General features: G+C 53.3%; 6 protein-coding genes and 52 non-coding genes across 64 annotated transcripts; 30 read left to right on the top strand and 28 right to left on the bottom strand.

Annotated features, from left to right (window-relative positions):
- Positions 1 to 3,479: 3,479 nt before the first annotated feature.
- TRNAE-UUC (transfer RNA glutamic acid (anticodon UUC)) lies at positions 3,480 to 3,551 on the bottom strand. Its single transcript has one exon. It is a non-coding gene; the product is annotated as a tRNA-Glu (tRNA).
- Positions 3,552 to 4,010: 459 nt separating this feature from the next.
- On the bottom strand, positions 4,011 to 4,082 carry TRNAC-GCA (transfer RNA cysteine (anticodon GCA)). The gene has a single exon. It is a non-coding gene; the product is annotated as a tRNA-Cys (tRNA).
- A 6,573-nt stretch (positions 4,083 to 10,655) lies between these two features.
- Positions 10,656 to 15,334, bottom strand: LOC149522813 (uncharacterized). Its single transcript, XM_089771084.1, has 2 exons — positions 14,260 to 15,334; positions 10,656 to 13,977 (listed from the first exon to the last, which is right to left on the bottom strand). Exons 1-2 carry the CDS (start codon positions 14,426 to 14,428, stop codon positions 12,617 to 12,619), a joined length of 1,530 nt encoding a protein of 509 aa, XP_089627210.1. The 5' UTR covers positions 14,429 to 15,334; the 3' UTR covers positions 10,656 to 12,616.
- A 1,125-nt stretch (positions 15,335 to 16,459) lies between these two features.
- Positions 16,460 to 20,264, bottom strand: LOC149522812 (uncharacterized). The gene is made up of 4 exons (XM_089770510.1): positions 20,042 to 20,264; positions 19,225 to 19,340; positions 18,596 to 18,655; positions 16,460 to 16,686 (listed from the first exon to the last, which is right to left on the bottom strand). Exons 2-4 carry the CDS (start codon positions 19,331 to 19,333, stop codon positions 16,460 to 16,462), a joined length of 396 nt encoding a protein of 131 aa, XP_089626636.1. The 5' UTR covers positions 19,334 to 19,340; positions 20,042 to 20,264.
- A 5,731-nt stretch (positions 20,265 to 25,995) lies between these two features.
- On the top strand, positions 25,996 to 26,077 carry TRNAS-UGA (transfer RNA serine (anticodon UGA)). Its single transcript has one exon. It is a non-coding gene; the product is annotated as a tRNA-Ser (tRNA).
- A 3,962-nt stretch (positions 26,078 to 30,039) lies between these two features.
- On the bottom strand, positions 30,040 to 30,203 carry LOC149522811 (U1 spliceosomal RNA). The gene has a single exon (XR_016347437.1). It is a non-coding gene; the product is annotated as a U1 spliceosomal RNA (small nuclear RNA).
- A 1,122-nt stretch (positions 30,204 to 31,325) lies between these two features.
- On the bottom strand, positions 31,326 to 31,441 carry LOC149522810 (U5 spliceosomal RNA). Its single transcript, XR_016347441.1, has one exon. It is a non-coding gene; the product is annotated as a U5 spliceosomal RNA (small nuclear RNA).
- Positions 31,442 to 34,276: 2,835 nt separating this feature from the next.
- On the top strand, positions 34,277 to 34,359 carry TRNAL-UAA (transfer RNA leucine (anticodon UAA)). Its single transcript has one exon. It is a non-coding gene; the product is annotated as a tRNA-Leu (tRNA).
- A 2,259-nt stretch (positions 34,360 to 36,618) lies between these two features.
- Positions 36,619 to 36,690, bottom strand: TRNAE-CUC (transfer RNA glutamic acid (anticodon CUC)). Its single transcript has one exon. It is a non-coding gene; the product is annotated as a tRNA-Glu (tRNA).
- Positions 36,691 to 39,994: 3,304 nt separating this feature from the next.
- On the bottom strand, positions 39,995 to 40,066 carry TRNAQ-CUG (transfer RNA glutamine (anticodon CUG)). Its single transcript has one exon. It is a non-coding gene; the product is annotated as a tRNA-Gln (tRNA).
- Positions 40,067 to 41,987: 1,921 nt separating this feature from the next.
- TRNAV-AAC (transfer RNA valine (anticodon AAC)) lies at positions 41,988 to 42,060 on the bottom strand. Its single transcript has one exon. It is a non-coding gene; the product is annotated as a tRNA-Val (tRNA).
- Positions 42,061 to 42,493: 433 nt separating this feature from the next.
- On the bottom strand, positions 42,494 to 42,566 carry TRNAK-CUU (transfer RNA lysine (anticodon CUU)). The gene has a single exon. It is a non-coding gene; the product is annotated as a tRNA-Lys (tRNA).
- Positions 42,567 to 43,423: 857 nt separating this feature from the next.
- TRNAF-GAA (transfer RNA phenylalanine (anticodon GAA)) lies at positions 43,424 to 43,496 on the top strand. Its single transcript has one exon. It is a non-coding gene; the product is annotated as a tRNA-Phe (tRNA).
- Positions 43,497 to 44,504: 1,008 nt separating this feature from the next.
- TRNAS-AGA (transfer RNA serine (anticodon AGA)) lies at positions 44,505 to 44,586 on the bottom strand. Its single transcript has one exon. It is a non-coding gene; the product is annotated as a tRNA-Ser (tRNA).
- A 1,892-nt stretch (positions 44,587 to 46,478) lies between these two features.
- TRNAG-UCC (transfer RNA glycine (anticodon UCC)) lies at positions 46,479 to 46,550 on the top strand. The gene has a single exon. It is a non-coding gene; the product is annotated as a tRNA-Gly (tRNA).
- A 2,632-nt stretch (positions 46,551 to 49,182) lies between these two features.
- TRNAR-UCU (transfer RNA arginine (anticodon UCU)) lies at positions 49,183 to 49,287 on the bottom strand. The gene is made up of 2 exons: positions 49,251 to 49,287; positions 49,183 to 49,218 (listed from the first exon to the last, which is right to left on the bottom strand). It is a non-coding gene; the product is annotated as a tRNA-Arg (tRNA).
- Positions 49,288 to 56,225: 6,938 nt separating this feature from the next.
- Positions 56,226 to 56,298, top strand: TRNAV-AAC (transfer RNA valine (anticodon AAC)). Its single transcript has one exon. It is a non-coding gene; the product is annotated as a tRNA-Val (tRNA).
- Positions 56,299 to 62,031: 5,733 nt separating this feature from the next.
- Positions 62,032 to 62,103, bottom strand: TRNAQ-CUG (transfer RNA glutamine (anticodon CUG)). The gene has a single exon. It is a non-coding gene; the product is annotated as a tRNA-Gln (tRNA).
- Positions 62,104 to 62,703: 600 nt separating this feature from the next.
- TRNAR-UCG (transfer RNA arginine (anticodon UCG)) lies at positions 62,704 to 62,776 on the top strand. The gene has a single exon. It is a non-coding gene; the product is annotated as a tRNA-Arg (tRNA).
- Positions 62,777 to 63,632: 856 nt separating this feature from the next.
- TRNAS-CGA (transfer RNA serine (anticodon CGA)) lies at positions 63,633 to 63,714 on the top strand. The gene has a single exon. It is a non-coding gene; the product is annotated as a tRNA-Ser (tRNA).
- An 837-nt stretch (positions 63,715 to 64,551) lies between these two features.
- TRNAA-AGC (transfer RNA alanine (anticodon AGC)) lies at positions 64,552 to 64,624 on the bottom strand. Its single transcript has one exon. It is a non-coding gene; the product is annotated as a tRNA-Ala (tRNA).
- A 2,524-nt stretch (positions 64,625 to 67,148) lies between these two features.
- Positions 67,149 to 78,770, bottom strand: LOC142821541 (zinc finger protein RFP-like). Of its 2 annotated transcripts, XM_075912780.2 has the most exons (8): positions 78,341 to 78,770; positions 77,975 to 78,214; positions 75,356 to 75,451; positions 74,213 to 74,443; positions 72,871 to 72,893; positions 72,361 to 72,476; positions 69,550 to 69,600; positions 67,149 to 69,040 (listed from the first exon to the last, which is right to left on the bottom strand). In XM_075912780.2, the coding sequence occupies exons 1-8, from the start codon at positions 78,377 to 78,379 to the stop codon at positions 68,490 to 68,492; spliced, it is 1,347 nt and encodes a 448-aa protein (XP_075768895.2). In that variant the 5' UTR covers positions 78,380 to 78,770; the 3' UTR covers positions 67,149 to 68,489. The 2 variants fall into 2 exon arrangements, with proteins under 2 accessions (XP_075768895.2, XP_075768894.2); XM_075912779.2 differs by having other exon boundaries at positions 77,975 to 78,747.
- Positions 78,771 to 82,853: 4,083 nt separating this feature from the next.
- On the top strand, positions 82,854 to 97,800 carry LOC149522802 (uncharacterized). Of its 6 annotated transcripts, XM_089770917.1 has the most exons (5): positions 82,854 to 86,997; positions 89,293 to 89,352; positions 91,301 to 91,501; positions 92,729 to 92,842; positions 93,129 to 97,799. In XM_089770917.1, the coding sequence occupies exons 3-5, from the start codon at positions 91,315 to 91,317 to the stop codon at positions 95,405 to 95,407; spliced, it is 2,580 nt and encodes an 859-aa protein (XP_089627043.1). In that variant the 5' UTR covers positions 82,854 to 86,997; positions 89,293 to 89,352; positions 91,301 to 91,314; the 3' UTR covers positions 95,408 to 97,799. The 6 variants fall into 6 exon arrangements, with proteins under 6 accessions (XP_089627043.1, XP_089627039.1, XP_089627041.1 ...); XM_089770913.1 differs by having other exon boundaries at positions 89,293 to 91,501; XM_089770915.1 differs by lacking the exon at positions 82,854 to 86,997 and having other exon boundaries at positions 88,050 to 89,620.
- Positions 97,801 to 109,361: 11,561 nt separating this feature from the next.
- Positions 109,362 to 117,499, top strand: LOC149522801 (uncharacterized). The gene is given in 5 exon segments (XM_089771028.1): positions 109,362 to 110,288; positions 110,793 to 110,993; positions 114,861 to 115,040; positions 115,313 to 116,774; positions 116,776 to 117,499. Coding segments are annotated over 5 exon segments (1,947 nt in total). The 5' UTR covers positions 109,362 to 110,260; the 3' UTR covers positions 116,852 to 117,499.
- Positions 117,500 to 122,309: 4,810 nt separating this feature from the next.
- On the top strand, positions 122,310 to 122,381 carry TRNAE-UUC (transfer RNA glutamic acid (anticodon UUC)). The gene has a single exon. It is a non-coding gene; the product is annotated as a tRNA-Glu (tRNA).
- An 8,786-nt stretch (positions 122,382 to 131,167) lies between these two features.
- TRNAF-GAA (transfer RNA phenylalanine (anticodon GAA)) lies at positions 131,168 to 131,240 on the bottom strand. The gene has a single exon. It is a non-coding gene; the product is annotated as a tRNA-Phe (tRNA).
- Positions 131,241 to 135,868: 4,628 nt separating this feature from the next.
- Positions 135,869 to 135,954, top strand: TRNAS-GCU (transfer RNA serine (anticodon GCU)). The gene has a single exon. It is a non-coding gene; the product is annotated as a tRNA-Ser (tRNA).
- A 5,390-nt stretch (positions 135,955 to 141,344) lies between these two features.
- On the bottom strand, positions 141,345 to 141,418 carry TRNAT-AGU (transfer RNA threonine (anticodon AGU)). Its single transcript has one exon. It is a non-coding gene; the product is annotated as a tRNA-Thr (tRNA).
- A 5,470-nt stretch (positions 141,419 to 146,888) lies between these two features.
- TRNAS-AGA (transfer RNA serine (anticodon AGA)) lies at positions 146,889 to 146,970 on the top strand. Its single transcript has one exon. It is a non-coding gene; the product is annotated as a tRNA-Ser (tRNA).
- Positions 146,971 to 147,661: 691 nt separating this feature from the next.
- TRNAI-UAU (transfer RNA isoleucine (anticodon UAU)) lies at positions 147,662 to 147,735 on the bottom strand. The gene has a single exon. It is a non-coding gene; the product is annotated as a tRNA-Ile (tRNA).
- Positions 147,736 to 153,051: 5,316 nt separating this feature from the next.
- TRNAE-UUC (transfer RNA glutamic acid (anticodon UUC)) lies at positions 153,052 to 153,123 on the top strand. Its single transcript has one exon. It is a non-coding gene; the product is annotated as a tRNA-Glu (tRNA).
- A 2,362-nt stretch (positions 153,124 to 155,485) lies between these two features.
- Positions 155,486 to 155,594, top strand: TRNAL-UAA (transfer RNA leucine (anticodon UAA)). The gene is made up of 2 exons: positions 155,486 to 155,523; positions 155,549 to 155,594. It is a non-coding gene; the product is annotated as a tRNA-Leu (tRNA).
- A 2,457-nt stretch (positions 155,595 to 158,051) lies between these two features.
- Positions 158,052 to 158,125, bottom strand: TRNAM-CAU (transfer RNA methionine (anticodon CAU)). The gene has a single exon. It is a non-coding gene; the product is annotated as a tRNA-Met (tRNA).
- A 3,473-nt stretch (positions 158,126 to 161,598) lies between these two features.
- Positions 161,599 to 161,671, top strand: TRNAF-GAA (transfer RNA phenylalanine (anticodon GAA)). The gene has a single exon. It is a non-coding gene; the product is annotated as a tRNA-Phe (tRNA).
- Positions 161,672 to 169,906: 8,235 nt separating this feature from the next.
- On the top strand, positions 169,907 to 169,980 carry TRNAT-CGU (transfer RNA threonine (anticodon CGU)). The gene has a single exon. It is a non-coding gene; the product is annotated as a tRNA-Thr (tRNA).
- Positions 169,981 to 173,581: 3,601 nt separating this feature from the next.
- TRNAM-CAU (transfer RNA methionine (anticodon CAU)) lies at positions 173,582 to 173,655 on the top strand. The gene has a single exon. It is a non-coding gene; the product is annotated as a tRNA-Met (tRNA).
- A 977-nt stretch (positions 173,656 to 174,632) lies between these two features.
- TRNAV-AAC (transfer RNA valine (anticodon AAC)) lies at positions 174,633 to 174,705 on the top strand. The gene has a single exon. It is a non-coding gene; the product is annotated as a tRNA-Val (tRNA).
- Positions 174,706 to 176,168: 1,463 nt separating this feature from the next.
- Positions 176,169 to 176,277, bottom strand: TRNAL-CAA (transfer RNA leucine (anticodon CAA)). Its single transcript has 2 exons — positions 176,240 to 176,277; positions 176,169 to 176,214 (listed from the first exon to the last, which is right to left on the bottom strand). It is a non-coding gene; the product is annotated as a tRNA-Leu (tRNA).
- An 8,693-nt stretch (positions 176,278 to 184,970) lies between these two features.
- Positions 184,971 to 185,042, bottom strand: TRNAC-GCA (transfer RNA cysteine (anticodon GCA)). Its single transcript has one exon. It is a non-coding gene; the product is annotated as a tRNA-Cys (tRNA).
- Positions 185,043 to 198,290: 13,248 nt separating this feature from the next.
- Positions 198,291 to 198,362, top strand: TRNAC-GCA (transfer RNA cysteine (anticodon GCA)). The gene has a single exon. It is a non-coding gene; the product is annotated as a tRNA-Cys (tRNA).
- A 2,706-nt stretch (positions 198,363 to 201,068) lies between these two features.
- TRNAY-GUA (transfer RNA tyrosine (anticodon GUA)) lies at positions 201,069 to 201,158 on the top strand. Its single transcript is given in 2 exon segments — positions 201,069 to 201,105; positions 201,123 to 201,158. It is a non-coding gene; the product is annotated as a tRNA-Tyr (tRNA).
- Positions 201,159 to 202,898: 1,740 nt separating this feature from the next.
- TRNAR-CCG (transfer RNA arginine (anticodon CCG)) lies at positions 202,899 to 202,971 on the bottom strand. Its single transcript has one exon. It is a non-coding gene; the product is annotated as a tRNA-Arg (tRNA).
- A 9,660-nt stretch (positions 202,972 to 212,631) lies between these two features.
- On the bottom strand, positions 212,632 to 212,703 carry TRNAG-UCC (transfer RNA glycine (anticodon UCC)). Its single transcript has one exon. It is a non-coding gene; the product is annotated as a tRNA-Gly (tRNA).
- A 1,889-nt stretch (positions 212,704 to 214,592) lies between these two features.
- Positions 214,593 to 214,674, top strand: TRNAS-AGA (transfer RNA serine (anticodon AGA)). Its single transcript has one exon. It is a non-coding gene; the product is annotated as a tRNA-Ser (tRNA).
- A 1,037-nt stretch (positions 214,675 to 215,711) lies between these two features.
- TRNAF-GAA (transfer RNA phenylalanine (anticodon GAA)) lies at positions 215,712 to 215,784 on the bottom strand. Its single transcript has one exon. It is a non-coding gene; the product is annotated as a tRNA-Phe (tRNA).
- Positions 215,785 to 219,137: 3,353 nt separating this feature from the next.
- On the top strand, positions 219,138 to 219,209 carry TRNAQ-CUG (transfer RNA glutamine (anticodon CUG)). Its single transcript has one exon. It is a non-coding gene; the product is annotated as a tRNA-Gln (tRNA).
- Positions 219,210 to 221,654: 2,445 nt separating this feature from the next.
- TRNAA-UGC (transfer RNA alanine (anticodon UGC)) lies at positions 221,655 to 221,727 on the top strand. The gene has a single exon. It is a non-coding gene; the product is annotated as a tRNA-Ala (tRNA).
- A 2,980-nt stretch (positions 221,728 to 224,707) lies between these two features.
- On the top strand, positions 224,708 to 224,781 carry TRNAI-AAU (transfer RNA isoleucine (anticodon AAU)). Its single transcript has one exon. It is a non-coding gene; the product is annotated as a tRNA-Ile (tRNA).
- Positions 224,782 to 226,445: 1,664 nt separating this feature from the next.
- TRNAI-AAU (transfer RNA isoleucine (anticodon AAU)) lies at positions 226,446 to 226,519 on the top strand. Its single transcript has one exon. It is a non-coding gene; the product is annotated as a tRNA-Ile (tRNA).
- A 943-nt stretch (positions 226,520 to 227,462) lies between these two features.
- TRNAE-UUC (transfer RNA glutamic acid (anticodon UUC)) lies at positions 227,463 to 227,534 on the bottom strand. Its single transcript has one exon. It is a non-coding gene; the product is annotated as a tRNA-Glu (tRNA).
- A 1,207-nt stretch (positions 227,535 to 228,741) lies between these two features.
- On the bottom strand, positions 228,742 to 228,823 carry TRNAS-GCU (transfer RNA serine (anticodon GCU)). Its single transcript has one exon. It is a non-coding gene; the product is annotated as a tRNA-Ser (tRNA).
- A 1,685-nt stretch (positions 228,824 to 230,508) lies between these two features.
- On the top strand, positions 230,509 to 230,581 carry TRNAA-AGC (transfer RNA alanine (anticodon AGC)). Its single transcript has one exon. It is a non-coding gene; the product is annotated as a tRNA-Ala (tRNA).
- A 2,250-nt stretch (positions 230,582 to 232,831) lies between these two features.
- TRNAC-GCA (transfer RNA cysteine (anticodon GCA)) lies at positions 232,832 to 232,903 on the top strand. The gene has a single exon. It is a non-coding gene; the product is annotated as a tRNA-Cys (tRNA).
- Positions 232,904 to 233,360: 457 nt separating this feature from the next.
- On the top strand, positions 233,361 to 233,432 carry TRNAE-UUC (transfer RNA glutamic acid (anticodon UUC)). The gene has a single exon. It is a non-coding gene; the product is annotated as a tRNA-Glu (tRNA).
- Positions 233,433 to 234,363: 931 nt separating this feature from the next.
- Positions 234,364 to 234,472, top strand: TRNAL-CAA (transfer RNA leucine (anticodon CAA)). Its single transcript has 2 exons — positions 234,364 to 234,401; positions 234,427 to 234,472. It is a non-coding gene; the product is annotated as a tRNA-Leu (tRNA).
- Positions 234,473 to 238,905: 4,433 nt separating this feature from the next.
- Positions 238,906 to 238,995, top strand: TRNAY-GUA (transfer RNA tyrosine (anticodon GUA)). Its single transcript is given in 2 exon segments — positions 238,906 to 238,942; positions 238,960 to 238,995. It is a non-coding gene; the product is annotated as a tRNA-Tyr (tRNA).
- A 2,550-nt stretch (positions 238,996 to 241,545) lies between these two features.
- On the bottom strand, positions 241,546 to 241,619 carry TRNAT-CGU (transfer RNA threonine (anticodon CGU)). The gene has a single exon. It is a non-coding gene; the product is annotated as a tRNA-Thr (tRNA).
- Positions 241,620 to 243,958: 2,339 nt separating this feature from the next.
- Positions 243,959 to 250,505, bottom strand: LOC142821624 (zinc finger protein RFP-like). Its single transcript, XM_089771208.1, has 8 exons — positions 248,639 to 250,505; positions 248,259 to 248,354; positions 247,532 to 247,762; positions 247,152 to 247,174; positions 246,472 to 246,584; positions 245,732 to 245,752; positions 245,405 to 245,431; positions 243,959 to 245,064 (listed from the first exon to the last, which is right to left on the bottom strand). The coding sequence occupies exons 1-8, from the start codon at positions 249,053 to 249,055 to the stop codon at positions 244,505 to 244,507; spliced, it is 1,488 nt and encodes a 495-aa protein (XP_089627334.1). The 5' UTR covers positions 249,056 to 250,505; the 3' UTR covers positions 243,959 to 244,504.
- Positions 250,506 to 255,421: the final 4,916 nt, after the last annotated feature.

The raw sequence follows: 255,421 nt of genomic DNA, 5'->3' as shown, positions 1-255,421 counted from the left end.
GGGCGTCCCCTTGGAACCTCGGGAGATCAAACACCAAACCCGACCAGCAGATAGATGGTAGATTGACACTCAGAGAAAATGCGCGGCTGAACCCATCTTTATACCCCTGGGGGCCCGTATCCTCTTTCTTATCTAAGATGCCGAATTCTACTGGTCCGTTTTGTGGCGCCAGTTCTTACAAGCAAGTTTCAAGTTAATTTACACTTGCAAGAGAGATAACTAAATTGTGAATACTAGACATTTTTTTACTGGGCGAGAGATTCCTCCCCCCGCGGATGGATGTGTGTTCGTATCAATATGGGTTTGAGTCAAGGGCACTCCTTGGCAGCCTCTTGGTCAGAATTGGCGTATCTCTGTTTACAGCCATTCACGGTCACAGCAGCCTGGGCCTTCTGCTCTGTGTGCCCTGTATGCTCCAGGCAAGCAAAAATGGATGTTACAAGGGGGTTCCTGTCTGGCTACACTCCCCGAGCACAGGGCAAGTTTGGGGGCTCATTGCTAGGCCATGGGGTGAAGCATCAAACCAGCCTCCTCCTGTGGGGCCTGTGAGTGTTGTAGAAACTGGGCCCCTGCGACTTGGCAACAGCAAACAAAAGGTCTGGGGGCCACACAGAGACCCTGCTGAGCTAAGCAGGAAGTGGCTGGGACTTTGCTTTGTCTTTGCCTGTGGGCTTGTCTGTCTGCATCCTGGAAACCTCCTGGCTCCTCAGACCACTGGTCTGGATGGAGCATTACAGAAGTCGGAATAATGGAATTGCTGTGTAGACGCTCCCATTGTTATTTCGGAATAATGGCTGTTATTCCCAAGGAACGCTGCTGTGTAGATGCAGCCTAAGAGAAATGCTGAGCAAGGGCTCCTACAATGTCAGGGGAGTTAAGGAAATGAGGTCACCTCTCTAGATATAAAATATAGGATATGTCAGGAGGGGGATTCGAACCCACGACTCCATTGGGAGACCAGAAAACCCAACTAAGGTAAAAACACATCCTTGAGTCTGGCACCTTAGACCACTCTGCCACCCATGCATACACCTCTAATGGCAGTTTTCTTACATGTGTGAGTTGCTCAGGAAGGCTGAAGGGACCCCCCTCTCTTTCCCCACCTAACAGCCGCTCTACAGCACAGCTGGGTTTATCCCCACTCACCCTCATCTATTGTTATGAGGTGTTTTGCAGGGAGCTGACAAGAAACAGAAGAGGGAAACCGCTGGCCGGCAGAACAGAGACTTGGGATTCTCCTGTGCCAGGGAGTCTGTGTCAGTGCCCTTGGGGATCCTGAGCTGGGTGGCTCCTGGGCTTGTTGGCTCCATACCAGGGGTGTCTCCTCTGCAGGGTGATGCTTGTTCTCAGGCTAACGCTTATCCCTGGGACACTTTATGCAGGGACCATTGGTCTTTTTGCCATAGTACGTGTCTGGGATGTGGGAGTGAGGAACCTGCCTCAAAGAGACACGTATCCGCCCCCAGTAGTGCTCTGCTTGAGACCCCGGAGCCCTGGCTTTGGTGCCTGGCACGTGGGGAATTAGATCTAGGGGGAGATTTCTAGAGCTCCACAATAGCTGCTGCTCATATGCAGATGTGCACATCTGTCTGGGGTTACTGGGCACCCGGCCTGCCTTCTGTCCCTGCCAACCTCGGCAAAGCGGCATCACTGGCTCAGGGGTTCCTCCCCTCAGTGCGCTGCAGAGAAAGCCCTTATGTGTTAAAGGGCCTCAGGGAGCCCAGAGCAGAGGGAGCTGGGAATCTAGTCCCATTGATCCCCTCAACACACACACACAGTCCCAGCCTCAAGCCCCCCCCCCACATCCTTAATCCCATGCCCTGACTCCCATATCCTCCCACATCCTCATCCCTGTCCTGAGCCCCACCCCCCAACTGACACGCTCCTCAAATCCCTACCTTGAGCCTCCCACACTCCACTCCTCATTTTAATTTCTTACAGGTACTGTCCTATCACAACCCCTCTCCCAACTTCCTACCTTAAGCCTCCCCCCGCCCAAGGGGTGGTGCCCAATAGAACAGTCCCTGTGAGAAATGTGTCACTTTCACCCCTGGGAGCAGCTCAGCCATGCAAAGGGGCTGCCTGGGGCAGGACATTAGCCCTGGAGGGCAGGGGTGGGTGTGGCAGTGACATCACAAGGGCCTTTTTCAGCCCCTCAGCTTATTGGCTAAAGGAGGTTGGGAGGTGGTGACCTCACAGAGAGTCCATGACAATGGCCAGGTGGGACAAGCTGCAGGGCAGAGGAAACTTCAGAGACTTTGCTGCAGGGACTCTCAGAGCCCCCCATGGCTTTGCTGCAGGGAGTCTCCTTCTGGAGATCTGCCCTTGAGGCCAGAGAGAGAATGAGGGTCACAAGCACGAGTGTGAGGAGGAGCCTCGTTGGAGCCTTCTCCTTTCCCTCCATTAGCTGAACTAGAAGACAGACGTCCCCATGGAGAAGGTAAGAGCCTCCAAGAGGAGCTATGTTATTACAGCAGGGGAATTAGTTCAAGTGATAGAGTGTTTGCTTTGTACATGAGAGGTAGTGGGATCCATACCCACATTCTCCACTAATGGGAAAAAAATCCCTGTTTTACAAAGGTAGAGCCAGCCTGGGGCTAAATGTCTCCAGTAGCTCCCTCCTGCTTCCTACTTTGTTTCTCCAGTAGCTCCCTCCTGCTTCCTACGTTGTCTCCCCCAAAACCAGCCATGCTGGGGCAGGAAGCTGCTGGGACTCAGCCTCCCATTGCCTGGCAGTGACAGAAGTGGTGGAGACAGGCCTGGGGGGGGGGGGCAGAGTTGCCCCACTGGGAAAGTGCTGGCTACACAGGGGAGAGGCAGCGGCTCCCTCCACATGGTCTCCAGCTGGCTCCCTGGGGGGGGTGGGGCTTTGGCTGCTTCCTTGCTGGCCTAACAAGAGAGCTCATTGCCCCGCCTCCATGATTCTCCTCACAAAGCTGATTGGCTGGCTGAGAATGCCACTCAAGGGCACAATTGCTCAGCTGCCTGGGATGCACTGAGAGACATGCACTGAGAGACAGGGCAGAGGTGTCAGTGGAGCAGGTGACCAAGCCAGCCACTGAGCTCAGCCCATACAGGAGGCAGCTGGGCAGGACCAGGAAAGGGGCAAGGCAAGGCAGAGAACAGAGACAGGGCAGCAGTAAAGAACATCCACAAACCCAGCCTAACTGCTTGTCCTGCTGCCATATGAACCACCACTCCATCCACCACCAGCCCCCAGCGCTTTCCCTGCCCAGCCCCACTGGGCTAGTGCTGTGTGTGTGTCAGAGCTTCCTGTAGTGCTGCCCCATGCAGGAGAGGGGATAGGCACTTTGAGTCACCAGCTCTGCCCCTTCTGAAAATGGCAAGTGCTGTCTTAGCAGTAAGGGAGAGGTGGGAAAGGGGCCTGAAGTAACCTCTTGGGGTTACAGCTGCTGTAACATGTGGTAAGGAGGTGAGAAAAGTGACTAGGCAGTTGTTATGTGAAAGTTCAGGCTGGCTTCCCTAACTGGGAATTGAACCCAGGCCACAGCAGTGAAAGTGCTGGATCCTAACCACTAGACCACCAGGGACACATAAAACAAGCCTCTTTGCTCACATACACTAGCCTTTCACAGGCCATTTTCTGTCCACTTCAGGATGGGGAGGGTCCATTCTCCCTTGCCCAGAGGGGACAAGAACAGCCAAACAGAACATCAAAGCAGCCAGACTGGGCTATGCCAGTTGTCCAGCTAGCCCAGGATCCTGTCTCAGGACAGCAGCCAAGTTCATTCTCCCAAGGGAATCCTCAGCACAGACAATTATTACATGATCCCTCCCATCGCCCATTTCCAGCTTCTGGAATACACCTGCTAGGGACACCTGCCCTGTCCATCCTGGTTAAATGCCATTCATTGTGGCCCCTGGAGCATCCAAAGTTGAGTAGCTCTGCATTAAGGATTCTTATTAATGTCAAGAATGTCAAGCAATGTAAAGCCAGAGTGTGATGGAACTGGAAAGGAAAATATTGCCAATAGAAACAAACTTCTCCAAGGGGGTACTTGGATTTGAACCAAGGACCACTTAATCTGCAGTCAAACACTCCACCACTGAACTACACCCCCATGAAAGTTGGCATCTGCAGCCAGTGTTGGGAACAAGGCAGAGAACAAGAGGCTTTCATGTAACACACATCTCAGGTGGGAGGGACCCTCACGGACCCCAGATTGTGACTGGTCCTAACAAGGGATTTGCCCTGAAAGCAGCAGAGCTGGGGCAGGACAGAGAGTCCTGAGCAATGAAGGGGATGGAGAGAAGCCAGGAGAACAGAGGCCAGCCTGAGAGCGGAGAGACCCAGGTGCCACCCTTGGTGTCAGCTGTAGGTGCCATGGTGTAAGGAGCATTTCGGGAATAAAAGTTGAGGCAGCAGGAAAGGGGCGGGCCCCTCAGCACCAGGTGGGAGAAGATGGGAGTGAATCCTGTTACCTCTCGTGGGCAAAGGCAGCACTTTTCCAGTGGAGCTAATTCTGCCCCACCTGCAACCTGTCTCCAGTGCTCCTGCCACTGCCTGGCCCAGGAGTGCTGGTGTTCAGCAGCTCTCTGCCCCAGCGTGGCTGACTTTTGGGGAGAGCAAGTAGAAAGTGTGTGTGTGGGGGTGCCTACTAGAGCCACTTAGCCCCCTGGCTGGCTCTGATGATAAAAAGAAAAATTGGGATTTTCCCCCTTATTGGAGAATGTGGACATCAATCCCAGTATCTCTTGCACGCAAAGAAAGCACTTTGAGCTACCTCCCCTGCTATACTAGCAGGGCCTTCTTCGAGACTCTTCCCTTCTCCACAGAGACGTCGGCCTTCTAGGTCAGTTAATTGTGAGAAAAGAGAAGGCTCCAAAAAGGTCTCAAGGGCAACTCTCAAGGAGACTCCCTGCAGCAAAGCCATGGGGGGGTCTCTGAGATGGCCCCTGCCCTGCAGCCTGTCCCACCTGGCCATAGTCATGGACTCTCTGTGAGGTCATCACCTCCCAACATGCATTAGCCAATAAGCTGAGGGGCTGCAAAAGGCCCTTGTGATGTCACTGCCACACCCACCCCTGCGCTCCAGGGCTAATGTCCTGCCCCAGGCAGCCCCTTTGCATGGCTGAGCTGCTCCCAGGGGTGAAAGTGACATTTCTTACAGGGACTGTTCTATTGGGCACCACCCCTTGGGCGGAGGGAGGCTCAAGGCAGGAAGTTGGGGGAGGGGTTGTGATAGGACAGTACCTGTAAGAAATTAAAATGTGGAGTGTGGGAGGCTCATGGCAGGGATTTGGGGAGTGTGTGAGAGTGGGGGGGGGGGGCTCAGAGCAGGGGAGAGGATGTGGGATGGTAGAGAAGTCCGGGCACAGGATCTGGAAGAGGCTTGGGGCTGGGACTGTGTGTGTGTGTCGAGGGGATCCCTCTGCTCTGTGCTCCCTGAGGCCCTTTAACACACATGGACTGACCTGGGGTGCAGGCTGCAGACCAATGAGGGGGGTTTCAGTGAAGCTACATGTAAATGGATCCCTCTAGCAATCCCTGCCAGCCACACGCACAGGGGGAGGGGACTTTAGCCAAGGAAGCTGAAGCAGAAACTCTGAGGGAGGTTTAGAAGCAAAGATGGGCTGCTGCCAGGATGGATGAGGGGATATGACAGGGCACGAGCATGGCCAGGGGAGAAGAGAGGGCCCTGCTGCACTGAGAGACATGGGAGACATGGCAAAGCCTGGGATTGAACCACAGACCTTTAAATGTTTCATCTAAGGCTCCCAACACTGAGCTACCAATAAACCCGTCTGGTCGGTTAGTAACTGTCCAGGCTGTTTGGCAGCCGTGTCACAAACATGACGCCATCATGCACTGCCCAGAAAGGCAAGACTGGTGTTTCCTGCCACCTGCAGTTTGACTTGCTCCTTCCCCCCATTCCTGCCTTAGCTCCCGGGCTGACCTGACAGCTGAAGTAGTTCAGGGGTCCAACAGCCTGGGCAGGGAGTCGGGTGGCCAGACCCTGGTGGCAAGAGTCTTGGTGCTACTTGTTTCCCTGCCCCCTCTGGTGCCCTCACTCCTCACCCGCAGCCCCTGCTGCCTGCCTGGGTCCCTGTGCTGTGTCAGATGCTCAATGAGCCCTCCTGTTTCACATGGGCTGAGAGTCACTCACTCTGGACTAGAGAACAGGGCTGTGTCATTCCTTACACGAGTGGGAGGCGCCTGGAGCCCTGAGCAAGCAGACTTCCAAAGGGGCACATGACACAGTGAGAGACAGGCAGCTGGTGTCTCAGGGAGGGGCGGTCTCCACAGCAAATATCTCTGTAGCCAGCATAGGGCTTGAACCCATGACCATTATTAGCACCACACTCTAACCAACTGATCTAGCTGACCTATCAGACTCTAACTCACAAATGGCCCTTTCAGAAAGGTGCCTCCGGCAGCTGCAGGGCTGTCTCTGCAGCTGCCAATGGCTCTTCTCTGATAAGACCACTAGCAACTCACTGTGGCTACGTCTAGACTACAGGCTTCTGTCGACAGAAGTTTTGTCGACGGATACTGTCGACAAAACTTCTGTCGACAAAGAGCATCTAGACTACCTTGAGTTCTGTCAACAAAGCAAGCTGCTTTGTCGACATGGTAGTGTAGACGCAAAGGACAGTTTACATGCAATAACACCTTCTGTCGACAGAAACTCTGTCGACAGAAGGCGTTATGCCTCGTAAAATGAGGTTTACCAGCATCAACAAAACTGCTGAGTTCTGTCAACGTTATGTAGACAGAACTCAGCGGTAGTGTAGACGCAGGTATAGTTTTGTTGACAAAAGTCCACTTTTGTCGACAAAACTCTGTAGTCTAGACACACCCTGTGACGTGGGCTGTCTAGTCCAGATGGTTTGAGGTTTGGTCAACGTGGCTGGTGGCCGGCATGGCGCACTGAGACCCAGGGCAAAGAGGCAGCCGGAATCTCTTGCTGCCAGCACCTTGCCTCCCAGCTTCTTCCCTGTCAGCAGCAGCCGCAGTCCCTTCGGCCACAGGGTCAGCCCAGGAATGGAGGCGGGAATGGGGCCAAGTAGGGAGTCAGGCTGAGGGGTCAGGCAAAGCTCATCTTGCCCTGCAGGGCCACTGATGACAGCTTCTCTCTTGTGCACTGCTGAGGAGAAAAATGCCCTGAGTGGTCCCATAGAGACCAATTTAAAAGAGAATTTAGATGGAGGCACCTGTTAGTGCCAGGGTGGCAAGAGTCAGAGCCTGGCAGCTGCTGGGACCACACAGGAGGGTATCGGGGAAGCAGCAAGCTCCAGCCAGGTTGTAAGTTCCAGGGCCCAGCCCATCTCACCCACCCGCTGAGCCAGACAGACCACAGCATAGATACAAAATTCTCTCTGGGGAGCCTGCAGATAAGGAAGCCAAAGCACATCCCAACAAGCTCTTATTCACCCAGCCATACAACCTGTGCTGCCCACACAGGGAAGGAGCTGCCTGAGAATTGTGCTTGGCAGGTCTCCCAGCTACAGCCTGCCTCTGGCACCCCAGCACCTCCACCTCCCTTCCCTCAACCCACTGGCACTCCCTGTGATAGAAAAGGGCAAAGACCAGACAGGTTTCATGACAAGGCTGGTTTCCCTGACTGGGAATCGAACCCAGGGTACAGCGGTGAAAGGGCTGTATTCTATCTGTATCCTAGCCCCTAGACCATCAGGAAGACAAGCACCTGCATGGCTTGCTCAGCTACACTAGCTCTTCTCAGGCCCCTTTCTGTCCCTTTCAGGACATGGGTCCATTCTCAGAGAAGACACGTGATGCCAACGTATTTTGCAGCTCCAGGTTCTACCAGAAGGTGCCTCCCAGCACTTTTCCCCAACCGCACTCTCAGGGCCGGAGACGTGGACCTGCCCCTGTGCATCATTGGGGATGCCGCCTGCCCTTTGCTCCCTGGGCTGATGAAGCCCTACACAGGATAGCCCTAAAGCAAGGATTGTTTCTCACGCAGGCTCAGCAGGGTCTGTATTAGTGTGGAGGAGCCTTCGTGTCCTTTAAAGAGAGATTCCGCTGTCCGCTCCCCTGGCTGGACCTTGGCGAGTCGAACGTCCCCCAAGTGTCCTCCAGAATAGTTGTGAGAACAAAGCAGAGACATTCCTGCCCCCTGCACAGCTGGCCTGGTCACTCCAACCCTGCTGCTTTAGCCCCCTGCCAGTCTCATTCCTACTCTTCCCTGCCACCCCATCTTTTAAGTGGCATACCGGGCAATGTTCTCACGATGATCTGACAACCCTTCAATGAAGGGAATGCCCAGCCTCTTGTTCTTAGTCACCCAGCCTGCCTCTTTCTAGTACAAACTCCCTGTGCCAAAGGCAGAGCTACAACCAGCTCAAACTCTGTTGCATTTAAGGGCAGCCTCTGGAGTCAGATCCTGCAGCTTTAAGCAGAGCTCCAGTAGGAAATCCAGGGAGTTCAAACTCTCCCACTGCCTTGCCAGTCACAATGGCCTCTGCAACCACTCCAGGCTTGTGGTTTCCTTCTTCTCAACATTCCTCCCCAATCAGCCTTTTCCTGAACCAGCAGTTCTATGGGTGGCCAGGGGAGGTCTCTTCTGTGTTTCAGAAGGACTTAGGAAAACATGGACAAAGACTACAACAAGGTACCACTGAGAGTTGCACCCCAGATCTCTTGTTCACAAGGCAGGTGCTTTAACCAGCTAAGCCATGGTGCCTTCCCTGGACAGAGCTGTTCTGGTTTATGGTCCAGGACAACACCTTGGACTCAAAAAATAAGAAGTAACATTAGTTCGAACCAAGGGCTTTGGTTTGAACTACCGTGTCCAGGCACGCACTTACTGGTTCAAATCAACTGTGATTTGGACTAGCGAGCCAGGCAAGATCTTGCTAATGAAGCAGGGGATATTTAAATCTCTGCTTCATTAGCAATTTTGGTCACCTACATTTGCATCTCTAGTCCAAACTAGGGAGCAAATGTAGATGTACTCAAACAGGACTCCGAACTGAGATCATTAAATAACAGAATATTTAATTTCCATCATAAAGTGTAACAACGATTTCATTTCATGTAGCAATATGAATCATCATAGCTTGTTTGCTAAATCAAGAAGATGGACAATTTTGTTTTATGCCTCAAAGGAACAATCCCCGTAAGATACGAAATAACTATGGAATGTGTTGTAACGTTAATGTTCTTTTTGATTTCATACTAAATATATGAAGTCATGTACCTTGTTAACTATCCCTTGTTTCAGAATTGTTTCTTCTATCAAATTATAAAACTATATTTAGCTAAGCTCTTTGTGAGTAACTGGTGGGTACCACAGTAGCACACATCTGCACAAGCGCAAACGACCTCACTAGTGGTGCACATTATGAAACTCACTCTGCCCATTGGTCGCCACTGGAACACCCTGAGAAAAGTGGCAGGAATGGGGCCAAGTGCGAGTCAGGCAGAGGGGGGCAGGCAAAACTCATCTTGCCTTGCAGGGCCACAGAGAACAGCATCTCTCTTGTATACTGCCACAGAAAAAAAACATGCCTGAGAGAAGCGTCGGCCTTAGACAGCTGCAGACACCTGCCAAAGTAGCTCAGTTGAGAGAGTGTTAGACTGAAGATTTGAATGGTCCTGGTTCAATCCCTGGCTTTGGCAAAAGCCTTTCTCGAGATGGCTTAGTCTATTTTGGCATCTCTGGTAAGCAAACATCTGGGCTATGTCTACACTTTCGGGTTCTTGTGCAAGAAGTTTTGCGCAAGAACACATCCACACTGCCATGTGTGAGCTGTGCTTTTGTGCAAGTGCATCCATGGCGGTGTGGATGCTCCCTTGTGCAAGAACTTTCCAATGGCCATTTTAGCCATAGGGCTTTCTTGCACAAGAAACCCCTGCCGAGCATCCACATTGCCCTCTTGTTCAAGAGCCCCTGTGCAAGAGGGCTTACACCTGTTAAAAAAGAGCATAGCTCTTGCACAAGAAGTCCTCTGTTACCACGTCGTACTTTAAATCTTCTTGCACAGGAACAGGTGGGCAGCGTGGACGCTCTGCGGATTCTTGCACAAGAACAGCCATTCTTGCACAAGAACCCGCCAGTGTAGACATATCTCTGCAGTCAGAGTTCAAAGGCTGTATCAAGAGGCCAGGAATGACATCATAAAGATGATATTTCAGGGTTAGAAACTGGAGAGGGGATTTTATGCCACCTCAGAGATTGTTGACACAGTAGAACAAGGCTCTTGGCTTCGGCTGCTCCCAGCTGTCATGAAATAAACACACGCTAGCTTTAGGGTTCAAGACAGACAAAACCAAATTAATAACCCAGCTGTGGGGGAGGGGGTTGTCACAGATGGCAGGGAGTCACCCCTTACCAATACAAGCCCCTTCCTCACACTCAAATGCCTGAGATATTTATACCTTCTTACAAAGTCACAGTGGAAATTTACAGAGAAAAGAGAACAGAAGGCACTTTATCCTTAAATGGTAATCTCTGCTTGACAAGATAAATTACAAGCACTGCGATTTTGTTTGTTTGTTTAACAGCATTGTGGTTTCATGCTCAACTTGCTTAGGAAGCTTGCTTCTGACGCAGGACGCACTGTGTACGGTTCAGTCTTTGGCCAGGCTAGCGAGGCCTACCTCCACAGTATGTATTGGACATAAATATTTTACTTAATTTAAAATAAAGTTTGATCAACTAACATGAGAAAGTTAAAAGGTTTAATCTCTTTAATAATTTAAATGCAACTGCCCAGATGCAGCCCTAGCAAAATGGCTTGACTAATTATGTAATTAAGTGAGTTTCCATTAGCAACAGTAATCTACAGAAGGCTTGGAGAGGGCAGGGCTGTGATTGGCCGGGCCAGGCCAGGCCTGAGCACCGCTGAGGGAATCCACTCAGGGGAAATTGCTGACAGCCCTTGACTGGAGACCTTTCCAAAACAGGCCACAAACCAGTTACACTGAGTACTTCAGCTGCCAATCCAGCCTGCAGGAAGCCTCATGAGCAAAATCCCTCAGATACCCCAGCTCTTCCTGTGCCACACTCAGCCCTGGGCTTACACACAGGTGAGGGGTTATACAGCCCAATCTCTCCAACCCAGAACAGATCCACCTGGTTCCAAAGAACCAGGCATGAATCCCTGGTCAATTTATACTTTCCATCTTACCCACAAGATCACAGTGGACCAATCCTTTAGAATCGAAAGGTTTATTAATAAAAGAAAGAAAAGGTTGAGAGTAAGGCTATTAAGGAGAATACATTGTATACATCAATCAGCAAGTTCTTGATGCAGGATCTTAGCAGAGATGTTACAAACTGCTAGCATAAAAGTCTTTGGCATACATTGTATATCAGGATGGGTCAGAAATCCTTCCCGTGTCTCTGTACTTAGCAAGGCACATGGAGCCCCCTCATGGCATTTGATATTCATTTCTGGTGTCTCCCAAGCTGGAGCTAGTTACATGGTCAAGTGACCTGTTTCATATGCCAGCAGCCATTGTGCCCTGGCTGCTTTGCAGCTTTCCACATGCATTCCTTAGCTGTGTATTGGCCACCCTGAGAACCATTGTCCTTGGAGCCATACAAATTAGCATAGTAACTCATTGCACATTCCTTCCTCATGACAGGCAGTCCATACGCAGCATCAGCAGAGCCCATAGTCTTAACTTCCCATACAAACTCCAAACAAGTACATGAATACCACACATAGAATCAGCACAACATCAGCTATCATTTGACACCTCGCATGACCCAATCTGTACAAAATTTGGGGCAGTTTCCCGTGAGTACAGCAATGATCTTAAGGTGAGTATGTTCACCTTAAAATCCAATAACATGACAGGGGCCTCAAGAAAGGGTTGGGGTCTTGAAGAAGGATCTAGGATGCAGAAGCAGGCAGATGTCTGGCCTGGGGGGAAGGTGCAGTGTCTGGTCAGGAGACAGGGTGCAAGAAAAAAAGACTGTGTCAATGCAAGCTGGGGGTGCTGGCTGCCAGGAAAAAGGGAATTGAGGAGATTGGGAGGGAGTGTCTGGGAAGGACAACAAATATTACCTGGCTTTGGGACCCCTTGCAGCAACATCTCCAGCCACACTGTCCTCATCACCCCAGAGGGAGGCTCTACTGCTGCAGCAGCAGCCACACAGACTAGGACCAGACACCGGACACCAGAGGCACCACTACTGCTCCCATTCAGTCCAGGACTGGAGGTGTTGCTGCTGCAGCCACGCAGCCCAGGAACAGCCCCAGAGGCACCCCTGACATGGCTATGTGGCCCTGGAGGCCAGCAGTGCAGTGGCAGCAGTGCCTCTAGTGCCAGGCTCAGGTTGTGTGGCAAAGACTCAGCCTAGCGCTGCCTCCTCTCTAGTGGCTACAAAGCATGAAGAGGGGGTGGGGCTAAGCTCCTTCCCCTCAGTACATCTTCATTTGGAGGTGGGGCCTGGCACTGCCTTGTGGACAGGATCAAAGTCTTAGGAAGGCTGGATTCTACCAACAGAGAAAATTTTGCTCACCCCCACTATAGGGTCTCTCACCTGTGTGGGTTCAACTATATGCAACAAGGCTTGAACTCTCGCTATAGCATTTCCCAAAGTCAGAGCAGTTAAAGGATTCTCTCCTGTGAGAGTTCTCACGGATAACAAGGTGTGACCTATGACTGCAGCATTTCCTACAGTGAGAGCAGGTGAATAGCTTCTTCTGTATGGGTTTTCCTGTGTCTAACTAGGTGTGACCGCCGACTGAAGCTTTTCCCACAGTCAGAGCAGCTGAAGGGTTTCTCTCCTGTGTGGGCTCTCCTATGGATAACAAGGTTTGACCTCTGACTGAAGCTTTTCCCACAGTCAGAACAGCTGAAGGGTTTCTCTCCTGTGTGGGCTCTCCTGTGCATAACAAGGGCTGAGTTCCGACTGAAGTTTTTCCCACAATCACAGCATCTGAAGGGTTTCTCTCCTGTGTGAACTCTCCTATGGATAACAAGCTGTGACCGGTCACTGAAGCTTTTCCCACAGTCAGAGCAACTGAAGGGTTTCTCTCCCGTGTGGGCTCTCCTATGGATAACAAGGTGTGACCTCCGACTGAAGCTTTTCCCACAGTCAGAGCAGCTGAAGGGTTTCTCTCCTGTGTGGGCTCTCCTGTGGATAACAAGGGTTGAGGTCTGACTGAAGCTTTTCCCACAGTCAGAGCAGCTGAAGGGTTTCTCTCCCGTGTGGGCTCTCCTATGGATAACAAGCTGTGAGAGGTCATTGAATCTTTTCCCACAGTCAGAGCAGCTGAAGGGTTTCTCTCCTGTGTGGGCTCTCCTATGTCTAGAAAGGCCTGACCTGTGACTGAAGCTTTTCCCACAGTCAGAGCAGCTGAAGGGTTTCTCTCCCGTGTGGGCTCTCCTATGGATAACAAGGTGTGACCTCCGACTGAAGCTTTTCCCACAGTCAGAGCAGCTGAAGGGTTTCTCTCCTGTGTGGGCTCTCCTGTGGATAACAAGGTTTGACCTCTGACTGAAGCTTTTCCCACAGTCAGAGCAGCTGAAGGGTTTCTCTCCCGTGTGGGCTCTCCTATGGATAACAAGCTGTGACCTCCGACTGAAGCTTTTCCCACAGTCAGAGCAGCTGAAGGGTTTCTCTCCTGTGTGGGCTCTCCTGTGGATAACAAGGGTTGAGGTCTGACTGAAGCTTTTCCCACAGTCAGAGCAGCTGAAGGGTTTCTCTCCTGTTTGGGCTCTTTCATGTTTACTAGGAGTTGCACTGTCACTGCAAGCACAAGGTGAATGTTGATGGGGGATTTTCTTTTGAACAGTTTCTGTGTTTGTTTTCAACCTTCTGATCCTCTGACTGGATTTATCCTGTCCTGCTCCTGGATGGTTTCCCTGCTGCCTTTGTAGACTACGCTGACTCTCACAAGTCTCTCCTTGCTCAGGACTCTGAGAAACATGCCCTTCAGATCTTTCCACTAATACCCCACATGGAGCCATTTGCTCAGGTCCTTCCTCTTGAAGACTCCTCTCACTGTTCTCATTCAGCATCCCATCACCTGCTGGGAGGGAGAGAGAAACCACACAGGAGTCATTCTCTGTGCTGAGCTGAAAGAAAAATTCTGAATGGTGAACAGAAAATGGGGGACAAACCCAAAGAATGGCTGGAAAGATTCAATAATCATGAGCTGAGTTCACCCTGCTCCCCCATAACTCTTTCCCCACCCAGCTCTCTCAGACTGGAGTTGAGACAGGCTGAAGGGCCAGTCAGACTTGATGAAAACACACAATCAACATCATGAGAACACAGAAATTGGTTTGAGTCAGTTTAGCTGATATCTCACCTGTGTGGTTGTCACTGATGATTTCCCCTTCCTCACAGCCTTGGAGATCCGGGATCTGCAGCTCTTCCCTTCGCTCCACCCAGGAGAGCACATGAGCTTTGAAGACTGGAAATCCTATTTCGGGAGCAATTAACCAAGTGCTGATCTTGTTCATTAAGGTCTGTGCCATTCCTGCTTCCAAAGCCAGGATCTGAGTCTCCTACCCAGACAGGCTCCTTCCCCACCTTCCAGAGACTTGTCTCTGGCTGGTACAAGATCCCAGGCAAGACTAATTCCATCCTCCCCCTACCCTACCACCATATTGGGAATAACCCAGCAGACTCCCATGGGGAACTGGGCGCTCTGCTGCACTCTCCAGGATACAACTCAGTCTCCTTTAGGGCCTATTGCATACTTGGGCAGGAGAGGAACACACTGCTCATAAGGGGAGAGCTCTAGGGCTTTCAGGAATGACAGACACCTCTAGCCAGGACTCAGATTTGAGCTGCCACATGAGGTCACTAGGGCTGCGAGGGAAAGGATCCAGCAGAGCTCTAGAGCCCTGTGGGCTCTGCCCACAGAGCTCTTAGCTTGGGGCTGGACGTGTCCTGCTCTTGGGCTCAGATGCTCTACTTGAGCCAGAAGGAGGCTGGGGAATTGTCTGATCAGGAGAATGAATCCTTGGTTGGCCACTTCAGGCCCTGCCTATGCTCCATATTCCTGATCCTGACTGACTGTGCCTGGGTGCCCACAACAGCTGTCAGCCCTGCAGACAGCCAGGGCAGTGCCGGCCTGTTCTTGTGGCCAGCCAAGGTAGAGACAGGCTGGGCTGCTTCTCTGCTGCTCCTAGATTCTCCTGCTGTTCAGCTCCTTCTGCAGCCTTGGTTTGACTCTGCCAGCAGCACCAACCCTCCTTTTGTGGCCAGTCGGGCCTGTCATTTGGTGCCCCTCTGGCTTGCACAGAATCTACCAGAGGCAGGGAAGGACTCTGAGTTGATGCCTTCCTTCCAGGGGCTCAGCACAAGGGGTCCTGCAGACACAGAGGCTGTGTCTAGATTGGCCAGTTTTTCCGGAAAATCAGCCACTTTTCCAGAAAAAACTAGCCAGCCGTCTACACTGGCCGCTTGAATTTCTGCAAAAGCACTGACTTCCTACTGTAAATAAGTGCTTTTTGCGGAAATACTATGCTGCTCCCGTTCGGGCAAAAGTCCCTTTTGCACAAAAGGGTCAATGTAGACAGCTGAGTTTTGTTTTGCGCAAAAAAGCCCCGATCGCGAAAATGGCAATCGGGGCTTTTTTGCGCAAAAGCGCATCTAGATTGGCCATGGACGCTTTTCCGCACAAAGTGATTTTGCCGAAAAGCGTCCGTGCCAATCTAGACACTTTTCCGAAAATGCTTTTAACGGAAAACTTTTCCGTTAAAAGCATTTCCGGAAAATCATGCCAGTCTAGACGTAGCCTAAGGGTGTGTGTAAACTACATGGCTCCGTCGATGGAGCCATGTAGATGAGGCGGATCGGCCAAGGGAATTGAAGCCGCGATTTAAACAATCGCGGCTGTTACGACGCATCGGGGTTTCCCCGACTGCTGCCCCCCCTTAGTGGCACAAACAGACTCCACCAGCCAGTAGAATAGAGGGAGTTTATTGCGTCTCCAGGATACAGTACAGCATAGATGTAATCGGGTTACAGGGCAGGCCTAGGATGTCTCAGCCCCCCTAGAGATGGGGGAGATTGGGCCGGGCCCCTAAATTCCAGCCCCTTCCCTAGGCTGCCTCCATCATCCCCAACAGAAACTACTTGACCCTCCTCCAGCCCTGCCCTGCCGCCAGGGCTGACTTCGCCCTCCTTCCTTTGTTCCACTCCCTGGGAGGTAACTGGTCAGACAGGTTCGGAGCCCCTTGCATAATAACTCACCCCCTACCCTGTAGTTTAGACGCACCCTAAGAGCAGCTGCAGCCAGCCCCAAAACTCTGGTACCTGCCGTTCCTGCCTGGGCCCTTCCACTGACACCTCCGGCCAAGGCACAACATGGGCATGATGGTGAGAACCACAATGAGACCTTGGCTGTGGGAAGAGCAGCACCACTATTATGTCGCTGGACCTCCTCTCACACAGGAGCCAGGATTACTGGGGCAGATACTGCTGATACTGAGGGTTCGCACAATGAGGGACCCTGAACCAAATGCAACCCAGCTGCGCCAGAGCCCACCCAGGTTCTGTTACACAAGGGGACAGGAATCCTTACCCAGCCAGCTTGCAGCCTCGTAATTCTCCTGCATCACATCCCTGTAGAGGGCTCTTTGGCCCGGGTCCAGCAGAGCCCATTCCTCCTCAGAGAAGTACACAGCCACCTCCTCGAAGCTCACCGGCTCCGCCACGGCCATTTCCTGTCCCTGGCTCTGCAGGCCAGGGGCTGAACTGGAGTCAGACATGGGTGTTCTGCAGCCTGACAGGGGGAGAAGGGGAATTGGAGACATTTCAGAAGGGGCTTTAATCCTTTCCACACCTCCATTCCACCCAGACTCTGTCCCTGGTGACACATGTGCTAGATTCTGCCATTGTGGGCAAAAGCTTTAGTCTAGATATTCCATGAACAGAAGTTAGATCCCAAATCCACATTCATTTCTCTCTGTACCTGACTTGAATTACATTACTGCATCTGCAACAATGGGATTTAGTTCTCAGCACCCAGCGTTTCTGATAAGCCACATATTCATCTGCCTGAACATGGACATAGGCTAAATGCAGGCTGCTGTATTTAAAACCCTTAGTCTTCATTCATGGATTTGCAGCACAAACTTTGCTCTCTCATCTGACAAAGATGATATAAAGCCTTTTCACAACAGAGTCAGTGAAATTACCACCACCATTCAGATACTTATTAAACACGTGCGCTGAGTGTTTGCAGGATGAGATCTTAAGATTCATGGGATCAGAAGATATCCTTAATCATGAAGTCGGACCCCCCGAGTGGCACAAGCCATTACACTCAGTCCATTTCCCCAGGCACAAGGCTCCATTTCCCCAAAGTGTATTTTCTAGAAAGTCCCCGTGATTTGAAGACATCAAGAGATGGAGAATCCACCAGTTCTTTGCTCATTTGTTTCAGAAGCAAATCATCTTCCCTATCAAACATTCGTGCCTCTTTTCTAACCTGAAATAGTCTGGCTTCAGCTGTCCCTTATTGTTTCTCACTGAGCCTTATCCACTCGAGAGCGTGGGTAATACATTTTGATGGGGGGCCAAATGCAAAGTGGCTGAGAGCTGCACTCTTCCATGACATTAATGCAGGAAATGCAGGGTCTGGGACGGATGCTGGGATGAAGAGGAAGTTTGGGGCAAGGGTTTGGGATGGAAGACAGAGGGGGTCTAAGAGGGAGTTTGGGTGAAGGAGGCAGGCTGTGATCTAGGACACTGGATTAGCCAACTATTCATTATCTAAATTAAAGTTAGATATTTAAAGTAAGTGGTTGAGTGGACAAATAAGAGGCTGTGGGTTTCTGACCACAGAGAGCTCTTGCATTTATAGCTGCAGCAGGAGAACAGAGTTTGGGTATGCAGAGTGTGGGGCAGGAGTGGGGAGCAGAGATTAGGAGGGGAAGAGAGATGGTTGGGGTGTCAGAGGCAAGCTTTGGACAGGAGCCTTATCTGAGTGACTCCTGGGCAGAGACCAAGCACCTCAGGCAGGCAGGGAGCCTGCTTGACCCTCTCACAGACTGCAGGGCCATGTGGGTGTGTAAATACTTGACCCAGAGGGGAAGGGGCGCAGTGCTTTGTTTCTGGCCAGAAACCAGCGAATAAGATTGCTCTGGGGGTGGAAGCAATGTCTGAACCCTTTCCTCCTCCCCTCTAGGCTCACAGTTTTTTTCTGAGTGGCTTGCAGATGGAGAGTGGCATCTGTGGGCTAGATCAAATGGCTTAGTCGGGTAGATCAGACCCATGGACTCTTATTTTGCCCATGCCTCCACTAGACGTAACAGCCCTTGGGAATCCAGCAGTTTCTTGCCTTGAACTACCTGATATAGTGGAAGCCTGGCAGCTCTCAGCCTTTCACCCTATTTATTGTTTGAAACCAACCCCATGTTGAAACTGAGCAGTGAAATCTGAGCCTGAAGGTGCCATCCTATGTGTGCTTTAGCTTCACCCCTTTAGCATCACAAACCCATAGACCAGTGTTTTTCCAACTATCCACAGGCCCCCATACAGTGCCCCTGGGGCTCCTCACTGATCAGTGTATGTGATTTAGGTCTGAGTCCACTATGGTTGCCGTTGTTGGTAACTTTAATGAAAACCCCATGAAGATGTTTCCACTGGAATTTTTTCATCATTTAAAGACTCTCCACCTGCAAACTCACCTTGTCTGAGAGCTCCCAGGGATTTTCCTCTTGCTCTCGCCAGTGCAGAGGGCAGAGTGTCTGGTGGGGGAAGGTATAAGAGAGGTGAGATTCCAGGCTCTCCTGTTTATAACCATGTCCCCATGCTGAACTCTGCATTTCAATTGTATCAGAGACAGAGACAATCACATTGAATTGTTTCAGGAATTTAATATGAAAGTCTAAACTTTCATTTCCTTTCTCACTCGGGCACCTCCCAGCTATGGAGCCAACATCCCTGCAGCCTGACACCCGTCCCAGGAGAGAGAAGCTGTAAATGAGATTTACTCTTCTCTCCTCACCCCCTTCCACTTGGTTTCTCATTCACTTACTGCTTCTTATCATAACCTGGAGCCATGGTGGCGGAATACGTGGCCATCATAGGAACTTTGGCCATTTTGATCTCTGAATGGGAGGTTCAGAGTTTGCAGATCCCTGGATTTATCTGCAATCAGTTGGGTCTGTTCGCTCAGTGTCTCTAAGGATAGCAGAGTGATGGGGCCATCATTCTCCACGTGGGAATTGAGGCAGGGGAAGGTTGGCTTCAGAGGCCAGATTCAATGGTCTCAGATACTTGAACCACTTTCCTTTCATCCATCCCTTCTAGTTACCTTTGAACTCCCTCAGAGTCTCCGACAGAGCAATCGTTTTCTGGGAGAAACCTCTGACTTGTTCTTCCAGTTCAGGGGAAATCTCCTCTGGCAGCTGGAACTGCCCCATCTCACACCTGGACAGAAACAATTCAATGTGATTGTATTTCATTTATTGCTGATAAGTTCTGGCTAGTAAGTCTCAGCTCTAACAGGCCTGGAGTTAGAATTCCTCCAATTCTCCCAGCCTAAGAGCAGGGACAACATATCCCATGGCCATGAAACCTTCCCCTGAAAGGCCCCACTGCAGTTCTTCATTTCTGGCCTGGGGAGACTGGCTGGGGGACAAAAGGGGAATTGAGTCTTCATGGCCAACTCACTCCTTGGCCTCCAGACACTGAAAGACAAGAGGTTCCCAGGTGAAGGGGTGAAGGAATCTGTCCACTAGGTACTAGAATGAGACACCAGCTACTCCCTCCCCAGCTCCTTCCACACAGGTCTCCAAACAGCCCTCATTTGGGACAGACTCTTGGTCCTTGCTGCCCTGGGCTGACTGTGCCCAGTGCCCAGCAGCAACAGGCCCACGTTCCACCTCACAGTCCTGAGGTAGCCAGTCCCCAGGGAGGTGACAGCTCCAGGAAACACTTGAGGTCAGACTGATCCCTGAATAGGGAATCCCAGAGTCTGCTGTGCAACGGTGAGACTCTCAGAATTCAATGAGTCAGAGATACTCGTATCTAACATCTGCCTCTTAGAGCCCTGTGGAGATGTGGTGCTAACATCAGCTCCAAGCTCTTTCCCTGAGCTGTGCAGCGTGAGGGGAGTGAGAGCCACGTACCTACTCAGGGTTCTTCTGACGTCCTAGAAAAAAAAAAAAAGACACAGAAAAGACTCTCAGCCCCATTGGACACACACAGAGGACCTCAGGGAAGGGATTTTGCAAACATGGGAAGAGAGTCCCTGCCCTGGAGTTACACCCAGATCTGACAGCTGGACCTCAGCACTTGTGATTTAGGAGCCTCCCGTCCCTGTGTGGGGAGCTGGGATGTTTCTTCCTCAGTCTCACCTGCAAGAATTCACTCGCTGGCTTCTGACATGTCCCCTCCAGCTCACCGATCCCCTCACTGAGATGGGAAATCTGCACGGAGAGTTTCCTGACAGTGTCAGTCTGGAGCCTCCCAATCTTCTCATCCAGCTTCTCCAGCTGGGCCAGCAGGAGTCGCTCTTGTTCCTCTAGGAACTGCCACAGCTGCTGAAACTCAGCCACAATCATCTGCCTCTCGGCTTGCGTCCATTTCTGTATGAAAGCAGGGAAAGGGCTGGTCAAGGGCATGAATGGAGCCCAGGGCCCTTTCATGGAGAGCTGAGTGCGCAGCAGGGAGAATTTCTTGGAAAACCCTAAAATGTGTGACATTTGACTGTACTTTGTGGTTAGTAGGCAGAGGTAGCTCTCCCAGCATCTCCTTTGGGCCCTGTGTCCCTCTGAAAGGGATGTTCCCATGTCTGCCATGGGCAGTAACTTTTATTATTCATGGGCTCTGGAAATTCAGACCCTGAGCAGCATGAGGCAGGACTCAGCACCAGCCTGACAGAGATAACCAGGAAGGAAAAAGAAGGAAACATGTTAATACACCAAGTGATCAGACAGCCCTTCAGGGGGACATTCAGCTCACTTGGGGAGGATGTCTGGGAAAACCACAAAGACTGGACATTAACTCATGCACTGACATAGAAGCTCAAGGCCTGTCTACACATGGATCTCAGCCAGCAATTCATGATCCAGGAGAAACACAAAGAAGCCCAACGTCACCAGGGCCAAACAGGAGTCTGCCTGCTAACAGCCCTCCCACGGCCAGTCCCTGCTAGTTCAAAGCACATGCACCTACCAGATACTCTTGGCGTTTCCCTTCTGCTGTTGCTTTCCTTCCCAGCACCTTTTCTCTCTCTTCCCTCAGAGTCTTCAAATGGGCCTCCAATTTTTCCTGAAGAAACAGATATAAGAACAAGGGCAAACCCCATCAGATGTCGGGAGCCCATTTGTCTGCCTTTAAGAGAGTCCCAGTTTTGTGGAGCTCTGCCCCTGTCCAGCAGGGACTCAGCCCTGGACTTGGTTGTGTCCATAGAAAAAGACACAAGAAGAGACTGAGGATGCAGCAGGACACCTACGAGGGTAAGGGAAGGATCAGTGGTGGCACCTTTATAAAGAATGATGCAGGTGGGGAATAGGGAGGTAAAAATGCTTAACAATACTAATCATGTAACTGATTATAATTTTATCAGTAAAAGGAGTTTTTTAACCTGCTGACAGGAAAGGCTGGTAGCAGAAATGGGCTCTCCTGGGCCGGGGATCTCTCGCGAGGTCTGCCGGGGGTGGCCACAAAGACTGCTGGCTAATGGGAACTCCCAGCAGCTGCAGACTGACGTTAGCTGCCACAGGGAAGCAGGCACTGCTGGGGAAGTGGGGAGTTTAACCAGTAACTAGCACGGATAAGCATTAGCTCTTCAGTTAACCAGTTTGAACTCTTGCTACATTCCAGTTGACTCCTAGTTGTGTCTGGCATGGACCTGCACTTCCTGAAGTCCTGCTACGGGTGGAGTGAAGGTGCTCGGGGCCCCATACAGCATCCAGCTCAGCAACCTCATCTAGTGCAGGCAGCTGCATTGGAGTTTAACCCCTCATGGAGCACCTCAGAAGTTCGGCATCCCTATTAGAAACCTTCACTCCCTGCTTGACCTAGGGCTTTATCAAGGCATCTTTTCCTCCTCAACGGCCACACTTCATCACTGTTCAGTGATGCTGAGGGGCAGGGAGCAGTGTAAGTCTAACAGGGTACAGGGCTAAACTCTATCCCTGACGTGCCTGGCGACTATGAGCGACTAGGTGCTGCCCCACCTTCACTTCCCACAGTTTGTCTAACTGGACTGTGACCTGCTCAGAGAAGGGACTTTCCCTTGCTGGATGTTGTGCAGGTCTCAGCTGCCATTGCAGGTCTATAAGGCAAATGACAGATTGTTCCACCGATCAATAACAGCTTGTAACCTCTTCTTCTCCAGTCCCAAGGCAACTCACTGATAGAGTGGCCTGTACCTCCTGTGATCTAAACCTTTCTGACTATTAACACCTTCCCTTGTGCAAACACCCAGTGAGGGCTGGGTTTCAGGATTCACAGCCCCAGAGAAACCTTTCCCACATGGGGTATCTTGACGTAAGTTGCCACAAAGCCAGAGCATTTACTTTTTACAGCATGTCTTGTAGGCTTTACTGAGCTGTGTCACAACTGTGCCCAGTAACTGTTAGTGAAATAATGCTGTAATTAAAACACACTGGACAGTAACTCTGTACCTTGTACTCCTGGGCACCTTCCTGTATGAGCACCACCATGTGAGCCTGGGATCTGTCACACACCACACAGATGGGAGTTTGATTCTCTTCACAGAACCACTTCAGAGTCTCCTGGTGCTCCCCGCACACCCCGTCCCATCTTGCTCTCTGTGCTGCCTGGAAACTCAGCGGCTTGGCTAGTTCCATCACATTTGCCAGCTTCCAGTTGGGCCAGAGAGGTCCCTGCTGCTCAGTGTCTCTGTCCTGAGGGCTATGGGGGGCCTGGCAGAAATTGTGCCCACACTCCAGAGTGACAGGGGCTGTGAAATCCTCCAGACAGCCGGGACGCGGCGCTTCCTCCCGGACACTTTCCACGGGAATCTCTGCAGCCATGGCTGCCGCTGGGCTGGGGAGGAGAGGCCGTGTCACTTCCCTGAGCTCAGCAATAGCCGGGCAGGTCCAGGGGCGTGAGGGCACCAGCACTGAGAATAAAAAAACAAAATCAAAATTAAAAAACGAAGAAGCCCCCAAATCTTCGCTCACCGCTGCCCCCGCCAGATCCTCCCCTGGGCCCCTCAGCCACCTGCCCCAGCCAGACCCCCCCCCATCTCTGCGACCCTCAGACCAGGGCCCCTCCTCACCCCGTGTTAATATCCCCCCCCCCCCCGCAGCCCCTCTGTGCGCCCCCGGCCCGCCCAGACACCCTGCGCGGCGGGAGAATCAGGAAGCCCGACGGAGGGACCGCGGGGAGGGGGGCGCCCCGATACCTAACGCCGCCTCCTCCCCCAGCCCCCTCACGCCGGGCCGCCCCCTCCGCTCTGGGCCAACCCCGCAGCGAGTAACGGCGCCAACGGCCCCTCGCAACGGCTCCTACCTCAGGACGCGCGGCGCGTGACGTTACTGCGGCCGCCGTGGGGCGGGCGGGGAGTGACGGGCGGGGACGCACTAAAATCCCGGCTGCGGGGTGTAGAATGGGGCGGGCGCGCTCAGACCGCGCATGCGCACCGGGCTAGTGGCTCCGAGCAGAGTCCAGCGCCCGGGGTTTAGCTCAGCCCGCGAGCTGCCCGGCCACGCCCCCAGCGCCGCGGGGCCCCACGTGGCTTCCGCCTGTGGGAGCCAGTCCGGGGCGAGATTCTCCAGGCCCCGGGGCAGCCGCTCCCCGCGTGTCTGTGCCGAGAGCAGCTCCCCTGGGGCGGGCACCGGCTCTGCGGGGGGAGCCTCCCGCGGGACAGCGGAGCGGCCCCGAACCAGCTGATGCGCTGGGGGCCCGTAAGGGGGGAGGGTCCAGAGCCCCGCGGTGGGGCCAAGGGCGCTGCAGATTGTGAGCCCGCGCTGCGGGTCCCCCCTCCCACGGACCGCCCCGGGCAGAGAGGATGGAGCGGTGCTTGGGGGGGGGAGAAGTGGGAGCAAAGGAAAGTGCCGCCTCTGCAAAGGGAACTTTTATCCCCCCCGCGCAACTTCCTCCGCTCCAGCCCCGCCCCCCACAAACCCCCCCGCACCGTGATGCCCTGCAGCGCCACCCTTCCCCCCCCGCCCACGGACCGATCAGGGCAGAGAAGATCGCGCGGTGCTGGGAGTGGGAGGGAGAATCGGGCGCAAACGAACGTGCCGCTTCTGCAAAGGGAACTTGTATTCCCCAATTCCCCCCCCAATCCAGCCCCCCTCTCCCGAGCCCCATAACCCCCCACCCCGCAGTCTCATCCCCTGTAGCGGCCCCCGCCGCAGTGCAACCCCTGCCCCTCCCCCCGCCTCCTCCATCCCTGCGCCCACAGCACTCCCCGGCTGTGTCTACACTGGCATGAATTTCCGGAAATGCTTAAAACAGAATAGTTTTCATTATAAGTATTTCCAGAAAAGAGCGTCTACATTGGCCACAGATGCTTTTCCGGAAAAGCCCTTTTTCCGGAAAAGCATCTGTGGCCAATGTAGACGCGCTTTTCCGGAAAAGAGCCCCGATCGTCATTTTCGCGATCGGGGCTTTTTTCCGGAAAAGACTACTGGGCTGTCTACACTGGCCCTTTTCCGGAACAGTGTTCCGGAATAAGGACTTATGCCCGAGCAGGAGCAGCGTAGCTTTTCCGGAATAGAGGCTGATTTTGTACAGTAGAGCATCGTTGCTTTTCCGGAAATTCAAGGGCCAGTGTAGACAGCTCGCAGCTTATTCCGGAAAAGTGGCTGATTTTCCGGAATAAGTGGCCCAGTGTAGACACAGCCCCCGTGGCAGCCACTGGCCGCAGCAGGAGCGCAACGGACCCCGCCCCCCACTGTGACGTTATTGCTCCGCCCCTTGCTCTCGCTCCGATTGACAAGGGTTCCCCGGGCTGTCACGCCCCAGTGATGCAGAATCGCCCGCCTCCGTGGCCGCATCATCAGTGACGTACATTGCTCCGCCCCTTGCTCTCTAGTCCGGGTGAGGGGGATTCCCTGGCCCCGCTGGCCCGCCAGGAGTGACAGGGCTGCCCAGAGACGCCGAGGGCGGGGCCAGGGACTCGGAAGGGGGCGGGGCCGGGGATCCACCAACCAATGAGAACGCGGTAGCCCAGTGACGCGCCTGCCCTTCCTCCGGCGCGAGACACGGACCCGCCTCTCGGGCCAGAGGGGCGGGAGCGCGCGGACTCGGCCGGGCTCGGGCCCCGGAACGTGTCACCTGAACGTTCCACCCAGGCCCAGGAGGAGCCGGGCTGCTTGAGACCTTCCTGTCCTCGAGGGGCCTCGGCTTGGCCTGTGGAGAGTCACAGCCACAGTTTGTGGTTTAATAATGAAGTTTTTCCTGTTTGAATCTCAGTGTCTGTCACTGAATAGTAACTGTCTGAGCCCAGTACTGCCTGCCCCTCCCCCTAGCATTTCCCACTGCTGTGAAAATTGAACATGGGAAAACCGCAACTGAAAGCATGTAACTAGATCCATATAAATACTCAACTGTTACTTTATCTGTCAACATCACACATCAAACACAATGAATTCTGCACAAGATTCACTCTCACTCCTTATAGGCACAGTTCTGGGAGCTGAGCAGCCCAGCCTGGTGGATTCTGGGGAACATGTGACGCCCCAGAGACTTCCCACACCAGCCCAGGGGCAGGTGCCAGAGCCTGAGTGTGGGACATTGATCACCAAAGCCTCCAGGGCTGGGATGGCTCCTGCTGGCTTTTCCCATTACAGGAAACAGCCTGAGTCAGCTCTAGGGAGGGGAACAGCCGGTTGTTGCTGGAGGCAGGTAGAGCCTGAGCTCAGAAAATCGAAACTGATCCTCTTCCCCAGCCCAGAGGGAGCCATGGCTGCAGCGAGCACAGTGGAAAGTCTCAGAATGAAAGTGACTTGTCCTGTCGGCCTGGAGCAAAATGCAGGACAATGTAGCACTTTAAAGACTAACAAGATGGTTTATTAGATGATGAGCTTTCGTGGGCCAGACCCACTTCCTCAGATCAAAAAGATTATTTACCAGTTTCCCTGGCCTACTGTTACTTAGAGCTGTGATGGCCGAGTGGTTAAGGTGTTGGACTAGAAATCCAATAGGGTTTTCCTGTGCAGGTTCAAATCCTGCTCACAGCGAGGCCTGTGTCTTGGCCACAAGCCTTTCTAGAGCAACATGGTACCCAAACCCTCAGAAGAATGTGGCCTGTCCCATCAGAAAGGACACCTGCAGAAGGCAACAGAGGCTACAAAAGCAGGAGAGAACATGGATTGCAGGGTCCTACCTAACAATAGGAAAACCAGTCTGGCTTTGAGCAGAGCCACCTCCCCATGGACCCAGCCAGGGGACCAAGCAGCTCCAGTGGCCCCTTGCTCTCCCCAAAAGCCAGCCCTGGTTGGGTAGAAAGATGCTGGGCCCAGGGGCCTTCCTTCACTTGGCAGAGGCAGAAGTGATGGAGACAGGCCCAGGGGTGTGTGGGCTACAAAAGCTTCTTGTTCCCTTCTCAACTCCTAACAGTGCAAACATCAGGGAGAGTAGCTCAGTAGCTCAGTGATAGAGCACAAATTATATGAGCGTTACTTCAAATCTTCAAATCCAACTGATCATTCAATGGAAACATTTAAGTCTTTAAGTCTCCAATTCCATTCTATTACATTCTAGGTTTCTATTTTTTGGATTCTATAAATGAATACGAATCCTTACTGCTGTCCTGTGCCAATGCACATAAACCAGGCAAACCCGTCCCTCAGCTGGAGCCAGCTCAAACCCGCTGTGTGTCTGGTTTCTGTTTCCATCCGTTCAACAAGGGTAGGATTTGGAAGCCCAATGGCAGGTCCCTCGTCTCCATGGGCTGTGCTGTGCAGAAGAACAAGAACCACACCCAGCTGTGGAGGAACGGCCTAGTGTGTATTGCAATTGGTGGAGGAATTGCCCAAATCTAGCGGAGATGGGCAGGAGCCTGTTACAAACAGACACTAAACACCGTTATCAGACTGCCCTGTGCACATTCCTACCTTCCTTTGTGCACACAACATACATGAGGCTCTAATTACTGGCCACCTGCCTTTCACACAGATCATTGATCCTTGTGACTTTCAGGTACATTCATATGGCAGCTGTTTAAACATAATGGCTACGTCTACACTGGCCCCTTTTCCGAAAGGGGCATGCTAATTTTCAACTTCAGAATAGGGAAATCCACGGGGGATTTAAATATCCCCCATGGAATTTAAATAAAGATGTCTCCCGCTTTTTTCCGGCTTGGGAAAGTAGGAATAAGAGATCCTCCGGAATAGGGCTTTATTCCGGAGGATCGGGCAAGTACTCCACTTACTTTGAAGTAGGAATAAGAGATCCTCCGGAATAGGGCTTTATTCCAGAGGATCGGGCCAGTCTAGATGCTTTTTTCCGGCTTTTCCCCAAGCCGGAAAAAAGCGGCGGACATCTTTATTTAAATCCCGCGGGGGATATTTAAATCCCCCGCGGATTTCCCTATTCTAAAGTTGAAAATTAGCATGCCCCTTTCGGGCCAATGGCTGTGTCTACACTGGCCACTTATTCTGGAAAACCAGCCGCTTTTCCTGAATAACTTGTCTACACTGGCCCCTTGAATTTCCGGAAAAGCACTGATGATCTACTGTAAGAAATCGGCCGCTTTTCCGGAAATACTATGCTGCTCCCATTCGGGCAAACTATTCCGGAAAAGGGCCAATGTAGACAGCACAGTAGTGTTTTCCGCAAAAAAGCCCCGCGCCGCCCCCCCCCCATCCGCATCCAGATGTGACTCTCGGCCCGCAGGTAGAATGGAAGGCCTATTCCTTCAGAGGCGTAAAGCGTTGAACAGACTTGACAGCACGGGAAAGAGAAACGCAAAACGAGTAGCCGTGGGATCGGCTTACGCGGCAGGACTGCATTTTGCAGACCGTAGGCCGACCTTCCTGGTCCGGTTGGGCACATCTGTGCCACAGCTGCGGCTCGAAATAAGCTACGCCATTTGAGCCGCACCAATGGCGCTGCTTCTTTCGAGCATTTTTCGAAAGAGCTTATTTCGTCTGCACCGTGGAACATGTTCGTCAGTGTTCTGGGGAAAGGGTGAGGCAGCAAACGTTGTGGACGGTGTAGACAACTGGCAAGTTTTTCCAGAAAAGCTGTGTCTACACTGTGTTTTCCAGGCTGTGTCTACACTGGCCATTTATTCCGGAAAAGCAGCCGCTTTTCCGGAATAACTTGCCAGCTGTCTACACTGGCCGCTTGCTTTTCCAGAAAAGCAATGACGATCTAATGTAAAATCGTCAGTGTTTTTCCGGAAAAACTATGCTGCTCCCATTCGGGCAAAAGTCCTTTTCCGGAAAAACTGTTCTGGAAAAGGGCCAGTGTAGACAGCCCAGTAGTCTTTTCCGCAAAAGAGCCCCGATCGCGAAAATGACGATCGGGGCTTTTTTCCGGAAAAGCGCGTCTACATTGGCCACGGACGCTTTTTCGGAAAAAGTGCTTTTCCAGAAAAGCATTCTGCCAATGTAGACGCGCTTTTTTCCGGAAATACTTATAACGGAAAACGGTTCCGTTTTAAGCATTTCCGGAAAAAGGTGCCAATGTAGACGTAGCCCCAGAAATCTGTTTCCCGGCAGCCGTGGAGTTGGGGCCTACGCCGGAGGATGTTGCGAAGGCCGAGATACTGAGGCAGTGTGATGAAATGCATCCCCTCCCACCCGTACTCAAGGAGCTGACTGGGGTGACATCTGAGACATGGAGGATTATTTCAGAAAACTCGCGGCAGGCGGGAGAGATTCCCGAAGAGGGGGAAGGGGCAACCTATCAAAAGGGTATATCTGCTGTCTTCGGGAAAGCTGTGGGTACCGTCTCACGTGACTTGCGCACGAACGCGCTCGCTAGCCAAACGCAAGCTAGCCGGAGCTACCGTCAGGGGGCTGCTAAAGGGTCAGAGGTACCGTTCCCAGGGAATAGTTATCGACGTAGTGCCCAGCTTCGCTGGAAGGGTGTAATGAGCGGGGGTCCGGCAGGGATTCCTTGTGGGCCCGGTTCCCTTCCTCGGCCATTCGGATGGGCGGCGTAGAGAGTACGCTTATCAAGACTGCGGAGGACCCCGAGCTGGGAGGGGTTGCAGGTGCTGTGGAGGACAGGATCCTCGCAATTCAAAATGATCTGGACAAAGCGGAGAAATGGTTTGGAGAGACTACGATGAAGTTCAATAAGGCCAAATGCAAAGTACTCCGCTTACGAACGATCAATCCGTTGCTTGTGCCCACGTGCAGGGTGGCAGAGAGAGAGAGAGAGAGAGAGAGAGAATGGGAAACGGCTGTCTAGGAAGGAATACTGTGGACAAGAATCGGCGCAGCAGGGGAGAAGACCAGGGAGAGGCTGGCTGTCACAGCGGACCACGAGGTAAACGGGAGTTGAGAGCGGTAAACGGGTTGCCAGAGCAGCGAACATCGTTCTGGGGCACGTTAGCGGAAGCAGCAGCGTCGTGCGCAAGACAGGAAAAGTAATTCTTCCGCTTTACACAGTGAGGATTAGGCCTAGCTGGAGCATTGGGCCCTGTGGGCGGGAAGGGAGGCAGACTCATACAAATCGGAGACAGGGAATGCAGAAAAGTGCAAGAGAAACTGACTGTGCGGGGTGTAGAAGATTGGAAGGGAGTCTGCTAGAGGGGAGCTGCTAAGAGTTTTCAGGGCCATAAAAGGCTGCTAGGCAGAGAAGGGAGAACTTCTGGTTCTTCTGAAGCTCGGGGGGGGGGGGGGGGGAGAGGAGGCCAGGACGAGAAGCAAGGGGCTGGGGCTGCAGCGAGGGCCAGCAAGCCATTAGGGGAAACTTCCTGTAAGGCAAGCAGGGTGGCTGAAGAGGGGCATCAATGGCCTAGGAAAGCAATGTGCTTTCCAGGAAATGGCAGAAGCAGCAGAAAAAAGAGCCCCCCCAGGGACCAGCCAAGCCAAGCCTTAGCACAGAACAGGGACCGAGCAGAGAAAAATGCAAAAAACTAGCAATGCTCACCACAGAGAGAAAAAAGAACAAGAACAGAAGCAGTAACATTTCTTCTCTGTTTGGCTTGGTCATCTGTCAGTCTATTGTTCACAGCGAGCGCCAGGGGAAAGCGCGAACGCAGTCCCCCACTACCACAAATTATGCAGTTGAGTTTTCCACATTTGGGGAAATCACAGGGGTCAGCACACCCGCAGTGCAATGGATGAGCCTCACCCTGGGAAAACCACCTTCATGATCATGATATCTCCCCTGCCAGGTAAGTATGAGTTCCACCTGCACAACCACCGCCTGCCCCCCACCGCCCAAAGCCTCTCACATCACAGGGGACGCCGCCTCGCGCACCCACACCGCCGCGCCCCAAACGCTCCCCTACTGCCCGCACCCACCCCCAAGCCGCCCCCGACACCCACACCGAGCCCCGCTTGCCCAAGGCGGGCCCCGCTTGCCAGCCCGCTCCCACTCCCACAAGCCTCCGCTCGCGCCCACATCTGCATATGTACTCACGCCCCTCTGCCTCTCCGCCCGGGACACGCCCCTGCCTGCCTGTCTTCCCCGGGCCCGGAGCTCTCTCTCCTCTCCGGCCTGAGCCCTGCTTTGGCGGCGCTGCTGCACCCCGACTCCCGACCCCACCGGCACTCTCCCCGGCTGCGGCCCGCACACCCAGCAGGAGCTGGCTCGGACAGGAGCCGCCACTCAGGAGGCACTGGGTCCGTGCGGCTTCCGCTCTCGCCCCGACATCCCCGGTCCAACTGGGCCTGTCGCCCTCCGTAGCTGGGCGCATCCGGGCTGTGTCTACACTGGCCACTTATTCCGGAAAATCAGCCACTTTTCCGGAATAACTTGCCAGCTGTCTACACTGGCCCCTTGAATTTCCGGAAAAGCGCTGATGATCTACTGTAAGAAATCAGCCACTTTACCGGAAATACTATGCTGCTCCCGTTCGGGCAAAAGTCCTTTTTCCGGTTCCGGAAAAGGGCCACTGTAGACAGCACAGTAGTGTTTTCTGCAAAAAAGCCCCGATCGCGAAAATGGCGATCGGGGCTTTTTTGCGGAAAAGCGAGTCTAGATTGGCACGGACACTTTTCCGCAAAAAGTGCTTTTGGGGAAAAGTGTCCGTGCCAATCTAGATGCTCTGTTCCAAAAATGCTTTTAACAGAAAACTTTTCCATTAAAAGCATTTCCAGAAAATCATGCCAGTCTAGATGTAGCCCCTCTTGTTAGCACTACATAGTTCTATTTTTTGTTTTAGCTAGACTAGACTAACACAACTACTACTATTAAAAAGGTAGCACATCATAAGGTACAACATTTTCAAATAAACACAGGCATCTACAGGCCTCATTACAAAAACTAATAGTTCAGTTCTGTTTTTTCACACCATTAAGTAGCTTTACCAGAGTGAAGCCTCAAAAAATTGAGTATAAACTCTTAAATGTTCCTCTCCACAGAAATCTTTAGTAAAAGGCCAAAGATTTATACAATCTGAAGAGAACCCGGAGTATACCACAGTTGCTGCAGAGGCGCTGCCAGAAAAACGGCGTCTGTTTCTCAACTCACGGTGGCTACACCGGACTGTCTGCAAATCCCCACCCCTTCTGCAGCCTGTTGCTCTGCCGTGCTGATAGCCCGAGTTTTGCATGGGAGCCAGGGGCTTTAGGAGCAAACTCTGCCCCATGGACGCGGGTGGTGAATCACTGTGCCCAATGCATCGTGGGTATGTAAATGAGCACCCCGAGGTACGCCCGAGTGCGCGGAGGAGCCCAGATCTCCGAGCTGCGGCTGCAGCCCCTAGCTTGCTGCCACGGGCCGGGCTGGGCAGCTGCTGCTGGTCCCACCGCTGTTCCGGGCGCAGGCCGTGCGCTGGTTCCCCGTGGCCCCTTGGGCCGGTAGCTTGGGGGTGCCGGGCTCTGCGCTTCCCTCGGGAGGGGCAGGTGGGCTTGGGGCTCTGGTCGCTGCCGCGTGTAAGGGCCAGGGCACGAGCCGCTGAACTGCCCCGGGGGAGGGTGGGTCAGCCACGGAGCCTACAGAGGATCCAGCCCGCCCCGCGGCAGCAAAGTCCCCAGCCTCCAACGCTGCAGCCTGCACCTGCGGCCCTTCTCGGTACCCCGCCCGCTGTGATCGAGCCAGACCCCGGGACACCCGAGTGCGATTCTCCCCCGCCTGGGCCGGCTGGTGCTGCCCCCGGTTTGCTCGCGCTGTTTAAACACCTCAGTCTCCGCCCCTAAAGGAGCCGGGTTGGTTCCAACCTTCTCAGGAACGTTCACAGCATGGAACAGAACAGGAACAGCCGTGTTGGTGACAAAACCCTAGACACCCCCTTCCCATTCCAAAGTGCAGCCGTTCCCCATTCCCCTCCAGCTCTTGCCATGACTCAAGGCCTGCACAGCCCAAGACATTTGATTGGCAGCTGGAACCCAAAACCATTTTGTCAATTGTAGCACCAGGCCCCAAAGGGACAGACCCAAGGCAGCCGCCTGGTCCTAAGGCCGGGCCTGCAGCCAGGGGGAGGGAGAAGAATCTCTCCTTTCAGCTGGAGTTGAATCAGCCACCTAAGGGCACTTGCCGAGCACCCGCTACAGGCCTCTGCTCTGCCAGCTGAGCTATGGAAGGTGCCTGGGGCAGGCTGCTTTGCCCAGGTGGCCCTTGGATGAGTGTCAGGGCAAGAGCCCCCCGAAGGGGCCGGCCTCCCAGGGGTGGGGCAGGAGAACCCAGCAGCACAGGGGTGTCACAGGCGCTTCACCCGCAGAAGGACCCTTGAGTGATCCAGGCAGAAACGCCGCGTCTCGCTCCCTGCAGCTCCCCTTGCTGCCCTGGCAGGCGCTGCCCCTTCTCCCACCGGCCTGGGCCTGGCCTCCCTCCCCCGCCCGGCACCACAGAAAGCCCCTTGGCGTGAGCCTGGGCAAGCCAGAGGCCTCAGGCCTGTCCCCTCTGAGGGGCTTGTGCCTCGGCCTCCTCTGCCCTTGGTGCCGGCTCTCCTGGCTGCCCCTGAGCGCTGCTGGCCAAAGGAGGCAGCAAGGCAGGAGAGGGGGGAGGAGCAAGTCCCACTGAGGCCGACAGCTCGGGCTCAAGCCTCCAGCCCCAGCACAAAACTTTCAGCCGGGCCCGTGTGGCTCCCTCCTGCCCCCACACACGCTCACAGGGGGAAACGTGCCCCATGTTCCATCCCCGCGCCAGGCCTGGGCGACGGGCTCATCCCTCCAGCAGCCCACAGGGCCTGTGAGGGATGGACTGAGAGCAGGGCCCCACTGACACCCCCCGTCCTGCCCCACTGGCCTGCGTGCGGCGCTGGCACGGGACAGGCAGGAACGGCAGCCGGGGAGAAAGCAGCTTAGGCTGACGGGCGAGTCTGACTTGCTGACCAGACTCCCAGCCCTGGCTCTGGGGCCAGCCCCCCTGTGGTCAGAGCCCCCTGGCCACAAAGCTACTCCAGGGGGCCTGGTTCCAGGGCCACCTAATCCCAGGGCCTGGGGTGCTGGAGGCCTTTGCCCTGGAGTCTCAGAGCTCCCCCAGTGTCGGCTGCCAGGAGGGGGAAAGCTTCTCCTCAGGAACCTCTCCCAGGGTAGAGCCCCCAGCCCAGTCCCTGCCCATTGTGGGGGCAGGTAAGAGAGACCCCCCCCCCACTTTCCCAGAGGTCATCCCCCCCAGGGCTGTAGGAGGAGGATTTCACCCTGGGCTGTTCCCAGCAGAGGGTTTGATCCCAGCCTGGGTCCAGGGAAACCCAGCATGTGCAAGGTTGGGGGAGTGAGCAGATCAGTGTTTGCAGATATCTACACTTATTTGCATAATGCGTATGCAGATCTGCAGGGCTCGGCAATTAGGGCAATCTACCTGGCCGTGGTGAGTAGACTTTAGCCCGGTGCGGTGCTCAGTGCAGTCTGTGCATGCGCAGTGTGCGATTCTGCGCAGCTGGTGAGCGGGGTTCACAGCCCCTTGGCAAGCCCTGCAGACATGTAAACGTAATGCTACTGGTCTGGCGAAAGTTTGTGAATGGGTTTGGCTGTCCATGCTATAAAAACAAAGGCTGGAAATATTGGCTTGATCCATAGGGGGCTGGCCCAATGCAGGTTGGGGAAAATACTGGGTGAAAGTCTGTGTGTGTGGGAGGGGGGGTGTTTTTCCCATCAGGACTTTATCCCTCGAAATCCCCGCGGATGTTGGGTTTTGTCTTGTTTGGTTTCCCTTTTCCCTGCTTCCCTCCTCACTGGCAAGGAGGGGGCAGCTCTCTCAGCCTTGCAGTGGGAAGCACGGACACAGAGATGGGATGGGCAGATGCTCTGAGAGGCAGTCCCTGGGCTGTTTGGAGAGAGAACTTTCACCCTTCTGCATTGCTTCACACCACCAGGATGGCCGAGTGGTTAAGGCGTTGGACTTAAAATCCAATAGACATTTGTCTGTGTGGGTTTGAACCTGGCTCCTGGTAACTCCCTGATTTGGAGAAACATTGAGGCAGGTGGTGCTTTGTCCTCTTCTGAGGAAGGGGACTGGACTTTAGCTCTGAAGGTCCCTTTGGCTATGTTTGCAGTGGCAGCTTCTTGTGCGAGAAACATCCACACTACCATGTGTGAGCTGTGCTTTTGAGCAAGAGCATCCATGGCAGTGTGGACACTCTCTAGTGCAAGAAACCCCTGTCCCGTGTCCACACTGCCCTCTTACGCAAGCGCTCTTGTGCAAAAGGACTTACACCTGGTAGAAAAGAGCAGAGCTGTTGTGCAAGAAGCCCTCTCCTACCACGCTTTCCAGTAAACCTTCTTGCGCAATAACCCGTCAGCGTAGACACAGCCCACCAGTGTGGACACAGCCTTCCAGTTCTAGTCCCAGTTCTGATTGGCTGAGCCGGGGCCAGTCAGAGGGAGGAGACTCAGGACTTTGTTGTTCTCCTGAAGTCCCAGCAAATGAGCCAGAACCAATCGTCTGCTCGGGGAATTGTTCTGCTTCTTGCCAGTGGTTGTCTCTGAGCAGCTCCTGAGTCTCTCTGTGTCCCGGTGCTTCTAACCCACTGGCTGAGCCATCCCTAGGCTGGGCTGTGGGGCTGTAGCTCCTTTGACACACTTTATTCTGGTCCGTCAGGGTGTGAAACTCCAGACTGAGGGCAGTTTTAGCATCAGGCTTCTGGGGCCTGTTCTTCAATCCTCCCCCCCACTAAGTCACCCACCCCCAGTCTCTTCCAGCACAGCCTGCCCCCCCCCCCACAGGGCTTCCACAGGGGCCTCTGTCCCAGGGGGAATGGGGAACCCTTGCCCCTGGCACCCACCCACCCTGCTGCTGCTCCCACCAGAGCAGAGGATTCACCCTGCACAAGTAAGTGCCTCTGTCCCCCCTGACCCCGGCTGCTGGGTTCCCTCCTGTTTAGCTGCCTGGTCCCAGGTAAGGTCACATGAGACTGCTCATATCACCCCCTCAGCACGGAGCCCTGGGCAGCCGCCCTGCTCGCTCAGGTCTCAGGCTGGCAGGGCCTGCAGGGATACTGGGTTTGAATGACAAGGTGTTGGAGCAGTTATTAAAAGGCTTCTTCTTTGGCAGGGGCATTGTGCTTGTGGATTGGCTATTTCTTGGTTGACTGGTGCTTGCATATGCAGCTGGGCTTTAGCAAAGCAGAACGATGTGAGTCGTGAGTAACCCAGCGCCTCTGGAAATGGGACTGGAGTAAAAAGTACAATATTGTCTAAAAAAAATAAAATAACTTGAATAAAAATCAAAGTGTGACAAAAATAAATGACTTGAGTAAAGTAGAAATACCCAAAAAAGGTCGTGAGTAGTGTAATCAAGTATTTCTACTTAGTTACTTTCCACCTCTGCCTGGCAGGCAGGGGTTCTTGGCCCCTTGCTGGTCTGCGGACTGGCAGTTTGTTACCACTGACTTAGGGTACGTCTAGACTACATGCCTCTGGCGACAGAGGCATGTAGATTAGGCTACCCGACAGAGTAAAATGAAGCGGCGATTTAAATAATCGCCGCTTCATTTAAATTTACATGGCTGCCGCGTTGAGCCGACAAACAGCTGATCAGCTGTTTGTCGGCTCAGCGCGATAGTCTGGACGCTCCCCTGCCGACATCAAAGGGAGTTGTCGACAACCCAGGTCCTTTTGTCCTTCCCTGTCTCACCCCAGCGCTGAGCAACACTCAGTGTCGGTCTGAGCATCTGTCCTGCTCTGGGACGTGTCTCTGTGGCAGGAACCTGCCCGGGCGGCTCTCGCAGTGAGGCCCCTCCCTGGCAGCACCGAGCAGTGAGAGCTGAGTGAAGGGGGAGGCAGGACCAGGGGGAGAAGGCTCCATGACTGTGTGAGAGGGAGGCTCTGCCCTGGCCAGTGGGGAATCGTTGCCTCTCCGAGGGGCCCAGGCCTGGTGGGTCATTTCCCCAGGTTACTGAGTGGGGACTGGAGCCAGGTCTGTGTTGTCTCCTTCAGCAACCAAACTGAACCAATGGATCTTGTGCCGACCTGACACTGCGCTGGGCTAGTGCTGTGTGCGCCACAGAGCTTCCTGCAGGGCTGCCCACATGGGAGAGGAAAGGGGCAGTTAGAGTCACCCCGCTCTGCCCCTTCTGAAAATGGCAAGTGCTGTCTTAGCCGTTAGGGAGAGGTGGGAAGGATCCTGAAGTAATCTCTTGGGTCTCAGCTGCTATAACATGTGATAGTGAGAAAAATGGCCAGGCAGTTGTCATGTGAAAATTGAGGCCACCTTCCCTGACTGGGAATCGAACCCAGGCCACAGCAGTGAGAGTGCTGGATCCTAACCACTAGACCACCAGGAACACATGAAACATGCTTCTTTGCTCACCTACACTAGTCTTTCGCCAGCCATTTTCTGTCCACTTCAGGATGGGGGGACCATTGTCTCTTGTCCAGAAGGACAAGAACAGCCAAACAGAACATCAAAGCAGCCAGACTGGGCCATGCCAGTTGCCCAACTAGCCCAGGATCCTGTCTCAGGACAGCAGCCAATTTCAGTCCTCAGGACAGACAGTTATTAAGTGATCCTCCCCATCTCCCATTCCCAGCTTCTGGAATACACTAGCTAGGGACACCTGCCCTGTCCATCCCAGTTAAATGCCATTGATTGACTTTTCCTGCATTAAATTATCCAGTTTTGTTTTGGGCCTTCTTGCAGATTTCACTTTTGCAACATCCTCTGGCAAGGAGTTCCGCTGGGTGCAAAAATGCTTCCTTTTGGTTTATTTTTAACTTGATTACTTATCAGTTTCATTCTGTCACCCTGGTTCTTTAGTAGGAGGAAAAATAATTTCTGCACCCCTGTCATCATCACATAAATCTCTGTCCCGTCACCCCTTGCTTGTCCCTTTCCCAAGCTGAGAAGAAGAAGTTCCATGAGCTCCTGGGAGCTGCTTTCAAAAGAAGAGGCATTTCCAGGGGAGAAGATGCCAAGCCCAATCCCCTACACAGAGCCCCAGGAAATACCAATGGACATTGGGAAAGCTCCCTCTCGGGCACAAAGGCAGCACTTTTCCAATGGAGCTAATTCTGCCCCACCTGCCCCCTGCCTCCAGTGTTCCTGGCACTGCCTGGCCCAGGAGGGCTGGTGTCCAGCCTCAGTGTGGCTGGCTTTTGGGGAGAGCAACTAGGAAGTGGGGGAGGGGGGCTAGGGCAGCCAGCTGTGTTAAGTTTGGCCTTCTTGGAGGCTCTTCCCTTCTCCACAGAGACGTCTGTCTTCTAGGTCAGTTAGTCGTGGGAAAGGAGAAGGCTCCGAAAAGGCCACAAGGGCAACTCTCAGGAAGGAGACTCCCTGCAGCAAAGCCTTGGGCAGGGAGGGCAGCGGCAGGGTGTGGTCTCTTTGATGACCCCTGCCCTGCAGCCTGTCCCACCTGGTCATTGTCATGGACTCTCTGTGAGGTCATCACCTCCCAATCTCCTTTAGCCAATAAGATGTGGTGCTGCAAAAGCCCCTTGTGATGTCACTGCCACACCCACCCCTGCCCTCCAGGGCTAATGTCCTGCCCCAGGCAGCCCCTTTGCCTGGCTGAGCTGCTCCCAGGGGTGAAAGTGACACATTTCTTACAGGGGCTGTTCTATTGGGCACCACCCTTTGGGGGGGGGAGGAGGATCAAGGCAGGAAGTCAGGGGAGGGGTTGTGATAGGACCGTACCTGTAAGAAATTAAAAGGTGGAGTGTGGGCGGCTCAGGGCAGGGATTTGGGGAGTGTGTGAGAGTGGGGGGGAGGGGCTCAGGGCAGGGGTGAGGATGTGGAAGGGTAGAGAAGTCAGGGCACACGCAGCCTTTGTTACTCACCTGGCTTGGCTGGCAGCTGACACTCTGTTCCTTGCTTCCCTTCTGCTGCTTCATCTCTTAGGGTGCCCTCCGCCTGCCCCGTGCTGAGAGCCAGGCCCAAGCAGGAAAGAGGCTGCTGGGCCCTCTTGGCGTCAGGGTCCCACCACCCATCTTCCCACCATCAGCAGCCACAGCCCCTGTCAGCCACTCGGTCAGCCCAGGAAGGGAGGAAGGAAATGGGGCCAAGTAGTGAGTTAGGGTTTGAGGGGCAGGCAAAGCTCATCTTGCCTTGCAGGGCCACCAGCAACAGCATGTGTCTTGTGCGCTGCTGTGGAGTAAAGCATCCCTGAGGGAGAACCCTGCCCCCAGGGCTACGTCTAGACTGGCCCCAAATTCCAGAAAAGGGATGCAAATCAGGTACGTCAGCATAGGGAAATCCGCGGGAGATTTAAATATCCCCCGCGGATTTAAATAAACATGTCCGCTGCTTTTTTTCCGGCTTGGAGAAAAGCCGGAAAAAAGCGTGTAGACTGGCCTGATCCTCCGGAATAAAGCCCTTTTCCAGAGGATCTCTAGGAATAAGAGATCCTCTGGAAAAGGGCTTTATTCCGGAGGATCGGGCCAGTCTAGACGTTTTCCGGCTTTTCCTCAAGCCGGAAAAAATAGGTGAAGCTACAGAAGCTGACGGGGACAATCAGCGGGCGGAGGGTTATTTTTTCTCCTCCCTGGGCTGATGTGGCTAGAACTGAGGAGAAGAAAATCCTCTTCCCTTCTTCTCAGAAGATGAAAATTGCAGTTGGTTCTCTCTCTGGTTCTACTAAAACTGGACCCCAGGACTAGACTTTTCTTTCTAAAACCCTGGTGAAAACTGAGAGCCAATTGCTTGCAGGCTGAGAATGTGAGTTAAAGAAAGTTATCACCCAGGATGGGGCTTGAACCCATGACCCTGAAACTAAGAGTCTCATGTTTTACCCACTGAGCTAGCCAGGCTGTGCGCAAAAAGTTTCCTAATATCCCATCACAGCATAACAGGAGCCAAGTGTTCTCCACTGACTGACTCAAGGCTCTTTCTTGACCCTCATGTGGGGTTCTGGTCTGTGGAGAGGTTTGAACTCGAACGCCACTCCCAACACACCCACTTCTTTCCCCACAAGGAACGGCCCCATTTCCATCTCTCCAGGGACAGGAGAAGGGCTCTGGCCTGTTCTCTGCAAAATGCTCAGCCTGTTTCATTTTCTGCAGGAACGAGTGGGATCCATGCGCCCTGTTCCCCAGTGTCAAGTGTGTGTCCTCTCCCCCCTTTTCACAGACACAGCAGGCCAGGGGGTTGTGCACCTGCAGTGGCCCCTTCCTACTTGACCTCCCACAAAGCTGGGGTGAAAAGCTGCTAGACCCCAGCCCTCCTGGGCCAAGCCATGGCAGAGGTAGCAGGATTCACTCCCATCTTCTCCTGCCTGCGCCCTGGTGCTGAGGGGCCGGCCCCTTTCCTGCTGTCCCAACTCTTATCCCCACAATGCACTTTGTGCAGGGACCATTGGTCTTTGTGCCAAGGTGCGTGGCTGGGAGCCAGGACTCAGGACCCTTCCCCCAATCCCCCCTCTGACCCGCTCACACTGTCTGGCTGCCTCCAGCACGGGCTGAGCTCAGGAGCCAGGTGGATGACCTGTCCTGCAGCTGTGATGGCATCAGGCCCTTCCCGCCGGCCTGCTCAGTCTGGAGATGGAGCTCCAGTGGCCTCAGACACCCAGCAAGAGGAACAAAACTCTCTTTGTTGAACCTTAGTGCATGGAAGCTGAAGCACCAGCACCTTGTAACAACCAGCAGAGTCTTAGTAGGTCCCACTGAGATTTGAACTCAGACGGCAGGATTCAGAGTCCTGAGTGCTGCCCCTTACACCATAGGACCTGTGATATAAAAGTATAGTGGGCACCTCTGACTCTCAGCTCTCAGGCTGGCCTCTGCTCTCCTGGCTCCCTCCAGCTGCTTCATCCCCCAGGACTCCCTGTAAGAAATGTGTCACTTTCACCCCTGGGAGCAGCTCAGCCAGGCAAAGGGGCTGCCTGGGGCAGGACATTAGCCCTGGAGGGCAGGGGTGGGTGTGGCAGTGACATCACAAGGGCCTTTTGCAGCCCCTCAGCTTATTGGCTAAAGGAGGTTGGGAGGTGGTGACCTCACAGAGAGTCCATGACAGTGGCCAGGTGGGACAGGCTGCAGGGCAGGGGCCATCTCAGAGCCCCCCCATGGCTTTGCTGCAGGGAGTGTCCTTGAGAATTGCCCTTGAGGCCTTTTCGGAGCCTTCTCCTTTCCCAAGACTAACTGACCTAGATGACAGACGTCGCTGTGGAGAAGGGAAGAGCCTCCAAGAAGGCCTCTGATAATGCAGCAGGGGAATTAGCTCAGTTGGTAGAGTGCTTGCTTAGCATGTGAGAGGCAGTGGGATTGATGCCCACATTCTCCAATACAGTTCAGCTTTTATCCCTTATTTTCACTGTCCGGGGCTCAGTGGCCTCCTCCCTCTTTCTACCTCCTCTCCCAAAAGAGACAGACCTGGCTCCCCTTCCTTTGCCACCAGCAATTGCCATGCTGCAAACCAGAGAGTGGAGATATCAGGCTCTGTGGTGCAATGGAAAGCATGTTGGACTTTTAAGTTGCAACAAAATACAGGACTATGTAGCACTTTAAAGACAAACAAGATGGTTTATTAGATGATGAGCTTTTGTGGGCCAGACCCACTTCCTCAGATCAAATAGTGGAAGAAAATTGTCACAACCATATATACCAAACGATACAATTAAAAAAATGAACACATATGAAAAGGACAAATCAAATTTCAGAACAGAACGGGGATGCGGGGGGGAAGGTAAATGTCTGTGAGCTAATGATATTAGAGGTGATAATTGGGGAAGCTATCTTTGTAATGGGTAAGATAACTAGAGTCTTTGTTAGGACCCCGCCGTAAAGTGTCGAATTTTAGCATGAATAACAGTTCAGAGGATTCCCTTTAAAGTGCAGTTTTAAAAGGCTTTTGAAGCAGGATGCAGGTAATTAAGTCATTGAGATAATGTCCTTTCTGAGTTAAAATGGCAAGAAACTGTTTTTTTTTCTGTATTTTGTTTCAGCTACCCTAGACTAACATGGCTACTTTTCTATCACTCTTTTAAGCTGCAGTGATTCATGTGAGCCCAGCTAGACATTCAAAGTTTGTGGGTTCAAGTCCCACGAGTGTCTTTTTAGCTGCTTTCTCATTTCCAGGGCACAGCTTTTACAGAACAGGCAATCCTTAGGGTGAAACTGGGGTGGGCTTGAGTCCAGACAGTTCCCAGCAGACCCCAGTGAGGATGGAGGGAAGGGCTGGTTCTTGTGGCTGGGGCTGGGAGTTGTTCTGAAAGGCTTCAGGTGCCATTAGATCGTTTTATCCCTCCCTGTCTCCTACTGGTGCTGAGCAACACTCAGGCTATGTCTGCCCTACACTGCTCTTCTGGGAAAAGCTACGCAAACTTCAAAACCCAGTTGTGCAGCTTTTTCTTCTGCTTCTTTTTTTTTTTTTTTTTTGGAAGAGGCTTTTCCGACATTTGGCCTGTTACACTGGGCAAGTCACACAAGGGAGGCAGTAGGCAGAGCCAGCCCAATGCACCAGCCTCCGAGGGCAGGGGAGGCCAAGGCACAAGCAGCTGACTGGCCTAATTTATCTGGCTTCCCCAGGTTGGCACCCAGGGGCATTATCAGCTGACGTTACCCTCCCTCTGTCACATGAGTGTTGGGCTCATCAACAGGCTGGTCAGCAGCAGCTGCAGTTACCTGGGCACTGCAATAAGAGAAGACCCTGTGTTTCTGCCTGGCTTTGAACCAGGGACCTTTTGCATGTTAGGCAAACATGATAACCACTACACCACAGAAACACATTTCAAGGCATGGAACTTGGCTGACTGTTCTGTTTCTAGCTCTTTCTAACACCCTGCTCTGCAGGGGAGGGGGATGCTCCTTGTAAACACTCCACCTCTTGTTCTCAGGGAAGCACCTAATTTCCTCACCAGCCCCTTGAGATTTGTAGCTCAAAGCTGGAGCTGCTGTGGAAGGAGGTGAAGCTACAGAAGCTAACCGGGTACAATCAGTGGGCGGAGGGTTATTTTTTCTCCCCCCTGGGCTGATGTGGCTAGAACTGAGGAGAAGAAAATCCTCTTCCCTTCTCCTCAGAAGATGGAAATTGCAGTTGGTTCTCTCTTTGGTTCTACTAAAGCTGGACCCCAGGACTAGACTTTTTCTTTCTAAAACCCTGGTGAAAACTGAGAGCCAATTGCTCACAGGCTGAGAATGTGAGTTAAGGAAGGACACTGCCCAGCATGGGGCTTGAACCCATGACCCTGAGATTAAGAGTCTCATGCTCTACCAACTGAGCTAGCCAGGCTGCCTGCAAGAAAGTTCCTAATATCCTATCTCAGTGTAACAGGAGCCATGTGTTCTCCACTGCCTGACTCAAGGCTCTTTCTTGCCCCTAATGTAGGGTTCTGGTCTGTGGAGAGGTTTGAACTCGAACGCCACTCCTGACACACCCACTTCTTTCCCCACAAGGAACGGCCCCATTTCCATCTCTCCAGGGACTGGTCCGTTCTGTGCAAAATGCTCAACCTGTTTCATTTTCTGCAGGAACGAGAGGGATCCATGCGCCCTGTTCCCCAGTGAGAGGTATGTGTCCTCTTCCCCCCTTTCCACAGACACAGCAGGCCAGGGGGCTATGAGCCTCCAGAGGCCCCTTCCTACCTGGCCTCCCACAAAGCTGGGGTGCCAGAGGCAGGCTCTGACTGGGAGACACTCCCAGCAGCCAAGCACATTTCTCAGGCAGCCCCTTCCCTGCGCAGGGGGTACAGGTCATACCCCATGGTGAATAAGAGCTTGTGGGGACTGGCCAGGGCTTCACGCAGGCAGCTCCCATTGGCCACAAACAAGCTTGGAGCAGGGACCAGGCATGAAGCCTTTTCCTCTACAGCAGAGAGACACAAAGGGCCCAGCAGCCCCTTCTCTCAGGTGTGCGTGGGGGCAGGGCATCTGCCTGAGGCTTCTTGCTGCCATGTTGGGTGGCTTCATGGGCTGGATCCAGCCCGCTGGCCTGTATTGCCCAGGCCTGGCTTAGAGGGAACCTTGGCCCTGGGCTGTGGGGGAGGGGCGCTGTGGAAAGGCCAGTCTGGCCTTCCTGGGCAGGGCATGACGACATGCGGCAAAACATCCTGGACAGAGAATTACAGGCCACACAGGACTCTTACCACAGCCAAAGTAGCTCAGTGGGGAGAGCGTTAGACTGAAGATCTAAAGGTCCCTGGTTCAATCCCAGGCTTTGGCATGCTCCAATAGGGGCTAATTACTTCAAGTTGATGGTTTTGCTTAGAGCTGTTCTCACAACCTGCACTGCAGGAGAAAAGGGGAGATGAGCTGCATCCTGGGGCTCTATCCTGCCACAGGGCAGGTACAAGGGCTACAGTTGGGGGGAATCAGGTGACACCACAAAAAACACTCCCTGTTGGCAGTGCTGGAACATGGCACCACATGAGCATGTTGCTAGCACCCATGTCTCCCCCCCTCAGGGCCACTAGAGATGTCCAGGAGCTCTGCCCTTGCACCCTGGGGCTGTCTGTCTGGGCCATGCACTCACACACACTGGCCCCTCCCTTTCTAGGACAGGGCTCCTGTTGTTCCTTGCTTTACTCAACCTGCGAGTTGGGCTTATCCCCAAGCAGCAGGGGCTGTGTTTACCTGGGGAGCCACAAATAGGAGCAGAACCCCCTTTCCCACTTTTTGCTTGGCTTTGAACCAGGAGCCTTTTGCAAATTAAGCAAACACGATAACCACTATTCCACAGAAACATGCTTGTCAGTTTTTTTCTGTACATAAACTTGGACAAATATTCTGTTACTAATTCTTTGCCCAAGGCAGAGCAAGAGCAGGGAACAAGACCTCCCCGCTCCAATACTTCTCTAGACCCTTTGCTCCCAACACGGGGGGGGGGGGGGTGTGCACCTCGGGAGGAGTGACCCACATCATATCCCCAGCATTTCTGCCCTTCATGGATGGACCTTTGGGGGAGGCCCAGATGCTCCATCCTCTCACTCAACTCCTATCACACACTGGAGCAGGGCAGCGCCCAGGGGTAGGGCTGAGCCATGGGGTGCTGGGTAAAGGGCAGAGGCTGCAGGAGCTGATAGTTTCCCCAGAGCCCAGGGACCCATAAGGAGGCACCATGCCCTGTGTCTCTCTCGGAAGGCGCAGAAAGGGATTGACTGGGGTTGGGGAGAGTGGCTCAGGGGTTGTGCAGCTTGTTGCCCTGGTTAGGGCGTGGCCAAAACACAGGCCACGCTGTGAGCAGGATTTGAACCTGCGCAGGGAAACCCTATTGGATTTCTAGTCCAACGCCTTAACCACTCGGCCACCACAGCTGTGAAGTCAGCAGTGTCCCAGGATCAGGGAAACTGGTAAATAATCCCAGTGTCCAGGCCTGACCTCACCCGCCCCACAGAATTCACACAGCAAACCTGGCTTCCAGCACACAGGGCAAGCTTGGGGGCTCATTGCTGGGCCCTGGGGTAAAGCATTAAACCAGCCCCCTCCTGCGGGTCCTGTGAGTGTTGCTGTCCCTGCTGTACAGACAGGGCCATGGAGACAGGGAGAGGTTCACTGAATGGGCCAAGGTCACCCAGCTAGTTAGAGTCAAAATCTGCCCCCAGCTCCCTGCCCCACCCACCGACATGCTGACTCCCTCGCTGCCAGGGGGCTGTTTGCATTGGCCTCTTTTGCTGTCTTTTCTGCTTTGAGACATTGGGACAGTTGGCCACGGAGTCCCGCAGTTGCCATCTCCCTCTGCGCAGGTGCTGTCCAGAGCCCCGACTAGCAAACGCTGACACTGCTGTTAGGTCCAGACCAGAAGGGAGTGTTTAAGGGTTATTTCAGAAGAAGGGTTTTCTCCCCAAATAACTGCATCTAAACAGTGTTTTTTATTTCATAATAAAGTATTTTGAAACAGCACCCGGACACGATTATGCAAATAGAGCGCGGGATATTTAAATCCCGGTTTCATTTACAATTTTGAATGTCTCCATTTGGATCCCTCTCCTGAAGGAGACTGCAAGTGTCAACATGTCCTGGGTGTTGCAACCTCCCAGCACTCACCTGATGTTCCCTCCCCGCTGCCTGAAGACGTTTGGGAGTCCTCCTGCATCCCCTGGAGCTGCAGGACATCAGCGTTGTCATCCTGAAGCTGCAGCTGCTGCTGCCCAGGTGTCTCCATCCCAGACTCCACAACTGTCCCTGGAGACAGGGGCTCCCCGCACCCCGGGATTCGGTCCAGTTCCTCACAGTATGCACAGTGCTGCGGTGCTTCCCCAGAGCGGGACCTGTCCTCACGGGCCCTCACATACCCCTCCCGCAATTCGTTGACCTTGGGTCTGACTTGGTCTAGGATGCAGGAGGGGGGAGGTGGCCTTTCTCTGCAAGGCCATCAGCCATTGGGCCATATGTTAGATAATTTCATGGAGGTTAGGTCCATAAAAGCTATTAGCCAGGGGATAAAATGGTGTCCCTGGCCTCTGTTTGTCAGAGGCTGGAGAAGGATGGCAGGAGACAAATCGCTTGATCGTTGTCTTCGGTCCATCCCCTCTGGGGCACCTGGTGCTGGCCACTGTCGGCAGACAGGACACTGGGCTAGACGGACCTTTGATCTGACCCAGTACGGCCGTTCTTATGTTTTTATGTTTATAAATGTTGCAATCCTCCCCCTGGACTGCCGGGCCTGCAGAGACTCCCCATCGGATCACAGCTCCAAGAGGGTCTTTATCTCTGGCCCAGACACTGACAGTGCCCAGTGTTTCTGCCCCTTGCTTGGTCCTGTGATGTGTCCCTGGAGGGGTCTCTGGGGGCTTGTGCCTGTGACATGGCTCTCCGGAAGGCAGACGTGCTCGATCTTAGGCAAAGGACCCAGAAACAACACTTTACGGCAAAAAGCACAAGGACGCTCTTGGTCCGCATCCTTGGGCCACACAGAGTATCCAGAAGTCACTTCCCCACCTCTCCCTTGGCTGCTCTAGAGCTTAGCCCAGAGTCTGATAAACTCTACTCTCCTACCCAACAACCTCTGGGACTCCTCTCCCGCCCGGCTCCTCACACCACGGAGAGCGCAGAGCAGCCACTACTCTAGCATCACCACTTCTGGACTTTGCCTAATGGCCAAGAAGTTCTGCTTTACCCCAACCACACGGGCACCCTCTCGCCTCTGGCCAGCCTCATGGCAGACATGGGTTTCCCTCACTAATTTTCCCAGCATTTTGGCAGGCAGGCATTGGTGGTATAGTGGTGAGCATAGCTGCCTTCCAAGCAGTTGACCTGGGTTCGATTCCCAGCCAATGCAATGTAAAGAGGGAGCATCAAAGCTCCTTGCTGAGGTTTTACTTGAACCCTGAAAAAACAGGCACAAATGGGTCCTGCAGCTGTGGGCTGCCTCTCGCCGCTTTTCATCCTCTCCGAAAGCATGCACAGTAATGCGGTTCCTCCCTCACATACCTCTGCTGCGATTCCTTGACCTTGGCTCTGACTTGGTCTAGGATGCAGGGGTAGGAGGGAGGTGGCCTTTCTTTGCAAGACAATCGGCCATTTAGCCATAAATGTCCACATTCCTCCGCATGGACTGCAGGGACTCCTCCTGGGACCACAGCTCCAAGAGGGTCTTTATCTGTGGCCCAGACAATGACAGTGCCTGGTGTTTGCTGTCCCTTGCTTGATTTGATTCCCAGCCAATGCAAGGTGGGAAGGGAACAGGCGACCTCCAGGGGGAGATCTTATTTAACCCTGAACAACAGGCACAAGTGGGTCCCACAGCCAAGGGCTCCCTCTCACCGCTTTTCGTGGGGAGCAGCTCAAACAAAACTAATTTGGCTGTTGTGGGGTCTGCATGGGGCTTGTATCCGTGACCTGGGCATTATTAGCATCAAGCTCTAAACAGCTGAGCCAGCAGGCCCAAAGGTGACACCACAAGAGCGGGAAGAGAAGAGTTTTCCCTCCTATTGGGGAAAGGAGGCCAGGCCAAGGGCCTTTCAGCCACTGGGTCTGTGCAGGCTGGAGCCTCCTCCTACCAGTTTTCTGGCCTGTTTCCTGAAAAGCTTGCAGTCTTTTGCCTGTTTCTGCTTCCCTGTCCATAGCAGGCAGCTAAGGGGCAGGGATAGAACAGTCACCACAGCAAACATATCTGTGCCTAGCACAGGGTTTGAATCCATGACCTTGGCATTACTAGCTCCGTGCACTAACCAACTGAGCTAGCCAGCCAAACAAAACACAGCCCACAAATAGCCCTTTCAGAAAGGCACGTCCAGCAGCTGAAGGGCTGTCTCTGCAGCTGCCAATGGCTCTTCTCTGACAGGGCCACTAGTGACTCACTGTGACGTGGGCTGGCTCATCCAGCTGGTTTGAGGGTTGGTCAAGGTGGCTGGTGGCCAGCATGGCGCACTGACACCCAGGGAAAAGAGGCAGCCGCAATCTCTTGTTGCCAGCACCTTGCTTTAGTCTAGAGAACACATCTGCTCTTCCATAAAATTTTTTGGAAGAGCAGACATGCTTTTTTCATATCTCTGTGTACTTCATTTTATGAAGAAGAAGGTGTGACGGACCGGGCCGTGTCTGGGCACAGCTGAGGGCGTCCGCTCAGGGCGAACTGCTCGAATCTGGGGCTACTTACAGCCCCCGACTGGTGACCTCTCCACACAGGCCACAAACCAGTCCCACAGAGCGCTTCAGCAACCTGCCTGAAGCCTCCCGAGAAAACCCCTCCGACACCCCAGCAATATCCGTGCCCCAGATGGCCCCAGGCCTTATACACAGGTGGGGGGTCCTAGCACCTAATCCCACCTACCCCAAACAAGTTCTGTCCGGTTCCAAGAAACCAGCCACAGATCCCTGGTCAATTTACCCTCTGGACCTTACCCACAAATCACGCTGGGCCAATCCTTTAGAATCTATATCTAAAGGTTTATTATTACAAGAAAGAAAAGCACGAGAGTAAGTTTATTAAAGTACAGTACGTTACATGCACCGAATCTCCCAGTTCTCGATGCAGGCTCTAGCAGAGATGTTACAGCTGCTGGTTTAAAAGTTCTTATTGCACATCCTACGATCAGGATGGGTTCACAGGTCTTCCGGGCTCTTCAATCCCTGCAGTGCTGCCTCTGGGATGAAGTGCTGAGCTGAGAACAAAATGGCATCGACCGCATGGCCTCTTTATACCTCCTTCTTGGCCTCTTCTGGTCTCAGCCGGTCACCTGGTCCCCAGCCTCTCTCTGCTGGCCGCTCTTAGATGTCCGCCCTCCTGCTTTAGGTGTGTCCTTGGGCCATCAAGTGCCATTGTTCTACAGGGCTTCACTACTCAGCCTGTCCATAGCAATGCTTAACCACATTCCAAGAAATATTCAGCTTCCACACAGATTAAAGATCTACACACACAGACATTATGTACTCACATAAACAGTGTACACAGGATCAGAAAACAACAAGCTCCCATTCAATACCCCACATGGCTCTCTTTCATACCAATTTCTGGGGCCAACACCCCCACCTAGGGGTGCAGCAGCGATCTGGCTGCTTCCCTCCAATTCGGTAATGTGACAGAAGGGATGTTCCAAAACAGATGATTTTTCCCCAAAATTTGGCCCAGTGTACACAGGCTAAATGTTGGAAAAGCCTCTTCCAAAAAAAGAAGCAGAAAAAGCTATGCAAATTGGGGTTCACACACTTCTTTTTCCAGAAGAACAGTGCAGTGTAGACATAGCCTGCCTGTTGCACAGCAGTGGTAGGAGACATGGAGGGACAAAAGGGTCTAACGGCACCAGCAGCCTCTCAGAACCACCCCCGTCCCAAACCCCAAGTCCTAGCCCTTCCCTCCACCCTTACTGGGGTCTACTGGGAATTGCCTGGATGCCAGCCCACCCCAGTGTCAGCCTAAGGACTGAGAGGTCTGTAAAAGCTGCATCCTGGAAATGAGGAAGCAGCTAAAGTGACTCTGGTGGGACTTGAACCCACAACCTTTGAATGTCTAGCTGGGCTCACATTAACCAATGCAGCTTAGAAGTCCAACGTGCTTTCCATTGCACCACAGAGCCTGGTGGGCTGTTGGGGTTGATATTGCCACTCTCTGCTTTGCAGCATGGCAACTGCTGGGGGAAAAGAAAGGGGAGCCAGGTCTGTCTCTTTTAGGAGAGCAGGTTAGAAGAAGTAGAAGGGGGCCCCTGACAGTGAAAACTAGGAACCAGGACAAAGCTGCAGTTGGAGAACATGGGCATCAATCCCACTACTTCTTGCATACAAAGCAAGGGATTTCTCACTTGAGCTAATTCCCCTGCATGTGAACACTTCCTTTGCCCCACCCACCTTGTTCCAGACCCTACAACGTCTCTGTGGCAGCCTAAGGCTCCTTTTTGAAAGAGCCACTTGTGGGACTGACACCCGTGGGCCGGCTAGCTCGGAGGTTTAGAACGTGGTGCTCATATCACACAGACGTGTCTTAAGAGCAAGCCCCTTATTTCAAACCATAACGGGCTCGCTATTCCAACGTCCCTGCAAACCTCATGGTGCAAGGAGCGAGGGACATTTCGGAACAGCGATTTATTTGGAACTAAGTGCTGTGTAGCCAGCGTCAAATTACAAAATAAGCTATTTCAAAATTGACTTGAAATAAGCTACCCAATTGCATCGCTTATTCTGAGCTATGGGACACACCCCTAGTGAGTTAGAGCCCAGCTCTCTGCTCCACCCACCCACGTACTGACTCCCTCGCTGCCATGGGGCTGTTTGTATTGGCCTCTTCTCTCTGTAGCCAGGCTTCAGCCAGGACTGAGACTCAGGCAGGAGAATGTGACCCGGCTCCCTGCACCTGGGCCCTGCATTTCTCATCCCTTCAGAGACACTTGCTAGTGGAGGAATAAATCACAGTCACATGAGTGTAGATTATGAAATGTTGTTGTTGCCTTGGAAACTCCCCACAGACCTTCTCCCAGGGGGCCTGGGCAGCCAATCACACTGCACAGGTTACTTGGAGGTGAGTGTGCTGTGTAGACGTGCCCGTCCTGTTGAGGGCCAGCCTGATAGCGGGAGGCTCTGGCCACTTCCTTTCCTTGTCTCTCTCAGGCTGTGTCTACACTGCAGGGCTACGTCTACACTTCAGGCTTTTTGTGCAAGAGGAGAAGTTCTTGCGCAAAAACTTGCAGAGCGTCTACACTGCACGCACGTTCTTGCACATGTAAATTTATAGTGCAGCATCAGAAAACAGGGCTTCTTGCACAAGGGTTATTCCTCTCCCCATGAGGAATAAGCCCTCTTGTGCAATAACTCATCCACAAGGAGGCAGTGTGGAGAGCCAACAGGGGTTTCTTGCTCAAGAAAGCCCTATGGCTAAAATGGCCATCAGAGCTTTCCTGCGCAGGAGAACCTCCACACTGCCATGGGCGCTCTTACAGAAAAGCACTTCTCTTGTGCAACAGCACATGGGAGTGTAGACACACTGTTGTGCAAGACCTTTTGCACAAAACAGTTCTTGAGCAAGAAGTCTGCAGGGTAGGTGTAGCCAGGGGGTGTTTGGGTTTTTTACTAGCACTGAGCTTTAGGGACTGGTCCTAGCCAGGAATGTGTCTGGTGCTGGTTTGTGACACTCTCAGGCCGTGTCTACACTGGGCGTGAGAGCGACGCTGCCGTGGTTGATGTTCCAGGCTCTAGGGAAGACCCACTGATTAGAACTGAGCTGTGCAGAGTCTTGTAAAGGGAACCGCAACTTCTCTGGAGATTTGCTGAGTTTTATATGAGGGTTTATCAGAAGGGACGTTGTGGGCTCTGGAACAAGGTGGGTGGGGCAGAAAAACTCTTCAGAGGTAGGGGAATTAACTCAAGTGGTAGAGCGCTTGCTTTGCATGTGAGAGGCAGTGGGATCGATACCCACATTCTCCAGTTGTAAATTTTTGCTGCTTCCTCTTTTCCACAGACAGAGCCAGCCAGGGGCTAAGTGCTTCCAGGGCCTTCTTCCCTCTTCCATAAGGCAATGGGCTGGGTTCAGCAGTGTAGGAGGCGTCACGTTTGCCTCCCAGGGAGCAGTTCCCTGGCTAAAAGTCAGGCAGACAAAGTCCAGCCTGTAACACCCAGAGGAGGGGATTTGCTTGCCAGGGGAGGGCAGACACAGACCAGCACTTGGGAGCTTGGCTGCCAGCTGCTTAGCACATCTGGACACAGAAGAATCCCAAGGCTTGGTTCTGCCAGGCAGCAGTTTCCCCTCTTCTGTTTCTTTTCAGCTCGATGCAAACTGCCTCCCAGCTGTGGGTGAGGCTGAGTGTGTGTGAAACCAGCTGCGCTTTGGATGATTTTGTTAATTGTTTAAAAAGCCTCAGGCACCTCTTCTGCCTGGGGAGGTGGCTGTAACCATCCTTCCCGTGTGTCTATACCAGAGTCCAAGAGACAGATTAGAGTTTACTTCCCAGTGGTCCCTTGTCCCTCCTTTATCTCTGCGGTTACAGCCCCTGCTCTCTCCCATTTCTGGCCCATCCCCCAGGTGTCCATGTTGTTCACTTGCCTGTGGGCTTTGGGCACCTGCCCCCATCAAACCTAGTTTAAAGCCTCCTCACTAGGTTAGCCAGTCTGCACCCAAATACTCTTCCCTTCCTTGACAGGTGAACCCCACCCCTGCTGAGCAGCCCTTCCTGCAACAGCATCCCATGGGCAAGGAAGCCAAAGCCCCCTGCCCATGGAGCTGTAGCTTTCTGTGCCCAGGGGGCCAGACACCGCCTGGGCTCGATGGCTGGCGGGAAGTGGGGAATGGCTGCACTTTGGGAATCAAAAGTGTTGCCTGGAAACATAAAGAGCTTAGTTGGCTAAAGCACCTGCTTCATAAACAGATGGAGCTGTAGCATTCTGTGCCCAGGGGGCCAGACCCCACCAGGGCTGGAAGGCAGGAGGGAAGAGGACACCCTCACTGGGGTCTGCTGGGAACTGTCTGGACTCAAGCCCACCCCAGTGTCAGCTTAAGGATTGCCTGCTCTGTAAAAGGTGCCCTGGAAATGAGAAAGTAGCTAAAGTGACACTTGAACCCACAACCTTTGAATGTCTAGCTGGGCTCACATTAACCAGTGGAGCTTAAAAGTCCAACATGATTTCCATTGCACCACAGAAACCAATGGACTGCTGAGCTTCATATCTCCACTCTCTGCTTTGCAGCATGGCAATTGCTGGGAGAAAAGAAAGGGGAGCCAGGTCTGTCTCTTTTGGGAAAGCAGGTAGGAAGAGGGAGGGGCCACTGAGCTGAGTCAAAATAGGGGATGAAAACTGAGCTGTAGTTGGAGAATGTGGGTATCGATCCTCCCACTGCCTCTCACATGCTAAGTGAGCGCTCTACCACTTGAGCTAATTCTTCTGCATGTGAAAGTCTCTACTGCCCCACCCACCTTGTTCCAGAGCCCACAACATCCATGCGGCTGCCCAAGGCTCCTTTCTGAAAGGGCCACTTGCTCAAGAAATGGCTAAAATGGCCATCAGAGCTTTCTTGGAAGGAGAGCGTCCACACTGCCATGTGCACTCTTGCAGAAAAGCACTTCTCTTGTGCAACAGCACATGGCAGTGCGGAGACACTGTTGCGCAAGACCTTTTGCACAAGAATTCTTGCAAAACAGTTCTTGAGCAAGAAGTCTGCAGGGTAGATGTAGCCAGGGGGTGTTTGGGTTTGTTACGAGCACTGAGCTTTGTACAACAGCCCAGGGAACATTGTGAAAAGGCAAAACCTTCCTGCCCTGGGTGTCCCTGGCCAGCCAGTGAGTGGCACAAAGGTTCCCTGAAGTGCTGACTTCAGGTGGCTTGAAATAAATTTTTATCATTCAGTTGAGGTGGCCAAGTGGTTAAGGGGCTGAACTGCTAATGTGTTGTGCTCTGCACGCATGGGTTTGAATCCCATTGTTGTTGGGTGTTAATGACCCTCTCTGTTGCTTCTCCCAGAAGTTCAGTGCCAGCCCCTCCTGTTACCCTGCCTGCCCCAGCCCCTCCCACTGCAGCCTGGGGAAAGGGGAAATCTCCACAGAGACACTCCCAGCTCACAAAGGAGATTCCAGGCAGCCAGGCCATGGGGGTCTCTGAGATGCCCCAGCCCTGCAGCCTCTCCCACCTGGCTGTTGCCATGGTCCCTCTGTGAGGTCACTGCCTCCCAGCCAATGAGCTGAGGTGCTGCAAAAGTTCCTTGTGATGTCCTGCCCCTGGCCAGCCCCTTGGCATGTGTGAGCTGCTCTCCCTGCCCCTGTCACTCAGGGCTGGTTCTGGGGCTCACACAGGGAACATCAGAGGCTGCTCAGGGGGCCACATTGCTAGGCCAGGGGCCCTCCTGTGGGGCTGTGAGTGTTGCTGTCCCTGCTGTACAGACAGGGCCATAGAGCCTCAGGAGGCTGCAGCGGTGGGAGACACTTCCCTGATTTCAGGAGGGAGGTGAGACGTCACGGCCAATGACTGGGAGCCAGCTACAGATACCCATGGAAAGCTGATTTTCAGAGGGGCTTAATCAGGAGCTAAAAGTTGAAGAAGGGACATTTAGAAGGGTGAATTTCTGTCTCTGGGAGTGTTTTCTGTGTTCTCCTTTGCCCTAATGGACAAGGCAGAGGCGTCCTCAGTCAGGGGTTATGTGTTTAAGTCCCACTTGGGGTGATAGTTTCCTCTTACTGACAAAAAACTTATCTTTCTTTGCTCTCTGAGACAGTTGGCAAGGATGCTCCTTACTGGCTCTGTCTCTCTACAGAAGTTGTTCAGACCCTTCAATAGCAAATGCTGGTGTTAGGTGCACGTCTGAGTTCTAAAAGCCCAGGGCTGCATCTAGACTGGCACGATTTTCTGCAAATGCTTTTACGGAAAAGTGTCCATGCCAATCTAGACGTGGTTTTGTGCAAGAAAGCCCCGATCGCCATTTTCACCATCACGACTTTTTGTGCAAAACAGTTTTTAGCTATCTACACTGGCCCTCTTGCGGAAAAACATTTCCGGAAAAGGGCTTTTGCCCTAACGGGAATGTCAAAGCCGCTTGTCATATGGGCTCTGGAACAAGGTGGGTGGGGCAGGGCATTTGTTCCCATGCACGGGAATTAGCTCAAGTGGTAGAGCGCTTGCTTTGCATGTGAGAGGCAGTGGGATCAATACCCACATTCTCTAGTGAGAGATGGCTGCTTTTTCCTTTGCTTTACAGGCAGAGACAACAAGGGGACCTAAGTGCTTCTAGGGGCCTCTTTGCAATAGGCAGTGGACTGGTTTCTGCAGTGCAGGGGGTGTCACGTTTGCCGGGCATAGAAAAGTTCCCTGGCTAAAAGCCAGACAGGCAAAGTCCTGGCTGTAACACCCAGCGGGGGGATTCGCCTGCCTGGGGAGGGCAGGAACAGACCAGCACTTGGCTGCCAGCTGTTTGCACATCTGGACACAGAAGCATCCTGAGCCTTGGTTTTACCAGCCAGTTTCTTTTCAGCTCCCTGCAAACTGCCTCCCAGCTGTGGGTGAGGCTGAGTGTGAGTGAAACCAGCTTCACATTGGATGATTTTGTTAATTGTTTAAGAAGCCTCATGCACCTCTTCTGCCTGGGGAGGTGTCTGGAATAGACGCCTAGTGTGACAACACCCTGGGGTTTTACCCCTTTAACCTCACCCAGAGACTCCCGACAAGTCCACTCCTGTGTCCATCTCCGCCTCAGGCCAAGTGTTCGCATGTTTCATATCTAAGGAAACTCCTCCTCCCTTTTTCCTGCAAATCCAGAGCAAGCTGTATCCTTCTGTGCCAATATTCCAATAAAGTGCATTATCCCACCAAGTCCCTGTGATACCAACTTCTTCCTGCTTATTACCCATAGTCCTGTGTGTCTGTACCAGCATCTAAGACGCAGATTAGATTTTGCTTCCCAGTGGTCCCGCGTCCCTCCTTTATCTCTGCTGTTACAGCCCCTGCTCCCTCCCATTTCTGCCCCATCTCCCAGGTGTCCATGTTGTTCACTTACCTGTGGGCTTTGGGCACCTGCCCCCATCAAACCTAGTTTAAAGCCTCCTCACTAGGTTAGCCAGTCTGCACCCAAATACTCTTCCCTTCCTCGACAGGTGAACCCCAACCCTGCTGAGCAGCCCTTCCTGCAACAGCATCCCGTGGGCAAGGAAGCCAAAGCCCCCTGCCCACGGAGCTGTAGCTTTCTGTGCCCAGGGAGCCAGACACCACCTGGGCTCCGTGGCTGGAGGGAAGTGGGGAACGGCTGCACTTTGGGAGGCAAAAGTGTTGTCTGGAAACATAAAGAGCCATTTTGGAGGAGGGCACCATGGCTTAGGTGGCTAAAGCACCTGCTTCATTAACAAAAAATCCTGGGTTCAACTCCCAGTGGTGCCTTGTTGTAACCTTTGCTCACATTTTCCTACGTCATTCTTCCCCACACACCTCTCCACTCAGCCTTTTCCTGAACCAGCAGTTCCATGGGTGGCCAGGGGAGGCCTCTTCTGTGTCCCAGAAGGGGCATAAGTAAATGTGAGCAAAGGCTGCAGCAGTAACTGAATCCAGGTGCTGCTTTTTATTAGACAAGTGCTTTAACCAGCTAAGCCACTGTGCCCTACTCTGACCCACCTCTAAACTGTTCTACTGTATGGTCCCAGACAACACCATTGTCTCGCAAAGTTCGTCCATTCCCCATTTCCCTCCTGCCTTCCCACCCTGGCAGTGTCTGGCTCCCTGGGCACAAAAAGCTACAGCTCAGTGGGCAGAGGCTCTAATATTCACATCTCCCCCAGCCGCTGGGGCTGTGGAGTTGCCTTTGAGGTTCTCCAGGGTTGGGGGAGGGCAAAATTGAGCAAACTTTGATTCTCTGGCTTGTAAACCCCTTGGCCTCAGGGTTTAGGTTGGAGTCCCCAGGTGGGGGCCCGGCCTCCTTCAGTTTGGTCCCTTCCTGAGGGCACAAAATAGACAACAGAGAATTCCTTTGCCCCGCAGCAATCTCTGTTGGCCAAAGGGTTAGCAACCGAATATTTGCCCAAGCTTAAGTGCAGTAGCAGAAAACATTTGTATGTGTGTTTCTGTGGTGTAGTGGTTATCATGTTTGCCTAACACGCAAAAGGTCCCTGGTTCAAAGCCAGGCAGAAACACAGGGTCTTCTCTTATTGCGGTTCCCCTGGGTGCCCACAAGGCAGTTCCAGGGCCTGCCACCTGGTGCAGGGTTTGGCAGCATGTGTGCTGGCTTTCAGGAGCATGTGGGAGACAGCTCAGCAGGTTAGGCTGAGAAAGGAGAACGCGGAGGGGGGGCCTGAGACTTCTCAGTGGTGCCTTGCCTGACACCAGGTCATTGTGGCCACACAGTCCAGGGCCCACCCTGGAAGTGCCACTACTGTGGCTGTGCACCTTCGGGGCAGTGTGGCTGTCACCTTTGGTGCAAGTGGACACTAAGCCACATAATGTCCCGCCTCATGCCCAGACCCCAGCCACCCCATTCCCCTGGCTTTCTTCTCACCCAGCACCCCCAGCTTGCTTTGACACCCTCCCTTGTTCCTTCTTCCCCACCCTGCTCCTTCATCCACGTTCCTTCAGCACCCTTTCTCCTGGCCACACACGGCTCCTTGGCACTTCTCAAGCCAGGCCCTGCAAGGAGCCACCAGGGCAGGAACCAGCCCTTGGAGCTCGGCTTACACCGGATCTGGTAGTTTCCCACCACATCTCACCTGGGAAGAGGTGACTTGTTCTCCTTCCTTCTGACCTTACATCTCTGTTCCCTTCAAAGGTCTCCGCGGCCTCAGGACCCGCCTCCTCAGGGCGCTGCCCCTCTGCCACTGGGCTGGGAGTGGGAGACTCCACAGTCTCTGCACTTGGGCTGAGAAGTCTCACGGGGACTCGTCTGTTGACGGCGTTAGTCAGCCCGATGGCCAGCCGGATCCATTCCATAGCGCTGCCTGAGAGGAAGCTTTACAAGCGCCCAGTGTCCATTGGTATTTTCTGGGGCTCTGTGTAGGGGTTGGGCTTGGCCATCTTTTCCACGGGAAATGCCTCTTCTTTGGAACAGCAGCTCCCAGGAGTTCATGGAACTTCTTCTTCTCAGCTTGGGAAAGGGACGACTAAGGGGTGATTGGAAAGATATTTGTGCTGTGAAAACAGCAGGGCCCCCAGGGAAACTGGTAAATAATCCCAGTGCCCAGGGCTGATGTTACCTGTCCCCACACACTTCACACAGCAAATGGGGCTCCCAGAGCACAGGGGGAGTTTGGGGGCTTATTGCTGGGCCTTGGGGTGAAGCATCAAACCAGCCCCCTCCTGTGGGGCCTGTGAGTGTTGCTGAATCTGGGCCCCTTCACCTGGGGAATGACAAACAAAAGGTCTGGGGGCCACACAGAGACCCTGCTGGGCTGAGCAGGAAGTGGCTGGGACTTTGCTTTGTTTTTGCCTGTGGGCTTGTCTGTCTGCAGCATGGAAACCTCCTGGATCCTCAGACCACTGGTCTGGATGGTGTGTTACAGACGTCGGAATAATGGAATTGCCGTGTAGACGCTCCCATTGTTATTGCAGTATAATGGCCGTTATTCCCAAGGAATGCTCCTGTGTAGATGCAGCCTAAGAGAAATGCTTTCATGAGCATGGGGAGGAGCAAGGGCTCCTACAATGTCAGGAGAAATGGGGAAATGAGGTCACCTCTCTAGATATAAAACAGAGGATGTGTCAGAAGTGGGATTTGAACCTATGCCTCCATTTGGAGACCAGAACACCCAACTAAGGGGGAAACAAGTCCATGAGTCTGGTGCCTTAGACCACTCAGCCATCCTGACACGCATACAGACACCTCTAATGGCAGTTTTCTTACATGTGTGAGTTGCTCAGGGAGGTGGCGGGAGCCTCTCTTTCCCCATCTAACAGCCGCTTTACAGCAGAGCTGGGTTTATCCCCACTCACCCTCATCTACAGTGATAGAAATGTAGCTGTGTTAGTCTGGTGCAGCTGAAACAAAATACAGGACTACGTAGCACTTTAAAGACTAACAAGATGGTTTATTAGATGATGAGCTTTCCTGGGCCAGACCCACTTCCTCAGATCAAGTGGGTCTGGCCCACAAAAGCTCATCATCTAATAAACCATCTTATTAGTCTTTAAAGTGCTACATAGTCCTGTATTTTGTTCCTCATCTACCGTTGTGGGGTGTTTTGCAGGGAGCTGACAAGAAACGGAAGAGGGGAAAACTCTGGCCGGCAGAACTGAGGCTTGGGATTCTCCTGTGCCAGGGAGTCTGTGTCAGTGCCCTTGGGGATCCTGAGCTGGGTGGCTCCTGGGCTTGTTGGCTCCATACCAGGGGTGTCTCTTCTGCAGGGCAATGCTTGTTCCCGGGGCTAACAGTTATCCCTGGGACACACTTTGTGCAGGGACCATTGGTCTTTGTGCCACATTATATGTCTGGGATGTGGGAGTGAGGAACCTGCCTCAAATAGACACGTATCCGCCCCCCGTAGTGAGATCCCGGGGCCCTGGCTTTGACTGGTGCCGGGCACGTGGGGAATTAGATCTAGGGGGAGATTTCTAGAGCCCCACAACAGCTGCTGCTCACATGCAGATGTGCACATCTGTCTGGGGTTACTGGGCACCCAGCCTGCTTCCTGTCCCTGCCATCCTGGGCAAAGCGGCATCACTGGCTCAGGGGTTCCTCTCCTCAGCGCGCTGCAGACAAAGCCCTTGTGTGTTAAAGGGCCTCAGGGAGCCCAGAGCAGAGGGAGCTGGGAATCTAGTCCCATTGATCCCCTCAACACTCACACACACACACACACACAATCCCAGCCCCAAGCACCCCCCACATCCCTAATTCTGTGCCCTGACTCCCATATCCTCCCACATCCTCACCCCTGCCCTGAGCCCCACCCCCCACTTTAATTTCTTACAGGTACTGTCCTATCACAACCCCTCCCCCAACTTCCTGCCTTGAGCCTCCCCCTGCCCAAGGGGTGGTGCCCAATAGAACAGTCCCTGTAAGAAATGTGTCACTTTCACCCCTGGGAGCAGCTCAGCCATGCAAAGGGGCTGCCTGGGGCAGGACATTAGCCCTGGAGGGCAGGGGTGGGTGTGGCAGTGACATCACAAGGGCCTTTTGCAGCCCCTCAGCTTATTGGCTAAAGGAGGTTGGGAGGTGATGACCTCACAGAGAGTCCATGACAATGGCCAGGTGGGACAGGCTGCAGGGCAGAGGAAACCTCAGAGACTTTGCTGCAGGAGTCTCAGAGCCCCCCATGGCTTTGCTGCAGGGAGTCTCCTTCTGGAGATCTGCCCTTGAGGCCAGAGAGGGAATGAGGGTCACAAGCACGAGTGTGAGGAGGGGCCTCCTTGGAGCCTTCTCCTTTCCCTTGACTAGCTGACCTAGAAGACGGACGTCCCCGTGGAGAAGGTAAGAGCCTCCAAGAGGGGCTATGTCATTGCAGCAGGGGAATTAGCTCAAGTGGTAGAGTGCTTGCTTAGCATGTGAGAGGTAGTGGGATTGATACCCATGTTCTCCACTAATGGGAAAAATCCCTGTTTTTCTTTTCACAAAGGTACAGCCAGACGGGGGCTAAATGTCTCCAGTAGCTCCCTCCCGCTTCCTCCTTTGTCTCCCTCAAAACCAGCCATGCTGGGCAGAAGGCTGCTGGGACTCAGCCTGGCAGAGACAGAAATGATGAAGACAGGCCCCAGGGGGCAGAGTTGCCCCACTGGGAAAGTGCCTGCGACACAGGGGAGAGGCAGCGGCTCCTTCCACATGGTCTCCAGCCCGCTCCCTGGTGCTACTCACTTCCCTGCCAACTGAGCCCTCTGGGGCCTTCACTCCTCATCTGCAGCCCCCTGCTCCCTGCCTGGGCACCTCCAGGATCCATGCTGCCCTTGACGCCTGTTGTGCAGCCCCTGCCAGCGTGGCCCTGTGGTGCCTGGCTCCTGAGTTGCAGCACCTGCTACCTGGCTGGAGTAAGAGTTTGATATCTGTTTATATTTGTATTTTAGATTTAATAATGTAAAGCCATCAAGTGTGCATCCATGATTAAGGAGAGGCAAATTGATGACTTTAAAGGTGAAGGTCGGCATACCTGAAAACAAAATCGATTAAATGCAGGACAGGATAATTCTCGGAGATGTTTGGAATCGTAACATCAACGCACCAGACACAGAGTGACACAGCAAAATCCATGGACTTCAACAGAGGAAAGGGTTATAATAGCAGGGTGCTTGCCATGGAACTTTAGGTTCGTCTTGCCCCCAACTCCAGGAATATCGGATCGTGACCGACAGAGCCCGGCTCCTCTCTGTGATCAGTCTGGCTGTCCAGTAGATTGATTCAGACTCTGGACTGGTGACTATAACATTATCTGGCAGGACTCCGTGTGTGTGTCGGTGGTTGGGTGACTGAAAAGCAGATGCTCCTGTTGTGTTCTCAATCAATGCGGCGTGCTGCCTTTGCCCCTATAAAAGATCTCGTGTGCTTTGTTTAAGCATAACAGTCTCTCCCAGCCCCATAGGGCCCCTCACTCCCAAGCCAGACCCCAGGTTCCCTCTAAGCGGTGTGGCAGCCCGGCAGCTGCTTAATGACCCTGGCCAGCCAGGGACTCAGGACTCTGCACATGGAGCTGCCTCAGCTACAGCAGCAGCTAAACTCTCCCTGCCAGACAGTCGGGTCTCGCTGCCCGTTCTCTTCCCCTCATCGACGGCCAGCAGAGCCACCCAGCCCACGGGAAACAGCCGCACGAGTGGCCCTTTCAGAAAGGAGCCTCAGGCAGCTGAAGGCACGTTGTGGGCTCTGGAATGAGGTGGGGGGGGGGGGAAAGGAACCTACATACTGAGGAGAGAGCATTGTCCAGGCACCTCTGGGGGCTACCTCCCTCACCACCACCGTACCTGGCAGGTGCCTTGACCAGCTTAGCCATGGGGCTGCTTTCTGGGAGTTTTCTCCCAGCTGCTCCATGTGTTGCCATTGCCCATCCCAAGGGAAGGGAGAGTCACTCTCCATGGCTGCAGGAGCTGCAGAGGTGGCACTCGCAGGTTCTCTGGGCGCTGACACCCCCAAGGAATCACAAGGGCGTGTGGCGCTGGCTCACCTGTCCTAACAAAAGACAGGACTGTGCAGCACTTTAAAGACTAACAAGATGGTTTATTAGGTGTTGAGCTTTCCTGGGCCAGACCCACTTCCTCAGATCAAATTCTGGAAGAGAATTGGCATGACCATATATCCCAAAGGAATACGATGGGGAAAAAAAGTGGACACTGACAAATCAGATTTAGAACAAAAGGTGAGTGAGGGGGATAGTATCTATGAGATAATGATACTAGGGGTGATAATTGGGGAAGCTATCTTTGTAATGGGTAAGGTAATTAGCATCGTTTTAAGGCCCATTCATAAAGTGTCAAATTTAGGCATGAATGACGGTTCAGAGATTTCTCTTTGTAGTCTGGTGTTAAAGTCTCTTGGAAGTAAGATACATGTAGTAAGGTCATTAAGACTATGCATAGGTTGGTTGAAATGAAAGGAAACTGTTTTTTCCTGGTGAAAATGTCTGATTTGTGGCCATTAATTCTTTGGCAAAGTGTCTGAGAAGTTTGTCCAATATACACAGCAGAAGGACACTTTAGGCACTTTACTTTTTCTTGCAACAAACCCTGTTGCCAACTTTGTCCTCATATTTACTCTGCTGACACCATCACTGGACCTAACCATGTTAGTTAGGAGATCAAAGACACATATTTCTGCTCATCCAGAAATAGAATTTATGCCATCATGTGCCTAAAATGTCCAGGGGTCATTAGACACCCAGCAGGGGGCACAAATCTCATTTTTCACCAGCATGAGGACAAAGCACATGAAATAGGAAGGCTTTGCTGCAACCAGCCCAGCATGGCCCCACTGAGATTTGAACTCAGATTGCAGGGTTCAGAGCCCTGAGTGCTTCCCATTACACCATGGGACCTACATATGGTGCCTTTGGTGGGAACCTGTGACTCTCAGGCTGCCTCTGCTCTCCTGGCTTCCGTCCAGCTGCTCCATCCCCGCTGCTCTAGTAGAAGTCGTGTGACACTCTCCCCTCCCCCATCACGGCTTGGACAGGTCACCGCCTCCAACCAGACTGAAATGACCCCCTGCATTTCCCCTGGCCCCATGGGGCTGGCAGAAAAGAGGCCCAGGGCCAGGATGCAGCCAGGAGAAGCAGGTGGCAGGAAGAGCCCCAGTCTACCCAGCTCATTTTTGTGCAATAGCCTCTTGTGCAAAAAGGGACCCCAATTAATTATGCAAATAAGCATGGCAATATGATAATCTGTACTTCATTTGCATGAGCTTTTGGGGAAGAGAGATGCAGTATGGAGATAGCCTAGGTGGTAGATAGCCGTGAACTAACATAGACTCAGGAAAAATCCCTGGGCTGCAATCCTTAGTTACACAAAATAAGAATAATTCACCAGCTCAGACATGATTTCTAAACTGCCAAACAAGGAAAATAATAAAACCTGATGAACTAGGGAGACTTTTACCTACCTATGCATTTCAGGAAGTCCAGCTCCATGTAAGGCAAGACTGTGTGGCCTAATGGATAAGGCGTCTGACTTCGGATCAGAAGATTGAGGGTTCGAGTCCCTTCACAGTTGCACTTACCTTCCTTTGTCTATGCTTGTGGATCCTGTTGTCTTTGGCCTGGAAAGGTCCTATGTAACAATGTGGTTTTTCTATAACCCTATGGAAAGGCCTGTAGCTATTCAGTAGGTCTAAACTAAAGCCTTCTTCTGCAGCCAGACTGAAGAGCAGCAGCAATTAGCTGTAAAGCCTGGAGTCACATGCTCATGTTCCAGCTAAATGACATTGAAATAGTGTCACACTAGGCTGTGAGAAGGGATTGTATCCTAGTGCCACCCACTGTCACCAGGCAAGAAGCACATCTCACAGTGGGTAGAGAAAACTTAATCACCAGCATTTTGTCTGGCATAAGACTGCTTACCAATAGTTGTGGTTGTGCAATGGGCATTCTATGATTCTTGTCCTCACTTTCCTATTGTTTGTCTGTGTGATAGTCTGGCTTGGATCTGTTTCTGTCTGCTGTATAATTGATTTTGCTAGGTGTAAATCAACTAAGGGGGTGGGGTTTGATTGGTTAGGTGATTCTGTTACAGAATGTTATGATGGGTGAGTGAAATTATACTAAAATAATTGGTTAAGGAAGAACTAAGCAGTATTGAGTTTCTCTATATAAACTGGGGTCCAAGAAGGAGACCAGCAAGAAGAAGGAAAAGGGGAGAAGAGAAGAGGAAGGAAAAGGGAAAGGAAGACCAAGAAGGAGGAGAGAAGACCTTAAAGCCAAACTCACCTCAAAGGCAGCCTAAGACCAGAACAGCCAGGACTCCTCTGCACAGCTGTTGCAATGGTTTGCTGTGTGAATTCTATGGCAGGTGACGTTAGGTCTGCGCACTGGGATTATTTACCAGTTTCCCTGACCTCATAGCAGCCACAGCTGTGATGGCCGAGTGGTTAAGGCGTTGGACTCGAAATCCAATAGGGTATCCCTACGCAGGTTCAAATCCTGCTCACAGCGAGGCCTGTGTTTTGGCCACAGCCCTATCTAGGGCAACAAGGGCCTCTCTGAGTTACCAGCAGTGGGGCTGTTAGTGTCAACATCTAACTAATTGCAATAGTAGGCCCTGTCTTCACTCAGGTGGAGTTTTCTGCTGCAGTCCATCTTGGGAGCAGTACACTGCAGGCTTTTTGCATAAAAACTTGCAGAGCATCTACATTGCACGCATGTTCTTGCGCAAGTAAATTTACAGTACAGCATCGGAAAACTGGGTTTCTTCTGGAAGAGTTATTCCTCTCCCCACAAGGAATAAGCCCTCTTGTGCAAGAGCTCTCCCACAAGAGGGAAGTGTAGACAGGCAACATGAATTTCTTGCACAAGAAGCCCCTATGGTTAAAATGGCCATCTGAGTTTTCTTGCAGAAGAGAGAGTCCACACTGCCATGGATGTTCTTGAGCAAAAGCACATCTCTTGTGGAAAAGCAAATGGCAGTGTGGATGTGCTTTTGTGCAAGACCTTTTGCACAAGAACTCTTCTGCAAAAGAGTTGTGGCACAAGAAACCACCAGTGGACACTCTACCTTGACTTAGGGCCCCAGGAGGCACTGGGGAGTAATTACTTTGTATGGCCCTGGGCAGGAGCTATTTTGAAATAGCAGCAGTGGAGCGTCCACACTACCACTATTTCAAAATAGCTCTTTCAGAAGAGGCGCTATCCCTCGTGCAATGAGGTTTACAGATTTGGAACTAAGCCGTGGTGGCTTTTGGGGTGAGTGAGTAGGAAGAGGGAGGGGCCACTGAAGGCACTTAACCCTCTGGCTGGCTCTGCTTGCAAAAAAGACCAGGGACCACACATCACTGGAGAATGTGGGTATCGATCCCACTACCTCTTGCATGCTAAGCAAGCGCTCTACCACTTGAGCTAATTCCCCTGCTGTGCTGTGAGCCCCCCTTTTGGTGACTCTTACCTTTTCCACAGGGACGTCTGTCTTCTAGGTCAATGGTAAAGGAGAAGGCTCCAACGAGGCTCCTCTTCACACTCGTGCTTGGGACCCTCATTCTCTCTCTGGCCTCAAGGGCAGATCTCAAGGAGACGACTCCCTTCAGCAAAGCCATGGGGGGTCTCTGAGATGGCCCCTGCCCTGCAGCCTGTCCCACCTGGCCATTGTCATGGACTCTCTGTGATGTCAGCACCTCCTAACCTCCTTTAACCAATAAGATGAAATGCTGCAAAAGGCCCTTGTGATGTCACTGCCACACCCACCCCTGCCCTCCAGGGCTAATGTCCTGCCCCAGGCAGCCCCTTTGCATGGCTGAGCTGCTCCCAGAGGTTTAAATAACACATTTGTACAGGGACTGTTCTATTGGGCACCACCCTTTGGGCATAGAGAGGCTCAAGGCAGGAAGTTGAAGGTGGGGGAGGTTGTGATAGGACTGTCAGAAATTAAAATGTGGGAGGCTCAGGGCAGGGATTTGGGGATTGTGTGGTTGGGGAGGGAGCTCAGGGCTGGGGTGAGGATGTGGGAGGGTACAGAAGTGAGGGCACAGGATTAGGGATGTGACAAGGCTTGGGCTGTGTGAGTGTTGAGGGGGATCAATGGGACACATGACCATGATGTGGGACCTTCTTGGAACCCTTCTCCCCCATGCCCCAAGCAAGCCGCTCAGAGATGTCCCCCTTTCTACGGCTGGATTGGAGGAGCACCTGCGCCACCCCTCTCCCTGCACACTCAGGAGATCCAAAACCTCCTGTGCAGTTGCAGCAGGAGCATATTTGGAGCACGTGGCCAGCATGCTTGGCTGGGCCATTGCTCCGTGAGCTCTCCACGTGGGGCAAGCAGGCAATGAAAATTCAGAACTTCCCGGGTTCTTTAATGGGGAAGGGCTTGTCCCTTTGCATCCTCCTACCGGACAGCAGAGTTGAAAAGGGGGACCGGAGTGGTCGTAAAATGGGGAATCATGGGACACCTCCTGGAGGCCACTTCAGCAATATATCAGCTACACCAGGGGTGGGTAATAATTGTTGCAAGGGTACATAAATTTTGGTACTTGGCCATGGGCTAGCTGTGGGCCCCCAGGAAGGGCAGGGTGTGGGGTGGAAAGGGCCAGCCTCCTCCCAGCATTGCCTGGCTGGGATGCTTTGAATTAAAACAGCAGCAAAGGGCTCCTGGCCTCACTGCTACCATGTTGCCTGGTCACTGACCATGGTGTCTATGGCTACTATAAAGGCTCATGGCTCTGGCCTTGCCAGGATCATGCTGTGACCGGGAACCACGAGCCCTTTAAGGAGGGTCCTGCTGCCTCAGCCACCTCCTGGAAATTCTTTGGTACGGGCAGCAGAACATAAATAGACAACAGCCAGATGCAGTCCAGGGGCTGGACCAAAGTGTTAGGTGGGCCCAACCCAGGCCCCAGGCTGCATTTTGCCCCGTCCTGATCTACATTGTCCCTGCCTCAATCTGCGTCGACTGACGTGCTGCACCTCTGGCGGGGGTGGGGTTATTCAGTCAGCAGAGAAGGCGAGCTGGGCCGGGGATAGAATCCCAGACTCATCGAACACTGGAACTGGAAGGGACCATGAGAGTCATCGAGTCCAGTCCCCTGCCCTCACGGCAGGACCAAGCACCATCTAGACCATCCCTGACAGGTGTCTGTCCAACCTGCTCTGAAATCTCTCCAGGGATGGAGATTCTACAACCTCCCTGGGCAATTTATTCCAGTGTTTCACCACCCGGACAGGAAGTTTTTCCTCATGTCCAACCTCAACCTCCCTGGCTGCAGTTGAAGCCCCTTGCTTCTTGTCCTATGGGAGGGACATTGTACTATAGATACTGACATTATTAGGTCAATCACTCCCAGAGCCAGTATCCTGAACCTCCCCCCACACCTCAACTCCCTGCCCCAGGCTCAGCTCAGAGCCCCTTTCACCAAGTCCCTTAGCCCAAGACCAGAGTCTGCACCCCAACCCTCTGCCTCAGTTAGATGAAAGTGAGTGAGGACTGGGGAGGGAGACTGGAGTGAGCAGGGGCAGGGCCTTGAAGAAGGGGCAGGAAGGAGGCAGGGCCAGGCTGTTTGGGTTTGAGGTAGAGCCTGGATTGCAGTTAAAGTAGAAAAGTGATCTTGTGCTTAGAAAGGTAGGAGTGCCCTGGCTTAGCATTACCTAGATGCTTTTCTTCAAGCCCCCCCTTACGGCATTTGCTCGTGGGGTCTGTCCAGCATTTCATGGCAGAGCTGTACAGATCTAATATCCTCACAATAAGATGGAAGACCAGAAGCTAGAAATAAACTTTATTCTGTGAATTTTGTCACCTGCCTCTACCACATCCAAATAACTAAGCAGCAAAAGAGGAGCCTTGAGCTGGGTGGGAGGAGGGGGGAAAGGGAGGAAGAAAACATTTCTGTTTTTTACATTCATGGGTAAAGTGCAGAGGGCTTTGACAGATGAGCCCAGGTGAGTGAGAATTTAGGCCAGATTGACACTACACACTTCCATTGGTATAACTACATCCCCTCCCCCACGCCAAATGGGGTAGTGATACCAACTGACCAGGTGTAGACAGCGTTCCGCTGCTCCGCTTGAGAGCGCCTGCCTCTCGCAGAGCGCTGTCTACACCCAATCAGTTGGTATCACTACACCACACGGTTAACTACTCTGAGGGGAGACGCTTCCCTGTGGGGTAGCACAGCCTTACTGGAGCGTGACAGCAGAGCAACACCCCCCGTGCTTTTGTGCCACTGCAGCTTCTGAGGTATAGACCTGCCCTAAGACTAGCAGGCTCATCTAGGACCCTGGAATGGCTCTGGGTTGGCCGGTTTGTGTGTGTGGAGGGTCACAGAGTGAGACACAGGTAGATAGAAAGAGTTAGAAACTCTGTTCACTAAGACACTGCGGGGCCATTCACTCTTGTCCTCTCATCATTTTATTGTGAATCTTGTGGCACTTTTTTGTTCTTTACAGTCCCAGCTGCTGGAGGAGACAGATGGCAGGGGAAGCTCAGATTATATTACAGGTACGTTTCTGGCCTTGGCCTTTGGGTTGAAAAGCTGAAGATCCAAAACAGAAGAAACTAACCCTACAGTGAAAGCTTTGTTATCCAGCACTCATGGAGAGCAGAGGTTGCCGGTTATTCAAACATGCTGGATACTAAAGCTTATTGCCTTGTCCCTGCCCAGAGAAAACCATGGCCCTTGAGAATGACAGCAGCTGGAGGCATCAAGCCAGCTGTCTGGACAGAAGGGAGACAGGCCCACCCACACACCTGAGGATGGGAGGTACAGTGGCTGGGGGCAATGCCAGTTAACCAAGTGTTCCGGATATTCAAGTGCTGAACAACAAAGATTTTGCTGTATTAAAAAAAGATCTTTAAGCCAATCTCATACATTTGAAGGCCTGACACATTGTTTTCATATGCCTGGGGCTGGCCATGTGTGATAGCAGTAAAGAGGGTCTCTTAACCACACATCTTTGCTTTACTTTAGATATCTCATATCACTTCCAATATCATAGAGAATGTCTGTCTACAGCAGGGATGGGTAGAAGAGCCTCTGCAGGCCACATCTGGCCCATCAAGCAGGTTGATCTGGCCTGTGGAGGCCCTGCCACTCCCCCACCCCCAAGCCAATTAGAGTTTGGGGATGGGGGGGGGGGGGGGGAGTGCACAAAGTTTCCTTCACCCTGCAAGGAGCACACGGCCCTTTTAAGCACCATGTACTCCCGGCAGGGCTGATGGAAACTTCACGTGTCCCCCTGCCCACAAGCCTTGATTGGCCTGGGGGCAGAGGTGACACGACGCCACTTCAAAAATTTCTCAAGTGGCTCCCAGTAAAAATATTACCTGCTATAGACAGGGTGGTGGGTACAGACTCTTCTAGCGGACGGCTCCCAAAGAAGGGAACAATCTTCCCAGAGAAAGAGGACGTGAAAGTAAAGATTGGCTTTCTGCCAGAGGATGTGACATCATAAAACGTGACTGTCTCCCCTTCATAATCCAGATAAACCCCAATGTTACTGGGGATACAAAGTGGGATCAGAGCAGTCTTAGGGGAGGTGAGGGCCCAGAACAGAAACCCTGCACGCTGCAAAGCCCAGATCCCCGCCTCTGGGTTTAGGTTTGTCGCTCCCTCTTGTATCACGGACTCCTTGGCAATGCCCAAAACCCACGTGTCTTTGTGGTCCACCTCCACTTCCCAGTAACATCTCCCTGAGGTGAAGCCCTTATAGCCCAGCACACAGGCAGAGGGGTGAAACGTGTTCTTGGCCCGTGCCATCTCATCTCTAGATATCACACTCTCATCCCTGGACAGGAGAATACAGGGGTTTGGCAGGTCTGGATCCAAAGTGACCTGCACTGGAAGGAGAGAAAGAGAAAGAGTTAAGCCCTGTCCACACTGCAAAGTTCATCTGGACACAGACTCGGCTGGTGAACAGTGTTCCCTTTGACTTTTTCCATCCATATGTGGAATAAATTTTGGTATCCACACATGGCTCAGTCTGCATGTGCACCACCAGTAGAAACACACACTGACAGCTGTCTGGGCTCTGCTAGTCAGCTGGGTGGCATTTGAATCTCTCCTGGGTGGCTGCCCAAGCGCTCAGCTCACAGGGAGCACTGCTGCTCACCCCAAGGTCCTTCCTGTCCAGACACAGGAACCTCTCACCTCAGTCGAGAGGTACTTTTCACCCAGGCCAGCAGGTTAGCAAGGTCACAGCCTAACTTCCATTTTCTCTTGGGCTACTGCCCTGCCCACTCGGCAGGCTAAACCACACCAGCATAAAGCCGTTAGAAGATTTTCTAAACATTGAGGCTGAGATTTTAATGAACAATTGTTGTAGGTAAATATCTGCAGAAGAACTTACCTCCCGTCTCGGCCTTTGATAGCAGAAGGCCCAGTTGATAGGGCAGTGCCTCTGAAAAAAGAAAAGATCAGAAGAGAGGTGATTTCCCCCTTTCTTGTAAGAAAACAGCTTCACGAAAATATAAGGCTCGGTGGATTCACCCAGAAGCACAGGCAAGGTGGTGATTTGCAGCGCAGAACCCAATATTTAGGCACCTGTGATCCACAAAGCCTGAGTCAGGCTTGTAGGCTCCTTATACCACAGATGGGAAGAGAGCAGAAGACTGGGGTTTCCCTAGTAATTAAAATTAGGCAGGGACGTGGGGTGGGACGGCGTGAGGACCAATGAGGGGTATACGGTTAGGACAAAGTGGGCTGTATGGCACCACACCAGGTTCAATTAATCTGAACTTTAGTCCCCGTGTATTTTCTATATTTTCCAATACTTTGGAAGGAAAAAAGAGCATAATGAAGACAATTAAACGTGTGTCTGTTTAAGTGTCTTTTGAAGGTTCTGCAGCTTGTAATCGTGCTTGTTGGAGTAAATGGCATCCGGCGCATTTACAGGAGAGTTTAGAGTTATACTTTTCTCTGAGCTGGTACTTCATTATGCCCAAGTCAACATTGGCCAGTTACTCTGCAGTGAATCAGCTCCCAATGCTGTAACTCCTAAAGTGTCCATACTGGCAAGCACTGAGTGCTCACTAACTCTGCAGTTGCTGCGCTCGAGGTAAACCACCTCGATGAGACGTGTAGAGCTTGCTGTGCTCTGGATACAGGGCTGGAGAACCAGCGTGTACACTTGAATTGTAACTGGCCTCCAGAAATGGCCCATAATCCCTCAAATCCCCTCTGTGCTTTGTTTTGAATTAGTCTACTTGCCCTGTATGTATGTGCATATCCCCTTTCAGAGCGCGAAGTCAGACAACTTAACTGCTGGTCTCATTTGCTCTGGGACCCAGAACAAACCAGTTAGACGGATTGCTCATGCTTTTGAGCACAGAATCAAGAAGTGTGTGTGTGGGGGGGGGGGGGGGGGGAGTCTAGGAGGGATGTTTCCTGCTGCTGTCTGAACTTACACACACACACTGTTGTTCCTCCCCCACCCTACAGACACTCCCTCCTTCCCCCAATGTCTATAGAAAAGTAGGCATCACTGGAGGAGGAGACCCATGGAGCTTCAGGGCAGGCATGCAGGGGTGGTGGGCAAGGCTGGGGGTGAAGCCCAGGTCCAAACACTGCAAGACCTGGGGCCCCATGCTCTGAATATTGGTGGAGCCTGGACGTCAGAGATCCATGTAACTTGCATATTGTGTACATTTTGGCCCTGACCCAGTAATGTCCTCAGAGCATGTGGATCAGATTTGGGCCTATTAGGTGAGTTAGCAGGAGAATCACCTCTGTTTTCGCAGTATATCTCTGGGACTTAGGTGTCCGGATGACAGGTGTCATGCACAGAAGGAGAAACAGACACCTAGGCTACGTCTAGAGTGGCATGATTTTCCGCAAAGACTTTTAACAGAAAAGTTTTTCCGTTAAAAGCATTTGTGGAAAAGAGCATCTAGATTGGCACGGACGCTTTTTGTGGAAACGCATCTGTGCCAATCTAGACGCGCTTTTGTGCGAGAAAGCCCCGATTGCCATTTTTGCAAAACAGTTTTTAGCTGTCTACTCTGGCCCTCTTGCTCAAAAGCATTTCCAGAAAAGGGCTTTTGCCTGAGGGGGAGCAGCATAGTATTTGCGCAAGAACACTGACAATCTTACATTAGATCGTCAGTGTTCTTGCACAAATTCAAGCGGCCAGTGTAGACAGCTGGCAAGTTTTTCCATAAAAGCATGTGCTTTTGTGGAAAAACTTGCCAGTCTAGATGCAGCCCTAGGGAACATCTGCAGAGACAGAGATGTAGAGCACTTTTTGGCACCTATGCGGTTTGGTTAGAGCTGAGTGGGACCTTTGTCAACCCGTGTGATCTGATTTAGATGAACTGCATCTGGCCCCCAGGCCACTTACTGACCACCTCGGATCTAGATAGTGCCTGGTCCTGCCATGGGGTCTGGACTTGATGACCTCTCAAGGTCTCCTCCAGTTCCATGATCCCGTACTCTCTCAAAGCACTACAGGAGGGGGAGTCACTAATGAGCACAAGAAGATCAGTTGGCCATTATTTCCTTCTTTATAAATATGCAGGCATTTTAGGTGACGACTCTGGGCTTTTCAAAAGGGGGGAGGCCATGTGATGGCCAACTCCCATTGACAGTCAGCGAGTGATGGATGCTTCATTCCAGCCAGAGATGTTCAAGTCCATTTTCTAAAACATCTGGTGATTCTGTGTCTGATATTCTGATTCTAGAGTTGGATTTGAGACTCGGGGAACACGTGAGCCTCATCTCTCCCTTTCAGGAGACTAGCTACGTGGCCCTGACCCTTCCGCTCAAGACCCCATCACTACCTCTCCTCCAGCACATCCGACCCACGGGCTCACCCCATCCCTGCTGCCAAAAGAGCCCTGGCTGAATTGACCTGGGCTGTCACTGGGCCCCTAGCCCAAGCCCCAAGCTGCCAGCTAGAGCTGAATTCCCTCCAATTTAGGGGAGTGCGTAGGGCCTGGACTTGATCTGGGGGAGGCTCAGTCTCTCCTGGCCTATTATACCCAGAAGCCACAGAGATAATCCAGGTGGAGGCCCGGAGAAGTGACATCAACTCTGAGGGTCCCCCCACCTCTCCCTCAACGACGTCTAGCTGTGCAGGGTTGTGAATTCATCTCCTCCCTCCACCAGAGGCGAATCTTCCCCTACCACCCCCGCAGCATGAGCCCCAACGCTCTTCCATTACCTTTGAATTTCATCACAGCCTCCTGCAGGCAAACATTTCGTTGGGAAGACACACCAAGTTGCTCTCTTAGGTCCTGTGGCACGGCCACCGGTTTCTGGCATTTTTCCTTCTCACACCTTGAGAGAGGGGAAAAATCCTCAAATTCTGGTCTTTTTTGTGAGAATGAACAGTCTGAGGCTGCTCTCTGGTAATTCCCACTGGCTAGTCCACAGCCACCTCACTCAAGTGTTTAAATGCCGAGAGTCTCAAGTGGGAGTTAAAGAGGATAAGGGGCTCACAAGCTGCTCCCTTAAGGAGTTGCTGCAGGACTCTGGAAACCTTTGGCCCATTCCCTGCTCTGCCACAGCCTCCATGTATGACCTTGGGCTAGTCACATAAGACAATTGTTAAAGGTGCCTTCCTGGGATTTTCCAAAGGACATAACCAAGCCAGGCTCCCAACTGCCACCAAGCAACCAATCGCTCACCAGCACTGTGATGTGTTGGGAGGGAGGGGGAAGGAGCCACATACCTGCTCCAGGTGCTTTTGATGTCCTAGGAGAGAGAAGAGAGAACTCGTTGCCACGTGCCACAAGTTGGGGATCCCTGACACTCTGGAGAGGACTTGCTTTGCTGAGGACAGCCCACTCTCTATGCAAAATAAGCAGCCATGTGGGGCACCACAAAAATTGGGGCACCAAATTGCCCCCAATGTTGTGGTGCTGTGCACAGCTACATGTTGCATGTGCAGTGCTGCTCTCTCCAGGGGCCAGCCAGTCTCCATTTTCGAGTGGGACCTCTCTGCCATCTGTCACGTTACCGGAGTTTAAGGGAAGCAGCCAAGCACTGCTGCGCCCATGAGGGGTGTTTGCCCCAAAAATTGATACAAAGGGGGCCACGTAAGGTGTCAAACGAATGCCTATTGTCCACGAGTTCTGTAAATGCTCTTCATATACCTGTATAACGTCTGTGTGTGGAGTTATAAATACGAACTCTGTGTTGATGGTGAAAGATTCTCTGTCCGAGGCAGAGCAATGGGAATGTTTGCCCATGGACATGCTAATGAGCAAAGCTCCAGGGAACAATGGACCTCTGGAGGCCAAAGACACACCTGGCCACTGGCCATGTGACTCTCTCCAGCTTGGAGGAAGCCAGGAGGGGATATAAATATGCCATGTGCCGACTCCATCTTGGTCTTCAGATCTGCATCTGCCCCAGATGGGGCCTCGCAGGGAATCACGAGCCGGGAAGAACTGTGGACCCATCCTGACATAGGATGTACACCAAGGACTTTTAAGCCATCAGCTATAACATCTCTGCTGTGAGCCTGCATCGAGAACTGGGAGATTCGATGCATGTAATGTATGATACTTTAACAACCTTACTCTCATGCTTTTCTTTCTTTTAGTAATAAACCTTTGGATTTTAGATTCTAAAGGATGGGCTCAGCATGATTTGTGGGTAAGATCCAGAGGGTAAATTGACCTGGGATCTGTGGCTGGTTTCTTGGAACCGGACAGAACTTGTTCGGGGAAGGGAAGATTGAGCCCTGAAAACCCTCACCTGTGTATGAGGCCCAGGGCCATCTGGGGCATGGATATTGCTGGGGTGTCGGAGGGGTTTTGGTCCGTGAGGCTTCTGGCTGGCCAGGCAGGCAATTTAAGCGCTCTGTGGGACTGGTTTGTGGCCTATTTGGGAAGGTCTCCAGTCTGGGGGCTATAAGGAGCCCTGAATTTGAGCAATTCACCCTGAGCAGATGCCCTCAGCTGTGCCCAGACCTAGCCTGATGCGGTCCACCATCTGAATCAACTCTACAGTTAATCAGAATCTCACCCTTCCCTGCGCAGGAACCTGGGTGTCTTTAACTGTCTCACCTGCAGGAATTCGCTCATTGGCTGCTGACACTTCTCTCCCATCTCCTCAATCAAGTCACCGAGACGGGAAATCTCCTCAGACAGTTTGGCGACATTTTCATTCTGTAGCTTCACAATCTCCTCAGCCAGCTTCTCCAGCGGGGCCAGCAGGAGTCGCTCTTGCTCCTCCTGGAACTGACGCAGCTGCTGAAACTCGGCCACAATCTTCTGCCTCTCGGCTTCTATCGTGCCCTGTGATGAAGGGACATGAACAGGAAAAGGACCGGTCAGGGACTAGGGTTGCCAGATGTCCAGTTTTCAACCAGAACGTCCAGTCAAAAGAGAGAATGTGACTCTGTCCAGTCAGCACTGCTGACCAGACACTAGCGTATGGTTAGCCCCAGTCGTGGGTGGCAGGTGAAGGACCAACTTGGGAAGGCAGCCAAAGCCCCGCCCCTTCCATCCAATTCCACACCCCTTCAACAACCTGCGCCCCAACCAGCAAAGCCCAACCCCAGGTGAGGACTGGGGCTGCCACATGGCCTCAGTTTCCCCTGGATGCTCAGGAGCCAGATTGCCACATGGTTATGATCCCAGCCCCTCCTGGGCAGCCAGGCAGTGTAAGCAGTTTTGGGAAGGTAACCCCTTCCCTTGCCTACATTACCCGCCACCCACAGGCAGGTCTACAAGAGGCAAAGTGCTCTAGGTTGCCCGGAGGTTATCGAATACATTATCGCTAGCCCTGCACTAAACTTGGGGGTTAGCACATTTTATCTCCGTTTAACTAGGCAAGTCACGTTAAGTGCAAACATTTTAAACCACACTGTTTTGTGCTGGTCTAAGGACATTACATTAAAACGTGATTTAAGGCACAACTACACTACACAGATGTTAGGGCCCTGGGGAAAAGCCCTGGTAGCTCTCCTGCCTCCCTCGGTGGAGCCTTTCATCCACCCTTGTAGCTGCACCCTGCAGCATGGACACAGGCTGCTGTTTTGCTAGGCTGCATCACCACACATGCCGCACAGGCCGCCCGAGGTGGTGCAGACAGAGCCCAGCTCACCCAGATCGGTCTGTGTATTGCCAAGGGCTGACACGCTCCCCACAGAGAGAAACACCCGCCCTGAGGGAGGTCACTGCTGGATTGTCACTGGGGGCGCCTACCAGATAGTCCTGGCTCTGCTTCTGCCCATCCTGTCTCCACTCCAGAAGCTCCTTCCGCTCGGTCTCCAGGGCATCCAGGCAGGTTTGAATTTGTTCCTGAGGTGAGGAAAACAACAGCTGGGAGGGAGGCCCAGGAGTCTCCTCATCCCTATGCCCACGGTGCTGATTTTGCTCCCCAAGGCTGGGATTTCCTACGCAGCCTCAGGGCCTTGAATTCTCAGGCTACCAGTGACTTTCCCTCTCCCACTGCCTGAAGATGGTGCTTATGGCAACGTCATAATTACCTCTTGATAGGAGGGAGAGTCCTGTTCAAATCCCTTTTCTCTTCACTAAAGAGAGGGAGCTCGAACCAGGGAGAGGGGTGTCTACCACATTTGAGATGACGACGACTCTCCCTCCTGGCTAACACTTAGGCAGGCTTCCCCCCCAGCCACTGCATGTGGAGCGATGCAGGGTCAGACACAACTTTGGTGCCTCTGACTCCAACACAGTCAAAGCAGCCTCCACTGGCTGGATACTGGCCAAAGGTGGCAGCACTTGCACCAGCGTGGCATGGGGAGATCCCCTTTTCCCCTTCCCCCTCTAGGGCTGCTCCCAAAGGGGACAGCTACACTGCAGAGAGGATTGAAGCTGCCGTTGTCGATCTTCCAGGGTTTGAATCAGTGGGTCTAGTGAAGACAGCTAATCGAACTGAGAAGGGTGCTCCGGTCAATGCGACACGGCCTGTTTCCACGAGCAGTAATGGGAGTGAAAATGACACCGTGCTCCCTTTGACTTCCTGCAGCATGAACAAGGCTAAAAGCCGAGTTTGACTTCAGCAACGCCATTAACACAGCTGAAATTTCATCTTCATTCAACTTTATCCTGTGGTGTAGACACAGAGGGTGCCAGAGCTCAGCCAACCAGTTTCCAGGAGCCACATGGAAACCCAGAGGCCCCTGTGCCAGTCCCCAGATACTCTCTGAGCCCACAGTCCTCACCAAGTCCTGCACTAAGGACTCTGCTCCAGCCTGGAGCCCCCTCCTGCACTCAAACTCCCTCCCTAAGCATTGGGGTGTAAGAGGGGGTGAGGGGCATGGGTCTGGGAGTGAGTTTAGGTGCAGGAGGGGGCTTTGGTCTGACCAAGTCTGGCCATTTCTATGTCCTTAGAGATTTTCTAGGTGCCTAAAAGACAGGCATTGCCATGCTGCGCATTACAGTACCCAAGTTCCTTTGGGCATACCGGCCTTAATCGCCTTTGAAAATAGGAGTTGGACTCTAAAGCCAGGTGGTGCTTTTGAAAATGTGCCTCTAGTGTCTTCTGTAATTTCCCAGGGGTGAGGTGTTGTAAAGCCACACAGAGGATTTAAAAGCACAACTTCTGTTCATTCCAATGGCAGCCAAGCATCTCTGACCCCAATCTCAGCCCTGCGTCCCTCTGTGCCGTGTGCGTCAGGCTGCCAGGGAACAGCGGGGCCCTGGGGGCACCAGACCTCGTACAGAGGAGCAGGGACACTAAATCCTCCAAGTTCTGCAAGCCAGAGGGTTGAAGTCATATCCATTTTGCAGCAGTGTGGGCAGCTTAAAGGAAGAGAGTTGTGGTAAAAACATTTAACACGCTTCTTAAAAAGTGCATATTACGCTTCAGCGCCTAACGAACACTTGGGAGAAAGAGACTCCTGGCTGAAAATTCAACACATTCAAATGACTCAAATGTTGAGCTTGATTGTTTGGCAGGGGGGAAAGGGCTTGTTCTCACTTTGGAGGTGCTCCAACATGGAGACACAACATTGTATGAGGAAATCAGCCTCTTCTTTAATTTTATTGGTCCATTAATATAGTCCACTTTGTCTTTAAAATCATAAGCTGGTAAAGTGAGTTTTGCCCACCAAAGCTCACGATGCTTAGTCTCACAGGACTACTTGTTTTTAAAGTTACAGACTAACATCTGAGGAAGTGGGTCTGGCCCATGAAAGCTCGTTACCTATTATCAGAGGGGTAGCCATGTTAGTCTGGAGCTGCAAAAGCAACAAGGAGTCCTGTAGCACCTTATAGACTAACAGATGTATCGGAGCATAAGCTTTCGTGGACAAAGACCCGCTTCGTCAGATGCATGGGTGGGTCTTTGCCCACAAAAGTTTATGCTCCGATACACCTGTTAGTCTATACGGTGCCACAGGACTCCTTGTCACATTGCCTATTAAACCATCTTGTTAGTCTTTAAAGTGCTACATAGTCTTTCCGTGTGTTATGGCTACCCCTCTGAAACTCTGGCTACCCCTCTGAAACTCTGTCCTTAGAGTGGCAGATAGCTAGGGTTGCCAGATAGTTTAACAAAAAATGCTGATTAACCCCACCCCCTCCTCCAAAAAAACCACACGTGTGCAGGGGGAATTCTGTTGGGAAAAAAAGCTGCAGCTCCACCCATAATCCACACAGCTCCACTTCCAGCGCTGGCTTCACTGGTTTAGAAGCTCAGCTCTTTGGAGCAGGGATTGTCTCTGAGTTTGCACAGCACCTAGCACGGGCGGGGCGGCGGGGGGGGGGGGAGGGTTGATGTTGATGCCTTTAGGAGCTCTGGTCAGAAACGCAGTACACACACCCAAAGGGAAAGAGTCGCCCTGCCCAGCAAATTCCTACCTTGTAGGCCTGGGCAGCCTCCTCTATGGGCACCGCGGTGTGGGCCCGGTGAGCCTGGGCCTCCCTGCAGATCACGCAGATGAGCTCTCGGTCCTGGTTACAGAAGAGTTTGAAAGCCTCCCGGTGCGCCGGGCACAGCCCCGCTCCGGCCGCCTGGTCGCTCAGCTGCTGGGCGATCCCCGCAATGTTCCCCAGCTGCCTGTTGGCCCGCAGGGTCCGCTGGGGGAAGGTCTCCCTGCACTGGGGGCAGGAGGGGTCTGGGTCAGGGCCAGCCCAGCACTGGCCGATGCAGGCGCGGCAGAAGTTGTGCCCGCACCCCAAGGACACGGGATCCTTAAAGAAGCGCAGGCAGATGGGGCAAGTCACCTCCTCCCGCAGGCTGCTCAGCGGGTTCGCAGCCGCCATGAGTCCCTGCGGCGGGGGACGGTCCCGTGTCTGAGCTCAGGCTCCGAGCCGCTTGCTCGCTCCTCGGGGGCTCCCGCTGGGCTTTCCCTCCCCGGAGCGACTCGCCCCTTTGTCTCCTGAGCTGGAGCGGGGAGGAAATGGGACCTGGCGGCCGCTTCTCCCGCGCTGGCGTCGGACTCCCGTTTGCAAGCCGGGTCCCTTCGCTACCTGCCCCGCCCGCGGTGCTGCGCTCGGGACTCAAGGGGGCAGCGGCCGTGGCCCCGCCCCCTTTCCCGGGCAGAGGGAGGCGGCGAGCGGAGGGGCGGGGTCTGCTGGGAGGGGAAAGGAGCATCAGCTGAGCCATTGTGACGCGGTAAGGGGGCGGGGCTATGCACAGGTGGGTCTCCGGGGCGCCCGGCAGGTCCAGCAGCAGCAGGTGAGCCTCCCCCCCCGCCCTTTGCACGGAGCCACGCGGGCCCTTAGATCTCCAGGGCAGCGCCCCGCGGCACCAGCTGGGCTGGGAATCAGCTGATCCCGGTGCCGGGGCTCGGCCTGTTACACGGGGCCGGAGCCACGTGGGCCGCAGCGCTCTGCGCGGGAACCCGGAGTAAGGGGACATTGGAACATGGGGGGGGGGGGGGGATTTCCAAGAGCCGGTCTCGCGGGGGCGGGATCTGCGCTGAACCCGGCGGGAGATTGGCAGGGGCGAGAGTTTGATGCAGCGTCACAAACACCAGACACCCACCCCCCCCCGTCCGCTGGGTCCTTTGGTTTCTTCCGCGCCCCCCTCCCGCCCTCTCCTCGGCTCCTCCGCGCCCCTCCCCGCGGCGAGTAGCCAAGTAGCCAGGGCTCCGTCAGAACTCGCGCCTCAGAGCGTGCGGCGCATGCGCAGGGTCAGACGCTCCGGCATTCGCAGAGGGGTGGGCGGCGCCTGATCAGGGACGGGGGACTGATGGGGGGGGGGGGTCGAGCTGAAAAACCGGCCAGGAAGACACGGAATGGAGGGAGGAGTCAGACCGCGCGTGCGCAGCGCGTCAGTGACTCCGGTCCAAGACACGCGCCAGGGTTTAGCTCAGACCGGGAGCTGCCTGGCCACGGCCCCGCCCAGCGGGGTTGGACTCCCCGGGCCGGGCTCAGCTGTAACCGCCTGGCCGGGGGCGGGGCGCGGGGCAGGTTTGATCTGCAGCCCCTGTGAACCCGCCGCGGCCCGGCCTGGCTCTAGGGCCGGAGAATCCCAGGGACCCAGCCACCCGGGGCGGGGCCTGACCGGGCATCTCCGGGTTTGAACTAAGCCTTGGCGGTGGATCGGAACCGGAGTGACTAACCTACTGCGCACGCGCGCTCTAACCCTCCCCCGCAGCGCCCCGGCCGGGTTTTCAGCGCGTCCCGCCTTTGTCAGTCTCTCCCTGCCCCTGCTCAGGCCCCGCCCGCCCCGCTGCGATTGGCTCCTGGGCGGAGCCCGCGCGCGAACACGGCGGCAGCGGCTTTCCCGCTGTCACCGCGCATGCGCCGCGCGCAGAAAGGCGCGAATTCTGAGGGAGCTGTTGGTGCCGTTACTCGCTGCTTCGGGAAGCGCTTGATGGGGACCTGAGGGGAGGCGCGAGGTGACGGGGGGCAGTGTGGGCGGAGCTAGTGACGTGTGGGGAGGGGGGGCTGATAAATCGCTTGTGGGCAGTGGGGGAGGTTTTTCTCTGGGACCCAAACCAGGGGCTGCGTGTGGGGGTGGGGAAATCATGTGACACCGACACCCAAGATAAAACTAAGGGGGGGTATTTTCAGTGTGTGTAACAAAGCAGGTGGGGGGAAGGAGCCAGTGACTTGTTCCCTCTGCTGCCCCATCTGACTTTTCCCTCCCCCTCCTTGCTGCCCCCTTCCCTCTTCTCCTGCGGGTGGTCTGGCTCCTGCGCTTCCTGAAGGAACAGAAGTTTGATGCTGTGTGGATGCCAGCAGGAGGGTTTGTTATGCCCAGTGCTGGGCGTGGGGGGGTCACTTGGCATTTCAGGCTCAGTGAGATGCTGCCCAGCCATGGATTCCAATAGATTACAGAGGGTGCCAATGAGCGGAGAGAAGCGATGGGGCGGGAGATCCCAAGCACCTGGATCGGTCCCAACGGCATGAAACCGATTATCTGAAAGGTTAGATGAGTGTTCCGCTCTGCTCTGGGTTACATGTTGCTATTACACAGGTCTTAGCCCTCAAAATCCTCCTCTTGCAATGTATAAGTTAAGTCCAGATTTCAGGTCCGTGGGAATGACGGGTGGCACTTTGCGGACATGTTTGCCTGCAGGTACGTTCCTAGATGGTCTTAAAGTACAGAGAACAGTAAACAACACCGCAATGACAACTGTGTGTGTAGTTTATCAACGTGTCCCCTTGAGCTCGGCTTGGCATCTGTGAGGGACGGATGACATAACTCATGTTGACTTGTTAGCCTTCTCCCTGAACCCTGGTTGGCGTTTGGGGAGGATGTACTGTTATCTTTTCCTCTACCAGGGAGCAGACTTTGAGACTCCTCTCTGTGAGTTATGTGCCAAAACTCGTGATGAGTCCTGAATTACTGCTCTCCTCCTGGGATTGTACAGTCTTGGCTTGTTTATGCCTGGTAAGGAAGAATCAACCTTGTTTGTTTACCTCAACTTTTCTTTAGCCATGTGTTGTCCATTGTTTGGCCCCTCCAGTTTGGTCATATGTGAAAGATTCTTAACAGACAGTGTGGTCAAGATTTTACATATATATTATTGGGATTTTGGCTCTTCACTGCCCCAGGGAGATGTGACGCTGGGTGCCAGGAGAAGGGAGTGTCCTCAGGCCAGTCAGAGAGGGGCAGGTCGATCTGGCACCTCACCTGTGTAGAAGGGGTGTGTGTGTGTGTGTGTCTGGGGGTGTTCACCACTGACTGCATGATCTATGTGCATGGAGCTGGTCACGGTACCATTGTGCAAAAAGTCAGGGGTCCCAGAGGGTATTCTGTGCTTGCAGTTTCTGCATCCCTTGGTCCATGTCCCATCGTAGTATTTCCTATCTGTACTGCAGTGTTTCATGCTACACTTTTGTACTTGCATTTCCTGCGGAATTTTATTCTTTTGGATCTTCTGGTATCAAGATGATAGATTTCCTGAGTTGGCATCAGAACTCTTGTACCTAAACCCATATTCAGGCAAGTGAATCTGCAGCTTTTTTTTTTTTTTTTTTTTTTTTTAAATCAGAAACACTGGGCACTGAGAACTGAATTCCATTGTTGCAGATGCAGTAAAGTTGAAACTCAAACCAGGTGTTGAGAGTAATGAATATGGATTTGGGGGTCTCACTTGTTGTCATGTTACTGGATTTTAAGGAGATCAGACAGACCACTTTGAAAAGGTACTAATGGGGGCAGAATTCCCACCCTACAGTCTGTACAAAGGGGCCATGTGAGATGTCAAATGAAAACTTATTTTCTACTCTGTGTTGATGCTGGAAGATTCTGAGACAGAATTGTAGAACCATAGAGCTGGAAGAGACTTAGAACATAGGTTCCCAAACTGGGGTATGTGCCCCCATGTGGGGGCGTGAAGAAATTCCAGGAGGGGCACGAGATGACCCAGTTCCTCTCCCCCTCCCCCCCCAAGAAAGAGCCTGGCTGGTGTTACCTCACCCAAATTTTATCTTTTACTTGGTGACTTCCTGAGGTCTGTGTCCCTCTCTCCTCCTGGGGCTATAGATGCTTCAGAGAGCCACTTAGAAAAGGTGCAAATTTGGAGCTGACTTTGAAAAGGTGCTAATTTCCCCCGGACAATTGGGGCTGCGGGGGAGCTCTGCTCCTTGAATATTCATTGAATAAAGGCTGGAATGGGGGCAGAATTTCAAACAGCTGCTAGCTCAAAGTCAGGAAGCAGCACAGGGAATAAGTGGCACACTTGCTCTCTGAGACCCTGGACTTGGTTACCGGACCCCCAGGTACCAGCTTAGCTGTCTTTTTCCCCATCCAGACCCCCACGAGTACCCTGCCCCCTTGCCAAGAACCCCACAAGTACCCTGCCCCTCGTCCAGAACCCAAACCACCATGAGTACCCTGCCCTCCCTACCCAAACCCCCATGAGTACCCTGTCCCTGCCCAAACCTCCACAAGTACCCTACCCCCCCATCCAGACCCCAAATCCCCATGAATACCATGTCCCCCTGCTCAAACTTTGACGAGTACATTGCCCAGGGCCCCACGAGGACCCTCCTCCTGTCCGGACACCTACCCCCAGCATGCTCCTGTAGCCTATTTTCCACCCCGATTGTGTACCCCATCTCTATCTCACTGACTGGCAGCCCTGTCTCGCACACTGGATCCCTCATTTTTGGCCCCACCTCGGAGTGTAGAGGGGCCCACAAATTCCACTAACCCTGGAACGCCAGAAAAATTATTCTGGCCTGAGCCCTTGAACCTCAGTCCTACCTACCCTCCCCGCATGGGGCTGGAGTGCCAGGAGAGGAAGGTGTCTCAGTTGTGGCCACAGCAGTGGGATTTGGGGGGGCTAGGAGGCTTTGGGGGTTTTTTGCATCTCACTTGTGTGGTCCCCGATTGATTTTTCTGGGGTTCAGTGACCCCTGACCCAAAACAGTTTCCCTGCTCTTCCCATAAATAAAGACAATTCTGAAACATTTGTGTTTGAAATATATTATCTAAAAATGAAGTCTGGCCCCACTGTGCAATGGACCAAAGCCCCTTGGGAAACTTCCCCAATCATAGTTATGCAATATTAGAACTGAAAAGGACCCCAAGATATCCTCAAGTCCAGTCCGCTGCCCTCACAAGACAAACACTTTGCCTAATGGTGCTAAGTCTGAGAGGAGGCCTCCTGTTGCCGCCCCCAGCCTGAGGCAACCAGGGCTTCTTCCTCCCCTCTGAGAAGGGAGCAACAGAGGCCGGGCTAAAGGTTTTGTGCTGGGGCTGGAGGCTTAAGCCTGAGCTGTCGGCCTCAGTGGGCCTTGCTTCTTCGCCCCACTCCTGCCTTGCTGCCTCCTTTGGCCAGCAGCGCACAGGGGGCAGCTAGGAGAACCGGCCGCCGTGGGCAGAGGAGGCCAAGGCACAAGCCTCTCGGGGGCAACAGGCCTGGGGAACTCTAGCTTTTCCAGGCTCACTCCAAGGGGCTTTCTGTGGTGCTGGGAGGGGAGGGATGCCAGGCCCAGGCCAGTGCGAGAAGGGGCAGTGCCTGCCAGAGCAGAAAGGGTTGCTGCAGAATGTGAGACATGACGTTTCTGCCTGGTTTCACTCAGAGGACCTTCCCTTGCTTCTACGGCCTCTTCTCCTGTTACCTGAGAGACTGAAATGGGGCCATTCTTGTGGTAAAAGTGTGCGTAGGCCTCTCCACACAGACCAGAGCACCCCATTGGGGACAGGACAGAGCCTTGAATCAAGCATTTGAGAACACGCTGATCCTCTATCCTGTGACAGGGTATTGTGGGAGGGACACTGTACACAGAGTGGCTAGCTCAGTTGGTAGAGTATGTGACTCTTAATTTCAAAGTCATAGGTTCAAGCCCCATGCTAGACAATGCCCTCCCTTCAGTTACATTCTCTGTATATAAGGCAATTCAGTTTTAGCTTTCTCCAGCTCTCAGGTAGGAAAAGTCTCTGATTTCTCTAGTAGAACCCAGGAGGGAGGACACTAACTGACATTTCCAGCCTCATAGGAGAGCAGAATCAAATTCCCCAAAGAAAGAAGGGGGGGGGGGGGAGGCCCTCCTCAGTATCTGATTGTCTCCCTTCAGCATTCTGAAACTTCCTGTACTTTGGCATCAGCTCTGTGATGGGACAATAAGAGCATGTCTACATTGGAGTGTTGTTTGGAAATAAAGTGCCTGTCTACACAGCAAGCTGTTATTTCAAATTAAGTACAAGTTGGCAGACTTCCTACTCTGACTCCAGTAACCCCCATTTCATGAAGAGTAAGGGAAGTCAAAGGGATAGTTCTCTTCCTTCCACTACCTGCTATCCATAGCACCAAAAGACAAATTAAGCTATTTCAACTTCAGCTACACAAATAAGTAGCTGAAGTTGTGTATTTTAGTTTGACTTTTGCCCTGCTGTGTAAACATGCCCTAAATGAGCTACTAGTTAAGAAGCTGGCAAAGGATCACTTCCCATGGTATTATAGTGCCAGGGAAGGGTACACACCGGGGCAGAAGGCAAAACATCTGGGGGTGTGAGAGACAGGAGTGGGCCTGAGGGAGCAGAGAAAGAATTGAATGGAGAAAGGGGGGGGGGCTCTTGCCACCTGGGTTTGACACAGACCTTTTGCATGGCAGACAAAAGGGATAACACCACAGCGCAGAAGCAACAGGACAGAGGAAATTTTTAAATGAAAGCTTCAAACCCCCCACTTGCAGAGAACTGAACACAGATCTCCGGAGCCCTTAAAGGGGCACGGGCTGGCTACAGTGCCCGTGCCAGATGCAAGCCTGCCAGCATCCAGCCAGCAGACACTGCACCTGGCATGGCTCGAGCCAGCCACCCGCTGCCACCCAGCCCTCCGCCTCTTCCCGGGACCAGGCTGGCAGCTCCCAGGAGCCTGCCCAGGTCTGCAAGAGACGGGCACCCGCCTGGTCTAGTGCGGACATCGTGGACCTCATCCACGACCTCCGCACTAGACACAGGAAAGTGGCCGTCTAGGGCAGGATAGCTGCCAGCCTGGCCACCCAGGAGCAGGCTGGCATGAAAATCAAGGTAGTCCACTGAGGCCCCCGACCCTGAGCCCTGAGCTTAGAAGGGCCATACTGTGTCAGACCAAAGGTCCATCTAGCCCAGTAGCCTGTCTGTCAACAGCAGCCAACACTAGGTACCTTGGAGGGGATGGACCGAAAACAATGACCAAGCCATTTGTCTTGTCCCATCCATCTCCAGCCTTCCACAAACAGAGGCCAGGGACACCATTCCTACCCCCTGGCTAATAGCACTCCATGGACCCAACCTCCATGACTTTATCTCACTTCTCTTTAAACTCTGTTCTAGTTCTAGCCTTCACAGCCTCCTGCAGCAAGGAGTTCCACAGGTTGACTATTTGCTTTGTGAAGAACTTTCTGTTGTTAGTTTGAAGCCTGCTACCCATTCATTTCATTTGGTGTCCTCTAGTCCTTCTATTATGGGAACTAATGAAGAACTTTTCTTTATGTACCCTCTCCACACCACTCATGCTTTTATAGACCTCTATCATATCCCCCCTCAGTCTCCTCTTTTCTAAGCTGAGAAGTCCCAGTCTCTTTAGCCTCTCTTTATATGGGACCTGTTCCAAACCCCTGATATTGTAGTTGCCCTCCCCACTCCCACCCTCTCTCTTCCCCTCTCCCACCTCCTTTTCCCAGTCTCCCCGAGTTTTGTTCAATAAAGAGTTTCTATTTCTGAACACACGTGTCCTTTATTTTGTACATCAGGAAGGGGGGCTAGGGAGGGGTAAGTGGAAGGAGGTGAGGGAGGAATGGGGTACGAGCCCCCGATGGGGAGGACTCGGCTGGCTCTGCGGGCTCCTCGGGGTGGAAGCTCTCCTGAAGCCCCTCGATTGACCCCCTTTCCGGATGGCAGCCTGCAGCAAGTGCAGCCGGTCTGATGGCCGAGTGCTGTGATGTGCCGAGTGTGGGCACTCAGGGCACTCCAAGCCAGGACTGCTTTGCAAGCGGGGAGCCCCTGAGAACTATCTGTCCGGGGTGGGGGTCTGGTCCCTTTAAGCACAGCCCTCGGCTAGCCTGAGACAGCAGCTCCATACTCTAAGTCCTAATCTGATGCCTAGCGGCACTGTTTCTGGCCCTCCTTAACCTCAGTTCAGGGTCCACTCAGTGTGGATATGCTAATTTGAATTCGCAAAACACTAATTCGAACTAGTTTTTAAGTCTAGATGCGCTAATTCGAATTAGCTTAGTTCGAATTAGTGCTGTAGTGTAGACATACCTAAAGGGATGTTCCCATGTCTGTCATGGGCAGCATCTTTTGTTATTCATGGGCTCTGGGAATTCATATCCAGAGCACCAGGAGGCAGGAATCAGCACCAGACCGACACAGATACCCACGGAGGAAGAAGCAGCAAACAGATAAATGCACCAAGTGAGCAGACAGTCCTGCAGGGGCACATTCAGCTCACTTGGGGAAGATGTCTGGGAAAGCCACAAAGGATAGATATTAACTCATGCACAGACACGGATGCTCAAGGCCTTTCTACACATGGATCTCAGCCAGCAATTCATGATCCAGGAGAAACACAAACAAGCCCAACCTCAACAAGGCCACACAGGAGTCTGCCTCCTAACACAGCCCTCCCACTGCCAGTCCCTGCTGATCCATAGCCACAAGCTCTTACCAGATGCTCCTGGCTTTTCCCTTCTGCTGTTTTCCTTCTCAGCAGCTTTTCTCTCTCCTCCCTCAGAGTCTTCAAATGAGTCTCCAATTTTTCCTGAAGAAACAGAAATAAGCACGAGGGCAAACCACATTAGATTGGGAGCCTATTTGTCTGCCTTTAAGAGAGTCCCAGTTTTGTGGAGCTCTGCCCCTGTTCAGCAAGGAGTCAGCCCTGGACATGGCTTTGTCCATAGAAAAATACACAGGAGGAGATTGCGGATGCAGTAGGACACCTACGAGCATGGGGGACAGATCGGTGGTGGCACCTTCATAAAGAATGATGCAGGTGGTTAACAATACTAATCATGTAACCGATTACAATTTTACCAGTGACAGTATTTTTTAATCTGCTGACAGGCAAGGTTGGTAGTGGAAATGGGCTCTCCTGGGGCCAGGGATTTCTTGCGAGGTCTGCCGGGGTGGCCACAAGAACTGCTGGCCAATGGGAACTCCCAGCAGCTGCAGACTGACGTTAGCTGCCAGAGGCAAGTGGGCACTTCAGGGGCAGTGGGGAGTTTAACCAGTAATTGGCACCGATAAACATTAGCTCATCAGTTAACCAGTTTGAACTCTTGCTACAATCCAGTTGAATCCCAGTTCTTCCTGGCATAGACCTGTGCTTCCTGAAACCCTGCTATGGGTGGAGTGAAGGCGCTCAGGGCCCCACACAGCATCCAGTCCAGCAACCTCATCTAGTGCCAGTTGCTGCATCAGAGTTTAACCCCTCAGGGTATGTCTACACTACCCCCCTAGTTCGAACTAGGGGGGTAATGTATGCATACCGAACTTGATAATGAAGCCCGGGATTTGAATTTCCCAGGCTTCATTAGCATAAAGCCGGCTCCGCCATTTTTAAAAGCCGGCTTGTTCGAACCCCGTGCCGCGCGGCTACACGTGGCACGGGCTAGATAGTTCGAACTACGTAATTATTCCGAACTATCTGTACGCCCCGGCCAGAGGCTACTTCCGCTTCTCGGAGCCCGGGCCGGCTCGCAGGTGGGGTGGGGGGAGGCTGCGGCGGGTGCGTGCATGGGGTGCTGGGACTGGCCCTTTGTTGCGGGGGCAGGGCCAAGGGATGCCCACGTGGGCCAGTCCCAGCTTCTGCCCAGCGCATCTGGTTGGTCCCGGGGTGGTGCGCGGAAGGGGGTGGGGAATGCTCACCTGAGAGGTGGTGCCACTGTGGGCTCCTGCCCAGGCACTGAACATGTGCAGTGGTTCTCGCGCAGCCCTTGCCCGTCTCTCTGCCCGCGCGCTGTGAGTGCCCCGAGGGGGACGTGGCTCCGCAGCAGAGGTGGCTTCACATGGACTTGGCGGGGGTGGGGTAGATGCAGGGGGCAGGGCTAGGGTGGGGTCTGGGCAGACTCAGGTCTGGTGGGAGGTGGGGCACCAGGTAAACTCTGCAACACCGAGAGCAAAGCCCCAGCGTGGGGGGCAGGGGGATTAACAGCGGCTGCTGGAGGAGGAAAGGGAAGTTCCCTTTTGAAAGGGGAGGATTGTGGCCGCAGCCCCGCACTTCTGAAATTCCCCGGTGCCGGCCAGTGCAGGCCACGTAGGGCCGAAGGTGCGTGTGATGCCACAGCCCAGGACTTTAAAACCGCGCGGCCCAGCGTTTCACTGCTTGGTTTGGCACGTGGCCTGGAGCCTGGGCCGGGCCGCCCTGCACACTGGAAGGGAGAAGGTGGATGGCAGAGGAAGGGGCTCGAGCTGAGGGGAGGAGGGGCAGGTCAGGAGGAGAAAGAGGAGGTGAGACAAATGCCAGGGGGCTAAGTGAAGACACTGAGGAAAAGGGCAGGAGGGAGGTGTCAGTGGGAGGGAGACAGGGTGATGCTAGGAGAGGAGAGGGTAAGGGCATTGGTGGCTAAAGGGGGAGGGGGAGGTGCTGGGAGAAAGCTCGAAAGGAGGGGTGGGCGTGAGGAAGGCAGGGATGGAGGAAGGCATGTGTGAGGGAACAGGGGCATGAGGGGAATGTGGGGGCAGAGGATGGTGAGGGGGTGGGCATCAGGGAAAGAGAGTGCAGGGCAGGGGGCTTAAAGCAGCTTCCCCAGGGGGATGAGGCACGAGTCAGAGAGTGGCACTGGCAAGGGGCCTTTTTTATTTGCTTCAACATTTATTTTAATCCCTTATTCACCTGGGAGGCGCAGAGCAGGCTCAGGAGGCGGCAGACCCCCCTGCACTTCGCCCGGCCCACTCGAGTTGTATGTTTGTGCTCCCTGCATTTTAAAGGTGTTTAAAGGTAAAGTTAATGTCATGGCAACGTCTTCCCCCAGCGCAGCTCTAGGTTATGACAAGAGGTGGTTAGTGACTGAGAGAAACCAGGTGGGAGGGGATGAGGAGGGAAAAGTAAATCTCACTTTCAGTTTGTGTCTCCTGGGGCGGGGATGAGGCTGCAGAGATGTTGGCTCCATTGCTGGGAGGTGCCCAAGCTAGAGAGGACATGAAAAGTTTCAGACCTTTTCATACTAAACACTTGAGTGTGTCTCTGTCTGGTCTCTGATACAAGTGAAATGCAGAGTTCAGCGTGGGGACATTGTTATAAAGAGGAGAGCCTGGAATCTCACCTCTCTTATCCCTTCCCCACCAGACACTCTGCCCTCTGCGTTGGAGAAAGCAAGAGGAAAATCCCTGGGAGCTTTCAGACAGGGTGAGTTTGCTGGTGGAAATTCTTTAAATGATGAGAAAATTCCTGTGAACACATCTTCATGGGATTGTCATTGAAGTTACCAACCAGATCCAGCGACCACGGTGCACACAGCCCTAAATCTCACCCACTGATCAGTGAGGAGACCCAGGGGCGCTGCACGGGGACCTGCAGACACTTTGCGGAACACTGATCTATGAGGTGTGATGCTAAAGGGGTGAAGCTAAAGCACACAACGGACAGCACCTTCAGGCTCAGATTTCACTGCTCAGTAAGTTTCAAACAATATATAGGCTGAAAAGCTGGGAGCTGTCTGGCTTCCAAGGTATCAGTTTGTTCATGGTGAGAAATTGCTGGATCCCCAAGGGCTCTTTGGTCTAGTGCAGGCCTGGGCAAAATACAGCCCATGGGCCGGATCTAGCTAGCCAGGCCATCGGATCTGGCTCACTGATGCTTGTTGAGAAATGGGCTAGTTCCGTGCTTGCCACTTCCCACCTGCAAGCCACTAAAAGCAAAGGTGAAACAGGAAGGCTACAGGCACTGCTTCCACCCCCAGGAAAATCTCATTGGCTGGTCTCTGGCCAGAAAGGAAGCACTGTGCCTCTCCCATCTGGCTCATAGTTATTCACACACCCACATGGCCCCGCAGTCTGTGCGAGGATTGGACAGGCTCCCTGCCTGCCTCAGAGAGGTGCTTGGCTGCTGGTCGGGAGTCACTCAGGTAAGTCTCCTGGCCAAAGCTTGCCTCTGGCACCCCACCTCTGCCTTTCCCTCCTAATTCTCGGCCCCTCCCACTTCACATATCCAAACTCTTAGTTCTCTTCCTGTATTCAAGTATGCAAGAAGCTATTCATGGTCAGAAACCCTCACCCCCTTATTTGCCCACTCAGCCACTCTCTAAATTAACTTTTCTTTAAATATCTCATGAGTAGTTGGCTAATACAGTGTCCCAGATCACACCTGCCTCCTTCACCCAAAGTCCTTCCCAGACTCTTCTTTCCCTCCTGCATCCCAAACCCTCACCCAAAACTCCCTTCTTCTTCCAGTGTCCATCCTATACCCTGTATCTCTTGCTTAATGTCTTGGAAGAGCGCAGCCCTCCACCACTTTCCAAAATCTTGGAGTTCCCTCCTCCGCTCCCCCACCATCAAAATGAATTGCCCACCCCTGGTCTAGTGGATATAGTTCAGTGAGAGTCAATAACTGAAAGCTGCAGCTGGAGAATTTCAGGCTAGAGAGGAGGCACAAATATTTGATGGGTAAGAGGATTAGCTGCTGAAACAAATGAGCAAAGAACTGGTGGGTTTTCCATCTCTTGATGTCTTCAAATCAACACTGGGCGACTTTCTAGAAAACATGCTGTGGGGGAACAAACTTTGAGCCTGGGTAGCTGGGCTAAGTGTAATCGCTTGTGCAGCAGAGGGGACAGACTGCATGGCTAAGGATAGTTTCTGTTGCCATGAATCTGAATTTTAAGGTTTTATCCTGCAAACGCTCAGCACACGTGTTTAATAATATGTATCTGAATACTCATATTAACTTCACTTCCTGTCTGTTGTGGAGAGAGTTTATAAAGTCTGTCAGATGAGAGAACCAAAGTTTGGGCTGCAAATCAATGCATGAAGACTAAGGATTATAAATACTACAGCCCAAATTAAATTTAACCTATGTCCATGTTCAGGCAGATGAATATGTGGCTTGTTAGCAGAAACACTGGGTGCTGAGAACTGAATCCCATTGTTGCAGGCAAGGTAATGTAACTGAAGCCAGGTATTGAGAGAAATCAATATAGCTTTTGGATCTAACTTGTGTGTGGTGTTTATGGAATATCTAGACTCAGCGTAGAGTCCAGCATGTTTTACATCGGGGACAGAGTCTGGACAGAATTGGGGTGTGGAAAGGATTAAAACCCTTTTTGAAATGTCTCCAATTCCCCTTCTCCCCCTGCCAGGCTGCAGAACACCCATGTTTGACTCCAGCTCAGCCCCTGTCCTGCAGAGCCAGGGACAGGAAATGGCCGTGGTGGAGCCAGTGAACTTTGAGGAGGTGGCTGTGTATTTTTCTGAGGAGGAATGGGCTCTGCTGGACCCGGGCCAGAGAGCCCTCTACAGGGATGTGATGCAGGAGAATTACGAAGCTGTGAGCTGGCTGGGTGAGGATTCCTGTCCCCTTGTGTAACAAAAGCTGGGTGTGCTCTGGAGCAGCTGGGTTGTGTTTGGTTCAGGGTCCTTTATTGCTCAAACCCCCAATATCAGCAATATCTGCCCCAGTAATCCTGGGTCCTGTGTGAGAGGAGGTTCAGTGACATAATAGTGGTGCTGCTCTTCCCACAGCCAAGGTCTCATTGTGGTTCCCACCATCTTGCCCATTTTGTGCATTGGCCAGCGGTGTCAGTGGAAGGGCCCAGGCAGGTACCAGAGTTGTGGGACTGGGTGCAGCTGCTCTTAGTGTCTGCAGGGTCCCCTTGTGCTATTGTGCTGAGCCCCTGGAAGGAAGGTGCCAACTCAGAGTCCTTCCCTGCCTCTGGTAGATTCTGTGTAAGCCAGAGGGGCACCAAATGGCAGGCTCGACTGGCCACAAGAGGAGGGCTGCTGCTGCTGGCAGAGTCGAACCAAGGCTGCAGAAGGGGAGCTGAGCTGCAGGAGCATCTATGAGCAGCAGAGAAGCAGCCCAGCCTGTCTCCACTTTGGCTGGCCACAGAAACAGGCCAGCACTGCCCTGGCTGTCTGCAGGACTGACAGCTGTTGTGGACAGCTAACAGGGCCTACCCAGGCACAGTCAGTCAGTATCAGGAGTGTGGAGCATAGGCAGGGCCTGAAGTGGCCAGCCAAGGATTCATTTTCCTGATCAGACAATTCCCCTGCCTCCTTCTGGCTCAAGTAGAGCATCTGAGCCCAAGAGCAGGGCAATTCCATCCCCCAGTCAAGAGCTTTGTGGGCAGAGCCCATAGGGCTCTAGAGCTGTGCTGGATCCTTTCCCTCCCAGCCCTAGAGACCTGACATGTGTCAGCTCAAATATGAGTCCTGGCTAGGGGTGTCTGTCAGTCCTGAAAGTCCTAGAGCTCTCCTCTTATGAGCAGCGTGTTCCTGTCCTGCCCAAGTATGGAACAGGCCCTACAGGAGACTGAGTTGTATCCTGCAGAGTGCAGCAGAGCGCTCAGTTCCCCATGGGAGTCTTCTGGGCTATTCCCAACATGGTAGTGGTACAGGGGCAGGATGGAATTAGTGTGTCCTGGGATCTTGTACCAGCCAGAGACCAGTCTCTGGAAGGTTGGGAAGGAGCCTCTCTGGGTAGGAGACTCAGATCCTGGCTTTAGAAGCAGGAATGGGACAGACCTTAATGAACAAGATTAGCACTTGGTTAATTGCTCTCGAAATAGGATTTCAAGTCTCCAAAGCTCATGTGCTCTCCTGGGTGGAGCGAAGGGAAGAGCTGCAGATCCCGGATCTCCAAGGCTGTGAGGAAGGGGAGATCATCAGTGACACCCACACAGGTGAGATATCAGCTAATCTGACTCAAACCAATTTCTGTGTTTGCATAGCAGATGTTGCTTCTGTGTTTTCATCAAGTCTGACTGGCCCTTCAGCCTGTCTCAACTCCAGTCTGAGAGTGCCGGATGGGGAAAGAGTGATTGGGGAGCAGGGTGAACTCAGCTCATGATTATTGAATATTTCCAGCTGTTCTTTGGGTTTGTCCCCCATTTTCTGTTCACCATTCAGAATTTTTCTTTCAGCTCAGTTCAGGGAATTACTCCTGTGTGGTTTCTCTCTTCATCCCAGCAGGTGATGGGATGCTCAATGAGAACAGTGAGAGGAGTCTTCAGGAGGAAGGACCTGAGCAAATGGCTCCATTTGGGCTATTAGTGGAAAGATGTGAAGGGCATGTTTCTCAGAGTCCTGAGCAAGGAGAGACTTGTGAGAGTCAGCGTAGTCTACAATGGCAGCAGGGAAACCGTCCAGGAGCAGGACAGGATAAATCCAGTCAGAGGATCAGAAGGTTGAAAACAAACACAGAAACTGTTCAAAAGAAAATCCCCCATCAACATTCACCTTGTGCTTGCAGTGACAGTACAACTCCTGTTAAACATGAAAGAGCCCAAACAGGAGAGAAACCCTTCAGCTGCTCTGATTGTGGAAAAAACTTCAGAAAGAACTCAAACCTTGTTATCCATAAGAGAGCCTGCACAGGGGAGAAACCCTTCAGCTGCTCTGACTGTGGGAAAAGCTTCAGTCACAGGTCAGGCCTTGTTAGACATAGGAGAGACCACACAGGAGAGAAACACTTCAGCTGCTCTGACTGTGGGAAAAGATTCAATGACCTGTCACAGCTTGTTATCCATAGGAGAGTTCACACGGGAGAGAAACCCTTCAGCTGCTCTGACTGTGGCAAAAGCTTCAGTCAGACCTCAACCCTTGTTAGACATAGGAGAGTCCACACAGGAGAGAAACCCTTCAGCTGCTCTGACTGTGGGAAAAGCTTCAGTCAGACCTCAACCCTTGTTAGCCATAGGAGAGTTCACACGGGAGAGAAACCCTTCAGCTGCTCTGACTGTGGGAAAAGCTTCAGTCACAGGTCAGGCCTTGTTAGACATAGGAGAGTCCACACAGGAGAGAAACACTTCAGCTGCTCTGACTGTGGGAAAAGCCTTAGTCGGCGGTCACACCTCGTTACGCATAGGAGAACCCACACACAAGAGAAACCTTTCAGCTCCTGTGACTGTGGGAAAAGGTTCAGTGACAGGTCACAGCTTGTTATCCATAGGAGAGCCCACACAGGAGAGAAACCCTTCAGCTGCTCTGACTGTGGGAAAAGCTTCAGTCAGACCTCAACCCTTGTTATCCATAGGAGAGCTCATACAGGGGAGAAACCTTTCAGCTGCTCTGAGTGTGGGAAAAGCTTCAGTCGGAGGTCACAGCTTGTTATCCATAGGAGAGTTCACACGGGAGAGAAACCCTTCAGCTGCTTTGACTGTGGGAAAAGATTCAATAACCGGTCACAGCTTATTATCCATAGGAGAGTTCACACGGGAGAGAAACCCATCAGCTGCTTTGACTGTGGGAAAAGCTTCAGTTACAGGTCATACCTTGTTATCCATAGGAGAGCCCACACAGGAGAGAAACCCTTCAGCTGCTTTGACTGTGGGAAAAGCTTCAGTCGGAGGTCACACCTTGTTAATCATATTAGAGTCCACACAGGAGAGAAACCCTTCAGCTGCTCTGACTGTGGGAAAAGATTCAATAACCAGTCACATCTTGTTATCCATAGGAGAGTTCACACAGGAGAGAAACCCTTCAGCTGCTTTGACTGTGGGAAAAGCTTCAGTCGGCGGTCATACCTTGTTATCCATAGGAGAGCCCACACAGGAGAGAAACCCTTCAGTTGCTCTGACTGTGGGAAAAGATTCAGTGACTGGTCACAGCTTGTTATCCATAAGAGAGTTCACACGGGAGAGAAACCCTTCAGCTGCTCTGACTGTGGGAAAAACTTCAGTCAGTCCTCAACCCTTGTTATCCATAGGAGAGCCCACACAGGGGAGAAACCCTTCAGCTGCTCTGATTGTGGGAAAAACTTCAGTCAGACCTCAACCCTTGTTAGCCATAGGAGAGTTCACACGGGAGAGAAACCCTTCAGCTGCTCTGACTGTGGGAAAAGCTTCAGTCGGCGGTCATACCTTGTTATCCATAGCAGAGCCCACACAGGAGAGAAACCCTTCAGATGCTCTGACTGTGGGAAAAGCTTCAGTCAGAGGTCATACCTTGTTATCCATAAGAGAACCCACACAGGGGAGAAACCCTTCAGCTGCTCTGACTGTGGGAAATGCTTCAGTGACAGGTCATACTTTGTTAGACATAGGAGAGCTCACACAGGAGAGAAACCATTCAGCTGCTCTGATTGTGGGAAATGCTTCAGTCAGAGGTCACACCTTGTTAGTCATAGGAGAGCTCACACAGGAGAGAAACCCTTCAGCTGCTCTGACTGTGGGAAATGCTTCAGTCAGAGGTTGCAACTGGTTAGACATAGGAAAACCCACATGCAAGAAACCATTCAGCTGTTCTGACTGTAGGAAATGCTGCAGTCAGAGGTCACAGTTTGTTGTCCATAAGAGAACTCTCACAAGAGTGAAATCCTTCAAGTGCTCTGACTTTGGGAAATGTTATTGCGAGATTTCAAGCCTTGTTGCATGTCATTGAAGCCACACATTTGAGAAACCCTATAGTGGTGGTGAGCAAAATTTTCTCTGATGGCACAATCTAGCCTGCCTAAGGCTTTGATCCTGTCCACAAGGTAATGCCAGGCCCCACCTCCAAATGAGCATGTGCTGAGGGGGAAGGAGCTTAGCCCCACCCCTTCGTTGTGTTGTGTAACTTCTAGAGAGGAGGCAGCGCTAGGCTGAGTCCTTGCCACACAACCTGAGGCTGGCATTAGAGGCACTGCTGCCACTGCACTGCTGGCCTCCAGGGCTACATGGCCATGTCAGGGGTGCCTCTGCATGGCTGCAGCAGTAGCATCTCTGGCCCTGGATTGAATGGCTATGTCTACACTGGCATGATTTTCCGAAAATGCTTTTAATGGAATTTTTTCCATTAAAAGCATTTTCGGAAAATTGTGTCTAGATTGGCAATCTAGACGCGCATTTCTGCAAAAAAAAACCCGATCACCATTTTCGCGATAGGGGCTTTTTTGCAGAAAACAGTACTGTGTTGTTTACACTGGCGCTCTTGCGCAAATCATTTTCACAAGAGTGCTTTTGCCCGAATGGGAGCAGAACAGTATTTCCGCAAGAACACTGATGATCTTACATGAGATTGTCAGTGTTCTTGCGGAAATTCAAATGGCCAGTGTAGACAAGTGGCAAGTTTTTCCACAAAATCAACTTGCCAGTCTATGCACAGCCATTGGTTGCAGCAGTTGTGCCTCTGGTGTCCGGGGCTGGTCCTGGTCTTTGTGGCTGCTGCTGCAACAGCAGAGCCTCCCTCCGGGGTGACCAGGACAGTGTGGCTGCAGATGTTGCTGCATGGGGGCCCAAATCCAGGTAATATTTGCTTTCCTCCCCAGATACTCCCTCCCAATCTCCTCAATTCCCTTTCCCCTGGCAGCCAGCACCCCCAACTTGCTCTGGCACCCTCCTTTTTTCTTGTACCCTCCCCCTGGCCAGATAGCTGCCTGCTTCTGCATCCCAGATCCTTCCTCAAGACTCCAACCCTTTCTTCAGCCCCCTGTTACATTATTGGATTTTAAGGTGAGCATACAGATCACTTTCTGTGATCACGGGGAATTGTTTGCTTCAAATTTGGTACAAAGTGGGCCATGTGAGATATCAAATGAAAGCTGATATTGTGTTGATTCTATGTATGGTATTCATGTACTTGTTTGGAGTTTGTATGGGGAGTTATGACTATGGGCTCTGTTGATGCTGTGTATGGACTGCCTGTCATGGGCAAAGAATGTCCAATGAGTGACTATGCTAATCAGTATGGATCCAAGGACAGTGGCTCTCCGGGTGGCCAATACACAGCTGAGGAATGCATGTGGTAAGCTGCAAAGCAGCCAGGTTACAGTGGCTGCTGGCATATGAAACAGGTCACTTGACCATGTGACTAGGTCCAGCTTGGAAGACACCAGGAATGAATATCAAACATCATGAGGGCGGCTCCATCTTGTCTTCAGTCTTGCTACTTATCCCAGATGAAGCCTTGCTAAGGACAGAGACAAGGGGAATGAGTGCTGACCCATCCTGATATACTATGTATGCCAAAGACTTTTATGCTAGCAGTTTTTAACATCTCTGCTAAGATCCTGCATCAAGAATTTGCTGATTGATGTATATAATGTATTAACAACCTTACTCTCAACCTTTTTTTTCTTTTATTAATAAACCTTTAGATTCTAAAGGATTGGTCCCCTATGATCTTGTGGGTAAGATCTAAAGTATAAATTGACCAGAGATTCATCACTGGTTCTTTGGAACCGGGTGAATCTGTTCTGGGTTGGAGAGATTGGGCTCTATAACCTCTCACCTGTGTGTAAGACCAGGGCTGATTGTGGCACAGGAAGAGCTGGGGTATCTGAGAGGTTTTACTTATGTGGCTTCCTATAGGTGGACTGGCAGATAAAGTGCTCTGTATAACTGGTTTGTGGCCTATTTCGGAAAGGTCTCCAGTCAAGGGCTGTAAGCAGTCCTGGTTTTGAGCAATTTGACCTGAGTGGATTCCCTCATCAGTGCCCAGACCCAGCCCTGCCCTCTCCAAACCTGTAGACTACTGTTGCTAATGGAAACTCACTGTTAATTACGTAATTAGTCAAGCCATTTTGCTAGGGCTGCATCTGGGGAGTTACATTTAAATTACTGAAGAGATTAAACCTTTTAACTTTCTCATGTTAGTTGATCAAACTTTATTGTATATTATGTAAAATATTTATGTTGAATACATACAAAAAAACCAATGTTTTTACTTATTGTAAGGGTGGAGAACCTTTTTTGTATTGGGAGCCACTCATCCACAGAAAAATCAGTTGGAGAACACTCGAAGCTGTGGCCCCTGACTGAGACACCTCAGTCTTTTGGCATTCACAGGGTGAGGGGAAGAGACAGGGAGCACTGAAGTTCAGGGCTTCTCATAGGCTTCTCATAGGCCAGATTTACTTTTCTGGGGTTCCAGAGTTAGAGGATTTTTTGGATCTCCTTAGGCTCTAGGGTGGAAACAAAAGTTTGCTGACCTGACTCTGCACTGAGCTAGTGCTATGTGCCATGTAGCTTCCTGCAGAGCTGCGGACAACATTTAAGTCCTGTAGTCACTCTCTGACATACCTGAAGAAGGTCTCCAAGAAGCCCTGAGGGTTGGATTGCTGCTGACCTTGGAAGGCAGCCTGAAGAAAGTGCTGTATCAGTAGTAAATGCCTTGATAGGTTTCCTCACCGTATTGTTTTGACAGATGCCCCACCCCTCCCTTAGGCCTTGCTCCCAACCCCACCCGCTTCCACCACCAGGCTACGTCTATACTGGCATGATTTTCCAGAAATGCTTAAAATGGAACAGTTTTCTGTTATAAGTATTTCTGGAAAAAGCGCATCTACATTGGCAGGATGCTTTTCTGGAAAAGCACTTTTCCCAGAAAAGCGTCCATGCCAATGTAGACGCGCTTTTCCGCGAAAAAGCCCCGATCATCATTTTCGCGATCAGGGCTTTTTTGCGGAAAACACTACTGTGCTGTCTACACTGGCCCTTTTCTGGAAAAAGGACTTTTGCCCGAACAGGAGCAGCATAGTATTTCTGGAAAAGCGGCTGATTTCTTACAGTAGATCATCAGTGCTTTTCTGGAAATTCAAGGGGCCAGTATAGACAGCTGGCAAGTTATTCCGGAAAAACAGCTGCTTTTCCGGAATAAGTGGCTAGTGTAGACACAGCCCCAGTGTTACCAAAAGACAGACAACGTAGAGGATCATGAGTCTTACATGTGTAACATCTTGTCTCCAGAGTAGGGGGAGGTCTATGCATTTTATGCGAGAAGGAAAACAAACCCCCTTTTCCTGGTCTTTGGTCTGTTCTAGTCTTCCTGGCATGGGAGTGGGAGCCTGGGCCTGCCCACTCCACTGGACTCCTCCCAGGGACCCTACAGGAAGAGCAGCTGGCAGGGCTTCTAATACCACTACCTCTCCATGGGCCACTTCACCCACCACTTCCTTTTATTAGCCTCTGCCTTTTATCTTGGGGTTCAGCTTGGCTGTGCTCTGCACCTCTCAGAACTCTACCCCCTGCTGCCTGGGAGGAAACATTCTATAGGGACCGGGAGGCCTTAAGTAGCAACAGGTGCTTAATTAATACCCGTTGCAGGCTGATTCCTAATTAGGCCTTCATTATCTGCCCTGATTACTGGGCTGTATTCAGGTGAGGCTAATTGGGAAACAAGAGGGTATTAACCCCTCCTCCCAATATGGCTGCTTTCTATAGGATTTTGTAGACTCTGTGAGGCCTTGGTAGTTCCCTGCTCTAGGTGTGCTGCACATTCTTCTACTCCCCTTCTCTCTCCTTTTTTGGGTGAGGGGTGCCTGTGGAGTGGGTTGCCTTTTTGTGTCTAGCAGGCCCTGGCTACCATTACATTATAGGCCAGGCCCCCTTTTCCACCTGCTTTTCTAGCTATTGAGGGTGTGTGGGGTCTTTCCTGCCTTGCTTCTGGGTGGGGGGAGCTCTCTCCTATCTCTTTCAGGGACTATTGTCCCCCCCTTTCTCCACTTCAGTAGGTCTGACCTCCACCATTCCTGCTGTTGCTGCTTTCTCTGAGGCAGAGGAGGTAAGGGGGCTGCTTTAGGGCAGCCTCTGGAGTTCTCTCTTCTCCCACAGCTTGTCCTGTGTTGGGGATGTAGGGAATAATTCCGGACACCCTGGCTGTGTCTACTTGATAAAGTATACTTGGTTGCTAGGTGTTTTAATGCAACTGAGAAAAGAACAAATTAATAGTAAAGAGAAATTCATCTCTGGGTTTCATCTTAAGGTTACAGTGTAGAGGGAAGGGCAACCATTGACTTAGTACAGAGAAGTTTAACTAAACAACAAAACAAAGAAAATTATCTGATTACTTCTAAAGAGATATTTCCGGTCTACCCATACTCGTGCTTCAAGGTCCAGTCTATTTCCATGCCCTGTATTCTTTGTAGGTAAGGTAATTCTGCCTAGTTCAATTAATCTTTTTTTCTCCAGCTTCTGACTTAAAACTCACACGAAGAAACATAGCAGGCAGGTATCTCTTCTAATTCAAATGTCAATACTATCTTATTGGTTCTTCTGGCTTCCTGCCCACACTTTCTAGCTACCTTGGTTGAACCTTTTAGTTACTGAATATGGAGATGTTTAGAAAAGGCCAGCACTCCTCCTGTCCGTCACACACCTCTCAAATCACAGACTGGGCCAGACGGGTGGTCCACACTGGCTGTGATTTTTTTTCTGGCAGTTTAGACAAAAACATAATATACCTGCTCACACTAAATTCACTGCTGAATACACAAAGAACTAAACAAGCTCCCCTGTGTGCATGGAACACAATGATTTAGATATAGGGAGAGTTTTAACTGGCTTAGTCCAGAAAACTTTCACGGGAGAGTGCATTAGCCATTTTGTTAGAAGCTCCTGAGATGTGTGGTATGTCAAAGACAAGGTCTTGGGGAGCCAAACTCCACCAAAGGAGTTTCTTGTTAGTCTCTTTGACTGTGTGAAACCACTTCAGAGCAGAATGGTCAGTCTGCAGATGGAAGTGCTGTCTGCAAATACACGGTCATAGCTTCTCTAGAGCGTATATGATGGCATAGCATTCCTTCTCGGAGACAGACCAGTGGCTTTCCTGCTCTGAGAGTTTTTTACTGAAGAACAGAATAGGGTGGAAATGTTGATCTGGCCAGTATGAAACCCTCTCTCAGTTCTTACCCCAGACATTTGTGTTTCTTTTTCCAATTTATCTTTGCCTAGGACTGTGGTTTTACTGTGCAGAGGTCTTCCCAAGGGCACATCTGCTTCTCCACAGTCCATGGCTGCCCAGCAGCTTTTGTAACCCTGAGCAAGCACCTTACCAAACTGTCTTTCTTTAGAGACTGGGCCAGCCAGACTCTGCTCTCAGATTTGGAGGGTAACCAAGAAGAAATAAATTGCTTAATGCAAATAAATGCAAGATTTATTAGATATTACAGGTGATATAAAAAGAAAAGGCAAGAGAAGGCTTATAACATCTCTTTGGATTGCTGGTGACTCCTGACTCCCAGAGCTCGGGGAGAGTGTGAGGGTCTCATAGTTGAGCCATGGGGTTCAGAATCAAACCAGCCCCTATGTGTGGGATGTGCAGTTGTGCTGGAATCTGGTTACTCATGTCCATGGACAATAGGAAACAAACAGTCTGGTGGGCCACACAGAGAATCTTTTTGGAATGATGTACAGGTGACTGAGGCCCCTGTCTTACTGCCTACAGCAAATCCTCCAGGTACTGCACAGTACTGGGTGGACATAGTGTCACTTGTGCAGCAGCAGGCCACAGAATCTCACCCACCCTTTCCTAGAATAATCCTCTCACCTATATCTCAGATATTGAAGCCTTCATATAGTTTGAAGACCCCAAGATACAGAGAATCCTCCAGCTGTGATCTGTACCCCATGCTACAGAGAAAAGTGAAAAAACCTTTGGGTTTTGAACAGACACTTGAAGGTACAGGAGGCCTGGGCCCCTGCAGCTTCCTGCCTTGCCAGGTCTGACATTTTGAGAAGTCCAGTAGGAAGAGAGAAGGGCCACTGGAGGGGCTTAGCCCCTGGCTGGCTCTACCTGTGAACAGCAGGAAGGAGACACCCCTGCCCCTGGGGAATGTGGTGCTGGGTGTGAGTCCCAATGCTCCCTGTGCAAAGAGAAAATGAAGGGGAGGGGCTCCTATGCTCTACCCTTGCAGAATCACCCACCTGAGGCTACGTCTACACTGGCCCCTTTTCCGGAAGGGGCATGTAAATTTCACTAGTCGTCGTAGGGAAATCCGCGGGGGATTTAAATATCCCCCGCGGCATTTAAATAAAAATGTCCGCCGCTTTTTTCCGGCTTTTAAAAAAGCCGGAAAAGAGCGTCTAGACTGACCCCGATCCTCCGGAAAAAGTGCCCTTTTCCGGAGGCTCTTATTCTTACTTCTTACTTTGAAGTAAGAATAAGAGCCTCCGGAAAAGGGCACTTTTTCCGGAGGATCGGGGCCAGTCTAGACGCTCTTTTCCGGCTTTTTTAAAAGCCGGAAAAAAGCGGCGGACATTTTTATTTAAATGCCGCGGGGGATATTTAAATCCCCCGCGGATTTCCCTACGACGACTAGTGAAATTTACATGCCCCTTCCGGAAAAGGGGCCAGTGTAGACGTAGCCTGAGAGAACAAAATCAGTTTGTGGCCTATTGTGCACAATGGGGAATACAAATGTGACGGGAGAGGCTGTGGACGGCAGAGACCCAGCATGTCCCCTGTCTTGTCACTAGAAACACCCTGCTGTGCTGAGGGTAATGGGGCTATTCCCAGGCAGGTATCATCTGTGCACTGTAGGCTCCAGCTGTTCAGTGATGCCGCCTCAGCTTCACCAGGGTCCTTTAGCTCTTCAGCCTAACGCTCTCCCCAATGAGCTATTTTGGCAGATGCACCCTCAGCTCTGAGGCTGCTACTTCTCTCTCAGGGCGTTTTTCTCCTCAGCAGTGCACAAGAGAGAAGCTGTTGCCGCTGGCCCTGCAAGGCAAGATGAGCTTTGCCTGCTCCCCTCAGCCTGACTCGCTACTTGGTCCCATTTCCGCTTCCCTTCCCAGTCTGACCCAGTTGCCAAAAGGGGCTGCAGCTGCTGCTGACAGGGAAGATGCTGGGAGGCAAGATGCTGGCAACAAGAGATTCCAGATGCTTCTTTGCTCTGGTTCTCAATGTGCCATGCCAGCTGCCAGCCACCTTGACCAAACCTCAGACCAGCTGGACTAGCAGCCCACATCACAGCGAGTCACTAGTGGCCCAATCAGACAAGAATGTTTGGCAGCTACAGAAGTGCCTTTGTGAAAAGGCCACTTGTGAGTAGGGTTCCTATAGGCTGACTAGCACAGTTGATTAGAGCATGGTGCTACTAATGCTCAAGGTATGGGTTCAAGCCCCATGTTGGCCACAAGGCTGCTTAGATATCTGCTATGGACAAGGGAGCAGAAAACAAGCAAAAGGCTTTGCAGGAAGCAGGTCAAAGAGCTGGTATGGAGAGGTTCCTGTACTTACTGCATGGCTAAAAGGGCCTTAGCCTGGCATGCTTTCCCCACTAGCAGATAAAACTCTTCTCTTCCCTCCATTCTCCCCAACGGGGTGAACGGGGTGACCTGATGCCTAAATTGCTGCTGTAGTAGCTATCCCAAAGCTCCCCAGCCCAAACCACAGCGAGGCCTCAATATGTTCAGGCCTGCAGCATGTGCCCAGCACACAGAGCTGCTGCCAACTGCCTGGCCACCTGCTTCAGTGGCCAAACAGCTGCCCCCTGAACCCACTCCTGCTCAAGTCTCCCCTGCCCCTGATCCTCTGGCTTCTCCCCATAGCTGCGGATGTCCCTGCACATGTGGCAGTGGGACCACCTGAGGCAGGTGCCAGTCCCATCCCTGAGCCCCCTTCTTCCCCTTTCCACCAGCCTCTCCCCAGTTCTACATTCTACATTCCCCACATAAAAAACACAAATTTTGTTCTTTCAATGGAAAAGTCCTGTTTGTTTTACCAGCAGGCAAAGGGGGAGAGGAAAGTGGGAAGGGCAGGCAGTGGAAGGTGCGTGTGGGGGAAGGCACAGAGGGGCAATGCAAAGTGCACTTGTGGGGATGCCCAGGGGAGAGTCCCCTCCTCCCCTCAGCTGTGTGCAGCAAGAGCCCCTGCCTCTCAAAGGTGAGCAACCTGCTCTCCACTACCCCCAGGCCCATGGGTCTGAGAGGAGTTTCTCTGGTTGCTTGGAGAAGGCCCCATCTTGGCAAAGGGATGAGGAGGCCCAGACCTGTCCCTGTGGGCACCTCCCCACCTGTGTAAATCTTGCTCTTAGTGACCCAGCCCCCTGATGGGAGCCATGGCCTTGCTGGGGCCTGGAGTCAATGTGTAAGTGAGACAGTCTGGTACAGAGAGAACAGATGAAGAAATTGCAGCTTGTGGGGCTCTATGGTATAATGGAAAAAGTTTTGGGTATCTAAGCTGTGGTGCTCAGTGTGAATCAGACTAATCATGCAAAGATTTTTTTAAGTTCAAATCCCACCAGAGTCACTTTACCTTCATGAGCAGTTTTTACTAAACAGGCAACCTCTTCAAAGGGGCCCAAGAGAAGGGAAGAAAACTGGCTGCCCCCGGGGCTATACGTTTCCTCACCACAGGGAGGCTTGTTTGCATCCAGCACACACAAGGAAGTGATGGAGGGGAGGAGAAAGAGTACGTCCAGCTGCCTTTTGGGGGCTGAGTTCTGCTCAATGTTTCCTGAGGCTGCCCCTTTCCAGAAGTGCTAGGGAGGAAAATGCTGCTGCCATGTTGCCACCTCTGCCTCTCCCTGACATTCATGGATGTTCTTTTCTGGTGCTCTGTGTCTGTTCTCTGCTTCACCCCTTTCCCCTCCCATGATCCTGCCTGGCTCTGTCTCCCTCCCAGCCATCTGGTTGCCTCCAGGCACTTCCCCAAGTTAACAACTCAGCTATCTCCATGGCTTTGCTTCTGCCAGGCAAAGGGAGGCTGTCAGGTCCCAGTATCTTTCTGCCCAACCAGGGCTGGCTTTTGGGAGACCAAGTAGGGAGAGAGAGGGGCCACTGGAGGCTCTTAGCAAGGAAAACCCTCTTGTGCAATGCCGTTATTCCTGAAAATAATTGGCGTAATGGCATTGCGCAAGAGGTTTTTTCTTGTGCAAGAAGGGGCAGTGTAGACAGCTCCTTCTGGCGCATGAGCCTCTTCTGCAAAAATGGTTAATTAGGTATGCAAATGAGGTTCAGTGATATTCCACGCTTAGCGTCATTAGCATACTTCTGACGTAAGAAGCCGTGAGTACAGACATAGCCAGACTGATCTGGGTGCAGATAAATGAGAGATGTTTCAGCTACATGTGAATGGATCCATCTAGCAACCACTGCCAGCCACACATAATGGGGGAAAGGGGACTTCAGCCAAGGAAGGAGTGACCCTTATGCTGTACTCAGATGCTCAATAAACCCTCCTGTGTCACACTGGCTGGGAGTGGCTCTGGGCTAGACAACAGGGCTGTGTCATTCCTTATGGGAGCGGGAGACCCTTGGAGCCCAGAGCGAGTGGACTCCCCAAAAGGGGCACAGAGTGAGAGACAGGCAGTTGGAGGCTCAGAGAGAGGTGGTCCCAGGAGACAGAGGGACACCAGTGACTGTCAGCTGGCACTTAGCTCCTTGCTTCTCTTCCCCTGCTTCACCTATCAGGGTGTCTCCGCCTGCCCCATGCTGAGAGCCAGGCCCAAGCAGCAAAGAGGCGGCTAGATCCACTTGCCGCCAGGGTCTCACCACCCATCTTCTTCCCTGCCATGGGCAGCCGCAGCCGCAGCCGCAGCCGCAGCCCCTTTTGGCCACTGGGTCAGTTCCAGAAGGGAGGCAGGAATGAGGCCAAGTAGTGAGTCAGGCTGAGGGGAGCAGGTAAAGCTCATCTTGCCTTGCAGAACCACTGGCAACGGCTTCGCTGTTGTGCGCTGTTGTGGGAGTCTAGAAATCTTCCCCTAGATTTAATTCCCCTCCCACAATTTCCCATTTGGAGGGCACCAGTCAAGCAAAGGGAGGGCTCTGGGGTCTCAAGCAGAACAGAGTGTTGAGGGGGGATGCATGTCTATTTGGGGTAGGTTCCTCACTCCTGCATGCCAGGCACACTTATTCCTGCGACGCACAACAGCTGCGTCTAGACTGATTTTCCGCAAATGCTTTTAATGGAAAAGATTTTCAGTTAAAAGCATTTGCGGAAAAGAGCGTCTAGATTGGCACGGATACTTTTCTGCAAAAGCACTTTTTGCGGAAAAGCATCCGTGCCAATCTAGATGTGGTTTTGTGCAAGAAAGCCCTGATCGCCATTTTCGCGATCGGAGCTTTTTTGCGCAAAACAATACCGCACATTTGCACAAGAGGGCTTTTGCCCGAACGGGAGCAGCATACCATTTCCGCAAGAACACTGACAATTTTACATGAGCTCGTCAGTGTTCTTGCGGAAATTCAAGTGGCCAGTGTAGACAGCTAGCAAGTTTTTCCGCAAAAGCAGCTGTTTTTGTGGAAAAACTTGCCAGTCTAGACGCAGCTGACATGTGTCGCAGGGATAAGCGTTAGCCCCAGGAACAAGCACCGTCCTGCAGAAGAGGCACCCCTGCTATGGAGCCAACAAACCCAGGCACCACCCAGCTTAGGTTCCCCAAGGGCACTGACACAGACTCCTGGCACAGAAGAATTCCAAGTCTTGGTTCTGACAGCCAGTGGTTTCCCTTCTTCTGCTTGTTGTCAGCTCACTGCAAAACACCTTGCAACTGTAGGTGAGGCTGAGTGTGTATAAATCCAGCTGTGCTGTTGAACGGCTGTTAGGTAGGGAAAGAGAGGTGCCCTCTTGGCCTACTGGAGCAACACACACATGTCTACGTCTACATTGGCATGATTTTAAATACTTTTAACGCAAGAGTTTTTGCGTTACAGCATTTGCACAAGAGAGCGTCTACACTGGCACGTGCTTTTGCGCTAGAGATGTGCTTTTGCGCAAAAGCATCCGTGCCAGTGTAGACGCTCTCTTGGGTAAGAAAGTGTTTAGCTTTCTTGCACAAGAAATTCATGTTGCCTGTCTACTCTGCCCTCTTGCACAAGAAAGCTTATTCCTCATTGGGAGAGGAATAACTCTTCCGGAAGAAGCCCTGTTGTTCAATGCTATACTGTAAATTTACTTCTGGAAGAATGCTCGTGCAGTGTAGACAGCTGGCAAATTTTTGCAGAAGAATGTCTGATCTTCCGCAAGAAGCTGCTAGTGTAGACGTAGCCCCAGTGTCCTGTCTGCCCACAGTGGCCAATGCAGGTGCCCCTGAAGGAATGAACAAAACAGGGATCCCCAAGTGATCCACCCCCGGTCACCCATTCCCAGCTTCTGGCAAACAGAGGTTCAGGACACCCTCCCTGCCCATCCTGGCTAGTAGCCATTGATGGACCAATGAAGACTCTGGTCAGTTTTCCCTGCCCTGTCCATGCGGTGCTTCCTCTTTTAGAAATGGGAGAACGTTCACTCCCCACCCAATGGGCCTGTTCAGACCATCAGGCCCTAGGCTGTGCAAGTCACAGTAGGTTTATCCCACCCTGCCCCCTCCCTGTGTATATCCTGCCCCTCGCCAACTGCAATAACCCACCTGTAGCTCCCCACACAATCCCCTACCTGAGCTGGCTCCACCACAGCCATTTCCCTGCGCTGCCTCCTGGAAATTGGGACGATCCCGAGCAAAATGGGGACATGAGTCTTCAGCCTGTCAGGGTAAGAGGGGTGTTTGGGGAGTTTTCCAAAGGGCGTTGGGTCCATTTCACACCCCACTTCCCACAGGCTCCCTCCCTGAAGACAGACACTCTAGGCTGCGCCATGCTGGGAAACCCTCAATCGTGCTGCAGCAATACAGGCCTGACACCTCCCCCCAGGCTCTTTTACACCCTCCCAGGGACAGAGTCTCTGAGACAAATGCTAGAAAAGAGCAGAAGTTCCAAACCTGCCTCTCTGGGGGATTCTCTGACAGTGTCCCTGAGGGCAGGAAGCCCCCCACCCCGGTCACATAGAGACTGGGAGGGGCAGGAACTGGCTTTTCCTTCCCTGCCCCTTGCTCCCAAGACAATCTGCCCAGGATGACCTATGAATGGGTCTGGGCAGCTTGGGGGCTGGGAACCTCTCTCCCTACTTTCTGCACCTGCTGCCTCTTCTGCTCTATCCAGTCCCTCTCCTGCCCTCTCCCCTGTGCAGGGAGTGCTGGTGCTTACGTGTCCATGAGCATTTGCCCTCCAGTGGGAGCTTGGCTGTGTTACTGAGACCTGCAGACATACAGGGGCTTCCCTCCCCTCGGGCACAAACTCAGGCTGGAATAGGCTGAGTCACCTTCCTGCCCCTCCCGAGCTTTGTCCCCCGTTCTCTCCCCGTCACCGGCCGCTGATGCCAGCAAAGCCTGGGGCTGCCGCAAGGGGCCAGTAATAGGCACCAGGGAGTGTACCCAGCCAGAGTGGGGCCAGAGGGGCCGCAGGGAAAGTCTCCCTGCTACAGACCCACCTGAGCGCCTAGATCAGGGTGTCAGAGGCAGTATTATCTGACCCAGGGAACTCGGCCAGCTCTGGGGCTTTGTACCCTGAGCAGACAGACACCAGCCTCCTCTGCCTGTGCTGAAACCAGGGACCCCTCCCCACATGCCTGAGCCCCTCTGGGCTGCCCCCCACTCCCCAGGGACAGTTCAGCAGATGCAGCTTTGGTTCGCTGGCCTGGAATCGCTAGACCTGAACCAGACCCGGAGAAGCAGGATTTTTAAGTGACCAGGAACCAGACTCGACCCATCATTTGTCTTGTAACTCGGAGAAACTGAGCTGGGCAATCCCAGCGCGGTAGCGTGACTCCGGTTTGACACCGAATCCTGGGCACCAATCACCCAGCAGCCGCGCGTCCCCCCAGGTGCCGAGAGGGGTTTTAACAGGGACGCTCAATGGGGAGCCGTGCGCTGGGGGGGGCTGCCCCGGGTATTTGCCTTGGAACTGCTGCGCCCTGAGACCCGAGGGAAGTTTCCCGCCCCCGGCTGGCGAGAGCAGCTGCAGGGAAGCAGATTCGCAGGCACAGCCCCGCCCCCCAGTGTCCCGGTCCCAGCTCCGCCCCTAGAATTCTCGCTCCTCCTGCACGTGGGCGGGGGCGGGGCCGGGCAGCTCCCGGTCTGAGCTACGCCCTGGCTCAGGCCCCAGACCGGAGTCACTGACCCGCTGCGCATGCGCGGCCTGACGCCCCTCCCCCCCATTCCGTACGGGCCGGGTGTTCAGCTCGCCCGCCCGCCCCTGTTCCGGCCCCGCCCGCGGCAGGGGGAGCCGTTGGGTCCGTTACTCGCTGCGCTGCAGCTTCCGCTTCCGGGCAGAGGCGCCGCCGAGCTGGAGGAATCGGAGGAGCCGAGGGGGGCGCGGAGGCCGGGCGGCTTTGCCCTGGGGAGGCTCTAAGATCACGTGACACCGACCCCACCCGCAAACCGTTTCTAACGTCTCGTGGGGGCGGCATCCCAGTGCGCGCATGCGCAATGTAAGACCGGAGGGGGGGCGGGGCGATGATGCTGGTCTCGCGCTGGGGTTGACTCGTGGGAGCCTGGTGCCCGCTGGTTCCCGGCCCCAGGAGCCGAGCCCCGCCCCCCCAGCCAGCCCGGGAACGAGATTTCCTAGATGGGGGGGGGGGGGGCGCTTTGAAGCCCCTTCCCGCCCTGCCAGGGGCGCGGTGCCTAGTGGGAGGGGGGGCAAAGCGGGGTCCCCTGCGGACGAGCTGTGCTCTGGGATGGGAAATTTTTGAAGTGGCCCCGGGCCAAAAATTGTTGCCCACCCCTGTGCTAGTGTCTCGTGTGTCAGTCCCTGCTGGCTGACAGCGATATTGCTCCATTGCCGTGTGGGGGCTGCTAGAAGGAGCCTCCGAGCTCTTCACTGCAAAGCTTGTGGCAATGAGAACCCCTTAGGCCATGTATCTGTTGAAGCAGCTTATCCCATAGCGTGTAAACTCAGGGGTGCAGGACAGTGGTTCCCAGCCTGTGGTCAGCAGACTCCTAGTGCTCTGCAATGGTGCTGTATGGGGTCTGTGAAAAGTTTAAAATACAGATTAAAGTAAATGTACCGTGTACAAAACACTTATGTATTTGAATTAATAATATTGTACGTTGTGTAATTATAAATATATATTTAATATTTTATTTCCGTGATCGTGTTTTCAAATAATGGAGTGTTTGAAAACACCTATTTTGTTTGGTGGGAGGGGCGTCCGTACAATTTTAATAGATTGAAAAGGCATCCATGTGCTCAAAGAAGTTGGGAGCCCACTGCTGTTGGAGCTTTCTTTTGCTTCTGTTTTTGTCCAGGGCCTAGTGGAATGGGACCCCTTGTGCTATGCTTAGGTCTATTAGATGCTGTGACTACTCATTTTCTTTGAATGCTTGTTTGGTTTATATGATTTCTGGTTGTCTATCTTGTGTCATATTTGGCGAGACCCTCTGACAGGTAGCAGGAGTTGTCTTGATCAAGAGCTTGGTTGTGCCAACCGGTGTCTTGCTCCCCCTCTCGTGTGATGGCCTGGGCTCTAATGTGAAGTGAAATGTGGATCATCCTACACTTGTCAGCTGGAGCATATATAAAGCCAGCAGGTGTAACTGAACCTGGGACTGCATTAGTCTCTTGCATGGCCTGGACTTCCAGGATCCACGCATGGCTCAGCCTGGATCCCCTTTAATGGGTATGTCAAAGTGTCCCAATTTATCCAGGTAGATTCAGGTATTGCTTTAATTCAATCGGGGTACCATTAGGTGTCTGATTAAATACATGAAATAATGATCCTGCCTGATGGTGTGAATCTCTGAGCCTTAGACTCTCATCCTGCAAACATTCAGCAGCAGCAACTAGGGGTTTGAAATATAGGAGCCTCAATGTAGACACTTACATCCATGTTCAGGCAGTTGAATACAGGGCTTGTTTTTCAGAACTCCTCGGTGCTCAGAATCAAATCCCATTCCTGCAGGTGCAGGAATGTTGAAACTCAAACCATGTATTGAGAGAAATGCATATGGTTTTTGGGCTCTAACTTGTGTGTGTTGCTTATAGAATATCTAGACTCAAACTTTTGCCCAAAATGGCAGTATCTGGCATGTGTCACCAGGGATAGAGTCTGGGGAGAATGGGGATGTGGAAAGGGTTACAGCCCCTTCTGAAATATCGCCAATTGCTCTTCTCCTCCTGCCAGGCTGCAGAACACCCATGTCTGTCTCCAGCTCAGCCCCCGGCCTGCAGAGCCAGGGAGAAGAGATGGCCATGGTGGAGCTGGTGAGCTTCAAGGAGGTGGCTGTGTATTTCTCTGAGAAGGAATGGGCTCTGCTGGACCCGGGCCAGAGAGCCCTCTACAGGGATGTGATGCAAGAGAATTATGAGGCTGTGAGCTGGCTGGGTGAGGAGCCCTAATGAAATGTTAAGTAGCATGTTCATTTGCATTTTGTTTACCCCTTTTGCAATATACATTGCATACGTTACAGGAAAATGTACATTCCTTTTAGAGTGTAATACTGTATTATGAAAGTTAGCCATATACATTTTTGTGTAAAATGGAACTATTTCCTTTGTGCTCACAGAGTTTTCATATACTAGTCTCAAAATAATAGTCTGGTTATCAGCCACCTTATGGCTCAGTGTTTCTAAGATTGCTGTTTTCCTGTGATTCTTTCACTATAGCTCTTATTTTCTATCTTACCAAGAAATAAGATGCAGAATCTCTTCCATTTGCCTGGTTCTGGCTGCCCCATGTAAGAGCCACAACTTGGTTTATGAAAAGATATTGAACTCTTCATACCTTTAAGATTAAATGCTAAATACCAAAAGCCAAGCAACACTAGTTACCTGTGTATGGCAAGAAAGTGTCTTGTCAGTTTTACAATTTGAAATGAAATGGCGTTATTAAAAACCAATTCATTTCATGCTTTCAGAACAGAATTTTACAAATCATGATTGCTGGTTAAATTCTAAAACCCTTGTGGGGGGGGGGGGGGAAGAGAGAGAGAGAGAGAGAGATTGATTGATTGATTGATTTTCATAGACATGCACCTCAGATTGTCTCCTTGCCTGGATTATTTACAGACATTTCTTTTGGAAGGGCCCATTTTTCCATCAGAATAGCTGCAAAGAAACCAAGAATTCGTTTCCTATAACAATTTAAGTCAATAGCATGTACACAACATTCAACTGCTCAGTTCCTCCCCACGCTTTGCAGATTTAACTTCTCACTCGCTTTTTCCTTAAATTGCTAGCTTTTATCTCCCAAAATGACCATACCAAGTTCCCTCCATTCACAGGAATCTGAATTCCCTGGGATTGTACGCTTTTCCGTACTCCTCTCACTATGCTTTCCCCTGTCTGACAGTTGTTAAAGTTTACCTGTTGTGTGCCAACTTGTCTGGGCCTCAGTTGTATTTCTTGTGCTGAATGGTACCCTTCCATGGACACAGGCCTGTTTCAATACCCATTTAGCAAGGAGAATGGCCCTCTCAAATAGCCTCCACCTCTCCTGGCCCTGAAGAAATTTTTAAATGCCCTCTTTTTGTATACCTCTGGTGGGAGTGGAAAGGCATTTTTCTTTAATGTGCCTGCTTGACCCTTCAGAGGCAGATTCTTTGATTTAAGGTGATTAAAAATCCATACACGTCTCAGTCTTTCTGGCTGCCAGCACACACTTATGGGTAACAACGTGCTTCTTCAGCAATTTGCTGCATAATTTCTATTTTACTTCTAAGATTAGTAACTTCCTCCTGCAAGCCTACCAGGCCCTCACACAGAGCCTGTATCAGCCAGCCACTTTCTTCTCCTGGGAAATTGTGAATGAAAGAGAGCATTCTACCCATCCCTTAATGGTCAGCCAATCCTGACATTCCCCAGAGGAATACTCAAAAGGTCCCCCTGTTTTCCTGTTAACTTTATGATAAAATTCCTAACAGTTGTTGCAGACTTATCCAAGCAATCCGTCAAGATGGGATCAGGCATGACTGTCCCCTATAATCCTGTTTGTAATGCCAGATGTTAAAGAAGAAACAGGATACTCGGGAGTGGATTGGGTATACACCTCTTTATTGCAGATACTCATTCCCCTCAGGTACCCAACACTCCCTTGTGAGTGAGCAATGTTTTGGCACCAGTTACGCTCCTTTATCCATTTTAGTATGTTAATTCACATGTCTTATCCGCATAGACCTTATTCAGTAATGTTAACTCCCATATGATGAATATTAATAGGCAGGTGATATATATTATTATACCCGCCCCTGTTTACAGGATTTTCAGTTAGATCAGCACTTTTCTGCATTACAGACTTCTCATGTCAGAAGGTTACAAAGGATGTGACCCTGAAAGTATTTTTAGAGAGTAAGTAAAAATAAGCAAGACACAAAACAAGACACTTCAGTACAACTGTCTTTCTAGGCTGCAAGAATGACAGGAAATATCCAGTTTATAACATCAGAAAGGACAATGCCTACTCTGGCCAGCCCCCTACCACTGTTGTATTCTTTCCTGGGCCCCTATTAATTCCTACATATCCCAACAGCTTTCAGCGCCATGCTCTTTTCTGGGGCACAGGGGAGTCAGACTCTTAAGGGCCATGCTAATTCATCCCCATCTCTCCAGCTTTCAGGGGCCAGAACCAGGATACGGTCCAGCCTACATTATTTCTCATTCACAAACCATTCACCTGCCTTCCTTGGATTAGTTCCATGTGTTGGGAGGGCTCTAGGTTCTGCAGGTTTGGAAATATGCAGGAGTTTAGCTCCAGAACTTTGTGTGGGTCAGCAAGCCCCCCGGAGCCCACAGATCATTACAACTCCTAGTGAAGGCAAGACACCATCCTCTGTCATTGAGATGTGGGGATTCAATGGGCCATACCCCTCTTCCCCCAACCAGAGTGATTCTCAGAACAGAAGGTTCATTAGGTCATAGAGATACTTCATAATCTAGGGCAGTTGTCCCCAACCTTTAGAGGCTCCCGGGCGCCCGGGTGGTGGGGCTGCGTGTCCGGGGGCACGCCAGGGGACGGGGATGCCCTTGCACCCGGCGCCGGCATGTACCCCGGGGCTGGGGCCGCCCGAGCGCCTTGTGCTGTGGGTGCAGGGCCAGCGCTGCCGCGCGCCTGTGGCCGGCGCCGGCACCAGCGCCGCTTGAGCGCCACACGCCTGAGCGCCTGCATGTGCCCTGGGGCTGGGGCCCCCCGAGCGCCACGCACCCGGCGCTGGTGCGTGTTGCACGCCTGGGGCCGGCGCCTACCCAGGTTGTCGGCGGGCATGCACAAATGCCCTGACAGGCGCCATGGCACCCATGGGCACCGAGTTGGGGACCACTGGTCTAGGGATGTAAATGAGTATTGGACTGATTAACTACCATTAAGTCTAGGCTTGTGTTTTGGAAACAGGAAAGGGGGGAGGGGCAGAAGCCAGTGCTGTTGGAGGCAGCCGAATGGGTGGGGACACTAGGGGAGGCTGCTTCAAAGCATCTCTGCCTACGGCAGATCTCTGGGACTGCCCCACAGAGAAGCGCTGCTGGACCCAGCAAAAGGCAGGACTGAGTAAGCCCAGCTCAGCTCAGCCCAACTTCTACAACATTTTAAACTGCAGCGGGAGTAGCTCCTGAACGTGATGAGAGCTGGGACTGAGTGCATCTTCCCTTATTGACTAATAGTGTACTCGATAACAATTCTGTCAACTACACTAAGTTAAATACCCACTTCTTAACATCCCTAGAACAGACTTGTTAGCACAGGACCCAAGAGCAATCGGTACAATCCATGTTAGGGAGAAGGGGGCCCAGAGCCAAAGACCCTGCCCCTCATCTCTGACCACATGTAAGGGCAACTCACTTCCAGCTGCCACTGTTCATCCCTGGCTGCAGCCAGCCCTGTCTCAAGCCTTTCTCTAGCTTCACAAAGGTGTTGTCTGGTCACACCCCGCACCCAGGCTCAGATTACCGTGAGCCTGGGCAGTTGTGAATATGCTGGCTTGGGCATCCTCCCACAGTGAGTCACCCCCATCTAGATAGTGTTGCAGTGCCCAGGGAAACTGAGGCGCACGGAGGGTTGCCATAGTACAGCAGAAATCACATGCAACATAACTCTCTCACAGTCCTCACCCAATTCTGCCCGACAAGTCTGTTGCTCTCAAGTTGTCTGAGTTACCACAGTTTTCTGTAGACTTGGTTTGAGCACAGGGAATCTTCCTTGTGACACATACTCTACCCCCAGATTCCATGTGTCTTCACCTTGCCTGATTTCTCCCCTATGCAGGATTCTCCATTTTCAACCCTGACCTGATTCTTTGGCTGGAACAAGGGGAAGTGCCGTGGGCTCTGATTCTCAAAGAAACAGAGCTCCTGAGACAAACTGGTGCGGTTGAGGAGTCAGGGAAACTGAGCCAGAAACTATCCGGTGAATGCAGGCAGAAGCTGGGTTTCCCCAAAATGAGCAGTGAGTAAGAGACCTGACTTCCACCCCATGTCTCCCAGGTAGGGCTGCAGGTGTTATCCTGGCAACCACCTGTCACAGCTCCCCAACCATCATGTTAGCTGTCAAGAGTTTCCTCCATTGGGGATGTTTGGGTGGGGTGTGGAAGCAGAATCCAATGTCTCACTTTCCCAAACTATTACTGTTTTGTGCTTTCTGTCTTTGCCATTCCCCTGTGGGTCCTTTCTCCCCACTACAGACAGTGAGTTCTGCCTTGATTCCCTCTCCCCTTGCAGGTGCTAGGACAGTGAGGGAGAACAATGAGAATCAACAGCAGGATGGTCCTGGCACCATAGAATCACAGGGAATGTTTCTGGAAGGAGATGAAAGGGATTCTTCCCAGTGTGTGAAACAGAGGGAAACCTGGGGAAATCAACACAGGGCAGAAAGGCAATTGGACAACAATCCAAGCAGGAAAACAGAGGAATCCGTGGAATGTGGAGGAGGATCCAAGGATCCCAAGGAAATTTTATCCCAGCAGACAAATCACAATGGAAAGAAACGCTGTGATGAATGCTCAGATTGTGAGAAAATATTAAGTGAGAAGTCAGGCCTTATTCTGTCCCAGAGAGGGCACACAGGAGAGAGACTCTGCAAATGCCTGGAGTGTGGAGAAAGTTTGATTGATCTGTCATCCCGTATTGAACCTGAGGTTACCCCCATGGGAGAGAAATCCCATAAATGCTCTGAGTGTGGGAAAAGTTTCACTTTCAGATCACACCTTAGTAGCCATCAGAAAACCCACATTGGAGAGAGACCATATAGATGCTTGCAATGTGGGAAAAGCTTCAAACAGAAGTCAAGCCTTATTGTACATCAGAGAATCCACACAGGAGAGAGACCATATAAATGCCCTGAGTGTGGAAAAGATTTCACTGAACGATCAACCCTCAGTAGGCATGAGAGAACCCACACAGGAGAGAGACCATATAAGTGTTTCCATTGTGGGAAAAGTTTCCGATTCAGTTCAAACCTTTTTATCCATCAGAGAGTGCACACGGGAGAGAGGCCGTATAAATGTCAGGAGTGTGGGAAAGCTTTTGCTGTACACGTATACCTCCTTAACCACAAGAGAACCCATACAGGAGTGAGACCATATAAATGCCACGAGTGTGGGAAAGGATTCACTGAACGATCAGCTCACTATAGACATGAGAGAACCCACATCAGAGTGAGACCATATAAATGCCAGGAGTGTGGGAAATGTTTCCTTTCCCAATCAGATCTTATTAAACATGAGAGAACACATACAGGAGAGTCACCATATAAGTGCCATGAGTGTGGGAAAGGTTTCACTATACAATCAGCCCTCAGTAGACATGAGAGAACCCACACGGGCGAGAGACCATATAAATGCCACGAATGTGGGAAAAGTTTCGCTGAACAATCAGCTCTCATTAGACATGAGAGAACCCAGACAGGGGAGAGACCATATAAATGCCATGAGTGTGGGAAAGGTTTCACTGTACGATCAGACCTCATTAGACATGAAAGAACCCACACAGGAGAGAGACCGTATAAGTGCTTCCATTGTGGGAAAAGCTTCAGTGTGAGTTCATACCTTTTTGTCCATCAGGGTGTGCACACGGGAGAGAGGCCATATAAATGCAACAAGTGTGGAAAAGATTTCACTTTTCAATCAGCCCTGAGTAAGCATGAAAAAACCCACATGGCAGAGAGACCATGTAAGTGCTTTGACTGGAAAAAGGTTCAAAGAGAGGTCACACCTTGTAAGCCATCAGAAAGTGCACACGCGAGAGAGAGAGACCCTATAAATGTCAGACGCTTCAGGGGGTAGCTGAATGAGTCTGCACAGCAGGGGTGACCAACCCGTTAGAGACAAAAAGCCAAAATAGAGGTGGTGGTGGGGCATTGTTGAGTGAAAAGACCCCAAAGACATGCACTGGGAGAAAATAGGTGCTGATACGCTGTCCTGTGGCATGCCATCACAAAAAATGCACTGGGAAGGGGTGAGGTGTGCAAGCTCTGGGAGGGAATTTGGGTGCAGGAGGAAATAGAGAAGATGCTGGGTCAGAGAGGGGTTCCAGGCTGGAGAGTGTTGGGGTCAGGTAGAAAGTTGGGGTTCTGTGCAAGCTGAAGGCTTGTGGCGGTGAGGGTGCAGGAGTTTGGGCTGGGGTGCATGTGGGGCTCAAGGAAGGGAGGCTGGGAGTATAATGGGCTCGGGACAGGTTTGCGGTGTGTGGATGGTGCAGGGGTGTTGCGGCAGAAGATTGGGGATGTGGGGGTGCAGGAGTTTGGGGATGTGAGAGGCTCAGAATGGGGGATTCCAGTGTATGAGAGGGATTCCAGTGTATGGGATCTGGGAGGTTGCAGGAGTGTTATGTTGCTGTGACCAGATGGGGGCTTGGTGGCCAGGCTTCATTTTTAAATAAAATGTCAAACACAAAAGGTTTCAGTGTTGTCTTTATTTATGGGGGGAGGCGGGGGCGGGGAACCTCTTTTGAGTCGGGGTCATTGACCCACAGAAAAATCAGTCAGGGCCACAAAAGTGAGATGCAAAAAAACCACCCATCCAAAAAACCCCTAAATCTCACTAATGTGGCCCCAACTGTGTTGGTGGGGGCAGGGGAACAGGTTGCTGGGGCACAGTGCTGGGGGGTGCTGTGGCAGGAGGCTGGGACAGGATGCTGGTGGGTACTGGGGCAGGGGGTTGGTGGGGTCTGGGGCAGGGTACTCAGTGGAGGTCTGGCCAGGGGGAAGGTACAGAGACAGCTGGGGCTGTTCTTCCCTTCCCCTCCATTACCTTCTCCTAAACAACTGGTGCACATCCTGAAATGCCTGGTCTGTTGCTCTGCCGGGATCTTCCTGCTGCCTCCCTGTGCAGGGGGTGTATGTGTGTGTGTAGGAGTCTGAGGACTGCATGCCAGCTCCAACTTCTCAGGAAGCGTACACTTCCTGGCTACATCTACACTGGCCCCTTTTTCGGAAGGGGCATGCCAATTTTGAAAGTGGGAATAGGGAAATCTGCGGGGGATTTAAATATCCCCCGCGGATTTAAATAAACATGTCCGCCGCTTTTTTTCCGGCTTGGGGAAAAGCCGGAAAAAAAGCGTCTAGACTGGCCTGATCCTCCGGAATAAAGCCCTATTCCGGAGGATCTCTTATTCCTACTTCAAAGTAGTATGCTGTATGCTTCCTGAGAAGTTGAGCTGTCATGCAGTCCTGGAATTCCTATTCCTTTCCTCCCTCTGCCCCCAGAACAGGCAGGCAACGGGGAAAAGTCCGCGTAGTATGACAGCAACGTCATTTCAGGAAGTGTGCCAGCTGTTTAAGGGAGGGGAAGGGCAGCCTGCGCTCTTCTTGAGACACAGGACCTAGTTTGTAGCTATGAGACTTCTCCCTGCTCGCCACAGGAAGCCAGTGTGCTACCTCCATTTTCACTGGCAGTAGCATCAGCGAGGGCTTTTTGGGCATGGGAGGGAATTAGGGGGCGCTGGAACACCTCGCAATCAACTGGTCATGCCCCTGCAGTCGACAAGTTGATCGCTATTGACAGGCTGGTGACCACGGCTCTAAACTCAATCCTTCTTTCCCCTAGAGCCAGGACCACTGCTCTAATCCAGTCCCCTTCCTCTTTCTCAGAGCCAGGCACAACTCCTTCCTCTCTCCCCCCCCCCACTCTAACTCAATCCCCTTCCCCAGAGCCAGGTACCCCCCCACTCTAACCCAATTCCCCTCCTCTTCCCCAGAGTGAGGCACCCCCTCTCCTCTAACCCAATCCCCCCCAAGCCAGACACCTCCCCTCCCTTCTCTAACCCACTTCTTCTCCCCCCACTTTCCCCCAACCTTATGCTCAGGTCCTGGAGCTACTGCCACCACGTGCACCCGGGATGCCATGTGCACCCCCATACACACCTGATCCCCCCCCTCCCTTCTCCAAAGCCAGGCATCTCCCCCCCCATAACCCAATTTCCCTCCCTTCCAAACTTATGCCCAGATCCCAGAGCCGCTACTACACCTGAAGCCCTCGCCACTGGTGAAGCCCCTGTTGGAGTCACTAGCTATGCTGGGATGCAGACTGGGACCTGTGTGCAGCCCAGCCTGCATGTGCAGGAGATGATGCAGTGCTCTGTGAGCGGAATGGCATGGGCCATGAGCACACATGCGGCTCAGAGCGTCCCAACCATGAGCGTGGTTAACCTGAGCAGTTCTGGGTTCCAACCCGATTCCATCAGGAGCTGCGATTTCTTTCTTCATGAGCCATGGGTTGGCCACCGCTGCTGAACAGGCTAAACAAAAAACAACCACAAGCGGTCTGGTAGCACTTTATAGACTAAGGCTACATCTATGCTGCAGCCTTCTGCAAAAGCTTATGCAAATGAAGTGTGGAGTAGAATATTGCTTTGTTTCATTTGCATACTTAATTAGCAAGCTGTTTTTGTACAAAAGGCTTTTGTACAAAAAGGAGCCATGTCTTCAAAAAGTGAAACAGCTGAGCACTCTGCAGAGAACAGGCCATAGCGCTGCTGGGAGAGGCTCCATCATGCACAGACTCTGCGCAGGGCCAGACTGCTGGGAGGAGGCTCTGGCCATGGACTTTCCTCCCCTCTCTGTTACCTCCTGCACCTGGGGCTGAAAGGGACGTGGGCTGCCAGACAGTCCTGCCCAGCTGCCTTCCCCAGTAGGGCTCACACATTGTCCCCAATTGTAGCCAGACAGGAACCCCCTTGTAACATCTATTTTTGCTTGCCTGGAGCATACAGGGCACACAGAGCAGAAGGCCCAGGCTGTGTGACCGTGAATGGCTGTAAACAGAGATACACCAATTGCTGACCAAGAGGCTGCCAAGGAGTGTCCTTGACTTAACCTATATTGATACGAACACACAGCCGTCCGCGGGGGGAGGAATCTCTCGCCCAGTAAAAAAATGTCTAGTACTCACAATTTAGTTATCTCTCTTGCAAGTGTAAATTAATTTGAAACTTGCTTGTAAGAACTGGCGCCATAAAACGGACCAGTACAATTCGGCATCTTAGATAAGAAAGAGGATACGGGCCCCCAGGGGTATATAGATGGGTCCAGCAGCGCATTTTCTCTGAGTGTCAATCTACCATCTATCTGCTGGTCGGGTTAGGTGTTTGATCTCCCGAGGTTCCAGAGGGGACGCCCACCTCATATTCGTCTTTCCTAGGAATTGAGAGACCAGCCCTGGCCTGACACGCTGGAGTCGAGAGGCACAGAAAGGGGTAAAAATTGTACCTGGATGTGGTCCTTTGTTTAAGTATATATATACATAGTGTTAGAGCTCTTTAACGATTAAGCTGTCACTTGGTACCATTATTTCTATTTTCTATCTTTATTTTCTTTGTAACCATTTTTAAAATCTGTATTTGTTAACAGTTAAGAAAGAGAGCAATAGCCATTGTAATCATATGTTTTTATAAGTCTTTTAATAAACCTGTAACTGTTTAAGCTTTAACCTGACTCCTTCAGTTGCTGTAATAGAACCAAGCACAATTTAAAAGAACTTCAGCCGGTCATAAAGGGACAGACACAGGGAGAGCTTGGGCGTTTGGATCTGTGTCACTCCCAGGTGACAAGATCCGTTGGGGCACCTTTTCAGCCTTTCCTAGGCTGCCCGCTGCGAAGGAACCCCTGTGTTCTAGCAGCTAAAATCTAAGGTGTAATAAGCTCTTCCTATATAACGGGGCGTGTGTTGGCCTGCTGGCCACCCTCTGCAATGGGACCCCGGTCCTAGCAGTAAAGACACGGACGTTAAACCTTTTCTCAGAAACATACACACACACACTGCCCTGACCGTTGGCTGACACCAATGCACTGGCCTCGGCCTGAATTCTTGCTGCCCTTGGGTGCACCCAAATGCCCCTTCTGCGGGGTGGGAGGCTCCCCAGCTCACACCCCTCCTGTCACACTTGGTGCCGTGAGAACAATGCTTGCAAAGGGGTTTGATTTTCCTCCATTTCCCCTTGCTGCTGCGCTAAAAGAAATCCTGAACCCGGACCCTTCTGTTGCTGGAGAGATGGAAATGGGGCCCTTCTTTAACTCACATTCTCCATCTACAGGCAATTCACTCTCAGCTTTCACCAGAGTTGTAGAAAGAAAAAGTCTAGTCCCGGAGTCCAGCTTTAGTAGAACCAAAGAGAGAACCAACTGCAATTTCCATCTTCTGAGGAGAAGGGAAGAGGATTTTCTTCTCCTCAGTTCTAGCAACATCATCCCAGGGAGGAGAAAAAATAACCCTCCGCCGGCTGATTGTCCCCTGTCAGCTTCTCAGAAATGCCTCCACGGTTTTCTTGCAGGGAGTCTCCTTCCTCAGTGTTGTCCTTGTGACCTTTCTGGAGAGTTCTCCTTTCCCAGGACTAACTGACCTAGAAGGCAGATGTCCCTGTGGAGAAGGAAAGAGCCTCCAAAAGGCCACACTCTATTCAGCAGGGGAATTAGCTCAAGTGGTAGCATGCTTGCTATGCATCTGAGAGGTAGTGGGATCAATGCCCATGTTCTCTAGTGTTGGGAGAAATCCCTGTTTTCCTTTTTACTGGCAGAGCCAGTCAGGGGGCTAAGTAAGTGGCTCCAGTAGCCCCCTCCTCTCACCATTTCCTACTTGCTGTCCCCAAAAGCCAGCCACACTGGGGCAGAGAACTGCTGAACACCAGCCTTCATGGAACTTCTTCTCAGCTGGGGAAAGGGACAAGCTAGGGGCGATGGGACAGAGGTTTATGCGATGATGACAGGGGTGCAGAAAGCAAATAAATTATTTTTTCTCCTACTCAAGAACCAGGCTGACAGAATGAAACTGGTAAGTAACCAAGTTAAAAATAGACCAAAAGAAGCATTTTTGCACCCAGTGGAACTCCTTGCCAGAGGATGTTGTGAAGGTGAAATCTACAAGAAGGTCCAAAAAAGAACTGGACAATTTAATGAGGAAAGGTCAATCAATGGCATTTAACCAGGATGGACAGGGAAGGTGTCCCTAGCTGGTGTATTCCAGAAGCTGGGAATGAGCGACTGCAGGGATCACTTAATAACTGTCTGTTTTGAGGATTCCCTCCGGACAATGAAATTGGCTGCTGCCCTGAGACAGTACCCTGGGCTAGTTGGACAACTGGCATGGCCCAGTCTGGCTGTTTTGATGTTCTGTTTGGCTGTTCTTGTCCCCTCTGGGCAAAGGAGAATGGACCCTCCATCCTGAAGTGGACAGAAAATGGCCTGCGAAAGGCTGGTGTAGGTGAGCAAAAAAGGGTGTTTCAGGTGTCCCTGATGGTCTAGTGGTTAGGATACAGTACTTTCACTGCTGTGGCCTGGGTTCGATTCCCACTTAGGGAAACCAGACTGAGATTTCACATGGCCACTGGCTTGTCATTTTTCTCACCTCATTACCATATGTTACAGCAGCTGAGACCCAAGAGGTTACTTCAGGCTCCTTCCCACCTCTCCCTCACTGCTAAAACAACACTTGCCATTTTCAGAAGGGACAGAGCTGTTGACTCAAACTGCACCTCCCCTCTCCCACGCAGGCAGCCCTGCAGGAAGCTCTGTGGCACACACAGCACTAGCCCAACGCACAGTCAGGTCGGCACAAGATCCATTGGTTCAGTTTGGTTTTTGAAGGAGACAACACGGAACTGGCTCTAGCCCCCACTCAGTAACCTGGGGAAATGACCCACCAGGCCTGGGCCCCTCGGAGAGGCAACGATTCCCCACTGGCCAGGGAAGAGCCTCCCTCTCACACAGTCATGGAGCCTTCTCCCCCTGCTCCTGCCTCCCCCTTCACTCAGCTCTCACTGCTCGGTGCTGCCAGGGAGGGGCCTCACTGCGAGAGCCGCCTGGGCAGGTTCCTGCCACAGAGACACGCCCCAGAGCAGGACGGATGCTCAGACCGACACTGAGTGTTGCTCAGCGCTAGGGTGAGACAGGGAAGGACAAAAGGGTCTAACGGCACCTGCAGCCTTTCAGAACAGCCCCCGGCCCCACCCCCAAGTACCAGCCCTTCCCTCTGCCTCTGCTGGGCTCCACTGGACACTGCCTGGACTCAGGCCTCCCCGGTGCCAACCTAAGGGCTCTGGAGAAGACAGGGCAGCTCCAGGGGCAGAGTCCAGAGCCCCTGGTTGGGAAGGGATCAGTAAGCAGCTTTGAGGCTGGGCTGCTGCACAGTTTAGGCAGGGGTGGGCAATGACTTTTGATGGGGAACCACTCCCAAGCCTGCACTTTTCCATGCTATTATCGGAGGAGGTGGGGGTCTGGGATGGAGGCTGGGTGCAGACAGGAGCCTGGGGCAGAGGACTGGGGTGCAGGAATGGTTGCAGGGTGTTGGGTTGTGACTTGGGGCAGAGGATTGGGGTGCAGGATCTGGGAGGGGTGTGGGTTCAGGTGGGGGGAGAGGGTTTGGTTTACGTGCGGTACCCGGGGGTTGAGGGAAGGGAGGGGCTGGGGTGCCAGAGACAGGCTCTGGCTGGGAGATTTACCTGGCTCACTCCCGGCCAGCAGCCCAGCACATTTCTCAGGCAGCCTGTCTGCCTTGTCCCCACACAAGCTGCAGGGGCCATCTGGGTCGATGAATAAGACCCTGAGTGGAGGGGGGATGACGCTTCATATGGCCAGAAACCAGCCAATGGGATTGTGCTGGGAACAGGGACACTAACTGCCCAGCAGTCCCTGTTCTCAGCAGCTTGCGGGGGTGGGGCAAGCAGGGAGTGTCTTGATGGGCTAGATACAGCCCGCTGGCCTGTATTGCCCAGGCCTGGCTTAGAGGGAACCTTGGCTCTGGGGGAGGGGCGCTGCGGAAAGGCCAGTCTTGCCTTCCTGGGCAGGACATGGTACCTGCAGCCTTTCAGATCAACCCTCAGCCAACAACCCAAGAACCAGCCCTTCCCTCCACCCTCACTGGAGTCTGCTGGGAACTACCTGGACTGAAGCCTACCCCAATTTCAGCATTAAGGATTGCCTGGAAATGAGAAAGCAGCTAAAGTAACACTGGTGGGACTTGAACCCACAGCCTTTGACTGTCTAGTTGGGTTCACACTAGCCACTACAGCATAAATGCCCAACATGCTTTCCATTGCACCACAAAGCTTGAGGGACTGCTGAGTTTGTTATCTCCACTCTCTGCTTTGCAGCACGGCAATTGCTGGGGGGAAAGAAAGGGGAGCCAGGTCTGCCTCTTCTGGGAGAGCAGGTACCAAGAGGGAGGGGGCCCCTGAGCCCCCAACAGTGAAAATAAGGGATAAGAACTGAGCTACAGTTGGAGAACGCAGCCATGGATCCCACTGCCTCTCGCATGCTAAGCAAGCGCTCTACCTCTTGAGCTAATTCCCCTGCCTACAAAAGCTTTTGCTACCTCCCCTACCTTGTTCCAGAGCCCACAACATCCCTGCAGCTGCCCAAGGCTCCGTTCTGAAAGGGTCACTTGTGAGACTGACACCCGTGGGCCGGCTAGCTCGGAGGTTTAGGACGTGGCGCTCATATCACACTGACGCGTCTTAAGAGCAAGCCCCTTGTTTCAAACCATAACGGGCTCACTATTCCGACGTCCCTGCATGGCAGGAGGAGGGAGGGACGTTTTGGAACAGCGATTTATTTCGAAGTAAGTGCTGTGTAGCCAGCCCCAAATTACAAAATAAGCTATTTCAAAATAGGTGCATTGATTATTTTGAGCTATGGGACGCACCCCTAGTGAGTTAGAGCTGAACTCTGCCCCCCGCTCCCTGCTCCACCCACCCACGTACTGACTCCCTCACTGCCATGGGGCTGTTTGCATTGGCCTCTTCTCTCTGTCGCCAGGCTTCAGCCAGGACTGAGACTCAGGCAGGAGAATGTGACCCGGCTCCCTGCACCTGGGCCCTGCATTTCTCATCCCTTCAGAGACACTTGTTAGTGGAGGAATAAATCACAGTCACATGAGCGTAGATTATGAAACTTTGTAGTTGTTGTTGCCTTGGAAACTCCCCACAGACATTCCCCTGGGGTCCCGGGCAGCCGCTCACATTGCACAGCTCACTTCGAGGTGAGGGTGCTGTGTAGACGTACATCCTGTTGAGGGCCAGCCTGCTGGGGGGAGGCTCCGGCCACTTCCTTTCCTCGTCTCTCTCAGGCTGTGTCTACACTGCAGGCTTTTTGTGTAAGAGCAACTGCTCTTGTGTAAAAACTTGCAGAGCGTCTACACTGCAGGCAGGTTCTTGCACAAGTAAATTTATAGTGCAGCATCAGACAACAGGGCTTCTTGCGCAAGAATTATTCCTCTCCCTGTGAGGAATAAGCCCTCTTGTGCAAGAACTCGTCCACAAGGAGGCAGTGTGGATGGGCAACAGGGGTTTCTTGCTCAAGAAAGCCCGATATCTAAAATGCCCGTCAGAGCTTTCCTGCGCAGGAGAGCGTCCATACTACCATGTGCGCTCTTGCAGAAAAGCACTTCTCTTGTGCAACAGCACATGGCAGTGCAGAGACACTGTTGCGCAAGACCTTTTGCACAAGAACTCTTGAACAAAACAGTTCTTGAGCAAGAAGTCTGCAGGGTAGATGTAGCCAGGGGGTGTTTGGGTTTGTTACCAGCACTGAGCTTCGTACAACAAACCAGGGAACATTGTGAAAAGCCAAAACCTTCCCACCCTGGGTGTCCTTGGCCAGTCAGCAAGTGGCACAAAGGTTCCCTGAAGAGCTGACTTCAGGTGATTTTAAACAAACCCTAACAACTCAGATGAGGTGGCTGAGTGCTTCAGGCAATAGACTGCTAATCTATTGTGCTTTGCACGCATGGGTTCGAATCCCATCCTCATCAGGTGTTTGCAGCCCTTCTTCTTGCTTCTCCCAGAAGTTCAGTGCCAGCCCCTCCTGTATCCCTGCCTGCCCCAGCCCCTCCCACTGCAGCCTGGGGAAAGGGGAAATCTCCACAGAGACACTCCCAGATGGGACCTTCAATTCCTCCTGCCCTCAGGGGGAAACCTCACAAAGGAGATTCCAGGAAGCCAGGCCATGGGGGTCTCTGAGATACCCCAGCCCTGCAGCCTGTCCGACCTGGCTGTTGCCATGGTCCCTCTGTGAAGTCACTGCCTCCCAGCCAATGAGCTGAGGTGCTGCACAAGGCCCTTGTGATGTCACTGCTGCCTTGCAGGCTCATGTCCTGCCCCTGGCCAGCCCCTTGGCATGTGTGAGCTGCTCTCCCTGCCCCCGTCACTCAGGGCTGGTTCTGGGGCTCAAGCAGGGAACATCAGAGGCTGCTCAGGGGGCCACATTGCTAGGCCAGGGGCCCTCCTGTGGAGCTATGAGTGTTGCTGTCCCTGCTGTACAGACAGGGCCATAGAGCCTCAGGAGGCTGTAGCCGTGGGAGACACTTCCCTGGTTTCGGGAGGGAGACGAGTTGTCAAGGCCCATGACTCGGAGCCAGCTACCGATACCCATGGAAAGCTGATTTTCAGAGGGGTGTGATCAGCCCTTCCTGTGTATCTGGCTTCTTCAAAGGGGCTTCATCAGGAGCTAAAAGTTGAAGAAGGACCATTTAGAAGGTGAATTTCTGTCTCTGGCACTGTCCCACCTGGGGTGACAGTTTCCTCTCACTGACAAAGAATTTACATTCCTCTGCTTTCTGAGACAGTTGGCAAGGATGCTCCACAGTGGTTCTCTCTCTCTCTCTCTCTGCAGAAGCTGTTCAGACCCCTCACTAGCCAATGCTGGTGTTAGGTGCAGCTCTGAGTGCTAAAAGCCCAGGAGTACAAAGTCAGAATGAAGGGATGCATTTTGCTGTAGCAGAGCAGGGTCTGTCTGGAGACAAAGCGGAGCCTGAGGATGAAAAGGCCCATGAAAGGCAGAGACTCCAGAGCAGTGGGGCTAGTGATTTGGTCTGGCAAACGGACAGAAAATCCCCAGGCTCTGAGCATGGTGTGGGCAAAGCCCATGGGGACTACCTAGTCCATCAGATTTTATTATTTTCCTTGTTTGGCGGTTTAGAAATCACGTCTGAGCTGGTGGATTATTCTTATTGTGTGTAACTAAGCATTGCAGCCCAGGGATTTTCCTTGCATAATTAATTGGGTTCCGTTTTTGCACAAGAGGCTTTTGCGCAAAGAGGAGCTGTGTAGACTGGGGCTCTTCCTGCCTCCTGCTTCCCCTGGCTCCAGCCTGAAAGGGCTCTAAATCGAGGTAGCTCGTCTACACTGGGGAGCCTGCCTCCGACTATTCTGAGGTTTCCCTGCAGTGTAGACGTGCTATTTCGAAATAAGCTATTTTGGAATCACTATTCGAGACCAGCTTATTCCAAAATAAATGTGCCGTGTAGTCGTAGCCAGAGGGATGAAGCAGCAGGAGGGAAGCCAGAAGTGCAGAGGCCAGCTGGAAAACTGGGTATCCCAGGTACCCACACACACAGTACCATGCAGGTCAGAACTTTGAATCCTACAAGCTGAGTTCAAATCTCAGTGGGAGCTGCTGGGGTGAGCTTGTTGTTGTGAGGTTTTTCACACTGCACGTCTATGTCTACACTGCAGGCTTTTTGCACAAGAATAGCCGTTCTTGTGCAAAAACTAGCGGAGTGTTTACCCTGCATGTGCATTCTTTCACAAGAAAATGTGCAGTAAACCATTGGAAAAGAGAGCTTCTTGTGCAAGAGTTATTCCTCTCCCCATAACGAATAAGCCCTCTTGCACAAGATGGCAGTGTGCACAGGCAAGAGGGATTTCTTGTGCCAGAAACCCCTATGGCTAAAATAGCCAAAAGAGCTTTCTTGCACAAGAGACTGTCCATGCATGTTCTTTGTGAGGATATATAGCACCTCATAGAGCTGGGAAGAGCCTTGAGAGGTCAGCTAGTTCTGTCTCTGTGCTCATGGAAACTCCAACAACCATCCTTGACAGATTTGCCCCAGCTTGCTAAATGGTTATCTCAATGATTGAGCTCATAACTCTGGGTTTAGCAAACTAATGCTCAAACCACTGAGCTATTCTGCTCTCCTGGGCCAAAGCCAATGGCCGTGTGGATGTGCTCTTGCACAAGAACTCTTGCCCAAAACAGTTCTCGGGCAAGAAGCCTGCAGTGTCGATGGAGCCTAAAGTTTTTCATATTTTTTGTTTTAAAAATATTTCAAACAATTGTTCAATGTGCCCCAGGCCTGGAATTGTGCTGCAGCCACCCCCCTCACTACCGTCACTGGCTCCTGGGGCACGCTAAGGATAACAAAGAGACAGAAATTCCCTCTTCCGAATGCACATTCCTCAATTTTAGGTGCCAGATTCAAGCCCTTGGAAGGAGGCAGAAACACAGGGAGGGCTGATCACACCCCTCTGAAAACCAGCTCTCAGGAGGTACCTCCAGCTGCCCCCAAAGTGTGGGTCACCCCACACTAGCCATGGGTGAAACTCAACACCTGGACTTTTCGTCTCCCTCCCAAAGCCAGGGGCTTGTTCCCACAGCTGCAGCCTCAGCAGGGAGCCACACTTGCGCTCACTGCTCATAGGGAAGGGAACGGGTCCCACAGGATCTGGGGCTGGTGGGGAATGGCTGGTTGTCACTGAAGGGGAAGGATAAAATGCAGCCACGTTGCCGAGGGCAGGGAGAGTGGCTGGGGCTGGCCTGGCGGCGCTGTGGGACGTCCCTGGGGGAGCTCTGCAATGTGACCCTGGCTCCCAAGACAGCAAGTGCAGAATCCCCCTTGGCGAGCACGAGAGGCTCTGACCGGCCTGGTCTGAATCCATCTGACAGGCTGGACGACCCCGATGCTGGAGTGTCAGAGCTCCGGTCAACCGGCCTGTGCTTGTCCCCTCCCCCACCAGGCAGAGCAGAGCCCACACTTCCAGCAGGGAGTTACAGGCACGTCTCTCACAGCCAGAGCACTGGGACAACCATGGAGCAGGACTCACTGGCCAGTGTGTGGTACCCAGCGACTTACAGTGGGAGTCAGAGCCCTGCCCAGCCAGTGCCAGTCATCTCTGCACCCGCTCCAGGCTTGTGATTTCCTTCTCCCTAACAAGCCTCCCCAATCAGCCTTTTCCTGAACCAGCAGTTTTATGGGTGGCCAGGGGAGGCCTCTCCTGTGTCTCAGAAGCACATAGGAAAATATGAGTAAAGGGCACAGCAAGGCACACTGGGAATTGAACCCAATAGCTTCTGTTATAAGGCAGCTAAGCCAAGGTGCCCTCTGCAGTCCCAGTGTATGCATGATTTCATATCTGAGGAAACTCTTTTTCCCTGCCAATCCTTCCTGAGCAAGCTCTACCCTTCTGTGCCAATATTCCAGTCGTGTATTATCCCACCAAGTCCCTGTGATACCAACTTCTTCCTGCTCGTTACCCATAGTCCTGTGTGTCTGTACCAGCATCTAAGACACAGATTAGATTTTGCTTCCCAGTGGTCCCACGTCCCTCCTTTATCTCTGCGGTTACAGCCCCTGCTCTCTCCCATTTCTGGCCCATCTCCCAAGTGTCCATGTGATTCACTTACCTGTGGGCTTTGGGCACCTGCCCCTGTCAAACCTACTTTAAAGCCTCCTCACTAGGTTAACCAGTCTGCATCCAAATATTCTTTCCCTTCCTCCACAGGTGAACCCCACCCCTGCTGAGTAGCCCTTCCTGCAACAGCATCCCATGGGCAAGGAAGCCAAAGCCCCCTGCCCACTGAGCTGTAGCTTTCTGTGCCCAGGGGGCCAGACACTGCCAGGGCGGGAAGGCTGGAGGGAAATGGCTGCATGTTGGGAGTCAAAGGTGTTGTCTGGAATCTTAAAGTAGAACAATTTTAGAGCAGTGTGCAAGGGGGATGCTACTGCTTAGCTGGCTAAAGCACTTGCCTTGTAAACAGAAGATCCTGAGTCCAGCTCTCAGTGGTGCCTTATTTTAGCCTCTTCCACTTCTTTTCAGCTTCCTGCAAATCACCTCACAACAGTCAGTGAGGGGGAGTGTGGATAGACAGACCTGTGCTGTAGAGCAGCTGTTAGGTGTGGAAATTGATGGGCTCCTTTGGCCTCCCTGAGCAACTCACACATGTAAGAAAACTGCAGTTGAAAGTAATTGCATGGGAGTCAGGATGGCTGAGTGGTCAAAGGCACTAGGCTCACAGTTCTATCTTTCCTTCAGTGGGGTGCTCTGGTCTCTGAATGGAGGTGTGGGTTCAAATCCTACTCCTGACACATCCTCCATTTTGTATCTAGAGAAGTGACCTCATTTCCCTCTCTCCTGTGACATTGTAGAAGCACTTGCTCAGCATTTCTCTAAGGCTGCATTTACACAGCAGCGTTCCTTAGGAATAACAGCCATTATACTGCAATAACAATAACAATGGGAGCATCGACAGCAATTCCATTATTCCGACTTCTGTAACGCTCCATCCAGACCAGTGGTCTGAGGAGCCAGGAGGTTTCCAGGCTGCAGACAGACAAGCACAAAGACAAAGCAAAATCTCAGCCACTTCCTGCTCAGCCCTGCAGGGTCTCTGTGTGGCCCCCAGACCTTTTGTTTCCCAATGCCTAGGTGCAGAGGCCCAGATTCAGCAACACTCACAGGCTGGGGCTGGTTTGCTGCTTCACCCCACAGCCCAGCAATGAGCCCCCAAACTCCCTCTGTGCTCGGGGAGCCAGGTTTGCTGTGTGAAGGGGCTGGTTTAATGCTTCACCCCACGGCCCAGCAATGAGCCCCCAAACTCCGCCTGTGCTCTGAGAGCTCAGTTTGCTGAGAGTCCCCTCCCCCCGCCTGAGACTCTGTTTGCTTGAGACCCCAGAACCCTCCCTTGGGCTGCCTGGCATGTGGGGAATTAGTTCTAGTGGTGGATTTGCAGAGTCCCACAGCAGCTGCTGCCAGCGTGCAGATGTGCACATCTGTCTGGGGTTACTGGGCACTGGCCTGATTGGGTGAGTCCCGGATTCTGTTCCTGCCAGGATGGACAAAGCAGCAGTGAGAGAGGAGCTTGGATAGCTCAGCTGGCAGAGCCAGGGCTGTATTGGTGTTCAGCAGGTGTTCCTAGGGGGCTGGCTTGATGCTGCTCTAAGGAAAGTTCCTTTATCCTTCCCTGGCAGAGGAGGGGCAGGACTTGCTGGCTCCTAGATGGAGCAACAGGACAGGCAAGGCCCTTCCAGGAGGCACAGCTGGGGTACTCACAGAGGAGCCAAAGAAGGGACAAGCCTCAAGAACAAAGGCTTTTGCCAAAGCCTGGGATTGAACCAGGGACCTTTAGATCTTCAGTCTAATGCTCTCCCGACTGAGCTACTTTGGCACGTGATATAATTGCTTTCCCACCCACCTGTCAGTTCGCTAGCTCACCCGCACGCTCCCCAAGCCCCCCATATGTCTCTACTGCATGTTGTGCTTGCACAAAAACCTCCCCCTGTGTGTGTGACGGCGCGTTGGGGTTCCCCCGACTCCTGCCACCTGAAATGGCATGAACAGACTCCACCAGCCAGTAGAATAGAGGGAGTTTATTGCTTCTCCAGGATACAGCACAGCACAGATGTCATCTGGTTACAGGAACTGGGGCTAAGAGGCCTCAGTGCCCCCCCTTGAGATGGGGGGTGGCTGGGCCCTCCAATCCCAGCCCCCTCCCCAGCTCCTTCTGCCCTGCTTCTCATACAGAGACCAACTCTCTTCCAGCCCTGCCCCCCAGCCAGGGGCAGCATTCCACCTTCCTTTCTTCCTCTCCCTGGGGGGTAGCCTTGTTGGACAGGTTGAGAGACCCTTGCCTAGTGACTCATCCCCTGCCCTGCTGGGCCGTGCTACAGACAGCAGCCAGTGGGGGTCACCCACAGCCCCAGCATAGAAACCAGCAAGGTCCCAACACTACGTCACACAGTGGTTGCTACATGGATCCAGTCACATGTAGCTTTACTGAAACCCCCCTCGTTTCTGCCTTGAGCCTCCCCCCGCCCAAGGGGTGGTGCCCAATAGAACAGTCCCTGTAAGAAATGTGTCACTTTCACCCCTGGGAGCAGCTCAGCCAGGCAAAGGGGCTGCCTGGGGCAGGACATTAGCCCTGGAGGGCAGGGGTGGGTGTGGCAGTGACATCACAAGGGCCTTTTGCAGCCCCTCAGCTTATTGGCTAAGGGAGGTTGGGAGGTGATGACCTCACAGAGAGTCCATGACAATGGCCAGGTGGGACAGGCACCATCTCAGAGACACACACACCCCATGGCTTTGCTGCAGGGAGTCTCCTGGAGATCTGTTCTTGAGGTCAGAGAGAGAATGGGAGTCACAAGAATGAGTCTTCTGCTTCCCCATCAACTAACTGAGCTAGAAGACAGAGGGGTGGGAGAAGGGCTCTGAGTTAATTTCTTGGGTCACAGCTGCTGTAACAATGAGGTGAGATGAATGAGTGGGCAGTTGTCATGTGAAGAGTGAGTCTGGTTTCCCTTACTGGGAATTGAACCCAGGCCTCAGCAGTGAAAGTGCTGAATCCTAACCACATGAATAAGGGACACATGAATAAGACTCTTTCCTTACCTACACCAGCCTTTCACAGGCCACTTTCTCTCCCCTTCAGGACATGGGTCCATTTTCCATTGTCCAGAGGGACAAGAGCAGAAACCAAACAGAACAGCAGAACAGCCAGATGGGTCCATGCCAGTTGCCCAACTAGCCCAGGATCCTGTGTCACGACAGCAGCCAATTTCATTGCCCAGTGGGAATCCTCAGGACAGACAATTATTAAGTGATCCCTCCCACTGCCAATTCCCAGCTTCTGGTATACACTAGCTAGGGACACCTTCCTTGTCCATCCTGTCATTGCCATTGATTGACCTTTCCTGCATTAAATTATCCAATTCTTTTTTGGACCTTTTTATAGATTTCACCTTCACAATATCCTCTGGCAAGGAGTTCTACTCGGCGCAAAAATGCTTCCTTTTGGTCTATTTTTAACTTGGTTACTTACCAATTTCATTCTGTCACCCTGGTTCCTGAGTAGGAGAAAAAATAATGTGGCTAGAACTGAGGAGAAGAAAATGAGGAGCTGGCAGGGTTAGTGGCTTCCATGAGAACAAGAGGTGGAGTGCATTCCCCTCCCCCGCAGAGCAGTTGTAGAAAGAGCTAGGAACAGAACAGTCAGACAAGTTTCATACTTTATGTGTGTTCCTGTGGTGCAGTGGTTATAACATTTGCCTAATATGCAAAAGGTCCCTGGTTCCGAGTCAGGCAAAAACACAGCGTCTTCTCTTATTGCCGCTCCCCTTGGTGCCCCGGGTAAGGGCAGCTCCTGGTACTGAGACTGTGCCTGGGATAAACCCAACTCCCATGCGACAGGCAGGGGTGACATCAGCTGAGAATGCCCCTTGGTGCCAGCCTGGGGAAGCCAGATGGGTCAGGCCAGGCACCTGATGGACACTTGTGTCTTGGCCTCCCCTGCCCTCGGAAGCAGGTGTATGGGGCCGGCTCCTCCAGCTGCTTCCCTTGTGTGACTTGCCCAAGGAGGCAGTGAGGTAGGAATGGGGCAGAGGAGGGAGGCCAAGCTGACGGGGGCAGGACAAAAGCTCAAAATTTCAGGGGGACTCAGTAGGGTAGCAGAGACCCCCCCCCCCTTGTTCTGCCAAATCCTGTGGCGGTGGGGCTGGCTGTGGGGAGGCAGAGTCCTCAAAATCCACCTTCTTTGGCTTCCTTTCCTGCAGGCTCCCTAGAGAGGGATTTGTGCCCCCTGCTGCGAGTCTGAAAACACCTGCCCCCTGGCAGCTCTGTCTCTTGTCTGGCAGTCTGGGAGGGGCTGGGGCCCTGGCAATGCAGAGTCAGGCCTACGCGTGGCTCTAGACAGCAGCAAAGACTTCCAAGAGGAGAAGGCTGAAAATTCAGCATCAAGCGTGCCCCCTGCTGTGGTCCTGTAAGGCGACCTTGACAATGCAGCGCTATTTCGGGGTACTAAGGCATCTGTAATATCTATCCCGTGTGTTAACAGTGCCCTATTATTTTGAAATACAATGGGCTCGCTATTCCAACATCCCTGTAAACCTCATTACATGAGGAGGAAGGGACATTTCGGAATAGCAGGTTATTTCAAAATGTGGTGCTGTGTAAACACCAAAGCGTTTTTCAAAATAAGATGAAAATGACAACTTCTGTAGCTCAAAATGTTTACCATATGTCAACCCTCTGTCTACGCTGAACCCTAAACTTGAAATAAGATGCTACATCAGGGCTCTGTTTGCCCTGTTTAGTCCAGAGAACACATCTGCTCTTCCACAAAATTTTTCGGAAGAGCAGACATGATTTTCTGGCATCTCTGTGAACTTCATTTTATGAAGAAGGGATGTTCCAAAAAAGGGTTTTCCCCCTCCCATACATTTGGCCCAGTGTAGACAGGCCAAATATCAGAAAAGCCTCTTCCAAAAAAAGAAGCAGAAAAAGCTATGCAAACTGGGGTTCACAATTTGCCTAGCTTTTTCAGAAGAACAGTGTAGTGTAGACATAGCTTGAGTGTTGCACAGCACTGGTAGGAGACATGGAGGGACAAAAGGGTCCATGGGCATCTGCAGCCTTTCAGAGCAGCCCTTGCCTCCACCCTCGCTGGGGTCTGCTGGACTAAAGCCCATCCTAGTGTCAGCCTAAGGATTGCCCGTTCTGTAAAAGCTGCCCTGGAAATGAAGAAGCAGCTAAAGTAACTCTGATGGGATTTGAACCCCCAACCTTTAAATCACTGCCCTGGCTCACCCAGAGCACCACAGCTTATAAATCCAACACATTTTCCGTCGTGAAGCAGAGCCTCCCAGACTGTTATCTTTGCTGTCTCTGGTATCTGCTTTGCAGCATGGCAATTGCTGGGGGAAAAGAAAGGGGAGCCAGGTCTGTCTCTTTTGGGAGAGCAAGTAGGAAGAGGGGGGACCACTGAGCCCCTGACAGTGAAAACAATTGGGCTCTGTCTACACTGGCGGGTTTTGTGCCAGAAATATGCAAATGAGGCTAAGCGTAACGGCATTGCGCAAGAGGGGTTTTCTTGCACAAGAAGGGGCTGTGTAGTTGCTCCTTCTGGCACAAGAGCCTCTTCCACAACAATGGCAGCTCATTAGATATGCAAATGAGGCTCACTCACTCCCTTGGCCACTTGCCACTGCTCTTACCGGCCGCCCGCCAGCCACTCCCTCTAGCCACCCCATCCATGCTGCTGTGGGTGCCAGTGTCTCACCACACTGTGAAATCAGACCAGAGACGGACACTGTCACTAAACACCCATATCGGAAACGCTCCTGTGGATGCTGGGCCCACCTCTGTGGACATCTTCCCATTGCAGAGAGCGCGCTGAGCCAGACCGTGACTAGACAGCCCCTCTCTGGGCACCCAGGGGCTACATCTACACTGCAGGCTTCTTGCTCAAGAATGGCCGTTCTTGCGCAAAAACTTAAGGAGCATCTACACTGCACGCGCGTTCTTGCACAAGTAAATTTATGGCAAAACATAAGAAAAGAGGGCTTCTTGGGCTAGAGTTATTCCTCTCCCCATGAGGAATAAACCCTCTTGTGAAAAAGAGCTCTTGCAGAAGAAGGTAGTATGAATGGGCAACAGGGTTTTTTTGTGCAAGAAACCCCTAAGGCTAAAATGCCCATCAGAGCTTTCTTGCACAAGAGAGCGTGCACACTGCCACGGACATTCTTGCACAAAAGCACATGGCAGTGTGGACATGCTCTTGCACAAGACATTTTGCGCAAGAACTCTTGCACAAAACAGTTCTTGTGTAAGAAGCCTGCAGAGTAGATGTAGCCAAGGAGTGTTTGGGTTTGTTACCAGCACTGAGCTTTGTACAACAGCCCAGAGAACATTGTGAAAAGCCAAAACCTTCCAGCCCTGGATGTCCCTGGCCAGCCAGCAAGTGGCACAATGGTTCCTGGCAGTGATGTCTTTGTGTAATTGCTAACAAATCCCTACAACTCAGATGAGGTGGCCGAGTGGTTAAGGCGATGGACTGCTAATCCATTGTCCTCTGCATGCATGCATGGGTTCAAATCCCATCCTCATCGGATGTTTTCAGCCCTTCCTCTTGCTTCTCCCAGCTCTCTCTTCAGTTCAGTGCCAGCCCCTCCCACTGCAGCCTGGGGAAAGGGGAAATCTCCACAGAGACACTCCCAGCTGGGACCCTCAATCCCTTCTGTCCTCAAGGGGAAACCTCACAAAGGAGATTCCTGGCAGCCAGGCCATGGGGGTCTCTGAGATGCCCCAGCCCTGCAGCCTGTCCCACCTGGCTGTTGCCATGGACCCTCTGTGAGGTCACTGCCTCCCAACCAATGAGCTGAGGTGCTGAAAAAGTTCCTTGTGATGTCACTGTTGCCTTGCAGGCTCATGTCCTCCCCTGCCCAGCCCCTTGGCATGTGTGAGCTGCTCCCCCTCTTCCCCTGTCACTCAGGGCTGGTTCTGGGGCTCACACAGGGAACATCAGAGGCTGCTCAAGGTGCCACATGCCCCCAAGGTCACCTTTGAAATGTCAGGGCAAGCCAGGATCTATCCCATCACTTCCCCAAGACCCCACCCCTTTGCTGAGCCTCTGCTCTCCCCAAACCTTTCCATGGACTCTTGGTTACTAATGGACACTCGCCACTAATGACATAATCACACCCCAGCCATTTCGCTAGGGCTGAAGCTGGGGAGAAAAGTTTAATTTAAATCATTAAACAATTAAGCATTTGAACTGTCTCATGTTAGCTGATCAAACTTCATTTGAAATAAAGGAAAACATTGCGGCCAGCACACAAGGTTTCAGTGTCGCTTTATTTATGTCAGGGGTGGGGAACCTTTTCTGGGTTGGGAGCCACTGACCCGTAGAAAATTGGGGGCCACAAAAGTGAGAAACAAAAAACCTCCTCCTAAGGCCCCCAGCCCTCTGTGATGTGGCCCCCAACTCAGACACCTCACTCCTCTGGTGTTCCAGCCCCCATGGCGTGAGGGGAAGGGACAGGCAGGACTGAGGTTCACATTTACTTTTCTGGGGCAGCAGAACTAGGGGATTTTGTGGACCTGCTTAGTCTATTGGTTTCTAATCGAAAACCTGAACCACTCAGCCGCCTCAGCTCTGATCTTAGCAGTGCCAGAGGGCTGGGGAAATTGGTAACTAATCCCAGTGCCCAGGCCTGACGGCACCTGCCCCACAGAATTCACACAGCAAACCTGGCTCCCCGAGCACAGGGGGAGTTGGGGGCTCATTGCTGGGCCGTGGGGTGAAGCATTAAACCAGCCCCCTCCTGTGGGGCTGTGAGTGTTGCTGTCCCTGCTGTACAGACAGGGCCATGGAGACAGGGAGAGATTCACTGAACAGGCCAAGGTTGCCTAGCGAGTTAGAGCCAAGATCTGACCCCAGCTCCCTGCCCCACCCACCGACGTGCTGACTCCCTGGCTGCCAGGGGGCTGTTTGCATTGGCCTCTTCTCTCTGGAACCAGGGTTAAGCCACAGCTGAGGCTCTGGGCAGGGGGCTGGGTATGGGGGGTCTGAGTGTGGGAGGGGGAGCGTGTGTTCCTCTGGCTCAGCTTTTCCCTTTATTCTAGCCCAGCAATTACCCTGCTGCAAAGCAGAGTGAAGAAATGAGGGTTGCTGTGAGCTGCGGTGCAATAGTCAGGGTCTTGGACTTTGAAACTGTAGCCGTTAGTGTGAGCTAGACTACTCATTCCAACATTGTGGGTTCAAATCCCACTGGAGTCACTTTAGCTGCTCTCTGATTTCCAGAGCAGCTTTTACAGAACAGGCTGGACCTGCCCCTGTTGCATGATGAGAGTGTCAGGAAGCTTGTGATCCCAAGACCTCTGTGTGAGACTCCCCTGGGGGGGGCTCACAGGAGAGAGCCCCTGGCTACCACACACAGGCCACGGAGACCTGCTCCATGGTCAGCTGGGTGCGAGAGACGTGCCTGAGACTCTTGGTGGGTGTGTGGGCCCTGCCGTGCCCTTCCTTGAAAAAGACGGGGCAAACACAGGGCTAGTTGACAGGGGCTGTGACACTCGAGCAGCGGGGCTGTCCAGCCTTTCAGTTGGATTCAGATGGATTCAGACCAGGCTGGTCGGAGCCTCTTGCACTCACCAAGGGGGATTCTGCACTTGCTGCCTTGGGAGCCAGGGTCACATTGCAGAGCTCCCCCAGGGCGGGGTTTGGGTTGGAGTCCCTGGGACAGGGGAGGGGGGTTTGGTCCCTTCCTGAGGGCACAGAATTAACAAGAGAGAATTCCTTCCCCCGCAGCAATCTGAGTTGGCTAAAGAGTTGGTAACAGAATATTTTCCCAAGTTTAAATACAGGAAAGAAAAGCCTCCGTGGTGTAGCCATCACTGTGTTTGTTTAACATACAGCAGCTCCTTAATTCAAAGCCCTATAGAAACACAGGCTCTTGAGGTGTCCTCTCTGATGGGACAGGCATGTTCTACTCTGAGCTGGGGGTCTCAGGGCTTGGGTCCTTTGTTGCCCTACTCAGGCTTGTGCAGAGGTGTCTTGGAAGCTCTAGTTGAAGGCTCTTTCACAGGCGAGTTCTTCTTGCTGGTCTCCTTCTTGGACCCCAGTTTATATAGTGAAAATTGAGTCCTGCTTAGCAATATCTTAACCAATTATTTTAGTATAATTTTGCTAACCAGTCATAAGATACTATTGTGATTTACCTAACCAATCATACTCCACCACCTTAGTTGATTTACATCTAGCAAAATTAATTTTACAGAAGACAGAAACAGATCCAAACCAGAAAGCGACCACACAGACAAACAATGGGAAAGGGAGTACAAGAATCATAGAATGCCCATTGCACAACCACAACTATTGATAAGCAGTTTCTTGCCAGACAAAACGGTGTTTAACTAAGTTTTCTCTACCCATCTTGAGGTCTGTTTCTTACCTGGTACCAGTGGGTGCCATTAGGACAGGATCCCCTTCTCACAGCCTTGTGTGACACTATTTCAGTGTCATTTAGCTGGAATATGAGTATGTGACTCCAGGCTTTACAGCTAATTGCTGCTGCTCTTGAGTCTGGCTGCAGAAGAAGGCTTTAGTTTAGACCTACTGAATAGCGACAGGCCTTCCAATAGGGTTACAGAGAAACCATATTGTTACAGATGACCTTTCCAGGCCAAAGATAGAAGGAAACCCTCAGGGGTGTTTCTAGACTAAGGTTCATTCAATTGGTTTGTTTTTTTGTAGACCTGACCCTTCCGCACCCCTAGAGACTCTAGAACAAAGAACACACATGAGAAGAACCCAACTTTCTTCCTTTTGCTGTGACATGGATGGCTCTAGCTCAGGTTTCACTCAGGGGGTCTGTCTGCATGTGAAGTACCTGTGACAGCCCCTGTGCTCCTCTGCCCCTCATCAGCAATGCCATCTACTTGGGGGAGCAGTTGCCCTAAGACTTGCAGTAGGAATAACCTGGACAAACCAGCATTTATCAAGCACCCTTCGATAGCTCAGCTGGCAGAGTGGAAAACTGTAGTGTGTGCTTGGCAAGTGATCCTTAGGTTGCTGGTTCAACTCTAGCTCGAAGGAGTGATTCTTTTCCCTCCAGCCTGGCCTTAGCAGATGACAACCAAGGTGGTTGCCTTGGGTCCATGTCTTCAGAACCCTGCACTGCAATTGACAAAACAATGGTGGGGAGGAGCTGCCAATCACATTTCTTGGGCTGCGCAGGTTCTGTCCACACACAAAAGTTCTTTGGGAACAATGGCCGTTATTCCACAATAACAATGCAAGAGTCTACACAGCAATTCCGTTATTTTGAAATAATTCTGAAGCATCAGACGGCTTATTCCGACTTCTGCAAACCTCATTCTACAAAGACTAACTCCTATTCCAAATTAGCTATTTCAAAATAAGGCCTGTGTAGATGTGCCACTGCTGCTAGTTTGAACTAGCCCCTTCTTGTGGACATACTAACTTATTCTTCTGAGACAGGTCGTCTACACTGGGGAGCCTGCCTCAGACTATTCTGAGGTTTCCCTGCAGTGTAGATGTGCTAGTTCAAAAAAAACTATTTTGGAATCACTATTCAAGGACAGCTTATTCCAAAATAAATGTGCCGTGTAGTCATAGCCAGAGGGATGAAGCAGCAGGAGGAAAGCCAGGAGTGCAGAGGCCAGCCAGAAAACTGAGTGTCTCCAATGCCCATGCACAGGTCACTGGGTAGGTCCCATTGTGTAAGGGGCAGCACTCAGGACTTTGAATCCTGCAATCTGAGTTCAAGTCTCAGTGGGACCTGCTGGTTTGAGCTTGTTATTGTGAGGTTTTTCACACTGCACAGCTATGTCTATGCTGCAGGCCTTTTGCACAAGAATGGCCATTCTTGTGCAAAAACTAGCGGAGTGTTTACCCTGCATGTGCATTCTTGCGCAAGAAAATGTACAGTAAACCATTGGAAAAGAAGGCTTCTTGCACAAGAAGGCAGTGTGCACAGGCAAGAGGGATTTCTTGTGCCTAAAACAGCCATTAGAACTTTCTTGCACAAGAGAGTCTCCACAGATGCTCTTTATAAGGAGATAAACCATTTCATAGAGCTGGAGAGAACTTTGAGAGGTCATCTAGTCCACTCCCCATGCTTATGGCAGGGCCAAGAGCCATCCCTGACAGATTTGCCTCAGACGTCTCTAAATGGCTCCTTCAAGAATTAAACTCATAACCCTGGAATGGCAGTTCCAGGGGACACTTCTCCGGTGTTCAAACATCTAACAGATAATATGGCAAAAAGGAAGCCAAAGAGAATTGCACTTACTAGGAAACGTCATAACTATCACCTCAGATGGGACTTGAACTCACAATTCCAAGATTAAGAGACCAATGCTTTGTCCACTAGGCCACACTAGTGACACTGAAAAAACAGAAATTCCCTCTTCCCAATACACATTCCTCAACTTTTAGATAACAGAGTCCAGCTGTTGGAAGGAACCAGAAACACAGGAAGGGCTGAAAATCAGCTCTCAGGAGGCACCTCCAGCTGCCCCCCAAGTGTGGGTCACCCCACACTAGCCATGGGCGAAACTTAACACCTTGACATCATGTCTCCCTTCCAAAGCCAGGGGCTTGTCTCCCACAGCCACAGCCTCAGCAGGGCACTGCACTGGCGCTCACGCTGCTCCTGGGGAAAGGAATGGGTGCTACAGGAGCTGGGGCTGGCAGGGAACGGCCGGTTGTCACTGAAGGGGAAGGATAAAATGCAGCCACATTGCTGAGGACAGGGAGAGCAGCTGGTGCTGGGCTGGTGGCACCGTTGGACGGCTCCAGGGGAGCTCTGCAATGTGACCCTGGCTCCCAAAGCAGCAAGTGCAGAATCCCCCTCGATGAGCACGAGAGACTCCGACCGATCTGGTCTGAATCTGGCTGAAGGGCTCAAGTGCCCCACTGCTGGAGTGTCAGAGGCCAGAAAGACATAGGAAAAAGTAAACTAAGTCCACCACAAGGCACCACTGGGAGTTGAACCCAGGATCGCCTGTTTACTAGACAAGTGCTTTAGCCAGCTAAGCCATGGTGCCTTCTTCAGGGAGCCTGGTGAAACTGTTCTACTCTATGGTCCCAGACAACACCTTTGCCTCCCAAAGTGCAGCCATTCCCCATTTCCCTCCAGCCCTGGCGGTGTCTGGCTCCCTGGGCACAGAAGGCTACAGCTCAGTGGGCAGAGGCTCTGACATGCACATCTCCCCCAGCTGCTTGGCCTGGGGAGTTGGCCTTGAGCTTTAGCATCACTGAGGGGAGGGAGAAGTGCAGCAAACATTGATTGTCTGGATTGTAAACACCCTCTCTCCTGGCCACACACGGCACTTCTTGGTGTGTCTCAAGCCAGGCCCTGCAAGGAGCCACCGGGGCAGGAACCAGCCCTTGGAGCTCGGCTTGCACCGGAACCGGCAGTTTCCCACCACGTCTCGCTGGAGAAGAGGTGACTTGTTCCCCTTCCTCTCACCTCACGTCTCCCTTGTCTCTGTTCCCTTCAAAGGTCTCCTCCACCTCAGGACCTGCCTCCTCAGGGCGCTGCCCCTCTGCCACTGGGCTGGGAGCGGGAGACTCCACAGTCTCTGCACTTGGGCTGAGAAGTCTCACTGGGACTAGTCTGTTGATGGCGTTAGTCACCCCGATGGCCAGCCGGATCCATTCCATAGCGCTGCCCGAGAGGGAGCTTTCCCAATCTCCACTGGTATTTCCTGGGGCTCTGTGTAGGGGTTTGGGCTGGGCCATCTTTTCCACGGGAAATGCCTCTTCTTTGGAAAGCAGCTCCCAGGAGCTCATGGAACTTCTTCTTCTCAGCGTGGTAAGGGGCAAGCAAGGGGCGACGGGACAGGGGTTTATGTGATGATGACAGGGGTGCAGAAAGCAAATAAGAAATTATTTTTTTGCCTACTTAAGAACCAGGGTGACAGAATGAAACTGGTAAGTAACCAAGTTACAAAGGAAACATTTTTGCCCCCAGTGGAACTCCTTGCCAGAGGATGTTGCGAAGGTGAAATCTACAAGAAGGTCCAAAAAAGAACTGGATAATTTAATGTAGGAAAGGTCAATCAATGGCATTTCACCAGAATGGACAGGGCAAGTGTCCCTAGCTGATGTATATCTGAAGCTGGGAATGGAGGGATCACTTAATAACTGTCTGTCCTGAGGATTCCCTCTGGAAAATGAAATTGGCTGCTGTCCTGAGACAGGATCCTGGGCTAGTTGGGCAACTGGCATGGCCCAGTCTGGCTGCTTTGATGTTCTATTTGGCTGTTCTTGTCTCCTCTGGGCAAGGGAGAATGGACCCCCCCACCATCCTGAAGTGGACAGAAAATGGCCTGCGAAAGGCTGGTGTAGGTGAGCAAAAAAGGGTGTTTCAGGTGTCCCTGATGGTCTAGTGGTTAGGATCCAGCACTCTCACTGCTGTGGCCTGTGTTCAATTCCAAGTCAGGGAAACCAGCTGCAACTTTCCCAAAATATGTCCCTTGTCAATCTTCTTGCCACATGTTACAGCAGCTGAGACCTAGCATGGGGCTAGCCCTAACCCCTCCCCCTTGGCTGGGCACTGCCTGGACTCAGGCCTCCCCAGTGCCAGAGTAAGGGCTCTGGAGAGGACAGGGCAGCTCCAGGGGCAGAGTCCTTTCTTCTGCAGTAGTTCAAACCCAGCCCCTTGGTTCCAACTAACTAACATTACTCCTCATTTTTGCCCTCTGTGCCTCCCTCCCAACCCCAACATACCCCAACACATCCCCTTCCCTCTCCCTCTCCCTCTCCCCCTCCCCTTGCTGGTAACACCATCAGGACTTTTCCTTGTTGAAAGAACAAACTCTCTGGTTTTTATGTGGGGAATGTAGAACTGGGGAGGGGCTGGGGAAAGACCCTGGGACGGGGTGGAGGCTGGGAGGAAGGGCTAAGGCTGGCACCTTCCTCTGATTGTCCCACTGCCTCATGTCAGGGGCCTCAGCAGTGCTGGGGGGTGGTTCCAGGGGGAGAAGCTGGTTCAGAGGAACTTGAGCTGCTGGGCCACTGAAGCAGGCCCCCAGCAGCAGCCTCTGAGCAGGGCTCACACACTCCAGGCCTCCCGGTCATATTGAGTCTCCCCATGTGGCTTGGGCTCCAGAGCCTGCCCCCCAGCTGGTGCCTTGAGGTAGCCACTGCAGCAGCAGGAATTTGGGCATCAGTTCCCCTGTGTTGGGGACAGGAAGCCAGGCCCAGACCCTTTTAGCCACTGGAGCTGTGCAGGCTGAGTCTTCCCCTACCAGATCTCTGCCCTGCTTCCTGCAAAGCTCTCAGCCTTTTGCTTGTTTCTGCTTCCCTGTCCATAGCAGGCAGCTAAAGGAAGTAAAGTCAGCAAACCAAACACCCCTGTAGCCAGCATGGGGCTTGAACCCATGACCTTGGTGTTATTAGCGCCACACTCTAACCAGCTGAGCTAGCCGGCCTACGAAAGTGCAGCTCACCAGTGGCCCTTTCAAGAAAGACGCCTCAGGCAGCTGCAGGGACGTCTCTGAAGCTGCCAATGGCTCTTCTCTGACAGGGTCACTAGCGACTCACTGTGACATGGGCTGGCTAGTCCAGCTGGTTTGAGGGTTGGTCAAGGTGGCTGGCGGCCGGCAGACCCAGGACAAAGAGAAGCCGGAATCTCTTGCTGCCAGCACCTTGCCTCCCAGCTTCTTCCCTGCCAGCAGCAGCAGAGTCCTGAGCGCTGCCCTTGACACCATGGGACCAACCTCCCCTCACTCAACTGGGCCAAGCTGGTGCCCAGCTCATGCCCACTGGGACCTGCTTTACTTGGGTTCCTTCCTCCCAGAGCCCCCTTCTTCTCCTGGGCTGCGAGGAGCATCACTGGGATCCTTTCTCACATCCCAGCACAGGGCCATCTCTCCAGTGACAGGAGACGGGGCTGGTTTCAAGATTTCGTTTAGCGAAGCAGCAAGCAAGAGGAGAAGCAGGAAAATCAACCCCATTTGCAAGCTTTGTGTGACAGGTGTGTGAGCTGGGGAACCTGCACCCCCAGAAGGGCATTTGGGTGCACCCAAGGGCAGCAAGAATTCAGGCCCTCAGGCGAGTGCATTGGGGACAATGTGTGAGCCCTTCCATGAGCATTTTCTGCTCCCACTGGGGAAGGCAGCTGGGCAGGACCAGCCTGCAGCCCACGTCCCTTTCAGCCCCAGGTGCAGGAGGTAACAGAGAGGGGAGGAAAGTCCATGGCCAGAGCCTCCTCCCAGAAGTCTGGCCCTGCACAGAGTCTGTGCATGATGGAGCCTCTCCCAGCAGGATTCTGGCCTGTTCTCTGCAAAGTGCTCAGCTGTTTCATTTTTTTGCAGACCCATTGCATGTGTCCCTGGTGGCTTCATTTACAATTTTCAGTCTTTACATTTGCATCCCTTTTTGGAAAAGAGGGTGCAAGTGTAAACATACCCTACATAGCGAGAGTTGGCCTCCGTCAGTTGAGCCTGGCTGTGTCCCTACTTCAGGAACCCAAAGGGAGCAAAGAGCAGAAGTACTGGAAGCTGGTGGGGTACCCTCTGAATTTGATTTAGTGAGTCTTAGTTGGACTTGCTAAATCAAACTCCAGAAGATTGAAAGATAGTGGCCATTCCTCCCCCAGTGGGTGTGATTCTTGTTCTTCTGCACAGCACAGCCCAGGTAGACCAAGGACTTTCAGATCACACCCTTGCTGAATTGATGGGAATAGAAACCAGACACAGCAGATTTGAACTTGTTTCAGTTGAGATGGGTTTGCCTGGTTTATGCGCATTGACACAGAAACACATTAGGGCTACGTCTACACTGGCACCCTTTTCCAGAAATGCTTAAAATGGAACAGTTTTCCGTTATAAGGATTTCCGGAAAAAGCGCATCTACATTGGCAGGATGCTTTTCCAGAAAAGCCCTTTTTCCGGATCAGCGTCCGTGGCCAATGTAGACGCGCTTTTCCGGAAAAAAGCCCCGATCGTCATTTTTGCAATCAGGGCTTTTTTGCGGAAAAGACTGTCTACACTGGCCATTTTCCGGAACAGTTTTTCCGGAAAACGACCTTTGCCCGAACAGGAGCAGCATAGTTTTTCTGGAAAAACACTGACAATTTTACAGTAGATCGTCATTGCTTTTCTGGAAAAGCAAGCGGCCAATGTGAACAGCTGGCAAGTTATTCTGGAAAAGCAGCAGCTTTTCCAGAATAAATGACCCAGCGTAGACACAGCCCAGGGGTTTGTAGTAATCTCTGCACATCAGAAATGCAGAGTGAGATGCAACTGGAGATGCAAAGGTTTCAAAGAAGTTGATCAACCTTTCAGGGGGCACTGGGAGTTGAAACAAGGACCCTTTTGCCTATAGTTAAACACTTTACCACTGAGCTACACCCCCATTACACTTGCTTGTTTGCATCCAGTGTTAGGAAATTAGCCGCTGGCAGCACTGTCTGCAAGAGCAGGTGGTGCCTTGCACACATGGCAGGGGGAGGACGGCCCTCTATGGGGTCAGACATGTGTGGTATCCCCCCACCTACAATCAGCATGACATGTCACAATAGCGCATCATCCCCTGTGCTCCCGCCTGCCCTGTGTGTGTTGCAACCTCACAGCACTCACCTGATGTTCCCTCCCCGGCGCCTGAGGACATTTGAGAGGCCTCCTTCATCTGGGGGACCGGTTCCAGGGTGAGGGTCACGACGTTCCTGGAATCCTCCTTCTCCTCATCCTGGAGCTGCTGGTCAACTGGGTTGTCATCCTGAAGCTGCAGCCGCTCCTGCCCAGGTGTCTCCATCCCAGACTCCACAACTGTCCCTGGAGACAGGGTTCCCCAATCCCCAGGACTTGGTCCAGTTCCTCATAGTATGCACAGTGCTGCGGTGCTTCCCCAGTGCGGGAACTGCGCTCACAGGTCCTCACATACCCCTGCTGCAATTTCTTGACCTTGGCTCTGACTTGGTCTGGGGTGGGGGGAGGTGGCCTTTCTTTGCAAGGCCGTCAACCATTCAGCCATAAATATCTGCATTCCTCCGCCTGGACTGCAGAGACTCCTCCTTGGACCACAGCTTTATCTCTAGCCCCTACCATGACAGTGCCCGGCACTTGCTGCCACTTGCTTGCTCCTGCGATGTATCCCTAGAAGGGCCAGAGGGATCTCTGGGGGCTTGTGCCTGTGACATGGCTCTCCGAGAGGCTGGAAGCGCTCGATCTTAGCCAACTGGATAGAGAAATTATACTAAAATAATTGGTTAAGGTAGAACTAAGCGGTACTTTAATTTCTCTTTATAAACTGGGATCCAAGAAGGAGACCAGCAAGAAGAAGAAAAAGGGGAGAAGAGAAGAGGAAGGAAAAGGGAAAGGAAGACCAAGAAGGAGGAGGGAAGACCTTGAAGCAGAACTCACCTCCAAGGCAGCCTAAGAGCAGAACGGCCGGGACTCCTCTGCACAGCTGTTGCAAGGGTTTGCTGTGTGAACTCTGTGGCAGGTGACATTAGGGCTGTGCACTGGGATTATTTACCAGTTTCCCTGAATCCTTTTTTGTCCCAGAGCTGTGATGGCCGAGTGGTTAAGGTGTTGGACTAGAAATCCAATAGGGTTTCCCTGCGCAGATTCAAATCCTGCTCACAGTGAGGTCTGTATTTTGCCCACACCTCTTCCTCGGGCAGCAAGGGCCTCTGTGAGTTACCAGCAGTGGGGCTGTTACTGTTGGCATCAGGACTGGATTAAGGGTTGAGTTAGTGGGTCAGCTGCCATCAGGCACTGCCTGCCTGGCTCCTGGCAGGCTGCAGTTCCCTGGGGCTGCATTAACCTCCACAGCACCTGTCAGCAGGGCCCTTCCCCATGCAGCTGTGGGGCTCTGCATGGCCTGCCCCAGGGGACCCTGGGTTGCACGCCAGCAGTGGTGGCAGGGCCAGGCTGTGCAGCAGAAGAGCATCCTGCCACCACAAGCTCCATGCATGGAAGGGGAGGGTCTGTATATGCACTGTGCACCCAGGGTGGAGCCGCACATGCACCATGAGCCGGGGGGCAGTGCCACATGCGCGGAGCACTAGAATGGCTCAGACTGGCTGTGGTCAGCATCTAACTAATTGCACCATTAGGCCATGTCTTCACTCAGATGGAGATTTCTGCTGCAATCCATCTCCCAGAGTTTGATTTAGCAAGTCTAGATAAGACTCGCTAAATCAAACCCAGAGGGCACCTGCACCAGCTCTTTGCTGCCATCCTACTTCCACTGTTAGGACACCAGCAAATGGTAAAACCAACTCCAGATATGTGTTGGGATATGGTGGAAAGAAGAGACACATTGGCCTCACCACAAGGCACCACTGGGAGTTGAACCCAGGATCTTCTGCTTATAAGGCAGCTGCTTTAGCCAACTAAGCCATGGTGCTCTCCTTGAAAGTAGCCCTCAAACTGTTCTACTTTATGGTTCCAGAGAACATGTTCCCATTCCAAAGTGCAGCCGTTCACCGTTCCCCTCTAGCTCCTGCCGTGTCTTGAGGTCTGCGCAGCCTAAGACGTTAGATTGGCAGCTGGAACCCAAAACCTTTTTGGCAATTGTAGCCCCATGCCCCAAAGGGACAGACCCAAGGCAGCCGCCTGGTCCTAAGGCCGGGCCTGCAGCCAGGGGGAGGAAGAAGAATCTCTCCTTTCAGCTGGAGTTCACACAGCAGCCCAGCTAGCTCAGTTGGTTAGAGCCTGGTGCTAATAATACCAAGGTCATGGGTTCAAGCCCCATGCTGACTACAGAAATGTTTGGTAAGGGACAGCTCAGTGGTTTGAGTGTTGGCCTGCTAAACCCAGGCTATGAGTTCAATCCTTGCAGAGGCCATTTGGGGCAAAAATTCATTAGGGGATGGTACTTGGTCCTGCTGAGAAGGCAGGGGTCTGGACTTGATGACCTTTCGAGGTCCCTACCAGTTCTAGGAGATAGGCAATCTCCATTATAAAAAAAAAAAGCAACTTAAGGGCTTTTGCTGATCCCTGGCCACAGGCCTTTGCTCTGCCAGCTGAGCTTTGAGCTTTGGAAGGTGCCTGGGGCAGGCTGCTTTGCCCAGGTGGCCCTTGGGTGAGTGTTGGGGCAGGAGAACCCAGCAACACAGGGGGCTCTAATGGGCGCTTCACCTGCAGAAAGACCCTTGAGTGAAACCAGGCAGAAACACAGTGTCTTGCTGCCCCTTCTCCTGCCCGAGCCTGGCCTTCCTCCCCTGCTCAGCACCACAGAAAGCCCCTTGGCAGAAGCCAGAGGCCTCAGGCCTGTCCCCTCTGAGGAGCTTGTGCCTCAGTGTCCTGGCTCTCCCGGCTGCCCCTGAGCGCTGCTGGCCAAAGGAGGCAGCAAGGCAGGAGAGGGGGGAGGAGCAAGTCCCGCTGAGGCCGACAGCTCTGGCTCAAGCCTCCAGCCCCAGCACAAAACCTTCAGCCGGGCCCGTGTGGCTCCCTCCTGCCCCCGCACACGCTCACAGGGGGAAACGTGCCCCATGTTCCATCCCCGCGCCAGGCTTGGGTGACGGGCTCAGCCCTCGAGCAGCCCACAGGGCCTGTGAGGGACGGACTGAGAGCAGGGCCCCACTGACACCCCCCGTCCTGCCCCACTGGCCTGCGTGTGGCGCTGGCACGGGACAGGCAGGAACGGCAGCCGGGGAGAAAGCAGCTTGGACTGACGGGCGAGTCTCACTTGCTGACCAGACTCCCAGGCCCTGGGCTCTGGGGCCAGCCCCCCTGTGGGTCAGAGCCCCCCAGCCACAATGCTACTCCAGGGGGCTGGTTCCAGGGCCACCTAACCTGGAGGCCTTTGCCCTGGAGTCTCAGAGCTCCCCCAGTGTCGGCTGCCGCTGGCCTGAATGGTGCTGGATGCTCCTGCTCCCCTCCCAGCAGGCTGGCCCTGCGCAGGCTCTGTGCACGCTGGAGCCTCCTCCTGCCAGGTCCCCGGCCAGCTCCCTGCAAAGCCTCAGCCTGGCTCCTTTCCTGCCCTCTGCTTGCAGGGCCCCTGGAAATGGCTGTCATGGACTCTCTGTGAGGTCATCACCTCCCAACCTCCTTTAGCCAATAAGCTGAGGGGCTGCGAAAGGCCCTTGTGATGTCACTGCCACACCCACCCCTGCCCTCCAGGGCTCATGTCCTGCCCCAGGCAGCCCCTTTGCATGGCTGAGCTGCTCCCAGGGGTGAAAGTGACACATTTCTTACAGGGACTGTTCTATTGGGCACCACCCCTTGGGCATAGGGAGGCTCAAGGCAGGAAGTTGGGGGAGGGGTTGTGATAGGACAGTACCTGTAAGAAATGACAGTGTGAAGTGGAGTGTGAGAGGCTCAAGGCAGGGATTTGGGGATTGTGTGTTGGGGGTGGGGCTCAGGGCAGGGGTGAGGATGTGGAAGGGTAGAGAAGTCAGGGCACAGGATTAGGGATGTGGGGGGAGGGGACTTGGGGCTGGGATTGTGTGTGTGTGTTGAGGGGATCAATGGGACTAGAATATCAGCTCCCTCTGCTCTGGGCTCCCTGAGGCCCTTTAACACACAAGGGCTTTCTCTGCAGCGCACTGAGGAGAGGAACCCCTGAGCCAGAGATGCCGCTTTGCCCAGGTTGGCAGGGACAGAAAGCAGGCTGGGTGCCCAGTAACACCAGACAGATGTGCACATCTGCATGTGAGCAGCAGCTGTTGAGGGACTCTAGAAATCTCCCCCTAGATCTAATTCCCCTCGTGCCAGGCACCAGTCAAAGCCAGGGCTCCGGAGTCTCAAGCAGAGCACTGCGGGGGGCAGGAGGGGGCGGATTCGTGTCTATTTGAGGCAGGTTCCTCACTCCCACGTCCCAGACACGTACTGTGGCACAAAGACCAATGGTCCCTGCACAAAGTGTGTCACAGGGATAAGCGTTAGCCCTGGGAACAAGCATCGCCCTGCAGAGGAGACACCCCTGGCATGGAGCCAACAAGCCCAGGAGCCACCCAGCTCAGGATCCCCAGGCACTGACACAGACTCCCTGGCACAGGAGAATCTCAAGCCTCAGTTCTGCCGGCCGGCGGTTTCCTCTCTTCCGCTTCTTGTCAGCTCCCTGCAAAACACCTCACAAGGGCGACTGTGGATAAACCCAGCTGTGCTGTAGAGTGGCTGTTCGGTGGGGAAAGAGAGGTGCTCCTGCTGCCTCCCCGAGCAACTCACACATGTAAGAAAACTGCATTTGAGGTATTTGTATGGGTGTCAGGATTGCAGAGTGGTCTAAGGTGCCAGACTCAAGGACCTGTCTTTTCCTAAGTTGGGTGTTCTGGTCTCCAAATGGAGGTGTGGGTTCCAATCCCACTCCTGGTACATCCTCTGTTTTATATTTAGAGAGGTGACCTCATTTCCCCATCTCCCCTGACGTTGTAGGAGCCCTTCCTCAGCATTTCTCTTAGGCTGCATCTACACAGCAGTGTTACTTGGGCATAACGGCCATTACTCTGCAATAACAATGGGAGCGTCTACACAGCAATTCCATTATTCCGACATCTGTAAGGCTCCATCCAGACCCGTGGTCTGAGGAGCCAGGAGGTTTCCAGGCTGCAGACAGACAAGCCCACAGGCAAAGACAAAGCAAAGTGCCAGCCACTTCCTGGGAGTGGGAGAGTCCAACCTAAACCCTGAGGCCAAGGGGTTTACAAGCCAGATAATCAAAATTTGCTCCATTTCTCCCTCCCACAACCCTGCAGAACCTCAAAGGCAACTCCACAGTGCCAGCATGAGGGTGTGTGGTGTTTGCTCTCCTGTCCCAGCAATTGCAGTCAGAGCCCTGCCTTGCCAGTGCCAGTCACAGCAGCCTCTGCACCTGCTCCAGGCTTGTGGGTTCCTTCTTCCCAAGGCTCCTCCCCAATCTGCCTTTTCCTGAACCAGCAGTTCCATGGGTGGCCAGGGGAGGCCTCTCCTGTGTCCCAGAAGGGAATAAGTAAATGTGACCAGGGTTACAGCAAGGCATTTGCCAGGGTGGGCAGCGCTCAGGGGGGCAGGTAGGAGAGACCCCCCTTTCCCTTCCCAGAGAGCAGACCCCCCCATGGTGGCAGTGGGGGTATCTGGCCCAGGGCTGCTCTCAGCAGAGGGGGCTGTGATCCCAGCCTGGGGCCAGGGAAGCTGCTACCAGCTCATGCAGGGCAGGGGGAGCCACCCCAGACAGGGTGGGGAGGGGGATCAAGTGGGGTGGGGGCAGATAAGAGAGGTGAAGGGGAACAGGGACGTGTGAGGTGGGGCAGGAAGTGGAGGCAGGAGGTGCTGAAGGGAGGTTGGGGGGATCATGCCAGTCAGTGGGTGGCTGGGAGCAAGGGTGCAATGGAGGGAAACTAGGGGGGGTCACAGGAAGGGAAAGGGGGCAGGGGAGGTTGGGAGGAGACTGGGGGAGCAAGAGCAGCCTGGCTGGGGAAGGGGAGACACAGGGCAGGGCTTGTACAGAAGGAGATGGGGAAAGATACAACGGCAACTCCCCCACCCCCGTGGGGCAGGAGGGGGGGCAGAGGTGACTGGTGGTGGCACTTGAGGGCACCAACTTCTCTGCCCCAACAACATTTCTGAAGTTTATAACCAGGGTGTCCCAAATGCCCCCTGCCTCTGTGGGTGCCTCTCCCTGCGCCCCTCCCTCTGCAGGCTCCAGTCCCCCGGGGGAAGAGCTGCCCCCTCCAGAAGCCTGAGGGGAATTTCTTCTGTGAATTTTTTTAAGTGTAGATATCTGCAAACACTGATCTGTAGGGACTGGTAATGGTTTATTTCCATATTTGCATATTTGTTATTTGCATAATGTATATGCAGACATGTAAATATGTTACCAGTCTGGCAAAAGTTTGTGAATGGGTTTGGCTGTCCATGGTATTAAAAAAAGGTTAGCAATCACTGGCCTGATCCATGGGGGGTGGCCAAATGCAAGGCAGGGAAAACACTAGGGCTACGTCTACACTGGCCCCTTCTTCGGAAAGCGGGAATAGGGAAATCCACAGGGGATTTAAATATCCCCCACGGGATTTAAATAAACATGGCCGCCGCTTTTTTTCCGGTTTGGGGAAAAGCCGGAAAAAAGCGTCTAGACTGGCCCGATCCTCTAGAATAAAGTCCTATTCCGGAGGATCTCTTATTCCTACTTTGAAGGAAGAAGTTCATGGAACTTCTTCTTCTCAGCTTGGGAAAGGGACGACTAAGGTGCGATGGGACAGAGTTTTATGTAATGATGACAGGGGTGAAGAAAGCAAATAAGAATTTTTATTCTCCTACTCAAGATCCTGGGTGACAGAATGAAACTGGTAAGTAACCAAATTAAAAGTGAATCAAAAGGGAGCATTTTTGCGCCCAGTGGAACTCCTTGCCAGAGGATGTTGGGAAGGTGAAATCTACAAGAAAGTCCAAAACAGAACTGGATAATTTAATGCAGGAAAGGTCAATCAATGGCATTTTACCAGGATGGTCAGGGCAGGTGTCCCTAGCTGGTGTATTCTAGAAGCTAGGAATGGGCGACAGGAGGCATCACTTAATTGTCTGTTCTGAGGATTCCCACTGGGCAATGAAATCGGCTGCTGTTGTGAGTCAGGATCCTGGGCTAGTTGGGCAACTGGCATGGCCCAGTCTGGCTGTTCTGCTGTTCTGTTTGGTTTCTGTTCTTGTCCCCTCTGGACAATGGAAAATGGACCCGTGTCCTGAAGGGGAGAGAAAGTGGCCTGTGAAAGGCTAGTGAAGGTAAGGAAAGACCCCATGTGCAGGTGTCCCTGATGGTCTAGTGGTTAGGATTCAGCACTTTCACTGCTGAGGCCTGGGTCCAATCCCCAGTCAGAGAAACCAGCCTCACTTTTCACTTGACATCTGCTAAGTCATTCATCTTACCTCATTGTTACAGCAGCTGTGACCCAAGAGGTTCTCTTAGGGCCCCTTTCCCACCTCTCCCTCACTGCCAAGACAGCACCTGCCATTTTCACAAGCCCTTCAGAAGGGGCAGAGCTGGTGACTCAAACTGCCCCTCCCCTCTCCCATGTGGGCAGCCCTGCAGGAAGCTCTGTGGCACACACAGCACTAGCCCAGCGCAGTGTCAGGTGGGCACAAGATCCATTGGTTCAATTTGGTTGTTGAAGGAGACAACACAGAACTGGCTCCAGCCCCCACTCAGTAACCTGGGGAAATGACCCACCAGGCCTGGGCCCCTCGGAGAGGCAACGATTCCCCACTGGCCAGGGCAGAGCCTCCCGCTGACACAGTCATGGAGCCTTCTCCCCCTGGTCCTGCCTCTCCCCGTTCACTCAGCTCTCACTGCTCAGTGCTGCCAGGGAGGCGCCTCACCGTGAGAGCCACAGAGACACGTCCCAGAGCAGGACGGATGCTCAGACCGACACTGAGTGTTGCTCAGCGCTGGGGTGAGACAGGGAAGAACAAAAGGGTCTAACGGCGCCTGCAGCCTTTCAGAACAGCCCCTGGCCCCACCAGCACATCCCAGCTCTTTCCTCTGCCCTCGCTGGACTCTGCTGGGCACTGTCTGGACTCAGTCCTCCCCGGTGCCAGCCTAAGGGCTCTGGAGAAGACATGTCAGCTCCATGGGCAGAGTCCTGAGCCCCTGGCAGGGCAGGGCTCATTAAGCAGTTGGGGGGGGGGGGGGGGGCTGGGTTGCTGCACAGGTTAGGGCTGGCCTGGGCAATGACTTTTGATGGGGAACCACTCCCAGGGCTGCACTTTTCCATGCTATTAATGGAGGAGGAGGGGGTCTGGGATGCAGGTTGGTGCAGACAGGAGCTTGGGGCAGAGGACTGGGGTGCAGGAACAGTTGCAGGAGGTTGGGTTGTGACCTGGGGCAGAGGATTGGGGTGCAGGATCTGGGAGGGGTGAGGGTTCAGGATGGGGGCAGAGGGTTTGGTTTACATGGGGTACCAGTGGGTTGAGGGAAGGGAGGGGCTGGGGTGCCAGAGGCAGGCTCTGGCTGGGAGACTTACCTGGCTCACTCCCGCCTCTCAGCCCAGCACATTTCTCAGGCAGCTACTTCCCTGCCCCCACACAGGCTCTCAACCTCCGTTAGCCAATAAGATGAGGGGCTGCGAAAGGCCCTTGTGATGTCACTGACACACCCACCCCTGCCCGCCAGGGCTAATGTCCTGCCCCAGGCAGCCCCTTTGCATGGCTGAGCTGCTCCCAGGGGTGAAAGTGACACATTTCTTACAGGGACTGTTCTATTGGGCACCACCCCTTGGGCAGGGGAAGGCTCAAGGCAGGAAGTTGGGGGAGGGGTTGTGATAGGACAGTACCTGTAAGAAATTAAAGTGTGGAGTGGAGTGTGGGAGGCTCAAGGTAGGTACTTGGGGAGCGTGTCAGTGTGGGGTGGGGCTCAGGGCAGGGGTGAGGATGTGGGAATCAGGGCACAGGATTAGGGATGTGGGGGGGCTTGGGGCTGGGACTGTGGGTGTGTGTTGAGGGGATCAATGGGACTAGATTCCCAGCTCCCTCTGCTCTGGGCTCCCTGAGGCCCTTTAACACACAAGAGCTTTCTCTGCAGTGCACTGAGGAGAGGAACCCCTGAGCCAGTGATGCCGCTTTGCCCAGGTTGGCAGGGACAGGAAGCAGGCCGGGTGCCCAGTAACCCCAGACAGATGTGCACATCTTCATGCGAGCAGCAGCTGTTGTGGGGCTCTAGAAATCTCCCCCTAGATCTAATTCCCCACGTGCCAGGCACCAGTCAAAGCCAGGGCTCCGGGGTCTCAAGCAGAACAGTGCGGGGGGCGGATACGTGTCTATTTGAGGCAGGTTTCACACTCCCACGTCCCAGACACGTACTGTGGCACAAAGACCAACGGTCCCTGCACAAAGTGTGTCCCAGAGATAAGCGTTAGCCCCGGGAACAAGCATCGCCCTGCAGAAGAGACACCCCTGGTCTGGAGCCAACAAGCCCAGGAGACACCCAGCTCAGGATCCCCAGGCACTGACACAGACACCCTGGCACAGGAGAATCCCAAGCCTCAGTTCTGCCGGCCAGAGTTTTCTCCTCTTCTCTTTCTTGTCAGCTCCCTGCAAAACACCTCACAACAGTAGATGAGGGTGAGTGGGGATAAACCCAGCTGGGCTGTAGAGCGGCTGTTAGATGGGGAAAGAGAGGTGCTCCCGCCGCCTCCCCGAGCAACTCTCACATGTAAGAAAACTGCCATTGGAAACATCTGCATGTGTGTCAGGATGGCCGAGTGGTCTAAGGCGCCAGACTCAAGGACCTGTCTTTCCCTTAATTGGGTGTTCTGGTCTCCAAATGGAGGCGTGGGTTCAAATCCCACTCCTGACACATCCTCGTTTCTTAAATCATCTCTTTTATGTCTAGAGAGGTGACCTCATTTCCCCATTTCTCCTGACATTGTAGGAGCCCTTGCTCCTCCCACATGCTCATGAAAGCATTTCTCTTAGGCTGCATCTACACAGCAGCGTTCCTTGGGCATAACGGCCATTATACTGCAATAACAATGGGAGCGTCTACACAGCAATTCCATTATTCTGACGTCTGTAACACACCATCCAGACCAGTGGTCTGAGGAGCCAGGAGGTTTCCAGGCTGCAGACAGCCAAGCCCACAGGCAAAGACAAAGCAAAGTCCCAGCCACTTCCTGCTCAGCCCAGTGGGGTCTCTGTGTGGCCCCCAGACCTTTTGTTTGCCATTCCCCAGGTGCAGGGGCCCAGATTCAGCAACACTCACAGGCCCCACAGGAGGAGGCTGGTTTCCTGCTTCACCCCACGGCCCAGCAATGAGCCCACAGACTCCCCCTGTGCTCTGGAAGCCAGGTTAGTCATGTGAATTGGGTGGGGGCAGGTAACATCAGGCCTGGGCACTGGGATTATTTACCAGTTTCCCTGGGGGCCCTGCTGTTTTCACAGCACAAATATCTTTCCCATCACCCCTGAGTCGTCCCTTTCCCAAGCTGAGAAGAAGAAGTTCCATGAACTCCTGGGAGCTGCTGTTCCAAAGAAGAGGCATTTCCCGTGGAAAAGATGGCCAAGACCTACACAGAACCCCAGAAAATACCAATGGACACTGGGCACTTGTAAAGCTCCCTCTCGGGCAGCGCTACGGAATGGATCCGGCTGGCCATCGGGCTGACTAACGCCATCAACAGATGAGTCCCAGTGAAACTTCTCAGCCCAAGTGCAGAGACTGTGGAGTCTCCCGCTCCCAGCCCAGGGCAGTGCCCTGAGGAGGCGGGTCCCGAGCAGCAGAGACCTTTAAAGGGAACGGAGACGTAAGGTCAGAAGAAAGGAGAACAAGTCACCTCTTCCCAGGTGAGATGTGGTAGGAAACTACCAGATCCGGTGCAAGCCGAGCTCCAAGGGCTGGTTCCTGCCCTGGTGGCTCCTTGCAGGGCCTGGCTTGAGAAGGGCCAAGGAGCCATGTGTGGCCAGGAGAAAGGGTGCAGAGGGAAGGTGGATGCAGGAGCAGGATGGGGGAGCAGGAAGAAGGGAGGGTGTCAAAGGAAGCTGGGGGTGCTGGGTGGGAAGAAAGTGAGGGGAACAGGGTGCCTGGGGTCTGGGTATGATGTTATGTGTCGTTGTGTCCCCTTACAGCAAAGGCAACAACCACACTGCCCCGAAGGTGAACAGCCACAGTCATGGCACTTCCTGGGTGGGCCCTGGACTGTGTGGCAGCAACCACCTGGTCCCAGGCAAGGCACCACTGAGAAGTCTCAGCCCCAGCCCTGCCTCCTCCAATCTCAGCCTAAGCTTCTGAGCTGTCTCCCATATGCTCCTGCCTTGTGGGCTCCAAGGGGAACTGCAATAAGAGAAGACCCTGTGTTTCTGAACCAGGGACCTTTTGCGTGTTAAGCAAACGTGATAACCACTACACCACAGAAACACCCATAAAAATGTTTTCTGCTACTGCACTTAAGCTTGGGCAAATATTCGGTTGCTAACCCTTTGGCCAACAGAGATTGCTGCAGGGCAAAGGAATTCTCTGTTGTCTATTTTGTACCCTCAAGAAGGGACCAAACTGAAGGAGGCCGAGCCCCCACCTGGGGACTCCAACCTAAACCCTGAGACCAAGGGGTTTACAAGCCAGAGAATCAAAGTTTGCTGCATTTCGCCCTCCCCCAAACCTGCAGAACCTCAAAGGTAACTTTACAGCCCCAGGTGATGGGGGAGATGTGCATGTTAGAGCCCACTGAGCTGTAGCCTTCTGTGCCCAGGGAGCCAGACACCACCAGGGTGAGAAGGCAGGAGGGAAATGGGGAATGGCCAAAATTTGTGAGACAATGGTGTTGTCTGAGACCACACAGTTGAACAGTTTAGAGGTGGGTCTGAGAAGGGCACCGTGGCTTAGCTGGCTAAAGCACTTGCCTAATAAACAGCCTTGGCTCACATTTACTGATGCCCTTCTGGGACACAGAAGAGGCCTCCCCTGGCCACCCATGGAACTGCTGGTTCAGGAAAAGGCTGATTGGGGAGAAGAAGGAAACCACAAGCCCCAAGAGGTTTCACCCCCCCTCTCTTGAAAAGCTCCTCATGCCCACAGACCCTGACTCTCCATGGCTGCAGAGGTTGCACCCTCATGCCCCTGAGGAAATCATAAGGATGTGTGGGCCTGGCTTTCCTGTCTCTGCAAGTGCAGTCAGAGCCCTGCCTGCCAGTGCCAGCAGCCTCTGCACCTGCTCCAGGCTTGTGGTTTCCTTCTTTCCAATGTTCCTCCCCAATCAGCCTTTTCCTGAACCAGCAGTTCCATGGGTGGCCAGGGGAGGCCTCTTCTGTGTCCTAGAAAAGGCACCACTGGGACTTGAACCCAGGATTTCCTGTTTATGAGGCAGGTGCTTTAGCCAACTAAGCCATGGTGCCCTCCTCCAAAGTCTCTTTAAAATGGCTCTTTATGTTTCCACACAACACTTTTGACTTCCAAAGTGCAGCCGTTCCCCACTTCCCTCCAGCCATCGAGCCCAGGCGGTGTCTGGCCCCCTGGGCACAGAAAGCTACAGCTCAGTGGGCAGGGGGCTTTGGCTTCCTTGCTCATGGGATGCTGTTGCAGGAAGGGCTGCTCAGCAGGGACGGGGTTCACCTGTTGAGGAAGGGAAGAGTATTTGGGTGCCGACTGGCTAACCTAGTGAGGAGGCTTTAAACTAGGTTTGATGGGGGCAGGTGCCCAAAGCCCACAGGAAAGTGAACAACATGGACACTTGGGAGATGGGCCAGAAATGGGAGAGAGCAGGGGTTGTAACAGCAGAGATAAAGGAGGGACGTGGGACCACTGGGAAGCAAAATCTAATCTGTGTCTTAGATGCTCGTATAGACACACAGGACTATGGGTAATAAGCAGGAAGTTGGTATCACAGGGACTTGGTGGGATAATACACGACTGGAATATTGGCACAGAAGGGTACAGCTTGCTAGGGAAGGATTGGCAGGGAAAAGGGAGGAGGAGTTTCCTTAGATATGAAACATGCGAACACTTGGCCTGAGGTGGAGATAGACACAGGAGTGGACTTGTCAGGAGTCTCTGGGTGAGGTTAAAGGGGTAAAACCCCAGGGTGATGTCACACTAGGCGTCTATTCCAGACACCTCCCCAGGCAGAAGAGGTGCATGAGGCTTTTTAGACAATTAACAAAAACATCCAAAGCGCAGCTGGTTTCACTCACACTCAACCTCACCCACAGCTGGGAGGCAGTTTGCAGGGAGCTGAAAAGAAACAGAAGAGGGGAAACTGGAGCCTGGCAGAACCAAGTCTTGGGATTCTTCTGTGTCCAGATGTGCTAAGCAGCTGGCAGCCAAGCTCCCAAGTGCTGGTCTGTTCCTGCCCTCCCCAGGCAGGCGAATCCCCTCTTCTGGGTGTTACAGGCTGGACTTTGCCTGCCTGACTTTTAGCCAGGGAACTGCTCCCTGTGAGGCAAACAGGAAACCCCCCGCACTGCAGAAACCAACCCATTGCCTTATGGGAAGAGAAGGAGCCCTTGGAAACAGCCCCTGGCTGGCTCTGCCTGTGGAAAAGAAAGAGCAAATCTTTACCACTGGAGAATGCAGGTATCGATCCCACTGCCTCTCACATGTGAAGTGAGCACTCAAAGCCCACGTTCTCCAACTGCAGCTCAGTGCTCATCCCTTATTTTCATTGTCGGGGCTCAGTGGCCCCCTCCCTCTTCCTACCTGCTCTCCCAAAGCAGACAGACCTGGCTCCCCTTTCCTTTCCCCCAGCAATTGCCATGCTGCAAAGCAGAGAGTCATAGAACCGTAGAGCTGGAAGAGACCTCAGAAGTCCATCAAGTCCAGCCCCCTGCTCTAGAGAGTGGAGATATCGAGTTCAGCACTCTCTGTGGTGCAATAGAAAACATGTTGGACTTTTAAGCTGCAATAGTTAATGTGAACCCAGCAAGACATTTGAAGACTGTAGGTTCAAGTTCCATGAGTGTCACTTTAGCTGCTTTCTCATTTCCAGGGCACCTTTTACGGACCAGCCAATCCTTAGGCTGACACCGGGGTGGAATGAGTCCGGACAGTTCCCAGCAGACCCCAGTGAGGGCGGAGGGAAGGGCTGGTTCTTGGGGTTGGGGCTGGGGGTTGTTCTGAAAGGCTGCAGGTGCCGTTAGACTGTTTTGTCCCTCCCTGTCTCTACTAGTGCTGAGCAACACTCAGGCTGTGTCTGCCCTACACTGCTCTTCTGGAAAAAGCTACGCAAATTTCAAAACCTAATTTCTGCAGCTTTTTCTGCTGCTTTTTTTGGAAGAGGCTTTTCTGACATTTGGCCTGTTACACTGGGCAAGTCACACAAGGGAGGCAGCAGGCAGAGCCGGCCCAATGCACCAGCCTTCCAGGGCAGGGGAGGCCAAGCCACAAGCCTCCAGCAGCTGCCTGGCCTGACTCATCTCCCTTCCCCAGGCTGGCACCAAGGAGCATTTTCAGCTGATGTCACCCCACTCTGTCACGTGGGAGTTGGGCTCATCCCAGGCACAGACTGGTCAGCAGCAGCTGCACATACCTGGGCACTCAGGGGAGCAGCAATAAGAGCAGACCCTGTGTTTCTGCCTGACTTTGAACCACGGACCTTTTGCGTGTTAGGCAAATGTGATAACCCCTACACCACAGAAACACACTTTAGTGATAATGGAACTTGTCTGACTGTTCTGTTCCTGGCTCTTTCTAACACCCTGCTCTGTGGGGGAGGGGAATGCACCTTGTGAACACTCCACCTCTTGTTCTCAGGGACGCCACTAACCCGAGCTGCCAGCTCCTCATTTCCTCACCAGCCCCTTGAGATTTGTAGCTCAAAGCTGGAGCTGCTGTGGCAGGAGGTGAAGCTACAGAAGCTGATGGGGGACAATCAGCGGGGGGAGGGTTATTTTTTCTCCTCTGTGGGCTGATGTGGCTAGAACTGAGGAGAAGAAAATCCTCTTCCCTTCTCCTCAGAAGATGGAAATTGCAGTTTGTTCTCTATCTGGTTCTACTGGAGCTGGACCCCAGGACTAGACTTTTTCTTTCTAAAACCCTGGTGAAAACTGAGAGTAAATTGTTTGTGGACTGAGAATGTGAGTTAAAGAAGGGCGTCACCCAGCATGGGGCTTGAATCCATGATCCTGAGATTAAGAGCTTTATGTTGTTTTGTTAACTGAGCTACCCAGACTGGCTACACCAAGTCTTTTCATGCCCCTATGACAGGGTAGCAGGAGCCAAGTGCTCTCAACTTCCTGACTTGGCTCTTTCTTGCCTCCAGTGGGGGGTTATGATCTGTGGGGAGGTTTGAGCTCAAATTCCCCTCCTGACACACCCACTTTTTTCCCCACAAGGAACGGCCCCATTTCCATCTCTCCAGTGACAGGAGAAGGGGCCGGTTTCAGGATTTCTTGCGCAAGAACCTCTGAGTGTAGACCTAGTCCTGCAGTCAGAGTTCGAAGGCTGTACCAAGTGGCCAGGAATGACATCCCTTGTTTCAGTATTTTTTCTTCTATACAATTATCAAGCTATATTTAGCTAAGCTGTTTGTGAGTAACTGGCGGGTACCACAGTAGCCCACATCCGCACAAGTGCAAACGACCTCACTAGTGGCGCACATTATGAAACTCACTCCACCCATGGATGGAAAATCTCAGAGGGAACACGGCCCCCCGCCCATCTTCTTCCCTGCATTGGCAGCCACAGTCCCTTTCAGCCACTGGGACACCCCGGGAAGAAAGGCAGGAATGGGCCCAAGTGCAAGTCGGGCTGAGGGGGGCAGGCAAAACTCAACTTGCCTTGCAGGTCCACTGGCAGCAGCATCTCGCTTGTATTCTGCTGAGAGAAAAATATGCCTGAGAGAAACATGGGCCTCAGAAAGCTTGCAGCAGGTGCCAAAGTAGCTCAGTTGGGAGAGCGTTAGACTGAAGATCTAAAGGTCCTTGGTTCAATCCCGGGCTTTGGCAGAAGCCTTAGTCAATGCGGCTTAGTCTCTTTTGGCATCTCTCCATCTCTGGCAGGCCAATATCTGCAGTCAGAGTTCAAAGGCTGTATCAAGAGGCCGGGAACGACATAATAAAGTTGATGATATTTCAGGGTTAGAAGTGGGAGAGGGGATTTCATGTCACCTCAGAGATTGTTGACACAGTAGAACAGGGCTCTTGGCTTCAGCTGCTCCCAGCCTTGCGTCTCTGTTTTTAATTCCATGCCCCCAGAAATGAACAGTAACAGAGCCTGCCTCGGACTAAATCTGAGGCTTCCCCATACTGAGGACACACTATTTCTATTTTCTTAGACTGGAAGTTATTATGTTGATTTAAGCAATTTCAATATAGTTTCCAAGCATACACATGCCCTTACAGTCCTGGTCTTCACAACATCCTCTGGCAAGGAGTTCCACAGGTTGACTGTGCGTTGTGTGAAGAAATACTTCCTTTTGTTTGTTTTCAACCTGCTAATATCATGGCGCATCCTTAGTTCTTCTATTATGGGAACAAGAAAAATACCTTTGCTTATTTACAATCTCAAAACAGCCATGATGTATAGACCTCTATTTTATTTCCACTCTGTCTCCATCTTTCTAAGATGAAAAGTCCCAATCTCTCTTCATGTGGCAGCTGATCCAAACCTTTCATCATTTTTGTTGTGCTTTTCTGAAGTTTCCAATGCCAAGGTATGGATTTGGGGGGGGGGGGGGGGAGGGTAAGGCAACCACATTTCCAGTCAGTGCTCAAGTTGTGGGCACAGCATGGATTTACAGAGATGTAATATGATAGTCACTGTCTTATTGTCAAGGCCTTTTAAAATAATTTCTAATATCCCATTTGTGGCTCTACATGGAGTGGATGTTTTCAGAGATCTCTCCGACTGTGACTTGTTGTAGGCAGATTTGTTTCCATTTAGTATGTGTGTTACTAATTGTTTATACTAATTATACGGGTTAATTGCCAGACTCAGAGCTCACAGCAATTTTTCATGAAAAGTTGCTTTCCCCTCCCCATCATGGTGCTGGAAAAAGAGCTAGTAACAGAATAGTTAGCCAAGCTTAAGCACTTTCACAGCTTTCTGTGGTGTAGTGGGTATGATGTTTGCCTAACATGCAAAAGGTCCTTGGTTCACAGCCAGGTGGAAACAGAGTGTCTGCTTCCATTGCAGCTCCCCTTGGTGACCAGGAAAGCGCAACTCCTGCTGCCCAACCTGTGCCTGGGAGGCTAGGTATGGGGTCAGCTCTTCCTGCTGGCCCAAGGAGGAAGCAAGGCAGGAATGGAAGCCAAGCTGAGGGAGGCAGACCACAAGCTCTGGGATTCAGTGGTTGAGGAGAGTCTCCCCTCCCTGCTGCCCCTTGTTCTGCCAAATCCTGTGGGGTGGGTCTGGCTGTGGGGAGGCAGAGTCCTGTGTCTGTCTCAGGGTGTCCCAGGGATGCTCCTTGCTGCCCAGGAGAAGAAGGGGGCTCTGGGTGGAAGGAAACAAGCAAAGCTGGTCCCAGTGGGCATGAGCTGGTGCTCCAGCTGAGGGAGTGGTGGCTGGTGCAGGTCCCATGGGGTAAGGAACAGCCCTTAGCCCCGGGGAGTCCTGCAAGCTGAGCTCAAATCTCATTGGGCCCTGCCACTGTTTGGCTGCAGAACCCTCCCACTCCCACTGCTTTGTTTTCCTTCCCCTTAGGTTCATGAGACCGTTTCTTACCTCACGCTGGGTGTCTGCTGCTCAGTGGGTGGCTGGGATGTGCTGGGACCCTGGACTTGCAGGATGCTGAGGTTTCATGTTTCTTGCTGCTGCCCCTGATGCCCTCTTGTTTGGTCCCAGCAGGTGCCAGGCTCTGCCTCTTGCCCCCGTGGTGCTCAAGGGAATGCGCATCAGGCCAGGCTGACTGGCCAAGGAACAGCAGGAGCCCTGTCCCAGGAGGGGAAGGAGGGGCCAGTGTGTGTGAGGGCGTCGCCCAGACAGGCAGCCCCAGGCTGGGAGGACAGAGCTGCCCCACATCTCTAGCACTCCTGAGGCCGAGCGGGTCCCAGCACAGACACAAGAGCAGCAGCCTTGGCCAATGGCCCCAGGTTTGCAGGGACCGTCCCTGGCTCCCTGCTCAGACTGGCCAGGGGGGCACGTTGGTGCCAACAAATTGCTCATGTGGCGCCATGTTCCAGCCAGGCCGACAGGGAGCGTTTCTTTTGGTGCCACCTGATGCCCACAAATGTGGCCCTTGTACCCACCCCCCTGCTTTTCCCCTGGCCCCCGTGGGGCTGGCAGGAAAGAGGCCCAGGGCCAGGCAGGAACCAGGGGAAAGCAGGAGGCAGGAAGAGCCTCAGACTGGAGCCCAGATCCCCTTTCCTCCTCTGGGCACCTTGAGCACGGGGGGGCTGGTGCTGACAGCTCCAAGGGAAGGCTCAGAAGCCACAGAGCAACCGAGGCAGGGCAAGAGGGGGGCAGGCCAGGCCTACGTATGGATGCAGAGCCCTCTGGCTGCCAAACGCTGAGCGAAGGCCCCACCCACCAGATAGCGGGCGGCTGCTGACGCTCTGAGACCAGTGTGAGAAGGAGGCAGGAAAGCAGGTCCAGGCCCCCTGCTCCCACAGACCCAGCCTGCTGGGGGGAGGCTCTGGCCACCTCCTTCCCTCCCCTCTCTCTCAGCTCCCTTCTCCTGGGGGCTGAAAGGGACTCGGATGCCGGGCCCAGCCCCCTTCCTCAGGGGGAGGAGAAGATGTCGGTGTCTTGCCCCCATTGTCACCACTCCACTGATGACTCCAATTCTTGCTGCCTGCAGTGCCCAGGTGAAAGAGGGTCTCTGTCCTCCCACCCTGCTTGAGCTGGTTGCTGGGTTTCTCCTCCTGCTCAGCTGGCTGGCTCCAAGGAGCTCACATGAGACTAGTCAAATGTGCCCCCATCAGCACCTCACCCTGAGCCACAGCCCTTGTGCCAGCGCTGGGTGGGCATTAGCCAAGGAAGCAGCAACTCTCAGGAAGGGCTGGGAGGAACAGGGGCCAGTCACACAAACATGATTTGTCAGGCCCAGCTGTGGCCAAAAAGGGTGAAATGATCATTAAATAAAGGGGAACCTTAGAAAGGATTACCTATTAACACCTGGCAAAGGCTGGGATTGAACCAGGGACCTTCAGAGCTTCAGTTTAACACTCTCCCAAGTGAGCTACTTTAGCTAACACATTTCGCCTGTAATTCTCCTCAGAAGATGGAAATTGCAGTTGGTTCTCTCTCTGGTTCTACTAAAGCTGGACCCAGGGCTAGACTTTTTCTTTCTAAAACACTGGTGAAACGGAAAGCCAATTGCTTGCAGGTTGAGAAAGTGAGTTAAAGAAGGGCACCGCCCAGCATGGGGCTTGAACCCACAACCCTGAAATTAAGAGTCTCATGTGCTTCCAACTGAACTAGCCAGGCTGTGTGGGAAAAGTTTCCTAATATCCCATCACAGCATAACAGGAGCCAAGTGTTCTCCACTGCCTGACTCAAGGCTCTTTCTTGCCCCTAATGTGGGGTTCTGGTCTGTGGAGAGGTTTGAACTCGAACCCCACTCCCGACACACTCACTTCTTTCCCCACAAGGAACGGCCCCATTTCCATCTCTCCAGGGACAGGAGAGCCTGTTCTCTGAAAAATGTTTAATTTTCTGCAGGAACGAGTGGGATCTATGCGCCCTGTTCCCCAGTGACAAGTGTGTGTCCTCTCCCCCCTTTCCACAGACACAGCAGGCCAGGGGGCTATGAGCCTCCAGAGGCCCCTTCCTACTTGGCCTCCCACAAAGCTGGGGGGAAAAGCTGCTAGACCCCAGCCCTCCTGGGCCAAGCCATGGCAGAGGTAGCAGGATTCACTCCCATCTTCTCCTGCCTGTGCCCTGGTGCTGAGGGGCCGGCCCCTTTCCTGCTGCCCCAACTCTTATTCCCACAATGCATTTCGTGCAGGGGCCATTGGTCTTTCTGCCAAGGTGCGTGGCTGGGAGCCAGGACTCAGGACCCTTCCCCCAATCTCCCCTCTGACCTGCTCACATTGTCTGGCTGCCTCCAGCACGGGCTGAGCTCAGGGGCCAGTTGGGTGACCTGCCCTGCAGCTGTGATGGCATCAGGCCCTTCCCGCCCGCCTGCTCAGTCTGGAGATGGAGCTTCAGTGGCCTCAGACACCCAGCAAGAGGAACAAAACTCTCTTTATTGAACCTCAGGGCATGGAAGCTGAAGCACCAGGACCTTGTAACAACCAGCTGAGTCTTAGTAGGTCTCACTGAAATTTGAACTCAGATTGCAGGATTTAGAGTCCTGAGTGCTGCCCTTACACCATGGGACCTGTGGTGGGAAAGTGCAGTGGGCACCTCTGACTCTCAGCTCTCAGGCTGGCCTCTGCTCTCCTGGCTCCCTCCAGCTGCTTCATCTCCCAGGACTCCCTGTAAGAAATGTGTCACTTTCACCCCTGGGAGCAGCTCAGCCAGGCAAAGGGGCTGCCTGGGGCAGGACATTAGCCCTGGAGGGCAGGGGTGGGTGTGGCAGTGACATCACAAGGGCCTTTCGCAGCCCCTCAGCTTATTGGCTAAAGGAGGTTGGGAGGTGATGACCTCACAGAGGGTACGTCCAGACTACATGCCTCCGTCGACGGAGGCATGTAGATTAGCCAGATAGGCAGAGGGAAATGAAGCCGCAATTAAAATAATCGCGGCTTCATTTAAATTTAAATGGCTGCCCCGCTCTGCCGATCAGCTGTTTGTCGGCAGATCGGGGCAGTCTGGACGTTCCCCTGTCGCCAGAAAACCCTTTTGTCGACCGCCCCGTTATGCCTCGTGGGATGAGGCATAACGGGGCGGTCGACAAAAGGGTTTTCTGGCGACAGGGGAACGTCCAGACTGCCCCGATCTGCCGACAAACAGCGGATCGGCAGAGCGGGGCAGCCATTTAAATTTAAATGAAGCCGCGATTATTTTAATCGCGGCTTCATTTCCCTCTGCCGATCTGGCTAATCTACATGCCTCCGTCGACGGAGGCATGTAGTCTGGACGTACCCTGAGAGTCCATGACAATGGCCAGGTGGGACAGGCTGCAGGGCAGGGGCCATCTCAGAGCCCCCCCCCCCCCCCCATGGCTTTGCTGCAGGGAGTCTCCTTGAGATCTGCCCTTGAGGCCTTTTCGGAGCCTTCTCCTTTCCCACGACTAACTGACCTAGATGACAGACGTCGCTGTGGAGAAGGGAAGAGCCTCCAAGAAGGCCTCAGTGAAAGCGGCAGGGGAATTAGCTCAAGTGGTAGAGCGCTTACTTAGCATGCAAGAGGCAGTGGGATTGATGCCCACATTCTCCAACTGTGGCTCAGCTCTTATCCCTTATTTTCACTGTCAGGGGCTCAGTGGCCCCCTCCCTCTTCCTACCTGCCCTCCCAAAAGAGACAGACCTGGCTCCCCTTTCTTTCCCCCCAGCAATTGCCAAGCTGCAAAGCAGAGAGTGGAGATATCAGGCTCTGTGGTGCAATGGAAAGCATGTTGGACTTTTAAGCTGCAACAAAATACAGGACTATGTAGCACTTTAAAGACTAACAAGATGGTTTATTAGATGATGAGCTTTCGTGGGCCAGACCCACTTCCTCAGATCAAATCGTGGAAGAAAATTGTCACAACCATATATATCAAAGGATACAATTAAAAAACCGAACACATATGAAAAGGACAAATCAAATTTCAGAACAGAACGGGGATACCGGGTGAATCCTCTGCTCTGGTGGGAGCAGCAGCAGGGTGAGTGAGTGCCCGGGGCAGGGGCTCCCCATTCTCCCTGGGACAGAGGCCCCTGTGGAGGCCCTGTGGGGGGAGGGTGGGGCAGGCTGTGCTGGAAGAGGCTGGGGGTGGGTGGCTGAGTGACGTGAGGATTGAAGAACAGGACCCAGAAGCCTGATGCTGAAAGTCCCCCTCAGTCTGGAGTTTCACACCCTGACTGATCAGAATAACGTGACCTCCAGTGAGATACAGCCCCACAGCCCAGCCTAGGGATGGCTCAGCCAGTGGGTTAGAAGCACCGGGACACAGAGAGACTCAGGAGCTGCTCAGCGACAAGCACTGGCAAGAAGCAGAACAATTCCCTGAGCAGTCGATTGGTTCTGGCTCATTTGCTGGGACTTAAGGAGAACAACAAAGTCCTGAGTCTCTTTCCTGTGACTGGCCCCTGCTCAGCCAATCAGAACTGGGACTAGAACTGGAAGGCTGTGTCTGCACTGGTGGGCTGTGTCTACACTGGTGGGTTATTGCGCAAGACGGGCCACACTGCCCACTCGCTCTTGTGCAAGAAGTTTTATAGTAAAGTGTAGTAAGAAAGGGCTTCTTGCACAAGAGCTCTTCTCTTTTCTAGCAGGTGTAAGTCTTCTTGCACAAGAGCTCAGGACAGGGGTTTGTTGCACAATAAAGCGTCCACACTGCCATGGATGCTCTTGCACAAAAGCACAGCAGCATGGATGTGCTCTTGCACAAGAACCTGCCAGTGCAGATATAGCCCATGGGACCTTCGGAGACAAAGTCCAGTCCCGTGCCTCACAGCAGGACAAAACAGCATCCAGATCCAATGTCTCGCCAAAGAAGGGAAGTTACCAGGAGTGGGGTTTGAACCCACACAGACAAATGCTTATTAGCGCTTAAGTCCAACACTTTAACCACTTGGCCATCCTGGTGGTGCTAGGAAAAGCACACATGAGAAAGGTCTCTCCCCAAACAGCCCAGGGACTCGCTCTCAGAGCATCTGCCCGTCCCACCCCTGTACCAGGGCTTCCCACCGTGAGGGCGAGAGCTGCCACCTCCCCACAGCGAGGAGGGAAGCAGGGAAAAGGGAAACCAAACGAGACAAAACCCAACGTCCCCAGGGATTCCGAGGGACAGAGGTCTGGTAAGGAAAATATCCCTCCCCCCCTTCACCCAGTGTTTTCCCTGCCTTGCTTTCGGCCAGCCCCCATGGATCAGGCCAGTGTTTCCAGCCTTTGTGTTTGTACCATGGACAGACAAACCCAATCACAAACCTTTGCCAGACCAGTAACATTTTATTTACATATCACTGCGCATGCACAGACTGCACTGAGCACCGCACCGGGCTAAAATCTACTCTCCATGGGCGGGTAGATTGCCCTAATTGCCGAGCCCTGCATATCTGCATACACATTATGCAAATAAGTGTAAATATCTGCAAACACTGACCTGCTCGCTCCCCCAACCTCGCACGTGCTGGGAACTGGCAGCAGTTTCCCTGGACCCAAGCTGGGATCGAAGCCACCTCTGCTGGGAGCAGCCCTGGGCCAGATCCTCCTCCTAAAGCCCAGGGGGGCTGCTCTCTGGGGGAGGGGCGGGGGTATCTCTTACCTGCCCCTGCAAGGGGCAGGGACTGGGCTGGGGGCACTGCCCTGGGAGAGGTTCCTACATCGCACCGGCCCTGCGGGAGATTCCCCCTCCTGACAGGTGGCACTGGGGGAGCTCTGAGGCTCCAGGGCAAAGGCCTCCAGCCCCCGAGGCCTGGGATTAGGAGGCCCTGGAACCAGGCCCCCTGGAGTAGCACTGTGGATAGGGGGCTCTGACCAACAAGGGGGCTGGCCCCAGAGCCCAGGGCCTAAGCTTGCCCAGGCTCACGCCAAGGTGCTCTCTGTGGTGCCGGGCGGGGGAGGGAGGCCAGGCCCAGGCCAGTGGGAGAAGGGGCAGCGCCTGCCAGGGCAGCAAGGGGAGCTGCAGGGAGCGAGATGCGGCGTTTCTGCCTGGATCACTCAAGGGTCCTTCTGCGGGTGAAGCGCCTGTGACACCCCTGTGCTGCTGGGTTCTCCTGCCCCTCCCCTGCGAGGCCGTCTCCTTCGGGGGCTCTTGCCCTGGCACTCGGCCAAGGGCCACCTGGGCAAAGCAGCCTGCCCCAGGCACCTTCCATAGCTCAGCTGGCAGAGCAGAGGCCTGTAGCGGGTGCTTGGCAAGTGTCCTTAGGTGGCTGATTCAACTCCAGCTGAAAGGAGAGATTCTTCTCCCTCCCCCTGGCTGCAGGCCCGGCCTTAGGACCATGCGGCTGCCTTGGGTCTGTCCCTTTGGGGCCTGGTGCTACAATTGACAAAAAGGTTTTGGGTACCAGCTGCCAATCTAATGTCTTGGGCTGCGCAGACCTTGAGTCATGGCAAGAGCTGGAGGGGAATGGGGAACGGCTGCACTTTGGAATGGGAAGGGGGTGTCTGGCACCATAAAGTAGAACAGTTTTAGGGCTGCTTCCAAGGAGGGCACCATGGCTTAGTTGGCTAAAGCACCTGCCTCGTAAGCAGGAGATCCTGGGTTCAATTCCCAGTGGTGCCTTGTTGCCAGGTCAATGGGTCTTTTCTTCCCACCATTCTTCAACATGTATCTGGAGTTGGTTTTACCTTCAGTGGAGCTTGGTGGTGCCCTCACAGTGGGAGTAGGATAGTAGCAAAGAGCAGGAGGTTCCCTGGGGGTTTGGTTTAGTGAGGCTTAGCTAGACTTGCTAAATCAAGCTCTGGAAGATGGATTTCAGCAGCAAGCTCCATCTGAGTGAAGACATGGCCTAATGATGACTCACAGAAGCTACATCTACACTAGAAGTTTTCTCCTTAAAAAAAATATGTTAATGAGGGACTCAATTGCATGAGTCACAATCTCATTTGCATATTTTCTGCCAATGGGATTGTTGTGCAAAAACAAGCAGTGCGAACATTTTATTTGCACAAAACCCCCTTTTTTCACAAGATTCTTATGCCCCTCCCCCCAGAAGAGGTATCCTGATCTTGCAGAAAAAGGGGGTTTTGCACAAAAAGAAAACTTCCACACTGCTTGTTTTTGCACAGCAACTCCAGCACAAAATCAGTTTGCCAGAAAATATGCAAATAAGATCATGACTCATGCAAATGAGACCCTCATTAGCACCTTTTTTGCTGAGAAAATCCGTAGTGTAGACATAGCCGGAGACTCTGGTGCTGATCATGCAATAGAAGCACATTATGTTTAAACAGCTGCCGTATGAATGTACCTGAAAGTCACAAGGATCAATGATCTGTGTGAAAGGCAGGTGGCCAGTAATTAGAGCCCCAGGTATGTTGTGTGCACAGAGGAAGGTAGGAATGTGCACCGGGCAGTCTGATAACGGTGTTTAGTGTGTGTTTGTAACAGGCTCTTGCCCATCTCCGGTAGATTTGGGCACCTCCTCCACCAATTGCAATACACACTAGGCCATTCCTCCCCAGCTGGGTGTGGTTCTTGTTCTTCTGTACAGCACAGCCCATGGAGACCAAGGACCTGCCATTGGGCTTCCAAATCCCACCCTTGTTGAATGGATGGAAACAGAAACCAGACACACAGCGGGTTTGAGCTGGCTCCAGCCGAGGGACGGGTTTGCCTGGTTTATGGGCATTGGCACAGGACAGCAGTAAGGATTCGTATTCATTTAAAGAATCCAAAAAATAGAAACCTAGAATATAATGGAATGGGAGAGAGAAATGTTTCCATTGAATGGTCAGTTGGATTCGAAGTAACGCTCATATAATTTGTAGTCTATCACTGAGCTACTCTCCCTGATGTTTGCACTGTTAGGAGTTGAGAAGGGAACAAGAGGCTTTTGTAGCCCACGCACCCCTGGGCCTGTCTCCATCACTTCTGCCTCTGCCAGGTGAAGGGAAGCCGCTGGGCCCAGCATCTTTCTACCCAACCAGGGCCGGCTTTTGGGGAGACAGAGGGGCCACTGGAGCTGCTTGGTCCCCTGGCTGTGTCCATGGGGAGGTGGCTCTGCTGAAAGCCAGACTGGTTTTCCTGTTGTTAGGCAGGACCCTGCAATCCATGTTCTCTCCTGCTTTTGTAGCCTCTGTTGCCTTCTGCAGGTGTCCCTTCTGATGGGACAGGCATGTTCTTCTCAGGGTTTGGGTACCATGTTGCCCTAGGAAGGCGTGTGGCCAAAACAGAGGCCTCACTGTGAGCAGGATTTGAACCTGCGCAGGGAGCCCCTATTGGGTTTCAAGTCCACCACCTTAACCACGTGGCTATCACAGCTCTAAGTAACAGCAGGCCAGGGAAAATGGCAAATAATCTCAGTGCCCAGGCCTGACGTCACCTGACCCACAGAATTCACACAGCAAGCCCTTTCACCCGTCATGCAGAGGAGTCCTGGGTGCTCTGGTCTGAGGCTGCCTTAGAGGTGAGTTCAAGGGAAAACCTCACAAAGGAGATTCCAGGCAGCCAGGCCATGGGGGTCTCTGAGATGCCCCAGCCCTGCAGCCTGTCCCACCTGGCTGTTGCCATGGTCCCTCTGTGAGGTCACTGCCTCCCAGCCAATGAGCTGAGGTGCTGAAAAAGTTCCTTGTGATGTCACTGCTGCCTTGCAGGCTCACGTCCTGCCCCTGGCCAGCCCCTTGGCGTGTTTGAGCTGCTGCCCCTCTGCCCCCCTCACTCAGGGCTGGTTCTGGGGTTCATGCAGGGAACATCAGAGGCTGCTCAGGGGGACACATTGCTAGGCCAGGGGCCCTCCTGTGGGGCTGTGAGTGTTGCTGTCCCTGCTGTACAGACAGGGCCATAGAGCCTCAGGAGGCTGTAGCCGTGGGAGACACTTCCCTGCTCTCGGGAGGGAGACGAGATGTCAGGGCCCATGACTCGGAGCCAGCTACAGATAGCCATGGAAAGCCGATTTTCAGAGGGGTGTGATCAGCCCTTCCTGTGTATCTGGCTTCTTCAAAGGGGCTTAATCAGGAGCTAAAAGTTGAAGAAGGGACATTTAGAAGGGTGAATTTCTGTCTCCAGCAGTTTTTTTCTGTGTGCCCCAGTGGCCTAATGGACAAGACACTGGCCTCCTAAGCCAGGGATTGTGGGTCCAACTCCCACCTGAGGTGACAGTTCTTTCTCAGTGACAAAGAGTTTATCTTCCTCTGCTCACTGAAACAGTTGGCAAGGATGCTCCCCAGTGGCTGTCTCCCTCTCTGCAGAAGCTGTTCAGACCCCTCACTACCAAATGCTGATGTTAGGTGCAAATCTGAGTGCTAAAAGCCCAGGTATTCAAAGTCAGAATGAAGGGGCACATCTTGGTCTAGAAGTGACAGCCAGAGGGAGGCGGCTGTAGCAGAGCAGGGTCTGTCTGGAGACAAAGCGGAGGAGGAGAGGCAGAGACTCCAGAGCAGCATGGGGGGGGGGGCTAGTTATTTGATCTGGCAAATGGACATAAAATCCCCAGGCCCTGAGCATGGTGCGGGCGAGGCCCATGGGGCAGTTTGCCTGGTGGGTTTGGGGGTGGAGAAGCTGTGAAGCTCTGTGAGTGGATAAGGTCCCTGGCTGAGCTGTGCCACCTGCCGTGTGTGTGACTCAAACTGTCCCTCGTCCCCTTTTATGTATCTATTGCGCTTTCAGCTTCTTTCCTCAGGCACGTCCATCCACCAAGGGATCTTTTATTTTCCTTTGTGCCGCTCAGCCACAGACACAGCAGAAGGGTTTTGCTGCAGCCACCGGCCCCAGCCCCTCTCTCCAGGGAACTGCAGCCCCTCGGGCCAGGCAGCTGCTCCCAGCATTCAGGAGGTATCAGGCCAAGAAGAAACCGTCTGACACGGTGCTGCCAGGGAGGGGCCTCACTGCTAGTCGCTGTTCCTGTTCCAGGAGCAGAGCAAGTTTTGTCCTGGGCACCAATATTGAGCGTGTGCACCTGGGTGTATGTGAGCTCCCATGGCTGTGATAGTTTTTACACATGAAGGGAAATGCCCCCCCTTGAACACCCCACACCTCCCACACACATGGCACTTCTCCTGAACTGCTGCCTCTCTGGGAGGTGGATGAACTGCAGGTGCGGGAGGAGTTCCCTGGCTAAAAGTCAGGCAGGCAAAGTCCAGCCTGTAATACCCTGAAGAGGGGATTTGCCTGTCTAGGGAGGGCGGGAAACATAAAGAGCCATTTTAAAGAGACTTTGGAGGAGGGCACCATGGCTTAGCTGGCTAAAGCACCTGCCTCATAAACAGGAGATCCTGGGTTCAACTCCCAGTGGTGCCTTGCTGTAACCTTTGCTCACATTTTCCTAGGTCCTTCTGGGACACAGAAGAGGCCTCCCCTGGCCACCCATGAAACTGGTGGTTCAGGAAAAGGCTGATGTGGGAGGAGTGTTAGGAAGAAGGAAACCACAAGCCTGCAGCAGGTGCAGAGGCTTCTTTGACTGGCACTGGCAAGGCAGGGCTCTGACTGCAATTGCTGGGACAGGAGAGCCAGCACCACACACCCTTGTGATTCCCTGGGGGTGTCAGCACCTAGGGAGCCTGAGGGTGAAACCTCTGCAGCTCCTGCGGCCATGGAGAGTCAGGGTATGTGGGTGTCACGTGCTTCTCATCTGTGGTTTCTTTCTTCCCAACACTCCTCCCCAATCAGCCTTTTCCTGAACCAGCAGTTCCATGGGTGACCGGAGAGGCCTCTTCCATGTCCCAGAAGGGTGTAGGAAAATGTGAGCAAAGGCTGCAACAAGGCAACTCCAGAAATTGAACCCAGGATACCCTGTTTATTACACAAAGCTTCAGCCTGCCAAGCCATGGTGCCCTACTCAGACCCACTTGTAAACCGGTCTATGTACGGTCCCAGATAACACCATTACCTCACAAAGTTCGGCCATTCCCCATTTCCCTCCTGCCTTCCCACCCAGGCAGTGTCTGGCTCCCTGGGCACAGAAGGCTACAGCTCAGTGGGCGGAGGCTTTAACATGCACATCTCCTGTGGGACTGTAGGTTTTGAAGTTCTGCAGGGTTGTGGGACGAAGAAATGCAGCAAAATTTTATTATTAGGCTTGTAAACCCCTTGGTCTCAGGGTCTAGGTTGGAGTTCCCAGGTGGGGGCCCTGCCTCCTTCAGTTTGGTCCCTTCCTGAGAGCACAAAATAGACAACAGAGAACTCCTTTGCCCCGCAGCAATCTCTGTTGGCCAAAGGGTTAGCAACCGAATATTTGCCCAAGTTTAAGTGCAGTAGCAGAAAACATTTTTATGTGTGTTTCTGTGGTGTAGTGGTTATCACATTTGCCTAACACGCAAAAGGTCCCTGGTTCAAAGCTAGGCAGAAACACAGGGTCTTCTCTTAGTGCAGTTCCCCTGGGTTCCCACAAGGCAGTTCCAGGGCCTGCCACCTGGTGCAGGGTTTGGCAGCATGTGTGCTGGCTTTCAGGAGCTTGTGGAAGACAGCTCAGCAGGTTAGGCTGAGATGGGGGGGGGGGGGAGCCCTGAGACTTCTCAGTGGTGCCTTGCCTGAGACCAGGTCTTTGCAGCCACACAGTCTAGGGCCCACCCTGGCTGTACACCTTCGGGGCAGTGTGGCTGTCACCTTTGATGCAAGACCCCAGCCACCCCATTCCCCTTGCTTTCTTCTCATCCAGCACCCCCAGCTTGCTTTGTTCCTGCTCCTTCATCCATGTTCCTTCTGCACCCTTTCTCCTGACCACACACGGCTCCTTGGTGCTTCTCAAGCCCGGCCCTGCAAAGAGCCACCAGGCAGGAACCAGCCCTTTGAGCTCGGCTTGCACCGGATCTGGTAGTTTCCCACCACATCTCACCTGGGAAGAGGTGACTTGTTCTCCTTCCTTCTGACCTTACGTCTCCGTTCCCTTCAAAGGTCTCTGCTGCTCGGGACCCGCCTCCTCAGGGCACTGCCCCTCTGCCCCGGGGCTGGGAGCGGGAGACTCCACAGTCTCTGCACTTGGGCTGAGAAGTCTCACTGGGACTCATTTGTGGATGGCGTTAGTCAGCCCGATGCCCAGCCGGGTCCATTCCGTAGCGCTGCCCGAGAGGGAGCTTTACAAGCGCCCAGTGTCCATTGGTATTTTCTGGGGCTCTGTGTAGGGGATTGGTCTTGGCCATCTTCTCCACGGGAAATGCCTCTTCTTTGGAACAGCAGCTCCCAGGAGTTCATGGAACTTCTTCTTCTCAGCTTGGGAAAGGGACGACTAAGGGGGGATGGGAAAGATATTTGTGCTGTGAAAACAGCAGGGCCCCCAGGGAAACTGGTAAATAATCCCAGTGCCCAGGCCTGATGTTATCTGTCCCCACACAATTCACATGGCAAACCTGGCTCTCAGAGCATAAGGGGGGTTTGGGGGCTCATTGCTGGGCCATGGGGTGAAGCAGCAAACCAGCCTCCTCTTGTGGGGCCTGTGAGTGTTGTTGAATGTGGGCCCCTGCACCTGGGGAAAGGCAAACAAAAGGTCTGGGGGCCACACAGAGACCCTGCTGGGCTGAGCAGGAAGTGGCTGGGACTTTGCTTTGTCTTTGCCTGTGGGCTTGTCTGTCTGCAGCCTGGAAACCTCCTGGCTCCTCAGACCACTGGTCTGGATGGAGCGTTACAGACGTCGGAATAATGGAATTGCTGTGTAGACACTCCCATTGTTATTGCAGTGTAATGGCCGTTATTCCCAAGGAATGCTTTTGTTTAGATGCAGCCTAAGAGAAATGCTTTCATGAGCATGTGGGAGGAGCAAGGGCTCCTACAATGTCAGGAGAAATGAGGCCACCTCTCTAGACATAAAGCAGATGATGTGTCAGGAGTGGGATTTGAACCCACACCTCCATTTGGAGACCAGAACATCCAACTAAGGAAAAGACAGGTCCTTGAGTCTGGCGCCTTAGACCACTTGGCCATCCTGACATCTATACAGCCACCTCCAATGGCAGTTTTCTTACATGTGTAAGTTGCTCGGGAGGCGGCGGGAGCACCTCTCTTTCCCCATCTAACAGCCGCTCTACAGCCCAGCTGGGTTTATCCCCACTCACCCTCATCTAACGTTGTGAGGTGTTTTGCAGGGAGCTGACAAGAAACAGAAGAGGAGAAAACTCTGGCCGGCAGAACTGAGGCTTGGGATTCTCCTGTGCCAGAGAGTCTGTATCAGTGCGCCTGGGGATCCTGAGCTGGGTGGCTCCTGGGTTTGTTGGCTCCAGACCAGGGGTGTCTCTTCTGCAGGGCGATGCTTGTTCCTGGGGCTAACGCTTATCCCTGTGACACACTTTGTGCAGGGACCATTGGTCTTTGTGCCACATTATGTGTCTGGGACGTGGGAGTGAGGAACCTGCCTCAAATAGACACGTATCTGCCCCCAGCAGTGCTCTGCTTGAGACCCCGGAGCCCTGGCTTTGACTGGTGCCTGGCACGTGGGGAATTAGATCTAGGGGGAGATTTCTAGAATCCCACAACAGCTGCTGCTCTCGTGCAGATGTGCACATCTGTCTGGGGTTACTGGGCACCTGGCCTGCTTTCTCTCCCCGCCAACGTGGGCAAAGCGGCATCACTGGCTCAGGGGTTCCTCTCCTCAGCGCGCTGCAGAGAAAGCTCTTCTGTGTTAAAGGGCCTCAGGGAGCCCAGAGCAGAGGGAGCTGGGAATCTAGTCCCATTGATCCCCTCAACACACACACACAGTCCCAGCCCCAAGCCCCCCCACATCCCTAATCCTGTGCCCTGACTCCCATATCCTCCCACGTCCTCACCCCTGCCCTGAGCCCCACCCCCAACATACAATCCCCAAATCCCTGCCTTGAGCCTCTCACACTCCACACCACACTTTAATTTCTCACAGGTACTGTCCTATCACAACCCCTCCTCAGACTTCCTGCCTTAACCCTCACCCCAGCCCAAGGGGTGGTGCCCAAAAGAACATTCCCTGTAAGAAATGTGTCACTTTCATCCCCTGGGAGCAGCTCAGCCATGCAAAGGGGCTGCCTGGGGCAGGACATTAGCCCTGGAGGGCAGGGGTGGGTGTGGCAGTGACATCACAAGGGTCTTTTGCAGCCCCTCAGCTTATTGGCTAAAGGAGGTTGGGAGGTGATGACCTCACAGAGAGTCCATGACAATGGCCAGGTGGGACAGGCTGCAGGGCAGAGGAAACCTCAGAGACTTTGCTGCAGGGAGTCTCAGAGCCCCCCATGGCTTTGCTGCAGGGAGTCTCCTTCTGGAGATCTGCCCTTGAGGCCAGAGAGGGAATAAGGGTCACAAGCACGAGTGTGAGGAGGAGCCTCATTGGAGTTTTCCCCTTTCCCTTGATTAACTGACCTAGAAGACAGACGTTCCTGTGGAGAAGGGAAGAGCCTCCAAGAGGGGCTTTGTTGCTACACCAGGAGCATTAGCTCAAGTAGTAGAGTGCTTGTTTAGCATGCGAGAGGCAGTGGGATTGCTACCCACACGCTTCACTGATGGGAAAAATCCCTCTTCCAAGGAACTTTTGCAGCACCTCAGGTCATTGTGGGGGGGCAGAGCTGGGCTCTAACTCACTAGGGTGCGTCCCATAGCTCAGAATAAACGATGCAATTTGGTAGCTTATTTCAAGTCAATTTAGAAATAGCTTATTTTGTATTTTGGCGCTGGCTACACAGCACTTGTTTCCAAATAAATCACAATTCCGATCCCTCACTCCTCACTCCGCGCGCCATGAGGTTTGCAGGGACGTCGGAATAGCGAGCCCGTTATGGTTTGAAATAAGGGTCTTGCTCTTAAGACGTGTCTGTGCGATATGAGCATCACGTCCTAAACCTCCGACCTTGCCGGCCCACAGGTATCAGTCTCACAAGTGGCCCTTTCAGAAAGAAGCCTTAGGCAGCCGCAGGGACGTTATAGCCATGGCAGAGGTAGCAGGATTCACTCCCATTTTCTCCTGCCTGTGCCCTGGTGCTGAGGGGCCGGCCCCTTTCCTGCTGCCCCAACTCTTATTCCCACAATGCACTTTGTGCAGGGGCCATTGGTCTTTCTGCCAAGGTGCGTGGCTGGCAGCCAGGACTCAGGACCCTTCCCCCAATCCCCCCTCTGACCCGCTCACACTGTCTGGCTGCCTCCAGCATGGGCTGAGCTCAGGGGTCAGTTGGGTGACCTGCCCTGCACCTGTGATGGCATCAGGCCCTTCCCGCGGGCCTGCTCCATCTGGAGATGGAGCTCCAGTGGCCTCAGACACCCAGCAAGAGGAACAAAACTCTCTCCGTTGAACCTCAGGGGATGGAAGCTGAAGCACCTGAACCTTGTAACAACCACCTGAGTCTTAGTAGGTCTCACTCTGACATTTGAGCTCACATCGCAGGATTCAGAGTCCTGAGTGCTGTCCCTTACACCACAGGACCTGTGGTGTAAAAGTGCAGTGGGCACCTCTGACTCTCAGCTCTCAGGCTGGCCTCTGCTCTCCTGGCTCCCTCCAGCTGCTTCATCTCCCAGGACTCCCTGTAAGAAATGTGTCACTTTCACCCCTGGGAGCAGCTCAGCCATGCAAAGGGGCTGCCTGGGGCAGGACATTAGCCCTGGAGGGCAGGGGTGGGTGTGGCAGTGACATCACAAGGGCCTTTTGCAGCCCCTCAGCTTATTGGCTAAAGGAGGTTGGGAGGTGATGACCTCACAGAGAGTCCATGACAATGGCCAGGTGGGACAGGCTGCAGGGCAGGGGCCATCTCAGAGGCCCCCCCCCCCCATGGCTTTGCTGCAGGGAGTCTCCTTGAGAGTTGCCCTTGAGGCCTTTTCAGAGCCTTCTCCTTTCCCACGACTAACTGACCTAGATGACAGACGTCCCTGTGGAGAAGGGAAGTGCCTGCAAGAAGGCCTCTGTAAAAGCAGCAGGGGAATTAGCTGAAGTGGTAGAGTGCTTGCTTAGCATGCGAGAGGCAGTGGGATCAATGCCCACATTCTCCAACTGCAGCTCAGCTCTTATCCCTTATTTTCACTGTCAGGGGCTCAGTGGCCTCCTCCCTCTTCCTACCTGCTCTCCCAAAAGAGACAGACCTGGGTCCCCTTTCTTTGCCACCAGCAATTGCCATGCTGCAAAGCAGAGAGTGGAGATATCAGGCTCTGTGGTGCAACGGAAAGCATGTTGGACTTTTAAGCTGCAACAAAATACAAGACTATGTAGCACTTTAAAGACTAACAAGATGGTTTATTAGATGATGAGCTTTCGTGGGCCAGACCCACTTCCTCAGACGAAATAGTGGAAGAAAATTGTCACAACCATATATATCAATGGATACAATTAAAAAAACCAAACACATATGAAAAGGACAAATCAAATTTCAGAACAGAACGGGGATGCGGGGGGAAGGTAAATGTCTGTGAGCTAATGATATTAGAGGTGATAATTGGGGAAGCTATCTTTGTAATGGGTAAGATAACTAGAGTCTTTGTTAGGACCCCGCCATAAAGTGTCGAATTTTAGCATGAATAACAGTTCAGAGGATTCTCTTTAAAGTGCAGTTTTAAAAGGCTTTTGAAGCAGGATGCAGGTAATTAAGTCGTTGAGATAATGTCCTTTCTGAGTTAAAATGGCAAGAAACTGGTTTTTTTCTGTATTTTGTTTCAGCTACCCTAGACTAATTTGGCTATTTTTCTATCACTATTTTAAGCTGCAGTGATTCATGTGAGCCCAGCTAGACATTCAAAGTTTGTGGGTTCAAGTCCCACGAGTGTCACTTTAGCTGCTTTCTCATTTAAAGGGCACAGCTTTTACAGAACAGACAATCCTTAGGGTGAAACTGGGGTGGGCTTGAGTCCAGACAGTTCCCAGCAGACCCCAGTGAGGGTTGAGGGAAGGGCTGGTTCTTGCGGTTGCGGCTGGGAGTTGTTCTGAAAGGCTTCAGGTGCCATTAGATCGTTTTATCCCTCCCTGTCTCCTCCCTGTCTCCTACCAGTGCTGAGCAACACTCAGGCTATGTCTGCCCTACACTGCTCTTCTGGGAAAAGCTACACAAATTTCAAAACCCAATTTGTGCAGCTTTTTCTTCTACTTTTTTTTTGGGGGGGGGGGGAAAGAGGCTTTTCCGACATTTGGCCTGTTACACTGGGCAAGTCACACAAAGGAGGCAGCAGACAGAGCACGCCCAATGCACCAACCCCCCCAGGGCAGGGGAGGCCAAGGCACAAGCAGCTGCCTGGCCTAATTTATCTGGCTTCCCCAGGTTGGCATCCAGGGGCATTATCAGCTGACGTTACCCCCCCGGTCACATGAGCCTTGGGCTCATCAACAGGCTGGTCAGCAGCAGCTGAAGTTACCTGGGCACCGCAATAAGAGAAGACCCCATGTTCCTGCCTGGCTTTGAACCAAGGACCTTTTGTGTGTTAGGCAAACATGAGAACCACTACACCACAGAAACACATTTCAAGGGATGGAACTTGTCTGACTGTTCTGTTTCTAGCTCTTTCTAACACCCTGCTCTGCTGGGGAGGGGGATGCTCCTTGTGAACACTCCACCTTTTGTTCTCAGGGAAGCGCCTAATTTCCTCACCAGCCCCTTGAGATTTGTAGCTCAAAGCTGGAGCTGCTGTGGAAGGAGGTGAAGCTACAGAAGCTGACGGGGGACAATCAGCCGGCGAAGGGTTATTTTTTCTCCCCCCTGGGCTGATGTGGCTAGAACTGAGGAGAAGAAAATCCTCTTCCCTTCCCCTCAGAAGATGGAAACTGCAGTTGGTTCTCTCTTTGGTTTTACTAAAGCTGGACCCCAGGAATAGACTTTTTCTTTCTAAAACCCTTGTGAAAACGGAGAGCCAATTGCTCACAGGCTGAGAATGTGAGATAAAGAAGGGCACTGCCCAGCATCGGGCTTGAACCCATGACCCCGAGATTAAAAGTCTCATGTTCTACCAACTGAGCTAGCCAGGGTGCATGGGAAAAGTTTCCTAATATCCCATCTCAGCGTAACAGGAGCCAAGTGTTCTCCACTGCCTGACTCAAGGCTCTTTCTTGCCCGTAATGTGGGGTTCTGGTCTGTGGAGAGGTTTGAACTCGAACCCCACTCCCGACACACCCACTTCTTACCCCACAAGGAACGGCCCCATTTCCATCTCTCCAGGGACAGGAGAAGGGCTCTGGCCCGTTCTCTGCAAAATGCTCAGCCTGTTTCATTTTCTGCAGGAACGAGTGGGATCCATGCGCCCTGTTCCCCAGTGACAAGTGTGTGTCCTCTCCCCCCTTTCTACAGACACAGCAGGCCAGGGGGCTATGAGCCTCCAGAGGCCCCTTCCCACTTGGCCTCCCACAAAGCTGGGGTGAAAAGCTGCTAGACCCCAGAGGTAGCAAGATTCACTCGTTAGGGTCCATCTCAGTCTGGGGTCAGTGAGAGTCCATCCCACCTGAGATGTGTGTTACACAAAAGCCTCGTGTTCCCTGTGTAGAAGCTATTTTATGTTTCGCTAGAAGCCATCTTGTATATCAGAAACCATTTCAGCTTTTCTCTCAAGCACGTAGACCAGAGTGAACTTTCTGTCACCCCGTGAGAAGAGGCCTACAGGATGGGCTATTGGTATGTGTTAATTGGGCAGGTTGGGACAGGAGATGTACTCCCTCGTACCTGTCCGCCATCTTGTTGATAAGGCTTTGTTTTTCCAAGTTTAATTGAGGATTTCTGTGATTGGATGCCCTGACGTCAGACTGTTTGGCTAAGGGTATAAAGATACTAGGATTGATTGTATTATCAGCCTTACTGGGCCCGGCTCTGCTGTGACCACGTTTGGCTCATGCTGTGCTTTATTAATTAATAAAGCTGTTTGTTAGCTGCCGAAACACAGAGGAGCGTGTTTTTGCTTCGACACCTGCCTAGTGCACAATACGGGCTGCAGGTATGCATTTCGTGTGGGGGTGTAGCTCAGTGGCAGAGTGTTCAACTGCAGATCAAGTGGTTCTTGGTTTAAATTCAAGTGCCCCCTTAGGAAATCTTCCTTCAGTAGAAACATTTACGTCTCCAGTTCTATTGCCTCCTGGATTTCTGTTGTATGTGGACTCTTTAAATGAATACAAACCCTTAATGTTTTCTGGCACCAATACACATAAACCAGGCAAACCCATCCCTCAGCTGGAACCAGCTCAAACCCGCTGTGTGTCTGGTTTGTGTTTCCAGCAATTCAACAAGGGTGTGATGTAGATGCCCATTGGCACGTCCTTGGTCTCTATGGGTTGGGCTGTGCAGAAGAACAAGAACCACACTCAGCTGGGGAGGACGGGCTGCCGTCAACCTTCTGGAGTTCGATTTAGTGAGTCCAACTAAGACCAGAGAGCACCTGACTAGGGGCCAGAAGTCTGCTCTTGCTGCCTTTGGCTTCCTGCTGTGAGGACATGGCCAAGCTCAACTGAAGGAAGCTGCCTCCAGCTACATAAGGGGGGATGGTGGGAAGAGCAGAGACATTGGCCAGGCACCACTGGGGGCTGCCTCCCTCACCTCCCCCGGACCTGGCAGGTACCTGGGCCAGCTTAGCCATGGGGCTGCTCTCTGGGACAGAGAACACGGACTCAAGGCAGGATTCTCTCATTCTAGGACCATTTGTTGATTTTTAAGCTTTCACAGCTAAAGACTAGCAGGGCCCCACCGAAGGGAGACACTATGTGGCCCTCAGACCTTTTGTTTGCTGGTGCCCAGGCACTGCTGTGCTCACAGCTGTGATGGCTGAGTGGTTAAGGTGTTGGACTTGAAATCTAATAGACTTTCCCTGCAAAGGTTCAAATCCTGCTCACAACGAGGCCTGTGTTTTGGCCACACCTCTAACCAAAGCAACAAACCCCTGAGACACTCTCCCCACACTCCCCATCCCCTATCAATCCCCTTCTACTTCTTTCAGTGCCACGTCCAGACTGAAGAGGACACTCTTTCTACGAGGCAGAAGGGACGTGTCCAGAGAACAGGGTTTTCCAAAATTTGGTGCCATGTAGCAGCAGATGGCAGGAGCCAAAGATGCTTGACAGCCTGTTCCATCCCAGCGTGCCGCCCTCCCAGCCCGCTGCTGCTCCAGGAGGGGGTGTCAAGCCATGTGCATCGGGGCATTGTGATGTCACGTGTAATACCAACACACAAAGCCCTGCCCCCCACCCCAGGAGCTACTGGCAGATGGGCACAGATTCTCTGTCCTCACCTTCTGCAACCAGCTGTTCCCAAGAGTGTGAGTCTGGGCAGAAGGTGATTCCAGGATTCTGTTCCTGCCCTTGTGGACAGAGACACCTGGACAGAGAAGCAGCCCCAAAAGGCTCCTCCATAGCTCAGCTTATAGAGCAGAGGACTGGAGCAGCTGTCCCTAGGTGGCTGGTTTGACTCTACTTCTAAGGAGAGTTCTTTTCCCTTCCCCTGGATGAGGCAGAGCAGGCAAGGCCCTTTTAGGGGCAACAGACAGGCTCTCTACAGAGGACCCAACCAACAGCTCAGCCACAGAAACAAAGGTCTCCTACCACTGCCAGGAATTGAACCAGACATCTTTAAATCTTCAGTTTAACACTGTCCCCACCAAGCTAGTTCAGCAGCTGTCAGGGAAGCTTTTCCCCACAGCAGCACACAAGAGAGCAGCTGTTGCCAGTGGCCCTGTAGGGCAAGATGAGCTTGACCAAGCCTCAAACCAGCTGGACTAGCCAGCCCACATCACAGTGAGTCACTAGTGGCTCCATCAGAGAAAAGCCTTTGGCAGCTGCAGAGACGTCCTTGTAGCTGTCTGTAGTGTCTTTTCCTACTGGCTTGGGTGTTTAATGGTTGATACTAGTAATGCCAAGGTTATGGGTTCAAGCCCCGTGCTGGCGCCAAGGCTGTTTGGTTTGGTGCCTTGCCTTTGTGTACCTACCTGCTATAAACAAGGAAGGAAAAAAAATCCCTGAGAGGTGAAACAGTGGAAAGGAAGCATGGAGCAGAGTGTCAGCCCCTCTTCCTGTAGCACTGCCCATGCAGGAGAGAGAAGGGGCAGTTTGAGTCACCCAGCTCTGCCCCATGTGAAAATGGCAAGTGTTGCCTTAGCAGTGAGGGAGAGGTGGGAAGGAGCCTGAAGTAACCTCTTGGGTCACAGCTGCTGTTACATGTGACAATGAGACAATGAGGTGAGAAAAATGACTAGACAGTGGTCATGTGAAACATCAGGCTGGTTTCCCTGAGTGGGAATCAGACCAGCAAGAGTTTTGTATCCCAGCCACTAGATCACCAGAGACACCTGATACATGCCTTTTTGCTCACCTACACTAGCCTTTCGCAGGATGAGGGTCCCTTCTCCCTTGCCCAAAGGGGACAAGAACAGAAACCAAACAGAACATCAAAACAGCCAGACTGGGCCATGCCAGTTGTCCAACTAGCCCAGGATCCTGTCTCACAACAGCAGCCAATTTCATTGTCCCGAGGGAATCCTCAGGACAGACACTTGTTAAGTGATCCCTCCCGTCACCCATTCCCAGCTCCTGGAATACACAAACTAGGGACACCTGCCCTGTCCATCCTGGTTAAATGCCATTCATTGTGGCCACCAGGGCTTCCAAAGTTGAGTAGCTCTGCATTAAGGGTTCTTATTAATGTCAAGAACCTCAAGCAATGTAAAGTCAGATTGTGATGGAACTGGAAAGGAAAATATTTCCACTAGAAAGAAATTGTCTAAGGGAACACTTGGATTTGAACCAAGGACCACTTGATCTGCAGTCAAACACTCTACCACTGAGCTACACCCCCACAGAAACTGGCATCTGCAGCCAATGTTGGGAACTGGACAAGGAACAAGAGGCTTTTGTGTAACTCACATCCCAGGTGCCACCCTTGGGCTTGGTCTCCACACTGAGCAGGCGGGTGGCAGGGGTCTGATGCTGTCACAGCTGCAAGGCAAGTCACCCACCTGGCCCCTGAGCTCCATGTAGGCAGCAGCCAGACCGTGTGAGTGGAACAGAGGGTCGTGGGGGGCGGGGATTTGTATATTTTAGGAAGGGTCCTGAGTCCTGGCTCCCAGCCACGCACCTTGGCAGAAAGACCAGCGGCCCCTGCACAAAGCGCATTGTGGGAATAAGAGTTGGGGCGGCAGGAAAGGGGCCGGCCCCTCAGCACCAGCGAGCCGGTGGGAGAAGATGGGAGTGAATCCTGCTACCTCTCATGTGCAAAGGCAGCACTTTTCCAATGGAGCTAATTCTGCCCCACCTACAGCCTGTCTCCAGTGCTCCTGCCACTGTCTGGCCCAGAAGGGCTGGTGTCCAGCAGCTCTCTGCCCCAACGTGGCTGGCTTTTGGGGAGACCAAGTAGGAAGTGGGGGCCGGGCCGGGGGGGGAGGGCTACTGGAGCCACTTAGCCCCCTGGCTGGCTCTGCTGGTAAAAAGAAAAATTGGAAATTTTTCCCCTCATTGGAGAATGCGGGCATTGATCCCACTACCTCTCACATGCGAAGCGAGCGCTCTACCACTTGAGCTAATTCCCCTGCTACATGTACAATGGTCTTCTTGGAAGCTCTTCCCTTCTCCACAGAGACGTCGGCCTTCTAGGTCAGTTAGTCCTGGGAAAGGAGAAGGCTCCAAAAAGGCCTCAAGGGCAACTCTCAAGGAGACTCCCTGCAGCAAAGCCATGGCGCGGGGGGGGGGGGGGGGGGGGGGGGGGGGGGCTCTGAGATGACCCCTGCCCTGCAGCCTGTCCCACCTGCCCATTGTCATGGACTCTCTGTGAGGTCATCACCTCCCAACCTCCTTTAGCCAATAAGCTGAAGGGCTGCAAAAGGCCCTTGTGATGTCACTGCCACACCCACCCCTGCCCTCCAGGGCTAATGTCCTGCCCCAGGTAGCCCCTTTGCCTGGCTGAGCTGCTCCCAGGGGTGAAAGTGACACATTTCTTACAGGGACTGTTCTATTGGGCACCACCCCTTGGGCTGGGCAGGAGGGAGGGGGCGGCTCAAGGCAGGAAGTTGGGGGAGGGGTTGTGATAGGACAGTACCTGTAAGAAATTAAAATGTGGAGTGTGGGAGGCTCAAGGCAGGGATTTGGGGAGTGTGTGAGAGTGGTGGAGGGGGGGCTCAGGGCAGGGGTGAGGATGTGGGATGGTAGAGAAGTCAGGGCACAGGATCTGGGATCTGGAGAAGCTTGGGGCTGGGACTGTGTGTGTGTGTCGAGGGGATCCCTCTGCTCTGTGCTCCCTGAGGCCCTTTAACACACATGGACTGACCTAGGCGCAGGCCAATGAGGGGGGTTTCAGTGAAGCTACACGTAAATGGATCCCTCTAGCAATCCCTGCCAGCCACATGCACAGGGGGAGGGACTTTAGCCAAGGAAGCAGAAGCAGCCAATCTGAGGGAGGTTTAGAAGCAAAGATGGGCTGCTGCCAGGATGGATGAGGGGATGTCACAGGGCACGAGCATGATAAGGGGAGCAGAGAGGGCCTTGCTGCACCGAGAGACATGGCAAAGCCTGGGATTGAACCAGGGACCTTTAAATGTTTCATCTAAGGCTCCGCACACTGAGCTGCCAACAAACCCGTCTGGCTCATTATTAACTGTCCAGGATGTTTGGCAGCCGTGTCACAGCCTGAGTGTTGCTCAGCACTAGTAGGAGACAGGGAGGGACAAAATGGTCTAACGGCACCTGCAGCCTTTCAGAACAACCCCCAGCCCCAACCCCAAGGACCAGCCCTTCCCTCCATCCTTGCTGGAGTCTGCTGGGAATTGCCTGGATGCCAGCCCAGCCCAGGGTCAGCCTAAGGATTGACTGGTCTGTAAAAGCTGCATCCTGGAAACGAGGAAGCAGCTAAAGTGACTCTGGTGGGACTTGAACCCACAACCTTTGAACGTCTTGCTGGACTCACATTAACCACTACAGCTTAGAAGTCCAACATGCTTTCCATTGCACCCCAGAGCCTGATGGGCTGGTGAGTTTGATATCTCCACTCTCTGCTTTGCAGCATGGCAATTGCTGGGGGGTCTGTCTCTTTTGGGAGAGAAGGAAGGAAGAGGGAGAGGGCCACTGAAATTAAAAGAGAGAGCTGTAATTGGAGAATGTGGGCATCGATCCCACTGCCTCTCGCATGCTAAGCAAGTGCTCTACCACTTGAGCTAATTCCCATGCTTGCAAAAGGCTTTGTTGCCTCACCCGCCTTGTTCCAGAGCCCACAACATCCCTGCGAGTGCTACTTGTGAGACTCACACCTGTGGGTCGGCTAGCTCAGAGGTTTAGAGGACGTGGTGCTCATATCACACTGACTCATCTTAAGAGCAAGCCCCTTATTTCAAGCTATAACAGGCTCGCTATTCCGACGTCCCTGCATGGGGATTTATTTCGAAGTGCTGTGTAGCCAGCCACAAATTACAAAATAAGCTATTTCAAAATAGGTGCATTGATTATTTTGAAGTATGGGACGCACCCCTAGTGAGTTAGAGCTGAGCACTGCCCCCAGCTCCCTGCTTCACCCACCCACGTACTGACTCCCTCGCTGCCATGGGGCTGTTTGCATTTGCCTCTTCTCTCTGTAGCCAGGCTTCAGCCAGGACTGAGACTCAGGCAGGAGAATGTGACCCGGCTCCCTGTACCTGGGCCCTGCATTTCTCATCCCTCCAGAGACACTTGTTAGTGGAGGAATAAATCACAGTCACATGAGTGTAGATTATGAAATTTTGTAGCTGTTGTTGCCTTGTAAACTCCCCACAGACCTTCCCCTGGGGTCCTGGCAGCCGCTCACACTGCACAGCTCACTTCGAGGTGAGGGTGCTGTGTAGACGTGCCCGTCCTGTTGAGGGCCAGCCTGCTGGGGGGAGGCTCTGGCCACTTCCTTTCCTCCTGTCTCTCAGACTGTGTCTACACTGCAGGGCTACATCTACACTGCAGGCTTTTTGTGCTAGAGCAACTGCTCTTGTGTAAAATCTTGCAGCGCGTCTACACTGAAGGCACATTTTTGCGCAAGTAAATTTATAGTGCAGCATCAGACAACAGGGCTTCTTGCACAGAAGTTATTGTTCTCCCCATGAGGAATAAGCCCTCTTGTGCAAGAACTCGCCCACAAGGAGGCAGTGTGGATGGGCAACAGGGGTTTCTTGCTCAAGAAAGCCCAATGGCTAAAATGCCCGTCAGAGCTTTCCTGCGCAGGAGAACGTCCACACTGCCATGGGCGCTCTTACAGAAAAGCACTTCTCTTGTGCAACAGCACATGGGAGGTGCAGCTGTGTAGTGTGGGCAAGACATTTTGCACTAAACAGTTCTTGTGTAAGAAGTCTGCAGGGTAGATGTAGCCAGGGGGTGTTTGGGTTTGTTACCAGCACTGAGCTTTGTACAACAAACCAGGGAACATTGTGAAAAGCCAAAACCTTCCTGCCCTGGGTGTCCTTGGCCAGTCAGCAAGTGGCAGAAAGGTTCCCTGAAGTGCTGACTTCAGGTGATTTGAAGCAAATCCTACCAGCTCAGGTGAGGTGGCTGAGTGGTTAAGGTGCTGGACTGCTAATCCATTGTGCTCTGCATGCAGGGGTTCCAATCCCATCCTCATTGGGTGTTAGCAGCCCTTTCTCTTGCCTCTCCCAGAGGTTCAGTGCCAGCCCCTCCTGTACCCCTGCCTGCCCCAGCCCCTCCTGCTGCAGCCTGGGAAAGGGGAAATCTCCACAGAGACACTCCTGGATGGGACCCTCAATCCCTTCTGCCCTCAAGGGGAAACCTCACAAAGGAGATTCCAGGCAGCCAGGCCATGGGGGTCTCTGAGATGCCCCAGCCCTGTAGCCTGTCCCACCTGGCTGTTGCCATGGTCCCTCTGTGAGGTCACTGCCTCCCGGCCAATGAGCTGAGGTTCTGCAAAAGTTCCTTGTGATGTCACTGCTGCCTGCAGGCTCATGGCCAGCCCCTTGGCCAGCCCCTTGGCATGTGTGAGCTGCTCTCCCTGCCCCCGTCACTCAGGGCTGGTTCTGGGGCTCACACAGGGAACATCAGAGGCTGCTCAGGGAGCCACATTGCTAGGCCAGGGACCCTGCTGTGGGGCTCTGAGTGTTGCTGTCCCTGCTGTACAGACAGGGCCATAGAGCCTCAGGAGGCTGTAGCCGTGGGAGACACTTCCCTGGTTTCAGGAGGGAGACGAGATGTCAAGTCCCATGACTTGGAGCCAGCTACAGATACCCATGGAAAGCTGATCAGCCCTTCCTGTGTATCTGGCTTCTTCAAAGGGGCTAAATAAGGAGCTAAAAGTTGAAGAAGGGACAGTTAGAAGGTGAATTTCTGTCTCTGGCACTGTCCCACCTGACAAAGAATTTACATTCCTCTGCTTTCTGAGACAGTTGGCAAGGATGCTCCACAGTGGCTGTCGCTCTCTCCCTCTCTACAGAAGCTATTCAGACCCCTCACTAGCAAATGCTGGTGTTAGGTGCAGCTCTGAGTTCTAAAACCCCAGGGCTAGGTCTACACTGGCACCTTTTTCCGGAACTGCTTAAAATGGAATACTATGCCGTTTTCAGTTTTTCTGGAAAAGGAGCGTCTACATTGGCAGGCTGCTTTTCCGGAAAAGCCCTTTTTCTGGAAAAGCGTCTGTGGCCAATGTAGACGCGCTTTTCCGGAAAAGAGCCCCAAGCGTCATTTTCACGATCGGGGCTTTTTTCCGGAAAAGACTACTGGGCTGTCTACACTGGCCCTTTTCTGGAACAGTGTTCCAGAATAAGGACTTATGCCCGAGTGGGAGCAGAATAGTTTTTCCGGAATAGCAGCTGATTTTGTACAGTAGATCGTTGTTGCTTTTCCGGAAAAGCAAGCGGCCAGTGTAGACAGCTCGCAGCTTATTCCGGAAAAGCGGCTGCTTTTCCGGAATAAGTGGCCCAGTGTAGACACAGCCCCTTTGTGTAGCTGCCTGCCCTGGGAGGTGAAGCAGCGGGAGGGAAGCAAGGAGCAGAGTGTCAGCTGCCAGCCGAGAGTCACAGGTGCCCTCTGCCTCCTGGGACCGCCCCTCCCTGAGCCACCAGCCCCCTGTCTCTCACCGTGCGCCCCGTGGGGAGTCCACTCGCTCTCCCATTGCCTGGCGGTGACAGAAGCGATGGAGACAGGCCCCAGGGAGCAGAGTTGCCCCACTGGGAAAGTACCTCCTACACAGGGGAGAGGCAGTGGCTCCCTCCACAGCCGGCTCCCTGGGGGTGGGGCCTGGGCTGCTTCCTTGCTGGCCTAACAAGAGAGCTCTTTGCCCCGCCTCCATGAACTGCTCACAAAGCTGATTGGCTGGCTGAGAATGCCACTCAAGGGCACAATCACTCAGCTCCCTGGCATGCACTGAGTGATGGAGCTGACTGACGGGAGGTGTCAGTGGAGCAGGTCAGAAGCCCAGCCCCGTCTCCTGTCACTGGAGAGATGGCCCTGTGCTGGGATATGAGAGTATCCCATTGATGCTCCTCGCAGCCCAGGAGAAGAAGGGGGCTCTGGGTGGAAAGGAACCAAGTAAAGCCGGTCCTAGTGGGCATGAACTGGGCACCAGTTTGGACCAGTTGATTGAGGGGTGGTTGGTGTCATGGGCAGCGCTCAGGACTCAGAACCCTGGAATCTGAGGCCCCTTTCCTGCCCCCCTTCCCGGGCTGACCCAGTGGCCGAAAGGGGCTGCAGCTGCTGCTGGCAGGGAAGAAGCTGGGAGGCAAGGTGCTGGCAGCAAGAGATTCCGGCTTCTCTTTGCCCTGGGTCTGCTGGCCGCCAGCCACCTTGACCAACCCTCAAACCAGCTGCACTAGCCAGCGCACGTCACAGTGAGTCGCCAGTGGCCCTGTCAGAGAAGAGCCATTGGCAGCTGCAGAGACGTCTCTGCAGCTGCCTGAGACGCCTTTCTTGAAAGGGCCACTGGTGAACTGCACTTTCGTAGGCCTGCTAGCTCAGTTGGTTAGAGCGTTGTGCTAATAATGCCAAGGTCATGGGTTCAAGCCCCATGCTAGCTGCAGTGGTGTTTGGTTTGGTAACTTCCCTTCCTTTAGCTGCCTGCTATGGACAGGGAAGCAGAAAGAAGCAAAAATGTGAGCTTTGCAGGAAGTAGGGCAGAGATCTGGTAGGGGGAGGCTCCAGCCTGCACAGCCCCAGTGGCAAAAAGGGCCTTGGCCTGGCTTCCTGTCCTCAAAAGCAGGGGACCTGATGCCCAAATTCCTGCTGCTGCAGTGGCTACCTTAAGGCACCAGCTGGGGGGCAGGCTCTGGAGCCCAAGCCACACAGGAAGACTCAATATGACCGGGAGGCCTGGAGCGTGTGAGCCCTGCACAGAGGCTGCTGCTGGTGGCCTGCTTCAGTGGCCCAGCAGCTCAAGTTCTCCTGAACCAGCTTCTCCCCCTGGAGCCACCCCCCAGCGCTGCTGAGGCCCCTGACATGAGGCAGTGGGATCACCAGAGGAAGGTGCCAGCCTTAGCCCTTCCTCCCAGCCTCCTCCCCCTCCCAGGGTCTTTCCCCAGCCCCTCCCCAATTCTACATTCCCCACATAAAAACCAGAGAGTTTGTTCTTTCAACAGGGAAAAGTCCTGTTTGTGTTACCAGCAGGGGGAGGGGGAGAGGGAGAGGGAAGGGGGTGTGTTGGGGTATGTTGTGGTTGGGAGGGAGGCACAGAGGGGCAAAAAATGAGGAGTAATATTAGTTAGTTGGAACCAAGGGGCTGGGTTTGAACTACTGCAGAAAAAAGGACTCTGCCCCTGGAGCTGCCCTGTCCTCTCCAGAGCCCTTAGGCTGGCACCGGGGAGGCCTGAGCCCAGGCAGTGCCCAGCCAAGGGGGAGGGAAGGGCTGGGGGATGTTCTGAAAGGCTGCTGGCACCATTAGACCCTTTTTTTAACAGTGAGGGAGAGGTGGGAAAGGAGCCTGAGTTAACCTCTTGGGTGACAGCTGCTGTAACATGTGGCAAGAAAGTTGACTAAGGCCATGAAAGTTGACTATGGAGTTGTTTGGTAAAAATTGCTGGGGGCTCCCTGACTGGGAATTGAACGCATGCCACAGCAGTAAAAGTGCTGGATCCTAACCACTAGACCATCAGGGACACATAAAGCAAGTCTCCTTGCTCACCTACACTAGCCTTTCACAGGCCATTTTCTGTCCACTTCAGGATGGGGGGGAGGGTCCATTCTCCCTTGCCCAGAGGGGACAAGAACAGCCAAATAGAACATCAAAGCAGCCAGACTGGGCCATGCCAGTTTGCCAGACCAAATAACTAGCCCCCCCGCTCTGGAGTCTCTGCCTCTCATGGGCCTTCTCATCCTCAGGCTCCGCTTTTTCTCCAGAAAGACCCTGCTCTGCTCCAGCCACCTCCCTCCGGCTGTCACTTCTAGAGCAAAATGCATCCCTTCATTCTGACTTTGTACATCTGGGCTACGTCTACACTGGCACCTCTTCCGGAAGGGGCATGTAAATTTCAGCAGTCGTCGTAGGGAAATCCGCGGGGGATTTAAATATCCCCCACGGCATTTAAATAAAAATGTCCGCCGCTTTTTTCCGGCTTTTAGAAAAGGTAGGAATAAGAAGGTAGGAATAAGAGCCTCCGGAAAAGGGCACTTTTTCCGGAGGATCGGGGCCAGTCTAGACGCTCTTTTCCGGCTTTTTTAAAAGCCGGAAAAAAGCGGCGGACATTTTTATTTAAATGCCGCGGGGGATATTTAAATCCCCCGCGGATTTCCCTACGACGACTGCTGAAATTTACATGCCCCTTCCGGAAGAGGGGCCAGTGTAGACGTAGCCCTGGGGTTTTAGCACTCAGAACTGCACCTAACACCAGCATTGGCTAGTGAGGGGTCTGAACAGCTTCTGCAGAGAGGGAGAGAGAGAGACAGCCACTGTGGAGCATCCTTGCCAACTGTCTCAGAAAGCAGAGGAATGTAAATTCTTTGTCAGGTGGGACAGTGCCAGAGACAGAAATTCACCTTCTAACTGTCCCTTCTTCAACTTTAACTCCTGATTAAGCCCCTTTGAAGAAGCCAGATACACAGGAAGGGCTGATCACACCCCTCTGAAAATCAGCTTTCCATGGGTATCTGTAGCTGGCTCCAAGTCATGGGACTTGACATCTCGTCTACCTCCCAAAACCAGGGAAGTGTCTCCCACCGCTGCAGCCTCCTGAGGCTCTATGGCCCTGTCTGTACAGCAGGGACAGCAACACTCAGAGCCCCACAGCAGGGCCCCTGGCCTAGCAACGTGGCCCCCTGAGCAGCCTCTGAGGTTCCCTGCTTGAGCCCCAGAACCAGCCCTGAGTGACCGGGGCAGGGAGAGCAGCTCACACATGCCAAGGGGCTGGCCAGGGGCAGGACATGAGCCTGCAAGGCAGCAGTGACATCACAATAAACTTTTGCAGCACCTCAGCTCATTGGCTGGGAGGCAGTGACCTCACAGAGGGACCATGGCAACAGCCAGGTGGGACATCTCAGAGACCCCCCCATGGCCTGGCTGCCTGGAATCTCCTTTGTGAGGTTTCCCCTTGAGGGCAGAAGGGATTGAGGGTCCCAGCTGGGAGTGTCTCTGTGGAGATTTCCCCTGTGGGGCAGGCAGGGTTGCAGGAGAGGCTGGCACTGAACCTCTGAGAGAGGCAAGAGGATGGGCTGCAAACACCCGATGAGGATGGGATTTGAACCCATCCGTGCAGAGCACAATGAATTAGCAGTCCATCACCTTAATCACTCGGCCACCTCATCTAAGCTGTTACAATTTGCTTCAAATCACCTGAAGTCAGCACTTCAGGGAACCTTTCTGCCACTTGCTGACTGGCCAAGGACACCCAGGGCGGGAAGGTTTTGGCTTTTCACAATGTTCCCTGGGCTGTTGTACAAAGCTCAGTGCTCGTAACAAACCCAAACACCCCCTGGCTACACCTACCCTGTTTTGTGCAAAATGTCTTGCCCAACAGTGTGTCCACACTGCCATGTGCTGTTGCACAAGAGAAGTGCTTTTCTGTAAAAGCAGCCATGGCAGTGTGGACGCTTTCCTGCGCAGGAAAGCTCTGACGGGCATTTTAGATATTTGGCTTTCTTGAGCAAGAAACCCCTGTTGCCCGTCCACACTGCCTCCTTGTGGACAAGTTCTTGCACAAGAGGGCTTATTACTCGTGGGGAGAGCAATAACTTCTGTGCAAGAAGCCCTGTTGTCTGATGCTGCACTATAAATTTACTTGCGCAAAAATGTGCCTTCAGTGTAGACGCTCTGCAAGATTTTACACAAGAGCAGTTGCTCTTGCACAAAAAGCCTGAAGTGTAGACGTAGCCCTGCAGTGTAAACACAGCCTGAGAGACACGAGGAAATGAAGTGGCCAGAGCCTCCCCTCAGCAGGCTCGCCTTCAACAGGACGGGCACGTCTACACAGCACCCTCACCTCGAAGAAAGCTGTGCAGTGTGAGTGGGCTGCCCGGGACCCCAGGGGAAGGTCTATGGGGAGTTTCCAAGGCAACAACATTTCATAATCTACACTCATGTGACTGTGATTTATTCCTTCATTAACATGTGTCTCTGGAGGGATGAGAAATGCAGGGCCCAGGTGCAGGGAGCCGGGTCACATTCTCCTGCCTGAGTCTCAGTCCTGGCTGAAGCCTGGCTACAGAGAGAAGAGGCCAATGCAAACAGCCCCATGGCAGCGAGGGAGTCAGTAGGTAGGTGGGTGGGTGGAGCAGGGAGCTGGGGGCAGAGTTCAGCTCTAACTCAATAGGGGTGCGTCCCATAGTTCAAAATAATCAATGCGCCTACAGGCAATCCCCGGGTTACGTACAAGATAAGGACTGTAGGTTTGTTCTTAAGTTGAATCTGTATGTAAGTCGAAACTGGCGTCCAGATTCAGCTGCTGCTGAAACTGATCAGTTTCAACAGCGGCTGAATCTGGACGCCAGTTCTGACTTACATACAGATTCAACTTAAGAACCCCATGCATCCCCAAGTCAGCTGCTGCTGAAACTGATCAGCGGCTGATTCCAGGAAGCCCGGGGCAGGGGCTTCCTGTAGTCAGCCACTGGTCATTTTCAGCAGCTGGTGACTTGGGGACACCTGGGGCAGAGCAGCTGGGGTGCTGCTGGGTTGGTCCAGTGGCGCCCAGAGCGGCGCTACGGGACCAACTGGCAGCGCCCCAGCTGCTGCACCACAGGCGTCCGGAGCAAAGCCGCGGAGCACGGGGGCAGCGGGACAGCCCAGACGCGCTGTGGCTATCCTGCTGCCCTTGGGCTCCGTGGCTTTGCTCTGCTTTGCTCCCCGTCCCCCTGGTCTGCAGACTGGGGGGAGGGGGAGCAGAGCAGAGCAGAGCAGAGCAAAGCCGCGGAACACGCGGCCAGCAGACAGCCCAGGCGCATCTGCTCTGCTCTGCTCTGCATCTGCTGAGCTGTCAGCTGGCCGCGTGTTCCGCCGCTTTGCTTCCTCTCCCTGGTCTGCTGGAGACCAGGGAGAGGAAGGGCCCCATTCGTAACTGCGGATCCGACATAAGTCGGAACTGCGTAACTTGGGGACTGCCTGTATTTTGAAATAGCTTATTTTGTAATTTGGCGCTGGCTACACAGCACTTCGAAATAAATCCGCATGCAGGGACATCGGAATAGCGAGCCTGTTATAGCTTGAAATAAGGGGCTTGCTCTTAAGACGCGTCAGTGTGATATGAGCACCACGTCCTAAACCTCCAAGCTAGCCGACCCACAGGTGTGAGTCTCACAAGTAGCACTCGCAGGGATGTTGTGGGCTCTGGAACAAGGTGGGTGAGGCAGCAAAGCCTTTTGCAGGCAAGGGAATTAGCTCAAGTGGTAGAGCGCTTGCTTAGCATGTGAGAGGCAGTGGGATTGATGCCCACATTCTCCAATTACAGCTCTATCCTTTAATTTCAGTGGCCCCCTCCCTCTTCTTACCTTCTCTCCCAAAAGAGACAGACCCCCCCCAGTGGCAAAGCAGAGAGTGGAGATATCCAACTCACCAGCCCATCAGGCTCTGGGGTGCAATGGAAAGAATGTTGGACTTCTAAGCTGCAGTGGTTAATGTGAGTCCAGCAAGACATTCAAAGGCTGTGGGTTCAAGTCCCACCAGAGTCACTTTAGCTGCTTCCTAATTTCCAGGATGCAGCTTTTACAGACCAGTCAATCCTTAGGCTGACACTGGGGTGGGCTGGCATCCAGGCAATTCCCAGCAGACCCCAGTAAGGGTGGAGGGAAGGGCTGGTCCTTGGGGTTAGGGCTGGGGGTTGTTCTGAAAGGACCATTTTGTCCCTCCCTGTCTCCTACTAGTGCTGAGCAACACTCAGGCTGTGACACGGCTGCCAAACATCCTGGACAGTTAATAATGAGCCAGACGGGTTTGTTGGTAGCTCAGTGTGCGGAGCCTTAGATGAAACATTTAAAGGTCCCTGGTTCAATCCCAGGCTTTGGCATGTCTCTCAGTGCAGCAGGGCCCGCCCTCTCTGCTCCCCTGGCCATGCTCGTGCCCTGTGACATCCCCTCATCCATCCTGGCAGCAGCCCATCTTTGCTTCTAAACCTCCCTCAGAGTGGCTGCTTCTGCTTCCTTGGCTAAAGTCCCTCCCCCTGTGCGTGTGGCTGGCAGGGATTGCTAGAGGGATCCATTTACATGTAGCTTCACTGAAACCCCCCTCACTGGCCTGCACCCAGGTCAGTCCATGTGTGTTAAAGGGCCTCAGGGAGCACAGAGCAGAGGGATCCCCTCAACACACACACACAGTCCCAGCCCCAAGCCTCCCCCATATCCCAGATCCTGTGCCCTGACTTCTCTACCCTCCCACATCCTCACCCCTGCCCTGAGCCCCCCCCCACTCTCACACACTCCCCAAATCCCTGCCGTGAGCCTCCCACACTCCACATTTTAATTTCTTACAGGTACTGTCCTATCACAACCCCTCCCCCCACTTCCTGCCTTGAGCCTCCCCCTCCCTCCTGCCCAGCCGAAGGGGTGGGCCCAATAGAACAGGCCCTGTGAGAAATGTGTCACTTTCACCCCTGGGAGCAGCTCAGCCATGCAAAGGGGCTGCCTGGGGCAGGACATTAGCCCTGGAGGGCAGGGGTGGGTGTGGCTGTGACATCACAAGGGCCTTTTGCAGCCCCTCAGCTTATTGGCTAATGGAGGCTGGGAGGTGATGACCTCACAGAGAGTCCATGACAGTGGCCAGGTGGGACAGGCTGCAGGGCAGGGGCCATCTCAGAGCCCCCCCGCCCCCCCCCCATGGCTTTGCTGCAGGGAGTCTCCTTGAGAGTTGCCCTTGAGGCCTTTTTGGAGCCTTCTCCTTTCCCATGACTGACTTAGAAGGCCGATGTCTCTGGGGAGAAGGGAAGAGCCTCCAAGAAGACTATTGTATATGTAGCAGGGGAATTAGCTCAAGTGGTAGAGCGCTTGCTTAGCATGTGAGAGGTAGTGGGATCAATACCCACATTCTCCAATGAGGAGAGAAATTTCCAATTTTTCTTTTTACCAGCAGAGCCAGCCAGGGGCTAAGTGGCTCCAGTAGCCCCTCCCCCCCCGGCCCCGGTCCCCACTTCCTACTTGCTCTCCCCAAAAGCCAGCCACGTTGGGGCAGAGAGCTGCTGGACACCAGCCCTCCTGGGCCGGACAGTGGCAAAAGCACTGGAGACAGGTTGCAGGTGGGGCAGAATTAGCTCCATTGAAAAGTGCTGCCTTTGCGCATGAGAGGTAGCAGGATTCACTCCCATCTTCTCACACTTACTCGTTGGTGCTGAGGGGCCGGCCCCTTTCCTGCAGCCCCAAAATGCGCTTTGTGCAGGGGCCGCTGGTCTTTCTGCCAAGGTGCGTGGCTGGGAGCCAGGACTCAGGACCCTTCCTAAAATATACAAATCCCCGCCCCCCACGACCCTCTGTTCCACTCACACTGTCTGGCTGCTGCCCACATGGAGCTCAGGGGCCAGGTGGGTGACTTGCCTTGCAGCTGTGACAGCATCAGACCCCTGCCACCCGCCTGCTCTGTGTGGAGACCAAGCCCAAGGGTGGCACCTGGGATGTGAGTTACACAAAAGCCTCTTGTCTCTTGCTCCTTGTCCAGTTCCCAACATTGGCTCCAGATGACAATTTTTGTGGGGGTGTAGCTCAGTGGTAGAGTGTTTGACTGCAGATCAAGTGGTCCTTGGTTCAAATCCAAGTGCCCCCTTGGAAAATTTCCTTCTAGTGGAAATATTTTCCTTTCCAGTTCCATCACACTCTGGCTTTACATTGCTTGAGGTTCTTGACATTAATAAGAACCCTTAATGCAGAGCTACTCAAGTTTGGAAGCCCTGGTGGCCACAATGAATGGCATTTCACCAGGATGGACAGGGCAGGTGTCCCTAGCTGGTGTATTCTAGAAGCTGAGAATGGGTGACGGGAGGGATCACTTAACAAATGTCTGTCCTGAGGATTCCCACTGGGCAATGGAATTGGCTGCTGTTGTGAGACAGGATCCTGGGCTAGTTGGGCAACTGGCATGGCCCAGTCTGGCTGCTTTGATGTTCTGTTTGGTTTCTGTTCTTGTCCCCTCTGGGCAATGGAAAATGGAGCCATGTCCTGAAGGGGACAGAAAGTGGCCTGTGAAAGGCTAGTGTAGGTAAGGAAAAAACCTTGCTCATGTGTTCCTGATGGTCTAGTGGTTAGGATTCAGCCCTTTTACTGCTGAGGCCTGGGTTCAATTCCCAGTCAGGGAAGCCAGCCTCAGTTTTCACCTGACATCTGCCAAGTCGTTCATCTGACCTCATTGTAACAGCAGCTGTGACCCAAGAGGTTCACTCAGGGCCCCTTTCCCACCTCTCCCTCACTGCCAAGACAGCACCTGCCATTTTCACAAGCCCTTCAGAAGGGGCGGAGCTGGGTGACTCAAACTGCCCCTCCCCTCTCCTGCATGGGCAGCGCTACAGAAAGCTCTGTGGCACACACAGCACTAGCCCAACGCACAGTCAGGTCGGCACAAGATCCATTGGTTCAGTTTGGTTGTTGAAGGCGACAACCCAGAACTGGCTCCAGCCCCCACTCTGTAACCTGGGGAAATGACCCACCAGGCCTGGGCCCCTCGGAGAGGCAACGATTCCCCACTGGCCAGGGCAGAGCCTCCCTCTGACACAGTCATGGAGCCTTCTCCCCCTGGTCCTGCCTCCCCCTTCACTCAGCTCTCACTGCTCGGTGCTGCCAGGGAGGGGCCTCACTGCGAGAGCCGCCTGGGCAGGTTCCTGCCAGAGACACGTCCCAGAGCAGGACGGGGAATAAGCCCTCTTGCGCAAGAACTCGTCCACAAGGAGTCAGTGTGGATGGGCAACAGGGGTTTCTTGCTCAAGAAAGCTGTGTATCTAAAATGCCCTTCAGAGCTTTCCTGAGCAGGAAAGCGTCCACACTGCCATGGGTGCTCTTTCAGAAAAGCACTTCTCTTGTGCAACAGCACATGGCAGTGTGGACACACTGTTGGGCAAGACATTTTGCACAAAACAGTTCTTGAGCAAGAAGTCTGCAGGGTAGGTGTAGCCAGGGGGTGTTTGGGTTTGTTACCAGCACTGAGCTTTGTACAACAGCCCAGGGAACATTGTGAAAAGCCAAAACCTTCCCGCCCTGGGTGTCCCTGGCCAGTCAGCAAGTGGCACAAAGGTTCCCTGAAGTGCTGACTTCAGGTGATTTGAAACAAGCCCCACCAGCTCAGGTGAGGTGGCTGAGTGGTTAAGGCGATGGACTGCTAATCCATTGTGTTCTCCACGCATGGGTTCGAATCCCATTCTCATTGGGTGTTAATAGCCTTCTCTCTTGCCTCTACCAGAGGCAGCCCTCCCCCTCTACCCCCCACTGCAGCCAAGGGAAATCTCCACAGAGACACTCCCAGATGGGACCCTCAATCCCTTCTGCCCTCAAGGGGAAACCTCACAAAGGAGATTCCAGGCAGCCAGGACTTGGGGGTCTCTGAGATTGCCCCTGTCCCACCTGGCTGTTGCCAGGCATCCTCTATGAGGTCACTGCCTCCCAGCCAATGAGCTGAGGTGCTGCAAAAGTTCCTTGTGATGTCACTGCTGCCTTGCAGGCTCATGTCCTGCCCCTTAGCATGTGTGAGCTGCTCTCCCTGTCCCTGTCACTCAGGGCTGGTTCTGGGGCTCAAGCAGGGAACATCAGAGGCTGCTCAGGGGGCCACATTGCTAGGAATAAGGGATCTTTCGGAAAAGGTTTTATTTTCCAGAAGATCCCCGTCTAGACTGGCGCTTTTTGCTGGCAAAGCCCCGAGCTGGAAAAAAGCAGCAGCCATGTTTATGCAAATGAAGCGGGGGAGATTTAAATCCCCGCTTCATTTGCAATTGCGCTGTGTCTAATCTGCATCCCTTTTCCGCAAAAGGCCCTTCAGCAGCAGCACACGGCTGCCATCCAGCAGGCCCTTCCGGGGGCTTGTGCTTCTGAGAGGCCCTGAGGGAGAGTTCCAGACAAGGACACCTGTGAGACTCTCCCCTGGGTGCCCCCACAAGCGCCTTCTGTATTTCCCCTCTGTGCCTCCCCCACCACCCACACACACCCTTCCCCTGCCCGCCCTTCCCACTTTCTGGGCCCGCCTCCCCTGCTGAAGACACGTGAGGAGACACGTGAGAAGTGGTTTTTTTTTTTTGGACCTGCCCCGACCGCAGCCCTAGAGACTCTGGAACAAAGAAGACACATGAGAAGAACCCAACTTTCTTCCTTTTGCTGTGACATGGATGGATCTAGCTCAGGTTTCACTCAAGGGGTCCGTCTGCATGTGAAGTACCTGTGACAGCCCCTGTGCTTCTCTGCCCCCCCATCAGCAATGCCACCTACTTGGGGGAGCACGTGCCCCGAGACTTGTAGAAATGACAACCTAGACAAGCCAGCGTCAATCAGGCACCCTTCGATAGCTCAGCTGGCAGAGCGGAGGACTGTAGTGTGTGTTTGACGAGTGATCCTTAGGTTGCTGGTTCAACTCCGGCTCGAAGGAGCAATTGTTTTCCCTCCGGCCTGGCCTTAGCAGAAGGTAACCAAGGTGGTTGCCTTGGGTCCGTGTCTTCAGAGCCCTCCGCTGCAATTGACAGAAAGATTGTGGGGAGGAGCTGCCAATCTCATTTCTTGGGCTGCGCAGGTTATATCCACAAACACAAAAGTTCTTTCGGAACAATGGCCGTTATTCCACAATAACAATGCAAGAGTCTACACAGCAATTCCATTATTTTGAAATAATTCTGAAGTAACAGACGGTTTATTCCGACTTCTGCAAACCTCATTCTACGAAGAATAACACGTAATCCAAATTAGCTATTTCAAAATAAGGTGTCTGTAGCTGCGCCACTGCTGCTAATTTGAACTAGTCCCTCCCCAGGGCCATTCTAAGTTATTCTTCCTGGGGCTCTAAATCGAGATAGCTCATCTACACTGGGGAGCCTGCCTCGGACTATTCTGAGGTTTCCCTACAGTGTAGACGTGCTAGTTCGAAATAAGCTATTTTGGAATCACTATTCCAGACCAGCTTATTCCAAAATAAATGTGCCGTGTAGTCGTAGCCAGAGGGATGAAGCAGCACGAGGAAAGCCCGGAGTCCAGAGGCCAGTCTGAAAGCTCAGTATTCCATATGGCTACATGCAGTCACCTGTTTTGGTCCCATGGTGTAAGGGGCAGGACTTTGAATCTTGCAATCTGAGTTCAAATCTTAGTAGGACCTCCTGGGTTGGGGCTTATTGTTGTGAGGTTTTTCACACTGCCTGGCTATGCTGCAGGCTTCTTGCACAAGAATGGTAGTTCTTGTGCAAAAACTAGCACAGTGTCTACCCTGCATGTGCATTCATGTGCAAGAAAAACAGTAAACCATTGGAAAAGAGGGCTTCTTGTGCAAGAGTTAGTCCTCTCCCCATAACGAATAAGCCCTCTTGCACAAGAAGGCAGTGTGCACAGGCAAGAGGGATTTCTTGTGCCAGAAACCCCTATGGCTAAAATAGCCATTAGACCTTTCTTGCACAAGAGAGCATCTATGCTGCTGTAGATGCTCCTTAGGAGGAGATAAACCACCTCATAGAGCTGGAAGGGACTTTGAGAGGTCAGATAGTCCAGCCCCCTACCCTCATAGCAAGCACAAGAACCCTCCCTGACAGATTTGCCCCAGATCTCTAAATGGCCCCCTCAAGGATTGAATTCAGAATCCTGGGTTTAGCAAGTTAATACTCAAAGCACTCAGCTCTCCCTCCCTCTTGGGCCAAAACACATGGATGTGTGGATGTGCTCTTGCACAAGAACTCTTGCACAAAACAGTTCTTGGGCAAGAAGCCTGCAGTGTAGATGGAGCCTAAAGTTTTTCATATTTTTTGTTTTAAAAATATTTCAAACAGTTGTTCAATGTGCCCGAAGCCTGGAATTGTGCTGCAGCCGCCTCCCTCGCTACCGTCTCTGGCTCCATGTGCTCTGGCCTTCTGTCTGGGTGCTGGCAGGGGAGTGAGAGGTGGTGGGTACCGATGGGTAACAGGTGCCAAGGTGCATACAGAGAAGCCAGCGCCTGCATCTCTTCAAGTGACCTCACTGTGCACAGCTCAGCTTTTAACAAACACTCTCCTCCTGTCTGCGCCTAACACCAGTGTCACCGTCTGCTCCTGAGGGGTCCTGTCTGGGGGAAAATGGCAATTCCAGGGGACCCGCACAGCTAACATGGTAAAGAGGGAGACAAAGAGACTCCACTAGGAAACATCACCAGTGTCACCCCAGATGGGACTTGAACCCACAATCCCTGGCTTCGGAAGCCAATGCCTTGTCCATTAGGCCACTGGGGTGATGTTATGGAAACCGAAATCCCCTTTCTTTCTGGCTGGCCAGGGATACCCAGGGCTGGAAGGTTTTGGCTTTTCACAATGTTCCCTGGGCTGTTGTACAAAGCTCAGTGCTGGTAACAAACCCAAACACCCCCTGGCTACATCTACCCTGAAGGCTTTTTGCGCAAGAACTGTTAGGTGGAACAGTGCATCCACACTGCCATGTGCTTTTGTGCAAGAACATCCATGGCAGTGTAAACGCTCTCTCATGCAAGAAACCCCTGTTGTCCATCCATATTGCCTTCTTGTGCAAGAGCTCTTGCACAAAAGGGCTTATTCCTCATGGGGAGAGGAATAACACTTGCGCAAGAAGCCCTCTTTTCCTACATTTTGCCATAAATTTACTTGCACAAGAATGCGCGTGCATTATAGATGCTCCTCAAGTTTTGCGTAAGAAGCCTGCAGTGTAGACGTAGCCCCTGGGTGCCCAGAGACAGGCTGGCTAGTCACAGTCTGGCTCGGAGCGCTTTCTGCAATGGGAAGATGTCCATGGAGCAGGAGTATGACAGCGGCACACGGCTCTGGTGGGCTGGGGAGGGAGGCCCAGCATCCGGAGGAGCGTTTCCAAGAGAAGCGTTTACTGACAGTGTCTGTCTCTGGTCTGATTTTACCGTGTGGTGAGACACTGGCACCCACAGCAGCATGGACGGGGTGGCTGGAGGGAGCGGCTGGCGGGCGGCTGGTAGGAGCAGTGGCAAGTGGCCAACGGAGTGGGTGAGATGCCTCCTATCCCCAACCCACCCCCAAGAGTGGGAGGTGAGATCTGAAAACCACCTGTGAGCTCTTATCTGCCCTGAGCAAGGGAAGCAACTGTGAATGGGGTACGGAGAAAGTTTGGGCATGTGAGTGGGACACTTATATGGCTGGACTTACATTGCTGGCAAAGGACATTGCCCAATCCCCTTGAGCGGGGACTTACTTGTGGGTTGGTTCTGAACCCTGCTTGTGCCCAGGCCTGACATAACCTGCCCCACAGAATTCACACAGCAAACGGGGCTCTCAGAGCACAGGGGGAGTTTGGGGGCTCATTGCTGGGCCGTGGGGTGAAGCATCAAACCAGACCCCTCCTGTGGGGCCTGTGAGTGCTGCTGAATCTGGGCCCCAAGCCTGGACAGCAGCAAACAAAAGGTCTGGGGGCCACACAGAGACCCCACTGGGCTGAGCAGGAAGTGGCTGGGACTTTGCTTTGTCTTTGCCTGTGGTCTTGTCTGTCTGCAGCCTGGAAACCTCCTGGCTCCTCAGACCACTGGTCTGGATGGAGCGTTACAGACGTCGGAATAATGGAATCGCTGTGTTGATGCTCCCATTGTTATTGCAGTGTAATGGCCGTTATTCCCAAGGAACGCTGCTGTGTAGATGCAGCCTCAGAGAAATGCTGAACAAGTGCACCTGCAATGTCAGGGGAGACAGGGAAATGAGGTCACTTCTTTAGCTATCAAAAAGAGGGCATGTCAAGAGTGGGGGTACGTCTAGACTACAGGGTTTTGTCGACGGAAGTTTTGTCGACAGATATTGTCGACAAAACTTCTGCCGACATAGAGCGTCTAGACACTTTCAGTTCTGTCGACAAAGCAAGCTGATCCTGACACCCGTATTGATAGCTTCAAGTGCAGTTTTAGTACATGTGTGAGTTGCTTAGGGAGGCCGAGGGGGGCCCTCTCTTTCCCCACCTAACAGCCGCTCTACAGCACAGCTGGGTTTATCCACAGTCGCCCTTGTGAGGTGTTTTGCAGGGAGCTGACAAGAAGCGGAAGAGGGGAAACGGTTGGCCGGCAGAACTGAGGCCTGGGATTCTCCTGTGCCAGGGAGTCTGTGTCAGTGCCCTTGGGGATCCTGAGCTGGGTGGCTCCTGGGCTTGTTGGCTCCACTCCAGGGGTGTCTCCTCTGCAGGGCGATGCTTGTTCCCGGGGCTAACGCTTATCCCTGGGACACACTTTGTGCAGGGACCGTTGCTGGTCTTTGTGCCACATTATGTGTCTGGGACGTGGGAGTGAGGAACCTGCCCAAAACAGACATGTAACCACACAGCACCCCCCGGTTCTGCGTTCCCGGACCCCGGCCCTCCTCCGTCATCCCCACACACTGCCCTGAACCTCCCAGCCTGCGCCCCCACACGTAGCTTTCTTACAGATGCTGTTTTATCGCAGCCCTCTCACCCCCAGCCTTGGCCCCCCAGGGGTAGGTTGTGCTGCCCCACCCCCCAAAGGAACCTCGTGTGACCATGGGCAGAGACCCCACTGGGGGATTGGCCCTGATGGTCAGGCAGCTTGTGATGCTGCCACAGAGCACGCACCATGGGACCTGCAGGAAAGCTGCTCTCAGGGCACCTGGGACTCTGGGCTGGCGACCGACACTCTGCGCTCCTGGCTTCCCTGCAGCTCTGTTCTCTTTGGAGACGGGCCGCTCTCTATTGCTGTGCGCACTCTTCAGTAAAGAGCTTGTGACTGGACTTTGCTGGTGTTGCCTGTCTCTTTGCAGACAGACAATGAACCGAGCCGTCTGGGCTAGAGTCCCTGACAGAGGCAACGATTCCCCACTGGCCAGGGCAGAGTCTCCCTCTCACACAGTCATGGAGCCTTCTCCCCCTGGTCCTGCCTCCCTGCCCTTCTCTAAGCTCTCAGGATATATCGACATTACAGAGTTTTCCCGTCTTCTGCAAGAAAATGGAAAGAACAGAGGGGTTTCTCTGGCATTGGTGATCCTCATTCGACAAGGAAGAAGCCTTTTTGCAGAAGAGCTCTTTTGGAAAAACGCATGTGTGGTTGGAGAAGAAAGTTCTTTTGGAAGAAGAGGAAAGGGAGAAAAGCCCAGGTGCCCTGGTGGCCATTCCGTCCATAGCAATCCCAGCTTACATGCAAGAGTAAGAGTCCATTCAGTCTGGACTCTCTCTTTCGGAAAAGCAGATCACTTTTTTAATGCACTTTTGCAGTGTGGACGCTCTCTTCTGGAAGAAGTTTTTTTTTGAAGATCCCTTCCGAAAAAAGCTTCTTCCGAAAGAAGCCTGCAGTCCAGACGTAGCCTCTGGGTACACCTGCAAAGCACGCTTATTTCAAAAAACGCTATTTTGAAAAAAAAATTAAATAGCTTGTTTCGAAACAGCATATGCACACTAGGGGGAAGCCTCAAAATTAGTCCAAGGAAGGTTCCCCTAAGGGGGATGCGCTACCTTGATTTAGAGCCTCAGGAAGCACCAGGGAGTAATTACTTTGAATGTCCCTGGGCAGGAGCTATTTCAAAATAGCAGCAGTGGAGCATCCACACTCCGGGTGTTTTGAAATAGCTATTTTGGAAGAGGCGTTATTCTTCCTGCAATGAGGTTTACAGATTTGGAACTAAGCCGTGACTGGCTTTTGAGGGGAGCTAGTAGGAAGAGGGAGGGGCCACTGGAGTCACTTGGCTCTCTGGGTGGCTCTGCCTGGGAAAAGAAAAACAGGGACCCCCCATCAACGGAGAATGCAGCTTTTGATCCAACTGCTTCTCGCATGCTAAGCAAGTGCTCTACCACTCAAGCTAATTCTTCCACTTGCTCAGGGCTAAGTCTTTTGGTGACTCTTCCCTTCTCCGCGGGGACGTCTGTCTTCTAGGTCAGTTAGTTGTGGGAAAGGAGAAGGCTCCAATGAGGCTCCTCCTCACACTCGTGCTTGTGACCCTCATTCTCTCTCTGGCCTCAGGAGCAGATCTCCAGAAGGAGACTCCCTGCAGCAAAGCCATGGGGGGGCTCTGAGATGGCCCCTGCCCTGCAGCCTGTCCCACCTGGCCATTGTCATGGACTCTCTGTGAGGTCATCACCTCCCAACCTCCTTTAGCCAATAAGCTATGGGGATGCAAAAGGCCCTTGTGATGTCACTGCCACACCCACCCCTGCCCTCCAGGGCTAATGTCCTGCCCCAGGCAGCCCCTTTGCATGGCTGAGCTGCTCCCAGGGGTGAAAGTGACACATTTCTTACAGGGCCTGTTCTATTGGGCACCACTTCTTGGGCATAGAGAGGCTCAAGGCAGGAAGTGGTGGTGTATTGGGCCGGCTCTGCCTGCTGCCTCCCTTGTGTGACTTGCCCAGTGTCCACAGGCCAAATGTTGGAAAAGCTTCTTCCAAAAAAAGCAGAAGAAAAAGCTGCACAAATTTGTTTTTGAAATTTGCGTAGGTTTTTCCAGAAGAGCCGTGCAGTGTAGACACAGCCTGAGTGTTGCTCAGCAGTGGTAGGAGACAGGGAGGGACAAAATAGTCTAAAGGCACCTGCAGCCTTTCAGAAAAACCCCCAACCCCAACCCCAAGAACCAGCCCTTCCCTCCACCCTCACTATGGTCTGCTGGGAATTGCCTGGATGCCAGCCCACCCCAGTGTCAGCCTAAGGATTGACTGGTCTGTAATAGCTGCATCCTGGAAATGAGGAAGCAGCTAAAGTGACTCTAGTGGGACTTGAACCCACAACCTTTGAATGTCTAGCTGGGCTCACATTAACCATTACAGGTTAAAAGTCCAATGTGCTTTCCATTGCACCCCAGAGCCTGACAGACTGCTGGGGTTGATATCTCCACTCTGCTTTGCAGCATGGCAATTGCTGGGGGTCTGTCTCTTTTGGGAGAGGAGGTAGGAAGAGGGAGGGGGCCACTGAAATTAAAGGATAAAATCTGAGCTGTAGTTTGAGAACGGGGGCATTGATCCCACTGCCTCTCGCATGCTAACCGAGCGCTCTACCACTTGAAAGGCAGTTGGAGAATGTGGGTATCAATCCCACTGCCTCTCACATGCTAAGCAAGCGCTCTACCACTTGAGCTAATTCCCCTGCTTGCAAAAGGCCCTGCTGCCTCACCCACCTTGTTCCAGAGCCCACAACATCCTTGCGGCTGCCCAAAGCTCCTTTCTGAAAGGGCCACTTGCGAGACTGACACCCGTGGGCCGGCTAGCTCGGAGCTCTAGGACGTGGTGCTCATATCACACAGATGCATCTTAAGAGCAAGCCCCTTATTTCAAGCTATAAAGGGCTCGCTATTCCGACATCCCTGCATGGCAGGAGGAGGGAGGGGTTTGGGAATAGCGATTTATTTCGAAATAAGTGCTGTGTAGCCAGCGCCAAATTGCAAAATAAGCTATTTCAAAATAGGCGCATTGATTATTTTGAGCTATGAGATGCACCCCTAGTGAGTTAGAGCTGAACTCTGCCCCCAGCTCCCTGCTCCACCCACCCACTTACTGACTCCCTCGCTGCCATGGGGCTGTTTGCATTGGCCTCTTCTCTCTGTCGCCAGGCTTCAGCCAGGACTGAGGCTCAGGCAGCAGAATGTGACCCGGCTCCCTGCACCTGGGCCCTGCATTTCTCATCCCTTCAGACACACTTGCTAGTGGAGGAATAAATCACAGTCACATGAGTGTAGATTATGAAATGTTGTTGTTGCCTTGGAAACTCCCCACAGACCTTCCCCTGGGGTCCCGGGCAGCCGCTCACACCTCACAGCTCACTTCGAGGTGAGGGTGCCGTGTAGATGTGCCCGTCCTGTTGAGGGCCAGCCTGCTGGGGGGAGGCTCTGGCCACTTCCTTTCCTTGTCTCTCTCAGGCTGTCTCTACACTGCAGGGCTACGTCTACACTGCAGGCTTTTAGAATAAGACCAAGTGCTCTTATGTAAAAACTTGCAGAGCGTCTACACTGCAGGCACGTTCTAATGTAAGTAAATTTATAGTGCAGCATCAGACAACAGGGCTTCTTGCACAGAAGTTATTCCTCTCCCCACCAGGAATAAGCCCTCTTGTGCAAGAACTCGCCCACAAGGAGGCAGTGTGGATGGGCAACAGCAGTTTCTTGCTCAAGAAAACCCTATGGCTAAAATGCCCATCAGAGCTTCCCTGCGCAGGAGAACGTCCACACTGCCATGGGCACTCTTGCAGAAAAGCACTTCTCTTGTGCAAAAGCACATGGCAGTGCAGAGACACTGTTGGGCAAGACCTTTTGCACAAGAACTCTTGCACAAAACAGTTCTTGAGCAAGAAGTCTGCAGGGTAGATGTAGCCAGGGGGTGTTTGAGTTTGTTACGAGCACTGAGATTTGTACAACAGCCCAGGGAACATTGTGAAAAGCCAAAACCTTCCTGCCCTGGGTGTCCCTGGCCAGCCAGCAAGTGGCAGAAAGGTTCCCTGAAGTGCTGACTTCAGGTGATTTGAAACTATCCCCAAAAGCTCAGATGAGGTGGCCGAGTGGTTAAGGCAATAGACTGCTAGTCCAGTGTGCTCTGCATGCAGGGGTTCAAATCCCATCCTCATCGGGTATTAGCAACCTTTGCTTTTGCCTCTCCCAGAGGTTCAGTTCCAGCCCCTCCCACTGCAGCCTGGGGAAAGGGGAAATCTCCACAGAGACACTCCCAGCTGGGACCCTCAATCCCTTCTGCCCTCAAGGGGAAACCTCACAAAGGAGATTCCAGGCAGCCAGGCCATGGGGGTCTCTGAGATGCCCCAGCCCTGCAGCCTGTCCCACCTGGCTGTTGTTATGGATGCTCTGTGAGGTCACTGCCTCCCAGCCAATGAGCTGAGGTTCTGCAAAAGTTCCTTGTGATGTCATTGCTGCCTTGCAGGCTCATGTCCTGCCCCTGGCCAGCCCCTTGGCCTGTGTGAGCTGCTCACTCAGGGTTGGTTCTGGGGCTCAAGCAGGGAACATCAGAGGCTGCTCAGGGGGCCACATTGCTAGGCCAGGGGCCCTCCTGTGGGGCTGTGAGTGTTGCTGTCCCTGCTGTACAGACAGGGCCATAGAGCCTCAGGAGGCTGCAGCGGTGGGAGACACTTCCCTGGTTTTGGGAGTGGCTCCCTGATGAGACACTTCCCTGGTTTCGGGAGGGAGACAAGACGTGAAGGCCCATGACTCAGAGCCAGCTACTGATACCCATGGAAAGCTGATTTTCAGAGGGGTGTGATCAGCCCTTCCTGTGTATCTGGCTTCTTCAAAGGGGTTTTATCAGGAGTGAAAAGTTGAAAAAGGGCCATTTAGGAGGGTGAATTTCTGTCTCTGGGGGGGTTTTCTATGGGCCCCAGTGGCCTAATTGACAAGGTATTGGCCTTGGAAGCCTTGGAAGCCGGGGATTGTGGGTTCAAGTCCCACCTGGGGTGACAGTTTCCTTTCACTGATAAGGAACTTAGCTTTCTCTGCCTCTTTGAGAGATTTGGTAAGGATGATCTTGGCCTCTACAGAAGATTTTTCAGGTGTGGCTCTGAGTGCTAAAAGCCCAGGTAGTCAAAATGAAGGGGTACATTTTGCTCTAGAAGGCCCAGCAGTGACAGACAGAGGGAGGTGGCTGTAGCAAAGCAGGGTCTGTCTGGAGACAAAGTGGAGCCTGAGGATGAGAAGGCCCATGAGAGGCAGAGACTCCAGAGCAGGGGAGGGGGGGGGGGGCTAATTACTTGGTCTGGCAAATTGACAGAAAATCCCCAGGCCCTGAGCATGGTGCGGGCGAGGCCCATGGGGCAGTTTGCCTGTTGGGTGTTGGGGGGTGGAGAAGCTGTGAAGCTCTGTGAGCGGATAAGGTCCCTGGCTGAACTGCACCCCCCGCCGTGTGTGTGACTCAAACTGTCCCTCGTCCCCTTTTGTGTGTCTGTTGCGCTTCCAGCATCTTTCCTCAGGTGCGTTCATCTGGCAAAGACCCCCCCCCCCCCAGGGATCTTGTATCTTCCTTTGTGCAGCTCAGCCACAGACACTGCCAGGGCTGGAAGGAAATTGCTTCACTTTGGGAGTCAAAGGTGTTGTCTGGGACCATAGAGCAGTTTCACCAAGCAGCCTGAGGCAAGCACCATGGCTTAGCTGGCTAAAGCACCTGCCTTGTGAACAGGAGATCCTGGGTTCAACTCCCAGTGATGCCTTATTACAGCCTTCACTCACATTTTCCTATGTATTTGTGGGACTCAGAAGAGGCCTCCCCTGGCCACCCATGGAACTGCTGGTTCAGGAAAAGGCTGATTGGGGAGGAGCACCTGATGCCCACAGACCCTTACTCTCCATGGATGCAGGAGCTGCAGAGGTTGCACCCTCAGGCTCTCTGAGCACGGACACCCCCAGGGAATCACAAGGGCGTGTGGTGCTGGCTCTCCTGTCCCAGCAATTGCAGTCAGAGCCCTGCCTTGCCAGTGCCTGTCACAGCAGCCTCTGTACCTGCTCCAGGCTTGTGGTTTCCTTCTTCCCAACACTCCTCCCCAATCAGCCTTTTCCTGAATCAGCAGTTCCATGGGTGGCCAGGGGTGACCTCTCCTGTGTCCCAGAAGCTGCCAGGCTCTCACTCTTGCCCCCTTTGTGCCCCCGTCTAAATTCTCTTTAAAATTGGTCTTTATGGTCCTGCTCAGGGTGTTTTTCTCCACAGCAGCGCACAAGAGAGAAGCTGTTGCCAGTGGTCCTGCAAGACAAGATGAGCTTTGCCTGCCCCCCTCAGCCTGACTCCCTACTTCGCCCCATTCCTGCCTCCCTTCCCGGGCTGACCCAGTGGCCGAAAGGGGCTGCGGCTGCTGCTGACAGGGAAGAAGCTGGGAGGCAAGGTGCTGGCAGCAAGAGATTCCAGCTGCCTCTTTGCCCTGGGTCTCAGTGCGCCATGCCGGCCGCCAGCCACCTTGACCAAACCTCAAACCAGGTGGACTAGCCAGCCCACGTCACAGTGAGTCGCTAGTGGCCCTGTCAGAGAAGAGCCATTGGCAGCTGTAGAGACAGGTTTCAGCTGCCGGAGGTACCTTTCTGAAAGGGCCATTTGTGAATTGCATTCTGCTCAGCTAGCTGATAATGTTGATAAAGGTAAAGTCCTGCGTTCAAGCCCCATGCTGGTCCCAGAGTTGTTTGCTGTGGTGACTGTTTTACCTCCCTTTAGCTGCCTGCTATGGACAGGGAAGCAGAAACAGGCAAGAGGCTGAGGCTTTTCAGGAAACAGGCCAGAGAGCTGGTAGGAGGAGGCTCCAGCCTGCACAGACCCAGTGGCTAAAAGGGCCTTGGCCTGGCCTGCTTTCCCCAATAGCAGGGAAAACTCTTCTCTTCCCTCTATTGTGGGGCTACTCCTGGGCCTGCTGGCTCAGCTGTTTAGAGCTTGATGCTAATAATGCCCAGGTCACGGGTACAAGCCCCATGCAGACCCCACAACAGCCAAATTAGTTTTGTTTGAGCTGCTCCCCACGAAAAGTGGTGAGAGGGAGCCCTTGGCTGTGGGACCCACTTGTGCCTGTTGCTCAGGGTTAAATAAGATCTTCCCCAGGAGGTTGCCTGTTCCCTTCCCACCTTGCATTGGCTGGGAATCAAATCAAGCAAGGGGCAGCAAACGCCAGGCACTGTCATTGTCTGGGCCACAGATAAAGTCCCTCTTGGAGCTGTGGTCCCAGGAGGAGTCTCTGCAGGCCCTGCAGTCCATGCGGAGGAATGTGGACATTTGGCCAATGGTCTAGCAAAGAAAGGCCACCTCCCTCCTACCCCCGCATCCTAGATCAAGTCAGAGCCAAGGGCAAGGAATAGCAGCAGAGGTATGTGAGGTAGGAACCGCATTACTGTGCATGCTCTCGGAGAGGATGAAGAGCTGTGAGAGGCAGCCCACAGCTGCAGGACCCATTTGTGCCTGTTTTTTCAGGGTTCAAGTAAAAAGGCTCAGCAAGGAGCTTTGATGCTCCCTCTTTACACTGCATTGGCTGGGAATTGAATCCAGGTCAACTGCTTGGAAGGCAGCTATGCTCACCACTATACCACCAATGCCTACCTGTAAAGCTGCTGGAAAAATAAATTAGGGAAACCCACGTCTGCCATGAGGCTGGCCAGAGGCGAGAGGGTGCCTGTGTGCTTTGGGTAAAGCAGAACTTCTTGACTATTTGGCAGAGACCAGAAGTGGTGACGCTGGAGTAGTGGCTGCCCTGCGCTCTCCGTGGTGTGAGGAGCCGGGCAGGAGAGGAGTCCCAGAGGTTGTTGGGTGGGAGAGTAGAGTTTATCAGACTTTGGGCTAAACTCTAGAGCAGCCAAGGGAGAGGTGGGGAAGTGACTTCTGGATACTCTGTGTGGCCCAGGGATGCGGGCTAAGAGCCGTCCTTGTGTTTTTTGCCGTAAAGTGTTGTTTCTGGGTCCTTTGCCTAAGATCGAGCACGTCTGCCTTTTGGAGAGCCATGTCACAGGCACAAGCCCCCAGAGACCTCTTCAGGGACACATCACAGGACCAAGCAGGGGGCAGTAAACACCAGGCACTGTCAGTGTCTGGGCCAGAGATAAAGACCCTCTTGGAGCTGTGATCCGAGGGGGAGTCTCTGCAGGCCCGGCAGTCCAGGTGGAGGAATGCAACATTTATAAACATAAAAACATAAGAACGGCCATACTGGGTCAGATCAAAGGTCCGTCTAGCCCAGTGTCCTGTCTGCCGACAGTGGCCAGCACCAGGTGCCCCAGAGGTGGTGGACTGAAGACAACGATCAAGCGATTTGTCTCCTGCCATCCGTCTCCAGCCTCTGACAAACAGAGGCCAGGGACACCATTTTATCCCCTGGCTAATAGCCTTTTATGGACCTAAGCTCCATGAAATTATCTAACATATGGCCCAATGGCTGATGGCCTTGCAGAGAAAGGCCACCTCTCCCCTCCTGCATCCTAGACCAAGTCAGACCCAAGGTCAACGAATTGCGGGAGGGGTGTGTGAGGGCCCGTGAGGGCAGGTCCTGCTCTGGGGAAGCACCGCAGCACTGTGCATACTGTGAGGAACTGGACCAAATCCCGGGGTGTGGGGAGCCCCTGTCTCTAGGGATAGTTGTGGAGTCTGGGATAGAGACACATGGGCAGCTGCAGCTTCAAAATGACAACACTGATGACCTGCACCACCAGGAGATGCAGGAGGACTCCCAAACGTCTTCAGGCAGCGGGGAGGGAACATCAGGAGAGTGCTGGGAGGTTGCAACACCCAGGACATGTTGACACTTGCAGTCTCCTTCAGGAGAGGGATCCAAATGGAGACATTCGAAATTGTAAATGAAACCGGGATTTAAATATCCTGCGCTCTATTTGCAAAATCGTGTCCGGGCGCTGTTTCAAAATACTTTATTATGAAATAAAAAACACCGTTTAGATGCAGTTATTTGGGGAGAAAACCCTTCTTCCGAAATAACCCTTAAACACTCCCCTCTGGTCTGGACCTAACAGCAGTGTCAGCGTTTGCTAGTCGGGGCTCTGGACAGCACCTGCACAGAGGGAGATGGCAACTGCGGGACGCCCTGGCCAACTGTCCCAATGTCTCACAGCAGAAAAGAAAACAAAAGAGGCCAATGCAAACAGCCCCCTGGCAGCAAGGGAGTCAGCACCTCGGTGGGTGGGGCAGGACGCTGGGGTCCGAGCTGGGCTCTAACTCGCTGGGTGACCTTGGCCCATTCAGTGAACCTCTCCCTGTCTCCATGGCCCTGTCTGTACAGCAGGGACAGCAACACTAACAGGCTCTGCAGGAGGGGGCTGGTTTAATGCTTTACCCCAGGGCCCAGCACTGAGCCCTCAAGCTTGCCCTGTGTGCTGGAAGCCAGGTTTGCTGTGTGAATTCTGTGGGGCGGGTGAGGTCAGGCCTGGGCACTGGGATTATTTACCAGTTTCCCTTATCCTGGGGCACTGCTGACTTCACAGCTGTGGTGGCCAAGTGGTTAAGGTGTTGGACTAGAAATCCAATAGGGTTTCCCTGTGCAGGTTCAAATCCTGCTCACAGCACGGCCTGTGTTTTGGCCACGCCCTAACCAGGGCAACAAGCTGCACAACCCCTGAGCCACTCTCCCCAACCCCAGTCAATCCCTTTCTGCGCCTTCCGAGAGAGACACAGGGCATGGTGCCTCCTTATGGGTCCCTGGGCTCTGGGGAAACTATCAGCTCCTGCAGCATCTGCCCTTTACCCAGCACCCCATGGCTCAGCCCTACCCCTGGGCGCTGCCCTGCTCCAGTGTGTGATAGGAGTTGAGTGAGAGGATGGAGCATCTGGGCCTCCCCCAAAGGTCCATCCATGAAGGGCAGAAATGCTGGGGATATGATGTGGGTCACTCCTCCCGAGGTGCACCCCTCCCCTCCCCCCCGTGTTGGGAGCAAAGGTTCTAGAGAAGTATTGGAGCGGGGAGGTCTTGTTCCCTGCTCTTGCTCTGCCTTGGGCAAAGAATTAGTAACAGAATATTTGTCCAAGTTTATGTACAGAAAAAAACTGGCAAGCATGTTTCTGTGGGGTAGTGGTTATCGTGTTTGCTTAATGTGCAAAAGGCTCCTGGTTCAAAGCCAAGCAAAAAGTGGGAAAGGGGGTTCTGCTCCTATTTGTGGCTCCCCAGGTAAACACAGCCCCTGCTGCTTGGGGATAAGCCCAACTCCCAGGTTGAGTAAAGCAAGGAACAACAGGAGCCCTGTCCTAGAAAGGGAGGGGCCAGTGTGTGTGAGTGCATGGCCCAGACACACAGCCCCAGGGTGCAGGGACAGAGCTGCCGGACATCTCTAGTGGCCCTGAGGGGGGGAGACATGGGTGTTAACAACATGCTCATGTGGTGCCATGTTCCAGCACTGGCAACAGGGAGTGTTTTTTGTGGTGTCACCTGATTCCCCCCAACTGTAGCCCTTGTACCTGCCCTGTGGGAGGATAGAGACCCAGGGCCAAGAGAAAGCAGGAAGAGCCCCAGGATGCAGCTCATCTCCCCTTTTCTCCTGCAGTGCAGGTTGTGATAACAGCTCTAAGCAAATCCATCAACTTGAAGTAATTAGCCCCTATTGGAGCATACCAAAGCCTGGGATTGAACCAGAGACCTTTAGATCTTCAGTCTAACGCTCTCCCCACTGAGCTACTTTGGCTGTAAAAAGAGTCTTGTGTGGCCTGTAATTCTCTGTCCAGGATGTTTTGCCGCATGTCGTCATGCCCTGCCCAGGAAGGCCAGACTGGCCTTTCCACAGTGCCCCTCCCCCACAGCCCAGGGCCAAGGTTCCCTCTAAGCCAGGCCTGGGCAAGACAGGCCAGCGGGCTGGATCCAGCCCATGAAGCCACCCAACATGGCAGCAAGAAGCCTCAGGCAGATTCCCTGCTCGCCCTGCCCCCACGCACAGCTGAGAGAAGGGGCTGCTGGGCCCTTTGTGTCTCTCTGCTGTAGAGGAAAAGGCTTCATGCCTGGTCCCTGCTCCAAGCTTGTTTGTGGCCAATGGGAGCTGCCTGCTTGAAGCCCTGGCCAGTCCCCACAAGCTCTTATTCACCCAGGCGTGTGACCTGTGCCCCCTGCGCAGGGAAGGGGCTGCCTGAGAAATGTGCTTGGCTGCTGGGAGTGTCTCCCAGTCAGAGCCTGCCTCTGGCACCCCAGCTTTGTGGGAGGCCAAGTAGGAAGGGGCCTCTGGAGGCTCATAGCCCCCTGGCCTGCTGTGTCTGTGGAAAGGGGGGAAGAGGACACATACCTCTCACTGGGGACCAGGGCACATGGATCCCTCTCGTTCCTGCAGAAAATGAAACAGGCTGAGCATTTTGCAGAGAACGGACCAGTCCCTGGAGAGATGGAAATGGGGCCGTTCCTTGTGGGGAAAGAAGTGGGTGTGTCAGGAGTGGCGTTCGAGTTCAAACCTCTCCACAGACCAGAACCCCACATTAGGGGCAAGAAAGAGCCTTGAGTCAGTCAGTGGAGAACACATGGCTCCTGTTACACTGAGATGGGATATTAGGAACTTTTTTGCAGGCAGCCTGGCTAGCTCAGTTGGTAGAGCATGAGACTCTTAATTTCAAGGTCATGGATTCAAGCCCTATGCTGGGGGGTGTCCTTCCTTAACTCACATTCTCAGCCTGTGAGCAATTGGCTCTCAGTTTTCACCGAAAAAGAAAAAGTCTAGTCCTGGGGTCCAGCTTTAGTAGAACCAGAGAGAGAACCAACTGCAATTTCCATCTTCTGAGGAGAAGGGAAGAGGATTTTCTTCTCCTCAGTTCTAGCCACATCAGCCCAGGGGGGAGAAAAAATAACCCTCCGCCCACTGATTGTCCCCGGTCAGCTTCTGTAGCTTCACCTCCTTCCACAGCAGCTCCAGCTTTGAGCTACAAATCTCAAGGGGCTGGTGAGGAAATTAGGCGTCCCTGAGAACAAGAGGTGGAGTGTTCACAAGGAGCATCCCCCTCCCCTGCAGAGCAGGGTGTTAGAAAGAGCTAGGAACAGAACAGTCAGCCAAGTTCCATCCTTTGAAATGTGTTTCTGTGGGCTAGTGGTTATCATGTTTGCCTAACACGCAAAAGGTCCCTGGTTCAAAGCCAGGTAGAAACACAGGGTCTTCTCTTATTGCGGTGCCCAGGTAGCTGCTGCTGACCAGCCTGTTGATGAGCCCAACGCTCATGTGACAGAGGGGGGGTAACGTCAGCTGATAATGCCCCTGGGTGGCAACCTGGGGAAGCCAGATAAATTAGGCCAGGCAGCTGCTTGTGCCTTGGCCTCCCTGCCCTCGGAGGCTGATGCATTGGGCCAGCTCTGCCTGCTGCCTCCCTTGTGTGACTTGCCCAGTGTAACAGGCCAAATGTCGGAAAAGCCTCTTCCAAAAAAAAAAAAAAAAAAGCAGAAGAAAAAGCTGCACAAATTGGGTTTTGAAGTTTGCGTAGCTTTTCCCAGAAGAGCAGTGTAGGGCAGACACAGCCTGAGTGTTGCTCAGCACTGGTAGGAGACAGGGAGGGATGAAACGATCTAATGGCACCTGAAGCCTTTCAGAACAACTCCCAGCCCCAACCGCAAGAACCAGCCCTTCCCTCCATCCTCACTGGGGTCTGCTGGGAACTGTCTGGACTCAAGCCCACCCAGTTTCACCCTAAGGATTGCCTGGTCTGTAAAAGCTGTGCCCTGGAAATGAGAAAGCAGCTAAAGTGACACTCGTGGGACTTGAACCCACAAACTTTGAATGTCTAGCTGGGCTCACATGAATCACTGCAGCTTAAAAGAATGATAGAAAAGTAGCCATGTTAGTCTAGGGTAGCTGAAACAAAATACAGGAAAAAAAAACAGTTTCTTGCCATTTTAACTCAGAAAGGACATTATCTCAATGACTTAATTACCTGCCTCCTGCTTCAAAAGCCTTTTAAAACTGCACTTTAAAGGGAATCCTCTGAACTGTTATTCATGCTAAAATTCGACACTTTACGGCGGGGTCCTAACAAAGACTCTAGTTATCTTACCCATTACAAAGATAGCTTCCCCAATTATCACCTCTAATATCATTAGCTCACAGACATTTACCTTCCCCCCCCCCGCCTCTCCGTTCTGTTCTGAAATTTGATTTGTCCTTTTCATATGTGTTCGTTTTTTTTAATTGTATCCTTTGGTATATATGGTTGTGACAATTTTCTTCCACTATTTGATCTGAGGAAGTGGGTCTGGCCCACAAAAGCTCATCATCTAATAAACCATCTTGTTTGTCTTTAAAGTGCTACATAGTCCTGTATTTTGTTGCAGCTTAAAAGTCCAACATGCTTTCCATTGCACCACAGAGCCTGATATCTCCACTCTCTGGTTTGCAGCATGGCAATTGCTGGTAGGAAAGAAAGGGGAGCCAGGTCTGTCTCTTTTGGGAGAGCAGGTAGGAAGAGGGAGGAGGCCACTGAGCCCCTGACAGTGAAAATAAGGGATAAAAACTGAACTGTATTGGAGAATGTGGGCATCGATCCCACTGCCTCTCGCATGCTAAGCAAGCGCTCTACCACTTGAGCTAATTCCCCTGCTGCATTTACAGAGGCCTTCTTGGAGGTTCTTCCCTTCTCCACAGCGACGTCTGTCATCTAGGTCAGTTAGTCTTGGGAAAGGAGAAGGCTCCGAAAAGGCCTCAAGGGCAACTCTCAAGGAGACTCCCTGCAGCAAAGCCATGGGGGGGCTCTGAGATGGCCCCTGCCCTGCAGCCTGTCCCACCTGGCCACTGTCATGGACTCTCTGTGAGGTCATCACCTCCCAACCTCCTTTAGCCAATAAGCTGAGGGGCTGCAAAAGGCCCTTGTGATGTCACTGCCACACCCACCCCTGCTCTCCAGGGCTAATGTCCTGCCCCAGGCAGCCCCTTTGCCTGGCTGAGCTGCTCCCAGGGGTGAAAGTGACACATTTCTTACAGGGAGTCCTGGGGGATGAAGTAGCTGGAGAGAAGCCAGGAGAGCAGAGGCCAGCCTGAGAGCTGAGAGTCAGAGGTGCCCACTGCACTTTCACACCACAGGTCCCATGGTGTAAGGGGCAGCACTCAGGACTCTGAATCCTGCAATCTGAGTTCAAATCTCAGTGGGACCTACTAAGACTCTGCTGCTTGTTAGAAGGTCCTGGTGCTTCAGCTTCCATACACTAAGGTTCAACAAAGAGAGTTTTGTTCCTCTTGCTGGGTGTCTGAGGCCACTGGAGCTCCATCTCCAGACTGAGCAGGTGGGCTGGAAGGGTCTGATGCCATCACAGCTGCAGGGCAGGTCACCCACCTGACCCCTGAGCTCAGCCCGTGCTGGAGGCAGCCAGACAGTGTGAGTGGGTCAGAGGGGGGATTGGGGGAAGGGTTCTGAGTCCTGGCTCCCAGCCACGCACCTTGGCACAAAGACCAATGGCCCCTGCACAAAGTGCATTGTGGGAATAAGAGTTGGGGCAGCAGGAAAGGGGCCGGACCCTCAGCACCAGGGCACAGGCAGGAGAAGATGGGAGTGAATCCTGCTACCTCTGCCATGGCTTGGCCCAGGAGGGCTGGGGTCTAGCAGCTTTTCACCCCAGCTTTGTGGGAGGTCAAGTAGGAAGGGGCCACTGCAGGTGCACAACCCCCTGGCCTGCTGTGTCTGTGGAAAGGGGGGAAGAGGACACATACCTCTCACTGGGGAACAGGGCGCATGGATCCCACTCGTTCCTGCAGAAAATGAAACAGGCTGAGCATTTTGCAGAGAACAGGCCAGAGCCCTTCTCCTGTCCCTGGAGAGATGGAAATGGGGCCGTTCCTTGTGGGGAAAGAAGTGGGTGTGTTGGGAGTGGGGTTCGAGTTCAAACCTCTCCACAGACCAGAACCGCACATGAGGGTCAAGAAAGAGCCTTGAGTCAGGCAGTGGAGAACACTTGGCTCCTGTTATGCTGTGATGGGATATTAGAAAACTTTTCCCACACAGCCTGGCTAGCTCAGTGGGTAAAACATGAGACTCTTAGTTTCAGGGTCATGGGTTCAAGCCCCATGCTGGGTGATAACTTTCTTTAACTCACATTCTCAGCCTGCAAGCAATTGACGCTCAGTTTTCACCAGGGTTTTAGAAAGAAAAGTCTAGTCCTGGGGTCCAGCTTTAGTAGAACCAGAGAGAGAACCAAATGCAATTTCCATCTTCTGAGGAGAAGGGAAGAGGATTTTCTTCTCCTCAGTTCTAGCCACATCAGCCCAGGGAGGAGAAAAAATAACCCTCCGCCCGCTGATTGTCCCCGTCAGCTTCTGTAGCTTCACCTATTTTTTCCGGCTTGGGGAAAAGCCGGAAAATGTCTAGACTGGCCCGATCCTCCGGAATAAAGCCCTTTTCCGGAGGATCTCTTATTCCTAGAGATCCTCCGGAAAAGGGCTTTATTCCGGAGGATCGGGCCAGTCTAGACGCTTTTTTCCGGCTTTTCTCCAAGCTGGAAAAAAAGCGGCGGACATGTTTATTTAAATCCGCGGGGGATATTTAAATCCCCCGCGGATTTCCCTATGCTGACTTACCTGATTTGCATCCCTTTTCTGGAATTTGGGGCCAGTCTAGACGTAGCCCTGGGGGCAGGGTTCTCCCTCAGGGATACTTTACTCCACAGCAGCGCACAAGACACTTGCTGTTGCTGGTGGCCCTGCAAGGCAAGATGAGCTTTGCCTGCCCCTCACAGCCTGACTCACTACTTGGCCCCATTTCCTGCTCCCTTCCTGGGCTGACCCAGTGGCTGACAGGGGCTGTGGCTGCTGATGGTGGGAAGATGGGTGGTGGGACCCTGACGCCAAGAGGGCCCAGCCGCCTCTTTCCTGCTTGGGCCTGGCTCTCAGCACGGAGCAGGCGGGGGGCACCCTAAGAGATGAAGCAGCAGAAGGGAAGCGAGGAACAAAGTGTCTGCTGCCAGCGGACCCAGATGAGTAACAAAGGCTGCGTGTGCCCTGACTTCTCTACCCTTCCACATCCTCACCCCTGCCCTGAGCCCCTCCCCCCCACTCTCACACCCCAAATCCCTGCCCTGAGCCTCCCACACTCCACATTTTAATTTCTTACAGGTACTGTCCTATCACAACCCCTCCCCCAACTTCCTGCCTTGATCCTCCCCCCCCCCCCGAAAGGGTGGTGCCCAATAGAACAGTCCCTGTAAGAAATGTGTCACTTTCACCCCTGGGAGCAGCTCAGCCATGCAAAGGGGCTGCCTGGGGCAGGACATTAGCCCTGGAGAGCAGAGGTGGGTGTGGCAGTGACATCACAAGGGGCTTTTGCAGCACCACCTCTTATTGGCTAAAGGAGATTGGGAGGTGATGACCTCACAGAGAGTCCATGACAATGACCAGGTGGGACAGGCTGCAGGGCAAGGGTCATCAAAGAGACCACACCCTGCCGCTGCCCTCCCCGCCCATGGCTTTGCTGCAGGGAGTCTCCTTCCTGAGAGTTGCCCTTGTGGCCTTTTTGGAGCCCTCTCCTTTCCCACGACTAACTGACCTAGAAGACAGACGTCCCTGTGGAGAAGGGAAGAGCCTCCAAGAAGGCCAAACTTAACACAGCAGGGGAATTAGCTCAAGTGGTAGAGCGCTCGCTTTGCATGCGAGAGGCAGTGGGATCGATGCCCACATTCTCCAGTGTTCAGGGAGATCATCATCATCCTTTTACTGGCAGAGCCAGCCAGGGGCTAAGTGGCTGCCCTAGCCCCCCTCCCCCACTTCCTAGTTGCTCTCCCCAAAAGCCAGCCACACTGAGGCAGAGAGCTGCTGGACACCAGCCCTCCTGGGCCAGGCAGTGCCAGGAACACTGGAGGCAGGGTGCAGGTGGGGCAGAATTAGCTCCATTGGAAAAGTGCTGCCTTTGTGCCCGAGAGGGAGCTTTCCCAATGTCCATTGGTATTTCCTGGGGCTCTGTGTAGGGGATTGGGCTTGGCATCTTCTCCACAGGAAATGCCTCTTCTTTGGTAAGCAGCTCCCAGGAGTTCATGGAACTTCTTCTTCTCAGCTTGGGAAAGGGACAAGCAAGGGGCAACGGGACAGGGGTTTATGTGATGATGACAAGGGTGCAGAAATTATTTTTTCTCCTACTAAAGAACCAGGGTGAGAGAATGAAACTGATAAGTAACCAAGTTAAAAATAGACCAAAAGGGAGCATTTTTGCACCCAGTGGAACTCCTTGCCAGAGGATGTTGCAAAACTGAAATCTGCAAGAAGGCCCAAAACAAAATTGGATAATTTAATGCAGGAAAAGTCAATCAATGGCATTTAACCGGGATGGACAGGGCAGGTGTCCCTAGCTGGTGCATTCCAGAAGCTGGGAATGGGAGATGGGAAGGATCACTTAATAACTGTCTGCTGTCCTGAGACAGGATTCTGGGCTAGTTGGACAACTGGCATGGCCCAGTCTGACTGCTTTGATGTTCTGTTTGGCTGTTCTTGTCCCTCTGGACAAGGGAGAATGGTCCCCTGTGACGGACCGGGCCGTATCTGGGCACAGCTGAGGGCGTCTGCTCAGGGCGAATTGCTCAAATCTGGGGCTCCTTACAGCCCCCAGACTGGTGACCTCTCCAAACAGGCCACAAACCAGTATCAGAGTGCTTCAGCTGCCTGCCTGAAGCCTCACGAGCAAAACCCCTCCGACACCTCAGCAATATCCATGCCCCAGATGGCCCCGGGCCTAATACACAGGTGGGGGGTCCTAGCACCCAATCCCACCTACCCCGAACAAGTCCTGTCTGGTTCCAAGAAACCAGCCACAGATCCCTGGTCAATTTACCCTCTGGACAACTGCCTAACCTTTTATTTCACTACCACACGTTACAGCAGCTGTGACCCAAGAGGTTACTTCAGGCTCCTTCCCACCCCTCCCTCACTGCTAAGACAGCACCTGCCATTTTCAGAAGGGGCAGAGATGGGTGACTCAAACTGCCCCTCCCCTCTGCTGTGTGGGCAGCCCTGCGGGAAGCTCTGTGGCACACACAGCACTAGCCCAGCGCAGTGTCAGGTCTGCACAAGATCCATTGGTTTGCTTTGATTGTTGAAGGAGACAACACAGAACTGGCTCCAGCCCCCACTCAGTAACCTGGGGAAATGACTCACCAGGCCTGGGCCCCTCGGAGAGGCAACGATTCCCCACTAGCCAGGGCAGAGCCTCCCTCTCACACAGTCATGGAGCCTTCTCCCCCTGTTTTTACCTCTCCCCCCACAACTCAGCTATCACTGCTCGGTGCTGCCAGGGAGGGGCCTCACTGCTCGTCAGTGTTTCTGTTCCAGGAGCAGGGTGAGTTTCATCTTGTGCACCAATATTAAGTCTGTGGGCGCCTGTTCGGGGGTGAGCCCCAGCGGCCTCTGCCAGTTACTAACAAATATCTTAGCTACAAGTTATGGGAGAAAGACACTAACCCAAGGGATAATTAATACCTGGCTGCACCTAGTATCTGTCTCCCCCAGGGCCACTAAGGAACAGATGAGGAACAACGCATGAAGCAGATCTAAGAGACTAGCTAAGTTGAGTGTGAGAAGCACAGGGAAAAAGACCCAAAAGCTGGTGAGAGAACAACATGAAGACATCAGGATCAGGGTAGCACATATAAAACCAGGAATTCAAGAAAAGCCAGGACAGGATTATAAAGTGAAATCCCTGCTCGTTTCTACTTGAAAACTAATTGGGTGGGGCTGGTTATGGGGAGGCAGAGTCCTGTGCCTGTCTCAGGGCATCCCAGGGATGCTCCTTGCAGCCCAGGAGGAGAAGGGGGCTCTGGGTGGAAGGAAACAAGCAAAGCTGGTCCCAATGGGCATGAGCTGAGGCTCCAGTTCAGCGTAATTGAGTCACTGCTGGCTCATGAAGGTCCCATGTTGTAAGGGGCAGCACTCAGAGTCTGAATCCTGTGAGCTGAGTTCAAATCTCAGTGGGACTTGCTGGGGTTGGGTTGGTTGCTACAAAACCCTCCAACTTTATGAGCTTTGGGCTCCTCATCTGTAGAATCCCCAAAGAGAGAGTTTTGTGTCCGATGCCCCCTGGAGCTCAGTCTGATGCTATGGTCTGCCTGGCTGAGATGGGCTGGGCCCTAAAACTTAACCTGCCTGGAGCTTGCTGCTTACCCTTGTGGTCTCTTGTGTGGTCCCCAGGAGCTGCCAGGCTCTGACTCTTGCCCCCCTGGCGCTAGCAGGTGCCCCCCCCCCAAACAATCTTTTAAATTGGTCTTTCTGGTCCCTCTCAGGGTGTTTTTCTCCTCAGCAGCAGCGCACAAGAGAGAAACTGTTGCCAGTGGCCCTGCAAGACAAGATGAGCTTTGCCTGCCCCCCTCAGCCTGACTCGCTACTTGGCCCCATTCCTGCTTCTCTTCCCAGTGGCCAAAAGGGGCTGCGGCTGCTGCCGACAGGGAAGAAGCTGGGAGGCAAGGTGCTGGCAGCAGGAGATTCTGGCTGCCTCTTTGCCCTGGGTCTGCCGGCCACCAGCCACCTTGACCAAACCTCAAACCAGCTGGACTAGTGAGCCCACATCACAGTGAGTCGCTAGTGACCCTGTCAGAGAAGAGCCATTGGAAGCTTCAGAGACATCCCTGCAGCTGCCGGAGGTGCCTTTCTGAAAGGGCCATTTGTAAACTCAGCTCCTGAAGGCCGGCTAGCTCAGTTGGTTAGAGCGTGGTGCTAATAACACCAAGGTCATGGGTTCAAGCCCCATGTTGGCCACACAGTTGTTTGCTGTGGTGACTACTTTAGCTGCCAGCTATGGACAGAGAAGCAGAAACAGGCAAAAGGCTGAGAGCTTTGCAGGACTCAGGCCAGAGAACTGGTAGGAGGAGGCTCCAGCCTGCACAGACCCAGTGGCTAAAAGGGCCTTGGCCTGGCCTGCTTTCTCCAAGAGTAGGCAAAACTCTTCTCTTCCCTCCATTGTCCCCAGTGGGGTGACCTGATGCCCAAATTCCTGCTGCTGCAGTGACTTCCCCGAGGCTCTGTATGTCCAGGAAACTGGGACCATGTGCCCAGCCCACAGCGCTGCTGCCAACCACCTGGTCACCTGCTTCAGTAGCCCAGCAGCCCCTCCCCCAAAACCTGCTCCTGCTCAAGGCCCCCCTGAACCCACCCAGGCTCCTGCTCCTCTGACTTCTGGACTAGCCAGCCCACATCTCAGTGAGTCGCCTGTGGCCCCATCAGAGACGAGCTCGTGGCTGCCTGTGGGGTCTTTCCCAAAGGGCCCCTCGTGGGCTGCTGGATCAGCTGTTTAGAGCTTGATGCTGATAACGCCCAGGTGGTGGGTGCAAGCCCCATGCTGGCCACAGGGGTGTCTGGTTTGGTGACTTGCCTTTGTGTAGCTGCCTGCTATGGACAGGGAAGGAGAAAGAAGCCCTGGGAGGTGAAGCAGCGGGAGGGAAGCAAGGAGCAGAGTGTCAGCTGCCAGCCGAGAGTCACAGGTGCCCTCTGCCTCCTGGGACCACCCCTCCCTGAGCCGCCAGCCCCCTGACTCTCACTGTGGGCCCCTTGGGGAGTCCACTCACTCTCCCATTGCCTGGCGGTGACAGAAGTAGTAGAGACAGGCCCCAGGGAGCAGAGTTGCCCCCCTGGGAAAGTGCTTGCTACACAGGGGAGAGGCAGTGGCTCCCTCCACATGGTCTCCAGCTGGCTCCCTGGGGGTGGGGCCTTGATGCTTGCTGCTTCCTTGCTGGCCTAACAAGAGATCTCTTTGCCCTGCCTCCATGAACTCCTCACAAAGCTGATTGGCTGGCTGAGAATGCCACTCAATGGCACAATCGCTCAGCTCCCTGGCATGCCCTGAGTGATGGAGCTGACTGATGGGAGGTGTCAGTGGAGCCGGTCAGAAGCCCAGCCCCGTCTCCTGTCACTGGAGAGATGGCCCTGTGCTGGGAGATGAGAGTATCCCAGTGATGTTCCTCACAGCCCAGGAGAAGAAGGGGGCTCTGGGTGGAAAGAAACCAAGTAAAGCAGGTCCCAGTGGGCATGAACTGGGCACCAGTTTGGCCCAGTTGATTGAGGGGTGGTTGGTTTCATGGGCAGCGCTCAGGACTCGGAAACCTGCATACTGAGGCCCCTTTCCTGCCTCCCTTTCCGGGCTGACCCAGAGGCCGAAAGGGGCTGCGGCTGCTGCTGGCAGGGAAGAAACTGAGAGGCAAGGTGCTGGCAGCAAGAGATTCCGGCTTCTCTTTGCCCTGGGTCTGCCGGCCGCCAGCCACCTTGACCAACCCTCAAACCAGCTGGACTAGCCAGCCCAGGTCACAGCGAGTCGCTAGTGACCCTGTCAGAGAAGAGCCATTGGCAGCTGCAGAGACGTCCCTGCTGCTGCCTGAGGCGCCTTTCTTGAAAGGGCCACTGGTGAACTGTGGAACTGCACTTTTGTAGGCCGGCTAGCTCAGTTGGTTAGAGCGTGGTGCTAATAACGCCAAGGTGATGGGTTCAAACCCCATGCTGGCCAGAGTGGTGTTTGGTTTGGCGATTACCCTTCCTTTAGCTGCCTGCTATGGACAGGAAAGCAAAACGAAGCAAAAATGTGAACTTTGCAGGAAGCAGGGCAGAGATCTGGCAGGGGGAGGCTCCAGCCTGTACAGCCCCAGTGGCTAAAAGGGCCTTGGCCTGGCTTCCTGTCCCCAAAAGCAGGGGACCTGATGCCCAAATTCCTGCTGCTGCAGTGGCTACCTCAAGGCACCAGCTGGGGGGCAGGCTCTGGAGCCCAAGCCACACGGGGAGACTCAATATGACAGGGAGGCCTGAAGCGTGTGAGCCCTGCACAGAGGCTGTTGCTGGGGGCCTTCTTTAGTGGCCCAGCAGCTCATGTTCCCCTGAACCAGCATCTCCCCCTGGAGCCACCCCCCAGTGCTGCTGAGACCCCTGACATGAGGCAGTGGGACCACCAGAGGAAGGTGCCAGCCTTAGCCCTTCCTCCCAGCCTCCTCCCCCTCCCAGGGTCTTTCCCCAGCCCCTCCCCAGTTCTACATTCCCCACATAAAAACCAGAGAGTTTGTTCTTTCAACAGGGAAAAGTCCTGATTGTATTACCAGCGGGAGGGAGGCACAGAGGGGCAAAAAATGAGTAAAGTTAGTTGGAACCAAGGGGCTGGGTTTAAACTACTGCAGAAAAAAGGACTCTGCCTCTGGAGCTGCCCTGTCCTCTCCAGAGCCCTTAGGCTGGCACCGGGGAGGCCTGAGTCCAGGCAGTGCCCAGCCAAGGGGGAGGGAAGGGCTGGGGGATGTTCTGAAAGGCTGCTGGCACCATTAGACCCTTTTTTTAGCAGTGAGGGAGAGGTGGGAAAGGAGCCTGAGTTAACCTCTTGGGTCACAGCTGCTGTAACATGTGGCAAGAAAGTTGACTAAGGCCATGAAAGTTGACTATGGAGTTGTTTGGTAAAAGTTGCCAGGGGCTTCCCTGACTGGGAATTGAACCCAGACCCCAGCAGTGAAAGTGCTGGATCCTAACCACTGGACCATCAAGGAAACACAAAGCATGTTTCCTTGCTCACCTACACTAGCCTTTCACAGGCCATTTAATGTCCACTGCAGGATGCGGGGAGGGTCCATTCTCCCTTTCCCAGAGGGGACAAGAACAGCCAAATAGAGCATCAAAGCAGCCAGACTGGGCCATGCCAGTTTGCCAGACCAAATAACTAGCCCCCCCCGCTCTGGAGTCTCTGCCTCTCATGGGCCTTCTCATCCTCAGGCTCCGCTTTGTCTCCAGACAGACCCTGCTCTGCTGCAGCCACCTCCCTCCTGCTGTCACTTCTAGAGCAAAATGCTTCCCCTTCATTCTGACTTTGCACACCTGGGATTTTAGCACTTAGAGCTGCACCTGACACCAGCATTGGCTAGTGAGGGGTCTGAACAGCTTCTGCAGAGAGGGAGAGAGAGAGAGAGCCACTGTGGAGCATCCTTGCCAACTGTCTCAGAAAGCAGAGGAATGTAAATTCTTTGTCAGGTGGGACAGTGCCAGAGACAGAAATTCACCTTCTAAATGGCCCTTCTTCAACTTTTAGCTCCTGATTAAGCCCCTTTGAAGAAGCCAGATACACAGGAAGGGCTGATCACACCCCTCTGAAAATCAGCTTTCCATGGGTATCTGTAGCTGGCTCCAAGTCATGGGACTTGAAATCTCGTCTACCTCCCGAAACCAGGAAAGTGTCTCCCACCGATGCAGCCTCCTGAGGCTCTATGGCCCTGTCTGTACAGCAGGGACAGCAACACTCACAGCCCCACAGGAGGGCCCCTGGCCTAGCAATGTGGCCCCCTGAGCAGCCTCTGATGTTCCCTGCTTGAGCCCCAGAACCAGCCCTGAGTGACGGGGGCAGGGAGAGCAGCTCACACATGCCAAGGGGCTGGCCAGGGGCAGGACATGAGCCTGCAAGGCAGCAGTGACATCACAAGAACCTTGTGCAGCACCTCAGCTCATTGGCCGGGAGGCAGTGACCTCACAGAGGGACCATGGCAACAGCCAGGTGGGACAGGCTGCAGGGCTGGGGCATCTCAGAGACCCCCATGGCCTGGCTGCCTGGAATCTCCTTTGGGAGGTTTCCCCTTGAGGGCAGAAGGGATTGAGGGTCCCAGCTGGAAGTGTTTCTGTGGAGATTTCCCCTGTGGGGCAGGCAGGGTTGCAGGAGAGGCTGGCACTGAACCTCTGGGAGAGGCAAGAGAAAGGGCTGCAAACACCAGATGAGAATGGGATTTGAACCCATGCGTACAGAGCACAATGGATTAGCAGTCCATCGCCTTAACCACTCGGCCACCTCATCTGAGCTGTTACAATTTGCTTCAAATCACCTGAAGTCAGCACTTCAGGGAACCTTTCTGCCACTTGCTGACTGGCCAAGGACACCCAGGGCAGGAAGGTTTTGGCTTTTCACAATGTTCCCTGGGCTGTTGTACAAAGCTCAGTGCTCGTAACAAACCCAAACACCCCCTGGCTACATCTACCCTGTTTTGTGCAAAAGGTCTTGCCCAACAGTGTGTCCACACTGCCATGTTTAGTTTGGAAAAAAGAAGATTAAGGGGGGACATGATAGCGGTTTTCAAATATCTAAAAGGGTGTCACAAGGAGGAAGGCGAAAATTTGATCCTCTTGGTTTCTGAGGACAGGACAAGGAGTAATGGGCTTAAAGTGCAGCAGGGGAGGTTTAGATTGGACATTAGGAAAAAATTCCTAACTGTCAGGGTGGTCAAATATTGGAATAAATTGCCAAGGGAGGTGGTGGAATCTCCCTCTCTGGAGATATTTAAGAACAGGTTGGATAGACATCTGTCAGGGATGGTGTAGACGGAGCTTGATCCTGCCTTGAGGGCGGGGGGCTGGACTCGATGACCTCTCGAGGTCCCTTCCAGTCCTATTATTCTATGATTCTATGTGCTGTTGCACAAGAGAAGTGCTTTTCTGTAAAAGCAGCCATGACAGTGTGGATGCTCTCCTGCGCAGGAAAGCTCTGATGGGCATTTTAGATATTTGGCTTTCTTGAGCAAGAAACCCCTGTTTCCGGTCCACACTGCCTCCTTGTGTACGAGTTCTTGCACAAGAGGGCTTATTACTCATGGGGAGAGCAATAACTTCTGTGCAAGAAGCCCTGTTGTCTGGTGCTGCACTATAAATTTACTTGTGCAAAAATGTGCCTTCAGTGTAGACGCTCTGCAAGTTTTTACACAAGAGCAGTTGCTCTAGCACAAAAAGCCTGCAGTGTAGACGTAGCCCTGCAGTGTAGACACAGTCTGAGAGGCACGAGGAAATGAAGTGGCCAGAGCCTCCCCCAAGCAGGCTGGCCCTCAACAGGATGGGCACGTCTACACAACACCCTCACCTAGAAGTGAGCTGTGCAATGTGAGCGGCTGCCTGGGACCCCAGGGGAAGGTCTGTGGGGAGTTTCCAAGGCAACAACAACTACAAAGTTTCATAATCTACACTCATGTGACTGTGATTTATTCCTCCACTAACAAGTGTCTCTGAAGGGATGAGAAATGCAGGGCCCAGGTGCAGGGAGCCGGGTCACGTTCTCCTGCCTGAGTCTCAGTCTTGGCTGAAGCCTGGCGACAGAGAGAAGAGGCCAATGCAAACAGCCCCATGGCAGCAAGGGAGTCAGTACGTGGGTGGGTGAAGTAGGGAGCTGGGGGCAGAGTTCAGCTCTAACTCACTAGGGGTGCATCCCATAGTTCAAAATAATCACTGCGCCTATTTTGAAATAGCTTATTTTGTAATTTGGGGCTGGCTACACAGCACTTGGAAATAAATCCGCATGCAGGGACGTCGGAATAGCGAGCCTGTTATAGCTTGAACTAAGGGGCTTGCTCTTAAGACGCGTCAGTGTGATATGAGCACCACGTCCTAAACCTCCGAGCTAGCCGGCCCACAGGTGTGAGTCTCACAAGTAGCACTCGCAGGGATGTTGTGGGCTCTGGAACAAGGTGGGTGAGGCAGCAAAGCCTTTCACAGGCAGGGGAATTAGCTCAAGTGGTAGAGCGCTCGCTTAGCATGCGAGAGGCAGTGGGATCGATGCCCACATTCTCCAATTACAACTCTCTCCTTTAATTTCAGTGGCCCCCTCCATCTTCCTTCCTTCTCTCCCAAAAGAGACAGACTCCCCCCAGCAATGCCATGCTAGAGAGTGGAGATATCAAACTCACCAGCCCATCAGGCTCTGGGGTGCAATGGAAAGCACATTAGACTTCTAAGCTGTAATGGTTAATGTGAGTCCAGCTAGACATTCAAAGATTGTGGGTTCCAGTCCCACCAGAGTCACTTTAGCTGCTTCCTCATTTCCAGGATGCAGCTTTTACAGACCAGTCAATCCTTAGGCTGACACTGGGGTGGGCTGGCATCCAGGCAATTCCCAGCAGACCCCAGTGAGGATGGAGGAAAGGGCTGGTCCTTGGGGTTGGGACTGGGGGTTGTTCTGAAAGGCTGCAGGTGCCGTTAGACCATTTTGTCCCTCCCTGTCTCCTACTAGTGCTGAGCAACACTCAGGCTGTGACACGGCTGCCAAACATCCTGGACAGTTAATAATGAGCCAGATAGGTTTGTCAGTAGCTCAGTGTGCGGAGCCTTAGATGAAACATTTAAAGGTCCCTGGATCAATCCCAGGCTTTGCCATGTCTCTCGGTGCAGCAGGGCCCTCTCTGCTCCCCTTATCATGCTCGTGCCCTGTGACATCCCCTCATACACCCACACAGCAGCCCATCTTTGCTTCTAAACCTCCCTCAGATTGGCTACTTCTGCTTCCTTGGCTAAAGTCCCTCCCCCTGTGCGTGTGGCTGGCAGGGATTGCTAGAGGGATCCATTTACATGTAGCTTCACTGAAACCCCCCTCATTGGCCTGCGCCCAGGTCAGTCCATGTGTGTTAAAGGGCCTCAGGGAGCACAGAGCAGAGGGATCCCCTCGACACACACACACAGTCCCAGCCCCAAGCCTCCCCCATATCCCAGATCCTGTGCCCTGACTTCTCTACCTTCCACATCCCCACCCTGCCCTGAGCCCCCCCCCCCCACTCTCACACACTCCCCAAATCCCTGCCTTGAGCCTCCCACACTCCACATTTTAATTTCTTACAGGTACTGTCCTATCACAACCCCTCCCCCAACTTCCTGCCTTGAGCCTTCCCCTCCCTCCTGCCCAGCCCAATGGCTGGTGCCCAATAGAACAGTCCCTGTAAGAAATGTGTCACTTTCACCCCTGGGAGCAGCTCAGCCATGCAAAGGGGCTGCCTGGGGCAGGACATTAGCCCTGGAGGGCAGGGGTGGGTGTGGCAGTGACATCACAAGGGCCTTTTGCAGCCCCTCAGCTTATTGGCTAATGGAGGTTGGGAGGTGATGACCTCACAGAGAGTCCATGACAATGGCCAGGTGGGACAGGCTGCAGGGCAGGGGTCATCTCAGAGACCCCCCCATGGCTTTGCTGCAGGGAGTCTCCTTGAGATCTGCCCTTGAGGCCTTTTTGGAGCCTTCTCCTTTCCCACGACTAGCTGACCTAGAAGGCCGACGTCTCTGTGGAGAAGGGAAGAGCTTCCAAGAAGACCATTGTACGTGGAGCAGGGGAATTAGCTCAAGTGGTAAAGCGCTTGCTTTGCATGTGAGATGTAGTGGGATCAATACCCACATTCTCCGATGAGGGGAGAAATTTCCAATTTTTCTTTTTGCCAGCCAGGGGGCTAAGTGGCTCCAGTAGCCCCCCCCCCTCCCTGGCCCCGGTCCCCACTTCCTACTTGCTGTCCCCAAAAGCCAGCCACGCTGGGGCAGAGAGCTGCTGGACACCAGCCCTCCTGGCCAGACAGTGGCAGGAGCACTGGAGTCAGGTTGCAGGTGGGGCAGAATTAGCTGCATTGGAAAAGTGCTGCCTTTGAGCATGAGAGGAAGCAGGATTCACTCCCATCTTCTCCCACCGGCTCGCTGGTGCTGAGGGGCCAGCCCCTTTCCTACTGCCCCAACTCTTATTCCCACAATGCGCTTTGTGCAGGGGCCGCTGGTCTTTCTGCCAAGGTGCGTGGCTGGGAGCCAGGACTCAGGACCCTTCCTAAAATATACAAATCCCCGCCCCCCACGACCCTCTGTTCCACTCACACTGTCTGGCTGCTGCCCACATGGAGCTCAGGGGCCAGGGGGGTGACTTGCCTTGCAGCTGTGACAGCATCAGACCCCTGCCACCTGCCTGCTCAGTGTGGAGACCAAGACCAAGGGTGGCACCTGGGATGTGAGTTACATAAAAGCCTCTTGTCTCCTGTTCCTTGTCTAGTTTCCAACATTGGCTGCAGATACTATTTTCTGTGGGGGTGTAGCTCAGTGGCAGAGTGTTTGACTGCAGATCGAGTGGTCCTTGGTTCAACTCCAAGTGCCCCCTTGGAAAAAGTCCTTTTAGTGGGAATATTTTCCTTTCCAGTTCCATCACACTCTGGCTTTACATTGCTTGAGGTTCTTGACATTAATAAGAACCCTTAATGCAGAGCTACTCAACTTTGGAAGCCCTGGTGGCCACAGTGAATGGCACTTAACCAGGATGGACAGGGCAGGTGTCCTGAGCTGGTGTATTCTAGAAGCTGGGAATGGGTGACGGGAGGGATCACTTAACAATTGTCTGTCCTGAGGATTCCCACTGGGCAATGAGATTGGCTGCTGTTGTGAGACAGGATCCTGAGCTAGTTGGGCAATTGGCATGGCCCTGTCTGGCTGCTTTGATGTTCTGTTTGGTTTCTGTTCTTGTCCCCTCTGGGCAATGGAAAATGGACCCGTGTCCTGAAGGGGACAGAAAGTGACCTGTGAAAGGCTAGTGTAGGTAAGGAAAGAGCCTTGTTCATGTGTCCCTGATGGTCTAGTGGTTAGGATTCAGCACTTTCACAGCTGAGGCCTGGGTTCAATTCCTAGTCAGGGAAACCAGCCTCAGTTTTCACCTGACATCTGCCAAGTCATTCATCTTACCTCATTGTTACAGCAGCTGTGACCCAAGAGGTTCACTCAGGGCCCCTTTCCCACCTCTCCCTCACTGCCAAGACAGCACCTGCCATTTTCACAAGCCCTTCAGAAGGGGCAGAGCTGATGACTCAAACTGCCCCTCCCCTCTCCCATGTGGGCAGCCCTGCAGGAAGCTCTGTGGCACACACAGCACTAGCCCAGCGCAGGGTCAGGTCGGCACAAGATCCATTGGTTCAGTTTGGTTGTTGAAGGAGACAACCCAGAACTGGCTCCAGCCCCCACTCAGTAACCTGGGGAAATGACCCACCAGGCCTGGGCCCCTCGGAGAGGCAACGATTTCCCACTGGCCAGGGCAGAGCCTCCCTCTCACAAAGTCATGGAGCCTTCTCCCCCTGGCCCTGCCTCCCCCTTCGCTCAGCTCTCACTGCTCGGTGCTGCCAGGGAGGGGCCTCACTGTGAGAGCCGCCTGGGCAGGTTCCTGCCACAGAGACACGTCCCAGAGCAGGACGGAAGCTCAGACCGACACTGAGTGTTGCTCAGTGCTGGGGTGAGACAGGGAAGGACAAAATGGTCTAACGGCGCCAGCAGCCTTTCAGAACAGCCCCCGGCCCCACCCCAAGTACCAACCCTGCTCAGGATCCCCAAGGGCACTGACACAGACTCCCTGGCACAGGGCAATCCCAGGCCTCAGTTCTGCCGGCCAGCAGTTTCCCCTCTTCGGTTTCCTGTCAGCTCCCTGTAAAACACCTCACAACGGTAGATGAGGGTGAGTGGGGATAAACCCAGCTGTGCTGTAGAGCGGCTGTTAGGTGGGGAAAGAGAGGTGCTCCCTTTGCCTCCCGAGCAACTCACACATGTAAGAAAACTGCGGTTGAACATCTTGGCATAGTTGTCAGGATGGCCGAGTGGTCTAAGGTGCCAAACTCAAGGTGCTATCTTTCTCTCAGTTGGGTGTTCTGGTCTCTGAATGGAGGCGTGGGTTCAAATCCCACTCCTGACATGTCTTCCTTTTTATATCTAGAGAAGTGACCTCATTTCAATGACTCCCCTGACATTGCAGGATCCCTTGCTCAGCATTTCTCTCAGGCTGCATCTACACAGCAGCGTTCCTTGGGAATAACGGCCATTACACTGCAATAACAATGGGAGCATCAACACAGCGATTCCATTATTCCGACGTCTGTAACACTCCATCCAGACCAGTGGTCTGAGGAGCCAGGAAGTTCCCAGGCTGCAGACAGACAAGCCTACAGGCAAGACAAAGTGGAGTCGTTGGGACTTCAGCCCAGCAGGGTCTCTGTGTGGCTCCCAGACCTTTTGTTTCCCGTTTCCAGGGGCACACATTCAGCAACACTCACAGGCCCCACAGGAGGGGGCTGGTTTGATGCTTCACCCCACGGCCCAGCAACGAGCCCCCAAACTTCCCCTGTTCCAAGAGCCCGGTTTGCTGTGTGAATTTTGTTTGGCAGGTGACATCAGGCCTGGGCATCGGGATTATCTGCCAGTTCCCCTGGCCCTGGGGCTTTGCTGTCTTCACATCTGTGATGGCCGAGTGGTCAAGGTGTTGGACTAGAAATCCAATAGGGTTTCCCTGAAAAAGTTCTAAGCCTGCTCATAGTGAGGCCCATGCTTTGGTCATTCCCCCTGCTAGTGTATCTCTTCTGCCAGGTAGTGCTGGCAGCAGCCAGGGCTGGGTTCGATGTCTAGGGGTTTCTCTTCATTCATCTCACACAAAAGTGGCTTGAGCCCCCACCCAGCAGCCTGGGAAATCCACCCCCCCCCCCGTCCGAGTACCTCGGGGAGGCGATGCTTCCCCACTCGCCAGCACAGAGTCTGAATGTAGAAAAGAAACTTTTAATGAAAGAGGGTGAGAAGTAACGTGGCATTCGCCTGGAAAAATACCACAAGCAGGGTTCAGAACCAACCCACAAATAAGTCTCGGCTCAAGTGGCTTGAGCAGTGTCCTTTGCCAGCAATGTAAGTCCAGCAATGTACGTGTCCCACTCACGTGCCCAAACTTTCTCTGTACCCCACTCATAGTTGCTGCCCTTGCTCAGGGCAGATAAGAGCTCAGGCGTGATTTTCAGAGTTCACCTCCCACTCTTGGAGGGAGTGGGCATAGGAGGCATCTCACCCACTCCGTTGGCCACCCGCCACTGCTCCTACTGGCTTGCCGCCAGCTACTCCCACCAGCTACCCTGCTGGCCACCTGCCACTGTTCCTACTGGCCACCCACCAACTACCTGCTCTTGCCCCTACCGTTTACCCTGCTGGCTGCTTGCTCCTGCCAGCTGCTGCTTCTACGATCTGGATCAGTCTGGCTCTGGGATAAACCCAGTGATTTCTGCTCTTTGTCAGTTTCCTTGGTGATTTCAGCTCTTGGCCCCCCACCTAGGCTGGACAAAAGATTCCAGCCCCCACTGGAATAATATTTCAAAATAACAAAGAGATTCCTTAAGGAGTCTGTTTTAGGTCTATCCTTAGCATGGGCAGTGGGGGAGGGAGAGACAGAATGAACCCGTCTCATAGCTCATGGCTGGAGGACATGTGGCCTGCTGGTTCACGCTCCTTCCCCCCACACCCAGAGTCCACTCCACTTGAGTCTGGAAGGGTAAGGCTCGTCCATCCCAGACTTTTTTCAATGACAGTGTCTCTCCTGCAAGCATTGGTGTCATATTTTACAATTCCTACAGTTAGAGATAAAATGGTTTGTGACCCCACCACAGCCAAATTAGTTACAATACTCCACATTCCATTCTCACAACCGATCCTCCATCAAGCCCATAGCACTGGCTGAACTGGATTTACATAGCCACAGCCCGGATTCCTTTCCCAGCCCAGCATGAGCTGTATTTCCATATCAACAGTTGAGTATCTTGCAGGGCTAAACAACTGAAGGAGTGTCCCCACACCTAGGACTGCTCTCCCCTTTCAGCTGGCTGTATTGGAAGCAGTGGTTGAGACCCTGTTTACTTCTGCAGTGCAGACATACCCTGAGCGAGTGGGGGTGATACAGGGGGAGCAGCTCAAACAGGCCAAAGGGTTGGCCAGGAGCAGGACATGAGCCCTGCAAGGCAGCAGTGACATCATAAGCGCCTTGTGCAGCACCTCAGCTCATTGGTTAGGAGGCAGTGACCTCACAGAGGGTCCATGACAACAGCCAAGTGGGACAGGGGCAATCTGAGACTACACACTACAGGGTGTTTGAGCTGCTCCCCATGAAAAGCAGTGAGAGGGAGCCCTTGGCTGTGGGACCCACTTGTGCCTGTTGTTCAGGGTTAAATAAGATCTCCCCCAGGAGGCTGCCTGTTCCCTTCCCATCTTCAATTGGCTGGGAATCAAATCAAGCAAGGGGCAGCAAACGCCAGGCACTGTCATTGTCTGGGCCACAGATAAAGACCCTCTTGGAGCTGTGGTCCCAGAAGGAGTCTCTGCAGGCCCTGCAGTCCATGCGGAGGAATGTGGACATTTATGGCCGAATGGCCAATGGTCTTACAAAGAAAGGTCACCTCCCTCCTACCCCCACATCCTAGAGCAAGTCAGAGCCAAGGTCAAGGAATTGCGGCAGGGGGATGTGAGGGAAGCTCACTGAGAAATCAGACGACAGACGGACACTGTCAGTAAACACTCATATCGGAAACGCTCCTCTGGATGCTGGGCCCACCAGAGCCGTGTGCCGCTGCCATCTGCCTGCTCCGTGGACATCTTCCCATTGCAGAGCACGCGCTGAGCCAGACTGTGACTAGACAGCCTGTCTCTGGGCACCCAGGGGCTACGTCTACACTGCAGGCTCCTTGCTCAAGAATGGCCGTTCTTGCACAAAAACTTGAGAAGCATCTACACTGCGCACGCGTTCTTGAGCAACTAAATTTACGGCAAAACGTAGGAAAAGAGGGCTTCTTGGGCAAGAGTTATTCCTCTCCCCATGAGGAATAAACCCTCTTGTGCAAGAGTTCTTGCACAAGAAGGTAGTATGAACGGGCAACAGTTTTTGTGTGTGCAAGAAACCCCTATGGCTAAAATGGCCATCAGAGCTTTCTTGCACAAGAGAGCGTGAACACTGCCACGGACATTCTTGCCAAAAAGCACATGGGAGTTTGGATGTGCTCTTGCACAAGACGTTTTGCACAAGAACTCTTGCACAACACAGTTGTTGAGCAAGAAGTCTGCAGGGTAGATGTAGCCAGGGGTTGTTTGGGTTTCTTACCAGCACTGAGCTTTGTACAGCAGCCCAGGGGACATTGTGAAAAGCCAAAACCTTCCAGCCCTGGGTGTCCCCGGCCAGCCAGCAAGTGGCACAAAGGTTTCTGGTAGTGCTGGCTTGGGGTAGGTTGAAACAAACCCCCAAAGTTCAGACGAGGTGGCCGAGTGGTTAAGGCGCTGGACTGTTAATCCACTGTGCTCTGCAGGCATGGGTTCAAATCCCATTCTCATTGGATGTTTGTTGCCTTTTCTCTTGCTTCTCTCAGATCTTTCTTCAGTTCAGTGCCAGCCCCTCCTGTACCCCTGCCTGCCCCAGCCCCTCCCGCTGCAGCCTGGGAAAAGGGGAAATCTCCACAGAGACACTCCCAGTTGGGACCCTCAATCCCTTCTGCCCTCAAGGGGAAACCTCACAAAGGAGATTCCAGGCAGCCAGGCCAGGGGGTCTCTGAGATTCCTGCAGCCTGTTCCACCTGGCCGTTGCCATGGCCCCTCTGTGAGGTCACTGCTTCCCAGCCAATGAGCTGAGGTGCTGTAAAAGTTCCTTGTGATGTCACTGCTGCCTTGCAGGCTCATGTCGTGCCCCTGGCCAGCCCCTTGGCATGTGTGAGCTGCTCCCCCTCTGCCCCCGTCACTCAGGGCTGGTTCTGGGGCTCACACAGGGAACATCAGAGGCTGCTCAGGGGGCCACATGCCCCCAAGGTCACCTTTTAAATGTCAGGGCAAGCCAGGATCTATCCTGTCCCTTCTGCAAGACCCCACCCCTTTGCTGAGCCCCTGCCCTCCCCAAACCTTTCCATGGACTCTTGGTTACTAATGGACACTCGCCACTAATGACATAATCACACCCCAGCCATTTTGCTAGGGCTGCAGCTGGGGAGAAAAGTTTAATTTAAATCATTAAATGATTAAGCATTTGAACTGTCTCATGTTAGTTGATCAAACTTCATTTTAAATAAAGGAAAACATTATGGCCAGAACAAAAGGTTTCAGTGCCGCACCCCTAGAGACTCTGGAACAAAGAAGACACATGAGAAGAACCCAACTTTCTTCCTTTTGCTGAGACATGGGTGGATCTAGCTCAGGTTTCACTCAGGGGGTCTGTCTGCATGTGAAGTACCTGTGACAGCCCCTGTGCTCCTCTGCCCCTCACCAACGTCATCTACTTGGGGGAGAAGTTGCCCTGAGACTTGCAAAAGGAACAACCTGGTTAAATTAGCATTGTTCATGCACCCTTCAATAGCTCAGCTGGCAGAGCGGAGGACTGTAGGGTGTGTTTGGCCAGTGATCCTTAGGTCGCTGGTTCAACTCCAGTTTGAAGGAGCCATTCTTTTCCCTCCAACATGGCCTTAGCAGAAAGCAACCAAGGTGGTTACCTTGGGTCCATGTCTTCAGAGTGCTGCACTTCAATTGACAAAAGGATTGTGGGGATGAGCTGCCAATCACATTTCTTGGGCTGTGCAGTTTCTGTCCACACACAAAAGTTCTTTTGGAACAATGGCCGTTATTCCACAATAACAATGCAAGAGTCTACACAGCAATTCCGTTATTTTGAAATAATTCTGAAGTAACAGATGGCTTATTCCGACTTCTGCAAACCTCATTCTATGAAGAATAACACCTGTTCCAAATTAGCTATTTCAAAATAAGGCCTGTGTAGCTGCGCCACTGCTGCTAGTTTGAACTAGCCCCTCCCCGGGGCCATTCTGAGTTATTCTTCCCAGGGCTCTAAATCAAGACAGCTCGTCCACACTGGGGAGCCTGCCTCAGACTATTGTGAGGTTTTCCTGCAGTGTAGACGTGCTAGTTCGAAATAAGCTATTTTGGAATCACTATTCAGGACTTTGAAACCTGCAATGTGAGTTCAAATCTCAATGGGACCTCCTGGGGTGGGCTTGTTGGTGTGAGGTTTTTCACACTGCAAGCTTTTTGCACAAAAATGGCCATTCTTGTGCAAAAACTAGCGGAGTGTTTACCCTGCATGTGGATTCTTGCACAAGAAAATATACAGTAAACCATTAGAAAAGATGGCTTCTTGCACAAGAGTTATTCCTCTCCCCATAACGAATAAGTCCTCTTGCACAAGAAGGCAGTGTGCACAGGCAAGAGGGATTTCTTGCGCCAGAAACCCCTATGGCTAGAGCTTTCTTACACAAGAGAGTGTCCACAGTTCTCTTTATAAGGAGATACACCATCTCATAGAGCTGGAAGGAGCCTTGAGAGGTCAGGTAGTTCTGTCCTTGCACTAATGGAAGCTCCAAGAACCATCCTTGACAGATATGCCCCAGATAACTAAATGGTTATCTCAAGGATTGAATTCATAACCCTGGGCTTAGCAAACTAACATTCAAATAACTGAGCTATCCTGCCTTGCTTTTAGGGCTAAAGCACACAGCAGTGTGGACTTGCTCTTGCACAAGAACTCTGGCCCAAAACCGTTTTTGGGCAAGAAGCCTGCAGTGTAGATGGAGCCTAAAGTTTTTCATATTTTTTTGTTTTAAAAATATTTCAAACAATTGTTCAATGGGCCCCAGGCCTGGAATTGTGCTGCAGCTGCCTCCCTTGCTATGGTCGCTGGCTCCATGTGCTCTGGGCTTCTGTCTGGGTGCTGGCAGGGGGTGGGAGGTGGCGGGTACCGATGGGTAACAGGTGCCAAGGCGCATACAGAGACGCCAGCGTCTGCATCTCTGCAAGTGACCTCACTGTGCACACCTCAGCTTTTAGGAAACACTCTCCTCCTGTCTGCGCCTAACACCAGTGTCACTGTCTGCTCCTGAGGGGTCCTGTCTGGGGGAAATGGCAGTTCCAGGGGACACTTGCCCAGTGTTGAAACATCTCACAGATAACATGGCAAAGAGGAAGCCAAAGAGACTCTACACCTACCAGGAAACATCACAACTGTCAACCCAGGTGGGACTTGAATCCACAATCCCTGGTTTAAGAAACCATTGCTTTGTCCATTAAGCTACTGGGGCACACTAAAGATAACAGAGACAGAAATTCCCTCTTCCAAATGCACATTCCTCAATTTTTAGGTGCCAGATTCAAGCCGCTGGAAGGAGCCAGAAACACGGAGGGGGGGGGGGGGGGGGGCTGATCACACCCCTCTGAAAACCACCTCTCAGGAGGCACCTCCAGCTGCCCCCAGAGTGTGAAACTCAACACCTTGACATCTCATCTCCCTCCCAAAGCCAGGGGCTTGTTCCCACAGCCGCAGCCTCAGCAGGGAGCCACACAGGCGCTCACTGCTCGTGGGGAAGGGAGTAGGTCCCACAGGTCTGGGGCTGGTGGGGAATGGGCAGTTGTCACTGAAGGGGAAGGATAAAATGCAGCCACATTCTGAGGGCAGGGAGAGCGGCTGGGGCTGGGCTGGTGGTGCCGTGGGATGTCCCTGGGGGAGTTCTGCAATGTGACCCTGGCTCCCAAGGCAGCAAGTGCAGAATCCCCCTTGGCGAGCGCAGGAGGCTTTGACCAGCCTGGTTTAAATCCGTCTGACGGGCTGGACGACCCCGATGCTGGAGTGTCAGAGCCCCTGTCAACCAGCCCTGTGTTTGTCCCCTCCCCCACCAGGCAGGGAAGGGCCCACGCTCCCAGCAGAGAGTTACAGGCACATCTCTCGCACTCAGAGCACTGGGATGACCATGGAGAAGGACTCACTGGCCCATGTGTGGCAACCAGGGACTTACAGTGGGAGTCAGAGCCCTGCCTGGCCAGTACTAGTCATCTCTGCACCTGCTCCAGGTTTCTGGTTTCCTTCTCCCTAACGAGCCTCCCCAATCAGCATTTCCTGAACCAGCAGTTCCATGGGTGGCCAGGGGAGGCCTCTTCTGTGTCCCAGAAGGACCTAGGAAAATGTGAACAAAGGCCACAGCAAGGCACCACTGGGAGTTGAACCCAGGATCTCCTGTTTACGAGACAGGTGCTTTAGCCAGCTAAGCCATGGTGCCCTCTGCAGGCCAGCACCTAAAACTGTTCTATTCTATGGTCCCAGACAACACCTTTGACTCCCAAAGTGCAGCCATTCACCATTTCCCTCCCGCCCTGGCGGTGTCTGGCTTCCTGGGCACAGAAGGCTACAGCTCAGTGGGCAGAGGCTCTGACATGCACATCTCCCCCAGCCGCTGGGACTGTAGAGTTGGCCTTGAGATTTAGAATTGCTGAGGGGAGGGAAAAGTGCAGCAAACGCTAATCGTCTGGATTGTAAGCCCTTGGGTTTCACAGTTTGGGTTGGAGACCCCAGGTGGGGGCCTGGCCTCCTTCGATTTGGTCCCTTCCTGAGGGCACAGAATTAACAACCTATCGTATGGCTGGAGGGTCGATTCACAACATGAAATTATATGGAAAGGCCTCGTTTGTGGTGTCACTTCTCTAAGTTTCTGTTTTACTTCTGTGCATAGCACTGCGGGACCCTCTGTACTAATACTTGCCCCGGTCTTTCAGAACACTCTGTCTACGATGAATGAGGTGACAGATTGTAACGGCGATGGCCCGAATAGGAGCCTGCTGCTCTCCACAACACCCCAGTAAAAAGACCAGACTTCAACACCACAGTGGGAAAGGATTGTTCTATAGTTGGGTTTAAGGCGGTGTCCTATGCACGGTTCCCTGTAAGCCCATTCTCTGCCTGCCAGAACACCTACTATAGGCTCCAGGGAGGCGGGGACCATGTGCCCTCCTGCCTCCTCATGGCACAGCCCCACCTCCCCGTGGTGATGGGTGGGGGCTTGGCTCCTGTGGGGCTGGGCCTGGGCAGCAAGGGGCGGGGTTAGGGCCGGGGCTTGTTTTCTCCAGCCCTACTTTCACCCACAGTGCCTGCTACTATGGAAGGCAGCTGGCCAGCCCCCACTGAAGAAAGTAGCTGAGAGAGAGAGGAAAGGAGGAGGCAGGAGCCCTCTCCCAGCAGGCTGGCCCTGCACATCCTAGGCCCCAGTCTCACCCTACTGCTCCCTGCAAACCACTTAACCTGTCTCCGTTTGGGGTCGACTGGCCATGGCAGTCAGCTGAATGAAGACAGGCTGGGTTGCTGAGAGCATCCAGTGACCAGCACTCAAACACAGCACCCTGGTATGATGAGCACCACGCTCAAGTTCGCCATCCCACAGCAAACAGCCCCACCTGTAGCCTTCTCAGAAAGGAGCCCGGGGCAGCTGCAGGGACGTTGTGGGCTCTGGAACAAGGTGGGTGGGGCAGGAGCACTGCTCACAGGTAGAGGAATTAGCTCAAATGGTGGAGGCTTGCTTAGCATGCAGAAGACAGGGTAATTGATACCCATGTTCTCCAGTGATGGAGATTCCCCAGTTCTCTTTCCCCATAGGGTTAAGAGCTTCCAATAGCCCCTCCCACTTCCTACCTGCTCTCCCCAAAAGCCAGCCATGCTGGGGCAGAAAACTACAGGGCCCCAGCCCCACTCTCCCTTCAAGATTTGTGTTTAAAAAACAAAGGCGAATCTGGGTAACTTTCTCCTCGATTTAGACCAAAATTCATGCAAGTGGTTTGTTTTTTGTAGCTCTGCACCTCCTGCACCCCTAGGCTGTGTCTACACTGGGCCACTTATTCCAGAAAATCAGCCGCTTTTCTGGAATAAGCTGCAAGCTGTCTACACTGGCCCTTGAATTTCCGGAAAAGCAACGACGCTGTACTGTACAAAATCAGCCGCTATTCCGGAAAAGCTACACTGCTCCCGCTCGGGCATAAGTCCTTATTCCGGAACACTGTTCCGGAAAAGGGCCAGTGTAGACAGCCCAGTAGTCTTTTCCGGAAAAAAGCCCCGATCACGAAGATGACGATCGGGGCTCTTTTCCGGATATGCGCGTCTACATTGGCCACAGAAGCTTTTCCGGAAAAAGGGCTTTTCCGGAAAAGCAGCCTGCCAATGTAGACGCTCCTTTTCTGGAAAAACTGAAAACGGAATAGTATTCCGTTTTAAGCAGTTCCGGAAATTCATGCCAATGTAGACACAGCCCTAGAGACTCTGGGACAAAAAAGCACATGGGAAGAACCCAATTCTTCCTTTCTTTCTTTGAACATTTTATGGTTTTTTCACCTATGAATGTTCAAAGGTGCAGCACAGTATGGGGTGTATGTGCCCTGCTTTCTAGAGAGAGCTGGTCAAGGCAGGAGAACAAGGGAGCAGCTGCATACCTGTGTGGCTGCGCTGGTTATGACACAGGGACATTGTTACTGAACAGTCTGACAATGCCATAACAAATTGGGTTCTGAGAAAGGTTTTGGATTGCTTGAAGTGCCGCAGCTGAACTACACACAATGCTCTGAAAACAAGTCAAACATCGATATTGATGTAAGGGAAGAAAAAGATAAAAAATTCCATTTCTAAAAATAGATTTTTAATACAAAGCTGTTGAACTGTGAAGGAAAATGTTCTTGTGCAGACACCTTGTTACAATGACAGGTTTCTAAATTAGTTGTTTTTTCTTTCATATTTGACACTGAGATTTCACAGCAGTAGAAAATTCTGACAGGAGTGAAAGTCCCCTCCCTCCTCATCTCGGGCAGGGGATGGGGCAAGGTGAGAGCAGCAAACCCCACCCGCTGTCTGGCCGCGCTTCGTACCAATTTCAGCCAGTGCTTGGGTGCAGCAGACCTGGGGCAGGGGGGAAAGGCAGCCTGGGTTCTTTCCAGCCAGGGGGTCCCATTCACCACACTGGGCTGGGCTGCCAGGTGTCTGGTTTTCCACTGGAGGCTCCAGTTGCAAAGGGAAAGGGGCAGCGACTGGTTGGCACAAAACATCCAGGTACCTGCAGTAACTGGCTCCCATCAATAGGGGGAGATAACAGCAGCGCTGGTAGGGGCCAGTCGGTGTTGTGGGTCACTGTCAGGGGCAGGGATTCCCTCTGGCCTGGGCCGGAACCGGGCAGATGGTCAGGGGAGCTGCGTTGGTGCCCCCAGCGTTGAGACCAGGACAGAAGAAAGGGCGCAGCGTCCCGGAGAAGGTGCCGGTGAAGGTGAAGAGATGGGACCTGTCAGTCACATTGTAAAACGAGACCTCACCCGCCTCGTAGTCCAGGAAAATCCCCACCCGGCTGGGCCTGGCGCTCACGGGGAGGGGGGTGGAGGGGGAGGTGCCGGCTTCGTATCCCCCGTCCCTCAGCCACACAGCCCAGTATCTGTTATTAGGTGATGCTGTGACGTTCCCCTTTCTGCTCACAGATTCCCTGCAGACCCCCAAAGTCCACTCAGTCTTGTCCCCCACCCCCACCTCCCAGTAACGTCTCCTGCCCGCGAACCCCTCGACAGCCAACACATTGATACAATAATCAAATCTCTCCGGGTTGTCGGGCAGATCCTGGCGCGTGTCTCCGTATCTCACACGTTTCCGATCCTCAGACAGGACGAGGTCGGGATGAGCCGTGTCTGGATCCAGCGTCACGTCCACTGGGGAGAGAGTCACAAAGTCAGGGCAGGGGGCAGGGGCGGGTCCCTGGGGTCAGCGGGAAATTAACCTGCCCCCCCGTTAATCACTGTGGGTATGTCTACACTACCCTCCTAATTCGAACTAGGAGGGTAATGTAGGCATACCGCACTTGCAAATGAAGCCCGGGATTTGAATTTCCCGGGCTTCATTTGCATGAAGCCGGCCGGCGCTATTTTTAAATGCTGGCAGTTCGAACCCTGTGCCGCGCGGCTACATGCGGCACGGAGTAGCTAGTTCGGATTAGGCTTCCTAATCCGAACTAGCTGTACTCCTCGTGGAATGAGGAGCAAGGCCAGTTACCTGCAAATCTTCGGGCTCGCCTGAGTCCTGGAACAAGCAGAGAAAGAGAAGTGAGAATTCCCACTGCAGGCCCCCCCCCCCCCCCCCGGGAGGGGAGCAGGGACGTCTCGGCCCCTCCCGCCACCCCCAGCTCTGCCCCGGCTCCCCACAGAGCAGGGTCCCACCGCCTCTGACTCCCCTTGGCTGCTATGTTCCACGCTCCCCAGCTGGGCTCCCCCCTGCGCTGATCCCCTCGTGCCCACCCAGCCCAGGGGCTGCTCCAGGTGGGGGAACAGGCTCCCAGCAGCTGCCGTGCCTGGTCCTAGGGCAGTGCCCCGGGATCCTCACCTCTCTCCGCAGCCAGCGCCCCTGGAAGGGAAGAGAAAAACCCGTCACTGGGGGCTCACGGCCCAGCTCTGCCCCGCGCTGCCAGAGGGTCCCTGGGGAGCAAGGCCCCGGAACCAGTTTCTCTCAGGTGTTTCCATCCCCAGCCACGCAGACCCTGGGATTTCACATGCACCAGAACAGGGGAAGGGCCCAACTCCTATGGCCACCAGAGGGAGTTAGGGGCCCAGCTTCTCTGGGGCTTCTGCAACTCCCGCCAGGCACCAGTGTGACTCACTGGGCACCTGCCTAGCTCTGAGCATCTGGCCCAAGGGGTTCAGACACCGGGCCCAGGCGCGCGGCTGGTGTCAGCCAGGGAGGCTCCACGAATGTCCAGAGAGCTGGGACTCGGGCCCTGAGTCTGTGACAACGTCTCCCACGGCAACCAGCTCCCAGCATCCCCAGAAACCTCCCCCTGCCCCTCTGCCCACGCAGGCTGGGCTGGGGGACTCTCTGCTTGGCAGCAAGAGGGGGCGGCCGCAGGGACAGCAGGGGAGGCACCTGCACTCCCTGGGCCTGTTCTCTGCCATTCGCATCCTGCTGGGATCCTGCCGTTCTGCTCAGAGTAGCTCCCTGCCCCTCTAGGGCTCAGGAACCCACCAGGCCCCCAGGAGCAGACCCTGGGGTCTCAGCTGGGCCTTTCCACCCCCCTCTCCACACCCCCAGACAGTGAGAGAGGAGCCCCCAGCAGCGCCGCCCCGTACCCAGGAATCCCGTCACGGCCCCCTGGAGACTGTTCTCTCTTGGGAAGTCCCGGATTCTCCGCTCCAGCTCCCGGCACTTGGGCGCTGGATGTGGCAACATCACTGCCTCGCCTCTGCAGAGACACGAGAGTGTTATTGGTCTCCCTCTTCGCCCTCCCCCCCGCAAGCCAGACAGGGGAGCGGGTGGGGGCTGGGCCACAGGCAGAGCTCACAGGGCCCGGACTGCTGCTGCCCAAGGGAGTTTTTCCTGCCAGCACAGCCTGGGGGCCTCTCTCCAGCCAGAGGGAAAACAGCCCAGGCAGCACCAGGCCCAGCCCATGTGCCCCCTAGAACCTGGCTGGGCGGCTCCCAGGGCTGAGAGAGGGGCCCGTTCTCCAGGCCCAGCCGCTCCTCAGGTTCTCCGCTCAGCCCCCAGGGGCCGGGTCACTCGCCATGGGGTGAGGGCTGTGGGATGGGGACACTCCCCCCAAGGCCTGGCCTGGGACACTCGGCTCTTTCCCAGAGACCCCCTCAAGGGCCAGGTTCCCCATCCCAGAGCTGTGGGGCAGTCCCCTCCCAGGGTGCCTCACACCCCCACAGCGGCAGTGGCCCCAGGACGGTGGGTACGGAGGAGGCAGGGTTCAGAGGGTGAGGCAGTCCCATGGTCAGGGGCTGGGGATGGAGTCACAGCCCGGACGTACCTGCTCACGGCGCTTCTCACACCCTAGAGGGGAAGGAGACAGAGCAGAGAGTCACTGCCCATGGCCCAGCCCGGCCCCCTGCCCTAGAGGGGTCACGCTGCTCCCCTGCCCCACTGGTCGCTCCCCCAGGTGGCAGACCCACTGAGGGGCTGTGCTAGGGGCAGCCGAGCCCCTTTTACATCAGCTGCTTTGCAGGAGGCCAGGCCCACTTTTTCACCAGCCTTCCCAATGGGCCAAACTCCTGCCTCTCTGCAGCCCTGGGACCCTGACCCTGAAGCCACACCGGGCCTTGCTCCCTGCGCTGAGTTACCCTGCGAGCCCCCAGTGACTCAGGGGGTCCCCTCCACACTGGGCTCCGGGTGCATCTGACCCCATCTCACCTGCAGCAATTCCAGCGCCGGCTGCCGACACGTCTCCTCCAACTCCGAGATCAGGGCGCTGAGCCGGGAAATCTCCTCGCCCAGGTGGGTGGCGTGTTCCTCCCTCCTCCTCCCAATCTCCTCATCCAGCTCCCCCAGCCGGGCCAGCAGGAGGCGCTCTCGCTCCACCAGGAACTGCCGCAGCCGCTCGCACTCCCAGCGCACCAGCTGCCGCTCCACGTCCGTCTGCCTCTGGGGGCGCAGAGCGGGCGGGGCCAGGACGCAGGTGAGCGGGGCCGTGAGAAGTGGCAGGGCCTTGTCCCGGCTGCAGGGAGCGTTTCACTCCGTGTCTTTGCCAGGCCGGCTGGGTCTGGCCCAGGGCTTGTCCCAGGGCAAAAGTGTCACCGAAAATCACCCCAACCCCCGTCACTGCACCAACAGACTGAGGTGCAGCCCGGGCCTTGGGAAATGGGTCCCAAACCAGCCGCTGGCATTCCTGGGGTATCTGACACTCACACCTGGGGGTCAGCACAGATCTCCCCTCAGCCTGACCCTGCCACAGCTGGGCACATGCAGCAGTTTGACAGGCCTCACCCCTGTCCCCCATGGGAGAGAGGCAGAGCCAGAGGCTGCTCCCAGTGACCCTGGGGTGAACCCACTGACCCCAGTGGGAACTAACACCAGCGTCCCCCAGGAGCCTGACCCCCCCGCCCCCGTGCAAAGCGGCTGGGCAGAGCCAGGCACCTACCAGGAGCCTCTTGCTCTCCTTGGTCCAGTCGGATTCCAGGCCCCGGAGCGCGTCTCTCTCCTTGTGCAGACGCTGCAGGCGGCTCAGGATTTGCTCCTGCAAACACAGACAGCGGCTCTGGGAGCTGCTTGGGGCCACTGGCTCGTGCCCAGCGAGAACAGCACCACGGAGCAGTGAGACTGGGGGAGCAGGTCCCCCCTCTCCAGAACATAGTAAGTCCCCAGCAGCGCTGCTGGACCTAGCCCAGCCCCATGTGGCTGAGGCCTGCTCTCAGGCAGGCCCCTGGCTCTACCCAGGACAGGTCAGACACACGCAGGGGGCTCTGTTGTTGCAGAGAAACTGCCCCTATAACTCCCCGCCCTCCAGAGCCTGGTCCCTACCTTGCACTCCTGGGCAGCTTCCTCGATGGGCACCACCTTGTGCGTGCGGTGCTCCCGGGATCTGTCACACACCACACAGATGGGGGCTTGATCCTCCTGGCAGAAGAGTTTCAGGGTCTCCTGGTGCTTCTCGCACCCTGGCTGCCCCTTGGGCGCTGGCCCCGCCGGGAGCCGCAGGCGTTTCACCAGCTCCACCAGGTTCCCCAGCTGGTAGTTGGGCCGCAGGTGTCTCTGCAGGATGGTCTCTCTGCACTGGGGGCAGGAGAAGTTGGGCTCTGACTCCCCCCAGCACTGGCTGAGGCAGGCCCGGCAGAAGTTGTGCCCACACTCGATAGACACTGGGTCTGTGAAATACTCCAGGCAGGTGGGACAGGTCACCTCGTCCCGGAAGCTCCCAGCCAGGTCCCCAGCAGCCATGGCCCCTCTGCAACCCTGTCCTGCGGGTTAGTTTCACTTCCTGAGAGTAAGGAAGCACTGTAACTTGTTCAGGCTGCCTTTTTTTTTAAAGCAGGTTTCACAACTGGGAGCCAATCACACTCGCCAGACAGAAATGAAGAAAGAAAAAAAAGCCAGAGAAGTCAGAGCCCCAGAAATGCCCCAGACAAGCACGAAGCTACCTAAGAAAACTCCCAGACAGTTAAGAGACACACAGAACCTTGCCTGATTAAAAGTCTCAGGGGGAGCCATGTTAGTCTGCAACTAACAGAAGCTTAAAAATGAGTTTTCAGTTGCACCACCCACTGCTCTGTGTTTGTTGTCTGAGGCAGTGGGCTGTGCCACGGAAGCTCATGACACTCTCCAGATTTTTTGCTAGTCTCTCAGAAGCTACAGGGCCAGGTGTTTCTTAAGGCACCCAGAAGCTGGTGCTGCTCTCGTTTATAGGCATAGGCAAGAGCTGAAGGACTGTGTCCCTTACAGTGAGCTAGGAGTGGGGAGGGACCGTAGGGTGTTTATGCAAATCGCTTGCTCCTGCTTTGCTTAGGTGTGTTAAATCTCCACCGGATGCAGTGGGGTTTGCTCAGCATCATCAAGGGGCCCTGTGGCCATTGTCAGTTACTGAGAGAAAATCCTCTCAGGTTTGGGGGTTTTCCTCGCAGGTTTAATTGCAGCATCATCCCCTTTCTGGAGAGAAGCTGTTGCCCTGAGTCATGCTCCTCATTAGGAGGGGGCTAAAGGGTGGAAGGATTAACCCCCCCATTTATCCCTCATGTTTTACAATCAAATTCTGTTCCCCTTTGCTCCCAATAAAGGTAACATGCTGCTAGGCATGTGACTCACCCCATCATTAATAATCGTCAGAGTCTGGACCCATTTGGGGACCAGTGTCCCCCAGCTACTAAGTCAGGGCTGGCCACCCCCAACAGGCTGTTTTACTGTCCCAGATGAAGTAGAGAATGGCTGTGATAAGGGCCATCCCTCCTCCCAGGGGGCTGCTTTCTGTTTCATTGCCCCATTTCCCCGGGGCAGGATCCAGAGTGGCCACAGACACTTGCCCTAGTCCTTTGCCCCAGTTCCCCTCCCCTCAGGCCCCACAAGCTTAAGACCAATGATCCCAAGAGGGTGGGTGGCTGCCCCTGGTACTCAGACACAGCCAGCTCCTGGGAAGACACATGGTTGTTCTGTGCCAGCGACAGGGCAGAACTGGGTCACTGGGCTTGAGGGCAGAGCCACCCCCCCCCACACACTGAGACTCAGCCCCATGGCCCATCCCAGCTGCTGTTCCCCCAACTGCCCTGAAGTCTTCTGGCTCCATTCCCCACCCTCTGTGACTATGTCCCCCCCAGGGCGCCCTGCTGCCTGGGTCAGAGGGTGGGCCCGGCATGGGGGGGGGTCTGTGTGCACAGGCTTCCCAGGGATTCACTGCGTTTTGACCCGACTGCCCCCCCCGTTCGCCCTTTTCTGTCCGCCCCCCCCTTTGCCCGTCCTCAGAGTCGCTCTGTGCCCCCCAGCTGCCCCCTTCTGACACGGGCTGTGACCCGCTTTGGGGCCCCCACGTCAGACCAAGGGCAGCTGCTCCCTGCTGGGGGGGGGGGTTGATCCCTCGGCCCCAGAGCCCGCACTTCGCCCCCCCCCCATTACTAAGGGCAGAAACCCCCTGGGGGCGGGGCCGCTACGTGCTTCTGCAGCTGTAGGAAGGGGGGGCGGGGCGGACACAATAGCCCCCCACCCCCCGACGACGCCGCCTCCCGCTCCGCTCTCGCGCCCGGGGCTCAGCGCAGGGAAAGGCCCCGCCGGCCTGAACACGCAGCAGCACGAGCCCCGCCCCCGGCAGCCCCTCTGGCTCCGCCCCCTCCCAGGCACGTGGGGACCCGCCCCCTGTTGTGACACGCGGTGCCCGGCCCCGCCCCCAGCAGCTGCTGCAGCTGCCCGGCCCGGGGCGTCCAACCCCGCGGGGCGGGGGCGCGGCCAGGCAGCTCCGGGTCTGAGCTAAGCCCCGGCGCTGATCCCCACCCCCTTCCTCAGCGCCCCGGCCGGGTTTTCAATGCGTCTTCCCCCGCCCGTCGCTCCCAGGCCCTGCTCAGGCCCCGCTGCGATTGGTCCCCGGGCGGAGCCCGCAGCAGCGTCTGACTCCGCGCGCGGGTAGAGAGGCGGCCGCCACTACGCATGCGCCGCGCACTGCCCGGAGCGAGTTCTAGGGGAGCCGTTGGGGCCGTTACTCGCCGCGCTGCTGCATCATCTCATGGCCAGCTCAGTGGGTGGCGCATGAGACTCTTACTCTCAGGGTCACGGGTTCAAGCCCCAGGCTGGGCGATGACCTACTCAGCCTACAAGCAATTCACTCCACTCAGTGCTGGATCTTGACAGACCTCGCTGCTCCAAAATGTCCCTTATTCCTCCTGGAGTGAGGTTTTAGGGGATGTCAGGATAGTGAGGGCGCAGGGTCGCTACTGTGGAGCACTCCAGTGTCTCCAAGGCGCTTTGCAGGGCAGACAGAGCCTAGGAGAGCGAACGAGGATTTTCTTCTCCAATTCTATCCCCACCTGCCACCCAGGCAGCTAGGCTGGGCTCAGTTCCCAGCTTCTTCCCTTTCTCCTCTACCTGCAGTTGCTGTGCTGCAAAGCAGGGAGCAGGAATGTCAGAGGGGGCAGCACATGGGGCTCTGCAGTGTAATGGAAGCGTGTTGCACTTCTAAGCTGTGGTGCTCAGTGTGAGGCAGATGAGTCAATCAAAGGTGGTGGGTTCACAGCCCACCAGAGTCACTTTAGCTGCTCCCTGATTCCCAGGGCAGCTTTCACTGTATAGGCCACTCCTTGAAGGTGGCCAAACAGGTCTAGAAGAAGGGAAGAGAAACACGAAACGTGGCTGCCCACCAGAAGCTATAATGCTCCACACAACAGGCAGTTGTGCTTGCACCTCCTACCCTACCACCAAACAGACAAGGCAGTGAAAAGTGAGAGGAGAAAGGGAAACCGAGCTGCCTCCTGGGGCTGCTCCTTTCCAGAAGTGTTATGGTGGAAAATGCTGCTGCCACTTTGCCACCTCTGCCTCTCCCTGACATTCATGGATGCCCTTTCTCTGTCTCAGCCCCTTCCCGTCCCCTGGTCCAGAGGGAGCCAATTCTGTGTATTTCCAGTCCAGCCCAATTTCCTGCTCCCAACCAGACGATGACACAGGTGGGCGGTGGCACAAAGAGCTGCCCCCCATCACAATTTGGTACCACTTAGTTTTTCTCACCCTCAGCTGGCTGGGCAGTGCTGGGTTCCTCCTCTCACCCCTTGCTGAGCTTTAGGAAGCTCCGTGTGAAATGGGGCCACAAGGACACCAATAGGATACACAATTTGAAAGTGTCTAGTTCAGGGGTTGGCAACCCCTGGCACATGTGCCAAAAATGGCCAATTTTTCTTGGCATGTGAGGCAGGTTTTCAGCCCCGCCCCTCCTCCCCTGGCAGCCGGGGACCTGGAGGGGGCGGGTGTTGCAGCTGCGGGAGTGCGAGTTGTTACCCCGTCAGGAGTTGAATCCATGGGCTGGTTGAGAACCAGAGGGTGGTGTCAAAAATGTGGGCAGGTTGGGGACTGAAGGGGGTGTGTGTGTTGCAGCTGCAGGCAACCTGGTGACCAGAGGGGAGGGATGTTGCAGCCAAGGGTGGGCAAGTTGCTGCCCCATCGGGGGTTAAAGCCGGGGAATGGATATGTGTTGCATATCCTGAAAAAAACTATTTGTCTTTGCACATGCAGGCTACGTCTACATTGGCCCCTTCTCCGGAAGAGGCATGTTAATTTCCAACTTCAGAATAGGGAAATCCATGGGGGATTTAAATATCCCCCGCGGGATTTAAATAAACATGGCCGCCGCTTTTTTTCCGGCTTGGGGAAAAGCCGGAAAAAAGCGTCTAGACTGGCACGATCCTCCGGAATAAAGCCCTTTTCCGGAGGATCTCTTATTCCTACTTCGAAGTAGGAAAGCCTTCCCTATTCTGAAGTTGGAAATTAACATGCCTCTTCCGGAGAAGAGGCCAATGTAGACGTAGCCGCATAGTACTGACTGGAAAAAACTATTGATCTTTGACTGTCTCCTGCTTTTCCCACGTGCACTAGCCTCGTGTTACTCTGAGGCCGCTGAAGCCGGAGGGAGGGAAGAAGCGAAGCCATCCAAAGAGATCCTGACAGCAGGAAGAATCATTTCTCAGCAACTTACAGTGGTTCCTAAAAAAGCAAAGTGAATTGTTCACTCATTTCAGCCTTCTTGGACTGATGAATACGGATTTGTTCGACATACAGACTGTGCTGTTTGTGCTCTGTGTTGTGAGAGCGCTGCTTGCCGCACGTCATGTGTCCTACGCGTTTTCAGACCGAGCATGAGAAACACGTCAAGGATGAGGCAGACAAGGCTGAGTCAATGGAACAGGCCATCATGAGATATGAAAAGCAAAGCAGCATCTTCACTAACTTCTCTGTCAGTAAAAATCAAGCCAGGGAGAGAAGTTACAGACTCACACTTTGTGTTGTAAAACATGGAGAGTCATTTACAGAGGGAGATTATATAAAACAGGCTTTGCTCAGTGGTTTGGATGCTTTGTTCAATGGCTTGCCCAGCAGAGACACAATCACCTCCAGAATAAAAGACTTGCCTTTGTCTGCCAGGCTGTGGTGAAGCGCAAAGGCGAAACGGCAGGAAACACTAACAAACAGCAGGCAGTAGCCAACATTGGCAGCTCGAGTTGCTGCTATTTCCAACATCTGAAAGAACTATTGAAACATCGCCCTGTCAGCGTTGCTGAGATTAGAATGAACACGCAAGAACTCGACTCTGAATTTTCGGTCAGATTTCAAGTTTTCTAACGTTTGGCCCAATGTTTTCCTTTCTAATCAAACCAGACAACTTTGTGGCCAGCAACATGGATTCAACAGTGCTTCAGTGGATAGGTGCTGAGGATTTCGAAATGCAGCTCATTGAATTGCAATGCTTAGACTTAAGGGTCTTGAAGTTTATGGATCTGTGGTGCACACTTGAGACTACCGAGACAGATCATGGGATCACTATCACGGCTGTTGGAATGCCCTGCCTGTGAAATGTGACTGTTTGAAGAAAGTGGCATTTTCACAGCTCTAAGCCTTTGGATCTACACACCTCTGTGAACAGACATTTTCACATATGTCCATCACAGAGCCAATTAACGACTGAACACTCAGAGGCTTGTGTGCTGCTTAAAGTATCAAACCACGAGCCCGAGACTGGAGAACTCAGCAAGGCCGAGGCTCATACTGAAAGGTAAGATCTGCATCTTTATTTATTTATTAACTACGCTGCTGTAAGTAGGACTTTAAAAGCATCACAGGCACTTGGACCCGTCCATACAGTTGAATAAGTCAAATCTATGCACTCCACCTTGGACAGGTTGCTGACCCTGGTCTAGTTTGTAGCAAGGTACCGAAGCAAGAAGAGCTTCCTTTGCATTGCAAACTGGTTTTTCTTTCATTTTTTTTAAATCCGAAAATAATCCCTGGGGATCTGTGACCCAACCACACAAACATCACTTTTCCCTTTTCAAATCACCGTTTTTCCATCCCACCTTGTCACACGGAACCTCTTGTTTTTCTCCCAGTGCTGCGCACACAAGGTCTGAGCTCCTGGTTCCCTTACTGCTCCCTGCGACGGTTTTGCACAGTAAGTGGATATGAAGGAGAAAGAGAGAACCTCTCCCAGGACAAGGAGCCGCTCCCTTCTCTGACTCTCATGGGACTCCCTGGGCTTCCATCAAACTCCTGGGGGCTCAGGGAAGGGGGTATCCCAGACATGCCCTTGGCTACCAGCAGAGAATTCCTGCCGGCTCCATGTGTCCTGCTGGAGAAGCCCCTAGAGGGGCAGGAGAAGCAGCACAGAGGCTTGCTGTGGGGTAAATGAAAGCAGAGGTCAATGGCTCCTCTTAGGGGGTTGTTTGGGTTGGTCTTGTGACCCTGGTGAATGAATCTGGAGGTTAATTGGAGTTTGTGTCAGTGGGTTTGGTTGGGTTCAGGCCCTTCCACTGGCCACCTCTTTGACCCAGACCTCTCTGAGCAGACCCTGAGCAGGGGGGGACCCCTGACTCCCTGTTCTGACCCCTGTGGCAGTGGAGAATGCACCCGGCTTCATCTGGTGCTTCTGAGCTTCTAGTGAAGGGTAAAAGCCGGGATGGTCCCAGGAGTTTCCAGAAACATGGGCCAGACTTTTCAAAACCCTCCATCCACCACGAGAGCCAGATTTTGTCCTTGCCTGGCAATGACAATGTTCCCTCTGAGCCCAGGGACAGGTCACAACCTCAGTTCCCTCCAGGGGGGTGTGCAAAGAATTTGAATCCTGACAGC

The sequence above is a fragment of the Pelodiscus sinensis genome, chromosome 19 (genome assembly GCF_052426305.1).
Source record: "Pelodiscus sinensis isolate ZL-2025 chromosome 19, ASM5242630v1, whole genome shotgun sequence".
NCBI lineage: Eukaryota > Metazoa > Chordata > Testudines > Trionychidae > Pelodiscus > Pelodiscus sinensis.
This window is presented reverse-complemented; position numbering and strand designations above follow the sequence as displayed.

Coding starts and splice junctions, on each gene's coding strand:
- LOC149522813 (XM_089771084.1), bottom strand. CDS start 14,428: ATGGCACAGACCTTAATGAACAAGATCAGCACTTGGTTAATTGCTCCC. Junction 13,978..14,259: donor CATCAGTGACAACCACACAG/GTGAGATATCAG, acceptor TCTCCCTCCCAG/CAGGTGATGGGATGCTGAAT.
- LOC149522812 (XM_089770510.1), bottom strand. CDS start 19,333: ATGGGGCAGTTCCAGCTGCCAGAGGAGATTTCCCCTGAACTGGAAGAA. Junction 18,656..19,224: donor GACTCTGAGGGAGTTCAAAG/GTAACTAGAAGG, acceptor TTCCCCCACCAG/ACACTCTGCCCTCTGCACTG. Junction 16,687..18,595: donor CCTGGGAGCTCTCAGACAAG/GTGAGTTTGCAG, acceptor TCCCCCTGTCAG/GCTGCAGAACACCCATGTCT.
- LOC142821541 (XM_075912779.2), bottom strand. CDS start 78,379: ATGGCGGCTGCGAACCCGCTGAGCAGCCTGCGGGAGGAGGTGACTTGC. Junction 74,444..75,355: donor AGCAGAGCCAGGACTATCTG/GTAGGCGCCCCC, acceptor CCTTCATCACAG/GGCACGATAGAAGCCGAGAG. Junction 69,601..72,360: donor GGCTGTGATGAAATTCAAAG/GTAATGGAAGAG, acceptor TTCTTTTTTCAG/AGGCACTGCCCTATCAACTG.
- LOC149522802 (XM_089770913.1), top strand. CDS start 91,270: ATGTCTCCAATTCCCCTTCTCCCCCTGCCAGGCTGCAGAACACCCATG. Junction 91,502..92,728: donor CGAAGCTGTGAGCTGGCTGG/GTGAGGATTCCT, acceptor CTCTCGAAATAG/GATTTCAAGTCTCCAAAGCT. Junction 92,843..93,128: donor CATCAGTGACACCCACACAG/GTGAGATATCAG, acceptor TCTTCATCCCAG/CAGGTGATGGGATGCTCAAT.
- LOC142821624 (XM_089771208.1), bottom strand. CDS start 249,055: ATGGCTGCTGGGGACCTGGCTGGGAGCTTCCGGGACGAGGTGACCTGT. Junction 247,763..248,258: donor AGGAGAGCAAGAGGCTCCTG/GTAGGTGCCTGG, acceptor CTGCGCCCCCAG/AGGCAGACGGACGTGGAGCG. Junction 246,585..247,151: donor GTGAGAAGCGCCGTGAGCAG/GTACGTCCGGGC, acceptor GTGTCTCTGCAG/AGGCGAGGCAGTGATGTTGC.